Here is a 288358-nt window from a genome sequence, read left to right as displayed (position 1 = left end):
TGCACAGAGCACAACCCTGCAGATGATGTTTCTAGAGGATTTTCAGCTGAAGAACTTGCAAGCAATGAGCGCTGGCACAAAGGTCCTGCTTTCCTTTGGCAGAGAGAAGAGTTTTGGCCTCTCCAGCCGGAACTAGGTGGCTTACCTTCAGAAGCTGAGGTAAAGAAATCAAGTCAGACATACACAATCTCATCTAAAGTCACCACTCATTCAGCAGTTGATTGTTTCTTCCACAAGTATTCCTCCTGGTACAAACTCAAGCGAGCTATTGCATTGATCTTACGGGCAAAAGACATTCTTTTGAAGAAGATGAAAACTAAACTATGTGCACCTGTAACGCTTAATGATCTGAAGCGGGCGGAGATTTCCATCATTGACTATGTTCAACGCTCCCAGATCACCAAGCCACTGAGGGTTAATAACTTGAGGAAGTTAGCACCAGTACGCCTCAGTGATGGACTACTTCGAGTTGGAGGCAGACTCACCAATGCTCCAATACCTGAAGCAGCAAAACACCCAGTGATCTTGCCACAGAAGCATCATGTCAGTGAACTCATCATATGGCACTTCCACAAACTCACAGGTCATTCAGGTGCTGAGAGGGTCCTCTCTGAGATTAGGCAATCCTTCTGGATTGTCAGAGGACGCATCACAGTGAAACGAGTCCTAGCACGGTGCATACCATGCAAAAGGCACAGAGCTCCAATCAGTACGCAGTACATGGCCGACCTACCAGCCGATCGTGTGACTCCAAGTCAACCACCTTTCACCAGTGTTGGAGTCGATTACTTCGGTCCCATTAACATCAGAAGGGGACGCGGTGAGGTGAAGAGGTATGGTTGCCTGTTCACTTGCCTAACAACCAGAGCCATTCATTTGGAGGTAGCGCACAGTTTGGACACAGATTCCTTTATAAATGCTCTTCAGCATTTCATGGCTCGTCGGGGAACACCTCAATTGATGCGCTCGGACAACGGATCAAATTTCGTTGGTGCCCGCAGTGAACTACAGAAAGCGCTGGATGAATGGAATCAACAAAAGATTGAAGAACATCTGCTCCAAAGAGAAACACAATGGAAGTTCAACCCCCCAGCAGCCTCACACATGGGAGGTGTATGGGAGAGGCAGATCCGAACAGTGCGTTCAATCCTCATGGGCCTTACAGGACAACAGACTCTGGATGATGAAGGATTAATGACACTCTTCTGCATCATTGAAAAAATTGTCAATGGACGACCACTAACAAAGCTGTCAGAGGACCCAAGAGATGGTCAGCCTCTGACTCCTAACGATTTGCTTCTGTTAAGACCTGAGTGTTCTCTACCCCCTGGTCACTTTGTGAAGCAGGATCTGTACCGTCGACGCTGGCGCCAGGTCCAGTACTTGGCGGACATTTTCTGGACTCGATGGACAAAGGAGTATTTGCCTAGTCTACAGCAGAGGCAGAAGTGGACCCACCATTCCAGAAATTATCAAGTAGGTGATCTTGTACTAGTTCTGCATGAATCTACACCTCGCAGTCAGTGGCCCCTTGGATTGGTCATTGATGTCAATGTTGGAGCTGATGGACTGGTACGTTCAGTTCAAGTAAAGACACAAACAGGTATTTATACTCGCCCCATCCACAAACTATGTTTGCTGGAAGGGAATATGGACAAGTAAGCTCTACAGACTTTCAGCTTGTGTTTTCCATGAGACTGTTACAATAGTTGTTAGCCGTGTGTTCAAGATTAACAGTTATTGCTCTAAAGTGCATGTATTACTGTATTATTACATAGTCGTTCACCAATTTTACTTGGATGACCATCTGTTGAGGTCATCGGGGCCGGGATGTTGGTATCACTCCCTTCCACTAGAGGGCTCCAATCATTGTTTACATTTTTTGGGCTGTCTGACGTGCAAGGAAGAAAGAGACACGATAGCCTTTTCAGCTACAGAGAGCCAAACAGAAAAAACAAAGCAGACAAAGATTAAACCTGTCACTTAACTATCCAAATAACATTGCCCCAACGTGGTAAGTTGATCTGATTATTGTCAAACATTTGTTTAATTGTGTAAACGGACGTTGTGTTGTTTTGAAGATGTAAACTATCGTTGTTTTGCATAAAAGTGAAATACGTTTTCCCGCATGGGTTTTCAAAGGAGATATGTCGCTGTATTCAATCAGAATATCTGTGAGATGCACAAATTCGGTTTAATTTTGTGTTTAGATCTGTAAGATCCTCATAATGTGTAATCTGATGTGTTGTTGCATTTGTTTAGAGTATAAAGCTAAGCGTCTTGACAGTTTATCAACCTGGAAAATGTAATGTTAGAGATTGTAAAGTGTTTAAATGCTGAATTTGAATCTCAGAGTTATAAGTGATTAATCTAGCACAACCTTAAATGTGAGTTATTCAGACGGTTTATAGTGAAAGGTTCTAAATTTGTGTTTATTTGTATTATGATCTTAAATATTGTAATTTCATTTTATTTACAGTTTAACCGGCTGTCATTAGGCTGTGTATAGCCAGAGGGCAATAAAAAAAAACAACTACAACAAAACAACAAGTTTATGTTATTCGTAACAGTCATTATATCTAACTATATGATGTCAGTATATATAACTACATGATGTCATTATAAGTGACTATATTGTACGATCAAGGTTGGTATTCCAAGATCGAATTCAGTATATTGACAACAAAGGCAGTATTCAATCAACACATTGAGAATTCTAATGAGACAGTAAACATTTTAAGTACTTCATTACTTAAGTTGAGCGATGAAGTACTAATACTTCATTACTGTACTTAGTAAGTAGAATAAGTAGAATTTTCAGGTATCTGTACTTTACTTGAGTATTTATTTTTATGACTTTTTTTTTTTTGTTTTACTCTACATTTTTGCACAAATATCTCTACATTCTAAACCTTACATTTTAAAAACAAGCTGTTATTTTAGGTTTAATGCATCTGAGGGGAGGGCATCAAACTGATCTGAACCTAAATGGAAAGAACAGTAATACATAAGACAATCCTAATGGTGCGTCCGTCTATCAACAGGCCTTATTGCACTCTAAGAGATGAAAGAGGCAAGAAAGACATTATGCATCATTTATAGTAGTATACTCAGGGGTTAAACTAGGCCAAAACAATCTGCAACACAAGTTGTGGTTTTAGTACTGAAGAGCAAGCACAAAGGGATGTAATGCTTTTTAAGTGTCAGGTAATTTCGAATGCCACTTTCAAACTGATTGAAAAAATATTAGCAAACACAAAAACAGTTTCTCTGCAGTTTGTCACATAGTGTGTCTGCTGGCTAAAGGTACAGCTACTTTAGATAAAGGAATGGCACTCTCAGAAAGAAAGAAAGAACAGGAGAGGAGGAAGAGAGTTTATTTTTTAAACACTGCTCAGTAACATTTGATAAACTGGAAATTTTGATTCAAATTTTTTTTACTTGTATAAATTACATGTACAATTAAATCTTTAGCATGAAAAGAAACAAACAGATTTCAGCTCTGCACATAATGTGAAGGTATTTTTTTTCCATGATGTGAAATGTCTTGCGAAACAAATTGATGTTTGAAAACTAATACTAATAACCTATTTGTTATTCAAAGGTTGCATGAAAAGACCAGGCAGTTTAGTGCAGGCTACTCTAGTTAGTTTTCATTATTGTGGTGAATTTACAGTAATGCAAAATGTTGGACTGGTGCAGAGAAGTTATGGTGTTCTGATGGTGCTTAAATTTATTTACTTTATTCCACCTTTATACCAGCTTTATAGTGTCTAATATAAAGACAGCATAAACAGCATACAGTCAATGTAGGAGATGTAAATCATCCAGTGTAGCTCGTGAAACATCTTATATCTTGATGAATTGACTTGTTTAACTCCACAAAGAGTAGTAAACCTCAGAGCAGCAGTAACGACAGGACCACATGTCAGCTGATCACAGCCTGTGCACAAAATCTACTGCGGTTCACAATAGAAACTATTGTGACTTATTTCTAAGTGATTCATTTCCCTGCACTGCACACTACACCCAATTATGGGGTTCCCCTCACCCACTTTAACCCCTGACTTTACTAGTTTTTCTGTTTAGGTGTGGAGGCAAAGTCACCAATATACAATGTAAGCAACAGCAAACAGAGGTGTAGAAATGTTCTTCAAAAAGTTAATTTTAACTTTCATACTTTGAGTACATTTCAGAGCATGTACTTTTTCATTTTTAATTGAGTAAAGAAGTTGAATGAGTACTTCAGTCTTTACCAGAGTATTTTTTAACACGTTTCTGTACTTCTACTCTTACAGTAAGTGAAGGATGCCTGTACTTTTCTTGCCTCTGCAAAGACACAATATATCTGTAATTATGACTGTCTACTGGGTGTGGCCATGCTTTTGGTTGTTAGGATTGCTACAGTGTGACATTTTCATATCCACCAAATGGACATACCCACAGCAGATTGAACCACAGGAGCAAAAGAAACAGCTGCAGCTTCACTCATCACAACAGAAAAACAGCTGTAGCTGCGCTCATAAGCAGTAGCTGGATACTGAAAGATCACTCTTATAAAATGAGCAATGAGCTCTAATTCCACCACATAAACAGTCATATCTCTCCTTTCCTTAATATCTACAGCCTTTCACCCTGTCGGTTAACTGGCAGCGCAGTATAACAGAATGGCACCGACACTCAAACTGTTCATATGGATCTCAGGGAAGCATATTGTAAGGTAAGGCAAATGTTATTGCATAGCAACGAGACAGTATTGCAAGTTAACACAAATCTTATTGGAAGTTAATTGAATGACTCTTTTCAGTTTGGCAAGCATCTGGCTTGATGAGTATGGAAATGAAAAAAAAAAAAAAAAGCAAAAGCAGGGGAGCAGTCAAGAGTTTCCAGAACTCTGATTTTCTCTTGTACTGAAGTCTTTGTAGGTACAGTGAAATTCTGCAAGACACCAGACTAAAACCAGATGCAACACAGCATAGAGGTGACTCCAGGGCACGAAAAACCATGTGAAGACAGAGCCACTCTCAACCAGAAGCTGACCTTAGAAGAGAGTAGGGTTAGTGAATGCCAAAACAATCACTACAATCAATGTACCAAGCTGAACTACTTTAAAAAGGTACAATGTACTATTTAATCTTACCTGTTTGATTAGGTAACATTCACTGAAATGTAATTTTGCAAAAGCCATCAGGAAACATTATGATTGTGTTGAAATAATTTTAAAAATCTTTAAAAAAGAAAATCTTGTATCTATCATCACAAACACCAAGTCAAGGTGGTGTCATTTTCTTTGGATCTGTTTGGTTGGTTTCATCAACTAACAGTGGCAATGTTGTGAAAACAGAGACAAGCAGCAAAGTTTGTCATCTAGTTGCTCTGAAAGGAAGTCTCAGGGAGCTCAGGGAGCAGATGGTCACTGAGCTGAGAAGAGTGTAGAAGAACAGATGACCACAGAGGTAGATGCTAATATTTCCACAGAAGTATGCTGCTCCTGCAGTAAAACTGTGGATATTCATTACTTGCACAAGACATCTCTCTGTTATTGTATTCAGTAGGTGATGACCTAAGTAGCTGTCTAGAAAATGCCCCATGATTTATGCTGATATTTACAGCATGCTTCCATTATGACTGATTTCTTACCACAGTCACAAATCAGCAACATATTCAATGCAGTTTACGTTACCCTATGTCAGCAAATGACTTCCATTTGCTGCATAACACCCAAGATCGATTTACTCTGCAAAGAAAAATGAGCCTATTTGAAATATTCAAATGTAAGTTCTGCCTTGAAGTTAAAACACTCAAACAGACATATTAGTTGGTGCTCCTCTTTTTTTTTTTATTACTTGAATATTTCCCATATTATTTCCTTTTAGTTCTAAAGGACTTTTGGTGCTTCTGGACCTTCAGCAATGATGTGCTGCAAACATTTGAAACTTGTTAATGTAATGTAATTGATGTCATTCATCAGAACTGACAAGGGGTCTTCAAAATGACAAGGCTTCAGCAGGATCTTAGTCTTCATTGGCCAGGAGATGAATGGACCAGAGGAATAATTCAAAGTGAAAAATCAGCTCCTTGAGAATTAGTTCCCCTCTTCCAGGCATGGTGAAAAATTCCTGTCAGAAAATAGAACAGTTTTCTTTTTCACCACACTAATTTACAGCTGGCAGTTAGATGACAAACTCTACTTTGATTATGAAATTCAATTGCTGGGAACCAGATTTGTTTTGAAGGTAGACAATAGCAACTATCATACTATTATCCACTGTTTTCCTGTAAACTTTTACAGGAATGCAAGATTTTAAGCACTTCCACATTGGCTTAATTTTTCCAAGCTGGAAGTTACATCCATCCTTTATACTATCCATGTTCACCATGTGTTAACAGTGGCTAGTATTAGAGGATGGAGAAAGGTGACAGCAGTTTGAAGGCCTGTTTGTATGTTTGCAAAAGTCTTTTACCTGGAAACTGTGGTGAAAGAGAGCTGCCATGAATGAAAACATCTGAAGATGAGCCTCCCTCTTTCTCACTCACCTACTTTCACTCTCATCATGTTCTGTCCTTATTTAAGAAGCTACAAGGAAGTCGGTTTGGTGTGAAACTTGTTGGTAAGTGTTTATTATACTTAAAATAACATAACACATTGTTGTCAAGGCAATCAAACACATTAAGCGCAGTGAAAGTGATTATTTCACTTCAGCTGGCTCCTGTCAGCTCCACAAGTATGTGTGAGGAGGAAAAAAAAAAAACTACTGTATGTGATGTAAATGACAGCATTTTGCAGATTAACGATTCTCAGTTTGATCCAAATTAAGACCAGAGCAAATAAAGATGAGTAACACCAGTACATATTCACTATATTTATCCCATTTTCATTCAGTTATTATTTAATAATAATTGCCAACAGCTCTTTAATATATTTATATCTTATTCCTCACTGTAAGGGATGCTGATTATTAATTTAACAGTGGTATTTGACTGGTATTCACTATCTGCTGATAGCCACAGTCAAGGTATTGATATCAAATTGGAACAGGAAAAAACTGGATGGCACGATCTGTAGTATATATATATATATATTAAATAGATAAAGTGATAAAATATATAAAAGCTTTAGTCAGTGTAATCCAACAGGAAAACTGTTCTGTTTGCAAGAGATCTGATAGTGTTTACAGTCTTTAGCTACTACAAAAGATGCAATCAAATACATAAAAGAATATTAATTCCTCCCCTTTTTTTTTCTAAAGAAGTCAATTTAGTTCAAACAAATCGCTGAAAATTATTTTGGGTTTTTGTGCTTCATCGGTATGTTAGCTGCCTTTTTTTTTTTTTTTTTTCCAAAAATAAATCAGAGGAAAGTGTGATTATCATCAGTTCTTATTAGTGCATGGCATTTAGGAAACAGGAGGACATAATCTTCATATGCTGTGTCTCATTGTAATCACCTTTTCCCCAAGATTAATGGTAGGAAATGGGTCTTTAGGCGGGGATGAGTCACCCAGGAAGGGGAGCCAAGTGGGAGAACATGAAAATGGCATTTTTAAAGAGTGGGAATCATAGCCACTGTCTATGTGTTTCTATTTTCAAAGAGCCATTAAGCACTGAGGCAGAGCAGGATAGACTTTAAACACCCTGTGTCCTACAATATTCCAGTTTAATAGCTTGTATATGTTACCTGCTGTGGGGATACAGTCAAGCTTGTAATATAAGTACACAAGCCTCCTGCTGAAGTGACCTTCTTGTCCTCTTGGATGCGTATACTTCCTCAATAGTTTTTTCTGCACTCTTTGTTATTATGCCAGGGCTAATAGTCTCTCCAGGTACATTTAGAGGTGGATAAAACCTTTGAAACCAGAACTGGAAACAAAGGAAAAACATGCTGTTATAGCAATTACTTACTGCACAACTCACATTTTTCCATTAGAGCATGAAATAAAAGTGTTGGGGCAAGCACCACTTTGTCATATTTGGCTTTAAACAGGTAGGGCCTGTGACATAGGCTCACGTGGTACGGGAGAAAAATCGGTCTCCTATCCTCAGTTTGAATGTGGCACACGCTTCGCTAAACTAGAGATGCATGTAGAGCTGCTCAGATGTGTGACGCATTGTTCATTTTCAGTTTTCCGTTTGGCTTCAGAGAACACAATTGTCAAAACCTAAAGACGTTGTCAAACCCTACTGTTTAACAAACTGAAAAAGATCGAGATGAGCCGGCAGGGAGATGAGTGTGATAGGTCTCTTTATGTTTTTGGACCAATGAGACCAACCTGTGACAGCCACAGTCGCTTTGCATTTTGTTCTATCTTTGTCAAGCAAAACGTATTAAAAACCCCCACCAGAGTGCTGTCTGCTTTGACACAGTCACTATCACAGATGCCTGAGGTAAAGATTCAAGTCACCAGTCACTTGTCTGAAGTCTCTCATGTATCCTTAGGAGTGAAATGGAATCTGCCCAGTTCGTGTTAAGTTCAGCTTCTTTTTGAATTAGTATTAACCTGCCTTCCTTTTCCATCAATGATTCATCAGAGAACCTTCACATAACCTCTGTGTGTCTTTTACTGTAATCATCTCTGCCACATATAGTAGTTTGCCCTGTAGATGTGATGACCAAGAAGCAGCTGAAAGTGTCCCTCGAGACCAAAGGTCAAAATGACTCTGCCCTCCATTTTATTTTAGATTTCTGTACTTTCCTTTCGCATTACAAGGTTGATTTACTTTGGTCTCAGAGGGGCTTGAAACTATTATCCAGAGCACTTTATGTGATCTCAAAGAACAACTCAAAGCCAAAGATTGCAGACCGCTTATAGAGGGTGGCTAATTCTCTTTTAACCATCACTCTTATCCTTTGGAAGGTAGAGAATAAAATCTTAATTTTTATGCCAATTTCTACCCTGTAAACATCAGGGCAATCCTGTTTAAATTCTTTAGCACGTTCATAAATAATTGGACAGTTAAATATAATGAAATTTGATTGAATTTCAGTGTCACAGGTACGCTCTGAAAAGTGACAGAAGTGTAATTCAGAACCTATAAAGAGCGGTTTAGATTTGTGTTCTGAATCAGCTCAATATTAACATATCAGTGTGGTTGTTTTCCTGCAAAATCAGTAATAGAAATAACACAGATTAAGACCTCTGTGTGAAATGGCAGCCCACATTGTCTTGTTGAAGAGGATCCTAACATACTGAAGCCCTAATATTTACCAAAGAAATTCTACTGCCTTATGTTGTAGTTTACTTTATGTGAGAATGGAATTCATTTGCTGTTTACTATAACATCAGTAATTATAAAAAGAAGAGAAAAAACAAACAAAGAAACTGGTTTGTTGTCAGTGAGTACTCACTGAAACCAGATTTATCATATGTTTCCAGTTTCCCACCCAGGCTGATTAAACCTCTTGTCAGGCATTAAGTGCATGGAATCACACTGGGGATATTGTGTCTCCCAGCTTAATGTCAGAATAAGAATGATGGCACTTTTAAAAAACAACAACCCCCCCCCCCCCCCCCCCCCCCCCCCCCCCCCCCACCCCAAAAAAAAAAAAAACCAAACAAACAAAAACAATTAGTCATCCATTCCCTTATCCTGTTCAGAGTCACAGGGGGACTGGAGCCTATCTAAGCTGACATAGAGGCAGGGTACACCCTGTACAGGTCACCAGCCTGTCACAGGGCCAACACAGAGACAGACAACCATTCACACCTATGGCAAATTAGAGTGACCAATTAACCCAACCCTAGTAACTGCATGCCTTTGGGAGGAAACTCATGCGTCCACACAGAGAGCCCTGGGCCAAGGTAGAATCAAACCAAGACCTTCTAGATGTCATTCAAGCTGTGAGGCAGCAGTGCTAACCACCGCGCCACCATGCTGCCAACAATAAGTCAATTGATACTGTACACTTTAAGAAGATATTTCACTTAAATTAACAATTAGTCAATTTAAGTGAAACCAGCTGTGTTTGTTTACTGCTGTGCCTGCATTTTAAATTTTAGTTTACCATTACATTAAATAACATTACACATAATGAAAACTTTAACCCACTAATCCTCCTAATCCTTTTATTACCACTGTCAACTGATAACAGGATTAATCTATCATTGCAATTTCTTTCCAATTCCTGCATGTCTGGCTTTCCCTTTAAGTCCCTGTCTCTGTGAATTGATACTGTACACTTTAAGAAGACATTTGCTATCCTTTTCTTTTTTTTTTTTCACTGTATTGATGCAGGTAGGGATAATACATTAAATATGTGTGATATTCTGATTTCCAACTTTTCAATAACTTAAACTTCGAGGTTCACTCTTTCCTTCCCTGGCTGAAATCCTGGGAGTTTAGACAATGAATTGAATTTCAACACTGCTCTGCAATTCAAAATGGTATGTGTCGGTTCCATGCATTCATGCTCTGGTGCTCACATTGCAAAGTTATGAGAACAACTATACTGTAGGTGCAGTTGTTTTCTGGGTGGGTGTTTTTAGTTTTAAAGGAAGGCATTTGTGTGCGGTGGGCATAATATATTATGTTTACACATGGCTGCTTGCGCGTGTCATCATATATTCACTTACAAATACGAGTTCCTGTCGTGCCATTCTGTCACTGTAATCATAGTAATGACCTTGTCGCGGATTTATTTATTTCATTTTTGACATAAAAGAAGCATCAAAGTCATCAAATTTCTAAGGTGGAGAAGTGGAATAGCACCAATTCTCACAAAGCCTCTCATTCAGGCTCCTTCTGAATGGTAAATTGGCACCATATTGCCTGTCTTTGTAACATTCATGTTGTGGCTGACAGTGTGTTCAGTCACATTGAGGTAAGTGACACAGTGGAAGTCTCTGTAACATCAATCATTTAAACTTTCATTGAAAACTTGGTTTGAGGTCAGAGTAAAGGTTAGCGTATTAGTGATCATGGTTAGATTTAAGGGAAGGAAATGAATACTTTTCCTTTTCTTGTTTCACGCCAGGCCAGTGATGCTCTTTGCATTCTGTCACACAGCAGGTGAAACCTTGGTGGACGAGACACCCCGCACAGCACATGATTCCCTTTTAATTAAAACAAGGCAACATTGCTAAGAATAGTAAGTCAAAAGATAGGGACCACTAGCAAAAACTCAGCCAAGCACTGCCATCCTCATTACTGTGAACATTGCCTGCCTGCAATTGGGTATTGATTTGTGAAGCAGCTGACCATTCCCTAAACCCTGTCCCACTTGGACACTTGGATATCTCATTTCTGGAATAATAGTCTTCAAATATCAGGATCAATAGAAGTAGACATAAAGAAATAAAATGTGCACGTCAGATTTACATTTACAGTATAGTTTGATGACAAATAATGAATGCGCATGACATTAAAATCAAAGGAAAAGCTCAAAATCTGACAGTAGCTGCAAGCAGGAGATACAGTTCATGTGTAGGACAAGAATAGACAGGAATAAAAGCAATATATATATTTATATTTTAAGCTTACATTTTGTTATGACTCTGTTTATTTTCAGCTTGCATTATGTATTAGATATTTTCATTCTATGTTTTCCAGCTTTTCTATTTCGTTTGAAGCATACCTACTTTCACATTTCTCCTACATCAGAAATGTATCGGCCAATTAGGAGCTTAGGGAGTATTCTCACTGGGCCGTTTAACTGTTGAGACGGTTTTTGGGTCATAAATAAAATAAGCCAGTTTAATTTCATAATCATCACATTAATTAACTACCTCTAAAATGGGCTTTCACTTTCTGCTGTGGTGTCACTGCAGCCTCTGGATGGCAATCGATCGAGCGGTTGCTGCCACCTGACAGTATTCTCTCTCCCAAACCATAAACGTTGATTCAGCTCATACAGCTGGACTTTTAATCATCGTGTCATAGAAACTTTTTCAAGAAGACAGCAGACAAAACTAAACAGTGATGAATATGGCAATTATTATCAATTATTAAGCTGTTCCATCAAGTCAAATACAGCATTATTTGCATAGGCCAAATGACCTTATATAAACAAAAAGAAAGAAAGGAAAGTGAAGCAGCGCCTGTTCATATTGTAAAATAGATATTTCATCCAGATCAGACATCTCTCCCAGTTATGGTGAGACGCTTGTCACTAGATACAGTATGAAATACCTCATGGAAATTAAACATGGACTTTAACATTTTAATTTAAATCAGTTTAAAATTACGCAGAGAAAAAAAGAAAGAAAAACAGGCCCTAATCAATTCAAATATCAATAAATAAAGTAAACAATTTAACCTGATTATTTTCTGGCCGCCTTCTTCCTGTTAATGCTTTCCATCTTGACACAAATGCTTGGATATGTACATGATCACATTTTCCAAGCTGAACTGGTCCAATGAAGAGACCTTCTTTTTAATACAATCCCTTGAGGCATTAGGAGCAACATAATATATGATAATACAAGTTATCCTTCTTCAGGCAGCTGACTGAACACGGAGGAAAGAGAAAAGATAGCGGTTGAAGTACACCGCATTAAGCTGTAAATATGAAATTGTGAACTAAGTAATGGGTGCTGTTTAAACATAAGGGTGGCCCGGTCTTATTTCTCAGTTCACGTTGTACTCATTGTTTTCCTGTTGATGGAGCTTTCTTTTTGAATAAAGGTTAATGGACATTATTTAATCATCACTAAGTCCATTTATTTTCCAGGCACACACAGCATCGTAGATTTAAATCAATTTGCTGTTCACTAAAACATTAAAGTCTTTTTTTTTTTTTTTTTTTTTTTTTTTTTAAGCCTGTCATGTCTGGTAGATCTTGCAAGCAGAACTGTGATCTGAATGCGTTGTTGTGCCAAACATATTTGCTATTTCAAGATGAGCTCTATAGGTTCTCAATAGGCTCTTCTTGTTGATGTTTTAACCCTTTATTTTATTTATCTGAGTTATTTTTCCACATACTATGTAACAGCCAGAGCTGACAGGCTGAAGAAGAGGAAAATAAAGAGAAGAAAAAGGGAGAGAGAAAGGGAGCAAAAAAAAAGGGGAAAGAGCACAAGTCTATTAATCAGATACTTCATCACTTTAACATATAAAAAAATACTATCAATACTTGCAAAAATAAATTTGTGTGTGAAAAACAAAACTAACAAAGCATGTTACGCACACCAACAATTTTGTTGAGTCTTAAAGTCTTAAATGCATCCACAAAGGTGGACACAGCTAATTTCATCCTTTTACTGCGTTGAAGGAACTAGTCACTTATAAATAATAAAATGTCTTATAAAAGCCGAGTATTTATTTTATAATTGATTTTAAAGTAATGCAGTGCCTTTCATGGAATGGTTAATTCCTTATTAGAAACTTAACATGATAAATGTTTAAATGAACATCCCATCTTAGAGCAGAGGAAATATTCACGTCAGCTTTTTCTCATAAAACAGGCTGCAAATTCTGCTCCTGAAAATCCAGCTTTATAACATCATTTAATCAGCAGATCCATCTACACTGGCATTAATTAGATTCCTAATGAAAAAGGAGAGAAAAGTGGCCTCTAACGTCGCTCCATCTTCTCTTTCCTGAATTAGCATATTCAGCTGTGCCGTAGCACCATTAATGGTATGAATTGCAGGGAAATCTATGGAAAGCTGTGATGGATGTATGCATTTTATGTTTTAGTGCTGTTTAGCATAAGGTACTGTGATCCATGAAGGTAAATGCCTGTGTTTACTAAAATTCCCCAAGGCAGATAAAACCTTTATGATTAGACCTTTGCCACGACATGGCTCACGTAATGTATGATTATAAGAGTTAAAAGCAAAGAGAAGCAGAAATATGACTGAATGTTAGTCATGCTGACCAATGACCAAGTAAAAATGTGCTTAAATAAATCCTTGGATATCATTTATATATTATCCAACAACAAATATATTTTGATGGAGGCAACATTTTGACTGGACTGCATTTTCTATTAAAACCCAATGAGGAAATGTTGTTATTAACAGCCTTAAATGATCCCAGGCTAGAGCCTCAGAATTGTTCTAAACTCCTCTTTAATGGGAAATTCAAGTAAAACCATCCAATCCACAAGGAGAAGTTTGAGGCTGAAGGTGTAGTTTTCTCCTGTCAGTCACAGCCAGGCAATTACATAGAAAGCTGCAGGAGGAGACAGGAGGGGTGTCATTTCATGTGTCAGTTTAACTTCCCATAATTTGAGCTCTTTCCCCCCTAAACTTACTTCCAGCTGGTAGTTGTAGAAGGAGGTGGGAAAGGCATGTACAGGATCTCAGCAATGGGCTTGGAGATTATTGACTTCACTTTGATTTTTATCCAGAGGGTGAAGAAGAGTAGGAAGTGAATTATTATTCTCATCTAGACACCAAGGGCTCTATTTTCACAAACTCTTTTTGTACATTATGTGTCTGGATGAGTCGTGGCACATATGGACAGTGTTACAAGACACAACTTTTCCCTTCATGCTCTTTTGATGAGTCTTGGTCAAGCTGACTACTGGTTGACAAAAAAACAAACAGCAAACAACTCCACCAGAGGGATGTGGTTCTTTGCCAGTCAGAAACCCTGACATTGGATTATGCCAAAATGTAGAGGCTCTAGTGTGTGCTACTGCAGAGCATCTTGCTAACTTTTCAAACAATAAAACTGCATTATATTTGAGATTGCATCTCCATGGGTCATCAGTTCGCAAGGTTTGTATAGGTTTCTGTAAATAGCTGTGCGAGATGTGCCAGTATATCAAATGCCTTTCAGTCTAATGAAGAGCTGACCTTTAACCTTACCTGTACAAATGCCAAGACGATGTTTCCTGCCCCACCTTTTTTTTTTTTTTAGTGTTGCTTCTTCCTCATTGTGTTGCTTCTGGTTCAACTAGCAAATCAGGTAGACGGACTCATGTACATTCAGGTAAACTATATCATCCACACGTGTGAATGGATGCAATACATGGATGGGCAACATGTCCACTGAGTTTACCAAGTTAAATAATGTTAAATAATGTAGAGACAGAAAAGGGTCGGTACAAACCTTCAGCTTTGATTCGATGGGTTTAAGAAAAGTATTTGAATGAACTGTTTATGCATTACAGCCATTTTCAGAGGTTCAGCAGTAACTGGACAAACTAACATTATTTTAAATATGAGGCTTGTTTTTAATTCTTTGTAGTCAATCACCTCCTGAACTCTAGAACTCATGGGCATCACCAAATGCTGTGCTTCATCCCTCGAAATACCTTCGCATCTACTTCTTTTTAAGAATGTTTCAGGTTATTGATTTGGTCACTCCTATTTTTTATTTATTTATTTTTTGCTATCTCTCTGACAGGTTTATTTGGTTTTTCAGGTTGTTGGTGGCCTCATTGAAAGTTCCAGTGAACAGCTAACAAATTCAACTTCAGATCTTTTATCTGCTTAATTTACCGTGAAATAATAAGGGAACATGTCTCACTTGGCTATGAAACTACTTGTCAATTTTCAATTACTGTTGAGATTATGAAAATAGGTTCCTGTGGATAAAAATAGCTGTAGTTCCTAAATAGGTAATGTAATACTTTCCTTAAACCTCTTGAATTAAAGCTAAAAGTCTGCACTTCAATCACATATTGATTGTTTTCACATCTGTTGTTGTGCTGTACAGAGGCGAAAAGCCAAAAACTGTGTCAAGGCCCAAAGAACCTATGTTAATATATATAATAATGGAGTATATTTTCACTCTATTGATGTTTTATATTTTATTCTTCTTTTAAAAGGCAGAAACACACAAGAATCCATCTATTTTCTTCCACTTATCCTGTTCAGGGTCAGAGGCGGGGTACAGGCTGGACAGGCTGCCATTCTATCGCAGGGCTTACACATAAAGAAAGACAACGATTCACACCTATGAAAATTTAGAATCACCAGCTAACATAACCCCAGATGTGAGAGGAAGCCAGGGTACCTGGAGTGAAGCCTCTCAGAAGCAGGGAGAGTGGGTGGAATTTGACCTTCTTGCTGTGAGGTTACAGTGCTAACCAACACACCACTATGCCACTAGTTAGAGCATCCTGGAGTGTTAAAATCATACTTGCACTGGGCACAGTGCTGATGTGGATCTCATTATTATTATTATTTATTTAAGGCAGAACCATTTGTGAATCCTGTTAAGTCAATTATTCACCAATGAGCGTATAACACAGGCTTTTGACTTTATGTGTCCAACAATATTCAGTTAAGATCTGATACAGCTATTAACCAATGTTAGCATTTATTTCAAATGTAAATATTCATTCCCAGTTAATGTGAAAATATGTAAAAGATGTGAAAGTGTGGTTTCTTCTTCTACTTTTCCTTCTATCACTGCATGTTTGGCCGCCTAGCCTTGAAGTCTGGCAGTTTAATGTTTGCGCGTTAATGTTTCACACTTTTTGCTGAAGAAAGTTTGTTCTTTTGTGCCATTCCTTGTGTCTACATTTTACCAATGAATTATTAACGAAACATATTTTTCAGCCACTTCACGAGATCTGATCGAATAATATTTGATGATACATTATGAATGAGAGAGAGCAATGAAAGGTGTTTTCAGGCCTTTGGTTTCTTTATAGAATGTCAGACTGCTCTAGTTCAGGAGGATCTCAGTCTAAGAGCATTTTTCCCTCCTTTTTTTAATGAACCAAATAGTGTGCTTGTGGACCAAAAAGTGGACCAACACAAAAGGGACACAGTTCTCTGTGAAGTCACACTGTGGGTTTGTGTGAAAGAGGACTTGGTTCTCTTTCTGGTCCAATTCAGCTCTGGGGGGGGATTTTCTGTTTTGTAGCCTTCTTACAGCTTATTAATGTGATGGACATTGTCAAGCTGTCTAAAAAAGGTGCTCTGCCTAAGAGAAAATGGAAGTATGGTCACAATCTCAGCATCCTTTGTTCAAATCAGGCCACCTAAAAATGATCTGTTTGCTTCACTGATGTATTTGCAACATTTTTCAAATTGTATTTTCTGATTTAAAAATTTGTATTGTTAATAATTAACTAACAGTTTCCTTGGGTCTTGTGTTCTTGAACACTCCACTCAGGATCTCAGAGCAGAGAGGGAGTAAAGAAACAATGACAAGAATTATTTCTGCCATATGCCCGAGCAGCTTATCTAGTCCTAAAACAAACAGATAAAATGTGATATGAAAGCAGGTCAAAACTGATGTTCTGCAATAAAACTGTGTGATAAGAAGCTGCTCTGGACAGTGTGTAGACAATGAGTGCTGCTGTGAGTCACCACTCTCTAAAACAAATCACTCTTTATATAAAGTGCAAACATAGCTCGCGTTGTGAGATGTCACGAACTGGGCCCAGTGGCCTGGTGAAAATAAAGGAGACATGCACACCAAAGCAGATTAAAAAATTGGCTATTTAATTAAAAAAGAAGCATGGGCCAGAAAAGCAGGCATAGTGAGTGGTGTAAGTAAAGAAGCGCTGAATGCAATGTTGCATAGTGCAAGAACACAAAGCAAACAGCAAAGGGGTGTCTCAAAGAGGAGAGCTAAGTGGCAACAGAGCTCCAGGGTTTGGAACGCTGTCATAATAGGCCCATGTGTTGCAAGTTTTGCTGACTGCCACAAGCACGCTTCCTCTTCAGTACCTGCAAAGTGAAACTGTCACAGGCAAGAAGGCAGAGTGGAGAGGGCCAGCCCAGAGGTGAAGCAATTACCTGATCTGATGTTTTCAAAGTATGAAATATGAAACTAAGGTGTAAATCACCTTCAGTCTGAGTGTCAGTTATTTAGGATAAAATTATGTTTAAAAAAAATTTACAAAAAAGATCAGCAGTATTGTTCTTAGGTATGCTAACTGCTATTTACAAGAAATCTTGAAGGATCAATAAAACTTCACAGACATGTTCTTGTCTGCTGGAAACAATCCATGACAATAAGAGATTATTATGTACATGACATACAGTATTCTGTATTCCTTTTGTGCTGCAGCTGGCTCTTTGCAAATCATGTAATAAGCCCCATTTTATCAACATCTGCAATCAGCTGCACAGCTGGAGCGCCTCGTGACCTTCTTCCTTACTTTACACAGACAAAAGTGCAATAAAGCTTAATTTTTCACTGTTAGGGCTGATTGTTACATCTGATGTAATCCAGTCTTGATTGGATTTAATTGCATTCACTATAGTTTTTTTTTTTTTTCTATTCATACTTAGGCCTACAAAAGTGTGACCCACAATTAGTGCATCAATACGATAATTTAACAATCCTTAAGCATCTGCAGAATTACCAGCAGGATCATGAAGTACCATGTTGCCAGGAATTTTTGAAATATAGTCTGGCTCATGTAACAGATGAGCCACTTGGGCGGGCTTTACTTCTAAAACCAGGACCTGCAACCTCCAACATTTTAGCAACTATCTATTAGGGCCTAAACATTCAGCTGCACCTGCTAGAACAGCTGTTCTTTTCCTGGGCTCAACACCTACCCACTGCAACCCCCCCACCCCCCTTTGTACGCACCATAATTTGTCATTCAGTCTTATTTGTCGCAGGAAGTAACAGATATGCTGTAATTGTAAGTGTTCAGCTTTGTCCGACAGCCATAAAACCTACTGAACTGAAGCTAAAAATATTACAATGGATCTAAGCAACTTTGGCTCTGCTCATTTGAGCTTTGCATCCAATATGACTCTGAAATTGGCTATTGACTGAACCAGTTAGAGGCTGACATTAAACATATCCTCAAATCAATTCATAAGTATTCCCCTGAAGACACAGAAAATGTCCACACTAGCAATTAAAGTCTGTAAGCATTTATATTTCATATTTGAGAGTTTTACATTAGGAGATCAGATTTACTAGTTTAAATTTAGGTTTGGGGTTTGTTAGTCTTTAATAAGGTAAAATACATCAATACTGGTTTTTGCAAGGTGAAATATACCAAGTCCAGAGCAAGCTATTTGCAGTACTGAGATAAACCACATCTTGAACAATGCTGTTTTTTGATCTACATGGACATACATAATGAAAAATCTCTAAATGTAAGGCCAATCTAAAAATGAGACAGTTTCCCCTTTCTTCATGCATGATTTAACATACAAAGGTGTAGGAACACATATTCTAATTTACAGTCCAAAATGAATTGCAGACACTCCTTAAAGCTCAGCTATGATTTTGGTAAGAAAGCTTTTGTGATCTTTAAACCCTTTTCATGAAATGACCTACATGAAGACTTCAAAACCTGCTCCTCTCTCTGGCTGTCTTTAAAGCTTTCGTTAAGGTACTGGGATATGAAACTACTGGGAATTGCCTTTACTTTGAATAAGTTGACTGACTTTTTGTGCTCCAGCGGAGCAGCTCACCCCACACCCACAGTTTCTCCTTGTGCATATGTACAAAAGCAGCTCCCTCAGCAGCGGGATTAATGGACACTAGAAAAACATGTAATAAATGTGCAGATCTGATCTGTACTTTCTTACTTTTACTGAAGTAAAGAAGTTGAACCAGTACTTCAACTTTTACCAGAGTAGTTTTTAACACAAGTACTTGTACTTCTACGTAAGTACAGATTGTCAGTACTTTTGCCACCTCTGTTCACAGATGGGTTTAATGTAATGGTTTGTAAATGTTCTGAATAACAGGTTGAGAGGTACTACATTTGGCTCTGTGGATGTGCTTCTTTCCAATTATAATTACATGTAGTTCCTGTTACTGTGGAAACCAAACGAAGGTGCTGTGATGGAGTAACGTACTCCATCACACTGGTGCTGTGATGGAGTACTCCATCACACTGGTGCTGTGATGGAGTAACGTACTCCATCACACTGGTGCTGTGATGGAGTACTCCATCACAGCACCAGTGTCTCTAAATACATTTCACATAATGAGCAGTTCAAGCATACACTTTCCTTCAACTGATATAGAAAGTGATAAAAATGATAATATCTGTGTATGCTTCTAAAAGAATCTTCCCTCACTTTATTAGGAAGGAAGTATTTTTGTGGAAGTCTAGTACTGTACTGTACTGTACTGTACTGTGTTGTACAGTACAGTACAGTACAGTGTTTGTCTGTCTTAGTGTGAGCAGTGCGGTTAGCTCGAAGGGGGTGCTGTTCACATCAGGATCAGGGAATGTGTGTTCTTGTTGTTTCCATGTTTGTATCAGGCTTTAATTGAATGCTTACATCATACTGAAGGATCATCATCAAGTCCAGAGGCTTTATTCCCATCATAGCTAAGAGCTGAGTTCCCCTCTCTATCCTGTCAGCTGCCAGGCCCACATTTTCCAGAAAATGTGGGACATACCGTATGGTATGTCCTTCCATGGTGTGTATGCCATATGTACCATATATATGGTATAGTATGTATGGTATGTAAGGTATGGTATGTATAGCATGGCATGTATACTACTAACTTCACTGGAGAAAGATGTAAGAAAGAGGACAGGAGAGGAACAAGAGAGCAGCAGCAGCAGGTCAGCTGATCACAGCTTGCACACCAACTACAACTGATCTTAGGGTTCCTCCACCTTCTGAATTCCACAGTAACCCCGGAGTATACTCATTTTTGTGTTTAGGTGTGGAGCCACAGTTAGCCTTTACTATGTAGGACACAGAGAATAGAGCTGTTTTTAAATTCCCTTTCACAGTTTGTGTCCTACATAACAGATTCATGCTGAGTACATTCATTAGAATTAAAATTTAAATTGGAATAACGTATTATTTTAAATCATTACAATAATATTTAATGAGGTTCAGCTTTACACAAAAATAGCAGGTAGAAACATCCTTCAAATAGCTACTTTTACTTTCTTACTTTGAGTACATTTCAGAGCCTATACTTTTTTACTTTTACTGAAGTAAAGAAGTTGAACCAGTACTTCAACTTTTACCAGAGTAGTTTTTAACACAAGTACTTGTACTTCTACTTATATACAGAATGTCATTACTTTTGCCACCTCTGTAAATGTGAGACCTCCAGGGCTTAACATAACATTTTTATAATTTATCCCGGTCTTCATGGGGTTTGGTTCTGCACAACGTGATTTTAGATACAGCGAGAGGAAACACATAGCTACTGCTACAAATACCATGCTAATACTCATGCTAATATTCATTTACTGCTGTTACAAATGCTAATATTGTTGTCAAAACTGCAACTGCTGTACAAAAAAAGAAGATATAGCACAAAAAATTATGTATTCAGGACGCAGCACTATTTTGCTTGTTTAATAGATAACTTATTTTATTGCAATAGCAGTTCTATATTTTGTTTCCATAGTACGTCTTTTCCTTTTTTTTGTTACTGTAACTTTAGTTTACTGTACAATGTAACCAGTGGATTTTTTTTTATCCCTTACAGTGCATGTATATGTATGTTTATTTTACAAAGCAGTATGTAAAACTTGCACTTCTAAAATAATAATAATAATAAAAAAAATAAATAAATAATTTATGCACTATATGCAATGCATAGGGGCGCCTGTGTCCGCATACACCTCAGAAAGTAGCTGCGGTCTTGATGGGAGACATATCAAAGGCAGTCTGCAGATTTTGCAAGTGGTCACTATGCTGATTTAAATGAATAGATTCATTTAAATACAATACACAAAGATTCTCGTCGGCCTGGACAGATCTTTGCTGGGCAATAAAGATTTACAAAACCATAATTTGAACTGTTGCTTGGTAGTTATCAGCATTTTAGCAATGTAAGTATTTATTGTAAAACCAATAGATAGATAGATAGGTAGATGCTCTAAGGTGCAAAATTATTTTGCAACAACCAGACATGAAATGAATATCAAAAGTAGTGCTTCATAATGTATACCTGTTACAAAGTCAAAATGTTGGCTAGACTGACTGATTCCTTGGAACCACCCATAATTCCATAAAAGAAAATAATGAATCAGATAGACTATATAATTAATCAGAAAATTTAAATTGCTACAGGACCTATATAGTACTTGCGGGGTTAGAGCTAGGGGTCCAGTCTTCTATGTAGTGTATATTTTCTGTCCAGGTAATACCACCTCAATTCCACAAAAAAGTTGCTGCATAAAATGCAAATAAATACAGAATGCAATGATATGCAGATTCCATAAACCAATATCTTGGTCACAATAGAACACTGAAAACATATCAACTGTTTAAACTGGCATTTTATTATTTCATGACAAAAATATTTTTAAATTGTTTTATTTGATGGCACCAACATGTCTCGAAAATGTTGGGATGGGGGGTGATAAAAGACTTTAAAAGTTAGTGGTAGTAGACATAAATAGCTGAAGGAACATTTTGCAACTAATTAGTTTAATTGGCAACAGGTCAGTAACATGACTGGATATAAAAAGAGCCTTTCGAGAGGCAGTGTTTCTTAGAAGTAAAGATGCGCAGAGGTTCGCCAATCTGCCATTAACAACTTTCAGAATGATGTTCATTAGCACAAAATTTTGAATATTTTAAATATCTCATCATCTACAGTACATAGTATCATCAAAAGATTCTGAAAATCTGGAGGAATCTCTGTGTGTAAGGGGCTTAGGCCAAAAATATTGGATGCCTGTGATCTTTGAGGCCTCAGGTGGCAGTGCATTAAAAACAGACATGAATGTGTCATGAAAATCACTGCATGGGCTCAGGAACACTTCCAGAAATCATTGTCTGTGAACATTGTTTGCTGAACCCTCCACAAAAGCGGGTTAGAGCTCTGTCTCTGAGGTAAAGGGGAAAACTGTTCCATGGGTAGATGAGTCAAAATTTGAAATTCTTTCTGGAAAACATGGATGCCGCATCCTCTGGGTTACAGATGAGAGGGACCATCCAGCTTGTTATCAGCATTCAGCTCAAAAACCTGCATCTCTGACAGTATCTGGCTGCATCAGTGCCTCTGGAATTGGCAGCTTGCACATCTGGATAGGCACCATCAATACTGAAAGGTATATACAGGTTTCAGAGCAACATATATTCCCATCTAGATGATGTATTTTTCGGGGAAGGCTGCATCTATCACAACAGCATGGTTTCATACTCGAGGTGTCTCGATACTGAACTGGCTTGCATACAGTCCAGACCTTTCACTAACTGAAAATATTTGACACATCATGAAATGAAAAATAAGACAAAGGAGACCCAGATTGAATTGAATTGGGGTTGCATACATAAGTAAGTTCATTAAATATATATTTGCAGTGAGGGAATCAGTGTGTAAGCAACAAGCAAGACACTGAAAATAAAATGGAATAATCATTTCAGCTGTCATTTCAACACACTTCACTGTTTAAACTAAAAACACATACTCATGTGTGTGTGAGTTTATACATTGGGGAATTCACAAAAGTTTGTGAGAGATGATCTCTGAGGATCCTGTGGCATGAGTGACCTGTAGCTGCAATTCGGCATCCGACAACTCCATTCCAGTCCAATGCTTTCACTAGAATCACTGCGTATGCTTGTCGTGTTTTCTGCCTCTGAGGAATACAAATAATTAGACAAGTACTCATCAATGTAACTAATTAATGTGGAACTCCATCCACTGTCAACAGGTTGTATGCAGTGTGCACTCTGGACTCTACACTGTCCTTGTCATGGCTGACTTCTTTAGTGGAAAGCTCTGACAAGAATAAATAATATACTGTGATGGAAAACATATATATATATATTTAGGGGATATACCTGTGATATGTTGCCAATCTCCTTTAGATATTACGGTGGACAGGGCATAGATGACATTTGAGAAATGTTTTACAGAAAGTGTCATGAATGTGCAAACAGAGGAAAAACAAAACAAGTTGGGTCGAAAACATCAGCTCTTTCAAATCTGACATCCATTACTGGTGACCTTTTAAGTCTCAGCACATCTTGTCTTCTTATTTCAGCCTGACTGATTTGTCAGGTACAGCAATATGATTTCACTGTGTCTGTATACCTGTCAGGGGGAATACTATGTGCTTTGTGTCTATTTTATTAAACCATATACAGCAGCTTCACAATGAATAAATACTGTTTTTCGCATATCAACCCCAATAGACGTCAATTTAACCTTTCCATAGGACACATAGATGGGAAGTGATTTTAAGTCAGGAAAGGAAAAGAGCAAAAGCTACAACTTCATGTTCAGAGGTGCAGTGTGAGTCATCCCAAGAAGGTTTCTCAGAACTCATCAAAGTCCTTTAGTTGCCTGCACTCTAACTGGGCAATGCTCAGATGCATTACTTAAATAAGACATAATAGAAATTGTTTAATTGAAGTAACAGATAGAAAATCTAACAGTTTTCTTTATAGGCTTTCATGTGTTTGGCCGAGCTTGCTCACGAATGCAATAGTTCAGCAAATAATAGATGACCTCAGCTTTGCAATGTCTTATTGTGAAAGTAATGCTCCAGCCTGCCTTCAGGGTTTTGTTGCCAACTGCATCTGATATTGGGAAAAATATTAAGTGCGGCAATTACCCTCTCTGGTTAAGATAGGCCCTTGTACCTATTTTTCTGGTTTAATTGCTTCCTTTTGCATAATTAGTAATCATTAAGAGATAGTCAATTGGGCATTTATGCACTGTCATGATGCACTGTACAGCACGTCCAATATTATGTGGTGCATCATTAGCTAAGAGGTCAGCCGAGTGGTGCTGTTCAAACTAGAGCCACTGTTATGATCCACTGAAAAACACTGAAAGCAAAAAACAGTGCTGCCATGAATATATTTATGGTTCTCCAATAAAAGAAAATTTGAGATTCACACTTTAAAGGAATTAGAGTGCTGTGTGATAGTGTACGTTAAAGTGGAACTAGTAGTAGTTATTGTAACTCTTTAGTGGAAATATTTGTCAACACAAAACTGCGTTGACAAATATTGCGATCTATTGCATTAGTCATATCCAATCTAATAATGTAGTTATTTAGTATCTATTTTTTGCTATCTAGCTAATATGTTGCTTATTTGTTTGTACCTCTCTTTGCAAAACACTATCACAGTCCATTTAGCCGTGTGTGTGTTGAATAATTAAGTACAGAGTTGTCATGGGTAGGAGGTTTTAACTGTGGTAGTAACGGAAGCAGTGGAAGTTAGAGGGGGTGTAATGACATCTGTACATCATGGCGTGCTCTGAGAAAGGTCACTTTACTGCAGTAGCTGCTGCACTGTACTTTGGACAAAGGGTGAGATTTTTCTATAAACTTAACCTGAGCCAGCACATGCACAATCCTTAATAAAAAGAGGTTATTCTTCAGCTAATTCACACCGCCTGGAACTGGTAATTCTAAATACAAAATACAACTTCAAGCTTAATTTAAACAGTAGACTATACGCAAGAGAAGTTCTCTGGAGAATATAACTAATTTATGCCGTTGCTTTATCCCTCCATTAACATTGTGATGTAAGGATGAAGGTTGAGGTTAATGTGAAGCAAAGTGTCTGCATCAATATCTGCCAGGAGGAAATAGCTCTAGAGCAAAGTACCTCGCCTTGTGCACTGGATCATATGCAGTCTCATTATGTAATGATTTAGTCAAAAAAAAAGCTGGCAAGAGCAAGGTGAAGACCATCAAGTTCACTAAAAATTTTAAAGGATATGTTCAGTCAGTTAATGGGCTTTATTGCTACTTTAAGTCTGCTAGATATAGACACCTCCTCCCTGCACTCGTTGCATTTTTTTTCCCCATGTAAATAAAGTCTTAGGTTCCACTTTGAAAACATTTTAATATTTCACACATACCCAGCTCTCAAATTGAAAGTTGTCAAACTATTTGCATGCCATATCCTTGCAAATTGTGGGGAATTGCACCAGGGAGATTGTGTGGCACCTGAGGGAGTCATCCCTGAAATCTGTGAAGTTGCAGTAATATTATGATCTAAAACACCTGCAGCAATTCAGCATCTCACCACTGCCCGTTCTCATCATCCTATGTTGTCAGTCAGAGGACCAGAGGCCCTGTGGCAAATTGTGCGTCCTTCTTGTGCAGGTATGTGTTTATAAATGCTCGCCAGTGACTGTAAAGAGGGGTCTACATGTCATCCTTGCCGCTGTAAGTGATCTTACATGTTCATTCAGTCAGCATAAAAACCTAACACCAGCAAGTGGGCGTGATCCCGAGAGCCAGAGGGGATGAAGAGACCTGAATCCATTCAATAAAAATGAAACAGATAAGACAGTCGAGCTGCTGCAGTTAAAATGCAAGCAAAGCAGGAGCCATCGGATCCTGCCAGCTCTCCTAAGGTCATGAAGACCTTGGTGGTTGAAGCTTTAATCTGGAATAAAGGAAGATAGGAAGGTATTCAGGTGCCTCAGGGGGTGGGGTGGAGAAGAGTAAGTCTGGAAGAAAGAGAGCCTATTTTGTTTAACCACTCTAAAATTAGGCAGTAAAACAGGCTGTCTTCCTCATGTCACTGAAACATTGGTTGAAGTCAGAAGTGTTTAATCTTTTTATGTGTTAATGATTCTCCTTATTCCTTTTTTTTTTTTTTTTTAAGAATGGCAGAATGTAGAATTGTATCAAACACCATTCATGGGGCCTCATTAAATTCAAGTTAGACAAGTTTCAGACATCTGCTTTCGTTATTGGCGTCATTATGATACTGAGTTCTCTGCAATTTTTCAATAATAATAATAATAATAATAATTAAAAAAAATCTTTTCCATTCCTTTAGATCGCTGGACCCATATATGCAATGTAATAAATATTACATTGCAATATTTATTATTTTCTATCCAGATGAAACCCATCACATGTTGCCAGATGTTTCATACAAAGTAAAACAGGTTTGATGGGCTACATGAAGAAAAAGTTGTCATTTAGGCATCCATGAGGGTCAAAGCAGGTTTACAACTGCAAGGAAACAATATGCACATACTCAACCTGTATTTATAATGCTTTGCAAATTTATTAGACCACCTGTCATAAAAACAAGAATGTTTTTACTAGTCAAATAAACAGAATTCATGTATTTATACTCAAATTTGAGCCGGCACACTGGACTTCTCTGACAAGTCAGAAATTAAACGTAACATTAATCAAGCGAAACATTCAAACACTAAAACAATTTTTTTTTCTGTTCTGGAATGAAAGTCAATAAATGTAATTTGGCATCTTAATCAAAAACAATAATATGTTTTATTATTTTTTTCTGGGGTTTTTTAGGGGGGGTTGCAAAACAGTAAATTTGAAAATTCATGTATAACAACAATATTTTAGCATTAAAAGTATAATTTCAATTAACCTGCTTGCACATACAGGTGCATCAATCATTCGAGAAACATAAAAAAATGATTCTGGCAGTCACCAATACTGTTAATTTAGGGCAGCTGTGGCACAAACCTCACACTGGGTGGCAGGCTAATTAATTTGTTGAACAATGTATATTCTACTATTTATTTGCTGAATCAAACTAGATGAGATGTAAAGATCTGGATGATTCTACCATATGCACCTACTTTACATTCTGCGACACTTTGTATATATACATATTTATTATCAGGAGTTTTTAATAGTTTTAATTGTCTTTACACAATCTGTTCATTTCTTACAGTCACCACAGAGGATTTTGTCACTAAATGTCGCAAAGTTGATGTTTTTTTTTACTTTAAACCATATCTGTAGCACCATGTAGCAACTGAGAATTCAGAGCAGCAGAGTCTTACATCTTTGATCTAAGAGGAGGGTCTTTGATCATGTAATGCTGTGGCATGTGTTTCTACTGAGCTGCACCTTTGTCTCATGATTTCCTCTTACTTCTAATATACCAGCACACAAACACACATATGCGCGTACTCTGTAGATGCATACAGTTCAGGCCACGTGAGGAAATGTTAAATTTCCCATGCAAGCATGTCATTTGGTCAAGCCCACATCTGTTTCTCGTATATGGAGGCATGAACAGCCAGATAATTCCACATATGAGAGAGAATCAAATTAAGGTTTGTGGGAAAAGAGAGGATTGAAGTACAAGGCTGAGACAAGCAGGAAAGAAATGAGAGGTAGATTCACTATAAAGACTCACTATAAAGAACAAAGAACAAGGAAACAAACACCAGAGAAAAGACAATGATAACCAGGTGTGATATTTCTTTTTTTTTTTTATCTTCGGTGACATGCTATTCTCTAAAAACGTTTCATTGTGCTCTCTTTGCTTGTTATATGGCAGGATGAACCCTCAATTAGTCACATACCTCAGAAGTAGGCCAAGACCCACAGCACACCTGTCCTTTTGCTTGACTTCAAAATGTACAATGCCACATGACTAAACTCAAACACCTGCGTACACACATGCATAAACACACCACACATGGAGGAAATAGATTTGCTGCTGGAATGAACACTTGCCCTTTGTTGTAGCTGTCAGAAGCTAAGAGGAAATGTTGATGCAATGGAGAGAAATCCCAGTAGTTTGATGTTTACTTGTTGCATAGTTTGGTAACAGCAAAAGCCGAGAAATTAATTTATTTCATCATAGAAAGGGGCTAATCCAGTGCACAGCTTCCACAGGTTACTGTTTTCCTCCGTGCCCCTGTGAATGGGATATCACTTCAAGAAACACAATTCATTTAATTGAAACATTGTAAACGGAACAGTAAAGAAAATATAACTCTCCCCCTAAATGTCAGTTCATCCAATGAAATCCAGTACTGTGAGTGTGTCAAGAAAATCGATTTGAACTCTCTTTCTCAAACTCTCATACAACATTTCCACACAAAAGGGTAGCCTGCCTGCTCTGTAGTCGGAGCTTGTGCCTGGCACTGTGGGGCATTCTCGGAAAAAGGTAATCTGAACCATTAAATTATCATTGACAGAGCAAGTTAAAGTCAGGTGCACATGAAAGGTTACAGGATACTGAAAGTACATTTTAGCCATATTACACTACCTGGAGTCCTGCAGGTCATGTGTACAATCAATACCAGGATCTATAACCACAGGGGAAAGACTTTTGTCTCTAACACTTAAATCAACAGTTTTATAATAACCGTGGCAATATTATTAGTATCAAATAAGACTTTTTGTAAGTGATGCTGGCAGTTCACATTTTGCTAGAAAAATGAGAAACAGGTGCACTTGTGTGTGTTTTTATCCCGGTATGCTTTTCCTGCATTGGCAGTGTGTTTAGGATCATTGTCATGCTGAAAATGAATCTTTTGCTACATTTGCATACATGTAGCAAATGTATGATTTATATATAACAGCTTTGTGTCATTTTTTTTTTTTTTAACATCACAAGTGAAAATACTTCTGCACAGCAAGCCTCTTCTCTCTTCATTCCTCTCAGAGCAGATGCATTTTAGGAACTGAGATGTCCTTCAAGAAAAAATTGCAGGTCACAGGCTGGAGGAGGGAGGATATAAAAAGGCATAAAATAGAAAAATGAAAAAGGTCTCAATGGGACTTGCACAGAGTGATCCAAATACAGGAGGGGGGTTGGAATCCTCATAGTGTTTCATAAGGAGCACTCTTGGAAGGCATTGGCTAGTCTGTTGACTTAGTCTCAGGGTGGTGATGGGGCCAATGTAACCATATATTCTTGTGTAAATATCTCTTTATAAAAATTATAAGGAAAATGTGATAGCCAAAACATTGAAATCAGGTAGTTCTACCCCCCCTTGCCTTCTCACCAAGACATACTGGCTGGTTCTTAACTGATGACCAAGCTGAAGTGACTTGTATAGTATTAGGGGGTCTAGACCTGCTGACCCTCAGGAGAAGCTTACTCTGACTAGGATTCAAAATCTCAACTTCCTGCTCCAAAGGCACAAACACTGCTACGACCGTGGAAAACGAACAGAGGAAAAGCAGGTTAGAACCATAATCTAAGATCATACATGGATCATCCACGAACCATGATAGTGGTCCTCCCGGATTGACTGCTATGTGAATATAACAGCAGCAAATGAAAGAGTATGCTGAGAAGCTTCAGTCTATCAGCTTGTCTGACGTCATTATGCTTTTCCAGGTCCAAACACACCATTGGTTTCCAAAATCAAGCAAACTCTGAGGCACCACTGACAATTAGAAACGATCCAAATTCTTTCAGCTCCAATACAATGATCAATACTGCTCTCCCTGGTGTTAAAATAAAGTTTAATGTCTATGCATCCATGAAAAAGAGGATTTACAAGGTTTAGTGGAGTTAGAAGTTAGCATGAAGTTAGCAAGGTGATATGGATGACTGCGTGGCAGGCAAAGCAGGACTCGAAAGACAAGACTAAAATCAAAAATACTCTGCTGTATTTCCTGGTTCTCTTAGGGAAAACATACGAAATACAAACTGGGCTGGATAGGAGCCAGGAATACACTAACTAGAAAGAAATTTGGAAACATGGAGCAGGGGAACACACAGCACGAGGGGAGCCAAAGACGAGGACACAACAAAGAACAGGAGGACGACACAGACAATACACACATGAGGTTATCAGGGAGATAGGTCACACCCGGGAGCACAGCTGAACTGCATCTAACTAATGAGACAAGGGAAGCAAAACAGAATGCAAACCACATGATACAAAGGACTGCCAAAGTAAAACAGGAAGAAGACAGAAACGCAGACATGACACAATACAGGGGAAACAGACAACCACCAGAACAGGATACAGAGACAAGACAGACACGGAAACACTATGTGGGAAACAGAAACATAATCTAACAAGGAACCAGGAGCTAAGATAACAAGCTCAGAAGCACAGAGAAATAATATAACCAGCACCCGTGAACAGAGCTAAAGAACTCAAACTCTAGGAATAAAAATATAAAGAAGCAAGCCAGGAACATCAACACAAAGACATCTCAAAACACAGGATCCCAGACCCAGGGACCATGACACAAGGTAGTTTCCACTTAAAGATAATATCCCATGTTCTGACAGAATATTTCTAAAACAAACAAACTAACTAAACTAAAAAGTACAGCTCTGCTATCACTTTGGAAGTAAACAAAGACAGAAAAGTAAATAACAATGACATTTGGAGGGTTACTGAATCTGGGCTAGCTGACATATAATGTCAAGCTGTGGTTAGACTAAAAAAAATGGCCTGAGAATGATTCTTTTCTGAAGCATTCAAATATTTGGTATCTGAGACACTGTTAGCCTGTGGGCTGCAGTGTACACCATAGGTTTTTCAAAACTTAAAGATATGCTGCACGTGAACAATCCAGTAGAGAAAGATTATCACATCAAGAAATCCTACCAGTGGAAAAAAGCCTTTTTATTGCAGAGTGTGCTTTCTTGGCAGCGCACGAACAGGCCCTGAATACAAGAACCAAAGAAGCACACAGTTACCAGACAGGACCAAAGGTGCCTGATGCTCATTACCCACCACAAGCTGCAAAACAGTACACTGAGAGGCATGAGGATGTGGCTCCAATAGTCAACAGGAACATGAGTACTGAGTACTCATGTGATAAGAAAGTAATGAGCCCTGAACGCTGATGGTGAATTGATATTATTTGAAGTCATGGCTGGTGTAATCCCATCACAAGGTGGGCTCTTGTAAAATCTTTGTTTCATCATATCAGAGGTTTCTTTCTTCTCATAGTCTGAAAGTTGTTAAAGGGCCTTTTAATAAATTCCCAGTGGATTGTCATGTTCCTGCTAGTGGAAAATAACCTTTGTCTGGCCACTTTACCATAAGGGCCTGACTGTTGAAATGCTGCACAAATGGTATATATTAGTTTCTTGGTTAACTGTCTGACCAAAAGCATTTTGTTTCAAATAGGCCAGAGGGTGACCAGATCTAGAAAGAATGTTAATGAAACCAGTCTCCTTCAGTATGAAAATGATTGAGAATACCAATCTCCTGGATGCTTTAAATGCTGCAAAAAAAATTTCAGTGATAGATTTCAGTTCCATCAATATTTTATAGTTTTATTTTGTAGCTACAGGGAGATAAAGGAGAAAGTGATCACAGCTGTCTTGTTTGGCAAAACTGACACCATGAGGTGCATTCTTGCTGTTGTTTTCACTGTCATTTCACTTTATCCTGCACATATTTCTGCATCGGAAATATGTAATTTTTCAAAATTATTTCAAAACTGACAGAAAGAACAGAACAAGAAGAGAGAAACAAAAAGAGTTTGTGGGTTGGAGAAAGACAAAGAGGGAAACATAAATACTTTAGTATGTGTTCATCCAAGTGTGCACAAATTTGTGTTGTATTTTTATTTTACGTGTATGCATTTATGCATTTGTCCATCCATGTGTGCAGTCAAGCGTGCATAGCCATGTGTATGTATCGGAGCACGAGGGGCACCTGCAACCTGTGATGGAACAACGTGAAAGCAGGGGGTGTGACAGGAAAGGGAAAGGAGGATGGGGAAAGGGGATAGAGACAGGGTTATAAGGGTAGTCGGATCAGTGACAGCCAGGAGCTCTTTCCCCAGAGAGAGGCCATTACTGGGGGAATGGAGGTGGGACATGTTGGCGGGGCCTGCCACAGAGCTTATTGGCAATCTGTTAGCAAGGCCGTCGGCAGGAGGGGGAATAACAGGTCCAGGGACAGAAGAGTGGCTGTGAGAAAAGAAAAATCTACTCTCTTCAGGATTCCTGGCAATAAGAGAGCTATGTGGAGTAGGTAGTGGTGCAGGGTCACCAGTGAACAGGACCAGAGGACAGCAAAGAAAAGAGTGGGGTAGAATATATAGTGGCATTTTGTTACTGTTGAGGTTATTTGGGAAAGTCCTCACACTAGAGATTTGCATTTGAATTTAGTACAATACAAGAGAGGTGATTTCTTGTCAAGAGGGGGATTGTAAGCACAGAGCATGAGGAATCACAAAGATCACATCTCAAGAGAGACATTAGAATGGGAGAAAAATAAATTAAAACGTGTGATTGTGTGTCTAGTGTAAGGTAAATTTTCCTCTTAGACAAAACAACTAAATAGATCCAATTTTCACAGGGTATTACATACCATTACTGACCTGCTGCTGCTCATGGTGTCAAGTGTTTGATATATATCTGTGAAAACACTTTTATGCTATGTGAACAAGAACACACAGAATATATATATATATATATATATATATATATATATATATATATATATATATATATATATATATATATATATATATATATATATATGGATTGGCCTCCCCAGAGCTCAGCATTATTGGAACAGTGTGATCATCTTGACAGGAAATGGAACAAAAGCCAGCCAACATCCATAAAAGTGCATTGGGATGAATTTGAAGAAGCCTGGAGAACAATTCCTGAAGCCTACTCAAAGAAATTGTAAGAAAACTTGCCAAAGAGACTGGCTGTGTTAAAAAAGAACTACCAAATATTGACTTTCAAATTTGCCAGAATTGTACAAACCCAGTTTTACCTTATATATTGTATTTCCATATACATGTTTCAATAAATCACACCTATTTCCTATCTTTTTTTTAGCAAAATATAAAGAAAAGATGGGTGGCTCAAGCCTTTTGCACAGAACTGTACTGCACAGTACTGCATGTCTTACATTCTTGCCATGTGCAGTTTGTGCACCGTAAACCTGGTTGCTGATCCTTGCACAGTTCCACCTGACATGCTTTAATGATATGAGACAGATTAAGTGTGTCAGTGAATATAGCATGTCACTAAAGGAGAGGAAGCGCCACATGACAGATGCAATATGAATACTGAAATCTCCAAATGATTTATTTGAGTCTGACATCTAAATCTGGCAATTAAAATGTCAACGGCTTGTAACCATGTATATGTATATAGTGCGGTGAACGTGGCAACAAGAAGACTGGGTTGGTAATAAAAATTGATATAGACGGGAAATTGGAGAAATAGCCAGGAGTTAGGAGAAACAGGATAACATCTCTCATAACCATTCTAAACAGACACATTATTTCAGCCTATTTTCTCAATGTTTGATAATGCAGTCAGATACTGTGCTGCTTTGTGCACAATATCTGACTGCACAAAGCAGCAGATACTGTCACTGTTTCCTGCAACTGTAGCAATTTCATTTTCCTAGATAGAATTAATGATGTCTTAGGGGAAGATGAGAGACATCAATCAATAGCTGAGGTGACAGACAACCTTATAGGTGAATGAGCAACACTTAGTGTATGTGATATCATATTAACCGCAGTGTCTTTGCTGAACCTTCTCCTTATAGCCACCTATTAGGGGCCAGTTCTGGTCTTGCGAGCCATTTGAAAAACCAAGGTTTCCTAGAGAATTATTGATTCTGTCACATAACCCAATTTTTCAAAGACCTTGCTCCATGGGGAAGGAAGAAAAGGGGAGAAAAGAAACACTACCCCATACTGCCAACAAGGAGTAATTTTTCTCCCTAACAGACGAGGAAGGAGCATATTTCCATTCCAAATGGGTTTGGGCTTATTAGTCTGGTCGCTGGGTATTTTGTCATTGTCATAAGCACAGTGAGAATTAATTGGTGAGATGGTGCCCCATGAGCCACCTTGTGGGGTGCAAATGACATTTTCTTAACCTAAAGATCTTAATCAAAAGCTAAGAGGTGGAGCTCACCTACCAAGTGTGTTTAAGTACCACCAACAGGTGCAGGCTGACACCAATTTGGAAAGTCAGCGGGATTGGATAATAGAGAGGATTAGAGTGAGTTTGAACCCTTTGTGATTTACCACTTATGTTCTTTGGCAAACAACCAAATTAAGGGCTTTAAATATTTGTAAAAGCCATAGAAATGAAGGCACAGTACAGTCACAACTGTTAGAACCTCTTCATATCTCACCATACAGATGAATTTTGCAATACTGCTCAGAAAAATACTCATATTTTTAGTAAAATAACAGGCTCACCAAAAATGATGCCAGGTGTTGATAAAAAGTGTGGGCGGAACATTTTCTATTGCCCTTCCATTTACAACAAGTCACTTGAAATTAAATTATGGGTTTAATTAACAATTGTACACACTTAATTGCTAATATTAATTCAGAGGCTTTGCCTGAATGACTTTCACTCACGATAAATAGTGGTGTGAAATATGATAAGTTGGGTGAAGTGGGATATAATAAACTCATTTGATACTCGTAAATACAATCCAATTAACCTCCTTGAGGTTTTGCAGCAGGGGAGAAATAACATAAGAAAAAAAAAAACAAAAAAAAACAGCACTTACTGAAAGGAAACTGGGGGAAATCATCAACTCCCGCAGAAAGATGGAACTGAAAGAAAAATGTCATTTGCTTCTCTTTCTCTTGACGAAATGAATAAACAAATTAAATTTAGTAACTCATAGGCATTAAAAAGATAGATTGCAAATGATATATAAAAATGTGTCTAAATCTGTTGTAACATCTTGCCTCTGTCATAACCTTAAGTAAATATTTAATTAAGTAATACCTTCATTTAGTGTAGTTTCTATTTTAGTTAATGCAATACTAATTGACCTCTTTATTAGAGTCCTCATAAACCTTTTTCTCTGTTTCTCCCTCTTAATTTTCTGCCTTCTCGTTCTTCTTCCTGTATCACTGGCCTTGTCTGGAGGGGTAAATAATTGACGGCCCTCTTCTCACGCTGTGAGAAATTTATGAATGGTAGAAGGGTGGCTGTATTTTTCTCCCTAACTTCTGAGTAGTCTTTCTCGAACTTGTCGGTGTATCCGTACCAAGGTCAAAATAAGTGTATATTTTATAAAGATGTATCGCCTTTGCTAAACTCATAGTCAGCCCTGGCCAGCAGTCTCCGAGCCAAGATGCTTACTGGCCGTACCTAGCTCCGGGACAACCATTTCTCACTCTGTATTTTTGTATTTGTGTGTGTGCAGACGTGCCTTTGACTGCAAAATGTGGCGCATGATCACCTGATTTATGAATCAATCCTAAGAGGGCACAGAGGTCTTAATACAAATCTGAATAAATAATGCATTTGATCAATAGTGTTGGACTTTCTAATCTGCCACAGTGAGGATCAGTTCTGTTTAAAAAAGTGCGCTTTTGTTTCTGCAGCGTACAGCTGAGAGAGGATTGAAGTTTCATCCAATTACTCTGAAAGAGAGAGAAGTGAGAGAGAAAAATAAGTTCTCACAGTATCTTCCAAAATATACTTTTTAAAGAAGGCTTCCATGAACTTTGCTATAGCGCGGTCCTCAATCACACTTAGCGACAGACAGGGAATTATAGATATCCCCTACTGCTATCTGCTAACATCTGTCAGCTCACGGGTGTATTTTAGGCTAGCAGCACAAAGTCAAGTCAGCTACAGCACAAATTTTGAGACTCAAAATAGAGCGACCCAAAGCCATTTTTTAATCCCAATACTTCACGGATCATTTCTGTTGTTCCTATTTTGAAGTGTGAAACTTAGATTCTGAATTTGGAGGGGCTCTGTGTGTGTGTGTGTGTGTGGAACTGTTGAACGCAGTGGGCAAAAGATTTAATTCAAAATAAAATCATTTTGCTTTGAATTGTGTTTTCACTCTGTTGCACTTTCAACATTAGACAACACACATTACCAGAGTAATTTTCAGATTTATTTAAAATGCAATTGTGGATAAAGCTAATACAGTCTGTACAAGAACATTTGATGTGACTAAGTGAAAAAAGTCATCAAAAATGGGTTTTAAAACATGTCAGTGAGGGCTAAAGGACGGTCCACAGTGAATGAAATCTCAGAAGCATTTAATATTTGTAGGAAGACTAAAGGGCAGAGATTATTGTGTCTTGTCTGCCATCTCAAAGCACAGTGATCAAAAAAAAAGAGGCTCAAATGAAACAACGCATTTAAAAAAAAAAAATGCATGATTTTCACCCAGAATATGGTTCATATTTGTGGTGTATACTGCAGCTAACAATAATAATAATCATCATCTGATATTTTTCCTTTTTTGGGTTGATAAACACATCACTTTAACCATATAATTCACTCTGTGGCAAAGTGTCAGGGGCTCTAAATTGTATATTGGTTAATGAAGCATGTAACCTGTGTTTCTCCTGCTTCCCTTCTGCCCTGGGTGACATGTGCTGCTCTTCTGTGCTCTTCACTTCAAACAGCATCAAGGGCAGGAGCACTGGGAGGCAGCTTAGTGCTCTCTGCCTGTCTCAACCATTCTTTTCAAGCCCTGCCAATACACTCCCTGGGTACTGTATGGAACACTGCTTGTTGGCCAAACACAGTTTATGGAGGACCCATTTGCAGTAACACACTGCCTGACAGCACAGCTTGACTTTGTCATACAGGTAAACTATTTCTGAAATGGTGATGGATCAGTTTGCAGCGCAAATCTTCTCTCAGTAAACAGGACATGTATAGAGCTGTTTGAAAACACACACACACACATTCAGTGAAACCAGCTCTGTGTGTGTGAAGCCATAACCCAGGGAAAACGTGCACCCAAATGCAAATGAACAGAAATAAAGTTATTTGGGAAATATTATTAAAAATTTTTAGGGGCACTAAAAGTAAAATCACAAGTTTGAAGAAAAAAAAAAGGATAAATTATTTGCATATTGTTGACTTACCACTATTGCCATCATTGTTTTTATTGGTGGATCTATGTCAGAGCCTTATGATGACATGCTGTAGTGCATACATTAATTAATCCATTTACATTCTAAACAAACAGATTTTGTTGTTTGAGGTCTACATAAACATATTTATTTTAATGATTTACAAACATGCAGAATCCACTGAAATCTTGTAAAACATGAACAGCAATAAACAAGATTATACAAGCATGTCCCTTGAATCATAAAAGAACACGATTACCCTTTCATACAAAGTCTTTAATAGTCCCCATCAAATCTTAAAAACCTTGTAGTATCATATTATCCCAACAGAGCACCTCGCTCTCAGGATGCAGGCTTACTTGTGGTTCCTAAAGTTTCTAAAAGTGGAATGAGAGGCAGAGCCTTCAGCTTTCTGGCCCCTCTCCTGAGCAACCAGCTCCCAGTTTGGATTCACTAGACAGACCCCCTCTCTTCTTTTAAGATTAGACTCAAAACTTTCATTTCTGATAAAGCTTATAGTTAGGGCTGCATCAGGTGACCACGAACGATTCTTTAGTAATGCCGCTATAGGCTCAGGCTGCTGCAGGATTTATGCGATGCACAATGATACACTGTGAGCACTTGTTTTCCACTCACTTCTTTTCACTACACATTTATATACCACAGCAGTATATAATTAAATGTTGCTCCCTGCCTCCCTTAGCCTATGTTTTGTCCTTTCTCTTAACCCTTGCTCTTGTTGCTCTTCTCTTTCTCCTCATCCCCCTTGCTGGTCAATGGCTTCCCCTCCCTGACCCTGGTTCTGCCAGAGGTTTCTTCAGGTTAAAAGGGAGTTTTCCCCTTTCCATTGTCCCAAAGTGCTTGCTCATAGGGTGATGTTTGAAGCTTGGGGGTCTTTATCTTACAGTATCAAGTGCCTTGAAACCACTTGTTGTGATGTGGCAGTTTATAAATAAACCTTAACTGAATTAATGTATCCATAAAAACAGAAATAACAATAAAGATTAATAACAGGAATGTTTAGACTGCCTCCTCAAATCAGTGTCACCGGCCATGTAGGCTGAGGCAAAATAGGAGACTCAGTTGCAGACACGACAGAGACAATGTCCAGGGTGTTTGGCAGAGATGTTGTGGAGACTCTTTAACTCACTTGTAGATGAGGTTGAGTCCGTCCTGGGGAGAGGTTGTTGGTTATTCTGTCCGTGAAGGAAAGAGTCCAAGGAGGGCAGGCAGAGAAGCCAGTGGCAAGAGTCTGAGTTCCAGAGAGAGTTTGTAAATGGAGAAGACCAGTCTTGTGACAGCAGGTAAGTTGCACAGGGAAGTGGTTTGCTCTTACGCCAGTCAAGGTTAAAGTGTAAGCAGAAAAATAAGGAAGTTAGCAACAAGGCACAAAGACCACAGAAAAACAACATGTGGGAGCCGATTAACACAGAGCAATAGCAGACTATCCGGCAAAGAGTGGAGGTTCAAACTGGTCCTTAAGCGATTGCAGATTGACAAGCAGCAGGTATGGCAGCTGTGTGGGAAGCTAACACTCCAAAACCAAACATCCAGCAGAAACCATGATAATCAGAGAGTTAAATCATCTGTTGGAAAGGCTTAGTGAACTGAGTCTTCAAGCTGAGCAGTCTTTCTTTCTTTCTCTCTTTCTTTCTTTCTTTTTTTTAGTCATTGTGCACTACAAAAAACAGATAAAATGATAGAAGGTTATCGAAATACACAGGGATAACAGTTCAAAAAAAAAAAAAAACCATGGCCAGCTAGCATGTATGCTAAAACACATGATGTGCTGGTGGTTGTCTGATAAGTTATATTAAGTCCTCAGGTGCAGTGAGCTACAATTACACTCTCAGAAGAACTCTAAAGTAAGTCTAAAGTGAGGCTCCAGTTCAAAGGAGTTCAAAGGAAAATGTTAAAAAAAAAAAGGGGTTAGCAGACCTCATCATTTGCAGCAGCTGTGGCTCGGGTTGAAGAGTGAATTGTCCACTAACCTGCTGGTTTGTGGTTCATGGATTGCTGTTTCATTTAATTTCACAACAACCTGGTCTCAAGGCAGTTGGTGTAGTCAAGACCTCAATCAATTATTTATTAATTTTGTGTGTGTTTGTGTTCTTCAACAAATATTTCCCAGTATTATTTGGTGTCCATGAACATGACTTTTCATCAGTCCGCTCTGTATGTATGGCTTAAAAGGCAAGAAGAATTCTGCATTGAAGGTTTGATGGGTGGTATAGGAGTGATCCAAGTCTGAGTCACACCTGTCAAAATTTTTTTCAAACATTATTTTTATGATTTTATTAATTACAAATATGCCGCTTGCTTTGGTTGGACCATTAAAAACTCCTGGGTAAGATTCAGAAAAATATCATGGTTTTGGGTTAAAACACCTCTTTTACAGTTTTGTTTTCCTGGTTTTTATGGTGACTGCTTCCTCTACTAAAAAAAACCTCCCCCAAAAAAACGTGCTTTTTGACACAAATATATTTCCTATTAAAATGCCTTGCTTAAAAATTTGTGTTCATGCACATGAAGAGACCGGGCTGTTCATAATGCTTGCAAATGTGTTTCCGTCATGCTTTTTTGTTTTGATTGTGTTAATGTGGTCAAAATCATCACTGAAACCCATGCCAGTGAAATTTCTGCCTTGCCAGAGAGTCTGTTTGAAAAAAAAACAATGAAAGTCAAAAGTTCTTAAAAACAAAATCCAAATCTGACTTAACTCACAAAAGTCTGGTCGAGCTCCAAGCTGTCTGACCCCACACACACACACACACACACACACACACACACACACACACACAAGTGTGTTTTGCTAGCTTTGTGGGGAATTTCCATTGACTTCCATTCATTTCTACAGCCTAAACCTTACCTTTACCCTTTTCCTAACCCTAACCATCACATACCTAACCCTAACCCTAACCTAAACTCAATTCATACCTTAGCCCTAACTCTGACCCCTGACCCAAAAACAGGGTTTCCCCTTGTGGGGACAAGGTTCCAGTCCCCACAAGGAGCAATTGGTCCCCACAACGTAGTATATGTCAGGAAAATTGTCCCCACAAGGTATTATAAACATACGCACACACACACACACACACACACACACACACTGCAGTCCTTAACTTTTCTACACAAATATGTGTATCACTTAGAGAAAAACAATTTTACTCACCCTCTCTTGTACAAAGTCTGTGTAATGGCTGTTTGAGCCCTGCTTGTGATTGTCTGTAGAATCCCAGTGAGTGTTTCTGACCTGCCTTCTGCACCCTCTGCCCAGTTTGCCTCAGCTAAGACAGAACGTATGTTTCTGGAAGTGAGAAGGCATGCAACACAAGCAATCTCCTATTGTCTGCCCCATGTCATAATGTCCCAAACCTCATTGCCTAATCAATGTCTGGAGTTCATGAGTAAAAATGGGTCTTGACTGGTGTAACCATGTGAAAAGCTTAACTTTCTTTAAAAGTGTCACAAAGAAAAATCAATAGAGGTTGCAAAACTTTTGTAAATGCGTTCATCAATTTTTTTTAATCCCTCCAAAACTTTTGTATTTTTTAGGACTTGTTTTTATTGACCTGTTTAGTGTGCTGTGTGTGCCCAGTCTATAAAAGGTCATTCTTCTAAAATGTTAAGTCTCTGAGCAAGAAATTGTGTCAAATTCACTCTTCTTTCAGACATGATCGGAATTCCAGATTAAATCCCGGCTGTCACAGAGGTACCAAAAAACAAACAAACAAACAAATGTGATCTTAAATGCATCCCTTAAGGTGCCAGCAATAGAACTCAGATCAGTGAAGCATTTCCTGTAATTACACATGTTCAATATTAAGGTAGGTAACTGTTGTAATTGTTGTAATTTTGTTCTCATTCTTTGTGCCATGTCTCAGTGTGTGTGTGTGTGTGTGTGTGTGTGTATGTGTATGTCTGTGTGTGCGCGTGTGTGTGTGTGTGTGTGTGTGTGTGTGTGTGTGTGTGTGTGTGTGTGTGTGTGTGTGTGTGTGTGTGTAATATACAGATATATAAGCTGTATTGGTTCAGGTAGCTGTTTCCTCTACACATTGCCCACAGACCCCCAGTTTATGTTTTATTTTAAACATTTGAAGTGAAAGTGGGGCCCAGTCATTTCAATTAAACTCTGGCTTATTGAACTATAACAGCATTCTATTAACTTTATCTTAATTACTTCTCAGTGTCCGCTGTAACCTTGGGGTTGCAATGCAGTCCCATAGCTATGATGTGCAGAAAGGTATGGCTTTACAGGAAAACATTGCTTAAATATGTTAATAGCCAGAAAATAATCCATTTTGTCTTTAAGAGAGGTGGAGTAATTGAATTTGTATTTTTTTAATGCAGGTCTCTCTGGAGAACTCTGGTCAGCATGTGAAATGTTTATGTCTTGGATGCGTGTAGTGGAATGTTGCGGAAGTCAAGGCCGAGCAGTTATAGTCGAACTGCGGTGAGGTAAACAAACTGCATGGATCTTATTGATTTCATAGCAGCTAGCATCAGCACGAGGCTTTTTCTGGTCTGCTGATGTTCTTGTCCATGAACCTCTGACCTTTTGCTGTGCCAGGCTCGCTGGGTTTAATCTTTGTGAATCTTCTTAGGACCGCAAATGATAGTAGGTTAGCAGTTTTAACGTTGCAGCACAATACTTTAACGCTGAAGAGTAATTTCATGTACTTTTACTCAATCCTAAAAATTTGACTTTGCAATATTCTGCCCTTACATTAAAGCCCAATGGGGGAAATTTTCCACTAAATTAACTATATTGATATTCTTAAACAAATAAATAATCTAACCCTAATTTATTACACCAAAATTTTATATATCTATCTATAAAGTAGAAAGAAATGAATGCTGCAGAACTCAGTGATTTGTTCCTCTATGCTGACCTTAAAGTAAATCTGAGCTTCTTTGCTGCCTGCTCTTTTCACAGTCTTTGTCATCGTTGCAAGAACAACAATTAAAACTGGGGGACAACTGGAAAAAAAAAAAGGTAAACGCATCTCTTTAACATTAATTTTATATATGTATTATTATGGCCCTCACAAACATGAAGCAATAATTTTGAATGAAATGCAACTGAAAAAAATATAAAATAAAAGGTTTGTTTTTTCAAATAATTAATAATTAAAGAAAATATAAACTGAATTTCTTTTGACCAGATTAAATTTAACATTTTACATTGTATTTATGCAGCACATGAAAAATTTGGGCATCAATATTTCTTTGAGTGTCTGGAATTTTAAAGCATATTACATAAATTTGTAGCACATTTGACTGCAACATTATGTGTATTGTCTTCCTTAGTGCAGGTGATTTATAATACTCCGCATTTTCTTTCCTTTCTTTCCTGACTGCTTAATTTGAGACGCCTAAATTCTTGTTTGGCTTTTTACCTTGGGCTGATTTCTTTTTTTTTTATTTGTCTGGTTTTTGAATTACTGAATTATTCATTTTTGGCAGACCTGTATTGCATACAAAAAATATGGTATTATAAACAAAATGTCATGGTCGCATCAGTAGTATTAAAATATTGATCAAAATTCCCAGTATAATGGTTGCAATGTTTTTATTTACCTGTAGAGAGGTGGCCTGCAATGTCCAATTTCCTGGATTTTGATTACTGTTTTGGAGAAGTTTGTATCATCAATTATTCATGCCTTTACTCTTTTTCTATCTCTCTTTCTCTTGCTGTCTATCTCTCACTCCTTACCGCCCATGCGTGAATATCCTTCCACATGAGTAAGCACACTGTCATTCACAACACACCCACCAACACCATTCTGGGCAGAGATTACTAATAAAAAAACAGGCACAAATATGCCTTATTTCATGTGCCATTTCCATTTCCTCATTCATCACTTTTCAGACGATTTATCGCATATTATTCAATTAACCACCATTATCTGCTGGGGTGCCTGGGGAATTTTGCACACCAAAGCTGCTCCATATAGCTCAACCTTTGATTTAAAGTGAAAATAGAGTTAATGAACGGGAATCGGTATTGTGGAAAACGAAACCGGCAAAAGGACAGGCTTTATAAAATTTCCTTTAATTAAATAACTTTGAGAGGACGTAATGTACAGAGGCTCTGACTGATTAAGCAACAAGGTATAGCCTGGAGTGATTTGATACTTTCAAGCATCAAGAGATCAGGTGACAGGCTTCAGTTTCTTCTTCTTCCTCTGGGCTTATAAAGAAACGATTACAGCTCTGGAGCACCCATAAGTCTTTGGTTGGTTCTTATATTTAATATTATTTCTGGCATATAAACAAAAGTTCTTCATGGTCTGTCTTTTATACTCGTTAATAGAAGCTGCGATGTGAAGAAAATGGGTGTTCAAATGTTCGACAGATAATTAAGAACATAGAGGGTTATACTGCTGTTTTTGATTTAGTTTGCAGTAATAAAATAGAATAGAATAGAATAGAATAGAATAGAATAGAATAGAATGCCATTATTGTCATTATACAGGATGTACAATGAGACTGGAGGGCCACTCCTGTTCAGTGCCATGTAACAGAAAATCAAACTCATAAGAGTACATGTACAGTACAGTTTAGCTGCACTTTACACTGTATATATATTACATGGGTATTTGGAGGAACATTTCTTTCAAACTGTGCTGCCTTTAATGTTTGCCCCTTGTGGCTTCATCAGCACATTCAGCTCAGGCTGCCTTCTTTAAAAGCAGCTCATCTCAGAGTAATTATCTTATTAATGCGATCTGAGTAGATGAACAGGGATAGTTCAGAGTGAGAGTACCCAGCTGTGTCTGTTTCTGCTCACTGGAATCAGTTGTAAGTGGAATTTGCCAGCTAGGGAATGCAATATATTGCCAAAAGTATTTGCTCACCTGCCTTCAAACACATATGAACTTGGTGAGATCCCATTCTTAATCCATAGGGTTTATTATGATGTTGGCCCACCCCGTGCAGCTATGACAGCTTCAACTCTTCTGGGAAGGCTTTCCACAAGGTTTAGGAGTGTTTATGGGAATTTTTGACAATTCTTCCAGAATCACATTTGTGGGGTCAGACACAAGGCCTGGCTCACAGTGTCTGCTTTAATTCATCCCAAAGGTGTTCCATCGGGTTGCGGTCAGGACTCTGTGCAGGCCAGTCAAGTTCTTCCACACCAAACTCTCTCATCCATGTCTTTATAGCCCTTGCTTTGTGCACTGATGCGCAGTCATGTTGGAACAGGATGAGGCCATCCCCAAACTGTTCCCAGAAATTTGGGAGCATGAAAGTGTCCAAAACGTCTTGGTATGCTGAAGCATTAAGATTTCCATTCACTGGAACTAAAGGGCCAAACAACCCCACACCATAATCCCCCCTCCACCAAACTTGGCACAATGCAGTCAGACAAGTACCTTTCTCCTGGCAACCACCAAACCCAGAGAAGCGTGATTAGTCACTCCAGAGAACATGTCTATACTGCTCTAGAGACCAACGGTGGCGTGCTTTTTAACCACTGTATGTGACACTTTACATTGTGCTTGGTGATATAAGGTTTAGAAACCCATTCCATGAACCTCTCGTCACATTGTTCTCAAGCTAATCTGAAGGCTACATAAAGTTTGGAGGTCTGTGGTGACTCTGTAGAAAATTGGCGACCTCTGTGCACTATGCGCCTCAACGTCTGCTGACCCCGCTCTGTCATTTTACACGGCCTGCTAATTTGTTGCTGCCATTCCCAATTGCTTCCACTTGGTTATAATACCACTCCCAGTTGTCTGCGGAATATTTAGTAGCGAGGGAATTTCACAACTTGACTTGTTGCACAGATGGCGTCCTATCACGGTACCACGCTGGAATTCACTGAGCTCCTGAGAGCGGCCCATTCTTTTGCAAGTTTTTCTAGAAGCAATCTGCATGCCTAGGTGCTTGAATATATACACCTGTGACCACGGAAGTGATTGAAGTGAATCTTCCTGCTTCACATTTGGTGTGAACATACTACTAGAGCTGGTGTTGCAGTGCAGCGCGGAAAAGTGACTTGCCTCAAAATTGAAAAAATTTGTCTGTATTGTGGGCTCCACTATTTTTTTCCTGTGTTGTTACTGTGGCTACTGTTGATTTAGCCAACTGTATTCTATAGTATATTTGCAGAGTTTACATTAGCTATAACAGTGCCACAGCTGCTTTCAAACCCCTAGACATACTATAAAGGTGCATTTTGGCAAATGATATTAACCAGCATCATCACCTTTAAAAAGTTGATTCCTTCTCAACTCTTATTTGCTGAGCAGTCTGTCTGCTTGAGAATAATTTGACTTTGTCTGCTCTGTCCAGTCTTTCTCCATCTTTGAGAGTGAATCACACTTTAATTAATAATAACTGATAATACCAGTTATTATTACTAATATTAAGTACTTTCTAAATAAGAAACATAACTCCTTTGCCACTAGCTAACAAGGCAGACACAAAACACTGTGTATGTGTGTGTGTGTGTGTGTGTGTGTGTGCCTGATATCACAGAATATCTTTGTAAGTCTTGTAATGCCTTGATAGGCGAAAGCTGGTTTGGGGGAATGAGAGAGACCAACTTAATATTAACCATGAGCTTTTAAAGTGTGATATCTGCAGTGCTACATGGATAAAAGCATGGATACCATAAAAACTTACAGTGTAATTGCAGTATTATCCACTTACCACACTCAAGTAATGTCTGTTGTGAAAGGTCATGGTTATCCTCCCTTCATTAGATGCCAGGACCCCCATGGGTACAAATTAAAACTGCATTATGTGTGTATAAAAATAGCAGCAGTCACACATGAAGAATAATCTTTGGACGAGATAGAGATCAGGACATAAAAGCAAAAAAGTCCTGTAAATGATGCCCAATCAGGTGAATAAATCCATATTTTCTCCAATATTGATTAGTTGCTTGATTTATTGACTCTTAGTGCTGAATTAACAAAGACTGTTTCACTGCTGGTTTTGTTGTCATTATCATTGCTATTGTAAAGATATAAGAAAGAGTTTTATTTTATTTATTAAATAAGAGTTTTGGGTCATTCACTGCTGCAACAACCAGAGATTTCAAAGCAGCTATGTTGCTGCAAACAAATAAGAAAGAATTTCTCCAGATGATCTATTTTTATTACAATATTTAACCTTAGAGGTTGCAGACCTTCTTTCCAGACTAATGTGATCTAAAAGTAAATTCTTGTAGTGAGTAATATATAAATCAGTTTTTGATTTCCAATTCATGAGGATTTTCTTAGCAATGCAAAAGGCAAGAACTGGGTTGTAAGAACTGTGTGTGACATATTTGCTTCTTCTGCCAGAACCTCTGAACAGGCATGCAAGACCATATAGCATGCATATAATTCTCAGTATGGTTGCCTGAACAGTGGGTGCATATATTTGTGTCTTTGAGGCAAATTTGGAACATTCTTTGTCCTGTATAGTGTATTCTGTGGAGAGTTTTATATTGTATAAGTTGTAAATTTGGATTTTTAGTGATTTTGAAGGTGTTTAAACATATCTGTGTCCAGAAGTTTTCATCTGGGTTGATGGAAAGATCTCACTCCCATTTTGTAGTTGGAAGGAAAATAGAATCATTAATTATTAACAATAACTTATATATTTTGATTGCAATTTAGGGGTACAGAGATTTAGAAATTCTGTTACCCTTACAGGCATATCTAAGTTCAGATGTTTTAAATTAAATTTTCCCTGTATGATGGACCTCAATAGATGATATTCCAGAAATTTATTGTTGCTGATTCCATATTTTGAAATAATGAAATAAAGGTTCTAGCTTGAATAACATGTTCTAGATTTTTTATTCCTTTCTCTTTAAATTTAGTGCTTTCTTTTTCTGACATATATCTGTATTGTTCCAAATGGGTGTCAGTTTACATGAGATAAGTGAAGACTTGGTTATTTTTAAAAATTCCCACCAGACTGTCAGAGAGGGGTTTATGTTAAGGATTTTAAAGCAGTTATGATGCTTAATACTGGAGCTAATGAAAGGCAAGTCAGAGATTTTTTCTTTTCCACAAAGTGCCTGTTCTAAATCCAGCCATGGGCTGTCTAAAGAGCTTGATTTGATCCATCTTGAAATATACTGCAATCTATAGGCTAAGAAATAGTGATAAAAGTTTGGCAGTTCAAGACCACCATTGGGTTTTGGGTTTTGTAGAGTCTTTAAACCTACTCTTGATGTTTAATTTTTCCATTAAAATTTTGAAATTTTTAAGTCTAGTGACCTAAACCAAGCAACAGAAGGTTTGTTAGGGATCAGTGAGAACAGATAATTGATTTTAGGCAGAATCATCATTTTAATGGTGGCGATTCTCCCCATGAGTGATATAGGTAAACTATTCCAACATGTGAGATCATCCTCTATTGTTTTTAGTAGAGGAATATGATTCAACGGTACCAGGTCTGACAGCCTGGCAGAAAAATTTATACCTGAATATTTAATGTTGCCTGACCGTAGTGGGGTGGTGGGGGTTGTTAGAATAGATAAACATGTAACTGTTTTTCTATGTATCACAATGTGTTCATCATAAACATGCACATGACCATCAGATTGTAAGCACAAAACATACTCTCATACACCTGGACCCTCCAGGTGAGGAAAGCAGGTAACGCCTGTTTCCTGACGTCACACACACTTACACACACCCCCCACGCACCCACGTGATGCTAAAATAAAAGCGCCAGCAGAAAGAAGGAAGTCAGACTCTCTTTCAGAGGCACGTGAGTGTTAGCTGACTGAGACTCTCCCTGCAGGTAAAAAGACCAACTACGGGTTTCTGTGTCTTTCTTTATTTAACGGTGGTCCGAACCTAAAAGGGGTGTTCTGAAAATTACAATTTAAAGGCAAAATTGTTGATTTACTCCAGTTAATGGAGTAATCTGATATAGATGAGAACTTTTCTATCAGTGTGATCATCTTTGGAAGAGAAGCTTGTGAGTTTCCAAGGAAAAGCAATACATCATCAGCATAAAGGCTTATTTTATGGGCTGTATTTTCAGGTTGAATCCTTTACTATCTACATTATGTCAGACTGTTGCTGCTAGTGACAAAATGACAAAAAGTCTGCAGACTGACGCTTTGGGAAATAAGATCATTTGTCCTAACAAGCATTTAGAGAGCTGTATAGTGTTCTGATCTAGTTTATGAAGGATGATCCAAATCCAAATTTGTCTAGAACTGCTAATAAAAATTTCCAGTTTACCCGGTCAACCACCTTCTCTGCATCTAAAGAGACAACATTGGTTTCTAATTTGTTAATGGAAGAGTAATCTATTACATTTTTTATTCTGCATGTATTATTGGCTGAGTGCCAACTCGTGATAAAAATCTGTTTGGTCAGGATGTATTATAAACAGAGTAATATTTTCTAATCTTCTGGCAAGGAATTATTTTAAAGTCAACATTAATGAGATAGATTGGGCAGTAGCTGGATGGAAGTATGTGAATGTGTTCATATATGTGTATCTAGCTCTCTCCCCTTATTTCTTTTCTCTCTCTCTTCTTCTTACTCTTTCCTTCCTGCCTGTCAGACCTGGCAGTAATATTGTGTGAACAATGATCAAAATGAATGAATAAATAAAAGAAAAAGACAAACTTTAACAATATTGGCCTATAGAGAACTTATAGAGCTCTTCTTGTAAAAACAAATATGCTTGGTACAACAATGCATTCGGATCACGATTCCATTTGTGAAAACTGCCAGACATGACAGGCATTAAAAAACACACACACACAAAAAAACAAAGCAATATTTAACCTTGAGGTTAAAACATTGTAATTTAATTAATGAATTTATTATGAAACATTGTCTGACATTCTACCTTGCCTAAAACTAAAAGGAAGGGAGATTAAATATTTAACTTGCTCTTATGACATACAAAATGTCATCTACCCTGCACTATTCATGTGCTGCCAAATGAGTTGCCCCTATCCATAAATGAATGTTGCTTCTGAAATAAAATTTAACAATCAGAAAGTCCTTTGTGCACAAAACACATCATCTCCTTAACTTTGGTTATGCATATTTGGAAGAACAGAAACAAAATACAGAAAAACCTGTAGCACAACAATGAAATACTGAATTTACATTTTCTGTGAAAAAAAAAAAAAAAAAAAAAAAAAAAAATATATATATATATATATATATATATATATATATACACGTGTGTGTGTGTGTGTGTGTGTGTGTGTGTGTACAAATAACAGCTTTACAGAGCAAAGAGCAAAAGGCATTCAGATTCCCTGATCCCTTAAACAAACAACTGATAATAGAAAGGTCAGAGTCACAGTGGCCTGACAATTTAGCTCAAACTTTGATGAAACGCAAATGGGAGTCTTCATCTAAGCAGAGAACAGAGTAAAGATAAGAAACAGAAAAACAGTGCTGGTATATCGTATTGATGCTGAGAATGGTGTGTATTTGGAAAAAGATAAAGCAGATTTATCTCAGGTTGATGCAGAGGGATGATAATGTGATGAAGAAAGGCTCATAAAAATGATAGAAGAGACTTTAATTATGCAAAACTCAGAACAACAAACATATGATAGGACTGTGACATGGCAGTATATTTATCCAGGCTTTATCACTTAGATGATTTTTCTATGACTTTCTCTAACATTTTTGTTTTGTTTTTTAAATACATCCAATATCTTTTTTTTTTTTTTTTCATTTTTGGCCACAGCGGGTTTTTGTGACAGTGGAGAGAGACAGGAAATGGGGGAAAGATACAGGGGAAGACACACGGGCAAATCGGCGCCGGGCCGGGACGCAAACCCGGGCCGCCCGCACCGCAACGCGGCGTGTGTATGTGGTCACCGGCTTCACCACTAAGCCACCCAGACGCCCCAATACATCCAATATCTGATAGTTGGAGTATATGATCCACTATCCACTTAAAGTGAGTGAAGCATTCTTGCTTTTTGATTTTTAGCCAAAACAGCAATGTTTTCTAACCTCAGAAAAGTTTTTTTTTCCAAAACTAACCAAAGAAAATTAGTTTACATATAAGTCATACAAGCCACTTCCTACCTTATACAGTCCATAAGTGGAGAACTCTGATCATAGGCCAGTTCTTATATTTGTGCAAAACTGGGACAACAATTAATAAAATAAATAAATAAATAAAATTATATATATATATAAAATTTAATTTAAAATATCTGAACTTAGAAACAGAATTTCTAAATCTCTGTACCCCTAAATTGCTATCAAAATATATAAGTTATTGTTAATAATTAATGTGTGTGTGTGTAAGTAAAATTTTTAAAGGACAAGGTTACATCCATCCATCCATTTTCTTCCGCTTATCCAGGGCCGGGTCGCGGGGGCAGAAGCCTAAGCAGAGAAGTCCAGGCTTCCCTCTCCCCAGCCACCTCCTCCTGCTCATCCGGAGGGACCCCAAGACGTTCCCAGGCCAGCCGAGATACATAATCTCTCCAGCGTGTCCTGGGTCTACCACGGGGCCTCTTCCCGGACAAGGTTGACTAGAATAAAGTCGAAAATGTTACAATGTTATAATGACATTCTTCTGTCAAATTGAAAAAAAAATGACAGAACGTAAAAAATCGACATTATATTTTTACCTAAATTATTTCCTTCTTGAAAAACTGGGAGCCTGAGATGAATTTGAAAGCCAAAGTGAACCCTGAGCAAAGTTATTACAAGTTATATTCCAGTGTGTCATAACGCAGTTCCCTTGATACTGTATGTCTGCACAAGAGATATAATCTTCATTAGACTGCTTACTGCATTTTCACTTCATTATGGAGGATGACTCATAACAAGTTTTGCACCGTCTGGAACAAACTGTGGCTGTTTACAGCTGTCTGCTCATATTTATAACAACATTCTTTTATTGACTTTATAGTTAAGGGATTTTTATTTTTTTTTTGAAGCTGATGAAATGATGTAGATGCAACCTACATAACAAAATATGCAAAAGTAAAGAAACTTTGATGTAACTCCAGAATACAATCCAATATACTCAGAAGATTCAACTCTGCATAAAGCGCTACCTTGAACACTATTTGGGTGAAAAAACTTCATGAGCAAAAGCTACTAGTAACCTGTACAAACTTTGAATATAAGCTCATCCAAAGCAAGAAAATGAAGGTAATTATGAATCTGTAAAAACAACACTTCTCATTAAGGTCCTGTTTTTTTTTTTTCTCCTTTTCTTTTTAAAGTGTTCTCATTTTGTGTAAGATGATATTGCTTATTGTGTCATCACCCATTGCTCCAAGCCATGTTTAAATAAATTATTGAATACACCTCAGGAAAAGCAATGATTGACTGAAAAGTGCATACAACATAGAAATATGATCGAGTTTAAGAAAAATGCCACTTAGTAAAAAGGGAAAGATATTACATATTTAAGAAAAGGAGCGTTAGACAAAGTGTGTCGACTGGTCCTTTATTTTAAAAACATTAAGATACATTCTCCATGCTCATACGAAAACAAAACTTTAGAGACCTTTTTTTGAGAAGCTTATGAATAAGAACACTGGAGGACAGAAACCCAGTACAATACAGAACAAAGTACAGAATTTAATTTTGTAATTAGAGAACATTCCCAGATGAATTTCATTCATCATCGGATATACTGGTATTTTACTGTCATATAGGAAAATAAAAACCTGAGAATACCAAGAACTCAAGCATTTATTTTATGATTCATTGAACATGAAGTTCAAACCAAGCATCAGAATGTGGAAGAAAAGTGGTTTTGACCGTGGCATTGTTGTTGGTGCGAGGCTCCCCTGAATATTTCAGAAACTGCTGATCTACTGGGATTTTTCCTGGACAACCATCTCCAGGGTTTGCAGTGAATGGTTCGAAAAAGAGAAAAGTAAGTGCGGCAGTTCTCTCTGTAAAAATCCCTTGTTGATGCAAGAGTATAGAGCAGAATGACCAGACTGCTTCAAGCTGATAAGAAGTCAAAAACAATTCAAATAACCATTTTTGCAGCCAAGGTATGCAGAAGAGCATCTGTGAATCTACAATACATGAAACTTTGGGCTACAGCAGCAGAAGACCACAGCATGTGTCACTCCTGTCAACTAAGAACAGGAAATTGAGGCCACAACCTACCTGGGTGCTGCTGCTGCTGACCATGTCCATCCCTTTATGACCACAGTGTCCCTATTTTCTGATGGCTGTTTCTAGCAGAAACAACACACCATGTCACAAAGCTCAAGTCACCTCAAACTGATTTCTTGAGCATGACAGTGAGTTCACGGTACTCAAATGGTCTCCACATGCCTTACAATATCAAAGGGCTGTTATCAGTTTAAAAGCTAAATTGCTTTGCTGAGATTTAATGCAGTTAGTGTTTCAAAATGTGTCAAAATCATCACTTTTTGAGGTATCAGTTACATGGCCATGTGGAAATCTGACTTGGTAGTGTTACTATATAAAAATTCAAGCAAGAATTTTAATATTTACTGTAAGTGTTTGCATAATAGACTGACAAACCCACTGTTTTTCAATTTTTTTTTTCTAGTTTGCTACTATCCATTTTCCTCTCTTCAGAGGAAACTATGGCTAAACCAGCAGGAATCTCACTTCTGCGGTTTGTAAAAATTGAACATAGTTTGACTGTTTTCATCATCAGAGAGTCACAAGCTTGTGTTTATGAGATATGTCTTAGTCTGAGGCATTCATTTCAAGTATCTGAGATAACTGCTCTTATATCTTTTCTCTACCTATGCTTTAGAAATTGTGTATCTCAACACCCTGAGCTGTGAAAAGAGAAGGTGTTATCACATACACAGAGGATTTTGAAACCTTTAAAGTTATCAGTTTGACTGCACAAAGTGCTTTGGGAAACTGCCCCTTCTAAGCTCCTCTGATCCCATTTAAATTGCTAAGTGGGTTTTCCAGACTGTTGCATGGACAGACTTGTTGTGCAACTGTAAATGTTTGAAATGATGATAAAATGAATGCATGCGTTTAACATTGTCACAGTTAAATCATGCATCATTTTGAAATAATTACACAAATCAAAATAAATAAAGCATTTAGCACATGTTTGGGGGGGGGGGGGGGGGGGGGGTTATCAATAGTACTGTAACTAGGGGTTAAAACAAACATTCTCACCATCAACCATTTTGTCTACATTGTACATTTTAGTGTTAGTGTACACAAATTAACCAAAGCCTTTCGGAACATTTCATCAAACAAAACAAAAGACTGCTAAAGAAAAAATGTAACACAATGGAAGAAAAAGTGACTGTGCACGTTTGTGGCAGGAGTGCATATTTTTCTTCCCTAAGAGTGAATGAGTGGATTCAGTTGAAATGAGATATCAGGAAGGAGAAGGGAAGAAAAAAAAGACAGCTGAGGAGTGGTAAGAATATATGAAGAGAGTGACACGGAGCTGTGTGGATTTCAAGCATTTGCACTAGGATCAGCTCTGGTTAAGAAACTAATACCTCTATTCACCACCTGCAGCCCAGTATAACTCTCTTTTCACATATTCATCTCTGACATACAGAAAACCCTGAAGGAGCGAAAGGAAGAGAGCAAGAGAGGCATAGCGCTCACCAGCCCAGCTTTATTTTAGCCCCCATGAGGCACTGCTGAATTTGTCATATTGAGAAGTTGAATTTTTGACAGCTTCCAGAAAGCTGTAGAGTTGGATTTTACACTCCTGTATTCAAGCCTTTTAGCCCTGTGGTTGTCTATTTGTGAGGTTTCCATTGACACAACATCAAAACGTCAAAATAAACGAAGGCACTATTTTAAAAGGATGAACCCATGCTCATGAGATACTGTCAAAAAAAAAAAAATCACATTTATTTGTCATTTTGAAAGCACATTACACAGTTTGCCTTGAATTTATGTTTTCTTAGTTTTTAAGTTTTATGTTTTCATATTGGCCTTTTTGTTTCACCAATGTGATGTTTTAAACATAAAAATCAGCTTTTTTGGCTAAAGTATGTGCTCACATGCAAGGACTTGGTTGGGATCTGTGTTTTTTTTTCCTTGCTCAATGTACTTTAACAGAATACCTCCTCAGGTATGGTGGTTATATAGTACTGACACTATTTCAGTGATTTAAGTGTTCATCAGGGTGATGGCCTATGGAAATGTGTGCTTGTTTTGGCATACGGTGCTCTGTAGCACCTGCAAGAGGATAGGAGTTGGAAAAAGTTGTGTCCAGGGTGCACGTGGTTATGAATGGGCATCCATACACATCTTCTTCACGTACACAGACTAGTATTACCAGAGCCTGTTTTTCTTTTAAAGAAATACATAAATACCTTTTACGTTATTTAGAGTTTTACTCGTCTAAATTCAATTTCATCAGTTGCATTACTCATCTAAATTCAATGTCAGCATCAGTGCTACTAATGAAGCTTAGACCTAAGTTCAATAAGGAAGATCTGAAATCACTCTTCTGCATTCTTTCCCAGGTGTTTGGCCATTTCCCTATTTAACATCACTTCCACTTTCCCATGCTATCTAACTCAATGCTGACCTCATCTCGTCTAGTCCAATCAGCTTTCTGCCCACCTTCATTGAGCCAATCAGCCTCTGCTCAGCATGCTTTAAATATCACGGCTTAGCTGTCATTCTCCCCTCCAGATTCATTTGTGCAACCCACCACCTCCCCTTCACCACCCAAGAGCTCCTTCCAAGCCTCCATCTTGGTCTTCAGCACCACCAGTGTCACCAGTCACCAGTGTCTGAAAATGGATGGTTGGATTGTAAATTTCATTTTATTCTAATCAATAGATTGTTGAAAAAACATTTCTTGAACACAAACTTTCCCTTAATAGAAAGTCTACCCGTGGTGTCTAGAAGACGCTGAAGACGTAACTCGAAAAGATGTCATTTTGAAATTATTTTTCAACCGTGACTGCACATCGAGAAAAGACAAGCAGTCGCTGGTTATTTGACATTGAAATGTTTGCTGGGTAAAAATAATGCAGTCATTATTGTGCAATGCCAGTAAAACAGTGCGATCCTGCCATCCCATTTATCTTACATACCACAATTTCAAATCACAGATTCCCTGAGATTGGACTTCAAGGCTATTTGACACATTTGCGGTTTCAACTTAGCGCAGAGCTGTCATATTTTTCACAAATAAATGTATGTAAATTTAGTAGAGTAGCTGACTTGAGAGTTTGGTATGATTCACTTGTCCCTGCACCATCAACAGCCCCAAGGAAGAAGACGCTTCTGGTTCCAGAGCCGCTGCTGTCTTGCATACTGTCAAACTCTTTATATAACATACAATGTAGTGTCTGGGTTTGTCACTCTTTAATTTAACACACACCTGCACACACAGGAACACACATAAAATATTCACTCAACACTTACCAAACGCACCTCCCATCCTGGATGCATACATCACATGCTAAACACCTCGTGGGGCTCTCACTGGAGACTCTATGGATGTTCGCTATATAAATGCAAATGAAGCAGGACACGCAGCTTTAAGGAATTGCAAGGGGCGAAACATACCCATATACTGATGGGCACTAATCATTTTTTAATTATCCTTACCCTTTCTGTTTGCAGTTTGTGTCTCTGCATGTCCACTGTGCCTAGTACATCAAAAAAGTAGAGGGAAAGAATGAAGCAGAGCCAATAGACTCTCAGGTCATTACAGCTTGCAGGCACTAACATATGACAGTCTGTGTCATTTCTCAAAGGTCAATCCAAGATGGAGCTCCTGCTGGAGAATTAAAGATTCAAGGAGTGTGCCCATAATGGTCTTTGATGGATGTTCTTTTGTTATACGTCAGGCTCAGATAGAGCATATAGAGACAGAAGCGAAGCATAATAAAGATTTTATGAGAGACAAAACATTTTCATTATGTTAATTGGGGGCAACCCTAAATATGTATGTAATGCAATACTATATTAATGTAATAATATATTAGAAGCAAGGCAATCTCAGTACTTCTAAATGTGCTGTGCTCCACATGATCCACATTGAAAACATCACTTTCAAGCTCACTCCAATTTATGTTTGACCAGGAGTTCAACTTATGACTTAATTAGCAATTACTAGTACTACTAATACTAATAGTACTTACTAATAATTACGATTTGTGAATGTAAGCAATAGTACATCTCTACAATATTGCAAAACTTATTCCAACACCACTACATATGCTGCCATTGTGGTAAAAATATCATAATCAAGTATTTAAAATGTATTAACACAATCAGCCATCAACCAGTTTTTTTTCCACAGATTACATGCAGGCACTGTGTAACATTGTGTTAGGACTTGTGCTGGTGTTCTAAGCCTTTTTCATCCACAAATAATTGCACAAATGATGGCCTTAATATGATTTCAGTGACATATGGGAAATTATTTTCAAGCCTGAAATTACAGGATAGAGTCAAGTTCTTGCTGAACATTTTGTGGGATAAAAGCTTTGAGAAGTAGGTGGCAGAAAATCCCAATCACAGAGTTTCAGCTCTGTTTGCTCCCATTATGGCCCATGAAATACTGCTCTCCTTTCACTTAGATACAGTGGCTTGGAAAAGTATTCATACTCCTTGAACTTTTCCATATTTTGTCACATTACAACCACAAACATAAATATATTTCACTGGAATTTAAGTGGTATACAATTGTGAAGTGGAAAGAAAATTATACATGATTCAAAACTTTTTTACAAATAAAAAACTGAGTATGTGTGTGGGGTGCAAAAGTATTCAGCCCCCTTTTCTCTGAGTGCAATCAATTGCATGCAGAAGTTGCCTGATGACTGCTAATGACTAAAAAGAGTCCTCCTAATCTTAGTACAAATACAGTTGCTCCGTGATGGCCTCAGAGGTTGGTTAAAAGAATACTGGGGAGTAAACAGCATCATGAAGTCCAAAGAACACACCAGACAGGTCAGGAATAAGGTTGTGGAGAAGTTTAAAGCAGGCTTAGGCTATAAAAAAGCTTTCCCAAGCTTTGAACATCTCACGGAGCGCTGTCCAATCCATTATCCGGAAATGGAAAGAGTATGGCACAACTGTAAACCTACCAAGACAAGGCCTTCCACCTAAACTTACAGGCCGAACAAGGAGAGCACTGATCAGAGATGCAGCCAAGAGGCCCATAGTGACTCCGGACGAAATGCAGAGATCCACAGCTCAGGTGGGGGAATCTGTCCACAGGACAACTATTAGTCGTGCATTGCACAAATGTGGTCTTTATGGAAGAGTGGCAAGAAGAAAGCCATTGTTCAAAGAAAACCATAAAAAGTCCTGTTTGCACTTTGCCAGAAGCCATGTTGGGGACACAGCAAACATGTGGAACAAGGTGCTTTGGTCAAATGAGACTAAAATTGAACTTTTTGGCCAAAATGCAAAACACTATGTGTGGCAGAGAATTAACACTGCACATCACTCTGAACACACTATCCCCACTGTCAAATATGGTGGTGGCAGCATCATGCTCTGGGGCTGCTTCTCTTCAGCAGGGACAGGGAAGTTGGTCAGAGTTGATGGGAAGATGGATGGAGCCAAATACAGGGCAATCTTGGAGGAAATCCTGTTGGAGTCTGCAAAAGACTTGAGACTGGGGTGGAGGTTCACCTTCCAGCAGGACAACGACCCTAAACATAAAGCCAGGGCTACAATGGAATGGTTTAAAATAAAACATGTTCATGTGTTAGAATGGCCCAGTCAAAGTCCAGACCTAAACCCAATCGAGAATTTGTGGCAAGATCTGAAAACTGCTGTTCACAAACGCTCTCCATCTAATCTGACTGAGCTTCAGCTGTTTTGCAAAGAAGAATGGGCAAAAATTTCAGTCACTAGATGCGCAAAGCTGGTGGAGACAAACCCTAAAAGACTTGCAGCTGTAACTGCAGCAAAAGGTGGTTCCACAAAGTATTGACTCAGGGGGGCTGAATACTTTTGCACACCGCAGTTTTTTATTTGTAAAAAATGTTTTGAATCATGTATAATTTTTTTTTTCCACTACACAATTGTATACCGCTTTGTGTTGGTGTTTCACATTAAATTCCAGTGAAATATATTTATGTTTGTGGTTGTAATGTGACAAAATATGGAAAAGTTCAAGGGGTATGAATACTTTTGCAAGCCACTGTACTATATATTGTACTCTACTTTGTGACTAATATGTGGAAGCCAGATACAGTGTTATCATCTAGAAAAAACAACAGAAAAAGAAAAACTTTCCCAGCTGAGCGGTTAATTTGACAATGTGAACCATCAAAGTTCTAATCTGCTCTGATCTTCTCGCCATATACAGTATCTCATGGCAAGGTAGAGTTTCAAAGAACGTGGAATGGTCATTCTGATTCTCGTTAAAGATATTTTCTTGTTTTTTAAGACTATTAAATGTTTTATTACAGTATAAAATGATAAGTAGTCTCAAACTCCTTGCCACTTCATTGCAATGATGATGCCTTGTTTCTTGCTAATCTTAGGAGACAGCGGTGGTCTGGGGAGCAATAAATCACATTTACCATGACCAAAAAGGAATTTAATGATCCAAGAGAGAAATGGAAGGGAGGTTGAGTATCCCCTGCTCTGTGTGCTTGACAGAGAGCGACAAATGAGATTTATTCCCATCAAGCCATTCACTTCACTACTTAAAATAATCACATAAAGCCTATATTTGACAAGCACACTTGCCAAGGTACATATCCCACATTTCCTGCCTTGAGAGTTATTTTATACTTCTATAAGCCAGGTGAATCTTGTTGGATATTCTTTGGACAACTGCCCATGGATTTAACCAGAATGGCAATAATAATTCTACGGTTTAAAGTCCACTCTGGGGACCTGTGCACTGGTGTGTGTATTTTCAGTCTCAGTTGGATGGTTGTCTTGATTAGAGTAATATAGGCCTGGAGCCAACAGGCTGTATTGTTCTGTATTCTTTTTAATTTACATGGACAGAAATTAGACTGTATTTAAATTACAGAGAGGGTCATGAAAGATATATTCACCAGCCACTTCAACTGTATCTAATCAGCCAGCCATATAGCAGCAACTCAATGCATTTAGACATGTAGACATGGTCAAGACAACCTGCTGAAGTTCAAACTGATTATCAGAATGGGGAAGAAAATTGATCTAACTGATTTTGAGTGTGGAATGGTTTTTAGTGTCAGACGGGCTGGTCTGTAAATGTCAGAAACTGCTGACCTGCTGGGATTTTCCCACATAGCCCACTTTTTGGCAAAACACCAGTTCACTTTAACCCCTGGGTATAGCACTGAAAATGATAGATAAATTATGTGGTTTTGATTCAGTTTGCGGTGATGAAGGATACACCAATGAGATTGGTTTTTCTGCGTTATTGTTCCTTCCATTTAGGCTCAGATCAGTTTGAACCACATAGCCTTTACAGAATTTGCTGTTATTTACTTGCAGTGCTGTTCCATGAGGCCTTCACAACATTGTCAGATCCAAACTGGGGGGGTGCAACATGGCACCATTAGCATTAGACTTCACAAAAGAAGGACAAAAGGGTACTTGGTTGAGCAGGTTCTAGTAAAGGATATAGGAGTACTAGAGTATTTAAGCACTAAGAGAAATACAAATGTCATGCCTCTTGTGTCAAACTCTGCCAGTAAATTTAATGTATTTGGAAAAAAGGTTAGCAACAAGAAACTTCAAATTGTAATTTCTGGTTGATTTGAACCTCTATCAGCAGATATGGACATTCATTGACATTCCACTTTTGTCAAAAAGTTTTAAATTATGTAACAGCCAAAGTTGATGAAGTGTTGTGCAGCAATAACACAGTAATACAGTGTTTTATAGCCACACTTTGTTTTAATATAATTCAGTGAAAAAATTTTAAAAAATATTTGCATAGCCATTTTTCATTTTAACAGAAAAGAGGTCTTGTTACAACCTAATGAACACCAGGCACCAAATAAATATTCTTTAACTGTTAACTTAACCATGTCTGATCAGACTGACTTACTAAATCATTTGCTTTATTTTTGCTACTGAATTGCAAACACTGAACTTCTTTGCTAGCAGCAAGGAAACTAGATTTTGTTTTATGGGTTTATACTGTATTTATATTTATGTATGATATTGCTTGTGACTAAAGATTTATTGTGTTAATGTAGCAACAACCCTTCAGATTTGACAGTTGTTGGTACAAAGCTCCTTATTTGGTTATCAGCCAAATAACCAAAAGCTCTCTGTATCAATTTCCACAGATTCATAGGCAGAAATTTACAAATAAAAAATGACGTGTTTCTTGACTGAAAGGTGTTTGGTTGTAATTTACCATATGACTAGAATAATCCTCAGTAATAACATGCCTTTTGTCTCATAACTGCGGACTATTTGCCACCCTTCTGTATGCTTATTTACAAAACATGAGATTCCTTTTTGAATCGGGGCCTGAGCAGTTCTTCCACAGTCTGTATGGACTGCTGTTATATTTTGTTTTGTTTTCATTATTTATTATTGTGTCCCTTATTTATTGTTGATGTGTGCCTCTGTAGCTGTGCTTTCTTCTGTGTGAAGTTGACTTGTTATCACATAGTTTTTATTATACACTGTAGAAATAAATAAACACACACAGGCCACTTCATTACATGCTGTACACCTCGCCAGTATCAGGTTGGAGCCCCTTTTCTCTTCAGAACTGCCTTAATTCATTGTGGCATAGAATCAACAAGGTGTGGGAAACATTCCTCAGAGATTTTTGTCCATATTGACATGACAGCATCACGCAGTTGCTGCAGATTTGTCAGCCGCACATCCATCAAGTAAATCTCCCATTCCACCACATCCCAAAGGTGCTTTATTGGATTGAGATCTGGTGACTGTGGAGACCATTTGAGTACAGTGAACCGAATGTCATTTTCATGGAAATAGTTTGAGACAATTTGAGCTTTGTGACATGGTGTGCTGTTTCTGCTAGAATCAGCCACAAAAAGATAGGTACACTGGGTCAACAAGGGATGGACACGGTCAGCAACAATACGCATAGAAAGTGGTGTTAAAGTGATGCTGAGCTGATGCTGAAATTACTAAGGGGTCCAAAAGAGAGATGAGAAAATATCTCCAACACCATCAGTAATGTCGAGGTTGTTACTCCAAAAAAGTAATATATTAAACATTACTCTTACATTACTTTTCTTTAAAGTAGTGCAGTACTTCACTTAATTACTCACCTGAGAAAGTAATTTGTTGCACTACTCTTTACCCTTGGTTTCAGTGAGTGGTTATTTGAGTTACTGTTGCCTTCCTGTTAGCTTGAAGCTGATGTGACCTCTGTCATCAACAAAGCATCATCCAGTGAGAATTGCCGCTCACTGGATATTTTCTCTTTTTCATACCATTCTCGGTAAACCCTAGAGATGGTTGTGTGGGAAAATCCCAGCAGATCAGCAGTTTCTGAAATACTCAGACCAGTCCTTCTGACACTAACAACCACGCCACACTCAGTCACTTAAATCACCTTTCTCCCCCATTCCGATGATCAAATTCAGCCTGTCATCTTGATGATGTCTACATGCCTAAATGCATTGTGTTGCTGCCATGTGATTGACTGATTAGATATTTGCACTAACAAGCAGCTGAATAGGTGTAACTAATGAAGTGGCTGGTGAGTGTACATATTTAGTGTGTGTGTGTGTGTGTGCATGTGTGTGTTTTTACTGTAAATCATAGCTTATAAGACTTGCATGAAATTAAATCAGAACAAAGGCTGCTAGTGAGTCCAATGAAGAGGATGAAAAGGGGATTTGTTTTCTGAATTTGAGAGATTTTGACTTAAACCATCAAGTTCCCTGAGGAAGAAAAGCTGGTGTTTGAAATGCCATCCCCCAACTGCAGCTGGTGGGTTGGTAACACAGTCTTCACAGTGTGCAGTAGCAACACAGCCAACTTTCTCTCTCTTACATCTACATGGTAGAGGCTTGTCCTCATTTACACATCAGTGTTTGTTTGATCTCCATCAGTCATGCAAGTTAAAAGTGGCAGCCTTGCATCAGAACAAGGGATGAAGAGACATGGATGTTTTAAGCACATGCAGGCATGCATCATTATCCTTTCCCCTTCCTTCTAATTACTTAATTGAAAGGACATCTGTGTAATGTCTACAACACATTAGTGTTTCCCCATAGATTTGCTCTGTCCTAGTGCCAGATCTTTGTGGTGTTTTTTAAATAAGTAATCCAAATTCTGATGCATCTAGGCAATTTTTAGGGAACAAGTTCACAATTTGCAATCTATTCTCAGTCTTATCAATGAAGGCAAAGAAAAACAGTGGCTTTTTTTTCTTCAGCATTGTATACTGTAAGATGAATTTGTCTTAATTATGAAAATGCATTGGGGATATACACATTTTGGCAGTTAAAGCACCAAAATATTTTATTTTTTCATGCTTCACTTGGCCATTTAATTTCTCTCTCCCAGCTCTCTTTTCAATACCTCAATGTATTTCATATAGATTTTGTCATAAGACACAATCAATATCTCCGTATGAGATTTGTGTTGGCTTTTTAAACCAAAGCAATTTGCTCAGCAAGTAAAAGACCAAGAGCTGCAGGACAGCTGTGATGAATAACTAACCTTTAGTAAACTAAAATGTTGAAAATATTTGCACCAGATGTATATATCACGCCTCAGTTATATATTTCTAATATTTGAGTTGCCATGAAAATTAATCCAGATAATGAACTTGGCAGGGCAACTTGGTACACTAAAATTATTATTGCCAGTGTGGTAAAATTCATGGGCATCTGCCCAAAGAAGAGCCATCATAATTCACCTGGCTGATAATGAGAATTCCTGTATGGTGGCAAAGTTGTCACACCATGCACTTTGAATTATTTAATAATCTCACGTTCTACTCTTCTGACTTGTTTGTTTGTCTCTATTCTTCTCTCACAGCCTCTTTTTTCAATAAACTGACACGAAGGTTCTACACTAGGTAACAGTGAAAAGGTGTGATAGCAGGAAATGCTTTCTGGGAAACACTGACACCCCAATTACCTGCTGGCAGTAGCAGGGGCAGCTCCTTGTAGTGTCCTTGGGTTGTGACATTATCCCTTTCAGCTCTCCCTCAGATTTACTGGGATGAGCAGGGTTGCTGAGCAGGGCACTTTATAAATACATCTCCTCCCGATTACTGTGACCACCGGCCCAGGGTGGCAGAGTGCAGCTGCGATGGCTTCATCCCTTGAGATTCAATGCCGTACATCAAGGCCCCAAATGGCCGTCCTAACTCAGCTATCAATCTCTGTTATTGCCTGCCACTGACGCCAGCGAAAGAAACACACACACATTGTGCTACCATCTAATCAGTGTGGTGCCAATCACAAGATGGTAAACATGAAACAATAGCTCTTTTGCTCCTTGCCACGCACGGGTTGTGTACAGAGAGAATGTGTCATTAGTGATTATTGATGGATGCCGTGTGCATGTATTTTATGAACCTACATACTGATAAAGTATCTAAAAGCATTTGCGAACCATTATACTGCTGCTGTCTTTACAACAAGCTCAACAAATCCAGCCTGACATCCCATTTAAGGTTGCATATAAACATATGAAACGTAGACTATGTTAATAATGATCACAGCTGAACTGTAATGAAAGTAAGTCAAACTGTGTCAAGAAAATAGAGAGGTATAATTTGGGGGACTTCAAGACCACATTTTCAATGTGCATCATAGTAAATGCATATTTTTACATTAGGCTTCAGAAAGTCACCTTTCCCGATGTGTTTGGCTTTTAGTCCCCATGGAGCTTTTGGTTATTCTGGTTCATGAGACCACTTTCTTACAGAACAATGCCTTAGAACTTTGCATGTGTGTATGTGCATATGTGTGTGTGCATTGACAGATAATTAAAAGTAACACAACAATGAAAGCATGTTTCCATAAGAAGCAAAAACAACTTTAGAACAATTTTTTTACCACTACGTCCAACACTGGCTTTGCCCTAAAATCATTTCAAAGTCTATCTTGCAAAGTCACATGCAGAACTTCCAGCTTTCATGTTTTTGTTTGTTTTGGGGTTTTTTTTGTCCTTTTTGAAGATTTTTCTTTTTTTTTTTTTTTTTTCTGAAAAATGGTTCCAGCTCCAGGGACTTTGAGAGCTTCTGACTTGATAATTGCTCTTGTAAACACAAGTTTTGCTGCTACTGCACCTATGCATTATTTACACGGCTAACTCCCAGCAATTGAATGTTAAACACTAGTTAAGCATGCTTTGGCCTCCAGGCTTTTTACATTCACAATGGGAAAAGGTGTAATCTGTCAGCCTACCGAGGGTGTATTTTAGCTCCAAAGTTGAAAGGAGAGAGGGTAGAAGAATATGAATTTAACACAAACTTACATGGGAAATGTCTCTGAGGAGTTAATTGATTTTCAGTAAATTGTTTTGAATATGACATGTCTCCAAACACAGCTGCACACTCCACACTCAGTAAACATAAACGACCAAAGACACGGATGCACCGACAGTATTATTGATTTTATTAGAAAAGTATCTGATATGCAGACAGTTTGGTTGCAGATCTTGATGAGTAATTCTGCTTGCAGCTAATGTAGTCTTCAGCTGTGAGCATCAAGCAAACATGAAATCTGAAACTATGAAAATGTCTGATAACCTCACTTCTTTCTTCACACCTGCAGAATTTTGTTTCTTTTATAACTTGACATCATATCACTTGAGGCAATTACTTAGATTTTGTACAGCTCCCCATGGAGACACAAAAGGTTGTATTACAGCTTTTTGACATATTCCATAGTGCTTACCAAGACCTGTAAATAGACTTCTGGGTGTAGAACTGATTGAGTTCCCCTTTTAATGTAAGAAGGGTTTATGTCTGTGATCTCTAAACACTGAATGATGTCTAATACTACGTCTCTGAGTTTTAGAATGTATTATTTTTAGTTTGTTAAACAAACCTCTAATATACAGCAACTATTTATTTGCTAATTTACAGAGTTATGAAACCTAAAGATCACAAATCAAACAGGGCAAATATGTTTTTTTCAACATTTGCACACAGTTCATGCTAAAGTCAGACTAGATAAAACGGTAGTTGGAGATTCCAGCACAACCAAAATTATTGCAACTGTGTGCAATGAACTGGCAGCCTTGTTGCCTTTGAAATGGTTGCTTTGAAGGCAGTGACCAAGTCTGCAAACACTTGCATGCAGCTGCCATCTTCAAAGCAGCTGTATCAAGACAGTGATAAAATGGCAACAAGGTGGAGTCTGATCGCTATCAGTCTGCTAACAGTTTGTGACTGAATGGGGTCAAGTTGTCCATCTGTTTGTGATAACATGACAATTAACTGTGATAAATCAGTAAGCAGTGCAAATCTGTTGCCATCTAAATTATTTGACAATCTGCATGTTAATAATTGTTATTTGGCATTGTTATTAAAATTGGCATTGTTATTTTTATGCAAACTCCACACAGAAAGGCCCCGCCCAAATGACCTTCTTGCTATGAGGGAACAGTGCTAACCACTGTCTCCCCCCCCCCCCCCCTTTTTTTTATAGAACAGTAAATTTAAAATTTCATAGATTACAACAATAATTATATTTTAGCATTAAAAATATAATTTCAATTAAAGAGCTTGCATTTAGAAACCTTTTTTTTTTGTGTGTGTGTGTGTGTGGGGGGGGGGGGGGGGGGGGGGGGGGGGGGGGGGGGGGGGGGGGTACCAATCCTGTTAATTTAGGGTAGCTGTGGCATAAACCTTATATTGGATGGTGGCCTGTTCTATTTGTTAATCACTGTATTTTTTTCTGTTGTTTTCCAGATTGCTTTCACATTTCAAAATCAACCCAAAATGAGCAAATGATGTTAAATAACCCGTGTCATGTATCAAATACAAAAAAGAAGAAAAAGGTCATGTATCCATCATTAGTTACCATCTTTCATACTGGATATTATGAATACTACTGGAGCCCCAGTTTACTCCAGTTTAATTTTATCTCAGACCTTCATATGGTGTGACCCTCCTGAGAGTTTAAATTGGCTCCATATTTAGTAGGAGATAGGTGCCCATCATGGTCAAATGACTAACAGTCACTACACACTGATTGCTGTTTTTTGAATACTTGAGCTGTATGGTTACTTCCAATCAGTCTGTCTAACAGTTTGAGCAGTCATTGGTATAAAAATTGGCACAGTTATTCAGGGACCAAAAGTGATGAATTTCTATGGCTATCATTGCCAGTCTTTTTCAAATAGTGCCACAGACAGGACAAAGTTTTCATTCAGTTCTCAAATTGTTATCCATTCTGACACTGAAATAGTGGCTCTGTATTCATAAAAGAAATTCATTCTGAGAAGATTCTGTGTATTTTTTTCTCCCCAGTTCCCCAGCAGTTTATGAAATAATCACCAAATGTAATCTATTTATGTTCATGGACAAGAACTTCCCCTTTTTTTAAGTACATGCGCACACATAATGGTTGCCAGACAGTCTGAAGGCATTTTGTGCAATCTCAGGCAATTCGTGAAATAGTCTTAGACACAAGTTCGTGGACACAAATTATAGTGCTTCCAGTTTGATGCAACAACTAAGCCTGCATTAGGAGTAGGTGGTGGTTGCATAATTCACTTGTCATTCACTTAAAAGATGACCATCTGAATCACTTATTGGAGCATTTTCATTTTGCTTACTGTTTGGTCACATTTAGAAAAAAAAAAACACTGTTTGGAGAAAAAATATGAGGTTTACTTCTTGCTCCAAAATTTTCTGAGAAGTCTCAAAACCCTACAACACATAGTTCAACCTGAAATAGGTTATTTTCCAAGTCACTCTAATTGTCACTAAAGAAAGCATAACAACTACATTGACATCGGGCCACACAGGTACTACAGGCATGGTTAAAAAAAAAAACAAAAAGCATAACATCGGTCAACTGCAAGGTTTACATTATCAGAACATAAAGAAAAGTGATCTGGCATCTTCAAAATTGATTTATCTCTAACCCAGGTTTAAAACAATACATAACAGATTTCACCTTTTCTTTCTTTATTTTACAGAAATGAATCCAAAATGCAGAAGCAATGTGTGAGAAACTGAGACCAGCCCATGAATCAATAGGTTGCAGAGCCACCTTTAGCAGTGATAATTTGACATAACAATCTGACGTATGACTTTATCAGTCGCTCACTTGGTTGTGGAGGAATTTTGGCCCACTCTTCTTTACAACGTTTCTTCAGTTCATTGAGGTTTGTGAGCATTCATGTATGTACAGCTATCTTAAGGTCCCACCACAGCACTGCTATAGTGCAGATTATATTATATTTTTAATGCATAAAGAGGATGTACTTTTTTTTCTACATGACTGTATGTGCTGATACTACCCCAGTTCAGCCCTTTTTTCCCTTTTTTTTCAATAAATCTGAGCATGAATTTGTAGAGTGAATAAATTGCTATTAAAATTAGTGCATTATTTTATTCATAAAACAACAGAGAAATGTTGTTTTCCACAATCCTTACTGTCTGTCAAACTTCTCAAATATGACATAATATTTGTGACATAATCCACAAAATCTAAATTTGCTGAACCCTGTGGCAGGGTTGTGTTCCCTGTAAGCAAGGCTTGTGTTGCCTTGCTTACAGGGACTATTTTAACACAGCAGTTACTCTATGTGCTCTCAATATCTATAAGCAAAAAAAAAAGAAAAAAAGAAGCCAGTATTTTAAACAGGTCTCCTGAAACAAGAAATGAGCCCAAAGTTTTTCCATTACCCTTTGCAAAGAAAAATCGCTATTTAGAGGTGATAAGAAAAGGGCAATTGCAGTAATTACTATGAGTGTAGCAGTGATGCACAGTGTTTTTCTTTGTACCTTCCCTTTGGCAATTTAGGTTGTTAAGAAGAGAGACTTCTTAACTAACTGAATAAACCAGTTTAAAGTCTTTGTATTTTGCTCACAGAAAACCACAAGCTATAATTTTCAGTTGGCTTTGATGAAGCTCAACTGAATTTCCAAGTAGTGAAATGAGCATAGTTTTCAGCTTTTGTACAGTATAGTCCCTGATCATATGTCAGTTTTCTAAGCACTCTTAGAAAAGGCACAATACAGTAAACCACAAACCCAATTTAAATGCAGTTTTTTGACTGATTAAACAATGTAGTGAGTTACTTTTCCAGACATACTACAATTAAAAGAAGCAAATTTTAACACTAGACTGACATACGGCTTTGTAAAAGCATTATTTGTACACAAAGGAAATAAAAGCAGACACATTGTATTTCTCGATCACTGTGAGCCCACACAGTCAGGGCTTGGTGACAGCATGATGAGTGTTAGTGGTCAGTGTGTAGGATGAAGTTCCTGAGCTATGGCTGTTGTCACAAGGGTGGAGGGAAGAATAAGAGATGGGTAGTGCTGTAAACAAACAGTAGGTGACTCATGCAGGGGGCTGAATGAGACTGTTTTAAATTGAGGAGGAAATTAATAGTGTGGTGTTGTTAAAACAGAAGGTTTTAGGAATGATGTTGCAGTCAATGCTGTTTTTGACTGACTTAAACTTCTTGCCTGCTTGTAAACTGCCTGTCCAAGGAAAATGAGAAGGCAGAGATGAGCCAGAATGTCACATAAAGGAACATGAGTCAATTATTTACTGACTTGCAACAACCTAACAGCTTTTGTTATTTTGCCTGTTATACTGACAAAACCTGGAGCCACAGATGGAGGATATTAATGACTAACTCCTACTTTCCTTGTATAGTCATATTTTTCAAAATGCCACCATAGCTTAAATTTCATATGAGGCTGGTAGTGTTGTTCTTTATTGGGCTCTGTTTAGAAAATACAAATATTGTACCCTGTTATAATATGCACAGAGGGTGAAGACACCCTATAGTAATTAGCTTGTTAATTTGTTTTATTACAACTAGAACTGCAAGCCAAGGAAGAGCTTATTTAAAATGAGAAAAATCTGCCCACTATTTCAAGGGATCTGAAATATTGGATGGAATGTATGCAATAAATAAAGGGAGAGTATTCTGCTCCTTAATGTTTTAGAACTTGAGTGGTGAATAGCCAGCTGAGTAAAAGTAACAAAATATACTAAAGGTGGTATAGTTGATTTACAGGGTCTGATACTGATAAGCGAGATTGGGGAATCAATACTAACTGTCACACACTGGCTCAAAATAGGTGACTGGTCTTCAGACAGGTATTTGTGGCGGGTATTTATGCACCAAATCCACCGGCAACAAAAAGCAACCAGAAACTGGCAATTTTCTGGAAACCAGGAAAATGCGCCCAAAGCATTTTCTTCAACCACATTTTCTGCCACACTAAAGTGAAAACATGGTTGGTCTCCTGTTGATATTAACCACTTAAGCCTACTCAGGGGGATGCATGCACAAAGACTCAAATGGCTATACTTACCCAAAAGGGCATGTGAAACCCTGTATACATACATCAACCACAGAGTAACTCAAAATTGATAACTGTAACTAATCCAAACGAATACTATCTTGTCTGTAACTCCCTAAAATATTGGTCATAAAGGGAAATACCAAAGCACCATCAACTCTGGCTCAAACTTTAATCTTACCAGTGGGTTTAAAGATCCCAGATGAGCCCCCATTTGTCATAAACTGGCTCAAAGCAAGTGACAAAAAGGGAGTCCACATGAGAAGTTTACTTAAATAAAATAGCATTTATTAAAGATAAACAAACCAAGAGACAAACATCAGAAATGCGTTGATGTCAGGTGCAGTCGAAGAGAGAGAGACTGAGCAGTTCATCTGGGCCAGCTTTTATAGGCTGAAAGACACAGGTGAGCTGCATTAGCTGACGATCATCCCATGTCAGCCAATTATTAATAACAGCAGGCCGGGACTTTCTTGGCAGTGGGAGGGTGATCACATAACACTGACTCTGTTATTAGTGTGCTGCACACTGAGACAAAAATAAGGGTGGAAATACACTCCATTCAATAGAAATGCCAACACCTTATAGTAAAATATGGTGAAGGGCTGCTTGTTAGCCAGTTTTCGAGCCTGCCCTTAATATTAACAATGCCTTTGTCAGTGCTTAGAAAGATAAACTAGCTTTTCACACCAAAGTGGGAAAAGGCTGATAAACACTGCAGAGAGTATGTGTTTCATTATTCATTTTTAGGTGCCACTGTAATATGTTGGTTGCATGACAAACTAGCTGGTCGTCTGTTTTGCATGTTGCGGCTAAAAAACTGCCACTGTGACCACATCATGCAGCTCTAATTTGACACATCCATGAATATGTTTTAAGCCATTTTATTTACTATTTGTAAAAGTTTGCATTTTTTCCATTTTTTATATTATGTGTAATTCTTTCTTTTGCTTTTATCTGCCACTGCAACCCAATGATTTATTTCATCACCCCGTGCAGCTGCAGTAAAGCTTTATTATTTATCTGAAAGAAATTCTTGTGTGGCTTGTATTACAAAAAGTCATTTTTATAAGGAAAAAATCTATTTTTCTCAAACTGCTGTTGATCTTTTTGTTACTCTGGGGAGAGGTGATGAAAAGTCTCATAGCAATCTGTGTGTATTTTTCTCATCATTTCTCTAAGTGACTAAGAATCAAGGAGCTCCCTAGTAAGCATTTAGAATGGCAAAACAATACTGAACATCCCCAAAACCAGATATTTTGGATGCATTTTTCATGAATTGTTGAACATCAATGAATGCATCAAGATAAAACATGTATTGCAGTAGTGCAATTCAGTGCTGTTGACAAGTGAGCGATTCTTTTTTCTTTTCATCTGACCAAACTGGAATAAAAAAAAAATACAATCATTCAGAAGCCACGCATCAGAAACAATGTAACCTTCTCAGAAATTGGACATCTTTCATTAATCTGATATTTCATATCCACCATAAATAAAATGTTATTGATTTTCCGCAGGTGTGCTGATGTTGCTTTATTCTGTTGCTCTATCTGTGCCTGCCCAATGAGATTGACATGAGCTTTATGTGGCCAGGCAGCCAACTGGGGGGCAGCATAAATCTGACAATAGGATATTAGTAATTTTATTGCCCCCAAAAGGAGGGCAGAAAAGTGGAGAAAATGAAAGTATAAGATCTAAGTACAGCATTGTAAACCACAAACCTTGTTAAATTCCTGACAGCTCACCTGGCGGGTGCCAGAGGCTCCAATCCATTCAATAAGATGAACAGGAACACTTTCAGTTGTTTGTCTTTCACAGAGAATCCATTAAAAAGTTCTCTCTCCCTTGGTTTACAGTGCATTCTACTTGTACCCCATAAATCATGCCTCCGTCTTGGGCATCTCCCTACTGTGTTCTTCCACTTTGTACCACACCGCTTTAACAATGTGCCAGACACAAACCTACCATGTATTGCTCAGGGTGATAACAGTAACAAAAAAAAAATTTGTGGCATGTGTGAAGGAAACCTTCAGCATCAATTCATCCAGGAAAAAAAAAAAAGTAACAAATAGAAAATAAAAAGGAAACATCCAGTTGGTCAGCATTGCAGAAGAAGAAGAAGAAGAAGAAGAAAATCTTAATGGCAATAAATCAATATGCTGGATGTATTCTAAGAAGCATATAGAAAAACACTACCAACTCAGGTCTCACTCTACCTATCTGTCTAAGATAGATAGATAGATAGATAGATAGATAGATAAGGCTCCTGTTGCAGTGCCACTTTTCACATAATACATATTACTATATTAGGGCTCCAATAAGGAACCAGCTGTCGTCTTCTAAAAAGAACTACTACCTGTGTTAATAATGAAACATTTCTACTTAATGAAATATTTCTCCATTTCTATATACCTTCTGCACAGACTGTATGCATTTTAAAAAGTGAACCAGCTCAATGGAATTGTAATGCCTGTTCATTGTTTGGTGTCACAAGTTATTTAGAAAGGTACAACACAGAAGATGTTGTGAGGTCTAGAGTTGCAGAAATGACTGGAATAAGATGAAAGGTGATTCCCAAAGCAACATGGTTTTAATTGAAGTAACATGATTGTCCTTTTACCTCTGTATTGCTGATCCTGTGAGGATACTAATTCATAGTTGAAGGAAAAAAGCAGAATGGAAATGGGAATTTTATTGAATGGGAGAAGCAGGCCAATGGCATTTGTGATTTGCTTAATCATCTTTAGTATCAGTCTCTCTCTCTCTCGTCTCTCTCTCTCTCTCTCTCTTTCACACACATGTGCACTCACACACACACACACACACACACACACACACACACACACACACACACACATGCGCGCAAAACCTAAGACAACACTAACTTCTCATAATTAAATGTTGAAGAGCACTTTGTGGAAATATTTCACTCTCTGTCAAATGTTGCTGTCCAGGGTGCAAAGTTTCCTCTGCCTTATTTAACTTTCAGCAAAGAAAAAAAAAAAATGCAGAAAGGAAAATGGAGCCTTAGCCCAACTTCATCCTGACATTCTAATAAGGACGGTGAATTTGGATGAGTAAGAATCTAATTTCAGAATCACCAGCAATCCACCATCTCACTGACTACAATTTGCTGCCTCGCATACTTTGCACCCGCAGGGCGGAGATTAAATGCAAAATTATTGGACATCTGTCATATTAAGGAAAGCTGAAATGTCCCTGGGTCTTTTGAGACTGTGGGAAATGAAATTACAATGACATGACAAAATGAAGGCAGGTGAGGCAGTCTTTGATTCTGTCAGAGCTGAAATATCAGAAGTATTAAATCAGATATTTTAAAAGAAATTCTTTTTCTCCTTTTGTTTCTGCATCTACATCTTTCAGTCTAGCTCAGTCTCACTTCAGTGGATGATATTCTTCTTTTCTCTGTCCTTTGTTTCTCTTTTTCTGTCTTGTTAATTCTACCATAAATCATCCTGTGGCAGTGACAGAATTTGATTGTGATCTTGCAGTTTCCTTGTTTGATAGTGTCTGTTGCTTGATTTAGTCCTTTTCACTGAACACACATCAAGTCTTCCTTCCCAGCGAGTGCTGACTGTGGGCTTTTTAACAGACCCTGGTTAAATTAAAAAAAAAAAAAAAGTTCTCTTTCAATGGAGAAGGCGCTGCATGGGTTTTTAACAAATATCTACTTCCTTTACAGTCTTTCTTTTGATTTCCTTCCTCTTTTACTCAGGGCTGTTGATCATGCTTTACTCTGATGTTCAGGGCCTGCATGGAGGATCTGCAAGCTGATTAATTACATCTCTTACAGGCTCTGCCTCAGGGGGTACTGGAATAGTCAGCTCAGGATGGGCTTGATTTAAGCTCTAACTGCATTTTACCCATGATGCCAAGAGGAAGGTCAGAGCAAGGGAGTCCACAGACGAGAGGAACAGGAGGACAAGGGACTTAACGCCAGATGATGGATGCCAATGGTAATTCAACACTCCCTCAAGGACAAGAAGCCAGGTTTTAAAGTAAAAGAAAATAAGTAAATACACATTACCTAATGAGAGAGACACATCAAGTCTTCAACTTTGAGCTTTGCTGGCATTGAAGCTCTAAAGCAGTTAGAAATATTAACTTTAATTGCAGACAGGTATTGGACAGAATGCTGTTCATGGAACTGCTGATTTAAAAGGACCAAGAATAGTCATGTTAATTTTAGTTTCTTTTAATTTTTTTGTTATAAAAAAAATTACAAGAGCAATTGTAAAGAACCACAGGGCTAGGGGGGGGGGGGGGGGGGGGGGCACAGGGTATCAATCAAATTTTGATATATTATACATTCACTGGAGGGTATATTAAACCCTGGAGATGTAATGTCCACTGATCTTCTTCTTTGGTAGCCTAAAAATATTATATTTAAATTAATTACTCAGTCTTGGTTTTTATGACATTTTCAATTAATTTTCCTACCACTGAATCTCAGTTGGTTTTTTTTTGTTGTTTTTTTTCATTCTCTATTGACAAAAATCTTGTCCCACAAAGAGAGTGACACTAAAACACATCTGCAGTGGTTCTTCTGTGAGATCATCCTCTCTGAAAGGAGTCTTTGTCTGTTTTTCTAAAGAAAGGGAGTCTGCATTTCTAATCTGCTTCTTTTCTTTTGCATTCAGTATGGAGGTGAAAGCGCTCTGAGAGGATCCTTTAAACTGAGTTCGCAGGGGTTCTTTGTGTAATTCACCTTGATAAGAAATGATTTATTTGGATGCATACATACTACAAGTTTCAAATAGCTCTTGAGCAGATAAGATAGCTGAGTTTACACCTACTAAAGGGAAGTAGTGCACAGATAATTCATCATTATTGTGACACACAAAGAAGAAAATCTGAAGGGGCATAGAACCAAACTGATGAAACTGATGCAGAAAGCCTAAATATAATCAGGATGTTTTTTTTTTTTTGCCTTTTTATAGTCTATTATTTTATAGTTTATTATGAAGCACAAGTAAAATCTAAGTTTTATTTTTTTCCTGTGTTGTATGCTCTGTCAATTAAACCTAGTGTTGTATTGCTGCCACTAAGTTGCAAAATATAGCCACATTTAGCAACATTCTTTTGTTTTTCAATAGCAAGGAGAACATTTTAATTACTAAGTTCAGACATCTTCTTAGGAGCTAAATACAAAAAAACAATCAGCATCCTACTTCAGCTGCCCTGGGAAGCTGTTCCATCACCCACCCTCAGTCTTTCCTCTCTCTCTTCTCAGTATGTTTGACAGCAACCAAACAAAATTATTTCTTGAGCATAATTATGACTTGAAAATGAAAACACATCCTCTGTGTCAAATTTTACTCATTTGCAAGAGATTTTCAGGCGGTTTTTGCAAACATACATGGAAATAGCGTATATGAGGCAAAAAAAAAAAAAAAAAAAAGAGTTTCTATGATTCTAACAAGTTTGAAAATTAATATTTAGCTTTATTCTTCACCCTGCCCTGAACTCTCTTAGGCAAGCCTTCTTGTAACTGCTTTAAGTAGTCTTCAGGAACAGTTCTCCAGGCTTCTTGAAGGACATTTCAAAGCTCTTCTTTGGATTTTGGCTGCCTTTTGTTCTTTTCCCTGTAAAGATGATCCCACACTGCTTCAGTGATGTTGCAGTGCAGACTCTGGAGAGGCCAATCCGTGAATGATAGTGTTCCATTATGTGTTCATTCTATCCAGGTATGCCTCTACTCCATTGACACTGTGTTTGGGATCAATGTCATGCTGAAAAATAAAACTGGTGCTAGTGTGAACACCATCTTGAAAGTGTGCTACTCACACTGTACAGATGGCATTGCATGGTGGATCAAAATCTGATGGTACTTTTCTCTGCTCATAATTCCTTCAATTTTGACAAGCTCCCCAACACGACTGGCTCAAGTGAAGTCTCAAACAATGACAGCGCCTCCACCATGTTTTACAGAAGGCTGTAGACACTCACTGTTGTACCTCTCTCCTGATCTCCTCCATATATATTGATGACAAGTTCACTGTTTCTCTTCCTTAAGAATGTAATCAGGTCTCCACTGACACCTTTTCTGATGAAGTTTTGTCAAACAGCAGATGAATCAACTGATGGTTGAGATGCATCTCTCAGGTCTTGTGTCAGGTCTTTGCTGGGTTTTTTCCTCTACCTTAAAGACATAACTTTCACATACTGTTCACATGCTGTAGATAGCTTTTTTGGGCCTGCCAATCTATGAAAAACATCTGTACTATCGTTGATGTTTTTCATAGATTCAACTAAAGAAATGGGGACAAATTATGTATTTTTGTGACAGAATATTGGTAACAAGAAGATACAATTTAAAATTGTTTTCTAGTTGCCTATTATGTGTAGACAGAACATCCCAGTGAGTTAAACATCTTTTTTTTTTTTTTTTTTTAATGCTTGAATCATTCATAGGTAAGTGTGAAGTGGCTTAACAAACAAGAAAAAAAAAATTTATCTTAACATGTTCAGGTAAGGACTGAAAATGAGTGAAAAAGCAGCCGGAGTACAAAGAAAAACTTTGTAAGCCCTTCAGGAAGCCTGGCGAACTATGGCTCAAGGCCGCTTTAAAAAAAATGCAAAAAAGTCTTGTTCCTTGGAAACAAAATATAAAGAAGAGTGGTGGGTTAAGACTTTTGCACAGTACTCTACATGCCAAATAAATTGCTAAATCAGAAAAAAAAAAAATTAAAAAATAGTCAGTGTTGACCTGTTGATCGCGAGCGCTATGTGTTCTTCATGCCATTGCACATTTAATTGTTTATTTGCAAATTCACAGGGAAAATCACATGGATGGTTTGAGGGTTTTTCAATTAATAATAATCATCAAGGAAATTTTCTACTTTGCAGACATGAATAAATGAGTAAATTTCTCAAGCATGGGATGACATCCATCCATTCTTTGATTCAGAGGAGACACACACTGGGCCAAGTTATTCAGTGTTAGATGCATGCCAGTAGAAACCCATGAATATTCTCTGCATGTGAGCTGAGTTAATAGGCCCTTCCTGGAACTCAGATGGCTACTGTAAATTACTCTCTGATCAAATTCATCATCACAACAGTGCCCCAGAATCAACGTAATGACACGTGTGACACTGGATTTAATCACTATGGTTTACTTTTTTGTTTATTTATGAAACAATAAAAGCCATGACTCGTTAATTCCACAGAATAAAGATCATTTGTTGGGTGATTAGTACTTGTGTATGCTGAGGTCATGAGAGACAAAGAATCTCAGCAGTACAATGTCATTAAGATTTTATCGAGGATTAAGCCTCTGCTTCCGTTTCACTGTCAGTTTATTCTCTCACTTGCTGCTCTCGCTGCCTATTTCCTGAAAGACAGAGACCGAGAGAGATAGAGCTTTACAGTGCCTTTGCTGTGCAATTAAAAAGTTATTTAGGCTTTTTATTTTCAGTCCCACTGACACCTTTACCACCACCCACAAAGGGAACACCCTAAAATAAGCATAAATAATTTGCACCAAAACAGCTGCAAATCACCCATCTATCAGCTTACATTGTTCATGATTGTAATTTAAAACTCATCAAAGACCTCCACATCCCTCACTGTCAAATTATATTCAAAGCCACAGATGCTCTAAGCAGTCTTTCAAAAAATGTATTCCACCAGAGAGGAATCATTGGCGGCAGTGGTTATGGGCTGCAGACCACACACATGCACATGTATTCACATTAGAGTGCATATTTCCTCCAGTCTCAGGTCAGAAGTCAGGCACTTCAGGCTTACTTCATTTAATAGCATTTTTTTTCTGTCAGACTTTTAGCTAACACTATGGAAAACACTCAGGGTGGAGCAGCCAGCCTGCTGCTTCACCAACAAAGGCAGTTAAGCTTCCCTGCTGGCTCTGTGCAACTCCAGCTGTTGGGGGGTTGGGGGGGCGGTGGGGGCTACAACAAGACAAGGCTTTTTTAAGCCTGCCATCTGGGGTGAGTTGGGCAAAGTTGCTGGGTGAGTCAGGTGTGTGACTGGAATTTTAGGGGGCTGTAGTGTTTGAGTAAAAACTGAGAAGTGAAGATATGAATCGCAGATTTGCAGAGGCAGGGATTTAAATGATGAGGAGCCCAATATGATCTATATACTGGTAAGAGTCAGCTTGATGAATGTGTCATGATAATGCAAATTATATGGCATATTATACACCCTTTGCAGCTATAACAGCTTCAAGGCTTTCCACAAGGTTTAGAAGTGTGGTTATGGGAATTTTTGACCATTCTTCCAGTAACCCACTTATGAGGTCAGAGACTGATGTTGGACAAGAAGGCCTGGCTCAAAGTCTCTGCTCTACTGTAATTCATCCTAAAGGTGCTCTGTCTGGTTGAGGTCAGGAAAAGTCATGAAAAGAATCTTTGCAGGACAGTCAAGTTCTTCTACACCAAACTCGCTCATTCATGTATTTATGGACCTTTATGGTGCGCAGTCATGTTGAATCAGGAAGGGGCCATCCCCAAACTGTTCCTACAAAGTTGGGAGCATCAAATTGTCCAAAATGTCTTGGTATACTGAAGCATTAAGAGTTCCTTTCACTGGAACTCGAGACTCAAAAAAAGTCTCAGCTATCTTTGCAACAGAAAAAAAAGAAACAGACAAAGCACAAAGTGATAGAGAACATACAAATATTTACCACAAGATGCAAACATAACCTGCTTCAGGTTTGCAGAATACTGAAATGCAAGACCAGTCGAAGGAGGCGTTTTAGAGAGAAAGCGACACCTGAAGCCACCGAGCACCTGAAGCCACCGAGTACTTTAACTTAAATATACTGATGTTATTTAAACTTGTCACAAAAAGTAAGGAAATTTGTGCTTGGTTGATTATTTCTTTCCTGTAACAATGCTTCTTGGCTATAGGTGAATAAGCTGTCTGGCACTGGCAAAGAAGATTTAGCAAGTTCTTCATGGGCGCAACCTGCATGCTCAACTCTGCCGCTCAGGCTTTCCAATGGTACAGGAATTTATTGCCAAGAGGCAATGTTACAACAAAAGACATAATTCACCGAACACAAATTTCCTCACTTTTGTGCTAAGTTTATAAATATACCTTTCAATTAAAATAACATGAATAAGGTTATCACAAAACCAGATGAATATTTTGCAGAGCTCCACAAACACTAAACAAAGTGTCGATCACATTAAACTGATGTCTCTGGTATGTTCAAGAATTTCTTTGGTTTGTTCCTCAAGTTCAACTTTCCTCCGGTCAGTTAGTCAGCTTTAAGTCAGATAAGTCAGCTTCCAGTCAGTTTCATTTCCCAGGTGCTCCTGAATTAAGCAAAGTAATCAAGTTGTCCAGTATGAAGCTGTCACACAGATGAACTCAGGTGAAATGAAAGAAAAGGGCCTCCTCCTCCAGCAAAATAAAAACTCAGAGCCACTCCTTGGGGTAAGGAAGTGTTCTGGTTCAGGGGTGGATAAAAAAAAAAAAAAAAAAACCTTCATTATGGAGAGCCCCAATGAATTTGCATTTCCGTGCAATCCCAAAAACCCAGCTTGTGTTAAAACATAGATGTTACTGCATCAAATCAAGAAATATTAATCCTCACTGGCCAGTATGAACACTGATTTTATTAATCAAGAACAAAGCCTTTATAAATTACACACTAATGTGTGTTAATGTGTATGACTAATGCTTTATAAGTGATGAATTGAACATTTACTAATACCTTTCTAATGCTTAATAAAATGTAGTTATTATAAAGTGTTACAAACAAATCTAGTTTATTGTGAAAGGTGAGGAAGGTGGTTCTGGGCCATTTTTTGAAAAAAGTTATTGCTGAAAATAACTTTATTAAGGCACAAAGGACTAGAATGCAAATACAGTAACACACACACACACACACACACACACACACACACACACACACACACACACACACACACACACACACACACACACACAGACAGTCTTCTCAGAGGCCCCCAGCACCAACAAGTACACTCCAACAGCATGCAGGGAGAAAATCTAATATGCCGGCTAAATGAAAAGCCACGGGACAATTATTATGACCCCCTGCTGCACTTTCACAGTCAGGCTGTGAACTAGTGGTCTTGGGTCCTTTCACACCTAACCTTTTAGGTTTTAAGCAGATGAGCTCTGATGAGATTAGTTCAGTTCATCATTGTCTCAGGACGTTCCAAGCAAACTCTGATGCGGTTGATCTGTAATATGAAACCACAGGATTCTGTGCAGTGATTTCAAACCCTGCACTGATTTCATAGTCACTACAGATTTTAAACACAGATTCTTAATAAAACTACTGTTGAACCTATCTCCTGACTGGCTCTGTTGGTAACACATATTACACACATGCAAAGATCATGCAGTTTGCTCTTAATCGTACAGACCCTCCCCCTTGTGTTGTTTAGTACTTTAACTATCATCAGGTGTCATCAGCACGTACAAGTTATGCATCAGTAAAGATTTTTTTTTTATCTACACAAAAAGAATATCTATTGATGACCAGTCAGTCATCACATTAATTACAGCAAAGTCACCAATTTGACTTCTGTCGGTTTAGTAGCTCAATGAACTACCAAAACAGGGGGATGCCACCTCTTTTTCATTCCTTTTAACAGTTATAAGAGTTATAAGTTTACATTACCAACACACACATTCCTAATGAGGCGTAGGCTGTGGAGCTGCAGGAACCCAAGATGCCTTTGAACTTTCTGTCTCTCCTTTAACATCCACTTTAATTTTGACTTTTTACTGGGGTTTGAAATTTAGCACTGCACCTGCAAATAAGCTGAAAAACAGAACAAGAAGGACGAGGGAAGACAGAACATACAGAGCTATGTGTAACTCTACGCTAAGCAACTATTTGCCCTTCTGATTTTGGTTGTTTTGGAAAATTTAAGCCTGATCGCATTGTATGTACTCGTTTATTGCCTCAGTGCGGATGTTAAATAATGAAACAAAAAATCTTTAAATTTGAAAGAGTCGGTGCAAAGTGTAAGCCTTAGTTACTTTAGTCTGCAGGTGCTTTTCTTGGATTAGTTTAAATAATTCACCTTTGCCAAGTGAATTGTTTTGTAAAGGTTATGCTTGTAAAGAACAGATTGTGCATAAATGCCACAAGGGAGCTGAATTTAAATTACAGCAAGAGGAACGACATTACTTGGACTTAAAACTGCTCAGTGTGATCCATTGAGTCCTTATTTTGTTCAGTGTTACAAAGTCACAATTTCATTCACATCCATGAATCTGATTAAGGATTTATCTCTAATACCTAGCTGCAAATGCAAAAATAACAATCTTATGGGGCATGAAAGCAAAATTATCACTGAAATTCTAACATCCCCTTGAAAAGCTCATTCACTGTAGTCTCTTCTGTTCTTTCACCTGACCAATCTGCTACAAGTAACAGAGCAATTGAAAAACAACAAGACAAAGGACGGCCAAAAATAGAAGCATCTATCTGTCGCTTCTGCAAGCAGACCCATATTTCCAGAGATCTCCTCACAGTATGTCTCATCCCTCTCACCCCCTTGGGGTGACCCAGGAACAATTTGTCAAGCTATTTTTCCACGTCATAGACTCCAAGAGCTATAATTTGCCCCGACAGCAGAGCAGTGCACTGACAGGCTAGTATATCCATGTGTTGAGATTTGCTGTTGGGCCAGGTTAGAGTGAAATGCTTGTTCACGCGGTATACTGGGTATTCAGCCTGGAGAAATTGGCTGGTAAATTCTATCCAAAGCTCCAGAAACAGACTAGAGGGGCTTATTCAGTGCAAGAACAGCTGTGACAACAGCCCACAGTTGATGCGTTCAGGAATCTCACTAAGTATATGTGAGTCTGTTGTCATGGTCTAATACTACAGAAGACACTGAAGTACATGTGCAGTCAGTTTTAAACACTTTTCACTTTTCCTGCACTGCCAGATGAGTGGATTTTCTAAAAAATAATTTATTGTAATTTTGTGCAGGTTTCTTTTCCCTTCTTGCTGCTATCATCATAATCACAGGACCACCACTGGGAATAAGGTGACAGGTGGTAGTAAAACAGGCCAATAATCATCATTCATGTTAATCATCGTGATGAATTACTTGAATTTAAAATAAAGTATGACTACAAAAGGCCCCATTTGGCCAACTTAGGTGATGCATAATTGCTTAAAAATTCAAAGTCAATAATTCCAGAAACCATTATTCTTTCATTATAATGAACATCCTACATGTTCTCCATAACTATGTATAGAAGGTGACCTCCCTAACAATGAAAACATGGGACGGAATTATATTCATGTACCAAAGATCAAAGTTTTTTGTTATAATTTAATTTCATATACATTATTATTATACACACACTGAATATACAGTTTCTCCATGAATAAATGTGCAATTATTAACCCTCATCCCTCCGACATATACAGCATACACAGTCTACCCACTGGGTGTAAAGAAGCCATAATCATAGCAAAACATATTTCTTTTTAGAGCATTAGTAGTTATATAATTTTTGCAATCTAAAGAAATTATTATTGTCATTTTTGTAAAATTACATTTACTTTGCATATTTAGTCAAATGAAAACTATACTTTTCTTTAATAGAACTTGCAGCTTTTATCTAGAGTGCAATCCACATTATTACATAAAAGCTTTTTTACCATCTTTGATTCTGCTACCAGTTAGTTTTCAAAAATTTCAAGTAAATATTATTTTTTGGGATTCATATGATGAAAGCAATTGGGGTCATTGTGACCCCAATATAAAACAATTAAAATAAACACAATAAACACCAGGCAGCCCAGATATGGAATCTTTCCAGCTTCTCCTGGGTCTGGCCTGGGGCCTCCTCTCTGTAGGTCATGCCTCAACCACTTCACTTAGGAGGTCTCTAGGAAGCATCCTGGCCAGATGCCTGCACCACCTCACCTGGCTCCTTTGGATGAAGATGAGCAGCTGCTCTACTCTGAGCCCCTTCCAAGTGACCACCCTATTTGAGGGAGAGTCCAGACACCCTTTACTTGTATCAGCAATTTCATTCTTTCAGTCACTACCCACAGCTCACAATCATATGTGAGGGTAGGAACATAGATCAACCTGCAAATTGACAGCTTTGTTTTCACTCCCAGCTCTCTCTTCATCACAACAGACTGGTACAGCCTCTGCACAAATCTGTCTCTCTGCCTTCGCTCCCATCTCCCCTCGCTCGTGAAGAAGACCCTGAGGTACTGAAACTGCTCCACTTGGGGCAGCAACTCATCCCTGACCAAGAGCGGGCACTGCACTCTTTTCTAACTGAGAACCATGGCCTCAGAGTTGGAGGTGCTAATTCTCATTCCAGCCACTTCACACTCAGCTGCAAACCACCCCAGTGCAAGCTGGAGGTCATGGCTCAATGAAGCCAAGAGAACCACATCATTTGCAAAAAGCAGAGATGGGCTCTTGAGCCCATCAAATCGGACACTCTCCACCCTCCACCCTTTGGCTGCACCTAGAAAGTCTGTCCATAAAAGTCATGAAAAGAATCTTTGATAAAGGACAGTCCTGGCAGAGACCAGCGCCAACCAGCAAAGAGAATGAGTCTTTGCTGGCAATGTGAACCATGCTCTTGCTGAGGTTGTACAGGTATCAGAAGCAACTAAAAAAATCACTAAAGCTAAACACACACTAAAATCAGTTATAGCATACAAATTTGCCTTATGCTATGCTCAGGACATGCTAGCTGTTACAGAAGGAGCAAACAGTTGCTACCTTCCACTCTGTGTTTCAATAGGAAAAGTAACACTTTTTTCAAGTAGATTTTCCAACTGAGTGTCAGGCAGTCACATCAGCAGGTGCAGTTTCCCTCAACCTCAGGAGAGTCATTGCTGCTTAGGGCCTTGAAATATAGCTGCATCAGGTCCTTTTTTCATGACCAGAGCACATCCCAGCTAAAAATAGTTGAATTTATCAAAACTGCATAGATGGAATTGGGTGCTTTTGACTGGGGACCCCAAAACATTTGTATTTAAAAAAAAAACAAAAAAAAAAACACAAAACAGAAACAGAAATCAATGATGTGACATAGAAACTTTTTATTTTTATATATAATGTCATAAAAAATGTAATAATAGAAAAAAAAATACCTGCGAGATATGACAAAAAATAGATCTCTGGGGTCTGTATGGACCCCAGTTGGTCGGATGAGGGTTAATAGAGATAACCATTACTTGTTGTGGAAATTCAGCTTTCTGAGAAAATGAGCTGAAAATAGCAATTTTTCTCAAAAATATACTGAGGTAACCAGAACAGTCTCATTCCCAGGGCTTCAAATACTGTCATTTTGTCAAGGCTGCTGCCAACTAAAAAATATGCACAAGATGTCCTTTGGCGTCTGCTGTAATGCACCTGGTTTAAGCAATGGTGAGAGGAATCGTCTCTCAGCCCATCACTTATGGATGCCTGTGGAGAACCCCTTTGAGTAACATGTAACGGCACTTGGTGAGCGTCAGTTTTCAACTTGCAAATGTTGTGATGGGGAGCATTTTCATCCGAACCATAATCTTTTCCTAAAGTTACCCACGTAGTTTTTAGTGCCTAAACCTAACCATTAGCGTAAAAGCAAAACAGGCTAGTAATCATCATTCATGTAAGTGAGAAGCAAGTGAAAATAAAGCAAATCAGTCAGTGAGAACCAAGGACACAAAGTTTTTAAAAAATTCCCAAACAGGGTATAAACCACAGTCTGCTCTAACTCATTTGCTCTTTAAAAGAGATTATCTCTCTTAGCATCTAGTAATGCCACGTCTGGTGCATGAAGGCACACTTTGAGACGTGGCATTTGACACAGTGGCAGTATTTGGTGCCCTGGGATTGGAAATGTTGTGGTAATATGTCAATCCAGCCAACTGCTGCCCTCATTTTGCCCAGTTCAAAAAGACAGTCCCACCTATGATTTGCATATATCATTACTCTTCAGGTCCAAAGTTAGCTCCTGACATCAGATATGTAAAACAATATTGGCTTGTTATTTTGATGTAATCCCTTGTTAGTGATATATTATTTTTGTGAGGCTTTCTATAATGATTGACATGTATTGACAATATTGTCTCATTCATATACTTATAATGTATTTGCTAATAGGAAGAGGAGGACAGCACAAAGTGAATATGTTCATGTGTCCTTTGCTAAAGCATGTGTGCAGACTGTAATAGATTTATGGAGTCCCTACATGTTTTTTACAAGCTTAACTATCACAGTTGCTAAATTACATTTTAAGATTTTGAAAATTAAAGAACAATCCTTATAAACACATACTTTACAGTCAACTGCAGAGCGCTTGAGCAGTCGCAGCAATAATGATAAAACTATAGAGAATTATAAAAGATTTGAAAGACAATCATGAGCATTGAAATTTTGAATAAAATAAGCCTGCAGTAGATGGAGAATGCCTAATGACTCCTGTGTGTCAAGTGCTCAAGAATCGACAGTAATGATGCAAAGCAATTGTCAGCACTCTGTTTTGTACCTCCTCAGATTGCAATCCTTTGTTCAGTGCGCATCACTCTCGTCAGTCTGTTTTCCGTCTCTTCTTTGTTAATAAAGACCTGCTTTGTTTTTTTGTCAAGATGGTTTGAAAATGTGGTTTTGTGCTCTCTGAAATGCTTAATAAAAGGCTCATCATAAATACCGTAAACTGGATTTAAACTGGGGGTGAATATTAAGTAGTATTTATAATGTCCTTTGTATGCTTTTTGCTTTTTGAAGGTGGGTTTGGTTTGCATATTCCAAACTGAAGTGAGTTTTCTTTGCAGATTGCAGTATTTCTGACATCTCGTCTCTCCTTTTTGTATTTGGAACAGAACAACAAGCTTCATCTTCTGGCTGTTGTTGGAGCTGTAGTCCCCGGAGGTTCTTCTGTAAATCAGCATCACATTTCTCCAACTAGTGCTTCAACACAATGATGGTTTTTTTTTTTCCCCTTTGCAGTCTTTATACACAAAATTTGTGCTGGTGGAGAAAAACAGCGGATTGTGGCAATGAGTGCAGATATGCCCATCTTAGGGATTGCATCAAAACAGTTGGCTGTTTCATATGTAATAACCCACCATGAGTGCTCTACATTTTACGGTTAAATGACCTATATATTTAAAGCAGCAATCATAGGGACAAATACTATTTATAAATTAGGGCACATTCAATATATCTTGTTATATAAACACACATACAGTAAATATTGTATAAAGAAAGAAGTGAAAGGTCTAATTTGCCAAAGGCTGAAGGTAAACAAGACTATAGCCCTCCGAGCTTCTGTATGGATTATGAGCTTTGCTCTGTCAGTAGACTGGAGCACGCTGAGTGTCAGTATTATAATGCAGCTGAGAGCGTGTTGGTAGAGAACACCTCATGGTTGAAACCAAATACATCTGTCAGTTTTTTTTAAATGAGCACAGAAGAAAAAAATACAATGATGTCTTATTAATAGTTTTGTTGTGTTCACAAAAACAGCACAAATGTGAAACCCCCAAAACACAACAACAAAACAGTGATACTGAGTTTCTACAATCCTTAAGGTTCTTTCATGCTGTCGCCAGTCACATTTTGGCCAAACATTATGATTTACTGGCCTGAAAGTCACAAGAGGATTCTCCACTCAGACAACAGTAAATGTCAGACAAGTGGCACAGCTCCATAACATTCAGGGCATGTGAGGTGCATAAAGGTGAAACCCTGACTCTGCTCTTTCCGAGTTTCTGCTTAATATTTCAAATGCTAAAAACCCGCACTGGACAGTGGGTTGGCCTGACAGCTGAGTGCAGGACCCCCGAGCTCTGACTTGAGCAATGACTGATGCCCCAGAGCTGCCTGCTGTAGCATGCCCAAGCAGCCCTAAGCAGATCGATCACTGTATTAGCTACAGCACTGCCATGGAACTTTTAACAAATACAGATGGGGGGGGGGAGATGGATACTTCCCTATTCTTACTATTTCCATGATAAATTGTTTTCGTTGCAGCATTTTTCTTCATTTTCTTTTTTTTTTTATATACATTATTTCGATATTCTGTACTGCTGGACACCAGTGTGTGCATTGAGAAAGGCAACGGACAAACTGCAGACGGTCTTTCTAAAACTTGGAAAGACCTGTGAAAAGTTCCACAACCACATGCTGAATGATATGAACGTGAGAGCTATCAGGTTATGTGCTCACAAACAGACCACTAAAAGATCAGAAGAGTTCTAAATTGTCTGCAGAAGAGAAGACTGAAGTTAGAGAGGCACAAAAGACTCAGTGAGACTGGGGCAATAGTCTTATTCACTGAGTCGTATGTTCTTTGACACAGCCAGAGCACAAAATCTGAAAGCATCATGTCGGTTAAAAAGAGCTTTTCCAGTTTTCACAGGACTGCACACCATGAATTTGTCTTTCAGGGTATGACTGTCAATTGATGTTCTACTATAACACCCTGAGATATTAAGGGAGATCATTCAGTGGAAACAACCTGAATTGTGGCGTGTGCCATCATGTGCCCGCACATTAAAGGTGACACAACACATGGAAAGAGAGTTTCACTCAAATGCTAGTAGCCAGAGATCTGCACAGGAAGAGGAGATTAATCAGATTAATCATTTAAATCAAGCATTTTTTTTTTTTTTAACTAGGGATCATTTTTATGACTAGTGAGTCTACAGTATAGTGTACAGTTTTTTTTTTGTTTTTTTTAAAAAACTAAATAGTATTAGCCCTTAAATATGATTAAATTGTCTAAAACCTTCACTAGGCCCATTTAACAATCCTACATACATCATGCATACATAAAATTATTGGATCATTATTATTCACCACCCTGTGTTCGACCTTTGAACAAGCGCCTGCCTCGGGAAGGTTCCAAAAGTCTAAACATTTAATGCCAGTTGATGAGAAGACTCAAAATAGCAGTAGGTGCGGATGAGCTGTGAGTATGAGCTGTAAGACGTTGCAAAAAGGTCCTTTTTTTTTTTTTTTGCATTTCACACAGTGCATGCTGATTCATGCTCCATCGCCTCTCAAGTCAGCAGGAATAAGCAGAAAGAGAAGATGGCTGTATGGCTGCAGAGAAGGATGGAAGATATATTCTGTTTAATGAATATCACAAAAAAGTTAAGCTAATAGAAGACATTTACATTATGCATTATGTTTTTTAAACTAATTTTATGTGCACATTATTGGTTCAAACTTTAAATGCCTCTTCAGTATGTCCCTCTTTAGATCTATAACTTAATATGTTGGATCAGTTCATATTGTTGCTGTTTAAACACAGTCCCTGCTGTAACTAATATCTTATTTCATAAGATTCATTCACTCATTTCATATTTGCCATCTGTGCAGCTTATCTCTCCACGTCCCCTTTTTAATAATCACATAGTGGCAAAGGCGAATGTGATAAGTGTATTTATTCAGTGCTACACCGGTGCATTTTTTATTCTTGAATTGAGTTTGCTTCAAGGATTAAAAGTTGGTGAATTTCCTTATAGATTGGATATCAGAGTGCTGATGCATTGTGTCACTATGCTCCTGAAAAACAAGTTGTAACCTGTTTTTCACTAAATTGATGTGGATTATTTCTGACTGTCTGCCACATCTACTTTGGCATGAAGAAATATGTATATGAAGTCCAGATTAGATTGTGTTTTCAGTACAGATTCTCTGTTAACAGAGTCTCAGGATTTGCTTGCATATATCCCATATTTGGGATAAATAATTTATTTAGCCTGTGTCTTCAACAGAACATAGATTTACAGAGATCTTAGTGTCCCATCTCCAGTGAAAAAATTGTTAATAATTATGCATCTAAACAAAGGCCAAATCATTCCTAATCGTTTCAGCAGGGATGAGTGCTGCAGTTTACTCCACTATGACAAAATGACCTTTGATGCTACAGTTCAGAGCTAAAGGCAACTCCCTGCTGTTCAAGCTCATTCTGTTTTTGATTTATTGACAGACCTTAGATCGTAGCCAGCAATGTACACACACACACACACAAACACACACACAGTTTTCAAGGTCAAAAGTCAGAAAAGTCCAGTGCTATCAGATCAATACTGTATCTGATTTCCCACGAGAGAGGATGAGCTTACACAATTAGTTTAGTTGCCCCGGACCATGTAGAGAGTTATGACCCTACTGAGTTCACGTCTTTAAGATTTGCACAAGATTGAAAAAAGTAAATAAATAAACAGCATAAAATTAATCTGTTGAATGAGCAATCAGTTTGAGTGAACATTTCAACAAGTTACTAAACTACTGCATATTTTTCATATTGCTCATAATCAGAGCAGCAAAAGAAAAAAGACAAAGACTGCCAGAAGAGTAATTGTTTCCTTTCCGGCCAGCAAGGGCAGATTCCCGACTTAAAGCAGTGGCACTTAGCATTTTACAACCAACACCTCCAAGCTACGGTTTGTCTCAATCCCCAAGGGAAAAAAATCTACACCCTAAGGGAACAAGTCATGCATAAACAAGTGATAATAAATTATGTACTACTCATGAATGATTAAACAATAAACAGAATTGAAGGTGAAAGCAAATCAAATAGAATAAAAAAACGTTAAGGAAGTAGTCTGAGTTGTGGTAGTGGTCCTGTGCCTAACCTAAATGAACCTACGGGTCCTCAAATGAACCCCATCTATCTATCATCATCACACCGTGTTTATCACACACTAACACTAAGAAAATGTTTTCTCTTCTTGGAGAAAATGGCGACCAAAAAGAAAAAATCACCCTCAGTTGAACATAAGGGAAAATTGCTAATCTAACTCTTAATTAAGAGATAAATCAAATATTTTGGTTCTGAATGAAGCAAGAACAGTTTAATGGAATAATGAAAATAATGAAAGTGTCTGCTTTCGAAACTTTTCTTCCATTTTTGACTTCATTTAAAAATTGATTGGCATTATTATTGGTTTATAGTGTGGTTTACGGCACACACACACACACACACATGCAGACACACATCACACAAATCTATCTATCAAGCCATAGCAAATTGTATGATGGGTAGCACTTTTATAATACAGGTAGAAACTTACATTGTATTTAACATTTTCACATACTGTTTGCATTTAGGATATAATTTTCATAATCTAAAAATTCTTATCAGCTCCTAATTATTGGTAAAATATTTATCGATAGCTATAGTTACACTAGAACAGGTTAGTAACAACTGACCATTTTATGGGAAAGGAGTACCCAAGACGTACTGTAAACAAAATGTAACACAAACTATGCTTTAGGTATTTTTTTTCAGTAGCGAGTGCCTTCAGATTGCCAGTTGACCTATAAAGCCACTTCTGACCGTTACATATGACCTGATATTTAACTACACTTATGTAGCACCCGACCCATGTAGCTAATAGGTAAACATCATTTAAAGACAGGGGTATTGTAGTACTATGGGCGGGGCCCTGGGTTCTTTAATTTATTGGCTTCCGTACTAACCTGTATTGATAAGAAATTTGGTGATTGGTGCCTCCACTTAGCAGAATACAACCCTTTGGCCTTTAATCCTACTAAGAATTGTTATCATCCAGTGTTGAAACACGTTTCTCTGGTTCAAATTTAATAAACAGGGGAAAATCCTTACACGAAAGAAATAACACACACAGGATTCTTAACCTCAAAAATATAGAATTTAGTAATCAAAATTAATATTTGCAACTTCAACTAAACACAATAAGAGTACAAAATAATTACTTCAATTAGGGTGTCTTCAAAACACCTGTAAATAAATCAAATTACTTGTGAAAACAATAGTCCTGCAGCTCACACACACACTCACACACTCAAGCTGCAACTCAATATCAGTCCTTTAAGATAAAATAAAACAAACGGTGCAGGCCTGTGTCGACGCTGGGGTGCGGTGTGGTCAGAAACTTTATGACCCTTTCGCTTGCCAAGCAAGCAGAACAAAACAATAAAATAATAAGCACGTGCAATTTGAGTACTCACAACCTCGAGCAGTCAGTCAGTCAGCAACCTGGTTAATGTTAGTCGCTGGTAACCTTTAGGGAATCATTCGTGAGGGCAACGAGGGCGTCCGGCAACGGCTTCGGTCTCCGACACAAAATCCAAGCAAGATGGCGACTCCTGGATACTTCTATGCTCCGTCACGTAGCAAGGGGGAAAAAAAAGTCCAAGGATAGTCTCCTGGTCCTACACGTTAGCGAGCATATAAAATATCTTAGTCTTGCTTTATAATCGCTCTCATTTAAACTACTAACAGCATCGGCACACATTAACAACTTAGCAACTTAGACAGCTACTATATTATACATGTGCGACACGGCTAGCAAGCTAATATGCTATCCGCGATTAGCATCTCCATTTTAACATACTGCATCTGACAGAAACAGTTCAATACAACTTTCAAAGGAATATTTACCTTCGGATGTTTCAAAGTCCTTAACACAGAATGGCAAACTCTGCATTCACCACGATGAAAGGCACTTATACTCCGATACGATCAGCGGTCAACACACACGTTTGATGTACATCTGTGGCATCTCTGTACCTCTCGCGCACCTGCCCTCTACTAGGTCAACCTCACATCCCGCCCCCACAATCCCTTGATTGGTTACATAGGTCACAAACAACCAATACAAATAAACACAAGTCAAGACTGACATTCTGATGCTCAGTGAGGATAGGTTGTACACAACACAAAATGCGTGAAAGTGCAGTGAAACTAATTAAAGTGACATACTACTTTATTAACAAACAAAATGATTTGGTCCACTATTGTTTTAACACAACTCACTTATGAACTTTATAAAAACTGTACATGAACTATTAGTTATTTGAACATTTTAAAACTATTTACTCATGCCCATAATCATTATGGACTGGGCTACACCCTCCCTCTTCTAAAAAAGTAGATGTCCTCATCTAACCCTGGCTCTTCTGCCTGAGGTAGTTAAGGGTTTCCTTTCTTGTTTTGCTGATCTCTTGAAAGGTGTAGACTCTCTGAATGGATTAATACCTTCGCCCTGTGAACCAAGGTTCAACTGAATAACCATCCCATGATGCACAATGGTTACAGGTTCCTCAGTAGGATGTCCAGGTTCATCATAAGTCAAGCGTATGACTGGCTTAACTTCGCGCTGAGATTTCCTAACTACTGGTGTCTCTTTGCATTTCACAGCTCTTTTCGAAACAGAAGGAGATTCCTGCGTCATCTCAGTTTCTGCAGGCTGGGACTGCAACTCTTCATCTTCTGATTCTGGAGAGCTAGTGTCATCCGACAACTCCTCTCTTTGTCTAACTGGGTCAGTTTCACTTTGCTCACTGTCTGACACCTGTGAACTCTCATCAACAGAACTTGGGTATGGTTTCTCCAGATGGTGGGTGTGCAAAAGCTGTTGTTTCACCTCATCCATATCCAAGGATGAGTACTCACGCACACCTTCAAATTCCAAGTCTGATGAAGCAGAGTCGCTGGTTACTTGCTCAGACAACGAAGACTGTTTGGGGGTTTTCCTTACACTCTGCAGCCTTGTGACTGCTGGTTTTGTGACTTTTTTCTCGTTTTCCACTGAATGTGGCATTCTGACCAGGTAACCAATTGGCAAGAGATGATCTCTATGGAGGGTTTTAATGACTCCAGAGCCTTGTTCTGGCTTCACTTGATAAACAGGTAGATTGGGCAACTTCTTCACTACCACATAGGGAGTAGATCTCCAACGATCTTGAAGTTTGTGTTTCCCCTTCAGGCCAAGGTTTCTTAACAACACTCTGTCACCCTCTGCCAATGGTTGATCTCGGACATGTTGATCATAACGAGACTTGTTTCTCATGTGATTTTTGGTTGCGGCTTCCATTGCTAGTTTGTAAGCCTGTTGCAGATCTTGTCTCATCTGTTTGACATACTTAAGATGTGACACTTCACTTGTCCCATCCACAACTGTGCCAAAACAAATGTCAACTGGAAGTCTTGCTTCACGTCCAAACATTAAAAAGTAGGGAGAATGTCCTGTGGCATCATTTTTTGTGCAATTATATGCATGCACTAGATGACTGATGTATTGACTCCAGTTCCTTTTGTTTGCTGTGTCCAGCGTACCAAGCATGGACAAGAGTGTTCTGTTGAATCGTTCAGGTTGAGCATCACCTTGTGGGTGATATGGGGATGTGCGAGACTTTCGTATGCCAAGCATAGAGAGAAGCTCCTTTATCAAGCGACTCTCAAAGTCTCTGCCTTGATCCGAATGGATTCTTGCGGGAAGACCATAATGCACAAAGTATTTTTCCCACAATACTCTTGCAACAGTAGTAGCTCTTTGATTTTTTGTAGGGAACGCCTGTGCATATCTCGTGAAATGGTCTGTCACTACTAACACATTTGCAACCCCTCTACTGTCGGGTTCTATTTGCAAAAAGTCAATGCACACTAAATCTAAGGGACCATTGCTAGTGATCTGATTCAATGGAGTTGAATGCTGGGGAAGAGTCTTCCTGGAGACACATCTTCCACATGTTTTTATATATTGTTCAACTTCAGCGATCATGCGGGGCCAATAGAATCTGTCTCTGAGCAGCTCAGAGGTTTTGTCTATTCCCAAATGTCCACAATCATCATGTAGTGACCTGAGTACTACACTTCGGTATCGCTGTGGCAAAACAAGTTGATTTATCTCTCTATCTGATGGTGTTTGTCTGGTTCTATATAGAACTCCATCTTTTAGCTCCAACTTAGAGATTTCTCTGCTAAGCAAAGCAACATCGGGGGGATCATTTTGAGATTGAACATGCATCTTGCCAGCTTCAAGAGCTGTTTTCACTGGACCGATGACAGGATCCAAATCTTGTGCAGACTTAAGCTCTCTTGGGCTTAGCTGATCAATGGCATCTGAGCTCAAGTGCGTTGGATAAGCATACACATCAGGGATGACCGTCGGTGGGACACCAAGTTGGTCAGCCAATCTAGTAGGGACACTGGGTGTTTCAACAACACAAGCTCGCCTACAGATTGCTTTAATGCCTGATGGTGGAATGTCTGTCCAGTTTCTGACATCTTCAGTTGCGTACTGTCGGGAGAGCAAGTCAGCGTCAGTGTTCTGACGGCCAGGACGGTACTGGATGCTGAAGTCATAGGTAGCAAGGGCAGCTAACCAGCGATGTCCTGTGGCATTTAGCTGGGCTGAGGACAGCACATAGGTTAAGGGGTTATTATCAGTTCTTACAGTAAACTTAGCTCCATACAAATAGTCATGAAATTTATCTACCACTGCCCACTTCAGCGCTAAAAACTCTAGCTGATGGACAGGGTATCGCAGTTCAGAATGGCTAAGTTTTCGGCTCGCAAATGCTACAGGCCGTAGACCTTCTGGGTGTTCCTGATATAGCACTGCACCTAAACCACTCATACTGGCGTCAACATGCAGTATGTATGGTTTACTTGGGTCTGCAAATGCTAACACTGGAGCATTTATGAGACAGTCAATGATTTTTCTGAATGCATCTCGACAGGACTGGTCCCACCGTTCGCCAAAAGGTTCAGATGCTTTGAAATACACCTTAGAGGTGCCTGGGGCTTGTGCTTGTCTCCCTTTCTGAGCTGGGGGGTAGCCCTTTGTAAGTTCAGTCAGTGGGCGAACAATGCTGGAGTAGTTCGCAATGAATCTCCGATAGTAGCCACAGAAACCAAGGAAGGACTTCAAAGACTTGAGATCAGTGGGTTCCTTCCAGTCTTTTACCACGTTCACTTTCTCGGGATCAGTGGCAATACCAGATTCTGAGACAATGTGGCCCACATATTTAACACTTGGTTGACAAAACTGGCATTTGTCAATTGACACTTTTAGGCCAACCTCTTGCAAGCGATCCAAAACTTTCAGCAATCGTTGTTCATGCTCCTCAAGAGTCTTTCCAAAGACAATAATGTCATCAAGATAGACAATGACTTGGAGAAGGTGCATATCACCCACGGCTTTCTCCATAAGCCGCTGAAAAGTGGCTGGGGCTCCAGTGATGCCCTGGGGCATCCTCTCAAATTGATAAAATCCGAGGGGACAGATGAATGCGGTCTTCTCCTTATCCTCTTCAGCCATGGCTATCTGATAATATCCACTCCGAAGATCCAGTACTGAGAACCATCGGCTGCCTGTGAGGCAATCCAAGGCATCATCAATGCGTGGCATTGTGTACTGATCCGGTATAGTGCGACTGTTCAGGGTCCGATAATCGATGCAGATCCTGATGGTTCCATTCTTTTTGCGCACTACCACAATAGGTGAGGCATAAGGACTTCGGGACTCTTTCAGAATGCCAGCAGCCAGTAGCTGCTGTATGTGTCGCCTTACATCGTCAATATCAGCTGGGGCTAAGCGACGTGATCGTTCTCTAAAAGGAGTGGGATCACTGACACGTATTTGGTGCTCAACTCCTCGTGCCAAACCAACATCCCATTCATTGAGAGAGAAAGCATTTCGTCTCAGCAAGTTTTCGGCTAAGCCGTTTCTTCCACTCCTCAGGAACTGGTGAGTCTCCAAAATCAAAGAGCTCGGGGTCAAGGAGGTCAGTGGTTGAGTTGGAAGGCTGAGGTAAGGCTACAGTATCTACTGCATACATTTCTGCAATGACAGTGCCAACCTGAATAGACGTGGGTTTTTGTGATTCATTGTGCAAAAGGACAGTGAAACTATTGGAGTCAATGTCTCTGTTAGGGAGCACTCCGGGCTGTACAAATACACCAGCCGGAAGATGCTGCGTCACAGGAGCTTCAACAAGAATAATGTCTTGAGAAGAGAAAGTCGGTTTCTCCACTTTACAGGTGGCATAACACTTCTCACCAGGAGCTATGGACAGTAGGCCTGGGCCTTGCCATTTCACTTGCCCAACTGCCTCATCAATAGCTTTTGACTGGGGGTTCAGGGTTTGTGTCTGTAGCTTTTCATAGACTGCTTGTATTCTCAAAGAGTGTACTTTGTTCTGACTGCCACTTTCTTTTGAAAGCTCCCACAGTCTGCGGAAGAGAAAGGCATTAGTGCCTACAATGACAGGCACTTGGCTGCAATGTTGTGGCTCGGGACACACAAGAGCAAGAACAGTGATTGGCCCTTTTACTCCTGCCAAGTCCTCTGGGAACTCCATGTCCACTACCACATAACCTCTGTAAGGGTACTCTGAATCAGCGAGACCCCATATAGCTAGATGAGAAATAGGACGAATAGGGACATGTGACAGATGTTTCTTGTACCACTCTTCAAAGATAATGGTTACAGTGGAACCAGAATCCATGAGGGCATCACAAGGAAGTTCATTAACTTTTATTTTTACCACAGATGATGGACCTACCAGACCTTCAGGTAAGTTAGTGTCTGTCTCTGGAATATGGACTTTATTGACTCTAGCAATAGATTCATCGGAACCTTTGCTGGATTCTTTTGGTCCACAAGTTGCTCCTCGCACTTGGCGAATGAGCTTTTTTATGACCTTCTGTGTATTTGCTGGAGCTGTGCATTTTGATGCAATGTGCCCATTTTCACCACATCTATAGCAGAAATATTCAGAAGACTCTGCTACAAACTGGCTTCTAGAAGTAGCACACTGTGGATTTGCAGCTGTTTTGTGGCTAGAATAGTTCGCTGTTGCGGTTGAGCCTGATTTGGTTTTCACAGTCATCACACTTATCTGTTCCTTTAGAGCTTTCAGTTCTTTCTTTAAAGACTGTATTTCGGGGTTTGACTCAGCTCTTACTTTCTTCTTATCCTTGGACTTTTTTGTAGTTTTATCATTTTCTGATTTAGACAATTTGTTCACTTGCTCACTCAGGGCGGATTTTAATTCTTCAATCTCAGCTCGAAGTTCAAGTTGCTGACTATTTGCCAACTCGTTTTCCTTTTCCACCTGCACTGCATGCACACGCTGGCGGTGCACAGGTTTGCTGAGACTGTGCCTGGCGGCTTCACGTTCTTCCTCCGCACGAATTTCTTTGAGCAAGGTTAGGAAAGCAGAAGGATCATGCCTCCTCTCTCGCAAGTTCAACTTAAGCAACATGAGATCAGACTCAGTTGCTCCTTTTATAAGCTGCTCAAGCCTAGCTTTGTTGGCTGCGCTAACTGGGAGACCACCTCTCTTAATTACTTTACAGAGGGATCTTTCAAGTCTGCGCAAAAACTCTGACAAGGGCTCACCAGACTCCTGGCGAAGAGACCTGAAAGACAAATAAAGGTCTTCTCCTGACTCTGAGGTTCCAAAAGTACTTTCTATTGCTTCTATGTACTCCAAATGACTAGCATCAGGATTCGACAAGCGTACAGCCTGAAGGATCTCCAAAGCCGGACCTTTAAGACTCTCAACTATCCTGCGTCTTTTCTCTTTTTCTGAACACTCATACTCTTCTACCATAAGCTTGGCCTGTTCAAGCCAGTTATCCAAACACTCCTCACCTAGTGGAACAGGGCTGATTCCAGAAAAAGTCCTTAAACGTCTATAGTTGTTGCTTTCAGTGGGTTTTGTGGTTTTATGCAACACTTCCCCTACAGCGCGAATAATAGACTCTGGAGTGCTATTCACTTCTGTGGCGGAACCACACATTGGATAAATGTCTTCCATTGTTTTTCCTTGTTCTTGGAGGAACTGTGCTAGTTTCTCTGAGAAATCATCTGCACTGCTCTCTTTGCGCTGAGCTACCACTATCTTCCAGCCATGCCCCCTGGCAGGCAAGAAGACTTCACATGGGACTCTAGAGGGATCGATTGGCTCACGACATTCGCAAAGCACGCTTAATGCCTGGTGTTTGGCGTCAAACATTTTTCCTCTTACCCTTACTTTTCCCAGTGCTTTTATGGTTTCCAGTGCTTCCTCAATGCAAGAGATGTCGTCATCTTCGGGGACTCCAAGTACCATAAGGGCATGTGTTAGCTCTATACCCTCCCCTCTACACCAGTTACTTAACTCCAACTGCGAGGAATTACTCAAACTTGCCATTATTTTGTCTTATGTGCTTGCAGGCTTGACCATGAGAAAGAGTCTCAACTACTTGACATTAAAATATATACCTTATTAGGGAAAATATCCCAGCGGTGCCTCCAATTTGTGTAGCACCCGACCCATATAGCTAATAGGTAAACATCATTTAAAGACAGGGGTATTGTAGTACTATGGGCGGGGCCCTGGGTTCTTTAATTTATTGGCTTCCGTACTAACCTGTATTGATAAGAAATTTGGTGATTGGTGCCTCCACTTAGCAGAATACAACCCTTTGGCCTTTAATCCTACTAAGAATTGTTATCATCCAGTGTTGAAACACGTTTCTCTGGTTCAAATTTAATAAACAGGGGAAAATCCTTACACGAAAGAAATAACACACACAGGATTCTTAACCTCAAAAATATAGAATTTAGTAATCAAAATTAATATTTGCAACTTCAACTAAACACAATAAGAGTACAAAATAATTACTTCAATTAGGGTGTCTTCAAAACACCTGTAAATAAATCAAATTACTTGTGAAAACAATAGTCCTGCAGCTCACACACACACTCACACACTCAAGCTGCAACTCAATATCAGTCCTTTAAGATAAAATAAAACAAACGGTGCAGGCCTGTGTCGACGCTGGGGTGCGGTGTGGTCAGAAACTTTATGACCCTTTCGCTTGCCAAGCAAGCAGAACAAAACAATAAAATAATAAGCACGTGCAATTTGAGTACTCACAACCTCGAGCAGTCAGTCAGTCAGCAACCTGGTTAATGTTAGTCGCTGGTAACCTTTAGGGAATCATTCGTGAGGGCAACGAGGGCGTCCGGCAACGGCTTCGGTCTCCGACACAAAATCCAAGCAAGATGGCGACTCCTGGATACTTCTATGCTCCGTCACGTAGCAAGGGGGAAAAAAAAGTCCAAGGATAGTCTCCTGGTCCTACACGTTAGCGAGCATATAAAATATCTTAGTCTTGCTTTATAATCGCTCTCATTTAAACTACTAACAGCATCGGCACACATTAACAACTTAGCAACTTAGACAGCTACTATATTATACATGTGCGACACGGCTAGCAAGCTAATATGCTATCCGCAATTAGCATCTCCATTTTAACATACTGCATCTGACAGAAACAGTTCAATACAACTTTCAAAGGAATATTTACCTTCGGATGTTTCAAAGTCCTTAACACAGAATGGCAAACTCTGCATTCACCACGATGAAAGGCACTTATACTCCGATACGATCAGCGGTCAACACACACGTTTGATGTACATCTGTGGCATCTCTGTACCTCTCGCGCACCTGCCCTCTACTAGGTCAACCTCACATCCCGCCCCCACAATCCCTTGATTGGTTACATAGGTCACAAACAACCAATACAAATAAACACAAGTCAAGACTGACATTCTGATGCTCAGTGAGGATAGGTTGTACACAACACAAAATGCGTGAAAGTGCAGTGAAACTAATTAAAGTGACATACTACTTTATTAACAAACAAAATGATTTGGTCCACTATTGTTTTAACACAACTCACTTATGAACTTTATAAAAACTGTACATGAACTATTAGTTATTTGAACATTTTAAAACTATTTACTCATGCCCATAATCATTATGGACTGGGCTACACCTATCAAGGTTTTACTTTCAGTTAGCTAAAGAATGGATGGAAACTGCATTTAAGTCAGGAAATGTAATGGGATAGAAAGAGTAAGTTGCATTAAAACTTCAATGAGTCTTGAATGACAGTCAGTGGTTTGGGTTGAGAGGGTTACTTGTCTGAACTGAAACGTCTCCCCTCTCTATCTGTCTCCTGCTGATTTGACAGAGTCCATTTGGATTAGACGTAGTGGTGCAGAAAGAATTAATCTTTGGAGAAAATACTTAGATTGATAATTACAGGTTGTCACTGTTCACCCTGTTCATTCAAGTGACTGGTGTAATCGGTTGGAGGGAAACCAACTGCGCAACACCCACTCAGCCAGAACAGACATTATAAAATACATAGGTTTTTCATTCAGAAGGAGATCCAATCTTTCATTTTAACCAAATAACTTCTGTTAAATATCTGTTGATTAAACGCCCAATGTTTTTAACAAATTTGTTCAGGCATGATGAATACACATTGAAATAGCATTGGAACTGTGCAGACTGTAGACTAATACTACAACACCTGCAGAAAATGTGCATGAAGTGTACAATTTCAGCTTTAATTCAAAGGTTTTAACAAAAAAAGATGTATTGCATTACCTCTACTGTAATTACAGTAATTTTTATATATTGTCCCCCATTTTCACAAGCTCAAAAATAAATGGATAAACTAACATAATTTCAAATATAAGGCTTGTTTTTGTGAATACTCAGATGAACTCCTTTGTAGTTAATGCCATGGACATGACCAAATGTTGTGTTTCCTCCCTTGAAATTCCTCTGCCAGGTCTTGACTGCCGAAACCTTCCATTGCTGTTGGTTTGTGGGCCTCTCTCTGCTTTCAGTTTTGTCTTCAGTAACTGAAAAGCATGACCTGTTGGGTTAAGATCAGGTGACTGACTAAACACAGGTGACCTGGTTTCAGTGGTGGCCGTGTCCAAATCTGTATTTCTGTTTCCATGTTTGCTCCATTTTACTTTGCCAGTCCCTCATCTCGTTAGTCTGATTCTGTTCATTTGTTCTCCCCTGCTATCTCCATTCTTCCCCAGTTACCCAGTGTGTGTGTGTGTGTGTGTGTGTGTGTGTGTGTGTGTGTGTGTGTGTGTGTGTGTGTATGTGTATGTATCATCTGCATTTCCCCTTGCCCTTTGTTGAGTTGCCCCTCTCAGTAGTGTGTTTCTTCATTCCATGTATCCCAGTGTTTCCCAGTATTTTGGATTATCCTGTGAGGCTTTTTCCTGTTTTATTTTTTTTTGTATTCTGTAAGGCAGCCTGGCAATAAAAGCTGCCTTTTTTAGTTCACGTCTGTCTCCCATGTCTGCATTTGGAGCCCCGCCCTGCCTGCTGCACTGACATACCATCACAAAAAATACAAACATTGTTTCAGTGTCTCAATAATTTTGAACCTAACTAGAGGTGTCTTAAAACATGCCATGCTGGGGAGGGACAGTCATTCTAAAGCATTGTGGGTATGCTTCTAGATTAGGACTGTGTTAGCCAGTCTAGATGAGAACCCATGGTTTGCAGAGCTTCTTCCAAGCTCTGATACACTACAGTTCTTCATGCCTGAGACTGTTTGATAGATGATTTAAGTGGTTGTCTTGGCAGTATTAACTGGTTCTTGTTCTGAGAGATTATTGTGTTGTGTTATGTTCCGTTCTGCCAGATTTTAAGTAGTGTTCTCAGCACTGGGTGGGTCTGTCCCCCGGCACTGCATGGGACTGACCCATCCAGGGTGTATTCCTGCAGCCCAGGATGGATGTCTTTGGAGAACAAGCCATTTATTCTTGGCCATTGTTTCTCTGTTGTATTTTATTAGCCTGGCAGCCAGAGCCGCAAGTCTTATTTTGCAGTTCCTAGAGCTTTGCTTGTGGACATCTTGTTGTGCATCTTTAAAAAAAAATGTTTTTGATTAATTATTATTATAATTTATTTACTTTTTAGCTTACTAATGTTTTCTGGGCTTCTTTGATCTTGACTTCCAACTGCTCCTTGACAGGACCACGCCTAATCCATGGGGGATGCTTGGCTGGACCTTGACTATAATGAGATGCCCCGCTTGTGAAGTGGACAAGGCAACCGTGAGTGGTAACGCCCCTGAACAGCATTTAGGAAAACTGGTGGTAATGTCTTGTATATCCATCAGGGGGAGCTGTGATAATTGGAGCACACTCATTTACAGCTTGCTACACTGTACAGTCATGCATTTTAAATTTGCTCAGGGGATCTATTTTTACAACTGAATCATAATCTTGAACCTTTCTGTAAAACACTGATAGATATTTGCTTGCAGCAAATAAATTAGAGGTTGTGCAAACTGAACAAGCAAACCACAAGACAGATGGCAATGCAAACACATGATAATTATTGCTAATGTTTCTGAACATGAAAGCATGAAATGATTGTTTAACCGCACTGAAAATGTTTTTAATTAAAAAGTTAAATCAAAATTTAAATGTGAATTGATTATTGTTGGGTCCTGTCAGAGAAGGGTCCATTTTAGATATGATACAAAAGGTCAAGTTTGACAGCGAGCACTCAAATCACACACACACACACACACTGTATGTGTGTGTGTGTGTGAGTGTATTTTTCTCTAAAGAAATATGTGGTGCTCTGTTCTAAACATATAGGGTGAGGACTCAGTGAAAAGCTGCTGTAGGACAGGGAATCCTCCTGTGCCACTGACGTGCTGGCTTTACAAATAAATTAACATCCAGAGCAGCAACAGTCACAGTCATTCGTGCTTACTTAAGTTGTCTGCCACTAATCCTAGTATAGCACCTTTGTGTCATTCATTATAATACTCCACAAATGTTGCTCTGTGAAAGGGACACTCCAAATGCAAACTAATACTGCAGTAGTTATTTATTGATTTATAACTGCAAAAACTGCATATGCTGACATATATGAAAGAATTAACAAATTATTAGCGTTCAACCCGGTCTTCGCACTTAATCAGCAACCATGTGAACATCTCTCCCAGGCCCCACAGACCACAATTCTCAACCCCGTCACAAACATTAGAGCGAATATGAACAGTAAATATTTTGAGACTGCGAGCATCAAAATAAGAGATTGTTGGTTTTTCCGTTTTACTGCTTGTTGTTCGTTGACACACAACATTTGCATTACAGTGACACTTTTGTCACCTGTTAATGATCCAGTGGGAAATGAGAGAGCTTCCTCTTACCTGCAGACAAGAAGAAAAAAATCTATGACAAATGCATTAATACTGTGATTTATAAAAGGTATTACGTAGATGTCTTAGCACTAGTGCTACAAATAATGTTTGTACTGCATAATTTTAAAATCCAGTACATTCCTGCCATGAAGCACTTCTTTTTAAATATAAAAAGCACTCTCTGAAAGGGGCACTCCAAAAATTTGTCCACACCTCTGGATAAAAAAAATGAATACTGCACATCTCGGGTAAATTGCTACAGTAATTTTAAGGACAAATTTTAAGGACAGACTATGATTAACATTACAGTGGATTCTTTTGTCACACGTTAGATGATCACTCAAACAGCTCTCTTCCTCTTTGGTGGAATCATTGACAGAAAGTCTTGAACTATTAAAGTATGGAATGAAAATGATTTAAAAAGCAGCAGCAGGTGTGTGTGTGTGTGTGTGTGAGTGTGAGAGAGAGAGAGAGAAATAGAGAGAGAATTACTACTGAGCAGGACTCGCATCCGCTGCCATTGTGGGCTGTGGTAATTGATAAGCCGATCTCTCTCTCTGCTTGTTACAAGCTGCAGTAGCTTTTGTTGTCAGATGTGTAAATGCCAGTATAAATTGTAAGTTTTGATTTGTAGAAAGCTTGATGATACTGTGTGAGAGAGGTTAGGAAAGAAGCATAAATGTTATAAATCAGCAGTCTTTGGCGTGACGTGAGGTCATCTGAGATTAACAGAGACGAGCAACGTTTGGAGAAGCCGCCAATGAAGCTGTAATGGGTGCTTTATTTATTTATTTTCTCATTTATATGCATGTCCTTTTCTAATAACATGTATTTTTATTGCATACAATAACAGCATAGAAATTGTAAATGACATGCTGCAGGTATAGGCCATCTACATAAACATATTGATTCCAGGCCACCGCATTTATCATCAATACCTTAGGCATGAAGCCTAAGGTATTGATGAAGCTTCCCCTCCTCTGCCGAGGTGATTTGCATTTAAAATCTCATTTTTATGAAGGTCAGAATAATTTATTTTTAGAGGGATAGACACTCTTTACATATTTGTTTAATGGAATATGAATCACTTCACACCTGAGAAATGAATAGATGCCGTGGTGACATTTTCCAGATCTGTTTTTGTTTTAATATCATAATTTGGATTTGATAGATGACCCAGACATTTAATGGAGTAAAAATAAGGTCAAAAACAACTTGAGCATCATTAACTATTTTCATTGTTTGTCACATATGGTTTACTTAATGATTAATGTCACTCAGTAATGAAGCTTAGACTATGTAATTTGCATAGTCAGTCAGCACAATAGCACTACGTGTCAGAATAACAACCTCACAAGCTTGTTTTGAATTATACATTGTCACGGCACATAAGAATTAAAATATATTTAACTTGTTATTGTAATATTTAGGGGGAATTTCATTCACTTGAACACTGACCGTGACGACTACAGCCTGCTCTGCATCAGTCCAATAGAGAGCATTACTGCAAACCTGACAACAATATTGCAAACGAACCAGTTTAGCCTGCATTGAACTGCCTGGTACAGTATTTTCATGCAGCTTTTGAATAACACAAAATTAGTATACATCAGTTTGTTCTGCAAGCCATGAAAACACAGTGCAGCGACACATCACGTATAGATCCAATATCTGATTTCAAAACTCTAAAATGAATCAGAGCAGTGGTTCCCAAAGTGAAGAGTGCTGTGCGGCCCACTTAAAAACCAGAAAATACCCCCCACCCCCACCCCCACTCCCCTCGTTTGATAGCGGTGGCCTGTGAAATTTTCCTGGCTAGACTAGCCTGACTTCACACTCATCAAAATACAAGAGAAAGTGATGAATTTCCTTGAAAATTTGATTCAAAACACATAAATAAACAGGCTGTTGGCTATAATTGCTAACTGCTACCCAGTCGTATGTAAAGTGCTAATGCCAATATGTTGCTCACTTGCCACTGGGACACAAACTTCAATACAAGAGCAGTAAATTTATACAAATAAATACATTTATAGTTAGTGGGATTAGGTTAATTTGTGATTCTAAATTGACCATAGGTGTGAATGTGTGTGTGAATGGTTGTCTGTCTCTCTGTGTTAGCCCTGTGGCAGACTGGTGACCTGTCTAGAGTGAACCACTGAATTAGGGCATTACCCATAAGATTCTTATATCTTGAGCTGTGAGTGATGCACGTTACATTTTTTTTCCTCTCCCTGAGAAATACAGCAACTGCACCTTTAGCTAGCTGACACGTTTTGCGACAGTTTGCACAGAAACGTGAGTTTGCCATTATTTGTTTAGCTGTTTGAAAAGCTTCATTTGAAACGACCTATCGCTCAAGAAAAGATACTTCACTCCTCTTCTGTGGCGCTACATGCTGACTAGGCTATAGGGCAAATGCAGCTTCAATTAGATCTTCACCATGACGGCATGGGATGTGGATGAGAAGAAAAACGGGATGTGTTGGGAGTGTAAGCGGGCCTTGGGATGTCATTATTTTCTTATTAGCCTACTGTGCAAGTAGCTCCACTGGAAGCAACACCAGGCAGCAGCACAAGACAAATTAACTCATTTAAACCTAACATGCATTAACCTACCTTTAAGATTTAATTGCTTCTTACTTGAAGGTGCTGGAACACCATTCCAGAACATTCTGGCCCACTTTAACCCCTGGTGATATTTATTCTGAAAAATACCCTCAATATTCTAACAATTAAAAAAGCCTAAAACTAACAATGGAATTAATAAAAGCTAAACTAAAACAAAACATTTTCAAGTAATGAAAACTAAACTGTCGTCTGTTTATAAAATACCTGCAGCTTCATAAGGTGCGGTATGGCAGCTTTAGGTGAGCAGCCCTCACTCCCTTAGTGTGAGAGTTGCACATTTACAGGTGCTGCAAAACAGCAGTGGCACCATTAATTATTCATAACCATTAGATCAATGGGTAAATCTGAGAACAGTAATTTACATTCTTTACCTTGCTACATACGCAGAAGCTCACCTCAGGTTTGAGTCCTGAGCTCCATCACAACTCCACAGTCATTTATTTCACTCTTAGTAAGGCTGATCTGCACATCGAAGTTCAAATGATTTTTCTTGTCTTTTTTTTAAGACTTCAAAGTCAGTGTTTGCAGTAGTGATCACTGTATCCACTGGCGTCTGTAATTACCATAACTATATATAGGATGCAAGTTCAAACTCATGAATTATGGCAAGAGGTATCCTGGTAACAATGGAAGCACATTTTAATGCTTAATAGCTTTAGTTGGATAATTACACACAAATAGACTTTTTAATATTCAGGAAGTCATAAATAAACTAAACAGCACATTTAGCCTGATTATAAGTAATACATTTCTGCATTCTGGGGATTTCAGGGTTGGGGGCTTTAAAAAAGGCACTCAGATAAATAAATTTGCTCCATGCACCAACAACCATAATCCTTATTTCCTTTTCTTAGTTTGTACAGTTACTCATATAATTAGACTGAGACACTTAGCCTACTAATTTTCATTATTATATTGTTATGTTATTTACTGTATATAAGAGAGAAATGAATAAAAGTAACATTTTGCATATAAGTAAACTAAAACATTACCAAAAAATAAATAATAAATGAATTTACATCAATCTAGAATCTTTTGAATCCTCTGGAATAGGAAGCTCTTCATCTGGAGGTGGAGAAGAGGAAAATAAAGCAATAACACTGTCATTTTTGCAAGGGAAGTGGGCTGGACGTCATCAAAAGCTGATGAAGTGATGAAAACAAGTCTTCAGCGTGCAGCATCGAGAGTAAATCAAAACTCTGCTGCAGTTAATGATCTCATGCCTCGTGAAATTAATTTATACAGTTTAATCAGTCCGCATTCTGCACTTCTCTCTGATTATAGTACATTTAAAAATATTTCTTTCTTTGGAAAGTGAGAAAAATCACTCAGGGCTTTGCGTGTTTTTTTTTTCTCTTTTTTCTCTCACCTTAATATTTGTTGAAATCTTTGCCAGTATTCCAACAAAGACGCACATAGCATTAATGCAAAAAGAAATGCACATTTACAGTTATCATTCTATTTCTTTGTTCCTTCATATAATCATAGAAGTAATGTATTCCCAGCATTAGAGTCAGACAATTACATTTCTAAAGACAGAATAATCTGTAAGCCAATGAAATTAAATGGGATTGTAGTGGATTATGCAGGGAATAAAGAACAGAGTAAAATGCATTATGTGCAGATTACAGTAAACCCCATAATCTGTTTGTCCTAAATGGGCTTTGTTCATTCGAAGCCACAATCCATCTGTCCCTCTGGGACACTGTTTCACTGATGCCATCTCCAGCTGTAATTATTTAGGCAAATCTCTCATTATGCTTTTTCTTTGCACCTTCTAAACATGTTATGCAGTAAAAACTCCTGCTGGAGTCATCTATAGGTATCCTGGTATATATAAAAAGCCTCAAAGGCTCAAAGCGATTCCATATGTATAGCTTAGAGAACATAATCTGCTGCTGCAGATCTGCAGCAAGAAAAAATATGTTTTTTATTGAAAAGAAAAGCTTCTAATTTTACTGTGAATGTACTAACTTGTTGAGGTAAGATTAAGTCCTTCCATAAGGTAAACACAGCTGATGCATGCAGGCAGGCTGCAGTTGTTCAGGATATACAGTGTGTTTTTATACATGTAAGATGTCTATTCATATCTTCTGACAATTGAGAAATTTGGATATGCAGTATTTACATGATGATTCTGTCATGAACTATAGAGCACATAAAACACTGGAAAACGCGTTCCCCTATAATGACTGCATTTTGTCAATACTGCTGAGACAGAGATATTTTTCTCTAGCAGATGTAGGACTTTATCAGTTAGAAAACATAGAAGCTGCAAACACACTATGCACAATCTGTCATGTGTAGCGGAGTGAGAGGACCCCAATGCAGGACACGTGGACCAGACTTGAACAAACAGCAAGCCTTTGTTTTGTTTGATCAAAGTCCGACAGGAAAAAAATAAACAGGAATCCAAATCAGAGTGGGCAAACCAGCGGGGCGTATTATGAAGCCAGATTAATGGGTTTGTGTGCTAGGTCGAGCTTAAAGGCAGGATTTAATGTGTCACGAAAATGGCTCTCTTTTTATCTGGCTAAATCACCGCGGGATCTTACGCTGAACACATAACCTGGTCAGCAGGTTATGTTCTGATTTTCAGTTTTAAGTGCATTATAGATTTTCTGCTGGGGGAATGCATTTTATATGTGAAAGTTCCCCTCCCAACCAGTCACGGTGGTGCCTCCCTGAGCCTGCTTCTGCTGGAGGTTTCTTTCTGTTAAATGGGAGTTTTTCTTTCCTACCGTCACCGTGCTCGCTCACAGGCGGCTGGGGCTTCTTTCTAATACTGTAGGCTCTTTACCTTACAATATGAAGCACCTTTGAGGTGACTGTTGTTGTGTTGATGGCTCTATATAAATAAAATTGAACTGAATTGAAGTGAATTAAAAGTTGTTAAGCCGTACCTTCCTAAAACTACTGAATGGTGTGCTGCATTGTCACAGGAATGTGCATCTATTAATTAGGTGATGCAGAAGATGTTTGTATTGTATGTTGTTATACTTGATTCTAATCTGCTACTAAGTTTCTTTTGCTGGAATTGTAGTTACTAGAGCACAGAACACCACCGTCATGATAACCATCATCTCTGACTGAGGTTTGAGGTTCTGTCAAGCTAGCTAACCCCAAGAAAGCCTGACTGTATTGAACTTTGCTCGTAATACACTCCTCTGGGAGCACAGAAAACCAGGGACACAATACAGCACTAAACTTAGTAAGAAACTACACAAGGGAATTTGTGTTTGATCGATTATTTCTTTGTTGTAACAATGTTTCTTGGCAATAAATCTTGTACTGTTGGAAAGTCTGTTTATTTCTCCTTAAATGGTGCCACATGTGTAAGGAAAATGCAATTTGTGGGTTGAGCAACAGAGTTGAGTGTGTGGGTTGTGCCCATGAATGCCAAACAGCTTATGCTGCTATTGACTCTTGTTTGGTGTCATTTATTGTATTGGATGGTTGAAGTCTTAAGAAACAAGATGTTTGCAATTTAACACTTTATTCATTTAACAAACAGGGGGCTCAGCAGCATGGGGAAGAACCATGCACAGCAACAGCAGCCTGGCCCCTCCTCCTCATGCTGGTCACCAGCTTGGTCACACACTGCTGTGGGATGGCATCCTATCCTTCAACCAGCATTTGTCGCAAGTCAGCTGATGTGGGTGTGTTGGCCACTCTGGCATGAACAGAACACCTAAGCTGATCTCACAAGTGCTCATTGGTGTTGAAGTCAGGACTCCAGGCAGGCCACTGCAGCCTTTCCACTCCCAAATTCTGGAGGTAGTCTCTGATAAACCCCGCTCTGTGGAGGCTAGGATTGTCATCTTGGAGGATTGAATTCAGTCCCAGACTGTAGCAATAAGGGATTGCCACTGGCTGCAGAATCTCAGCTTGATATCTCTGTGCATTGAGATTGCCTCAAATGATGACAAGCGTGATTGTCACTTGGGTAACAGAAGCTCAAAAGTGTCAACAGCAGAATAAGTTGCTTGGCACTGGCAGAGAAGATTTGGCAAGTTTTTAATAGGTGTGACCCACCTCCAAGTTTATATGTACACAAAAGGCTAATCAAGGGAAGAGGAAACAGAAGGGTAATGAGATACAGATGAGGATAATCACACAGGTGAAGACAATCAAGACAACAGGACAAGAGGAGGGAAGTAAAAATAAACACAATTAACTACCAAAAAAACCAAACAGGAAGCAGACTATCCTAGCTGTTATAGTGCTAGAGCCAGAGTACATCCTGGACAGGTCACCAGTCTATCACAGAAATCTTGTACCTCTACTTCATCCATAGTTTTTGAATGGTAATTTAATATCTAATATTCTGAGTTGCAACTGTAGAAAGGATGTTCGTAGAGTACCGAGGTCAGTGCTCTCAAGCAAAGCACTAAACCACCTCAGCGACACTGTATAGTGACATCACCAAAACTGATTACACATTCAGCAAATAAAGAAAGAAGTCAGTAAGAACGACAACATACTGCATAAATTACAATGAAGCACAATGGTAAACATACTTCAAAAATTAGGGCTTCAGTAGCCTGGCGTTTTGGGTGATATCACACTGCACTATATGCAGACAACAGCTCTGTGTTAAAAAAAATACCATTAGCAGTTGGCTGCTCTTCAGCAGGGTTGTGGGTTCAAGGAGATACACAGCAGTGCCAACAGGCTGATAGGTAATCTGACATGACAATATTATCGCGTAGGAGGGCATAGTTGGCACTTTCCCCTGCCATCTCTGCTCCACTCCACTTTGCTCCATTACTAAACACAGCACAAAGACTGTTCTCTTTGTGAATGTTCCCATCAAGAAGGCACAGAATAAGAGAAAAGCATGAAAGTCAGGGCCCGAGAGCAATAAGGATAGGCCAGAGATGATAATCGAGACCAAGCAGCACTGTGAGAATAAACAAGAATGGAACTTCTTCTAATGGACTTTCACTAAGGTATGTGTATGTATCAATCTTAAGTGAGTTTATCATAAAACTTAGCAGCTAAGCTCATTTTTATTCTACACTTTAACTCATAAATGCCTGCCTTTAAATTTAGTTATTGCAGAGAATGTATACTGGGACTTAGTGGTACATTATAACACCTATATATTTTAAAATTTGCACATTTTTGCAGTCTGCTTTCCATGGCATGAGCTGGCTGATTCAAAGTACTTCTGATCACAAGACCACAGACTAAAGTTATTCTATTAATTCAATTTTAGGAGAGACATTTGGATTTAACCCAACATTAACAATTTACAGCTCGAGTCGAGTAATTTTTAAAGGGCATTGCAAAAAACAGTGAAACATACTTGTCTTATGTTAAGATTAATGCAATGATATAAGGAGAGTAAAATCACTCATTTAAATAACCCTGCTTAAAATAGTGGAGAGCTTCATTAATCTTCATGTCATTCCCAAGGATAAATGGGAGCAGTAATTAGAGCTAATAGGAATTTCATTTTCCCCTCTATTTTGTGGAGTTATTATTCACTATCTGTCTGTAATGGGGGGAAAAGATTGCACAGAAATAGTTTGTGGGCTATATGATAGAATGAGGTTCTATAATTTATTTCAAATTTTTTGAATTTTAACTGGGAACTTCAGCCTCTTTCAAAAATCAAAGAAATCAAAATATACAAGTATCTCTCTTAATGTCATGTAAGTAGACTCAAACAAGAAAGCATGCCTAATAAATGGAGGAGAAGCTGATAAAATCACACAATTACCATGCTCTTGAAATTAAATGTGCTAATTATTGATTGTTTTATTACATTTTTCTAAGTTTAATTATAGATGCTTACATAATCAGGCTCTCCAGGTGTTCAGTGGCCTCCTTGATCCTCTCAAAGTTTTGGGTTCAGTAATGTGTGGAGCATTTATTGGAAACTGCCTGTATGTAAATCTTCATTTGGTCAACATGTGGGATTCTTTGCCTACAGAACTCAATCTGGACCTCGACTGTGATCATTTTAAACCAAGCACTTTAGTTATTATTAATCAGCTGCCTCATGTTTTATGGAGCCTAATTAAACTGCAGTTTGTGCCCTGTGCTGTACTGTCTGTTTATTTCTTGTTATGTTCTGTTTTCTATCTCAGTGTATGCATTTGTTGTAGAGTTTTTGCACATATATATATATATATATATATATATATATATATATATATATATATATATATATATATATATATATATATATATAATTTTTTTTTTTTTTTTTTTTTTTCCTTTGGCTACAAAAATATTTTTAAAACAGGGACTTTATTTATTTATTTTTGCTTTCATTTTGACAATTTTCTCCATCCAAATGAAGAAGAAAAAAAAAAGAAAACAGTGTCAAGAGCTTTCTAAAGCAACAGGTGGTGATATAACCCTAACCATGCAGAAATACTGGCCAATCAGAAGCCTACAAACAATAACATAGTACACATACACATAGGACTGACTGTATGCGCACCTTTCATGTTGCAAGACAAAATCTTTGTTTTCCTTTTCCACGTGTAAACCCAGAAGCAAAGTGTCTGAAAATCTTCACCTTGGAAGGAGTTTGTCAAAAGCTCCTAAAACAAAAGTTAGTTTTCCTAAACACTTGTGTATGTGTGGACAGGGCCTTGGTGGGTTTAAAAAGCCCAAATAGAGACTTCGCAATATAAATAGATGCAAAATAAATACACAAATAACATTTAGAATGACATCTAGGTTAAGCAGTATAACCCACCTAAATACTATTTAACAATAAAAAAAACAGAAAATAGAAAAATATGGTTCTGATTATAACAACCACATTCAGGTAATAAAGTGATAAATGAATCAATATTAACTTGTATTTGCATCAGGTCAGTATGTCCAGTCATTCAGGTTGTGCACAGACTGAACAAACCACCGTGATATTACAAAAACAGCATGATATTTAGAAAAGCCATTTTCTAAGTACCTCAGTGACACAGCAATGAATCAGTGACACTTCAGAATGACATTAATGCTTGTTGCATTTGAGCTTTTCTCTTTTCAAGAGAAAAGATTGTAAAAGGCACCTCACACGCAGGCTGGCTTTACGCTGGTTTCGTGAAATTGCGGCTGTTTCATGTTTAACATTTAAGATGTCAAGTGCAGTTCTATGAGTGGATGATATCGTACATTTCAAAAAATAGCAAGCCTACCTGCAGTAGGCTGTGAAGCACAAATGCACTGTAGAATTGCTATCACCACCAAATGCCACAGGATTACATATAAGAACCTTAAAAATCACACTCAGCCGCTGTACATTTTGTCAAACACATTTCTTCTTGTTACCCTCAGTGGTGGCAATATATCCTTGTAGTCAAACGATGTGTTTTGAATCCCTGATCAGCTCTGAAAATCTGATCTTGGAAAGTAAATAAGTCAAACGCTCCCTTGGCTTGCCAACTACCCCAGAGATGCCCTTGAGCAGCACACTTAACCTCCAGATTCTGAAGAAAATCTGCTCAGTGGCCAGCTGAAAAACACCTGCAGTTATATTGGGCTGCTTCCAGGTGCCACTAAATATTACTGTGTTGATGTTAAATGAGTTCCTTTCAGTGTGCCTGCTTTAGACATTTTTCACATTCATAATTGGCTGTGGCTGAGAGTGTGCACAGTAACTGTATCCACTGATACAAGAATCTAGGCAATAGAAGAAAACATGATAGTATTAATATAATGACAACCTGAGACATACTGAGAGATCTGTATGTCTCTGTACAGAAATTGCTATATAATGATGTCTTAATTAATTGGCTTAGATGGATAATTACTCATTTACATACATACACTGGGAAAGAAGCAGAATGTCTAACATGATGTCAGAACATCATGATCTTCAAGCAGCGGATGCACATTTTAACTTTAGCTCAGTTCGGTGCAATTCCCATTCATGTCCCTCTGAAATGTTCCAGGTTTGAAAAAGACAGAATGTGTTGTGATCTACTGATAAGGTTAATGCCACAGCTGCCTTAAATTAACAGTGTTGATAATTAACAAAATCAGGTTTTATGTTTCTGCAATAGTTAACTCACCAGTATGAGCTCTTTAACTGAAATCATAGTTTATTGCTAAAATAAAATTATTGTTGTTGTCCTTGAATTTTCAAATTTACCGTTTTACAAAAAGCAGGAAAAGCACATTATTTTTCATTATGATGTCAAAGTGCAGTCATTTACTTGCATTCCTGAACTGAAAAATCTGTTTTAGTGATTGAATGTTATGCTGGAAGTCCAGTGTGCCGGCTCAAATGTGAGTTCAGTTTGTTGTTTGCCTAAAAAATAATCATATAATTTTTAGTTTTAAACAAGCTTTTGACAGATTCATGTTTTTATGACAGGTGGTAATTCGGTAAGGAATTTATAAGTTAAAAAAAAAAAAAAAAAATATATATATATATATATATATATATATATATATATATATATATATATATATATATATATATATGTAGTACACATATAGAGTTGTACCCTGTGAAAAAATTCTGTTGTCTCCTGTTTACATGCATTTGCAAAAAATGTGATCTTTTTATGCTCTTCAGGGAGAACAAGCTTTAACAGGTCATTTCTCACTCAAATTGGTAAAAATCACATCTTTTGACATACAACAAGTCCCAAAATACTGCATTTTAACTGTGGACGCCCTTGTGCCAATCCATCACCTGAATGGAAAGTGATTTACAAGGCATCCATACAACCTCACGGAGTGATAAATTAACTGTGGAAAATATCCTTTGTTGATCCCTCAAGGATATGTCTGTAAATGCCCTTATTCCCTTATATCACAAGACTTTGTGTTGTTTTTAAAAACACATATGCTCAGACACAAGCATATGTTTATGTATATATGGACACACTTTGTGTCAACAGCATACTCATAAACTGAAAGGTTTATGCATTATGATCCTACAACACAATACTGCAACTTATCACGTAGTGAATTTCTAAAAATAAGTCATCCAGTCACATTTTTTCCCTTCTTCTTATTTGCTGTGGTGAAAGATTATGAGCAGTTTTTGGGGCCGGGAAGCCTGGAGCACCCACTTTGCCTGAGGGGATTGAGTAATGGTGTAGTTAGTAGTACATGTACAGTAAGTAGATCCACTAAAAGTGTGTATCAAAAGTGAGTGAGAGTTGTAGCAGGTTGGGGGGAAGTAGATACGCCTGATACAACATACAAACAATAATTCATCCGTAACTAATGCAGTGTCATCAATCTCATTTTTATCGTGCAATCTGCAAATGGAACATGCTTCAGGTTTGATAGCCACTGGTGTACTGGTCACGCCACACACAACTTGCATTATACAGTGTTCATTGCATATTTTTGTTATTTGACAAAACAGAGAGAGAGTGAGAGAGCTCTTTCATGCAGAGAAAATGTTTTGCTTATGGATTACCACTGAGGTACTTATGTTGATATCAACAAATGCTCAGATCACAAGCATTCTGTCCTGCTGCAAAAGTATTTTTCCATCCTTAAATGTGCATAAGCTTCTTTGAGCTGTCCCTGCATCTGCACAGCTGCGCTGAGGAATCGTTCCCTGTCACCACATCTAAGCCACTTAGCTCACCTCAACAGAGAGGGAGAGAGAGCGAGAGAGGGAGAAAGAGAGAGAGAGAGAGGGAGAGGGAGGCAACCACTCTGGGATGATAACCAATGTTAAGAATTTCAAGCGAGAAGAGATTAGGCCACATTCAGCTACAATGGAGAGAGGACTAAAGGGAAGGACTTTTCTCAGAATCCAAAGCAATGCTGTGAGGATTGAACCAAAACAGAATATCCTTTTAAAAAGTGTCTGAAGTAGTTGTAAGATAAATCTATCTGGTATTATACAAGTTTTAGCTCAGATTTTTAACAATTCAGCGACCACTTTTCGACATCTCCCTAAGTGACAGCGAATGTCTCGCACTTTGCTGTAGTAATCAACCCTGATGCCCATTTTGACTGCCTCGTTATATAACTGTCTCACGTAAATATGACCACACTAACCAGAGAAAGAATAAACAATGACATGATTTAATGCTCGTGTATATTTGTGTGTGTGAGACTTTGTGAATAAAAGATTCGTGTGGCAGCTTCATAGTTGATAGGATTTTTTTTCAGCACACTCAGCAATATCTTGCCCCCCCCCCCCCCCCCCCCCCCCCTCCCCTTCTTTTTTCCCCTACCTTGTCTCCTCAAATAAACACTGACTCTGTATTCTATAGCTGACTTAGGGGTGTTTGAAATGCATGGTGGTGCAGCAGTATGATAAACACCACCCCTAGTTAGACCACTGAGGGAATCTACATCAGGGTTCACTTGAGGGCAGACAGCATTCATCTATGAAGTGCTCTGATGTGAGCAATAAGCTGCTGTAGCCGTTATTATGGGTCAAAAACCTCACGGCAGCATTGGAGTACAAAGAAGCTTTGACCACAGCAGACATAAAACAATAGCATCAATATGGCAGTTCTTTGTTGTGTGATAGTGAGCCACCATAGCGACCAAAACTATTGAGGAAGTCTATTAAGAAACTTGAAATTGCTTCTCTCTGGCTGCTTGACTGCCTGACTTCGCGTTCCATTTTCAGAATGGCCCAGACAGTGGAGACAGGGCGGATGGCCTTTATTGTTCTAATGTGGTTACTCTGTATGCCCTCACAATCTTCTTCTTACTGTGAGAACCTTAGGTGCCACTAGAAATGAATTCCACAGCAATTATCAATGTTTTTTTATATATATATACAGTATATAAAAATGGCTATTTCTGTTTCTTAGTGGAATATCTAAAATAATCCTTCACAGACATCAGAAGTAGGGCTCGAATCAACACATAAAAGATCAAAGATTACATGAATCGAATTTCTAAGAATAAAATAATTTTTAGCTCATCCAGCAGAAGGACTGAAGGACTACTGCATCAATGATGTTCTGGTATACACTTGCACTTCTAGCACAGTTTTACACTGTTTTTTTAAATGAGAGGTGTACAGTATATACACTACTGGGCCACCTACACATTACACTTACTTTGTGCTGTGCGGAGGAGGCCAGGCGAGGTTTGGAAATCGGCAGTTACTGAGTCCACAGAGCATTGGAGACTTTTACGCACTATGCCCCTCAGCACTCAGCGACCCGGCTCTGTAACTTTGCGTGGTCTGCCGCTTCATGGCTGAGTTGTTGTGGTTCCTAAACATTCCACCTGGGCTATCCAGCAGGGAAGAAATTTGACAAACGAACTTGTTGCAACAGTGGCATCTTTTTACAGCCGCACACTCAAATTCAGAAAGGTCTTTAGAAAGACTCATTCTTTCACAAATGTTTGTACAGGCAGACTGTATGGTGAGGTGCTATGCGACTGAAACCTGACCTCAGAGATTAAGAGGTGTGACACAACACTTTTAATGTGGTATGCTACACTTATTGTGTAATTAAATCTTCCAAGTTGCCTTCAACATTAAAACCATGTCCTAATCCAGTGCTCTGAATTAAACATCATCTTCTGAAGCTACAGTTACAGAGTCAGTCTTTAAGTGTGTAATATGTGAATTATGTGGAATTTGTTATATTATAAAACAATGATTCTACACTTTTTTTTTTAATCCAGGGCTCTGGATGAAGTCATTTGCTATGCAAAAATATATTTATACTAACCAGAGAATCCAGAGAAAAAAGGCTGCCTTTCTTTGTTTGCAATGTTTATTAATACAGTAAACAGAGACAGCTAATTATATATTGCATCTCCATTTTAATTTTGGTGTATTTTTCCATCTTTTCTGTCCTCAAGTTACAGGAGAAAAAAAATCATTTGTGTTTATTGCATTTTCTAGCTTGTTTTCATCCTGTTGTGAGAGATGGCTATTTGCCCAGCGACCCAACTAGGTAATAGCAGTTTCCCAGGAAAAAACACTGCCAGCCAAATTTGTTTGTTAAAGCTAGGGACTGAACCTGTCACTACACTGTTGAACAAGTTTTTCTTTCTTTCTTTCTTTCTTTCTTTCTTTCTTTCTTTCTTTCTTTCTTTCTTTCTTTCTTTCTTTCTTTCTTTCTTTCTTTCTTTCTTTCTTTCTTTCTTTCTTTCTTTCTTTCACTCACTCACTCACTCACTCACTCACTCACTCACTCACTCACTCACTCACTCACTCACTCACCCACCACTGGGGCACCTGCTGAAAATATTAATTTAAGATGATCAGAATGGTGTTTAACAAAATGACATGTGCAAGGTCTCATGTATAATGTAGTGTTGTCTCAGGAACTAAGACCTCAAGACAAAAACACTTTTCATATAGTAGCTGTGAGAAAGCATTGTTCCTCTGTTCTAATTAACTGTATCACAGCTATGCCAAAAATACACTCAAGGACTGATTTGTTTTAGGCATATAGAGACGGGGAGAAAAAGATCTGCAGATAGAACACCCATGTCTGTGGGGAGAGAGACCCTGAAAACCTGCATAAATTACTATGTTGCTCACAGAAATCTCTCATTTCTCTGTATAACGTGACCTAATTTCTTGTACCTGGGGGACAGCATCTCTAACTCCCCCTCCATCTCAACACTTGTGCAGAGGCAAAGCATTGCATCAGAGCACTGAACATGGAGAACCGAGGCTTTGATGACGTGAAATAAAATGCAGTTCACCACCGGGTAAAATCTGGTATCTGAAGCGGCTCTGCAAATGTCATTAGTGAGCTCTCGGAATTCATTGTTTGCTATTGTTTTAAAGGCAAATATCAATGCTGATCCAGTGTCGATGTGGGTCTATTTGAATGTTTGCATGAAAGTGTGTATGTAGTTTTTACATGTTTTTCACTTAGACAGTGATACCTGCTAATATTCAATTAATTTTCAAAGAGGCAGGCTTCTTAGAGGGGCTAGAAAGAAGGGTTAGGTAGCAGGGAAACATCCTGAGGGGCTGTTATTGCATAACAGCAATGAACATATAACATCTTGTTCATCTAACTATGGAGACAAGATGGATTAAAACATGATTTTGGGCATGGTGGTCTTACCATAGCTGGACAGTGCTTGTGAAGCAAAAGGTCGGGAGTTTGGAATAACAAGTAAGTTTTCAAATTAAAATTTAATCAGAAAAGTTTGTAATATAGTGATACTATGGGTCAAAAGCTAAATGGTTTATTTAAGCAATGGCCACATTATTCTAATATAGACAATGATTATACTTTACATTAGACTACAATATTTTATACATATAAATATATATAAGCCAAAACTGCACTGGTTCAGTCTTACAACTTTCTTACAGCTGCCAAGTGGCCAGAAATAGTTCATTTAGGCTTAAATAAAAGCAGTTTTCATCTTCTGCTTTATTTTATTTTGAAGACACACTCTTTTGCAAAGTAATTCAGCAAAGACAATAGGGGGAAATATTGAGAAGACCAATATTGCACAGAGGGAAGCTATGCTTCAACGGAACATTTGTCTCTCCGGGTGCTGAGAAAGTTCTACTTAAAATGCAGATCCCACAACAAAACAGTAGGAGGGCGTATAGACTGAGAGCTTGATATGCAGACAGGCATGGCAGGACAACAGCAAATAATAAACATGCTAATTTACGAAAGTGTAGCAGCCACTTATCTAGAGCCAAAAAAAGTCACATCAAAATTGGCTTAAGCTTTCTCTTCACCTCTGCAACAAAGAGGCAGCAGCAGGCATTATGAGATGAGGTTGAGTGCTGCAGCCACAGTTTGTTTTCTGCCTTCCACCCACAACTTATAAAATATTAAAGGGCTATTTTGATTAGAATAACATAATCATCACTTCTGGCATTTACATATATAGTGCATGCTTTCAATGGAATAATGGCTAAGCTCAAGGACAGGATAATATTGGTTATGGAAAATGTCTGAAGCCTTTTATTTCTCTGGAGTTTGTGTTTTTGTGGCTCATTAGAATATAGACATTCTCACTTAATGGAAATGGAAATGAAATCTGGGGAAATACATTCAATATTAAATGTATTCAGTCTAGTTCAGCATTGTTTTCTTTTGAAGATATTATACAGTGCATTAAGTGAAATATATCAGTTTATCTGCTAAACCTAGATTTTTAGTATATGTGCCTGCTAATATATGAATAAAAAAAGTGGGTTTTTTTTATGTTAATGTGTATTTTTACAATAGCACCATTTCACTATAATTGAACTGTATGTGTGGGGAATGTCAAGATAATGGAAAGCAATTTTTCCCTGGTGGTTCTACACATGAAAAATGTCTGTCTTTATGATGTATGCCAGGATGAAGATGTCCTTTTAGGTGGTTTGAAAAGCATGATGAAATAATTTTATTATGAAGCCACCATAATGTTGCACGAATTGTGGTCAGTATACTCCGTGTGGTATCTTTTTCCATCACTGAAAACAGCGAGATTTCCTCTTGTTTCTAACTTTTTTACTCGTGTTAGCTTTGCTTCTTACCTTGTTATCACTGCAGCTGACTGCACCTATATCTTGTTTCCACCCCAGAGCAGAGCCATGGGAATCTATGAGGTCATCCCATACAGTAGGTAAACCATTGTACCAGCTGCCAGGCACAACATCTATTTGATGAGCAAGTTAGATTTCCAGCTAAGATCCTTTCATCAAAAATCTCCAGGGGAGAAAACTCAATTTCCATTTTAAACTATTTCAGGTGTTTTGCAATAACTGGGCCCAGGTGACAATATAATGTTAGGGCCCTCACTGCATGTGTCACATCTATGTTGATTGTTTGGTTTATGATCGTGTCATAAAATTTAATGATACTCATTTGAACTCCTGTGGCAGAGGTGGAAGAAAGAGCATAAAGAAAATTTATATGTCTTCTCTTGAGATAAATTATTCAGGCTCAGTTGCATCATGTGAGATTCTTATAGAGATCCATATAAATCCATTAGGCATGTTCTTCTGCACTGTTTTCACTTTTGTGGATGCATTCTAATATAATATAGACTGTAGCCTGCATGCAATAATTGATTGTGACCAAAAGCTTAACGATTCATCCTACCACTTTCCACCAGCCCATCTGCACCAGTAAAGAAGTTGTTTAAAGGTGTTTCTAAGGTGTAGATGGGTTGGTGTAACTGCAGTTCAGAAAAGGTATTTTTTTAAATGAAATGTAATATTTTTGCTTTGTATTTTGCTTGCTCACTTTATGGTCCATGAACCTCTCTGCCTCAGTGATAAAACACTGTGGATCTGTAGTTCAAAATGTAGCTACTTTCCTCCTTAAAAATCATCTACAGTTTCTATTTTCCCCAGTATATGCAAATATTAAGCATGATCTGTTATTCAGTTTTATGATCACTGTGTGTGCAGCACTGTATCACCTAATTTATACACTTCATTACGCCTGAGACAGTCTCAGGCTAAGGAACAGTACTCTATTGTGCGCCTGTAATACAATGTAAGTCACACTGGTGAAACAAAGAAATGTTAGTTTGGTACACTAATGTTGTATTAGGTAATGAAGAACTGAAAATCTGTTTAGACACGATAAGAGCTTTTCCTCACTCTGCTGCTGCCTGAGCCAATCATTATTCAATCATGTAGTGTCTGGCTACTTCTCTGCCACTGGCAAAGAACCAAGCCATTGCTGACTTTATTTCCACATATAGGGCACTCTATATTTTGTACTGGAAGACTTTCAAAACTCATAGTTGGCAGACAATCAAGCCACAAACAGAGGAGCACATGTATGCTAAGAGTTTGTGTGTATAATGAGATTTTCCCCACAAAACGGAATTTAATTGAACAAGAAGGCTGGTTGGGTTTTTAAAAAAACCTGTTATATGTTTCTCAACATCATTTTATCCTCCACTCTTTAGGACCAAATCGTGCAGGCTTAGTGACCACCTGGCAACCACAGGTCACTAGAGAAAAACGTGCATGAAAAAAATGCAGCTAGTTGTTGCTAGAGGTTCCTGTCACATGCTAGTAGGTGAATTTGTTTGCAAAGACGTTTGTGATGCTGCACCGAAAAGCTCTTTCTGAACGCTTTGGTTGGTTGCAAACTCTTGTGGTCATCCATAGTTTGCATGGAAAAGACTACTCACTGAGTGGTAGTAAAAGTCTAGTGGAAAACAGCCCTTGGCTTCCTTTCTCTGTGACCTTTATAAAGAGTTTATTGGCTCGGTTGCTAGTTTTAAATAATATTGGATAGAACATTGAGTCCATTTTGTTAATTAGGGGCGTTGTTGAGGACTCCTTCACTAGCTAGCAGCTTGTCAATCACAGATCTTTACTTGATCATGCGCATTCATAGTGTGATCCACCCCTGGGTCTATTGCTACAAACTATTTTTTTTTCCCCTCTTCCTCAAGTGTTAAACACAGAGTGCAACATTAACTTTACATTTATTGGTATGAGCTTGGCTATGCTGTTCATGATAAATCTGTTCATATCTCAACATGACAGGGACACAAGCACATCGCCAAATCAGCAAAAAGGGGGCGTGAGTGTTTCAAGGTTTCAGTGGTTATGTTCTCCTGGAGTTCACTGTTATACGGCTCTTACATTGGAAAAAAGGACTGACAAGATGGCCTCCTGGAAATGATGCGTGACTGTGTTCCTACCAGAGAGTACATAGAGAGCTTGTTTGAAAAAAGCCAAAATCACTCTGTCTGCCAAATTATTATATCAGCATTTTAGAAAACTGCTCTTCACTCTCAGCCATATAAAGACTTTTCTTTTTTTCTCTATTTAATAGCAATACTCCTTTCCTCCTTTTTACAAGTGTCAGGCACGTCACTTGCCGCTTCTATGTTGCACATATTGAAAGGAAAACCTGACCTTGCAATGGTTTGAATTTCAATCAAGCAACAAAGAGGTTTTTTTTTAAACAAAAGCACAAACATTCCCTAGTGCCCTTTCATTTACTCACAGAATCAGTTTTACTTTACATGCATAAAATACAGTGCATTAAAAATTTACAAGGGTTTTTTTTTGGTTTTTTTTCTCCACCCAGAGTATCTGTCAAGCTTTATGAACTTGGCTTATTTCCTCATTTGGACTCTTTTCATCCTGACTGTATGACACCTTACAGTTGATCAAAGTCTTTATGCAGTTTCAACACTGCCAGCAACTGATAAATTTACCCTCATAAATTTACTCTCATGCCAAGGCATTTGCTTCATCTGTGGTGGGCTGTGAATCCCTGTAAATGTTCTTTTAGGAATCAATAGGGCCATATCTTTTCCCACAGTGCCCGTGGTGACTGTAAACGATCTGTGGAGAGGCAGTTGTGTGATACAGGGAAGATAATTGCTTCCAGGAGTCCAAACACTTTAAGAAATTACCTCTTTCTTTGATCAGGGTCAAGCCAAGTTATGTTATTAATAAAATCTGTGTGCTCAATAGGGATACTGAAGGTAACTGAATACCTGAGAGAGATACAAACAGTCTTGCGGGTGGGTGTTGCATTGACATAGTATGTTCCAGCTATTTTGGTGCCTACAGTCATGGTAAAGGGAAATTAAAGCCTTTTTTATTGTAAGGTTTTACTTATTAAAACATAATAAAATGATCCTTCGCAGATCTGAAAATTAGGTAAATACAACCAAGTGTGTGAAAAACTAAGTACACCCTTACTGCTTCCACATGAATTAAGGGGGGAAGTAGAAACCAGGCGCTGCTAATCAAATGCACTTAATTAACTGACTGTCAGCAAGTGTGAGAACCTCTATAAAAGCAGAAGTTTGGGCAGTTTGCAGGTTTGGAACATTCAGGTGTGTATAAACACAACGCCAAGGAGGTAAGACATTAGCAATGATCTTAAAGAAGTGATTGTAGCTGCCCATTTATCTGGGAAGGGTTAAAAAAATGAAATCCATCATTGTACAATGAGAAAGATTATTCACAAGTGGAAACATTCAAAGACTGTTGGCAATCTTCCCAGGAGTAGAAACTGCAAAAATTCAAGAGCTACATTTTAGACTCCACGGGCTTCAGTTAGCACGTTAAACGTTTGAGTTCATGACAGTACAATTAATGAAAGACTGAATAAGTATGGCTTGTTTGGAAGGGTTGCCAGGAGAAAGCCTCTTATCTCTAAAAAAATATGGCAGCACAGCTTGGAGTTGCAAAGTTGCATCTGAACAAATTACAAGACTTCTGGACTTTTGGACAGATGCTTGGCCATAATGCACAGTGCCACCTTTCTTGAAAACCAAACACAACACATTGGCACAAACACCTCATACCAACCGTCGAGCACGGTGAGGGAGGGGTGGTGATTTGGGCTTGTTTTGCAGCCATAGGACCTGGGCACCTTGTGTTACACATGAACTCCTCTCTATACCAAAGTATTCTGGAGTCAAATGTGAGGCCATCTGTCTGACAGCTAAAGCTTGGCTGAAACTAGGTCATGCAACAGGACGATGATCCCAAGCACAGCAGCAAACCTGCAGCAGAATAGCAAAATGCTGTGGTGGGACTTTAAGAGAGCTGTGCAAAAACAAATGCCCACAAACCTCCATGAACTGAAGCAAGGTTGTAAAGAAGAGTTGGCCAGAATTCCTCCACAACCATGTGAGAGACTGACAAAATCATACAGAAAACAGTCACTCCAAGTTATTGCTGCTAAAGGTGGCTCTATAAGCTGTTGAAACATGGGTTATGCTTAGTTTTTCACAAACTTCTTCAGCATTTTGGCTTCATTTATCTTATATAAATAATTAAAAGGTGAAATCTATTATGTGTTAGATTTAAATATCTTTAGAAGCTGCTAAGGAGCAGATGATTTTTCATTATGTTCTGATATTTAAAGCCTTCAAAGCGACAGAGGATGTACTTTCTTTTTACCATGACTGTACATGTATGTAGCTGTATCAATATATATATATATAGTTATATTTATTTTAAATGTACTTATAGATTTAGGAAAAAATTTATTTACCGTATTTATCATGACCATTCACTGAGCCGTGCATCATTTACACTGCATAAATGCCAAAGCCATTCTAAGTCTAATTCTCAAGACAAAGGAAACAATATTGTGCTCACAAATGTAAGATATCAATCATGCAGTCATATCTGGGTGTCCTCTTGATAGAGCATGTGACTGCACCATTTGGAGAGCTAAATATGATGCACATTCTTGCAATATGACAAACCCTCAGGTGCCTGTTTATATCAACTCCCCCCCTCTTCTCTATCTAATACACAAAGGATCCTTCTGTGTGATATCTGATTGGGGGCCAAGCACACCAAAGACAAAGTTATTTACATATCCCACATCTTCTGTGTACACGGTTCCCATTTATCATCAAAGTCAAATTTATGGATAGGCAGTTCAGTGAACGATATTAATCAAGCACAAATCCAAGAGGAAACAGAAATCAGGAGCCAGAGGACAGCAAGTTCTTGTCTGTGTGCTGAAGGCCCATGTCTTGGGTAAATATTGCATAGAGCTAAAGTGTAGGAGTAAGCAGAAACAGCAAAGAGAGGGAGCATAGTGTGCAGAAAGTGGGTTTCTTCAACTCAGCATTTTGGCTCTGCCTGATGTGCTGGAATATACACTACACTGATGTTTTTGAGGGACAAAGTGATATGGTTGCAAGATGCAATGTTAGTTCTCATTTCAAACAAGGCATCTATAACAGCACCACTAAAGAAGAAAAAAAAAACTGAATGTAACATGCAGTAGTTTCCTAAACTGGTAGACATGCATTAATAGAAGGACAGTACAGTTACAGTGGTGCACTGCAGGTGCAGTAGTGGTGATGTAAATTAAAATACTCACACGGGTCAGTTTCAACAGGAACACTAAATGGACTGTCATAATCTCAGCAACAAAGGTCACTTGGTGAAAAGATCCATCCTTCCTAAGATCTCAGTGTTTATGACAGTAAGTTCACAAAGCACTTAAAGATCAGCACCTGTAGACAGAAAACATCTCTTCACTGACTGAAAGCTGCAAGCTACACACAACATCACAGCTGGGTGCTTCATGTCTCAGTACCACATGACTCTTACTGGAAAAACAGACCTAAGCACACATAAAATTACAGTGTTATTATCTGGCAGTAGCTGAAGTTTCGTGCCCATGGTATATATAATGCCATCAGGTATTTCCATTCTAAAATTGTCTTGGTACTAATTAATAAAGATGGGCATTTGGGATGGGATTTACCAGTAATAAGATCTAACTGCATCAATACATAATGGCATTAATATCAATATTCTTACCTAATTTATTAGGTTCAATATATCCACATTATAACTGTAATATTTAGTACAGAAATGATCAAACCAATGGTGCAGAGTAACTCAGATCTATTCCAATCTGTCTGTGATTATAAATGAGCAATTATTAACAGCAGTTATTTGCAAACTTTTGCTAATCTGTCTGAGAGTGATTACAGTCAGTCTGAGTCAAACCACAAATTGTTTATAGAAAGTTTGCCTCCCGCCATGCTGACCTGTGCAATCAGCTCATGACTGAAAATGGTGGCCTGGAAGCTGAGTGTGCTGCATGCTAAACGACTTGCAATTGGTTGCTGAATTCAAAAAACAAACAAACAAACAAATTAAAAGATCTGTGCAATCACAGGACAACTATTGATTTTTCTTATCTGCAATGATTTTGCTATCCTACTGTTACTGTGTTACTGAAATAGAAGCAAATGAATGAACTAGAAGCCAGCTTGCCATGGGAGAACACCGGCCACAGCTCTGACGACATCACATCATCATCTTTGCACTCGACCTTCATTCTGATGTCAAATACACATATGTAATGTTCCATTACTGACTCTTGTACGACAGTCACAGTATTGTTAGATCAAAATTTGTCCTTAAACAGACATAGTGTTCAAACCCGTTTTTGTGATAGTTCTTATTACAGTAGATGTCTTGAGAGCCGATTCTCCCTCTTTCTTGCTCTCACAATCTCACACACACACACACACACACACACACACACACACACACACACACACACACACACACACATGCGCGCACACACACACACACACACACACATACAAACAGACCTAGAAGGTGAAAGCATTGCCAGCAGTGCTATCTTGGCAGTTGTAATGATAGCATTACTGAATGCTACTGAGCTCATCAGAGTTTTGACCAATTCAGTATTCTAACCTATACCAACCTTTGCTGATAATTTAGCTACTGTACTTCCAACATTTCATACAAGGTAATAAAAATGACACATATGCCCCTCATTTTCATGTAACACACAAAGAGAGGCAAAATAACTTACACAGTTGTCAGTATCTACACACATACAGACAGAAAGAATCACTTGCGTACAGCAGGCACGCAGCAAAACTCACTTTTTATGCTTTGTCTTACTCTACATAACACAGACACACATGCGCGCACACACACACACACAAACTGTACATATCAGCAGCAACATCTCTCTTGACACCTCCAATCAGTTTGTTGTGTTGTTCACATGCTGTCCCTGGAGTGAGTATATGTTGTGAGCAGGGAGTGGGAAAAGAGAACAAAGACAAACCACAGTGTATGGAAATAAGAAATCTGTCCATGTTTGTGTCTTCAAGGTCTAATGCATGGAAAGGACACAAATACAATGGCTTTTAATATCTATACAAAAAGGTGCGATTTATCTATCAACAAGTTATACCAAGGTCAGTAAAGGATAACAGATTTAAACATGAACTCTCTGAGAGTCTGTGCCGATGAATTTATGATCCAGAATGCACTACATGGACCAAAGTACTGGGCCACCTACATATTACAAATACAGGAGCTGCGCGGTCATGGACACCCATGCTACAAAGCTTTTGTGCTGATGTTAATGTCAGAGGAGGTTTGGAACTCTGCATTTACTGAGGTACTGAGTATTGGTGACTTTTACACACTATGCCCCTGGGCATTCGGTGACCCAGCTCTGTAACTTGATCTGACACCATGTGGCTGAGTTGATGTGCCTCCTAAACGCTCCTACTTTGCAATAAAAACACTAAGAGCTGATCGTGGAATATCTAGGAGGGAAGACATTTTACAAGCTGATTTGTTACAACAGTGACATCCTATCACAGCACCACGCTCAAATTCAGCGAGCTCTTCGAATGACCCATTGTTTCATAAATGTTTGTAAAGGGAGACTGCATGGCGAGGTGTTTGGTTTTATACATCTGAAAAAACACCTGAATGCAAAGATTAACAGGTGTGGCCCACTGTTTTTGTTCACATAGTGTATCAAAATTACCTCTTTTATTGTATTCGTTTTAGCTTTAAGTGCCCTGACACTACAGTATGTGTTATTATTGTGTAACACTGGCTCAGAGATATAGATTTCATGCTGTGTGAAGGTCCAGTTATTTTCCTTCGCTGTGCTGGAATTACTTGAGAGATGGTGTGCAGGGTCAGAGTCCTATGTTTCACTCATTTCATTTAAAGGGACTTTTGAAATTCAGACTTAAATCACAAAACTTAAGGCAGTTAAATTGAACTGAAAAAAAAAAATAATTCAAGGTTTTTTAAACTAAGAGATAGTGAAACAGGCCCAAGATATTTAAAATCTATAGTCTAGTTGAATGTATGAGTTTTGTTCCACAGTAAAAGCTTATTTATTTCTGTAAAAAAATGCTATTCATGTAGTAAACTGAAATGGCAATTATCTGTGGTATAAATGCCATTTACAATCAGGAATTTTTGAGGAATATTTTGACATTTTACCAAATATATATTAGCATGGTTTCTTTCTGAGGAATTTTTCACATTAATGAAAAGGTTAGGCCACCTGTTTTTCTTTATGTTCAGTCTTTGTACTGTCTCTGCAATCTGGTTGGGATATGCACTGAAAGGGTTACAGTTTCAACAATAGTGGTGACATACAATAAAGATTGCCCTGCAATCTATGGGAGAATTGTAGCAAGGTTCTTTGATATCTCTCTGTCCATAAGTACTCAAAGTGATTCTCCTGTAATCACAGGCACCTACCCAGAGCACGAGCAAATAATCCCCAAACCCCAAAACAGAGCCAAACCACGTCATGTGTTCAGGTGTCCTGATTGCAGCACAGTCAGGATTACTAATGCTTTCATAGTAAATTATACTGCGTGCAACTGTTTGGGATTTTAGCAGAGCAGGACTCAGGATTCCTTCAGAGTCACACAGCATTCCTTTTAGTGTTTGTCCATCACTGACTTCCTATATCACCACACAACTCCTGCACCTCATTTTTTAAATGCAGTGCTATGCTATATAAAATGCATCCATCTACATCCCAATTTTCAGACATGATTTAATATAGTACCATTTACAAGTTTGGACACACTCACCCAGTGTGCAAACTTTTGACAGGTGCTGTAAATGTAAAGTTCACAACAGTTCTAAATTCTGAGTTAACATACTAATTAAAAAACACACAGATATAGCTCTTTAACATCTTGAACATGCATACATGTGTTTAGTTTTTTTTTTTTGTTTGTTTGTTTGTTTGTTTTACAATAATCAGCTGCTAATAAGGGATATTTATTTTGTGTGTGAAATAAAATGTTATACTGTCAAATTTATGGCACCTCACTGCAATATTCTACATAAATTTGGTTCAAGTTAGTTTGAATTCATGTATGTGGATTGAATTTATTCAAAATTGACTTTCTGAGTGCTATCACTATTACATTATTCAGGTGCCAGCTATGAGCTTATCTGGTATGTACTGCCACAGGGGGTTCGGTGTTGTGTGTAAGTTAAGCCTTTAAGGCATCACCTTTCAGGGTTTCTAGCCACCCAAATAAATTTGCAGTATGAGATTAAGTTTAGTCTTTATTTAGGCCAACAATGTTTTTCTGTCCCAAAAAGCATGATTTGCACTTGGAGAGATGAAAATGTAATTAAAAAAAAAAATTTTTTTTCACAGTGTATTAACTATACAGAGATGAATATTGATAAGAAACTCAAAAATAAAAATAAAAATCATCTGGTCTCTTAAAATTGGTGAGTTTGTTGTTACCCCCCCCATTAATAGCTTGTTTTCAACTGAACTGTGAGGCACCTATGCAAATGAGACTAGACATAGTCAATCTGTGACTGAGACAGGAAATGGAGGCTGAATATTCCAGCATGTTTGGTGGTTATGTGATATTATGCATGCAGACCGTTTGGAAATGAGCCACCCATACTGAAGATGGAGTGGACAGGAAAACACCAGTTTCCAGGTTTTGAAGTGGCACTCTTTCACAAGTACCACTTCATTCCCAAACAAGCCTTCTTGTAGCGGTATTTAGACTTTGCTGCCAGATTCAGTGGTGGGTTTATGTATCAAGCAGATACATGAAGGTATTACACAATGAATGAGGTACTCTCACATGACTGCTCATTCATTCTAATGAAATGTGCTCAGGGAAAGCATATACTAAAAACGAGTAGTACTTTTCCTACTCTAAGCCAGCCTGAGAGAAATATTGTCTGGAAACTTCTTCGAACCACTGCATCATTTTTAATAGATGTGCTGGTCAGAAAATTTCCATAATATCTGAATTACTGCTTCTGAGGTATTAGTTGTGTGTTGCAACAACCTATTTCTGGACCTGAAGCTGAGCAAACAAGCACACAAACCTCATCACTTTCTTAAGTACACATGTTCAGCTGCTTGTTAAAGCAAATGTCTAATCAGCAAATCACAGGGCAGCAACTCAGTGCATTTAGGCATGGTCAAGATGACCTGCTGAAGTTCAAACTGAGCATCAATCACAATGCAGGCAAATGGTGATTTAAGTGGCTCTGGGCGCGGCATGGTTGTTGCTACTGGACAGGCTGGTCAGAGGATTTCAGAATATCCAGTGAGTGGCAGTTCTCTAGGTGAAAGTGCCTCACTGATATCAGAGATCAGAGGAAAATGACCAAACTGCTTTGAGCTGATAGTAAGGTAAGAGTAACTCAAATAACCATTCGTTAAAACCAGGTGTAGTCCAGGTGTCAAGTTATATGTTACTTAATGTGTGTTCACAATGAGTGGTTGAAGGAAAAACCTATGAATTAACTGAACTAAACATGGATAATGATGTGAAATGTTTTGTGCATGGGACTACTCTTTGAGTATATTATTACAGCACACTCTTGTATATGTTTGTCATTGCTCTAATTGGCATATGGAACGAGAGTAGTGAAATACACTTGCAGTGTTCTAATTGGAACCTGACTAATCAGGTGTTTATTGTTGTTTATTGCATTTTATGCTACCTGTTATGAAAGTTTTTTTTACCAAGTTAAATGCTGAGTTCTTGAATGTTTAGTACTCATATCTGAGATTCGATATATCATAATGTTGTACAACTGAAACTGAGATTGAGATTTGATTTGATTTAATTAGAGATTTAAGCACAAGGTTTGATGCACTGTTTTGAAGTTGACATTGCAACCTTTACTGATTGATCTTGCCCATAGATCAGGGTTTTTTAGAGGACAAAGTCCAAGGATCAGGACAAAATTCTGGTTGGATCGGTTGGCAAGGCGGGAGACCTGTGTGTACAGGTGTAGGAGACCTACACGTGTACACACTCATACATACACACCTCATTACCCACCCACCTTCACAAACTTTTAAGAAATGCGTTGCAACAGCTTTTAGTTATAAGGGCCCCAACAGACAATTTATTTTATTTTCTTTCTTTGCACACTATTGATTTCAAGTGTTTATTGAACCATTTATCTGTATCTTTGAACATATTGACCATTTTCATTTATATTATAAGGGCTATGACCCAATCTTTAAAATTGTCTCTGACCCTGATTGAGGCTCGAATCCTTGGCTCCTCACGAACCCGGTTTTCTTCTGATATTGGCCCATCAACACCATTATTGTTTATCTGTTATTACACTGTAATCCATCTTTCCATCACTAAATTGGTTACACAAGGTATGCAGGAGAGCATCTCTGAACCCGCCACATGTCAAATGTGAAGCAGATGGGCTACAGCAGCAGAAGACCACACCAGGTACCACTTCTGTCAACTAAGAACAGGCTCAACAAAATTAAACAGAAGATTGGAAATACGTTACTTGGTCTGAAACTTGCAGCTTCTGCTGCAGCATTTGGATGGTAAGGTCAGAATTTGGATTCAAGGATTCTTTATTGTCATTCGCATCACATTTGCATGCAGTGGAATGAAATTCTGTCCCCAGGTCCCAGTGTTGTTCATGTAATAGTTATGACATTCAAGTAATTTAAAGAACATGCAATATGTACTACCAAATACTAATAAATATTAAAAATACAGTTTAGGATGTCTAGTGATGGTAGAGAACCCTGGTGCCACAGCAGTGACTTGTGCAAATGATGGCAGCAATAAGTGTTTGAAGCAGCAGCATGAATGTATGCACAGTTGGGCAAGAACAGTGCAGCTACACAGCCCCACCAGAGTTCAACAGTCTTACAGGTTCAGAGAAGAAGCTGTTCTTCAGTCTGGTGGTTCTGCTCTTGATGCTTGATCCCTGAGGTGAGGGGAACAAAAAAGTGTGTGTGCTGGGTGTGTGGGGTCCTTCGGGATGCAGGTGGCCCTTTTCCTGCATCTGGAGGTGTAAATGTCCGTGGTGGTGGAAAAGCTGACTTCAACAGTCCTAAACAGCAAGAAAGCATGGATCCAACAACTCAGGCTGGTGGTGGTAGTCTAATGATGTGGAGGATATGTTCTTGGTACATTTTTTTGGCCAACTGAGCATCTTTTAAATGCCGCAGGCCACCTGAGTACTGTTGGTGACCATGTCCATCCCTTTATGACCACAGTGTACCCATCTTCTGATATCTCCTTCCAGCACGATAACGTACCATGTTACAAATATCAAATCAAACATGACAGTGAATCCAATCTAATCCAATTATAGCACCTTTGGGATGTGGTGGAACAGAAGATTGTCATCACAGATGTGCAGCCCACAAATCTGCAGCAACTGTGTGATGCTATCATGTCAACATGGACCAAAAATCTCTCAGGAATGTTTCCAGCACCTTGTTGAATCTGTTCTTAAAGAATTAAGGCAACTCTGAAGGCAACTCAGAGTACTTTGCAAAGTGTCTGGTTGGTGTATAAGCACACAGTTTGCCTATTTGATTGCAATGGAGAGAAAAATGCACTAAAATCCACCTGCATATAGTTATTTTTTAATCTAATATAACACATTTTTCTATTAATAACAATTTATCTTCAATGCCAGAAAACCAGATCAATAGTATTTGTGTTCTTCTGCTGTATCAGGACTTGGCTTACCTACCCAAATACAATGTGACTTCTGACATTTATGTTGACGATACGGTGTGTTATGCTAGTTGTGACTAATTTAGCTTCGAGCCTAGTCAGGCAGAGATTAGAAGCAGGCTAAAGATATCTGCACTTCACCTCTCCAGTTTTGTTTTGTTTCTTTAATTTGTGCAATCTCTTGGGGCAGTTTATCAGACTTTTTGAAGCACCCCTCAGGACCTGTAAACAGACTTTGATGTGTAAAATAATGTAAGTTCCTCTTTAACCTAACTACACTATTTTGGCTGGTGTTCAATTAGCTGTTTTCTCCCTTGTAGTTCTTTTTCCACTTTGCTTGCTCTAAAGACAACACTTAACATTCCTTCAGTTATCTTCACCCTGCTGTAAATTATTCTGCCATTTCACGCACTTGACTTTTGTCAGCCTGATACTAAGATGTGAGCCTAGATATATTATTTATGACTGCCTTCATTTTCTTTTGATTGTAAATGACCACAGTGTTTTTCCTTGGTGCTCTGATGGTGCATTACTATTTCATCTCTTGTTTTCTAACCTATACTGTATGATACCCTCTGGATATGCGATAATCACAATCTCCCAGTCTCTTGTTTACATTACAAAATGTTAAAATTACAACAAAACACATGATACCACTTTAAACTGGCAGTAGCTGGATTTCTCAACAATACAGACACTCAGTACACACATAAGCCACATAGCACATGACACAAGCACATAAGAGTTCAGCTGTCAAGTAGAGTATCCCAGGTGGGAATAGCATTAAAAGGAATAGCATTTCCTTTTAATGTCAAAGGGAAAACATCAAACAGAGAAAAAGAGTATAAAATTAAGACATTTTCTTTTAAGGAATGTATTCATTTTCACCTCTGATCAAGTTTTAACTTTAGCTCCACAGATCAGAGAACACTCGTGTATCCCTGTGGCCTGGTGGATAGATGATATCTGACACAATTCAGTCTTTGAGAATGAGCTGCATGCTTATGTTCAGTCTGACCTAAAACATGTCTAAGATCTCTCCTGGGTCACAAAAACGTCTAAAAGAGAGACCATCGGGGCACACTGGAAAGAACAAGAGGACCAGAAGGCTCAGCACTCTCCTGTTTTAGATGTGTATGTACGTACCGTGTTTGTGGGTGAGGCAGAAGAGAGACAAAGAGGCTGTACGAGAACTACAATCAGGAATCAGTTGCACAGAAAAATGGAACTATTTCTTTTTGAGTATAACACTAAAGGCCTATTTTCTTTTAGCTGAGGGACTTAAGAGCAATGCACAACCTTGCAAGGTTTCACAACTTCACAAGAATGAGGAAAAGTGTTAATGCATTTCAATTAATTTTACTCTGGTGCGGTTCTACAGTCTTTATTAACACTGTAGTTTACTTTCATTCAAACCTGTTATTGCCTTACCTTTTACCATTTTGCAAAGCTGGTTGATAGACAAGAAAGCCAAATTAGCCAGAGAAGGAAACAGATTATACTTTTGGAAGAAACTACAAAATAACGACAAGCCGAAAGTGAAAGTGTTACAGAAAATTTAAATCAAAATCAGTTACAACTGCAATCAGTTGCTCATCAGTTACATGTGACAACTCAATTGCAAATAACTTTTTCTAGGGATGCACTGAGCCACCTCTTCTTTATTTATATTTTGTGTTCAAGTCATCGGACTTTCTTTTTTTTTAAAGTGGTCTTCAGCAATGGTTTCAATTCCTGAAAGTTTTTCAAAGGTTTTTTTGGTACATTGGCTGCTTTTTCACTCATTCGCACTACAGTCCTTACACCTGACCATATTCAGAGGAATCTTTTTTGTTTGTTAAGCCACCTGTCACTCACCTATGAATCATTCAAGCATAAGAAAAGCACCTAACTCAAGGGATAAACCAGTGTTGTGTTTACACATAACAGACAACTTAACAAAGATCCAATTTTAAACTGTATCTTTAGGCACCTTGTTCCTAGCAGCCTGTTACAAAAACATACCATTTGTTCCCATTTCTTTATTTGAATAAATAAAAAATGCGAAAGATAACAGTTTGACAGGCATAAAATAATATTTTTGCAGCAACGAAGTGATTCCTAAAGAGCTATCAGCCAAAAACATGGCATATCTTGGCATCCTGTGCAGTGTGTCCTTAAAAATTTTGAGGAAACTGGACAAGTGGGGGAAAAAAGATGAAGTGGCAGACATAAAAATCTATCTACAGCAGATGAACAGTGTCTGAAACTCATATATTTAAGAAATAGGGAACAAAAAGTCTAACACAGGACCTGAGAAATGATGGTCCAAACAGGGAGAAAAGGATGAGATATGCCAAATTGCACAAGAAATGAACAGAAAATCAGTAGCAACACATCTCATAGAGTGATAAATCCAAATTTGACATTTTTCGTTCAAATTGTCATCTATATGTACTGAGGTCAGGTGAGAGGTCCAACAATGAGTGTCTACAGCCAGCTCTAAAACATGGTGGAGGCCCTGTAATTAACTGGGGCTGCATTTCAGCCAGTGGGAATTAGGAAAGAAGAAAAGTACCTTCAGATATCGCCCCACCATGCAATACAATCTGGAAAATGACTGGCAACAGCTTTATTTTTCTGCATGACAATGATCCCTTAATAGCAGAAACATGGCCATTCCGCTATTAAGGGAGTCATTGTTACCTTTTTCTTCCTTACCTTCTTGTAAGGATTTGCTATGGTCTTTTGTGCAAGGATTTAACAAACTTTAATGGAACTCTGCATAGGACAAGATACAGAGAAAATATTTAATACTTATGTAAACATTTTGAGAAAACCTTAAAAAGAAACCCTTTAAGGAATATCTTAAATTAATGTGTTTTGCTTAACCTATCATCCCCATAAATATTAAAATGTGTTTTATTTTTAATAAAAACAGAGCATTCAAAGGAGTGGCTCAGAGAAGAGAAGGTAAACAGAACTGACTCAGTAGATGAGATCACAGCAAAGATGTTCAATGGGGAATTAATTTTCTCACAAAAAGCTTTGGGGACTGTTGCACACACATCTAAATCTCTAAGTAGTATTGTGCTGTCATAAAACTGTCAAGACACACTTAAATATTCCCATGACAGCACACAACACCCTGTAAATAGTACATTGACTCTTGAATGGGAAATGGCTGTTAGTAGAAGAAAAACATGAAGCTCATTAGAGAAATAAAGTCCCCCAAAGTCTGCCATTGAAGTTCTTTTTGCAAGTAAAATGAGGTTTGTATCACACGAGTTATTTATAGTCTATTGGTCACTCTACATTATTCCTACAAAAACGTAGTATTTCTCAGTGCTAACTGTATGCTGTTGGGCTTTCATTTTATTTTTGTACTAGTTCAACTGAACTGATGAGGGGAATTTTTTTTACAAGTTTCATCACGCTCGAGTGGTTATGCCCAACACACATTTTAACATCAATGTCATAAAATTAAATGATTACACACTGATACACATTTAACATACAGTAAGATGCTTTGATTTGTGAATATGATTTAAATTAGGGGTTAAAAGAGTGTTGGCAGTTGGTACTGGGAGACAGTGGTACATATGAGGTGCAAGTACTGTCAGGAAAAAGTTAATTTTGGCCATACCTGACAGCATACTATAGTCACATCTTAGTTTTCAGTGTAAAGAAGCAGTTTTGAGCTAAAACTGGTTCTGAACAGCAAATCAGTAGTCTTGGAAATTAGGCCTTGAGCCTTTTTTGTTCTCAAAAGACTCACTTTAATTTGCCTATAGAGCTCATGGCACTGCTTGAATTCTTGCTCCCATTTACAGTATTCTGCCTCATCAGGAGCTTTGACCAAAGGGTGGCTGTCAAGAAGTCATTCTTAGGGAAGGGAAACAGGGAGAAAGAATGAGGTATGCCAAGTTACAGAAGACCTTGACTGAAAATACTTTTAAGATTAGCTTTAAAACTTAGGGTTGGATCAGGTGACCCTGAACCATCCCTTAGTTATGCTATAGTAGGCTTAGGCTGCTGGGGGGGGGGGGGGGGGGGGGGGCTTCTCATGATGTGTGTTGATACACCATTACTGTATTTAATCATTAGTAATCATTAAACTCTGGCTCACTCTCCCATGTTGTGTCTTTTGTCCTGTCTCTCGCTGCTCTCTTCACCTTCTTCTCACCCCAACTTTTTGCAGCAGCAGATGGCTGCCCCTCCCTGAGCCTGGTTCTGCTGGAGATTTTTTCCTTTTAAAACAGAGACGTTCCTTCCCACTGTCGCCAAGTGCTTGCTCATAGGGGGTCAATGTTGAGGTTTCTTTCTAATATTGTAGGGTATTTATCTTACAATATAAAGTTTCTTGAGGTGTTGTTGTGAACTAGGACTACATAAATAACACTGAACTGAACTGAACTGAATAGGCTCCAGCCCCTCCGCCACCCTGAAAAGGATAAGTGGAAGAAAATGGATGGATGGATGGATGGATGGTGAAGCTATGGACATCACATTTAATTTGATTTTCAAAAAGACAAGAATGTGACCATAGTTCAAAGTTCAAACTGTTCACAGGTCAGCAATATCTTCAAACATGACATCAAATATTTTTGAAGAACCTGCAAAGGCAGCATGCTAACAAAAAGCTAGACACAGTGTTGCTCAGATGAGTGTATGCTAACCTGAACCAATCTACAGATTTACTTATTGTCTTGCTTGGTCACAAATTTTGGGCTTCACATGGACAACTGTATGGAAGGCATTATAGGAAATAGGCTAGGTACTGTATATTCATTGAACCCTTGCAGGCAATGATACCCTTGCCCTCTTCTGACTTTGAAAGTTGTAAATTAGACATAGAGAAATATGACATTTTAAAGTAAAAATAAAAAGGATCTTAATAAAATGTTCATTAACAGCTTCAGTGTGCCATTTCATTGACTATGCAAGTTTCTAAAACAATGTGAGAGGGATGGAGAACCATTCTTCTGAAAGATTTTCCCTCACTTTGGTGTTTTGATGTTGGTGGTAGATAAGCATAGCTTGGGTCATTATATATGTACATGTATGCCATTAAAATCACGAGCAGTATTACAGGGGTTTGCCTCTGGCTAACTTGTAGCTTTAGGCTTTGATGGACAAGAAGACAAAGGAATTCTTAAACCAGCTGAGCCTGCACTAGGAGACTTGGAAGCATCTGCCCGAGGGGAGAAGCTGGTATAGAGGATGGAGAACATGAGTAGGATCAGAGATCATTTTTGACGCCTGTCTTATGATTGCTTAATCAAAGACAGCCTGGACTGTTGAATATTACCTGACTTTTACAGCACTCTATTAATCTGTGCTTTCAGCTATACACTAAGGTTGCCAAACCAGGCTGGGATACCTCAAGGTCACAAAGAAGATCACTTTCTGGTTGATACAAAAGACCATCAACCTGGGAAGGAAAGGAAGCCACTGTTATTGCCTAGTGAAAACATTTTTCAGAAGAATATTACATCAATTTATTTTCAATGTATATGCCCCGGGTATCTGTAATTGTCAACCTATGTTCTGGTCATGGATAACCACCAGCAAGTGGGTTCCAAGGTGCTGGGCACTAAGACCATCTTCTCTGTTGTCTAAATTTAGGATGAGAAAGTGCTTTTCTAACAAATGGATATATTAGAGGGATAAGCTGGAGACCAAACTCCAGCTGAATTACATCAAAGAAGTGTGGAGGAGGATGAAGCTGATCACAGGCCTTGATCCAAGGGATCAGGAGCAGCAGGGGGGCAGCCTGGGAAGAGCCAATGAGCTGAATCAGTTTTTCAACAGGTTCAGTACTGGATCCCCCTATTGCCCCTCCTCACACAGCACCAGTCCTAGCATCTCCTCAGCCATCAATCAATCATCCACTCCAACCACCTCTGCTCAGTGAGAAGCTGCTCAGGATGGGTGTCACCACTTCTGTTGTCTCCTGGATTGCTGACTAACTGTCAGAGAGCCCTCAGTTTATATGGCTGGGGGGAACCCTGTCTCATGTGGTGGTTAGCAATACTGGGGCACCAGAGGGGACAGTCCTCTCTCCATTCTTGTTTACCTTGAACTCCTCAGGTTTCCAGTACAACAGTGAAACATGCCACCTGCAGAAGTTCTCTGATGACACTGCATTGGTTAGGTGTATTAAGTGTGGGCAGGAGTCAGAGTACAGAGAGCTGGTGAGGAGCTTTGTGGAGTGGTCCGGCAGAAATCACCTCCTTTTGAATGTCAGCAAGACAAAAGAGATGGTGGTCGACTTCTGGGGAATAAAACTGCAACTACACTTATTATCATGGGAGAAGAAGTAGAAACAGTGGACAGCTACAGGTACCTGGGCGTTTATTGATCTTAGATCAACCTTTAACACAGACTTGAGGACACTTTCAAAGTTCTTGAAATTTTTCAAATTGACTGACCTTCATTTCTTAAAGTAATGATGGACTATTGTTTTTCTTTTACTTAGCTGAGTAGTTCTTGCCATAATATGGATTAGAACATTACTCAAATAGGGATCTTCACTGTATACTAACTCTACCATTTTACAACACAACTGATGGTCTCAAACCCATTAAGAGTGCAAGAAATTCAAGAAATTAATTCTTGACAAGGCACAGCTGTTAACTGAAAGCCATTCCAGGTGATGGCTCATAAAGCTGACTGAGTAAAATGCCAAGATGTTCAAAGCTGTCATCTAAGCAAGAGGTGCCTACTTTGAAGAATCTAAAATATAAAAAATATTCTGGTTTGTTTAACACTTTTTTGTTTACTAAATAATTCCATGTACACTGCGCAAAAAAATAAAGGGAACACTCAAATAACACATCCTAGATCGGAATGAATGAAATATTCTCATTGAATACTTTGTTCTGCACAGTTGAATGTGCTGACAACAAAATCACACAAAAATCATCAACAGAAATCAATTTTATTAACCAATGGAAGCTGGATTTGGAGTCACACACAAAATTGAAGTGGAAAAACACACTACAGGCTGATCCAACTTTGATGTAATGTCCTTAAAACAATTCAAAATGAGGCTCAGTATTGTGTGTGGCCTCCACGTGCCTGTATGACCTCCCTACAACGCCTGGGCATGCTCTTGATGAGGTGGCGGATGGTCTCCTGAGGGATCTCCTCCCAGACCTGGACTAAAGCACCCGCCAACTCCTGGACAGTCTGTGGTGCAACGTGATGTTGGTGGATGGAGCGAGACATGATGTCCCAGATGTGCTCAATCGGATTCAGGTCTGGGGAACGAGCGGGCCAGTCCATAGCTTCAATGCCTTCATCTTGCAGGAACTGCAGACACACTCCAGCCACATGAGGTCTAGCATTGTCCTGCATTAGGAGGAACCCAGGGCCAACTGAACCAGCATATGGTCTCACAAGGGGTCTGAGGATCTCATCTCGGTACCTAATGGCAGTCATGTTACCTCTGGCGAGCACATGGAGGGCTGTGCGGCCCTCCAAAGAAATGCCACCCTACACCATTACTGACCCACTGCCAAACCGGACATGCTGAAGGATGTTGCAGGCAGCAGATCGCTCTCCACGGCGTCTCCAGACTCTGTCATGTCTGTCACATGTGCTCAGTGTGAACCTGCTTTCATCCGTGAAGAGCACAGGGTGCCAGTGGTGAATTTGCCAATCCTGGTGTTCTCTGGCAAATGCCAAGCGTCCTGCATGGTGTTGGGCTGTGAGCACAACCCCCACCTGTGGATGTCGGGCCCTCATACCATCCTCATGGAGTCGGTTTCTTTTTTTGTGTTAATATTTTTATTATGAGGTAAGGAGGACAATGAGGCAAAAAAATGGTATTGCTTATAGAGTATAAATCAGAACATAAAAGCACAGCACCTCTGTGTCACAAAAAAAAAAAAAAAAAAAAAAAAAAAAAAAAAACGAGGTGCTGTGTACCATGATAAATAAGGCCTACAGTCCATTTCCTAAAAAGTTTATAACATATCCAAAAAAAAAAAAAAAATGGGTACCAGATGTTATAGAATTTATTAATGTTGCCTTTCAGTGAATATCTAATCCTCTCCAATTTTAGAAGAGACATAGTGTCATTAAGCCACTGGCTGATGGAGGGCGCTTTGGTTGATTTCCAGTGAAAAAGAAGACGGCGTCTTCCCAGTAAAGAGGTAAATGCTAAGATGTCTAATTGATTAGAAGTGAACCGATAGTAATCAACTGGGAGGCCAAATATGGCAATATGGGGAGAGGGTCTAATAGTTGTTGAAAGTATCTCTGACATGGATTCAAAATAGGTCTGCCAAAAGCGGGTGAGTAATGGACAAGAGTAAAACATATGAGTTAAATTGCAGGATGGAGCATGAAATTTATCACAATTGTCAGAAATATTGGAATAGAGTTGTGATAGCCGAGTTTTGGAGAAGTGGACTCTGAACAGGACTTTAAACTGTATAAGTGAAAGTCGAGCGCAGATTGAACTTGTGTGAATTTTTTTGAGAGCATTGTCCCACCAATCATCTTCCAAATTTAAGCCCAGTTCAAGTTCCCAGGCTGCCTTAACTTTAGAGGTTGGTGAGGGATCCAAAGACAGAATCTCACAATAAACTTTGGAGATGTATGACTTTTGAAGAGGGTCACGGCTCAAAAACTTCTCCCACTGCAGATTCGGTGGTTTGGAGGGAAAATCTGGAAATAAAACTTTGGCACAATGTCTAATCTGAAAATATCGAAATAGGTGAGAAGGAGGAAGATGAAATTCTAATGAAATGTCTGTAAAGCTACGAAAAATACCATCCTTGTAAAAGTCATTAAAGCATGTCAGCCCTTTACTATCCCATGTCGAAAAGGTTGGATCTGTGAGTGCAGGTTGAAACAGTTGATTCTTCGATAAAGGAGTTAACTTAGATGCTGAGTTAAATTTAAAGTGCCTCCTAATTTGATACCAAACTTTCAAAACAGAGCAAACTACTTGATTATTTGTAAATCCAGAGGGGTTGAATGGAATGGAAGAGGTAAGCAAAGCAGTTAAAGAGAATGGGGAACAAGACAGGGCCTCTAACTTGCACCCTGGGAGGTCCATAGATCTAAACCAAAATGAGATTTTGTGGATTTGTGCTGCCGAATAGTACAGTAAGAAGTTCAGAAGTGACAATCCGCCACTGAATTTACATCTCTGCAGTACGGATTTGTGGATCCTGGGTGGCTTACCGCGCCATAGGAATTGAGAAATAGTTTGATCAATTGTTTTGAAAAACTGCTTTGGGCGGAGTCGGTTTCTAACCATTTGTGCAGACACATGCACATTTTTGGCCTGCTGGAGGTCATTTTGCAGGGCTCTGGCAGTGCTCCTCCTGTTCCTCCTTGCACAAAGGCAGAGGTAGCGGTCCTGCTGCTGGGTTGTTGCCCTCCTACGGCCTCCTCCACATCTTCTGGTGTACTGGACTGTCTCCTGGTAGCGCCTCCAGCCTCTGGACACTACGCTGACAGACACAGCAAACCTTCTTGCCACAGCTTGCATTGATGTGCCATCCTGGATGAGCGGCACTACCTGAGCCACTTGTGTGGGTTGTAGAGTCCATCTCATGCTACCACGAGTGTGAAAGCACCACCAACATTCAAAAGTGACCAAAACATCAGCCAGAAAGCATAGGTACTGAGAAGTGGTCTGTGGTCCCCACCTGCAGAACCACTCCTTTACTGAGTGTGTCTTGCTAATTGCCAATAATTTCCACCTGGTGTCTATTCCATTTGCACAACAGCATGTGAAATTGATTGTCAATCAGTGTTGCTTCCTAAGTGGACAGTTTGATTTCACAGAAGTTTGATTTACTTGGAGTTATGTTGTTTAAGTGTTCCCTTTATTTGTGTATATCAGTGTATATTTCTTCATAGTCATCCAAACTATGAAGAAATATCAGTGTATATTTCTTCATAGTTTGGATGACTTAAGTATTAATCTACAATGCGGACATTTTTTAAATACCGTATTTTTCGGACGATAAGGCACACCGCAGTATAAGGTGCACTATCAGCGAACGGGTATGTATTTTCATACATAAGGTGCACCGGTTATAAGGCGCATGATAAAACATATGTAGAACAAAACAAAAGCGTCAGGTAAGTTGAACTTTATTCAACTCGTTCAAAATAACTCAGAATATTGTTACGTTGTAACAAATACAGAAAAATACACACTTTTTAAATCATTCATCTTTCACAAATCCATCAAATTCATCATCTTCAGTGTCTGAGTTGAACAGTTGGGCGATTTCTGCATCAAGCATGCCGGGTTCCCTCTCATCATTATCCGAGTCAGTCTTGTTGTTGTTTAGGGCTGCAACGATTCATCGATTAACTCGATTAAATCGATTCTAAAAATTTATCGACACAAATTTACTGTGTCGATGCTTCGTTTAAACTCTGCAGCGCTCAGCTGTCTCGGTGTAAGCGGTGCTCCTCACTAGCATTAGCAGCATTAGTGCTGACGTTTTTTTGTGGGTTTATTGGGGGCTGGCAAACCAACATAGAACTGCATTACCGCCACCTACTGGACTGGAGTGTGAATCACTCACGTATACACAAGCACACATTCTAAAAAGCTCTCCGTCGCTGCGATGGATTTCATTTAACACAGAGTGGATCATCACTAGAGTTGCCACCTGTCTCGTAAAATACAGAACCCCGTATGTTACGGGACTCCGTGGAATACGGCTCCGTAACATGCCGTGTTCCGTACTTTACGGGACGGGTGGCAACTGTCGCTGACATGCATTTCCACGCAAAGAAAAACATAAAAAAAAAAAAAGGAAATCCTTTTTTGACACAACACCAGAAACCTGAAAACTTCACTGTCATCATGTTTTGTGTACATACAGCGCTCGTACTGTGTCCCTTCGTACGCTGTGGCATCGCCCAGACCTTTCTTTGGGACCGAGGGGGACAGCACATACACCTCGATTCGCCCGTTAGCTACTGCTAGTGATTTTCGAGACAGCCAACAGCGAGTTTTGTAGCATAAAAGTTGGCAACAGTGCTGGCCGCCGATCGCCAGATTACTCACAAATATCCGGGCCAGCATAGATGAAAACAGGCCAAATTCATCATCGTTTTCTGTGGTTTACTGCCTACGGTTTCCATTTTTGGAACAATGCTTCCACTTCTTGTTGAATTTATGTCCGGCGGCTTTGGCTGCTTTCCACACTTGCTGCGCTGCCCTCACAGCTTGATCCTGTCTAATATCGTCAGTAGAGTCATTTTGTGAATCGATGCTGGACTATTTTAGAGAATTCAATGAGGCCTTTGAACTGATCCGCCAGATCTGAGGCCATATCGCTGCAGACCACGCAATGGTGCTGTGGTGTGGATGCCTCGGCCATCGGCGGTCAGACGGCAGCGCTCAACTATTTGAAAAGCGTACCCTGGGTGTTACCCTCTCCCCCCTGTCATACGGTTTGTACGCTCTGGAAAATGTTGATATTTCTGAAGCGTCCCTTAACAAAGTCGCACTGAAACATTTTGAAAGATTTTTGAGCGCAGTGTACCACATAAAAATGGTTCAAGGTCAGTATGTACAATAAGAATTCATACATAAGGTACACCGGATTATAAGGCGCACTGCCGATTTTTGAGGAAATTTAAGGATTTTAAGTGCGCCTTATAGTCCGAAAAAAACGGTAATGAAAAAACACTGAATTGGAAGGTGTGTTCATAGGAACAGGTGTAATTTACTTTTTCCATTGCATTGTTGCTGTGTGAATGTAGGAGCCTACTGTATGATAAATAGGGTACTAGTTCATCTGCACATGCCATGAATAGAAAACTAGAGATACCATCTGGGTTTCTGGCCTTGCTGACACTGATTTACTTGAATGCCTTATTAACAGGGTCAATCTCTAGCCTGTCAACATCATCAATATCAATATCATCACATGTCATGTTTAGCTGGAAAATAATAGGTGTCAAATGTTTATAAAAGCCATTCAATGAATTTGCTTTTGCCAATTTATCTACAGCATTCAAAATTGTTTTCTTGTGGTTTTTCATGATGGTGTACAGGTCCAATAGTTCTTAGAAAACTAACATTTTTCTTTTACTGTGCTTTCTTCCTTCTTTGATTTTCTACTTTATCTCCTTTTACAAGGTTTTTCTTTTGTTGTTGTTGTGCTTTTAGGTGGTGTTGAATACTTGCTTCATTCTGTTGATAAAGCCCTTTGCCTCCTTTCAAAAGCATAATTGAGATTAAGATACTGAAAAAAATTATATGTAATATGTGGTAACCTCTATCAAGGTTCAGCTCTCTAGAGAAGCTATCCATGAAAAATTGTTTTTATAGGTCTTTTAAGGCTGTGATTAAGCTATGTCTGCCTGCATGTGCTTTATAACTTGGGACTCATCTAACGTCCTGATCTTGGTTGTATCGCATTCAACACACATTGCTCCTACCAAGATATCCATAGGCAGATATGATTGGCTTATTTGAGCTATTTGCTGATATATTGGTATTGGCAATATATAATAATACAACTGATTCATAAAATTTTTTTTAAAAAAGGAAAGAAGAGATAGGAGAGACACCCTGAAGAGTATTAAAATTACACATTTTCTCCACCAGAGGGCACTCTACAACTACCAACAGGGTTGTAGAGTGCCCTCTGGTGGAGAAAATGTTTGGAACGCCACAAAAAAAACAACCATTCGAGTGGAATTAGGCAGAGCGTAAATGAGTAATCCACAACTTGTGGCAATGGAACAAGTTTATTTTTAAACTACAGTGTCAAATTATCTTCATAAGGACTCATAAATTACTGCTCATAATAAATGTCAAGGAAATCTATTTAAGATAAGATAAGATAAGATAAAACTTTAATGATCCCACGACGGGGAAATTTGTGCATTACAGCAGCTCAATACAGAGAAAAAAAATGAAAAGGATGAGTAAGAACAAATAACTAAACTAAAAACTAAAACTAAAATTCAATAGAATAAAATAAAATAGCAAAAAACTATACACATATACATAAGCACTATATACATAAATATATATATATATATATATATATATATATATATATATATATATATATATATATATATATTTACATATACACACATATACACACACGTCAAACACTATATACAGATATCAAAATATTATATACATTTGTAGCCGGTAAGGTACACAGCATACACGGTATGCATTATATGGGTGAGTGTAATAAATAAAATGTATCTGACTGTATGGATAAAGTGATGGCAGTGTAGGTAAAGTGTCCAAGTGACTCAAGACATTATGATGTGTTATACAGTCTAACTACTGTTGGGATGAATGACCTGCGAAAGCGCTCCTTCCTGCAGCGAGGATGTTTCGGTCTCTGACTGAAGGAGCTGCTCAGTTCACCCACGGTCTCATGAAGAGGGTGATGGGGGTTGTTTATGGTTCGTGTATCTGAAAGAAAAAATATCAGCTGATATATCAGATTTTTAATTCACCAAATATTGGTATCTGTGTTGCTCTTAGAAATCGTATATTGGTTGGGGTCTACTCCTAAATATTGTAGTTGAAATATTGCTTTTGGAACCTTTTCAATTACTAAAACTCTCGCAGCATTCACTGTTTTTGCCTTCTGTTTCTATCAGTTCTTTGCCTTTTCTGGCTCTTCTAACAGTGGCGACCTTTTTTATTTGGTCAGTAGAGCTTCAGCAGTTGCTCTCATTGTCCAATCATCTGCCATTTCAACCACTTGCAAACCACTGCTAGCTAAATGGGAGAACAAAAAGTGCTATCCTCTTCTGAGTTTGGTTGCAAATGCGGTCCATATTTTAACAAGTCTAAACTACAATGGTCATTACTCTGTAGCAATTTAATACTTAATATTTAATATATGCATTTAATATTTGATTAATAAATAAAAGCATGACGGCATAAAACAAAACAAAAAAATCTCACCACTTTTATTGTGAAATTAAGGAATTGCACAGTAATTCACAGTACCTTATTTAAAATGTACAACAGGCATTTAAGGGTGTGAAAAACACTGTCAGTCAGCAAACAGCAAATTCAGATTAAAGCACCATATTTGTGTTCCTGATTATTATTACTTTTTTAACTTTGAACTGGCATTTGAAATTATTTACTTTGTGGTACAGCGAAATCATTTCAGTGTGTGTTTGCATGAGCATGTGTCTGTGTTTACAGCTCTCTAACTGATGAAAATTTTAAAATATGTAAATAAATATGTAAATATCAACCATAGGGGAAAAAAAAATCCTGCAGAGCTTAACCAACATATTTGCAAACAATAATGGTAAAGATGCAGAACAAAATTATGCCTTTGTTTGTTTATTTCATACATGCCTCCTGAGGTTTATGGTTTCTATGGAGACTTAGAGTATGTGGGTGGTGGTTGTGGGGACTCAGGAGGGACCTTATCCCTTGCTCAAGTTCTGCAACATTGACGATCCAGACACCTTAGATTCACATTTGTCAATGTCCGTAACTTTGCACAGTGTTTTCTCACATTTCCTTTTGAAAGACATGACAGATTTCCTGCACAAACAGGAAGGGAACTGCATATTATACTGGCACTTCCCTTCAGAGTTTTTGTTTGTTTGTTTGTTTGTTTGTTTACGCTACAGTACTGGGTAAAAGACCTGACATAACTATGTCAAAATCCATTAGAAAAAACAATATTTGAACTGTATGTTGGCATTTCCAGATGTCTCGTCAAAGGTACTTTTGGCTGCTCCCTTATTTCCCAAGGGGACACCGCAGCAGATGGATCCACATATTTGATCTGGCACAGATTTTACACCGGATGCCCTTCCTGATGCAACACTCCCATTTATCTGAGCTTGGGACCAGCACAATTGACTACAGCTTGCAACCCCCTGATGCTGGGTTTGTCTCAAACCAGGCATGTTTTGCATGTAAGTTGAGTGTTTTAATTACTATACCATGGAGGCACTATTTCTGGAAGTCTCATGAAAGACTAAAATCTCCTTATTGATAAGGAGGAGAAAGCCAATTCTGTACTGTCAGCCTTACTTCAACCAGCAGTGTGCCAATTACCCTGCAGCATCCACACCTCCCACAGCTGTTTTCCAGATCTGTAAGAGAAAAGGAAACAAATTTAGGAAGGCTTATGCTGCTCAAAGATGGCTCTTGAATCGAAATGGAAAAATGTCAAGTGCACTGCTTTGTAAAGACTGGGATAAGAAAATTGAAAATCCTCCATTGCCAAACAGAGAGTTTCTTACAGACACAGGCAACCCTTGCATAACATCTGAATTATTTACATATTGCAGTGAGGGGTGCATATGCATTACTGTTTTTAGCCTAACTGGGTGAGAACGGACACAATAATGACAGCTATAATATTACTATTTTCAGCTGCAGAATATGTGATGGAGTCCATGGAGTAAAAGGTGACAATATCCAAGAGCGGGATCAATATATTAATGGTAATCTATGGATCACTGGCACAGTCATGCCAGTGGTCATACCAGCTCTGCTTAACTTATTGATCATTTAATAGATCTTGCAAAGACAGTCAGGAATTAATCTATACCATTTACCAGCCTGCTGTGTCTATGAAAATACCTACAGAGTGCATAATATCAGGCATTTTTGATCAGTTTCATTAAAAAATAGAAAAAAGTTACAATAAATAAAGACAGGAAATCAATTCTGTCCTGGTTGGTTTCTTGCCATAAAACAAAAGACCTTCAAGGAAAATAATTTGTCCTCTTTGAACAATGCTCTGTTCTCTATGAAATTCACATCAAGTCTCTGAAACCTAGTGATACAAGGACATTAGACTGTCAAATATTGTCCCTATGAATGATGCCTTTACTTTGGGATCTGTGACAAAAAAAAAAAAGAAAAGAAAAAGGTTCTTTGATTTTTCTTTTTTTTTTGTATCAGTTATGTTTTGGTTTGCTTTCTTTGTAAATTAAATACACTCATATGAAAAAAGGAAAGTTTTCACAGGACTCTATGCAGTCCTGTGAAAAACTAAGTACAGACTTGCTACTTCCATAAGATTTATGAGGGTAAATAGCAGCCAGGTCCTGCTAATCAAATACACTTGATTAAATGATCATCAGCAAATGTGAGAACCTCTATAAAAGCAGACGTTTTGGCATTTTGCTGGTTTGGAGCAATCAGGTCTATGTTAACACAATGCCATAATCTTCCCACGAAAAGACATCCTAGCAAACTCACCTCAAGGTCAGATTGTGCAATGTTTAGAGCAATTTTTATAATAATAAAAAAAAAAGTTCAAGAGCTACATCTCAAACTCTACAGGCCTCTGTTAGCATAATAAATGTTAAAGTTCACAACAGAACAATTAGAAAACAAGCCATACTGAACAAATATGGCCTGTTTGGAAGGATCACCAGGAGAAAGCCTCTTCTAACAACAACAACAAAAATAAGAACATGGCAGCATTGCTTAGGTTTGCAAAGTTGCATCTGAACAAACCATAAGACTTCTAGAGCAATGTCCTTTGGACAGATGAGCCCAAAGTGCAGATGTTTAACCATAATGCACAGCACCACATTTGGATTAATCCAAACACAGCATATTAGCACAAACACCTCATACCAACTGTCAAGCACAGTGATGGAGAGGTGACAATTTGGGCTTGTTTTGCAGTCAGAGGACCTGGACACCTTACAGTCGACCATGAACATCTCTGTACCACAAGATATTCTGGAGTCAAATGTGATGCTACCTGTCTGATAGCTAAAGCTTGACTGAAACTGATCATATAACAGGACAGTGATCTCAGGCACAGCAACAATTTACAACAGAATGGCTGAAAAAGAAAAGAATCAGTATGTTGCAATGGCCCAGTCAAAGTCCAGACCTCAAGCCAAAGATACTTGGTTTTTCACAGCACTGGATAAAGTTGTGTGAAAACTTGCATTTTCACATGACTGTAATATACCTCATACACATAATGTAACTCTTCATTAGTCATTTAATATTATATTTTTATATTAGACTTTGTTGCTCAAATGTTTGCACAAAACAAAAAGAAGAGTTTGTAGGTTCATTTGAACTCAGGTAATTAAACTGCAAAGTTAACAGCAAATCTAGCTGCTGGTAATATGTGACATTCGCTGGCATGTATTTTGTCACCTTCCTCAAGTTATTCTGTTCTTCAACTCTGAAAAGAAGGTTTTCACACATGCAAGTGATTAAACACTGTGATACTGTTGTTTACTTTCCATAAGTAGAGGCTTGATGTTAAGTGTCATCTCTTGTTTATCCCTTTCATCTCCTTCTTTCCCACCCACTCAGTGGCTGCATCGTGGCTGCAATATTGGGAAACAAGAAAAAAACATTCTTTGAGTCAATGATTTTAGACGCCATTGGTGGCTTGATAGTGTAGTATGACTGCATCTTCGCAGCTTGAAGGATTTGCGTTTTAATCTCAAGGTTGGCTCGAGCCTTTGTGGAACTGTGCCTTCGTGAACCCAGGTACTCCGGTTTCATCCCACAGCCCAATGGCTTGAGTTTATGGTTTCATCTAATGAAATGATGTGTGATGTACAAACAGATTTTATCTCGGATAGAGCCGTGTAACCCTTAATGTTAACCTAAGTTAGCTGGCTGATGATACTGGTTTCATGTTTAACATGCAAAATCGATCGATTGTCTCATCTAACACTTGCAAGGAGAGCAAAGAAATGTAAAATGGGAAAAAAAATTGTTTTTAAAATTAGTTTTACACTGTACTTGACCTTTGTTTGATAGACAAAAAGTCAGATAAGGGGTATATAAATGCGATCATGACATCACATTATGTATATTATGTAAATACACTACACATAGACAGTTTCAGTAGCAGTTAATTTTGGTGAAATGTGCATGTTTTACTTTATAGCTACTGTATTACTCAAAGATGTTTTGTTGTCTTTTGTTGTCTGTAGCCATTTCATTGCACTTTAAATACTAAATATTGCCAAATATGTAATCCACACACACTTATGCAACAACCAGTAAACAGGTAAATACTGACTCCTTCCAAATGTCTTTTGCAGCTTCTGGGTGCCTGTAAATACTTTCTATGGTTCCAGTGGAACAGAGGCCATAAGTAACCTCAGTAAATGGTTTTATAAGCAGTTCACTGAAGCATGATGTCTCCTTACCTGAAAGCCCTTTTCATTATCCCTCACATATTACCACTGATACAATTTATTTTCAGGCATTTGCAGCATAGGCCACCGATTCTCTCAATTGAGGCTACTTCTCACGCTCTTCAGAAAGAGTGAGTCATTCATGTTCCTATGTCCTCAAGATGTAGTGTAAACTTTATATCTATAGGAAACTTTATTGGTCTCGTGGTTTCTCTTGTTACGTTTGGTTTTGCCTGAGAAGATCCCAAGTTGTATGTCTAGACTGAGGTTAGAACAGAGGGCAAACAAGGGCCAGTTTTTATTGCTCATAAGAAAACTTCAAACGAGATTTAAGATCACAGCAGATCCTTTGAAAGGCTGCTGCTTTTAATGAGTTTTGTCAAATGAGAAAGCAGATACTCATCAGGAATAACTAAATGCATCAACCTGTTTCATAACACGTTGCAAACGAGAGAATTTATTTAGAATAAACACATATTCAGTGAGAGGTCTTTGAGTGTCTGAAAAACTCTTCTTAGCCTTTACCTTTTAGTGGGCATTCTGCTGGTTCTGGTTCTAATGGTTAACAACTAAAGGGAAACAGCAGGGAGGAATGGGTGGGGATTTGGACATGATGGGAGGCATCATGTGTTTACTCAAGATGATCATGGAGCTGGAGGATCGGGGTGGGAGGATTTGGTCATAACTCAGACTGTTACATTATAAATCCTGCTGTCTCATGCAGGCAAAGAGTATATTGATTTTTGCACAAGAAATATAGTCCAAGTTGTTTGCCTTTGTTGATATGCAGCGTTGTGGTGTGGAAAATGAGTTGCAGAGGTCTACGGGGGGATGATCGCATACATTGACTTGAATAACCACTCCTCAGCATAATCATGCATTTGTGTTTTCACTCTTGTCTGTTTGGTCCATTTGTTTCAGTTGTGTAAGTCACGCCTGCAACGTGTGCTTACACAGACTTTAAAGGTTGGTCCACAGTGCTGCTAAAGCTGTGTCTATGCACATTTCAACTGCATTCCTGTGCCACCTGGTTCTGCTCACATTTTAACTTCATAAAAAAAATCTGAGATGCGTCAAGTCTATGGTACAGGATTCTCGAACCACCCCTCATTTCTTCATATTTTGCAACAGTGTAAAAAAAAAAACAACTCTGCAATATAACAGAATGTTTCCTATAAATTTTACTGAATTTTTCTGTTATTTTAAATATGGGAAATATCAATAAGATTACAAAAACTAGACTGTGAATTAACATGTCTAATGTAGAAATAACAGTTGCAAGTTTAACAAATAAGCCACGTTTATTTTAAGGATCAAACTGTAAAATTCTAGTTTATTGTTAGAAATACACATCTAAATTTTGGAGCATTGAGTGAAAATAATAAACAGCAAAAGAAGTATGGTTTCTGTAATTTTACATGAATTAGTTCATTAATTATGATATCCACAAATTTAATGTCTTGAAAGTAAATGTTAAATGCCTGTGATATTACAGGCTTGCATCATTAAAATACAATCGATATGATTTAATTTTATATATAACTTTTTAAAATAATGGTTGTAACATGAAAAAAAAATTAAATTCTATTTTAAATATTTTTTGCTTTATAAAAATATCAGCAAGAAGTGAAAGGGTTAAATAAGAAAACCATTCAGCAACCAATCAGATTTCACATTTTAGTTTTGAGCAGAAACAACTGGTGGAGGGCAACAGCAGTTAACTTTCAAAAGTTCAAAGACTGGGGAAGGAAATGGACTTTAGGAGAGCCCATTGCAGATTATGGAGCACTTACAAGGAGATAGTGTGGAACAGCCAACCTTTTGGAAAAGAAGGTGAAGCCTTTTCTCAAATAACCAGCAACAAGGGAAAAATTCGGGGGAGGAAAACAGACCATTTATAATTTGAAACAGGTAAAGGATGAAAAATATACCTTACAAGGCCCACCAACTTTTGGATGAGCCCCGTGGATACAGAAACATTCTAAAATTGTTGTAAAAGCAACAATAGCTAATTTTGAGGGAGGAAAAAGGACCTTTCACAATCGGCAGTTGGGGCAATGCTATAATTGCATCTGCAAGGCAAGTATACGAAACTCCAGCTTGGCACTAAATCTCTATGACCAGTCATATTGCATATAGTTAACAGAGGTGTCAGCTAACTATTAAACTATTAGGTCGACTCTTCCAATGTTGGGAGGAGAGTGGATTTGCTAATAAATCTAATGACTGGGGTGATCTTGGCTGTTTTAACTTTTTAGATACCTGTATACAATATTTATAGTTCCGTTTTGGATTTATCTACCACCCAAGTGTCCCCTGCACTTACTCAGCCTCTCTTTTCTTTTTCTTTTTCCTCTGGGCAGATTCATCATTATGACTTATAGGTGTCAAGGGGTATTGTGAAAAGGTGAGTTTGCACCATAGTTTTTTAAGGATGTTCAGAAATTACACTTGTCATAGTTATGGTGTTTTTGTGAAAACCCTAAAAGGTTATCTATACATCATGAAGGGCTACAAAAAAAAAGAAAAAGAGGTGCATTGCCAGTGTACATGTTGTATAACAGGTTGCAAGTCACACTTAAAAAAAATTACAGTGCTTTCAAATGTCTTGTTTACTGTCAGTATCAGCTTTCAACTCCTGTGTCACGTTGCTTTTATGTGAGACTTTGCAGGGACCCTTTATAGAGCCATATGAAAAGTACAAAGTCAATAATTTAGTTACCACTTAGCCTCCTAGCCTCTTTGGACATACACACTACTCTGGTCTAGAAATAACATGCAGACACCCACCACAAATATGCTCTTTGCTAATTTCCATGATTTTGCTGCTTTGATTGATAATCTGTAGCGCAATAAATGGTAATATGTGGTGCTGGGCTATGAACACAAGCCCCACCAAAGAACTGGCAGTATTTGTTCTGTTCCTCCATGCTCAAAGAAGCAGATATTGGTCCTGAGGCTCAGCTGATGAGCTTCTACAGTTCTGCCCTGCTCTCCTATGGATATTTCATGCTGGTTGACTGCCTGTGCAACCAAGAGGACTGCTTGGACTGTCTTATGCTACCAGTACTGACATGGACACTAGCAAAAAGAAAAACTAGAAAAAAAAAAAACATCAATCAGAACAGATTAGGAGAGAGCACTGGTATCTAGCTACCTTTCCTTGACAGTGAGCAATTGTTTCATTGTCTTTCACAGCAAACCTGAACTGTACCTACTGTCCCTGTCTTTGGGTGTCTGTAGCACCAGGGAAACTTGCTATGTTCAGTGTGACACTAAAATAAGGGTTTGCTTGCTTTAATTTCTAGATGTTTTTAATTTTGTTCTGTTTTGTTTTGTTACTGTTAATAGAATGAAGAGTAGACTGTTATAATTGCAAATCCAGTTACTAGTTTAACAACAGTATTTTGACTTTTTATGGGTGATATATAATTTTATTACATTAATTATAAATAAAAGTACCAGAATTTTTACATACAATTACATAATAAAACAGTACTTTATGAGTACTTGTCATACACACACTCACCTATTTAATATTTAATTTAAAATATATTTAATATAAAAATGTGTAAAAAAAAAAAACACTATTTTAATTTACGGTAATGTACAAATACAGAACATTTCTGTAGTTAAAATGCAGAAATTGTATATTTATGTGATGTTAAATCTGAATTATTTTATGATCATTTTTTAGTGCCCTAGCTGCTGGGCCGTTAACCTTTTCTTTTTTACAGATTTTTTTTTCCATTATCGGACAATAGGGACTAGGTGCAGTGATTTATTGAAATGTGCAAACATAAATGGAAATATAGTACATAAGGCAAAAACTAATTTTGATCTAACAGTTCTAACAACTTTGAATGTCAATATTTGGTGTGACCACCTTTATTCTTCAACACAGCCTGAACTCTCTTAGGCAGCTTTCTTGTCATCTCTTTAAGTAGTCTTCTTTGTTCTGTTCTCTCTCGAGATGATCCACACTGTTTCAATAATGTTGAGGTCTCAGCTCAGGGTAAGCCAGTGTGTGTGTTTGGCATTATGTTTGGGATCATTGTCATGCTGAAAAATGAAGCTGTTGCCAATGAGACACTTTCCAGATGGTATTGCATGGTGCATCAAAATCTGATGGTATTTTTCTGCATTCATACTTCCATCAATTTTGACAAGATCTCCAACACCACTGGATGAAACACAGCCCCAAACCAAACCCCAAGCCTCCATCATGTTTTGCAGATGGCTGTAGACACTCACCGCTGTACCTCTCTCCAGAGCTTCTCTTTACATATTTTTGTAGTTCTTGTATAATTTGGCATATCTGAGCCTTTTCTCCCATTGAGACCATTTCTGACAAGGTTTCAGCAAACAGTAGATGGATCAACGGAAGGGCCAGATGCATTTCTCAGGTCCTGTGTCAGGTCTTCGTTTTAGGTTTTCCTACATCTTAAGGACTTTCAGATACTGTTCATCTGCTGTGCATAGTTTTTAAGACCTGTCACATCTTTTTGACTAGTCCAGTTTCCTCAGTTTTTTGAAGGCACAGTGCAAACCATGCAGAGATATGCCAAGCTTTTTTCTTTTTTTTTTTTTTTTTTTAAGCTCATAGCTCTTTGGGAATCAGCTTGCTGGTGCAAAAATACTTCATGTCTGTCAAACTGTTTTATTGTTGGCATTTTTTATGAATTCAGCTAAAGAAATGGGAACAAATTATATGTTTTTGTGACAGGCTGCTAGTAACAAAGTGCCTAAAGATACAATTTAAAATTGGTTTGTTGCCAAGTTGTGTTATGTTTATATACTATACTGGTTCATCTGAGTTAGGTGCCTTGTTTATGTTTGAATGATCCATAGGTGGGTGTTAGGTGGGTTAACAAACAAAGAAACAAACAAAAAACATTCCTCTGAAAATAGAAATAAGGACTGGACTAAAACTGAGTGAAAAAGGACCCAATGTCCAAAGAAAAAATTTAAAAGAACTTTTAAAAGAACTATTGCTGAAGACCACTTTAAAAAATGACAAGAAAGTCTGGTTCACTGGAAGCAAAATATTTTAAAAAATGAGGGGTGGCTTGAGACTTTTGCACAGTGCTGTAACTTTAAACAAATCATTGTCAAAACTAAATTCTGAAAAGCTCAACAAAAGTTTGTCTGAAAAATGAGTCAAAAGTTAAAATAACACCCGATCAGTTTTTTTTTTATTTGAACGATCTTCAGGGTTATATTAAAGCTGTGGTTCTCAAACTTCTTCCTTCATCCACCACTTCAGAAGCGACACCCTGTAATTTTTTATCAATCATTAACAATAATAAATAATCTAAGCTGAATCTTACTTAGAGATCACAGCAATAGCATCAGAAAATTCTTCTTTTATAATATTGTTGGCAAAAAAGTCCCATTTATTCAATTAAATTTCATTCACCTTTTTCTTCTTTTTTTTTTTAGTTGTAAAAATGTAGGGTTACTTGAATAATGACAATAAATTGTGAGTCACTGGACTCCAGCATATTGTATGTTAGTATATCAGTGTAACAGAGCCTAGCCAAACATTATGATTTCCAGCTAAGAAATACAGGTTTCTGAATGAGGGGATTCAGGCCAGTTTTCAGTCAGCCACCAGATTGTTGCCTTGTACATATTCATAGTGGAAACAGATGGGGCAGGGTGCACCGTGGCAGATCATTGTTGTTATGGTCACATGGTTGGGGTGAGTAATGGAAAATGTTTCTTGTAAGGCGATGTGTTATTGTTCATTCACTCTAAAAAAAAAAAAAAAAAAAAAAAAAGGGTAACAAGAATATTGCGAAAGAACAAAAAGCACGACATGAATACTGATATGAGTGCAACAACTAGACAAAAGTTTTCTTTTAGAGTTAAAATAGTGAAACTGTGACAAAAATGCCCAAATGCTGAAATGAGCTAATATTGAACATTATAATCATAGTGCAATTAAAACATCTCATTTTCATTTCATTTGTAATCTTAGCACTCAGTGTATTTGCAGCAGAAAAAAGTATAATAATAAGCAAAATGACAAAGAGAGGGAAAGTATGCTTATGGCAGTGGGATCAGCAGCATGAGACTAGAAGAAGAGAGAAAAGAGAAACAGAGAAGCCTGCTGGGGTAACATAACTCCACTCTGTCCCAGTGCTGCGAGAGGAAAGCAAAAGAAGACACAATGCAATATTCTCTTTAGAATTAATTCACTGTCTCTTCTCCAAGAGCATCTAATTTAGTGTTACTTGCCTTCCTCACAGTCTCAAGCTGCCCCTCGCTCTATGTCTCTCCCACTTTCTTCATCCATCTCCTTCGCTATCTCGCTGTTTCCATCCTGCTCTATGCCATAACCACCACCACCCCCCCACCCTCAACATCCACCACCTCTTTCACTTTACTGCCTCTCATTCTCTTCTTCTCTGCCTTAGGCCTTTGTTAGACTGTCTTTGTGGCGAGTGCAGAAAAAGAGAGAGAGGGGCCTTGAACACAAGTCAAGCAGTCTGATTGGGGAAGGAAAGCATAAGAAACTGGAGACATGGGAGATGAGAGAGGGAGCGAGTGGATATGAAAAACCGCTCGCCTCCTGTGAGAGACTGAGAGAATGAAAAGGAGAAGGAGCGTGCTAATGGAAAGACAGGCAGGCAAGGAGGAAAAAAGTGGTTATCTACAGTTTTAAGAAAGTTAACCTCATTAAAATTGCTAACAGGAATGCTGAGGGCATAATAGATAATAAATTCTCATGCTAATTGTACATACTTGGTCAGAATTTATAGATTATTTCTTTTAACCTATTAAGTTCCAATTTGAAATGATTTCTGCATCCTAAAGGTGCTAAAGTGCCCCTCCAACTGGATTAAAGCATAAACGCTTTGTGCTCCAAATGGAATTTTGCTGGAAGAGAAACAGTGGGCACTCCTCTTAAGCTTATTAGGTTTTGCTAGAAATAAAAACATGGAACTAGTTTTAGTGGCTGAAATATAAACAGCAGTAAATGAGTCAAATATGAGAAGGTCACTGTGTTTTCCAGCCCACTGCTTGCCCTAAATGGGTCCCCATGGTCTAAATGAGGATGGATGTGAGCTGAAGAAGATTCACTGATCTGTGCTCTGTGTTTTCGACAAGCCAAGGGAAAGACAAGGGCAAAAGAGGCAAGCGGAGTTGAGTTTTAAGAAGGATATGCATGTGAGAAGGATTTACAGAATACATCTGTTACTTGTGGCTGCTGTGCTCAGTTTGTAAGCTGGCAGCAGAAACTAAGAGAAGGTCGAGAGGTCTGTACTTAGTGAAGAGATTTACCAGCAAGCCTTGGTGCCAGTTTTTTTGATCTTCTCTTTGTTACTCAATTGCTTTTCTTTTTCCTACAGGGCATATAAAAGGCTAATGACATGTTATGTGCCAGTTTTATGATTGGAGATGCATGCTTTCTAGTGAGATTTAAAAGTTTTAGATATATTTTGTTTATCTGGCTCCAAACTAAAGGCAATACCTCTGCTTTATTTACAGCCATATTATCAGTGGAAAGGAATGGAATCTACAGTATAAGATTGAGAGGATGGGATGTGCTCTCGGTGGGGATGGATGGACAGATACTGCTTGAGGTACTGAATTAAAAATGATGAACTCACTCTTTAAATAGACCGGTGTTGTTGCTTGCTGTATTAGGAAAGCAGAAACTGTCACAGCAGGGTCTGCGGGTGGACTCAAAGGCAGGACTCAGGATAAAAGTTAACCAAGTATATTTACAGGTTTCTGGTCATAATGCAATGGTGTGCCAACAGCTCAGGTTTCCTAGCTCTGGTCCAGACGATGTAATCCTTAATGTCTCTCCTCGAACAGCCAGCCTCTCCTCTCAGTCTCCAGGTTATCTGGACATTAAGAAAAACAATCAGGTGAGCAGAGCGAGAACGTGAGCAGCACAGTGACTATCACAGCATGGGCACCAGCAACACTAACTCTAGTTCAGTCAACGATCCAGCAAAGACTAACGGCAATACACCAGCTGTCTTGACGAGATCATTAGGAACAGGTGAGTCTCATTTCCTCCAGGTGGATGTGCGCTCAGTGGGCAGAGACCGGAATCGGCCCCACCCCTGAGCCACCAGACGAGACACAAACAAGAGGTGCCTACATGCTACATGCACATCTGTTTCACTGACCTTTAGCACTTCTTACAACCACATGTTTTGCCACATGTTTACAACCACCAAATTTTCATGTTCAGTATACTAAAACACCAGCTTTGATGATAAAACAGCAAAATTTCATTTGTTGGCCTTGTAGTTGGAGGCGTTGCTGGGTGGTGCTGCAGGGTGAAGCAACTTTCTCCAATGGGTCTGGCAGTCTATACCGCTAACATTGATGGTTGCACAGTAGTGTTGCTTTTGCAAGACAAACAGAGGTTAAAGTGTAAGCACCTAATTGCTGTCCTTGTTCCAGTGTAAATGAGGTTGACTGGTGCTCTGTATGTAACAGCACTGCTTGATTCTGCTTAATATTGCCCTCAGCTCGTTCAGAGTGAAGGAAGAAATCTTGCAGGCACATTAGGCAAAAGTAAACCAAATGGAAAAAATTAGAAACAAAGTTGGTGAGCAGCTATGGACAAGTCTTGTACGATTATGTGAAAGAAGCACACACAAAATAATTTAAAACTGTTACATGAAAAAGGAAGCATAAAGATAACAACATATGAGGGGGAACAAAGGAACTAGGACTCCGGTTTTATCTTGAAGTCTGTAACACAGCATGGGTTCTCCTTTTTGCTGGCCTTACTGATACATCCTTCTAAGGCAGAGTTAGGTGCTGTTATATGGGAAGGTTTGATGTTATCATTGCACAAACAACACTCTTCCCCCTTCATCATAATCAGAATTCAAGAAAAAGGGCAAATACAATAATTAGCAGGACAAAGATACAAATTCAGATCTGTTAACCGGGTGTGTTCCAAATACATTCACTAGAAAACAACAACAGTTATTCTAATTTAATGGTAGGATCAAAATTGCAGCCAAGCACTATCCCTGATCACTGGATCATTTTTTCAGGACATGTTGCACCCCTACCTAACTCTCTGCATTTGTCAGTGGATTCATGAGCTGTAATCAATACTTTTTTTTTCCTTCTTATTTTAGACATAAAGGTACGCCAGATGTTTTCTTTTAATCAATAATGATCCATTGTGATAATACTTGGAGAGAGAGAGATGTGTTCTTCCACCAAGTGCAATGGAGACAAGAGTCTGGAAATCTGACACAATGGGAGGTGCTCTTTGAAACAGAGGGCAACGTCTCATTATCATGATAGCAGACTTTACTGTGGCTGCTGTGGATGATTTATTAGTCTTGACCAAGTGCATAGAGTTATAGGTCTCTATCTACATTAAACCATAAGACACCAGATATCTTTCATGATTCATAATGAGGAGCTTGAAAGCATCCCAAGGTCAGACTGTCGGATAAAGACATCAGCTTAAAGTCAAAGTCTTGCTTCTTTCTTTCTTTAGTTATGGATGATTCTCACTCAGATGTTTAGAAATGGAAATGGTCACAAACATGGAACAAAACAGGTGCCTTTACAGTGCGTTTATCCATAGATCAGTTATTGATGTAAAGAGAACATTTAATTATAATTCCTGCAGCAGGTATGCTCTTGCTATTGCAGAATGTTCTTTATATATTATCATTATTGTTATTTAGAGAACAACTTTAAAAAAACACATAAGATGTATCAGTTTATGGAGGTTTGCAATAAATATGTTCAATAAATATATGGGGGAGAAAGGAGCTTGGTTGGGTACTATAATCACAGTTCTCACCATGAGTTAATCAGTGTCAGTTTATAATTGGCATTAATTTAACTCAACCCAGATTCATGAAAATCCAATCAGAGGTGGGCGAAACATGGCACAAAAGAACAATCAGTGTGGTGCCACCCTAATCGAATTTTAAGAATGTCACAGCCCAGTGAAGCACATATATATATATATATATATATATATATATATATATATATATATATATATATATAGATATATATATATATATATAGATATATATATATATATATATATATATATATACACACACACACACACACACAGAGTCAGTGTGCATCAACAGTATGCACATGCTGTGAAAAAGGATGGATGTAGTATATGAAATTATAAGTTGCTCATTAAGGTTTATGTTTCAGTAAGGTCTTGAGTTGTAAACTGGAAATCCACTGTAGGCTGTTGTGAGTGGTGTTAATCTGTGTTAATTAGCTGTTAGTTAAACCGTGTTTCAGGTTTCCGAGACAACAGGAAAACCTCTATTAAAAACACAAAGAAATGCATATTGTTCATAATAAACTGTTATTAAATAACATATCGTCTTGCCCTAAAATAGCAGACAATAGCCTAATCCAATAAATAATAATTCTCTATTTGTGTATTCAACTTCCGGAGACTTGGAAAGAAAGCTTCTCAGACTGAAAGAATGAGTTGGGGAAATGCTAGAGAGGCTGATTTTGCGCAATATAAATTTCCAAACAGTCACGAATTTTGGAAGAGTTTCTCTTTTTTTCCCACCAGGAGGTGGGAGGAGGAAGAGTTCGCTCCACCAACAAGACAGCGCCCCAGTCGGTTTACTGGGACCTGCCGTGAAGCGCTCATCCTCCGAGTAATCAAAAGGACTGTCATACAGCTGTATAAATGTGCACCGCCTAGTCGGGATTTCTGCACCTTCAAAGCAATAAATAAATAAATAAAGCATCTTTTTATCCTTTTAAAAGAAAATAGAAGTTGGATTATGGTGCGTCACGTAGCTTTATAGCATGCATATCACTAAACGCGTAAAAAGGCATTGGGGATTTGGGAATGAGCAAAGCACCACGCTTAAGCTTTCATAGCTTAAACACTGAAAACCATGAAATGAAAGGAAAAAAAGGGAGGGCAAAAATAAGAACATAAAAATGGGCAAATAAAACATCACATATTATTATTTTTTCAATTTATTTTAATTGTTTTGCAGTCTAATACATCAAATAAAGCGCAGTTCAAATTTAAAGAGAGTACTTATAGTTTTATTTTGTAAGTGCAGCGGAAGTTATAATTCTTCTGACTCTGGGAGGTTTGACAGTAGTTGTCCGGGAGCACTGAGCGCACACGTCGCTCTCTCCACTACATCGCACCACTGCGGTAGGAGCGCGGAGGCAGCAGAAGAGGAGTGCCCAGCAGGCACAGTCCACTTATTCCTGCAGGACAAAATCCAGGTGGCGAGTCTCTTTCTTTCTCTTATTTCTCTCTCTCTCTCTTTCTTTCTCTCTGCCGACTTTATCATAGCAGAAGACTTTACCTGAGAGGACATAGTCTACAGCAACAGCTCTCAGGGTAACCCTACAGCCCAGCCAGAACGAAGGAAGGAGAAGTTTGGGCTGTCGCCACGCGATTTTATCCACAGCTCCGTAACCTTGGAAGTCAGACCTGATTATTGTAAGAGGATGGGACCGCTACTCCTTTCCGTCGCCCTGTGCTTGAGCGCCGCTGTCCCACAGCGTGTGAAAGGTGAGTGGAACAAGTGACAGGCAGAAATAATCGTTGTCACAACATTTTTTCCAACCCACAAATAGTTCTTTAGGGTGGGAGCATCACAGACCGATCAAATTCCTTTGGCATGTGTATATATTCTACTGAAAGTGACAAAGTGAGGGGGGATCCCACATGAACAGTTAAACATGCACTGCGCGTCTGTGGTGAGTCTGTATTGTTTGCTGAAAAAGGAGCAATCTCGGCATGCTTTTTTTTTTTTTTTTTTGATACGTGCACGACTCATTAGTTAATTGGTTTACTTGTGTTTAAATGACACGTGTTTGAGTGAAAGAACAGCTGATTGTATATTTTATCTATGGGTAATTTCTCTGCGATAAAGGGTCATATCTGACCGCGCACAGTTAAGGTAAATGTGCACTGCTCCAGTATTTTGTGCGCCCTCACAGTAACCATCTTCAGCTGCTTGGTTCGCTTCTGTGCGGTGAGGGTCCAGGTTTAGCCTCCGTTGATTAATGCAGGGGGGCGGAGGAGCGTCATTTTCCTCCTCTTTAAGAACCCTAATTCCAAAAAAAAAGAAATGGGAAGATTTATTGCATGGTGACTAGACAAATCTGGAGGCGATATACATTTTTTATTAGTTGGCTTATCATTAATCATTATTAACTACGATGATATTACAAGTAGGTCAAATGGACATTGAATGTCTAATGTAGAGTCTTACCAAAGAATGTCAGACTGCCTTATACAGAGAGAAAACTGCTGAAAGCTTATAGATTAACCTGACTCCCTGAATCACTGTTCACATCATTCACATCCTCCCCTCCTTTGCCCTTCCAGTTCTCTGGCACTGGGGATGTTTAAGCTTTTGGCTGTATATTTTCCACCGTCAGTGCAGAACCGTACCTGTGGGATTTTTTTTTTTTTTTTTGGTAAAAGAAAGCAGGGTAGCCCCGATGGAAGTGGGTCATGCCATTGTCCCTGTCTCTGTTCATTTAGCAACACGCTTGCCTCAGGAGTCACACATGTCAGACAGACCTCAGTCTCTACACCAGGAGTGTGCCCCAAGCAGAGTTTCTAAGGCTCCCTAAGCCTCACAGTGTCAACTCACAGTCAGCTGTTACAAGACATAATACTCCCTGGTAGGCTGGCATAATGAATGTACAGGAAGAGCAGAGAGCCGTGCAGGTCGACTTGTTTCAAGGCTCAGTGAGTTAAAAATAAACCCAGAACTAGTCCCTCAATTAATCATATCCCAGTTAAAAATTGTGGTATTGTAAAGGGATTTTTTTTTATCCATCTGCTTCTAAAATGAGTTAAGCTGTAACCTCAGCCACAGAAGCGAGATGGTTAGAGGAGGCGATGGAGATTAATCGACTGTGTTAACGTTGTTTCATCTGTGCTTCAACAACACCATAGTCCTAATGGTCAGCCTGGCAGCTATATTTGCAACCTAACCCCTTCATGACCATCAGTGTCAGTCTTTGTTTAAAAAAAGCCACAGTCAGATTAAAAGGGACACAAAGCATTCACCTGTCATGAAGAAAGTGATAGGAAGAATGTCTTGTGATTATTAGTAATCTTTTTGTATTGCCTTGAAGATATGGTTTACTTTTGTCATTGCTCAAAGACAGCAGGTGTCTTCTGAGATAGCTGCTAACACTGTATTGAGGATGTCACAGGGTGCCTCTGTCCACTGAAACAAATTGATGGGGTAGAAACATTCGCCTTCAGGTAAAACAGACAGCATTGTTTCATGTCAGCGTGCAATACATCACCTCCTCTCTTTGGTTACTGGGGCTGACTCTCACCCATTGTTTAGGATCTTGCCTGTCTGTCTGGACAAAGCACATGACTGCTCCCGTGGGTCCACTGGATGTAAATGTAAGATGCTTTTGTGCTTTGTTTAGAGAGTTGGTCTTAATGAGTTTTATGCATCTTAATTTTAGTCTCAGCCTTGTGATAAGGACTGCACAATTAGAGCCTTTTAGTCAAATGGACAGCCATCTGGAGTGGCAGTGTGATTGTTTGCTATTGGTGAGTCATGATTAGTGTTAATATTGTCGGCTGCTGTTCATTTCAGCCAAAGATTGCACTTGTGTAACGCAGACGAAGTTAAACAATCCGCTAATGCAGAAATATTGTAATTTGGTGAATGTTGATGGCTTTAGATTGCTCAATATGCTGTAGGTTTGAGATGGGAACTCACTGAGGGGCAGCAGAAGTTTGGTTTAGCTCGAATAAATTGAGCTTCCGTTTGCAAACAGATGGATATAAATAGGAGAAACAGACTGATTATATAGATTTATCTGAAAGGTCAATACATTTACTGGCCACTGTGATCCTGGCTGATGTACAGATGATTTTTAATAAGAGTGATATGACCTACACCACTGTGCAAAAGTCTCGAGCCACCCCACAGTTCTTGCTAGTAAAATGGTAAATAGCTGCAAACATACATGGGAATACCGCATATAAGGCAAAAGCAGAGTTTTTACAATTCTAATGAGTTCAAAAGTCAGTATTTGGTATGACCACCTTTATTCTTCAACACAGCTTGAATGCTCTTAGGCAGTTTTCTTGTCATTTCTTTAAGTAGTTTTCAGCCTGAAATCATGACAGTCTCCATCATTACAGATGGCTGTAGACACTCACTGTTATACCTCTCTCTTGACCCCTCTAGATATTTGAACGATTTGAGCCAAAAATTTCAAATTTGGCTTCATCCCTTTATAACACCTGTTTCCACTGATAAATACCCGAAGAAGCTTGAGGAGCTATTTCAGTGTTCTAGCCAGAAACAGTGGTTGAAGGGCATTGTGAACCAAAATGGCTGTGTCCACTGGTCAATTGGTACAGGTTAAGTTCTCAGCAAGATGCGAGAGGGCGTCAGCCTGATGCAGCACTGACTACAACACTCTGTTTCTCAAGACCACTTTAAAAAAATGAAAAGAATGTCTAGATCCTTGGAAGTGAAATTTGAAGAATTGAAGGTGTACTGTATCTCTACAGCGATGTTTAGTCTGGCTAAATGTTCAAAGATAATGTGGTGAGGAACTAAGAGACTTTTTTTTGATAATGATGATTTATTTTTTTCCTTGCCACAAAAGGGGAAATAAATAACATGTCTTTAATAAAATGGACTTTTTTGTTGTAGACATTTAAATGGATATGATACATGTTAATTGTATGGATTTATCCAAAAGCTCATTATCTTTACCAGCCATTGAAGGTTATGGTTGATGTATAAGTGACTTTTTATTACAATAACTTGTGACCTATCTCTACAGTGCTCTTCAATCTGGTTTTAAATGGCATAGTCTTTAATGAGTGGGGAGGGGTCAGACTTGTGTCAAACTGACAGCCATGATTACCAAAGGATTCCATGCAACTCACTGGACAACAAACCCTGCATTAGAATATTCAAAATAGAATGTCAGAATAAGTAAGTGATGTATTGTCACTGGCTGCTGTTGTGTTTTATTTTTTGTGAACCGTAATTGGGATATTTGTTGTCAGTGCAGATGTTCATTAATCTTTTTTATTCGCCTGCACAAAATAAAGAGGGAGGATATTGTCATCATACCATCCATCTGTCCATCCATCTGTCTGGACATCTGTCTGTGAGGTTTAACCTTTCCGGTCTACAGACTCCAAAACCACAAGGAGTTGAGCCATGAAATTTGGCGTAGGTGTTCTTTACTCTTCGAAGATGTGCAACACGATATTCATATTCCTGGGTGTTTGGTAACCTTCGTACACTTTGGCTGTATTTATCTGAACTGGAGAGTAAACAAAATGGATAATTTCAGACTGCTAATGTTATGATAATATATGCTAATGATATGCAGCCTCTTTCTCATGCCTGACTGGCTTAGCCTAATCATGTGATCATATTGTGCTGTGTGATTGGCTATACCTACTTGACCATTATTGACTGAAATGGAAAAAGTGGGGATTCCCCATATCTAACAACTGACCTAGGTCACTGAACAGCTGCCAGTAGTTAGTGAGAAACTAGGGAATCACAAATTTCTAGGGAAAAAGCCAGTCTGTTTATAGTGACATCATTTCTACGCTGCAACTTTATCGATTAGCCCGTGATACCAACTTCTGTTTGACTGAGCATTGTCTGACATGTTAGCTCATGTCAATAAACAGTACAGTGACTCATCATTGAGCAAGATTAAAGCCATACCTACTGCTCAGCAATATTGCCCAAACGTAAACAACATGGTTGTATTATGTTTTGCACACAGTTGCCTTATGAATATAGTGATTTATACATAATGCATTATATCAAGAGATTATGTAGTATGGGTGCATTATGTAGTCATTTTCCTGTGCACACATAATATAAAGTGAATGTCTTGTAAGTATGCATTATTCCTGACTTATTTTTTTACATTATATAAATAGAAATACTTTATGTAGGGGCTGTAATGTTATTCATATCCTGATTTCTAAATTTATTTTGTATTTTCATTAATCACGGGAGGATATCCTCATTGGGGATGGGTCTTGTTATATTTGAAGGAGACTTCATTTGTCTCATGCTGACAAGGTAATGCATACAGTGCTATTTGTCTTTGCCATCTCAGTTGTCCTGCCTACATTTCATGCTTGACTTATATGGAGGGCACTAGAGTGATCGTTATCAAGGTTGCAAGGACACATCAAGAGGAAGCGCTTACCAAAGAGCTTTAATACAGCCTTGAGATGAAAATAGCAGCATAGTGGTAGAAACTTTCAGACAGAAAAAGTGGGGGTTTTTTTTCATAGTTATTTTCTGATGTTCCGTGATTTTGTTGAATTGAGAGTTTTGAGCCACCCCTCCTTTCTTTATATTTTGCCTCGAAAGAGTCACACTTTCTTGTCATTTTTTAAAGTAGTGTTGAGCAGTGCTTCTCCAGATTTTCTGGTGGTCTTTCAAAGTTTTTCTTTGGACATTGGTTGATTTTTCAGTCCAATGTTTTTTGCTTGTTAAACCACTTAATACTGACCTATGAATCATTCAAATGTAAAAAAGGCATCTGATGAACCACTGTTGTGTCCACACATAACAGACAACTTATAGCAAAGAACCAATTTGAAATTGTATTTTTAGGCACTTTGTTACTAGCAGCCTTCTGCAAAAACACATCATTTGTTCCCATTTCTTTAGTTGAATCTATAAAAAATGCCAAAGATAACACAGTTTGTTAACACAGACATATAATTGTATTTTTGCTCCAAAAAGGTGATTCCAAAAGAGTGAAAACTTGGCTTATCTTGGCATGGTGTGCAGTTTGTCCTTATAAATGCTGAGGAACAGCAGCTAGTGAGTATTTCAGCAATGTTCAGTGGAGTAATTTGTTTACTTTGGGTTTCACATCAGTAGCTGCTTGTATCTCCTCCTTTGTAGCACAATTATACTCAATGATGTGTTTTTTTTTGTTTTGTTTTATTGCCTCAAATGGTGAAACAGATTTGTTGCTTCCACCTTTAGTGGGAACAGTTTTCTTGCATATTTTGCAAAATGCTGTGCTTTGTTGGATATTGAAGTAGCTACCTTTTTAGTTACTAAATCGTCATTGGAGACTGATGCACGGCTCTTGCTCTCAGACATAAATGGGGTTGTCTTGTTGTTGCGTACACTAAAGAACATAAAGGCACGATGTTGCTATAACAACAATATCATGATATGACATATTTATATCATGTAAAAAAATTTATGCTGGTATTATAGTGAACAGCCCTTATAAGTGCTTCATTTTCCAGCATGACAATAATCCTGAACACACTGCAAGTGCAGTAAAAGCATATCTGGATAGAAGCGCACATAGTGGTGCACTATCAGTCATGGATTGGTCTCCCCTGAGCCCAGACCTCAGCATTCTTGAAACGGTGTGGGGTCATCTTGACAAAGAACAGAACAAAAGACAGCCAACATTTAAAGAAGAACTTTGGGATGTCTTTCAGGAAGCCTGGAGCAGTGTTAATTTCGTTGACGAAATATTTTCGTCATAGTTTTCGTCAACGACCCTTTTTTTCATGATGAAATGACGATAACTAAATAAAGGCATGATTATGCCAAATGGGGGTGTGCACCAAAGTTTGCAAAACTTACGAATGTGCAACCATATTTTTTCAGAATTAAATAAGGTAACTGTAGGAGGACAATGGTCTGGGGTCTGAAAAGAGGATGGCCTGAAGAGAGGTCCCTGTTGTAAGGTTTTGCTCAATGGTCAGCCACGAGGGCATGTTTGCAGAGGGGTTTTTAGCCTGACTCAATTGCCAATCACCCTAATGTTACCTGCCCAGTAATAGTGCTATACCTATTTATCTTTATCCTAGCAAATTATAAAGAAATGAGAGGTGGCTTGAGACTTTCCCACAGCACAATCATGTGACCAAAATTAAAATACTGATGCTGAAAATGTTCTATGCATGAATCCCAGTCCTGCATTCTCAAGGTGACTTTTGCTTAACTCTGCATTTGACAGTGAGTGAAAACAAAGAATTCTTTAAGGCATCACATAGACAAAAGATAAACACAAGGACTGATCACCAGTAAAAATAGTCATTTTTCACACTATACCTTGCCTGTTTTCTCACAATCCTTAAATCAAATTTGATGTTTCTATTCACAAAACTTAGGAAACATTGAGTCTGTTTTTTCCAAGACTGTGTTAAAGTTCTATCATTGACTAAAGGCAGTATATAACAATATGACAACTGGCTTAAGCTGTGGTGTTTTTAACAAAGTGTTAATCCCAGAGTCAAAATTCATACCAGGACTGTGTCAGGAAAAAAAAACCACAAAGAGCCACTTGCCTTGAGTAAAAAGATTATACAAATGCTTCATTTGTAGTGTGAATTCATGTTGAGTGTACATTCATCTTTCAGCTAAGAACATGCAGCAGCCTGTCTCTTTTATAACTTGAGTACTAATAAGACCACATGCTGGTTTTAGGTAATCCCACTGGGTCACAATTAATGACTCAACTCACTGTATGTGTGGCACAAAAAAAAGTTGCAGGTAATAACTTAAATTGTCGGCACTGTACGAGCGGTAGACTGGATTATTATAACGCAAGGCAAAACAAGAGGCTCACTCAAAAGTGAAATGTGACACAATAATTATTTTAGCTCAATTACGCTGTTTTCATAATGGTTTCAAGCCAAAATTTAAATGAAAATAAAATTTGATTATTTGTTTGGCCCCATTACAACACACAATTTATTATCTGTGTTAGTAGTCAGCTTCACTGCTGGTGGATGGTTGCATGACATAGTTTGTTGATGAAACCATTAGAAGGCATGCAGAAGTGGAATGCTGAAGGTGCATCGATTTTAGAGGCAATGGTATATGCCTAGATAAACTGACTTTTGATCTGCTTAGCTCATGGAAACGAAGAGCATTCTTTGAAATTCATCTTGATGCTAGACAATCAAAACTATCCATTCATTCTCTTCCACTTATCACACTCACATTCACACCTATGGGCAATTTAGAGTCACTAATTAACCTAACCCCAGTAACTATCAAAACTAGTCATATTATATATCACAGTGAGACTTCTTGCTGTTTCTGGGCAGACCATGAAAATCACATTTTTATGAAACATGGTTGCATGTTTAATCAAACTGTCAACAGTGTAAATACTTTATAATTATAATTGCAGTTATAATTTTATAGTTGGCAGTGTTCATTAGAAAATATTAGTTTTGAATGCCCTGTAACCAATATTCTGCTATTATCAAACATAACTTAAAATGCAAGCTTAGAGCTTTTACTATCTTAAAAATGTAAGTAGAAAATTGAAAAATTATTTTTTTCTTGGCCTGGTACATAAATTCTAAAAGCATAAATGTCATAATTTTCTGTTCAATAAATTTATATAGAAACATTTGCAGGAGCCCTGCTCCTCTTGTGAATCGATAAAACTTTGCTGTTTGATGGATAAAGGTCTGTCAGTAGGAGGCAAAAAAGGGGGAAATTAGTTTCTACTTGAAGTATATTCCTGAGTATCTTCAAACTGATTGTAGCCATCTTTCTGAATGTCTTTTTAAGGATTTAGTTTTTATGAATAGCTGCCTGTGTAGGCACAAACTGAGTGAGCCAAGTCTAGTTGTGTGTCTGTCTGTATGTCTGTGTGTGTGTGTGTGTGTGGGAGGGTGGATATTTCTGAGGAGGCAGGAATGCAAATTTTACAAGTGGGGTGGGCAATACAAGCATCACTGTGGCTTTTCAGTGCATTCCTCACTCAAGCAAAGGACAATTTTTATACTCAGTGGGTGTGGCTGCTGAGTGCAGTGGACCCCCCACATTTGTCAAGGAGGTGTCACACCAGTATCAGCCCTTCATTATTACTGGCCATGAGTGAAAGAGTTCACCTTTCCCTAGCAGATCAATAAGTAGAATAAAGTATTTTGTATTAAGTGCAGAACTGCAGTAGCCTCTAAGTCTGATGAGGTGTGAGCAGTTTCAGCTCAAGTTTTATTGGGAGACAAAAGCTTTAGGACAGAAAAGTTCAAATTGAAATTCAATTTTTCAGAGTTTGGAATTTTACTGCTTCATGGATGGTTGAATGTTTTTTGAACAAAATCCAGCTCCTGACATATTGTAGTCATGTAAATTCTGCTATCTGTGAGGGACCAACAGAGAATGCAACTCGTTTTAGCATGGACGTATGTGTTTTTGTCTTTTTCATCTCTCAAAGACTCTTTCCCGACAACATTGTTAGTTAATTAGCAACAGAGTGAGTAATATATTTCAAATAAACCAAAGCTTGCAAAATTTATGCTTGTGTTAATTACAAATATACTTTAGCTGCTTCAGATGGTCTTAGTCAAAATAAGGATGAGGAGTTCAGTCTTTGGTCTGAGAAAGTCTCTCCATTGGGTTATGGAACACAACATTTTCAATAAGCTTAATCTACACTGCTTAAAAAAGGAACACCTTTTAATCAGTCAGTTAAGCTTCTGGGATATTGATCTGGCCAGTTAAGTAGCAGAGGGGGTTGTTAATCAGTTTCAGCTGCTTTGCTGTTAATGAAATTAACAACAGGTGCACTAGAGGGGCAACGATGAGACAACCCCCAAAACAGGAATGGCTTTACAGGTGGAGGCCACTGACACTTCTTCCCTCCTCATCTTTTTCTTTTCACTAGTTTTGCATTTGGCTGGGGTCAGTGTCACTGCTTGTAGAATGAGGCAATACCTGGGCCCTACAGAGGTTACAGAGGTAGTCCAACTCCTCCAGGATGGCACATCAATACATGCTATTGGCAGAAGGTTTGCTGTGTCTCCCAGCACAGTCTCAAGAGCATGGAGGAGATTCCAAGAGACAGACAGTTACTGTAGGAGAGCTGGATGGTCCTTAACCTGCCAACAGGACTGGTATCTGCTCCTTTGTGCAAGGAGGAACAGGATGAGCACTGCCAGAACCCTACAAAATAATCTCCAGCAGGTCACTGGTGTGAATGTCTCTGACCAAACAATCAAAAGCACACTTCATGAAGTTGGCCTGAGGTCCCAATGTCCTCTAGTGGGCCCCATGTTCACTGCCCAGCACCGTGGAGCCCGACTGACATTTGCCATAGAATACCAATAGGCAGGTCCACCACTGGTACCCTGTGCTTTTCACAGTTGAGAACAGGTTGACCCTGATCACATGTGACAGACGTGAAAGGGTCTGGAGAAGGCATGGAGAATGTTATGCGACCTGTAACATCATTCAGCATGTCCAGCCTCATGTGGCAAGTCTATGCAGGCAGTTCCTGGAAGATAAGGGAAGTGATACTTTTGGCTGTCCCCCAGGCTCGCCTGACCTAAATCCAGTAGAACACCTCTGGGACATTATGTTTTGGCCCATCCAACAGTGCCACGTTGTCCCTCAGACTGTCCAGGAGCTCAGTGAGGCCATTGTCCAGATCTGGGAGGAGATCCCCAATGACACCATCTGCCATCTTGATATTGTCAGGCATACATATAAGCATGTGTGGGCCAAACTACTGAGTACCATTTTGAGTTGCTGCAATGAAATTTCACCAAAATCAACTAGCCTGCCACATAATTTTTTCACTTTGATTTTCAGGGTGTCTTTGAATTGAGCCTTCTGAGGGTTGATCATTTTGATTGCCATCAAATGATGTGGCATCCTTTCATTCCTAACACATTACCCAGTCCATATCAGTATAGATATCCAGCATTTTTCCCCATTGAAATCTGACATGTTTCAAAGAGTTCCTTTAATTTTTTTTTCAGCGGTGTACTTACTCTACTACTTAGATGTTGGCTACTCATTCTGTTCCAGGGACATGCTTAACCCTTTAACAGTGGGCGATTGCTGCCGATGCACCTGTTCTGCCCTTACTTGCCGTGAACAGCTGGTTAACACTGAGCGTATCTGAAACATCTGATCAAACACACTTTGAATAACTGTAATTACCCAACCGTTTGTCTTATTGGAAAAGTTCAAAAGGTTTTCTGAAAGCTGAGAAACTGCGCTTCACACCCAACATAGGGTTATTACAGTAGTTATTGCTAGAAGTCCTCGAATGGCCTTCCGGCAATGCCCATTGGCCCGTGTAAATAAAGGGTTAAATCGTGAACCCCCACGGTAGCAGTCTACAACATCAATGTTAAAAAGGTACCTTGAATTATGTCTCTGTCTTTTATTGACAGTTATTTATAGTTAATGACAGTTAACCTCTATTTTATAATTTCTTGCAGGTGTTTTCAGTCTCCTCTGTCAAGTCACTTAATTGTCATTTTCTTTTTTCCTGTTTCAGTGTAATTATGTGTGAGTTGTTCAGAGTATTTTATAACCTATCAAGACCTACCAGCTCTGTATTATACAGTATTTTAATTTACATTTGAGTATATTAGTACATGCACTGAGGATGCTGTGTGTTTTTCTGTTTGTATGTGTTTGTGTGTATACAGAAGAGTTGGCTTCTGTGCTTGAAGCTTGGAGAGGTAACCCAGAAATGTCATCACACTAAGTCTAGGCAGCAATTCTTGCTCTTTTGCGCAGTGTGGAAGTGGATCCATACTTCACTCATTTGCCAAAACACAAAACAACTTTCATTTATTTATCATGTAAGTCAGCCTGCTTTTACACTAAATTGTGCTGAATATAAACAGGGGATTAAGGGATTGGTGAGTGACTGAGAGCAAGCAGGATATGATCAGTCTGGATATGCCAAATTTCAACTGGAAGACTGTGTTTTAAACATCTTTCTTTTTTTTTTTCAGAAGAGCTATTTGAGGTAACCGCATAATGTATATGCTAACCATGTTGAAGATAAGTGCATTTTTTTTTCTCTTTTTTTTTAAAGTGGAACATTTTCAGTCCAGATGTTTTAGATTACCCTTGGGGTTTGTAGTACCAGCCATGAGTAGAGAGAGAGTAGAGAGTGAAAGGAAGAACTGAGAGCCAGGATGAAAATCCCCTTTTAAAGTGACGTTCAATGAACAGAAACCACTCATGTCCAAAAATCAAAGCAAGGCCCATTAGGAAGCTCTAAAAGAATAATCGTCTCCACTGTATAATCGCGGTCAATTGTCCCTTTCAAAAAGTTCAACAAGTTACACCAGTTTGGAACTTTAAGGTACAGGTTTAGATCACTTTTTGTAGAGTCTCAGGGCTCAAAAACATGCAACAAGGCAGCCCTTATTCACTAGTTTTAGATGAGCTCTGCAAGACACATGAAGAAAAAGTTCAATTTAGCATAATGCCAGTTCACACAGAAAGCATGTAAATATTCTTTGGTTTTTAGCTCAGTAATAAAGGGGAGCCAAATGTTGCAGTAGCCACTTATTCAGGTTTTAACATTGTATAGCATATAGCAAGTAGAAAGAAAATGGAAAGAAAATGGTGGTTCTATTCCAAAAGAGAAACCATAAGCCAATAATATCACGTAATATTCCAACATTAAAATATAATCAAGTCTGGTAAATGTGCACTTTCATGAATTACTTGACACCACTGTGATCAGTTTGTATGCTTCAAATCAAACAGAACCGAGTTTAATATACAAGCAATTTGATTTGCGATCATAAAGCCATTATTTCTTTCCACCTTCTAACTTTTGCTCAAATTGGAAGATCCAACTATCCACCAGTTCTCAATCCACCTGTCTTTTCTCATGGAAGGCTAAAGCCATTCCCAGCATTTGCACTGTTACAGATCCAACATAATTAATGGAAGTGTAATGCTATCTCAAATTGAGACCAAATCAGTAGCATAAATGTTGTAACCGCTGTTGAGCTGTCATTACTAACAGAGGCACTGATGAGTGGAAATGGAAACAGACTGGCATTTATATAGTGCTTTTCTGGTCATGCTGATCACTCAGAGTGCTTTAGGCTAGAAGCTCCGTTTAACCACATATTCATACAACAATTTATTCTATACACTTTAAGCACTTTATCCACCCATGGCCAATTTCAGAATCACCAATTAACTAAACAGTCCTGTGGGACTGCTGCCACCATGCTGCCCAAGTGGGAGTGTAAGACTTAACCAAGTACAGTAGACGCAGACAAAAGAAGACAACAGTGTAACACTCATCAGAAGGATTACTTCACAGGCATAGCAGAGTAACAGAGGGACTGCTTCATTTTCATTTCCAGATTCAGCTAAAAGTTTAACAATGCCTCTGTTTAGCTTTTTTTTTCTTTCTAACTTTACCACTGTAAACAGCATCTGTGCAAATATGGGATGATAAGTGGCTTCTGGACGGTGCAGATGTAATGATATAGATTAATATTTCCTATGTGCTTGTTGTTACGTAAGGTAGCCATGTGGTGGTTAAAACATGTTTGCCTGATGAATACATTCGGATAACTTTCCTTCATCATCCAATCACAATCATTCGCAATCATTTTCTTTTCTTTTCTTTTTTTAACAAAAACAATAAAATAAATGCTCTCAGTGATAAACTGTTATATAAGAATCATTAAATTCTTTGGTGTCACTTTTTTTTCGCATTTCATAAAGAATGACGTGACATGAATAAGTCCAGCATACAATGTGTCATTCACAGTACAGTCAAGAGGCATACCACTGGTCTTGTCATTCTTAATTTTATGCTTCTTTTAGGACTTCTCTCGCATTGCAGAGAACAGTCAGAGGAAGCAGACAAGAAAGAAAGAAACGAAAGACAGACTATGCTTTATATATCAACTGTTCAGCTTTCAAGATGTAATTGGCCTCTTATTTGATAGGTTTAATTTTGTTTTTATGTTACACACCTGGCCTAATTCTAACATACATCATTCACCTGTTTAACATTGTCCTATCTCATCTGTTTTGCTTCTAAAGCAGGCTTTTGTACAACTTGGTCTCTGTATTATTCACCACTATTTGAGGTACATGAAATATTTAAAACTTTGATCTCTCTAACCTACCTCAGTTGTCCTAGGTGGGTGTGCTCTATTGCAGATGCAGCCAGTGTATTGTGACTAAGCTTGAAATCTTGTTCTGCATCCAGGGTTGAACCTGTGAAGAGTGTGACAAATTAATTTAGCAACTGAAAAGTTCAAGGTTTAAATTGCAGTGTGTATTTTTATCCAGGTTCCTGCACTGAAGGGGAATCTTTGTGGGATATTGCACTCTCACTCTTGCTGTCTTCCTCTCTCACATGCACAGATTCTAGAGGTTATAATTATAACACATTGAAATGTTTTTACTTTAGCCGTAGCTGCATTGTGGTGGCGATTCAGTTGGATGTTATGAATAATAATAATAATTTATATTAAGCAGTTTGTCTCCGTCAGATGCTGTTTAGTTATACAGATGTGTTATCTTTTTAAAATGTGTGTAAAGACGCATGTTAAGAACATGTGAAGACAAAGTAAATCACAGAAAAGTAAATACAGCATTTTACTGTTCTGTAATCAGCCTTGACTGTATATCATCACTCATAAAGCTACACTGAGCCTTTTCTTGCTCAGCACTGAATCTCTAAGTAGTGCCTGATACATGAAATTCACTGACCAAGGGGTAAGCAGGATAAAAAAAATATTCAATTTGTCAAGGCCTGCCCTTTTCGTTGCACACAATGCACAGCTTAGGCCTTTGGGTGTGAAGGGGAACAAGAATCAGAAGATATTTTTCAAGTACTTCTTTATGTCCTTCTAACATGTTTCCTGTGTTGAAAAGGAACATCAAGCAGAGCTTTACTTTTTGAATTACCTGTATAACCTTAACCTTACTGGAAACATTGCGGCAGGTAAAGGACCTGCTATGCAGAGAGACAGTAAACAGTGATGCAGCGCTTATTAGCAGAATAGCTCATCATAGCTTCCATATGTTCTTAATTAAAAAAAATGTGTTGACAAGACAAGGAGATCAGTACCATCCTAAAATCTGTTAATGCAATATTTAACTGCAGTCTGTGACCTTATGTTTAATTTGATTAATCTGAATACATTTTTAATACTGCTCCTGAATATGTATTAATATTTCTTAATTTATTAGTAAATTCAATTTTTTATAAATAATTTAAATCAGAAAAAATGTTCATTAACTAAAACTTTAAACTTTAATGGTGTGGGGGTGGCATTTCTTTGGAGGGCCGCACAGCCCTCCATGTGCTCGCCAGAGGTAACATGACTGCCATTAGGTACCGAGATGAGATCCTCAGACCCCTTGTGAGACCATATGCTGGTGCGGTTGGCCCTGGGTTCCTCCTAATGCAGGACAATGCTAGAGCTCATGTGGCTGGAGTGTGTCAGCAGTTCCTGCAAGATGAAGGCATTGAAGCTATGGACTGGCCCGCCCGTTCCCCAGACCTGAATCCGATTGAGCACATCTGGGACATCATGTCTCGCTCCATCCACCAACGTCACGTTGCACCACAGACTGTCCAGGAGTTGGCGGGTGCTTTAGTCCAGGTCTGGGAGGAGACCCCTCAGGAGACCACCCGCCACCTCACTAGGAGCATGCCCAGGCGTTGTAGGGAGGTCATACAGGCACATGGAGGCCACACACAATACTGAGCCTCATTTTGACTTGTTTTAAGGACATTACATCAAAGTTGGATCAGCCTGTAGTGTGTTTTTCCACTTTAATTTTGTGTGTGACTCCAAATCCAGGCCTCCATTGGTTAATAAATTTGATTTCCATTGATGATTTTTGTGTGATTTTGTTGTCAGCACATTCAACTTTGTACAGAACAAAGTATTCAATGAGAATATTTAATTCATTCAGATCTAGGATGTGTTATTTGAGTGTTCCCTTTATTTTTTTGAGCAGTGTACTTAGAGTAAAGAGAGTGGTTAATAATAATAACTTTGTGTAGCACCTTTCAAGAAACCCAAGGATGCTTTACCAAAAAAAAAAGGAGTTAGTAAAAAAGTAAGTTAATAGTTGCTGTCAATTTCATCTTTTACTTTACCTGAACTCACTGTTTGGTGTGTGTGTCGAACAGAGAAGCTGGAGATTGACCATAAAATACACCCATTATGACTGTCATCGCTGAGCTCCGTTGCCATGCTGTCAACTATTCTTTGCATGAGGTTGCTTTGGCTGAATATTATAATAATTCTTACTCAGACATGTATTTTATAGTTTACGCATATATATTTTTATTCACAAAGTTAAGTGTTTGCACTAATGAGCTCAGTGTTTTCCATATACTAAAAAAAAAATCGCCTTTTCTTTAGCAGTCTGATATACTTTCTTTAACATGGAACATTTAGGGTATAATGTGAAAATACAGACCTCAAGAAAAAAGCATCACAGGTGAACTCGGTGGAGACACTGATTTGGCCAGAGGTTGGCCAGTAAACTTGCCCACAATTTTATATTGTAAACTGTGTAATTAGTGAGCTTTAGTGGTGCTGGTAGGTGTTGTTGGTGAATGAAAAAGTTTCCTCCTATTTCCAGTCTTTATGCTAAGCTAACAGGCTGCAGGATCCATGGGACAGATGTGAGCTGCATGTTTTAGTCTTCCTGTGTGACTCTTGACAAGAAAATAAACATGCATAATCTACACAAATCTTTTCTTAATAAAATGACCAAGAAAAAAAATGGAAATATTAAATTAGACACATTTCCTGGTTTTTATCAAAATTTTGATTGGTTCTCTGAAGCTCTCTTTGTCTGTCTCATACAAGGACTTACGAAAGCTGGGGAAAATGACTAAACATTTGCACTTGCTGTACTCGTGCATTCTTTGTGATTTTTGAATCAGTGTTGCTCAGTCACAAAGTGTGTCTGTGCGGCATAATTTCTCTTTCATCCAAAATGCCAAATGCAAAACATCATGACAACAAGAGAGCTAATGAGGTAAACATTTAAGGAACAGGGTCAAAGAAATGCCTAGATGTGCTGTTGAATATGCATTAATCCTATGAATTTGTGACACAGTTCTCAGCTAAAATGCATTTTTGCTTCGCCTATTTTTCTTTCTTTGCCTGTTAATCTGCAGCGGCACTTTCCGCCACAGACACCTTTCTCCTCGGCGGTTACTGCGAAGACTCAGATGAGATGTGAGCTTTACTTCTTTATACATGTTTGATGAATTTTTTTATACTACTTCTGGGATACAAGCATGAATGTGGGAGATCTTGTCTGGAAAAAAGGTACAAAAGATGGGAGGTGTCCAAGTTTGTAATGAGGCTAGTGAGGCTCTCCTGGCTCACGAGCAAACTAGGGCATCTGTAATGAGCGTGCAGAGAGGAGAGGGGGAGGTGGGGGCCGAGCGAAGACAGAGAGGCATGTTGGGAAGTTGCATCAGAACATCAGCCGTCCAGTGGATGTTGGTGGGAAGCAGGTGTCTTTCAGAGTTTCCCTTCAACAGGACATGCAGAACAAATATGGTAAATTACCAATACCTTCAGACCTTTGCATTTGAACAGAAACTCAAATTAGCTTGCTTTTTAAAAGGACACGTTCAGTTTCACAAGAATTTTAGACAGATGGGAAAGCATGCAGCTGAAAATAAAGACAGCAGGTTAGGAAAGTGATATATGTGCCCATTATTTAGAGTGGAAACCATTAAAAATAATATATGTGTTTAATATAGTTTTGAACTGACATGTACACAGATGTAATGGCATTAGAGTAATTAGCATTATGATATACACTGCAGCTGTGTCACACTGCTCAGTAGGTCTATGCAAAGACTTAATCTAATGACTGCAGTTATTAAAAATTTGAAAGGCACCAAGTGGCATTGCTCCCTTACACAGTGGCTGTATTAGAAAATAATATACAGTATTTACTTAATCCAATTAGCTTTGCTGGCTCTTAATTAACAGGAACCTGAAATAGGATGATTTTGAATTATAATAATTAGCACAATCCATCAAAAAGCCTTGATACTACAGTATGTGTCTCTGCCAGTCTGAGAGTTAGCTTGTAGAAGATATTTAAGCGCTGTTTATTTGTTTTGGCTTTTTATTTTTGTGACTGAGGGGCATCCATATTTATGTTTTTAACAGTTTATTTGATAGATAGCAAACTGAATAAAAGAAGGGTTTTTTTATTCTTCTTTTCTATACTTTTGATTACAGTTTGGTGTATTTGCCTTCTTATCTTACTAAAATACACAAAAACTTTGCGTATTTGTTTCTCTGTCCTCAAACGCTTTCTTCATTAGGAGCTGAGCCACCAAACTTGACACACAGATACATCTTACACCTCTGAACATTCTTATCTATATCAGATATTATGTTATCATGTTGCCTTGCTGCCATCTTGGAAACTAACCGGTTTTTAGCATTTATACAACTATAATACCTTACAAAAACACTGTATCTTTTTTTTGTGACAATAACATAATTTAAAGCTGCAAAAGTTTAATTATGTATGACATACTGTATTATGAATTACCCATTTTCTGCATATAAACATCATCTACCGCACGAACCGATCAAAAGAAAAGCAGAGGCATTATTATTGACCTCTTCACCCCAGCTTACTTTGCCGTGGAAGAGTCTTATTTATAAACTCAGTATTCTAGATTGAAATGCAGAACTATGCAACAATTACTACGTTTCCACCACCGAGGTGCCATTGCTCATGCCAGTGCTGGTGCTGGTTCCAATGAACTGGCGAAAAGCTTAAGAACAGGCCCGCGTTTCCACCGCGCTTTGCAAAGTGATCCTTTACGTATGAGTGTGGGCAGGTCCTTGTCTGGACATGGAAGCCGAAAGGCACAAACGTGACAGAACATGCTGTTGTGCTATGAACATAATTTATGGTCCAAACAAAACTAGTGCAGCATCTGTGTGCGGCACAAGATATACACAGACAGCGATTTCGAGCAAGACGACCAGTACGCACTTTGCGTCCTTTTATCTGTGATAAGAACTGATACAAAGCAGCAAGTTCAGCCTTAGGCTCACAGCTGTGAAAATCACATCGCTTTTCTTGAGTAATACACACCATGCAGTGAAATAGCGGTAGAAAACTTTACGTCGAGATGGCAGAGTCACACCCTTCTGCTGCTTTCATCACACGTTCTTGATTCCAGACCAGCTAGCTTGCGGTGGCGGAGCTGAATCCGTTTTTTGGCCGAGGACTGAGTACATTTGCGATAGAAAAAACGCTCAACGCAGTGTTCAAACACTGGCACCGGCACCTGGTCGGTGGAAAAGGGGCTAATGGAAGGAATGTCATCTTTAATTTCCCTTTATCATCAGCCTAAAGGGATAGTAGACCTGAAAAAGTACTGCAGCTTTTAACTTTCTCCTGAATACCTCGTGTCAGTAACATAAAATAAAATAAAATACTTTGCAGTGTAAAATCAGCTAAGATTGTTCAGAGATTAGGTAAACAGTAGAATTGCTTTGGCACTAGGAAGTGCTCTTTGGGCTGGTTTCCAACTGATTTTTTTGGCTTTGTGTTAATACATCACAAAATCTTGTGTTTCTTCATTATGATAGGTACTTGTGTCAGTGCATGGAACTGGAGCTCCCAAGTTTTCTATTATTAGCTGTTAAGTCTGACAGTGCATGTCAGGCCATGCTATGGAGTAATTCACAAGTAATGTAACAATGTGTTTGCAACTAATTTCTTTCTCTAGGGAATTATTAAGTAACGTAATGCAATACCTTTGAAAAAGCAGCTATTATTACGTAATGCATGAGATGTTTGAATAAGACCCTAAACTCTGCTAATGACTTGGGTTTGCATTGTGGACATTTAGATTGTGTGTGCTGTATATTACACTGAACCTAGTGTATCAAGGGAAGACACTGCATATAAAAGAGAATTGGGTAGGCACAGTGCACTGTTAGATCTGCTGTTTGAACCACCTGTTCATTATTACTTGGATGTTCAGGGCTGAACGATGTAAAATCCAAATTGTAAGCATTAGATTATAAGGCATTCATGACAGATCCATGATGTGGCCAGTGAATATTTTCCTCAGGTGCCACTGCTTCTGTGTATGGAAAAAAATTTTTAATGACTTTTTGAAAGTTGACATAATTTATAGATATTTTAGCACATTAAATTCACATCTAAAATGCCTCTGTTGTTCTGTAACCATTGCATAAATTATTCAGTAGTGATGATTCGTACTGTACTGGTTAACCTCAGAAAAAGCTGAAAAAAAGTTGCTGAAAAAAACCTGTGAACCCTCTAGGCCTTGGGCTGAGTGCATTATCGCTGCCCCTGGCCCATGATGAGGAGAGGTATCGATCTTATCCTCAGACGAAAGCCCTCCGTGCACCTCTGTGGGGCTTAGAGCTGGCTGAGGCAGGATGCACAGTAATGAGAACAGTAGAGGGCAGAATGGGGGACCAGCTTATTCCTAACAAGGATGGAGACCTTTACACAAAAGAAAAGAAATAAGCTAGATGGGCATTTTTTAAACCCCCTCCCTTCAAGCCACTTCACTCTTTCCTTCTCCAAGCACAGTTTAGGTCTTAGCCACACCTTGGACTCTAGCCTTGATGGTCTTATCTGGAATTTTGAGCTCCTGTGGGAATATATCTCAGTACAGAGTGTCTAAAAAATAAATTTAGCACACTCCCACAATGAAGTCAGAGGAGCAGTGGAGGCAAGAAAAAGCAAGGAAGGGATTTCAGCATAACCAAACTTATAAATTCAGAGGATGCTCCTGGCTAGGAATAAAGATCTCCAATCCTTTGAGCTCCATTTTTGGATGCTTTTTTGGTAACAGAAGTTGCTTTATGTCAAGGACTCCAAAGATAGATTTCTGTGTGTGCAGGCCTTTGACGTGATTATGGCGTTTGGTGATACCTCAAACCTCACACTGACTTGAGCTCAACCATACCATACCGATCATGGGATGTGAATTTTGGACCACAGATGATTTAGTATGCCTGTCCAGACCTTATGTACAGCTCAACAACAAATAAAAAAAAGAAAGAAACAAACAAATGGCATTGCTTATGTATTCACTGTTTCTTGCATCATTCTAGGCAGAGCTGGAAGCGTGCCAATTTGCAATCATTAGTTGAATGTGGAAGAAATTGTTTAAAAGTTTGGAAAACAGGCTGATTTCTTTTCTGATGAAGGTTACCGTACATTGGAAGATTAATACCGTGTCAATATCTGTAAAGCAAATATGTTACAGAAAGTTACTGGGTTTATGCTTTGTCAACTGGCTACTATTCAGTCCCTGCCATTGTCTGGTATTAACCTGCTTATATGTGGTTCCTTCCTTATGGGAGTGGGGAATACACCAATCAGGCATAATATTTTGAACGACAGGCGAAGCGAATGACACTAATTATCTCATCATCACGGCACCTGTTAGTGGGTGGGAAATATTAGGGACCAAGTAAACATTTTGACCTCAAAGTTGATGTTAGAAGCAGGAAAAATAGGCAAGCGTAGGGGCCAAATTGTGATGGCTAGATGACTGGGTCAGAGCATCTCCAAAACTGCAGTTCTTCTGGGGTGTTCCCGTTCTGCAGTTTGTCAGTAGATATCAAAAGTGGTCCAAGGAAGGAACAGTGGTGAACCAGCGACAGGGTCATGGGTGTCCAAGGCTCACTGATACACGTGTGCAGCGAAGGCTGACCCATGTGGTACGATCCAACAGAATAGCTACTGTAGCTCTAATTGCCGAAAAAGTTCATGCTGGCTCTCATAGCGCTCATAGAAATGTGTCAAAATCACACAGTGCATCACAGTTTGTTGTGTATGGGGCTGCATAACTGCAGACCAGTCAGAGTGACCATGCTGACCCCTGTCCACTTCCAAAAGGTCCAACAATGAGCACATGAACATCAGAAATGGGCCATGGAGCAATGGAAGCAGTTGACCTGGTCTGAGGAATCACATTTTCTTTTACATCACATGGATGGTGCATGTGCATTGCTTACTTGGTGAACACCTGGCACCAGGGTGCACTATGGGAAAAAAGGCGAGCCAGCGGATGCAGTGTGATGCTTTGAGAAATGTTCTGCTGGGGAAACCTTGTGTCCTGTGCAGGGTTATAATAATTTTGGATTTTACATTATAGTTTAGTTTTAGTTAGTTTTTACTTTTTTTTCTCTCTAATTCAGTTAGTTTTAATTAGTTTTCAGAGTGGTTTTGCTCGTTTTTATTAGTTTTTATTTTTGGTTTCATGCTTAGTTTTAGTTAGTTTCAGTTAGTTTCAGTATTAGTTTCAGTATTTTCATACCTGATCAGGTGCAAGATTCAAGGCGCAAAAGTGACTATTGTGTAATGAAAACTTGACAAAAGATACAGTTTAAAGAAATATAGTCAACAACCAACTGTTCACAAGACATGCTAAATTTGTGTAATATTAAGGACACACATGAGCATCAACAGGGAGAAACAAAGAAAAACATGAACTCCCAAACTCAATAAATTCTACAATAAACTCCACAATAAACTTAAGCATCAGTGCAGCAGATTAATAACGCCTACATGTGGTGTTAAACAAAAACAAACTCTTTGAAGGAGTCAAAGGTCAAATCCATCTGCATCCTGATGTTCTCACCACCTGAAGCTGCTTCTGTTTTGGAGCTAGCTTGGTTAGATGCTCGCTAATTAAACCTGCAGGGTCTTTGCGGCCTCTGTACACAACCTACAGAAGTTGCCGACCTCATGTCCGCATTTATGCTTGTGTAGCTGGATTGTGAGTGTTAATTACCTTGTGGTCGTGTGCAGGTGTTTGTACTCAAAGAACCTCCATACGGGACTCTGCCGCTTTCTCGGCAGACCGCAGCCATTACTTTGCGGACCAGCGCGGTGAGCGCACGCACATGCGCACTCACACAGTTGTCCTGTGGCGCTCCCAGCTTAAACTCGGAGAGTGGAAACAATGATTTCATATCAATCCACAAGGCTTAAAAAAAACCCCCAAAAAACAAGTAAATGAAAGTCAGTTTATCGATAATTTCAGTTAGTTTTAGTTAGTTTTGTAAACTCACAATTCAGTTTTAATTAGTTATCGTTTTTTTCCTTTTAATTATAGTTTTTATTTATTTCAGTTAACGACAATGTTTTTTCAATTTCAGTTTTCGTTATTTCGTTCGTTTTCGTTAACTATAATAACCCTGGTCCTGTGGATGTTACTTTGACATGTACAACCTACCTAAGCATTGTCGCAGACCATGTCCACCCTTTCATGGAAATGGTATTCACTGATGGCTGTGGCCTCTTTCAGCATGATAATGCAACCTGCCACAAAGCAAAAATGGTTCAGGAATGATTTGAGGAGCACACCGAGTTTGAGGGGTTGACTTGGCCTTCACATTCCACAGATTTCAATCCAGTCAAGCAACTGTGGGAGGTGCTGGACAAACAGCTCAGATCCATGGTGGTCCCATCGCACAACTTACAGGGCTTAAAGGATCTGTTGTTAACATCTTGGTGCCATATACCACAGCACACCTTCAGGGGTCTAGTGGAGTCCATGACTCCATGGGTCAGGGCTGTTTTGGAAGCAAAAGGGGGGGACCTTTGGTCATTATGTTATGCTTGATCAGTGTATATTAGATACACTCAGTGCATTGTGGGTTGAGATTGTCCTGCCAGTGGGAAATCTTGCTTTCTTGCCATGCCCACACCACTCTCTGTTGCGACTTACTTTGAGATGAATGAGTATGTTCAAGAGAGAGAGAGAGATGGCATTGCTTACAAATTTTGATTTAACAGCTAATAAAAGTAAATGTGTGCAATTGCCTCATTCAATTAAATAACGCTCTGTTATATTTAGTTTGGTTGGGATTTCCCCCTTTTTGCATGCTAGTTTGATATTATTCCAGTAGAAACTAATAATGAAACAAAACAATGGTTTAATGCAGCAGAACTGCTTGCATGGGTTACTCAGATGATCATACTTGTATGATTGTATGCATCAATGGGTTAAATTTAGTATTTAAGAAGTGCATTAGAGAAAATGATATTTTTATACATTGTGCATCAAAGTATAGCCTGAACATAATGCAGTATTCTTTATATGCCATATACAGTATTTGGTACCATAAAAAACAAGCACACGTATGTTTTTTGGTATCAGTTTTTATGACATTTCTCCTGCAGAGCTGATGATGACTTCTTACTTCTTTGGACAGTCACTCAAAGCTCAAAAATATCAACACAGTTTGAAATTTGTAAATGGCTTATATTTGCGCGTAGGAGTAACTAAAAAGCTGAACCAACATCAAACGTCACCACAGATTTATTAACCTAGGTTCTAAGACTTAAGACTTAAATTTCCCCATTATAAACTCTGGTCTGACTAAAACTTTGTTTGACCTTTTTAAAATGAGAATATCATTTTTCCTTATTTCGACTGGATATAGAAATCTGTTTAACTCAGAGGGGGGAAATGTAAAGCAATGCCCTCACCAAGTGACTGACATAATAGGAGCACCTAAGTTTTCTCTCATCCTCAAATGTCACTGCAACAAAGGCCTAGCTATCTTCTCTGTGGACTAGGACCTGGTGGCCAGCGTGCGCTCTGCTATCATTACCCATTTCATCTGAGTGATGTGCTGCTTTTAGATCTCTCTCTTCTTTCTATCCTCTCTGGTGACTTTTAATTCCGGTCTACATTTGTGTATAATTTTTTTTCCTATTTCTCTTTGTGCCTTTATCTCTATAAAGCTGTTTCTACGTACGTGTTCAGATTACTAGGGCTGCACTGTCTGTCTTTATAGTTTTCCATGTATATTTAGCATTTTCGGTCCTCTCAAACATATTCTCTCTCTTCTTACTTTCCCCTCCCTGAGGCCAAACCAAGTTTATTCCCTCCAGCTATTACATCCAATTAAGGAGGAGTGAGAGTTTCACCCCTCCTTCCTTTCTCTACACTAACAATGTGGAATACAGCAGAATGAGTCAAATGAGTCAGGGGTTTCTCTTCTCTTCTTTGATGTGAACAAATTATACTTTAGCAACACACTTGGAAAGGAAACAAAGATTTGGTCTATATTTTCAAGATTGGATTCTTTGTAATTTGGTGAATACCGTGAAACACAATGAGACCACTTGATGTGGATTGATGCCTTTTTTATTTCAGATATTTGCCTCTTGCTTGAAAAATACTGCAGTAGTTTTATATTATATTAGAGTAATTTCATTTGAATGACAAGTTGTAATCATGTAGCATGTTCACTGCTTCAAGCAATGAAGCAATGAAAATACTTGATACTCAATACCATTTTTGATACCAAGGGGCAAAAAACTGACAAAAAAATGAAGTCATTTAAAATAAATAAATAATTAAAGATTCGAGCAATACAATCAACTTCAATGACCACACTAGTTTTCAGGTGTGAGGTATATATACTTAAAATTCTCTTAGTAGACAACAGGAATTTGTCTGAGGTAGCTAAGGTAGGCTGCCCTGTTTCTGTCTAATTGCTGGTACATTTTTCTCAGCTTTATTCTATGACTTTAAGAGAAAAATAATACTTTTTAGATAGAAATAATTGTGTTATGGTAAATTAACACTATGTATTAACATTACAGATGAGCAGGCCTGATAACATTTGCTGCCTTTCTCCATTATCATTACCATTTTATTATTAGCCATAGCTGCTAGCAGCTACCTTAATGATAACTTAACTGATGGCTAATGTGGCTATCAGATCACTGCTAATAGTTAAATGACTAGCGTTAGCGTGTGCCGGCCTTCTTTTATTTATGATAACTGTTCAACTTCTTGACATTCCTCATAAAGTGTTGTTCAGTGTTGTGAACATCAACTACTTCAGCTGATAGTGAGCGGAGGGGCTGCGTGATCCTCTGTCTGCAGCAGTGCAGCAGTTTTTCCTTGTTTTTTTGCTCTATGTATGAGACAAATCTCTGGATGAACAATTCTACTACCTTCAGAGGCTCTTCCAAGTTATATATAAACAGCATTGCATATGGGGAAAGTGGTCATGATGACCTTTAAGCACCTTTTTCTTCACCAGAGACTGTGCCATCATGTTTTTTTTCCTAGAAAATAATTTTTAGGAACTAATCAACTACTGTGATCCTGGGTGTTGTTCATTATACTGTAAGTGTCAAGTAATAAATTTTATACATAGCAGATGGCAGCTCTGGTAGGTGTTTGCCTTAAGTATATACCAAAGCCCAAGACAGCAGATTTCTCTGTCACAAACTATAAAGCTGACATCTTTGACAGTTTAGTGTATCATGTACAGGCATTATACAACTGAAGTAAAAAAAAAAAAAAAACAAAACAAAAAAATCCTCACTGTGCCAGTTCAGCTGGTCTAGAGCTTTTATTATTATATATATATATATATTTTTTTTTTTTTTGTGAAAGACAATAGCAGTTAACCTTTAGAGTTCCATCTCAGATAATTGAAGTAAACAGTGGTTTGTGATACAAAGGGCTGGAAAATTACCATAAAATTTTAGGAAAAAGCTTCTGCTGCATAATGGGGTTGTGCGCTTTACCACTCAGGGACCTCATTTGCCTTTGTTTATTGGTTGTACAACACTCCAGCAGAATGTGTCTTGCATATATGAGGGTGAAAACATCTGTTTTAAAACAATTTGACCAATTTGTGACTATATGCAGGGATCTAAGCAGAAGAAATTCACAGCCTGGCTGTGGATGGACATACTGTAGGTGCCATGATGTCACTCACTGGTTTCTGTTGTCCCATTATGAAGCCTTGAGATGAATGTTTTTTCCATCACCATCGTTGTGTTTTGTCAGTCACAAGTTGCAAGCCAATGAACATATCCTGAATAATCACCCTCTACAACATTTAGAATCACCAGAATTTCTTAAATTGATTCAATATTTCATTCAGTATGATCCAAAATGAGTGACTGAACCCATAAACCCGTCAGGAATGTGTTTACAGAGGTCAAGCCAGGCCATGGCTATTTTCCCATAGATTTCCCTAAGAGTGGAAGTCTTTTTCAAACCACAGGTATCGCCCCCTGATGATCATTAAAAAGAGGTTTAAGGCATGTGCTTCACTTTTCAGACTCCTGTGCCTTTGAATCTGTCTGGCACAGAGACGCCTGCTAGATCTTATTATTATTATTACAATTCACAAGAATTACTACTCAACCTATTACTACTCAACCTATTACTCAGAATTAAATAAACATTTTAAATACAGTGATTATCTAATGGGTCTTCATCCAAATAGTGCTCAAGGTCAAGGTCACATTTGTCAGTAATCTGTGAACTGTGATGGATTATGAGCCAGATAAGGCACTACATCATTGACATTTTGGTTTGTGAAAGGTTTTCACCCTTTCTGTATAATATAAGAGCCAGAATACTCATAGGATCCCTTGTTAGATGTTTATTTTATCAGTTTTTGTATTTGTATTACAAGTTTTCTTTTTTTTTTCTTTTTTTTTTAAAGCAAGCGTTATGTTTCTAACACATTTTCAGATAGTGTTAGGCAGACAAGGTGAATACGCAGTGATGATTATGTTGCTGGTTTTGCAATAAGACACACCAAAGGCACAAACCTGCTGGCAATCTTCTTTGTGGGCTTTCAAAATCCATGTAAAAAGTGATGTCCTTGACACAGTGTGGACGCACCTGAGAAACAACACCTTCATTTGCTGTAATTCATATTAGAATCTTTGCCAAGGAATATCATTAAACAGAGTAACAGTCATTAGTCAGTTTAATATTGTTTTTGAGTGTCAGAAGTTAATATACAAATGAATAGATTTGTTCAGAAGGGCAAGCTGCCTGTTTTAGTTTTCTATCTCTTACCTGTGTAGTCAGTTAAACAGCAGAATTTGTAACCTGTTACAGTAACCAGCATGAGAGTTTTTACTTTATTGATAATTGCCTATAAGGCTGTCAGATTTTTTTCCCTGTTCCTGTATTCTTGAGGTAGAACCCTATAAATCATACAGGCTGAGTCGCCTTCAAGAACATATGTTATTTTGTTGACACTTTGTTTTGCACTCTGACACTTAGACTTTAAGAAGCATATCGATTCCGTGTCGAAAAACACAGTATGAATCAAACCTGGGATATGTCTGCGTGCTGTATTGACCACATTACAAAAACACTTCTCTGCAGACAGGCTCATCCATAGGGTTTTCATTATCTTATGCTTGGAATAGCAATTTGATGCTCTATTTGACTGAGCAGCCCCTCCGCATGCAGTCACGTGCAATAATACAGTCTGTCATATTGGTTCAAGGAATTTTACATCTTTTGTTTATTTATTTTCATCAGTCATACTGGAAAAAAATCAAAATGCCTCTTACATTATAGCTTTGTTTTTGCCCAAATCGGTTTGCTGATTCAGAACACAGTATGTACCCTATAAAGGTTTTTGATATTGTGAATATGTTCCCATTTGGTTTGAATACTTGCTACAGTAAAAAGTCTGTTTCTTTATTCTTCTATACTCTTATACTTGAGTCTCCCAAGGTTATTCTTGAGAGGGACACATAACTGCAGCAGACTCGTGTCGAGATAGTCTAGGACATGTGAATAGCAGCTAAATGCTGTTGCTATATACACACCACCCGCTTTGTAGGTACATCTTGCTTGGACCATTTTGCCTTCAGGATTATCTCAATTCTTTGTGGCACAGATTCAGAAAAGTGCTGGAAACATTCCTGGTCTGTTGGTCCATATTAACATGAAAGCATCATGCATGACACAAATCTCCCATTCCACCACATCCCAAAGGTGCTGTATTGGATTGAGATCTGTTTGAGATGATTTGAGCTTTTTGAACTGGCATGTTATCCTGCTAGAAGCAGCCATCAGAAGATGGGTACACTGTGGTCATGAAGTGATGGACATGGTCAGCAACAATACTCAGGTAAGGAAGGATGTGGCGGTAATTAGTAAAAAGTGGCCAAAAGAGTGCCCAAAGAAAATATCCCTCACACCATTAGACCACCACCATGACACCACCATATTAATACCAAATTCTGACCATACCATCTGAATCTTGCAGAAGAAATCAAGACTCATCGGACCAGGCAATATTTTTAGCTCCGCTGTCAACTATAGTCAGCAGAGCAGATCTGATACCAAGCCTCCCGTTGTCGGTCTGTCAACTTTTTTCTAAATGACTCCTCTGTCATTTTTATTTAAAATCTTCTGAAACTTGGCACAGATACACTTTGGATAAGGCATCACAAAATAGGGGAGACAGATTTTTTAACCTATTTTTTATGAATTTTCAAATTTTTCAAGAAATACTGTACATTGATGTTTACCTTTAATCCACTGTCCTCCCTTCTTCATCATCTTATTCTTCTGAAACTTGCCATGAATATTCATTGGGTAATAGTGAACAAAATATTGCAGATTTTCAATTTTTGATTTTTCACTAATTTTCAGCATTTTTAAGAAATACTGTACATTTCCGTTAAAAGTCAATCACTGCTTACTTGTTTATGTGCAAATTCGTCTGAAACTTAGAATGAGTATTCATTGGGCAAAGGTCTACAGAATGTTGCAGACAGATTTTCAATTTTTATCAGCTCAATGATGGTTGACCTAAAATTACTTTCCATTCTAATATATCACATATTGTACAAGTAAAACATTTGACAGTGGAGCTCTGTAGGCCAACAGGTCTCTTATTCCAATTATCTCTTGCACAATTTTGGTGATCCTGTATGAATTATAGCCTCAGTTTCCTCTTCTTAGCTGATAGGAGTAGTTTGGGGCTTCAGGGTTCAACATGTTGTGCATTTGGAGAGATTCTTCTGCATATCTTGGTTGTGGTTATTTAAGTTACTGTTGCTTTCCTATTAGCTCAAAGAAGTCTGGCCATTCTTCTCTGACTTCTGGCATTACCAAAGCCAATATTACCCAAAGAACTGCTGCTCACTGGGTATTTCCTGTTTTCAACCATTCTCTGTAAACCTTAGTAGTGGTAGTGTGGGAAATACTCAGACCTCCTCAACTTGCACCAACATTCATGCCATGTTCAAAATCACTTAAACGTCACTTTTTCCCCCATTCTGCTCATTTTTAACTTCAGTGGGCCATCTTTTTTCCACTGTTACTCCACAGTTGGCAAAAACTGTTACTTCCCCTGTAGTAGTGATCAGTGTTAGTAGTATTTTCGTGAAATGTGCACACAGTGGTCACCTAATGGGTTTTCACCCTTGTGCTCAAGGTCAGGCCATATATGTCATTTCATGGGCACGTTCTAATTTTCACAAGAATCACTTCTTCTCCTAGAGTAATGGTCAGAGTTCAGTCAAGTGAGATTATTGTGATGGATCATAAGCTTGATAAGCTACAATGTCATTGACATTCTGGTGCAATAAAATTTGAATTTTGAATCATGTGTCCTGCATATCTGCGTTATAAAACAGTGTAAGTATTTCTAGAGGTTGACATTTTCTTCAGCCCTGTGTTAGGAAATACAGCTCTACGGTAGTAGTATCTGCCAGAAACCTTCCAATGGGATTTTTCTTCACTATCTGTTGCCCTGTTTTTCACAATATACCTAGTCCTGTTTTATTAAATAGAGCTTGTAATGGTGCATAAAGCATTCCTAGAAGTCATGAGCTGTTGAGTTGTAAGGGAAAAGTTTCTGATATCTTTCTGATGGGAAGTGCCTTCTTTTCCTTTTAATACCACATGTCAAAGAGGCACACATTAATGGTAGACTTTACCCTGCACTCCTGCTCCACTGACAAAAAGTAAAATGAGGATGGATGGGTTATTTATTCACAGAGAGATGGTGCTTACCACTCCACTTGATATAAAGGGTTGTGCTACCGCATTCTTCCTTGTCATTAGTTGGAAAACAACTAATGATAAGGAAGTGCCTCAACAATGCCTCCCTAATTATTGTTGGTATTGTGTCTGTGAGTCATTTCACAGTTAGCCACCCACTCCATAGCTGGATGATTTAATGTTAATAAGCACTGTTGTGATGGAACAAACATTTTTAAGGGTGCTGTTATGTGGGAGAAAGATGTGCAATGAGCATCTGTTCATGGTTTGTGTGTGTGTGTGTGTGTGTGTGTGTGTGTGTGTGTGTGTGTGTGTGTGTGTGTGTGTGTGTGTGTGTGTGTGTGTGTGTGTGTGGGTATGGAGTGCAGGGAAAGGTGATATATTTAGTGCAAATGTAGAACATGTATACAGACTGCCATATGTGCCGCAATGCCACTAACTAAATCCTCATTTGCAACAAACCACTTTAAACAATCTTTTCTTTTGTTCATTGTAAGAAGAAGTAAGATGATACATATTTTCACAAATAAATTCCTATGGGCTTCATGGGAAGCTGTGCTGATGTCTGTAAAAGTCTTTTAACCAAATCAAAACAAAGTCTCAATTTCTGTGAGTGTCTGCACTTTCACTAGTCCAGAGTACTTTTCCAAACATCCTAACCACGCAAAGTGTACATGATTATTTGGCTGTATTGTGTCTCATAGAAATGACACCTCTTACCTAGAATTACCATTTGAAATAGTCTGCAATGATTTATGACATTGTTGGTCTGCAGGTGACGAGCAGGTTGACTGTGATAATTGTCGTTGCTCATTTATGGGTGAAACACATGCTACATTTTAAGCTGCAACTTGAGTCATGGACTAATTAAATGCCGGTCTGTGGCAAATTAAACTGGTTTGTGTGATAATTTTATGGATCTTTTCTTTTTCTTTTCAAAACTACTGTATGTTAATTAAAACAGCATGTCTCCTACTCACCACCAAATGCTAGGAAGAAGCATGAAAACTCTAACCAAAGTTTTACTGCTTGAGATTCATAACTACAGTAGAGATACTTGGCACAGACAAACAGGATTTGTCAGCCCCAGCGAGGAGTGTCTGGGCTGCCATCATTAGCAGTGACAGCCAACTGTCATTTTTGATGCTACACTGCTAAATGGGAATACGATCCATTACCCGCATTGTTTTTGACTTTGCCATGGTTTCACTGGCCATGATGACGAGAGTGATAAGCTTTACAGAGCCTTCATTTTAGGTAGAACTCAGGTTTACGTCTTTCTGGTTAATCCTAATTAAACACTAATGTTCTCAAAAGAAAATAGTTTGGTCACAGTAAACCAAAGAGAAAGAGAAACCTACTGTATCAGATCAAATTTCTCCATTAGTTTATCTTTAAAAAAACTGCATGATAATTTGCCATACAAATGAAAGGGGCATCTAGTCAGACAGCTGCTGGATATTCTTCTAAATAGCTAGTATTAAAATTAAGTTCCTACTCTACCTTTCCAGGATACAAAGCATTCATGAGGGTCAGTGTCAGCACAGCAGCATAAAACGGACAGTGGCTCCCACGACTGCGTAATGCACTGCTATCATAATAATAAGTTATTACAATCATTGCGTTAACCCCTCACCCAGACAAATGCAGGTGCATCACAACAATAATGCTGTCTTTATTATGAAAGCCTTGCAGGGCTGTAGGGTTAATGCTAATGCTTAGGAAACAACACTGAAAAATATATTAAATATTTCATGCAGCCTAGCGCCACTCAAAATTATACATTTATCTCTTCACATTAATCCTAATGCATAACTATTTCTCTAAACTATACATATTACTTTGCTCAGCAATAGTTTTGAGATAGCTGGAAAAAAACTCCTGGTTAACAATGAACCTTAATTGGCAGTGCATCAGTCACTGTTTTATACTGGGCCTGTTCTCTATTAGAAGATATTTCATTGGGAATTTGGCTGCAGTAGAGTACTCTGCATGTGTACACAGAGAGTAGAAGAAATAAGAATAAACAGATATAAAGGGCTGACTTACTGACACAAAGCAGAATGCAGATATGAAGTGACGAGTTCATGGATGCGCTAATTTGTGCATGCCATGAATTTAATTAATTAATTAAATTTACTTTCCATCAAAAGTTTGCAACATTGGTGCAACATGGTCCGAGACACTGCAGATGTGAGTTACTCATAACTTGATGTTAAAGAAAGCAAATAAAAATTCAACATAACAGTCTCCTTCCACTATGTGCCACTGGAACAGGGTCAATTTGAGTTTTAACTTTTAATTTTCTAGTGTTTGGAACTCAACTGAAAGGGTGAAACACTTTATGAATCAAATGGAGTGACTGTGAAGGCCACAGAATAGAATTCACATCATTTTCATGATTTTCAGCAAACCATTCAGTGATCCCGCGTACATTATGGAGTGGACAGGCTGCGTAATATTGTCATGACTTTTGGCCCACATTGCGTGACCTTGATGTCAGTTTTCACATGCAAGTTTGTGCATGTAAAACAAGTTGTTAATGCTTAAGTTGCTAAGCAAAGTGACTAAATGAAAACTGCTTCTCATAGAAAAGAATGTGAGTGAGTATACAGTGTACATTACCATATTTAACCATCATGTTAAAAATTTGTGAACCCTATTGTATACTGCATAAAGGGGTATCGTCACCTCTATTTGAATGTGTATACACAGTATGCATGCTCTGCATAGTTTTTATGCTTGTTCATCCTGTGCACTTGCTCCTCTATCTCCACTGAACACCTTGAGGTCATATCAATTCAGGACAGGCTGGCTGGTTCCTATTTAGATTATGGATGGTTATTACTGTCTCCTGGCTGTCAGTCAGATTAAACCAATATGTCCCAGGAAAGAGGCTTATCATCTCATAGAGAGTACCTTCTCCTGGGAAGAAGGAGGAGCCATTTAAATAAGTCATCTCCAGAACCTTCCATGTTCAACAAATTTATTAATGCAGTCTCAAGAAATATCAATGCATCAAGTGTTTATTGTACAACAGTATGCTAGGTATTGCCCTTGTCTGTCAGATTACTTGACAGAAAAATTAATTTGCGGTGTCTTCCAATGTGTCACATAACTGTAAGCAAACACTAAACAGACCGGCTTTATGCTTATCTCAGTAAAATTAGGCAATTTTGACTACCTACTTCATGTTAAGAACACAGCCATTATAAAGCCAGTGTTTAACTATTGGCTTTAGATGGAGCACAAACTGGGCTCACACATGTCAAAATACATACTGTGATAACAATCCATTCAGGCTCCCCCTCTCTAAGAGGTTCAGCAGAAAAACACAACATTATGACTGCACCTTAGGTCAGTAGTTGCAAGTTGCACTTTCACTGTTTTGGTTGAGCAACGTGTAGCTATTTTTTTTTTTAAATAAACATTTTTTATTATTAAATGTGGAGTCTGTTTTTTTTTTAATTGTTTATCCTGATGTACACTGCCATGGAAAGTAAGCCATGTGATTCAGCTAATATTGGGGTGTTTTGTTATTTTTATAGGAAACACCAACAATTAGAGACATAAATTTTACCAAGCCACCGTACTTTCAATATTTTATGTGCTCTTATGATTCACCACTTCAGCACTTGGATAAACATAAAACCCATCCTTTTATGTATCTCTGTCTTCTCAGCATGTGTATTTATGTGTGGGTGTGAATTGTTGTCTGCACTCTCAGGCATATGTTTTTTTGGTTCTTTTTTTTTTTTTTAGGCCTTGTTAAGTGTGCGATTTTGTGTGTGTATGTGTCTATATGTGTGTGCACAAACGCGTGTGCAGTACGTGTGCATGTATGTGTCTGAGGGCTTGTGAGTGTGCGTCTTGACCCTTATGGTAAGGCTGAAGAGGGAACGGCAGCAGAAAGAAAACAACACTAAGTGAACCGTGGAATGCGCTTGGTTTGGGGATTACATTGGTCTTGCGCATGGCAAAACACAAAGGGGAGCTTCTGCTGCCAGGCAAATGAGAGGTTGGGAAAGTGCTTGGCTTTGAGTCTTTGTGGCTTCAGTTGAAGCGCTCTCTCACATTCAAAGCAGCCTTAAAGGCTGTGGTTCACTCCTTAATTGTATCTGTTTATCACATTTGTGTCTAAGTGAATCATTTTTCCCTTCAGTTTGCAGACGCTGCTGTCGCAACTCAGATCGTATGTTTCAGGCATGTCTAAAATTTCTCACAAGAGTCGTCTCACATTGAACGATCTAGAAAATCGCTTGCTAGACATTTAGGAGAAATAAGGGTTAAAATAAAATAAAAATTCTTTAAAACCCCTGACGGCACTTTATTTGATTTTCCCATCCAAAAACACCACAGGGAGCACAAGCTGACTGAGCACTGATGTTTGGTTTATAAAAAGAATGAAATCTGGTCTCCAAATGGTTCTTTGTGCTGTGGCTGGAAATGAAACAGATTTCTCAGATGGGTTTGTATATATTTGCACCTGCATGCAATGCAGTCACTCCATGTCTGCTTTTCTGCTTATGCAGCCTTCACCCTCTCCATATGTTAATGCCTAATTAGTATTCAGTGCTGTGGATGAAAAAAATGTTCATGACATTGAATCATACTTTAATTAAGCAAGAATTGGTAAGCAATATCATTAGCTATTGAGAAATAATAGACATCCCTACTTAATGTGCTCTGTGCAGCAACAAATCCCAATACATTCAGGCCTTTTTTGTCCATCCATCAATCCATCCATCCATCCGTCCATCCATCCATCCAGCCAACTGATAACACATTTCTGATCATCCCTAACAATAATGACAATCATATTTATCATCCCTTGCATCTGATGTCCTTGGTCGACTGCCTCTGCATCTGTGCCCAAATTTCGGGCACATCTTTTGGAGCAATTTTCAACTAATGATGGAGATAGAGGGTTGTGGTAATGATGGTAGACAGGCCAACTCTCAGCCTCAAAGCTGGACTGGGTCTTGGGAGCCAGGGATGCAGCTAGTCAGTATGTGTACCACAGGGGCTAATCCTACACTGGTCCAGAATAATGAACACATATTAGGCTTAGGCAACTGACCAGGACACGTGTATGGATGAGGGGATCGGATGCTATGCGGTGCCAGGTTATGTTTCATGGTAGCACTGGAGAGTAATGTTGGCAGGATGTTGTACCCTACAGGTAGCAGGTGTGTCCGACTTCACGTGTTGTGTGCTCAAGTGAATTACACTTAAATTAAACTTCACATATGATAGTGCAAAATGTGATTATCGATATAGTTGAATCTGTAGCAATACAGCTGCAGCATTAAACACATAGCTGTGCTGAAGCTAATACGAATTTTTTCTCTTCCCTTCTTCCCTCTTCCTACTTTGTGTCTCAACAGCAGCAGATGGTGAGGAACCAACTTCAGCAGGTGGGAATTTTTTATGCTTGGTAACGTGATTTCCATTCATTTGTTTTTGTGCAAGTGTGTGTGTGTGTGTGTGTGTGTCTGAAGGGGGGGGGGGGGGGGGGGGGGGTAGGAAAAATGGAAGTAGCCAAGCCTCTTACTTCCTCCATTACTGCTGGGTCTAATTCCTGAATTGACTCCCTGATCATGCAAGGCCAGAAACAGTCATGATTACATCATTTAGCATTCCACTTCATAAGACAGCCCTATTCAAACTTTCTCTAATAGTGTGAATCTGAGAAATATCTTGTCTTTGTCTAGTACAGAGTTTTGAGATTGAGCTCACAGTCCAATCTAGTCCACTGATTGCTTTTGCATGACTGTTTTTCAGTGGAAATGAAATATAGAGGATACCTGAGTATTTATCAGATTTCTTAGGGTTTCTTTTTCCTTGTGTGTGAGTGCTGATTTCATAATCCATTTACTTAAAAGCAGCATTAATCCACAGCAGTTCCAATATGTTTATTCTAGAGTTAATGCAGTGCATCCATAAATACATGCCATTAGCATCAATCTTGATGTACATTGTATTCACTCCCTAAGGAGTGCATTGAGTGTGTTTTTTCTTGCTGGGTCCAGTAGATACTAAAGTACTTATCTGTGAATTATCATACAGATGCTGCCTTTTAAAATCATATTCTTAAGCTAGCATATTTGGTATTCCAAAGTACTGCTTCTGATTATTGAAAGAACTAATGTAACAAGAGTTTTATTTCAAAAGCAAGACCACAGAGGACAACAGTAAACAAGAACCTGATTTATCTTCATCAGTGATGTAATTAAAATGTCACTTCACATCCTTGCGAAATACTGCAACTGAATATAAAATATATCTTTCTGTGCATCCGCTGCATCTACAGTAATTGTTTTTGTCTATGTTGCTTTCATTAATGTTAAACCCTGCTGGTTTGTTTGAGATCAAGTGGGTTAAGAAAAAAAAGAATGATTTATTTTGATTAGACATAATACCACAGGAATCAAAATAGTTTGCTATAGCAATGTAAAGAGCTGTTTAATCTCAGAGTCTAATCACTTAGTCATAAAATACAAAAACAAGTGCATGCACTGTATACTGTAAGTGTAACAATGCCAGTCCTTTGTTAATAGTGTTTATAGTTTACAGTTGTCTCTGCCAGTTATGTTCATATTTATTTATGTAGAATTTCACAAAGATTATTTTATTTAATTTACCTGACGTGTTTGTGTAGCTCCGGTTGGTGTGCGGAACCTTTCTTTTGTTATTGTTTTCTGTACCCCTACGTTTAGTTTTCTGGGACAACTCCTTTATAAGGAGCAGTTTCGCGCTCACTCTCCCCCTTCTTCCTGTGGCATTCGGCGGGAGCGGTGAGTGAAAGTTTAGGAAGTTTAGTAATCGTAAATCCAGCTGTACTAGACAACAATGTCTTTGTGTGTTTTGTTTGTGTAGGGGCTTAAAGCGATCGTCACCAACCAGACTGATGTTTTGTTTACTATTTGGTCAGAAATAAAAGGAGATCGCCTCCAAATCACGTCGGTGGCCTGATCTGATCATTGATCCACACAACGCAGAGAGCTGTCCATTGGTATTTGGACAGTGACTTTTTTTTTAAATAAATGTGCCTCTGTACACCAGCACACCACAGTTTAAATCAAATACAATCAAAGATGTGATTGTAGCAAAGTGCAGTTGTATTTCCTAAACAGTTGTGAAATCGTCAATGGTACGTACTGAGGCAAAACTGTCCAATGCTTGTTCATCTAACTGTACACACAGCCCAGTTTCATTAAAAACAATGAAATATTCCATTTCAAACGTCAGTGTTACAATGTCAACTTTTATTTATTTATTTTTTTTTACAAGAGTTCAAAGTCAGAAAATGAGACGTTACTTTAATTGTCTGGTGGAACGAATGTCACACGATAGACAGAATTAACAGGCTTCTCGGGGCAATATGTGGATATGAAGTTCAGTGACTGCTGCCTAGTTTTGCCACTTAAATAATGTGCTTGCCTACTCTTAATATATTGATTTGCATTTTTTTTTTTTATGATGTAAAATTTTTCAGTTCAAATTAAATTAAGGCATAGACTTCCTTTTGGCATCATCATATATCTGGCTCCTTGCACGAACACGTATTCTAAATATTTTCTCCCAAATCATTCCAAAGCAACATTTCTTGTTGTTTATACTCCTTTCATTTTGCTGCCCTACATGCCATTTGGCACAACACAAAGTAAGTTAAGCACTCATTTCAGATCAGAGCTGTGAGAACATGGTAAACAGAACAAAAAATAATTATCGAGTTTGAAAATGACCTGAATTAGGTACGACTTGTGACCACTGACCTGGAACTGGACTGAGACAGAAAATAGGACAGGGTGATGTGGAAGGCCAAATTGCTCATGACAAGCTTGAAGAATTTAACATATTCAGCTGCTGTTTCCCAACCTTTCATTTCTTTAATCTACACATTTTCACACTTTGTCTGCGCTCATACAAAAGGGGGTATTGTTTGCTATGTATGTTTTATGAGCAAAACTCTAAGTTGTGCTTTGAGCTGTCTCAGTTGGTGGTAGTGCAACTTTTAAGGCCTTTTTAGTTCTGTTACTAATTGCAGGGTCTGCATAAATTATGTTTTAACAAGAAAACTATATATTTTCTGAATTCTGTTCACCAAACTTTAAGAAATGCACAATGTCAGTGGTTGCGGTATGTGCAGTCAAAATACCACAGATACCGCTGAGACTGAACAAGCATACTTAATTTGAGCAGATTTAATTGTATAACTAACAGTTGCCAAATAGAAAGCAGAATAGTTGTCCTCCAATGAATAAGTTGGAGCCAACCTCTGTCAGATTTTCAGAAATGTTATTGGTATACTGGGAATTTCTTTAACATATGCAATTTGGAATTTGCTGAAAAAAAAAACCAAACATTAAAATAAAAAAAAAAAAAGTGTTTTCTTTTTGAAGAGACCCTTGTGAGGAAGGGTACAGCGCTGACATTTTCATGGCATTTAGTCTCTGACAAGACAGCCTTCATTTCTGCCTTTCTTTGGATCTTCCTAGAAAGACGGTGGTCTTCAATGTGACCTCTCCTTTTGAGTGACATATTCCAAAGCATTTTGTTGCTGCATGAGTCTTACTACTTTTACCTTCAAGTGCATTTGTCTGACATTGTCAAATGCTGATGGGCGGAAATGGCAGAGTGGGAAGGGCACAGGAGAATAAAAGGCCAAAGACTCACTAAAAGCCCAGCCGTACGGCGGCTCACGCTGAGAGCCTTCATGTAATATTGGTGGTGCAGTGCCAACTTCCATCATTTGAGATGCAGGATGAATGCAGTGACCATGAGCCCACGAACCAGTGAAGCCATCATACAAAAAGGCTGGATTAAAATAGATTTGACACAATTAGGGCATATCAGATGTCTCGGCAATGTAGCAGGGTGCACATTCTGAGCTGAAGAGCTTAAATGTAAATTTCACACTCATAAGGCAGGTAAAATGTGTGTTTTTAACATTTTATGACAGGTTAACAACATGGTTGAATGCTTGCTTGTCACTGTTAGCTCATGACTGTCTAAGACGGCAACATTTAAACTGAATTTCAAAGTTGACAGTCACATTTTCATGTGTGTTTTCACACTCGTATTCTAGTTTTGTGATTTAAATTTTACCCCAATTTTACTTTTTTTTAAAATAAAAATTTTAAGTGGGTAAGTGTTGGTAAGCGCTACTGTCCAGAAGATCAGGTGTTGTGCGCAGATGTTTGTGGTACCAGATTAAAAGCATTTCCTCTTCTGTTGTAAACTCAGTTGGTCCAACATCTGGAGTTTCTTCCCTGAGGTCAACAGGAAATATGTCACATGGGAACAACAATACTGCTTTGCCCATGCTGCTCATGACCCCACATAATGATGTAGACTGTTGAGACTACGTGCACATTATAGCAATAGTGAGCTATCTCTCTTTTTCTTTTTTTTTTTACCCTGGATTTAGTTGTTTTTGAAACACTTCATATGTATCATTTGCATTTTATGAAACATAAAAAACATAAAACATAGTGAACAAAGGACTCTGGGTTCATTAATGTCCATATAAAGTCAACTGAGTCTTAATACCTCAAGAGTCACAGCTTCAACCATGATTTCTAAAACACACACACACACACACACACACACACGTTATTGTATGTGCAGAGCCTACACTACTGTCTCCCAAATGTCTGAATTCTTTATACACTTGGGGTGAGCCAGTACTTGTGACAGTTTTCATTAAAGATGGAAGAGAACATACATAGCCTTAAACCTGAAAATGTCAAATCTTTGTGATTGATCTGCAAGGAAACAAAGGATGCTTTCCTGTGTTTAACCATTGGTCAGGATTTCACAGCTGATTGATTGGCCTCTCTTTGCAGCCAGAAAAGAAATCACAATGCCCATGCTGGACACGACACAGGCTTGCATCAATCACTAAGCAAGTCTTGACTTGTACAGCAGGGCAGCGGCTAGCATTCACATTCCCAAGAAAGCTGCCAGTGTTTCTTGGGATGGTTACTTTTGATATGTAAAGGTCAAAGATTATAAGCTAGTCTGCTAAAAATGAAGTAAGTGATGTAATTATTTTGATTACTTCTATAACAAATGCTTTAAAATTGCCAGTAATGCAGAGCATTTGAATGAAATCATTGTCACTGCTGCTGAATAAGCTTTACTTTGCACAGTGACATTATGGCTCAGTCACACAGGCCTAGAGAGGGGTTGTGACCCCCTGTTAACCTTCACTTGACTTGTTGGCAAGTGGTTGCTGAAGGTTGTTGACTGTCACCAGGTGAAATTAGTCACAAACTAATTTAATTACACATTTTTCTCAGTAACTAACTAACTACAGTTACATTTATTTCCTAAATTATTAAAACTAGTATTAGTAATAGTCACACATAACACAACTCACACGTTGTGTGACGAAAACGTCCATTAATAAAGCACCATGTCCACTCCCTTGCTGTTTCTGGGAAAGTTGCTTCTTTTCTCCGTTGTGGCTGCCCCGCCAGAACTTAGTTCTTTGTAACAAAGGCCAGTTGTTGGAGGGAGTTAGGGATTTTTTTTTTTTTGTGTGTAGATTTTTTGTTTATAGAATAAAATAACACTTTCATTTAATAGAAATTCAAGAATTGAAAAGTTAGTTGAAAGGTTTTGAGTGTATAAACAGATTTTTTTTTTTTGTTTATGTTTATGTAACTATTACTTTCACAAGAAATGAGAAACTGAATCTAGTTTTGTTTTGGTTTGTGTTTTTGTAGGTTTTTGAAAAGTTGTGTCAGTTTCAGCCCACTGAGGACACACAAGTAGCTGTTGCAATTTTCATGTGGTGTTTTCCACTGGCAAGACAATTTGCACTCTCTCAGCTGAATAGTTTTTGATATTATATGCTGAGTGGATGTCAGATTTTTGTACGTGTGCTAATGTGATCTGGCATCTTATCCTGACTCACAACAGTTCTGCAGTCCATCAGTTTTTGGCTTATTTTCAACACATACCATATAAAATATGCAGCATTTCCGGCACATTGAGGTGTTTTTTTTTTCTTTTTTCTTTATTTTTTTGACAGAAATTTTGGAATCAAACATAGCTGTCATACTGAACACTCTCTTTGTATCCCTCTAACACACTAACTCAGAATCTATTCCCTCCCTCTTTTGTCTCTGTCTACCTCCTTTCGTCCACACTTTTTCTGCTTTATGCACTTGCCATTAGGGATGCTGTCAGTACAGCATGGTGCGACTATAGATCACCACATCAAAAAAGCCCTGAAATCTGCCCACCCAACCCCCCAACCCCCCCACGAACCCTCTCTGAAAGGTATTATACAAGCCTCTGTTCAACTGATTATCCACCACTCTGATTATTACTGATACACGTCCAGGCTTTGAAATCGCATGACTTCGATAGGATTATCTCATTTGGAATTCACATCTAGAGGCCTACTAATTCCAATGAGGGAACAATAATAGGCTTGGTAATGGTTTTTTTTTTTTTTTTTTTTTTTTTCTCAACTGACTTCATTTTGCCCTATTCATTGTATGAGCTGGGGCTAGTCTCAAATCGTTGCCCAGTTGATGTAGTAAACAATTTAAGGCTGAAGCTTTTTACTTGATGTTGTCAGATGTTGTGCTCATGGCTGTTAATTTGTCAAACTGACTTAAGAGGGCATGAGATTCTCACCCTTGAGACTTCTTCTTGTTTCCTATCGCTTAAAATGAAATAAGAGACCTGTCAAAGCACGGTTTCCCTGTCAACACTAAGATATGACTGTAAAATGACTGGAATAGAAATTGTATCACAAGATAGGAAACTCCTACAAGGACATGCTCATGGAAAGAATTTTGATTAGCTAGTTCTTGTGTCAGAAGACTTTTAGAAACTTTGGACTGCCGTTGGTTAGTTCTAGTAAATGACCGTGCTACAGAATTGCTTGGTCTGTTCAAGTGGTTGGAAATCTGATATATTAAATGACACTGAGAAAAGTAAAAGAAAAAATATGGGGTGGTACATCTTGTGTATAGAAGTAAATAAAGGATAATTATGGGACTCAATGAATCAAAAGTAGCCAATTTTTTTGAGTCACCTGGAATGCTCAGGTCTTGCTCTGCTATATACAGGTCATTTAAATGGTTGCCAGGTAGCACAATAGCATGATATTATTCATGTTATGTGGCTATAAATTAAATTAAAATTTTAGCCCATTGGTAGGTGGTTGCTAGACAACATGACAACATCATAATATGGGATATAGGTATAACCTTTAGGGGCTAAAGCTGCACCTGTGTGCAATACTTGGTTGCTGAACTTGTGATCCTGTAGGAGTTTGCAGACAGATGGTGATTTGGTGTTTTTCAGTAAGATTTAAATCATTACTTTTTAAGTTTCACATTAAATTATCGATTGACATTTCCGTAGCTAATGCTAGGGTGGAGGCGTGGGAGATGGGGGATGGCATGCATCAGAGGGCCTGGGCTGAATACAAGCCTGGGCTGCCACAGAATGAAGTCAGCATAAGTGCATGGAGTGCACACATTACTAGGTGAGGAATGAACATGCCCCATCAATCTGCAAAGTTTTGACTGCCTCAGTGCAGTCGTACAACTCAATGTATAAAAGATTAGACAGATATTGGCAGGTTTTTGAGTTATGAAACCCACACGCTTGCATCAGGGCGTCGTCATTTACATTTCGCCCCACACTGCAGGCTAGTCCATGAAAGAATTTGGATGTCACAATGTTGTGGGCATTGTCAAATAATTCATTCATTGCCGTATCATACACAGCACAGTAATAATAATTTTGAAACATAGCCTTAGTTATCATTATGGGTCACAAAGAGATACCATTATGAGGACAAAAAAAAGAAAAACAGCAACAAACACCAACAGAAACAATCATGCTCCAGCAGAGTTATTAATCATTACTGGCATAACTCTGAGGTTTGTTTTTTTTTCTTTCTTTTTTTTTATTGAAATTCTTTCTTTTGTTTGCTTAACCCCCAAAGCATGAATTCTCTAGTGGTGAAGCTTCCCAGTGTTCTCTGTACCCAAATATTGATGAGAAAACAATGGTAATGATGAATGGGGTTTTGTATACACAGCATGAATACATGTGCTTTGTGGCTATGAATATGAATTCCCTTGCAAATGAGTGTTTGGCTCATAAGAGCCGTTTGTGTTCTGAGCGGCACTGACCCTCAGACACGGTACAACATAAGCCTTTGATTTTCTGTAGGGATCCTGAACTGTTGTTATCTGTTCACAACATGTGATAACATTAACCAAATGGACTGATTGTGTTGGGATAGGTTTGGAATACAATGAAGTCATTAGCACAGCAATGGACACAATAAAACCATCCACTAATACAAACTTTACAGAAAACAGTACATTCAAATATCAATGAAATGACTTAAAGGATTGCTTCAGTCTTTTCAGGGTTTCAGGTTTTATTAGTAAAGTACATTTACAGCAATATTCAGAAATTAAAACGATGCTGCTGTGTGTTGGTGATGCTTCTGTGTCATAAAAGCACTTTGGAACACCAAAGGGCAATCAGGGTCTTAAAAAAAGCTATTACAGGCATTGCAGTTAACATTTTAATGCACACGGGAGCAAAATGAGAATTGAAAGGGACCATTTTGAAACATTTATTAGGTTTTTTTTTTTTTTTTTTTTTTACACCAATATATTTATAATTATTAAAGACAGCAAATTTGTGCCGGCCATTTTGCAGTATGTTCACAATTTCATACTACATCTTTTATTGTTAAGTGTGTCAGAGAATGGCTGGATGGCTAGTCTGTCCCTAGCATCCAGGGCAGCAGCAATACTTTCACAATGGCAATCACTTGAGCAATCACTGTTTCAGAGACTGCTATTTTACTCTGTGGACTATAAATGCAGTATACTGTTAATAACTATTCACCCTATTTTGGGCATGCTACAACACTAACTCTTAAAACTGGTGAATTGTTCACAAGAAAGTCCACTTTTCATTAATTAAAAAAAAATCTTACTCCAATTTTCTGTCTCAAATTGAAATCATTCCTCTAAGTATTTAGTCAAACAAAACAGATCTGGCAAAACTCAACTTAACTGTGTGAGCATGTTGGTGGGTATGTATGCCTGTTGCCGTGGGTATATTTCACTGCATAGATGATGGTGCTCTATTTTACCTTGCAGCTAGTCTGTCTTTTCGCTTAGCGCTGTGAGAATGAACCGCTGCCTTCCTGGAGGGGACACATTCAATGATTTCTAGACGGTGCCTTGGGCCGCCCTCTAGACAACAGACACCAGCAGCAGTCACTGAAAGCCAGACTCTCCCCACACTCCTTTCATCCTCAGTTTCTCCTGTCAAGCAGTTTTACTTAAACACCACCTCACAATGTGTACCTTATGTAGTAAAATTTTGTGTGTTATTGTGTGCTATTAAACACTGTAGATGTGTTTAATAGGACACCCATTGTTCCGTTTATTAGATCACTGTCTGGATAAATATCCCTAAGTATACTTTGTATGCTACACCAGAATGTTTGTACACTATTATCAGCTGCAATTTGCTCTTCATGTGCAGCTAAAAATGTAAAGAATGCAACCCATCATCAGCGTCTGTTTTCTTTTGCCATGCAGGTCCTTGCCATCCAAACCCTTGCCACAACAGAGGAACATGTGAGATCAGTGAGACCTACAGGGGTGATACCTTCATTGGTTATGTGTGCAAGTGTCCACCAGGTTTTAGTGGAGTTCACTGCCAACACAGTAAGTTGGACCAACCTCTTCCCTGTTCTCTGTTTAAAGTACCTTGAACTATCGCAGAATTAAATATAAATTCAAAGGATTTGCAAGACTTTGGAAAACCAATGTCTCTGTCTCCTTTATGGCATAACCATGAAGAATGATTGGTCTGTTTTATCATAAAGATTTTCTAACAGGTGTCAAATAATAACCTTGAGCAGCGAACAGATGTTGAAAAGCTGACAAAACGTAAATTCCTGGTGAAAGGACAAGTTCAGCAAAATGATAGCGAGTTCAGGAGAGAAAGGAAAAGCTGAGCTTGCTTCCTTTTGTTGAGCATGCTCTTAATAAAGGTTAGTGTCAGAGGGTTTTTGCTGCCTGTGAGATAATGCTCGACAGTATGTTAGACTGGGAACATTCTTTTCACCCTATGCACAATTTATGCTGTCTTTGAACTGACTTTTTGGACTCTTAAACGAATGCCCTGAAACTGGCCACAATGGTAGTCACTGCAATCATAATGTACAAGCACATTTGGGTGTGACCATTATCTGTCAATTTCTGTCGTTAACCTATCATTAAGACCTAGACATGTAATTGACAAATGCGTCATTGCAACTGTGTGAGTGTATTGCTGGCCTCCCCAGATTTTACACAGAAACAATACAGTGGCAAATCAGCAATATAGTTTTTCTTTGAACAGCAACATGTCCTGATTCACATTTCAAAGCTTGATTCAGCTGTTGTTTAGATCCAGTATCTGCTCACAAAAAATGAACAAAGAGCAATAAGTGTTCTGACTTTTAAAAAGAAGTCAAGTTCCTTTTTTTTCTCAAGTAGTCTGTTTCACTTTAAGTATTCTTAGTATTTAATGGTCTCAGCAGTTTTGCACTTTGTTTTTCACAACAAATATTAAAGTCAAGACTTGTGACAATAATACTTGGAGCAACTCTTACAAACATAGTCTGCTATTTACTAGTACTACTTAAACCAGGTACATTTGACTATTCATTTGAAAATGAATGGTCATACATGGTCAATGCGGGGTAGCATGGTGGTGTGTTGGTTAGCACCATTGCCTCACAGCAAGAAGGTCCTGGGTTTGAATCCACCAGCCAGCTTGGGGCCTTCTGTGATGTTTTCCCGATGTCTCTGTGTCTTCTTCCAGGCAATCTGGCTTCCAAAGACAATTACATTCATTAGGTTAATTGGTGATTCTAAATTGGCTGTAGGTGTGAATAGCTGCCTGTCTCTCAGTCTACCCTACCTCTTGCACTATGATGGCTGGGATAGGCTCCAGCCCATATGTGACCCTGAGTTGGATAAGCAGAAGATAAGGGGTGAATGAAAATACCAAATGTATCAGAAGACAATCAATACAAACCTTCACATTTTACTTTTTCGAATGGCTCCCAGGATTTAGAAATAGCATATAGCTTTATCTGTGTGTGCCAAATCTTGCTAAATCCCGCAGTATGATGTATGGGCCAAGTTCTGTGGCTTTCCTGCCTGTGTGTGTGCTTGGCTAAGCATTGTATTAGTCTGCATAACATCGTTGTCCTTCATCGCCAGTGTGCTTGTAAGTAATGTATCATGGTGCAAACTGTGTGGTGTGAAGGCTCCTTCTTAGTTTGTAAGAGAAAGGATTTAGAGAGGGAGAGAGAGAGAGACGCATGGAGAGGTGTTAACCAGTACCTAACAAAAAATGTGCACTCAGGTTAAAGAAGACAGCAATGTAGTTTTTAACTCATAAAAGAAATTGTTTTTCATGTTGTGCTGGTCAGTGTCAGGCACAAAACATAAAACGAAATGGAGTCAGTACATCAATGGTATGTCATTGTGTTTGTTCCCAGCCTCAATTGTGAGCAATTGGCTATCATTCATGTCATAATTCAGTTATTGTTTCCTATTATGCCCTAGGGTGGTGAGAAACTGATTTGATACAGTCTGAATACACATTAAAGTCTGAAAATTTTACTCATGGACAGTACATCTGGATGGCAGAGAGTCATGTGAAAGAGAGAAGAGAGGCATTAATAATCAAATCTCTCTCTGGATAATTCCTGCAATTAAATTATAAAATGACAGCTTAGCTGGATTTGTAATGGTAGGTTGTTGGCTTTAATGCATGATAGGCTTAAAGGTACTTTGTGTACCTTCACAATTTGCAAAATTTAACAAACATTTTTACCAGTTGGGGGCAGTATTTTATCAGAAAGTTTTAGTTCTTTGTATTTGCTGTAGTAAGAAAAAAAAATGCAGTATTTGCGATCCAGGTGGTTCAGTGGTTAGCACTGTGCCCTTCAGCAAGATGTTATGGGTCCAAACCTCCTGGTTGACTGGTAGATTTCTTTGTGTGGAGTTTGCTCACGCTGGTTCAAAGATATATACGGTACTGTATATTAGGCTAATTAGTAGTTGTGGATATGAGTCGTGTTAACCCCGTGATGGACTGGACATGTTGTCTCTTGGTCTATGACAGACCTTTAACCATAAATTGGACTAGCAGTTAAGAAAATATGAATAGATGGGAAATCCTCTAGTTACTAGTTCAGTAGATAGGTATGAAGTGTTAATCAAATCAGTTGATTGTATTACTTTTGCATGTTGATCCCCCCTGAATCTAAGCACAGGATTGTTTTAATAGATAGAAGCTACTGCTGAATATGCACTTTTAAAAAAGGCAAAATAATTATATTAGGCTAAGTCATCCATTGTTGTACGAGAATGTAGTTAACCTTTGGGGGCACTCTCACTGTTGTAAACTTTCTCTTTGTGCAGTTATTCTGTTTGTGCCACACAGATTCATAATGAGTTGATAATACTTGGTAATACTATATTGATCAGTATTATGCCCCAATTTGAGCAATTTTGCCGTTGCCATGTGAGCATTTTGAAACCGGATGTGACGATTAGGGGTAGATCTGCCCGTGAAGCTGCAATTCATTAGCTCTAAATTACAAGTCTGTATCCAATGAGCTTATCTTTCATAATCCTCTTCTCTGATACTTTGAATGAGCAAAATTTACTAAATGGACTAGTCACGATAAATGAGCAACTGAGACCATAAACTCAGCAGCAAAGTGTTTACAGAGGTCAAGGCAGAGGGCCATTTTTGAAATAGACCTCCATAGGACTGGAAATCTTTTTGCAAACACAGCTATTGCTCCCTGAGCCTTTGTGTGCTAGCTTTAAACATGTTCCATGTCTCGCTATGCTCCAGTTTTTCTTGTTTCCTATTTCTCTCATGTTGGATTCATGTCATAGCAGTTGTTTATTCCAATATATTGATCTATTCCAGTTTATTGATCTTGAAGAAGAGGTCAAATGTGACGTGATATTTTAAATCTTTATACTGTACTTTCTATATGTAAAAGTCATAGTTTCTAAGTTATAAGGCTTTTTGTCTTCAAGGTCAACTTAGTGATTTATTAAATTGACCATGAAGACCTTGGTGGATGTAAGCCAAATTTTAATGGATTGTTAACATGACCCCACTCTGCACCTTTACAAAGTTTTATCACAATTCATTGAAAACTTTTCAAGCTATTGCGTTTACATACAGAATGGCACGTATGCACTCACACAAATACTACCAAAATCATAACATCCTTGGCAGAGGTAACCATGCAATTATTTAGTCTTGTTGGGCAATCTGACTGTTGTTGTGTTTGAATGAAAATCACTGATTGATGATTTTCACTTCTGATGATATTTCAAAAAATACAAGATAAACCTGTAATTTGTTTTCATCTGTTGATTCATTAGTCTCCCATTCATTAGTCTTTTAAGCTTATACCTTTTGGAACCCCTATTTCTGGTGATTTTGAAACATTAAATGGAATTTTTAATGGAGCAACCTTTTTACTTTGTATTTTCAGTTATTTTTTTTAGATGTATTCAGGATATTGGGTTAAGGTAACCTGATTTTAGCATCGTACCATAATTTAGAAGTACTGTTACAAATGAGTGTTTCTTTTGGAGTTATTGTGTACTATACTAATATAAGTTTTACTCTTAATATGTCATTGCTATGTCATATCAAATCCAAAACACTTTGCACTACATTATCTGCTTGTTGTTCTAATTTTATGAAGTAGAGAAGTGAGGGATTGTCAAACAGAGGTGGCAATGGTGCAGTAAGTACAAACTGTTTCAGTTGTTGGGGTTGTACAAATTCTCTTTTTTGTTATTATTTCTTGATGACTTTTTTAATTTCTTTATTTTTAGAATTTAGCTGTTACTTACTGTTCCTGAGGTGATGAGATTTTCACATAAAGTCAGATGTTCAAGGATCACAACTGAAGGTGATGACAGTGTGCTGGCACACTAACTGCGCATTTACAGTAAACCAAAGTTTGGCAAGCCTGAGTTCACACAGACGCTTCATATGAAAGTAAATCATAGAGTATTTTGTTCCTGGCCTATCAATGTGATTTTTAACATGCTTGTGTCAGGTTGAGTTTTAAAGCAATTCTGCATTGATGGTAATACTGTTTTTTTTTTTTTTTAAAGCCATTTAAAAGCTGTTTTATTCTAAGTCTCAATCTCATTTGAAAATCATGGCTTTCTTTTGATAAGTGTCATCGCTTTTATTATTATAGCCATTATCATCACAAAGTCATTCATCTTTCAAATAGTGTGGCGTCATGTCCCTGTAGTGACAGGAGAACAAATGCAGCCTTATTGGGCAAGTAGCCAAGCGCTGTAATGAGCTGTCATAGTGTGAAGATTGGGACTGATTGCCTCAGACGTCATGAGGTTGCAGATCATTTTTAGGGCACACGTTCTCAGTCGATCAAGGACAAATGTTGTATAAACTGCTGTAGGTATTATTTTTTTTTTCACTTGTAAATTTCTACTGTAAGGTCTCATGATAAACAGTCTTGGGTAACATATACACTTTGTGTTTAGATTGATGTAACAACAAGTTGATGTAATGTAGTGATACCAAGTCCTGTTTTGGAAGGAGCCAAAGTTAAATGCAGTAGATAAACTACTTCAGGTGAGCCAGTTTGTTATTCAAGCAGAAATGTGCCGCATAAAGGCAACGACAAAAAACAAAGATTGCTGTTAAAATTAACAAGTTAATTGGGCTAAACTGTCTCTTGGATGGCAAGTGTTCACTTTCTCATTCGATCTTCCTCCAATCTTTCATAGCCTGCAGGTCCTTTGAGTAGATGCCATCTTGTGCTCATGGATCGATATGTTTCTTTGCCTTTCTTTCCTTTCTTTCTATAAGACACCGACAGGGCAGGATTGATTGGGGGGGGTGAAATGCTTTACTTATTTTTATGCAGCTCGTGTATTTGATCATGTATCAGCGGCTGCTATAATGCTAGGCCTGCTGCCTCACAAGCCTCTTGCCACAAGATTATCAGATACTGTGTATAACTGTGGCCTGATGTAAAGTCGCAGAGACCCATTAGTGTTAGTCAGTTCACCTGGGGGCCTATCCGAGATTGTCTTTCATCAGCCCATGAGGAACAAAAGAGACTCCATAGCACACTCTGCATGTTATGCTTGGTACCCCATTTATTGACCTGATTATGTGTTGTAGCTGTTAAGGAGGTATTCAGAGATGATTACTCACTCCTTTCTTGTGTCTGTCCTCAGACTCTCCACCTTCCCAGTTTCATTTTATAAAACGTGAGAAAAGAGGTGACTTTTTCACCCTCATCTGTTTTTTGTGGTCAGTTTACTCCTTAAGATAATCGCACTAAAACAAATGAGTGCAGCACAAATGAATGAAGGACAGTGGGGTTTTTTTGACTACAACAACAGCTTGTGCTTGTCACTTCCCTTCACCTTACTCGCGCTCCGGTTACCTGCCACTGCATCGCAGGAGGTGAGTCTATAACTGCACATCTACAGTATTTCGTGATGGCAGAGAGAGGAAAATAGAAAGCCTCCCGTAGAGACCACTGAGAGAGTACAGTAAGTGAGGTAGAGAAAGTCTGGTGGGCTCTCACCAAGATTGAGGCAGCTGTTATCTCCTTCAAATTGTGAGACTGCGCTGTTAAAGTGGCTTCAGCAAAGATCACAGTGACACATGAAGACTTCCTTTGCCTTTTGTAGCTGTGTTTAAATGCTCAGGCTTAAGCAACCAACATAACTGTTTTCAAAGAGCTATGGAGATGGTGGCTGTGGCTCAGCCGGTAGAGTGGATTGTCCACTGATCAGGAGGTCAGTGGTTTGATTCCCAGCTCCTCAAGTCTGTACGTCAAAGGTTCCAGATATGCACACGTATATCTACAAGATATGTTTTATTTAAAAAAAGAAAGAAAGAGAGAAACATTAAAGTAGGTAAAATCATATGAGCAAGCACCGAGTTCATTAAGAGATCTACATCCAGTGTGCTGGGGGTTTGCTTCTCATTGACACTGACAATTCTGTCACTCCTAGAACTGCCAGAAGTGCCAGGGACTGTGTGAGAGTTAACATGTGGACTGTGCATGTGCTTCTTCACTCTTTTTCTCCACAGTGAATTTTATTTTGTTAAATACAAACTTTTCTAACCAGTAAATAGGCCAGTATTTCCAGCAAATGATGCTCCAAATTGTCACTGTGTCCACAAAATCAGCTTCACAAAGTACAGTTCCTATTTTGATTATCGCTCCGGGAGACTGCATACAGAAATCCACTTACTGTCTCAGATCATATAAGCAGTATAGCTGAATTATGTTTAAGGGCGGATTTTCGCTTCAAGTTAAAAAAAAATAAAAATCATTTTTGGAGGGGCAGGCTTAGTTAAATGGATTAAGCTAGATTTAAGTACAACTTAAGCTGGTGAAAAAGTTTATTGAAGAAAAACTTGGTAGAGAGGGAGAAGAGATACTTTGTCCATAGAAAGTTAATCTATTTTCAAAATAAACAGAGGCATGGAGTTAGTCACAGTGCCCGAGGTCTGTACTTGTAGCTATAAATCGGTCTCATCTTAACAGCCTCAGAGTTACAACATGCTTGAAATTTCACTGAAATTATGCTAATCTGCACCACAGTTTTATTTTTATATGAATAAATTAGCATGACTAACTTTCTGCACCACTTTGTTTTCTCAGTATAACTTGTATCTATGCTCAAAGGATGAAGGACTTAGGCAAGACATTTAGCACACACACGATTGCTATTTGTGCTGCTTTATTTCAATCTGCTTGTCAATATAGCAGCATTTCACTGTTTTTGATAAAGTTATTCTGGCAAATTTTGTGAAATTCTTCCCAAGGCCATCATTGTATCAAAGATCTAAAAAAAAAAAAAAAAAACGTCCCCCACCACCAATGAAGTGGCCTCAGAATCACTGTGAACACCGCCAGCCTCGAGCTTCTCCCTACTGTTAGATTGCTGTGATGTAGAGCTGTGTGGAGAACACAGCCATTTCCTGACATCGTCTCAACATTACATTCACAGTCCCACAGCCCACCCACTGCTCTCAGTCTGTGGCTGGAAAGCTGCATTTACAGGCCGAGATGAGTGTAGCGATTCCTGGGGGAAGGGTCTATAAGTCCAACAGGCATTCAAAGAAGTGACCTCAAGCACAGAGCCAAACCGACAGACGCCGATGATCAGCAGAGAGCGTGCCTGTAGATCAAAATACAAAGATTGGTATGCCTGTGGGCCAGCAGTCGTTTTGTTTCGGCTTACTGCACATTTGGTCTTTTTTTTCCCTTTAAGCATCAAACAGCAGAATTCCTCTATACAGACATCAATCACTGAAGTCAGTACATCCAACATTATGATGACTTTTATGTTCTTCTGCTTTTGTGTGAATAAATACAGATGAACGTCTAAAACAGTGGAGTATATGAGATTTAAAAGCAAAAGAGAACATCTGTATCATGTGTTGTGTGCCCTATATTGTTTTTGAATGCTTTTGAGGGAGGGAAACAATAAAGGAAAAATAGACAAAAGAATAGCATGCCATACACAAATAGTGCATGTGTTTAGGGGCATGAATATGTTTTACATAGTCACATCGTGGCATCAGCTTTACTTTTGGAGACAAAAAGCAAATGCCTATAATCAGAGATCATTAAATGGAGTTAGAAAGACTTAGTTTAAAGCTTGGGTAGAGTTATTTTTAGCTTATTGTTAGCACCTGGGAAGCAGTAGTTATGGTTAGGCTAAGTCTCCAGAATATGGTCATAAGTTATTGTAATGTCCTGAAATGATGTGTTGGCTGTAGCAGACTAGCTTTCTCTTACACTCAGTGAGTGTGACAGCGGTTTCTTCATAGTGTCACCTGGTGAATAAGCCATTCCTGGGGCTTCTGTGTAAATGGTGTAGAAGAAGCAGATGTGTAACCAACATTGGCTTACTTGACAGATGTGTGATTATTTCCATTGTTAAAGTAGAACATTCACCACCTTCTCTATAATGAGGTTCCAATTGGCATGTAAGGAGGTTTCAGTTAAATCCAGATTTGGGGAAGCTCTCACCTACTTTAAATTGTTGACAGTTTTCATTTCCTTTTTGTCATGAAGGCATGTCAGGCATGTTGCCTTAACAAAGGGTCACATGCTACAAGCACAGAGGCTGTATGTGCAAATGTAAGGTATGAAACACGAGAGTTTTATAATGTGTTTAAGAACTTTATTACAAACCTGAGTTATTCATATAGCTTCAGAGGGTTTTGGTCAAATGATGCTATTCCTGCTTTTCCAAATAAATAAATAAAAACAACCTTTTCTGTCATTGTTTTTAGGCTATAGAGCGGGAATACTGTAACTCACTAAGAATAAAAGTGCAGCATGCTTGAGCAACTGACAGTTGTCATGTACAACAGACATGCTTCCAAGCACCAAGCAGATAGGTTGTTTGGCAGATTTGGGTCAACTAGAAAAGAAAGATCTTTATTCTCTGAAGAGAAAATGAAATGAGTAGATGTCTAAACTAACTGTGGACTGTCTAAAGCAGGGGTAGGCAATTAATTTTTTCCAAGGGGCCACATGAGAAACTGGGATTGTTGTATATAGCCACACCAATAAGTTGAACTCAATTCTGCTCAAAATTGGTATGGCCCTCCACAACAATTCCAGGTTCACATGTGGCCCCATGGGAAAACTAATTGCTCACCCCTGGTATAAAGGAACCATTCTCTGTATGGGCTTTGGCGTTTATATAGTCTGTGGAAGTTATGCAGCTCACTGCATGTTGTGGGATGCAGATATGTTTTGCGCACATGGTAAAAACCAAAACCTGTGAGTGTCTTCATTGCTGTAGCAATAGTAACACCAGTGATAGAGGCAAAACTGTTTCCTCTTATTTGTATTTGGCAGTGTATGTTAGAATATGAGCATAAATATAGGCTACATTTCGTGTGCGCTGTTGACATGCAAATTATTTTCTCTGTAGTAGAAACTATTTTCACCATTTTGTTGGGTAAATCCTGGCATTACATCTAATTTAAGTCTCGGTTTTATAACACTACTTTGTTGAAGGTTAATACCATTTGTGTCTCCCTGCAGTGTGCCTCAAAGGGCCTCTATTTGCAATGAACATATAGGTGGGTGGAAAGATAGTTTTCCTATAGAAGAGCAATGATTTTCAGCAAGTGGTGAATAGATTTCTTGTATACCTGGCCCAAGAAATCAATATATATTGACTATATTTTGACTGCCAAAACCTCTGAGTCATATAATTTTATTTTATTATCTTTTTCTTTTTGTAGTAAGTGGAGATGTTTTAGGGCACTTCCATTGTTAATGGACTGAATCTGCAATAGAGATTTAGATTAGCCTAAAGGAAGATTTTACACAGGTAGATAGTAGACAGGTCTACTTATAAAGTGGCACACCTGTCACACACTTTGCAGTATTGTAAACTACTGTAATAAGACAATAGATGTATGTTATTGTTGATAGTTTCTGCTCAGCTTTATGTGCTTTTTTGGTTAGATTTCATTGCACTTTGTTGTGTGTGTGTTGGCATACTTTTACAAAGGGAAACTCGGCCAAAGATGAACCTTGTGTTTGAAATGTCTATGTCCTCAGGTATCCTGCTGTCTCTCTCTCTCTACATTCCTTGAGGAGCTGACCCCATCTTGCCTCTGTCAGAGGGCAGTTTGGATAACAAGCTGGGGAAACAAGCTAGAATCAAGGTGTTTAGGAGCACTTTTTCTGTGCCACTGACACCAGTATTTTACTTAGCCTTTACTTAGCTTTCTGTTTGGTAGATCAAACTGACTATCAAACTGTTTTTCCAGTCTTGTCAGTGTTCATTTTATGTATGTTCTTATGCCCTCATCTGTCAGTGCTCTGGCCTGTGGTATAATTGGTCTGGTTATATAATTGTGATGCGTCACATTTTCCATATGGCTTCAGTAAGAACTCACTTTTGCAGATCCTTCGAAATTAAAATGCCTGTAGAAATATATTTTGAGTAAAATGACCTGTCCTTGTTAGCAAGCTGGTGTTTTGCCAGCTGTTAAAACAAATCATAATGCCACAGAATACCTTGAGGAAGGCGAAGCTATATAAAATTGTCAAGCTAGTGGCCTGAAGTGCCGTAATGTTAGGAAAACACAACCTTCTAGGGAAAGGCCAGCAACACATCTTATAAAATGTGAATGTGTAGTGTTTCAAATGGCAATTTTTTTTTTTTATGAGTCACAAAGTTTAAAAAAAAGAATTTAAATCAATACAGATATATATATATAAAACTAAAGTAAATGCATAAAAAGCTGAAGAATTTACAGAATCTGCAGACTTTAAGTGGCATCCACACAGGAAGTGATTCACAGTGATATGATGACCAGAGACCCGAGAAAGTCAATGACAGTTGGTGACTTTAAGTGACAATGGGCAAAATATCCACTGGTGACGTGCAGCTACAAGGCGAGGCGAGTGACTGTAGCAACTACCAGTGAGAGGGTAGGATGCCATTTTTTGACATGACACAGGGTAGTAAATACATCAAAGGGTTACCAGGGCAAATGGAGCCTGGAAGGTCTGCTAGAGACCAACAGTTGCCTACATCCATAAACAGTATTTGGAGAGCATTTCACAGCTCAGGTGCCACAGCTTCAAAAGCTCAAAAGAGGTTTTGTCAGGACCAGTATTTTCTTCACTTACTATGTTGAGATTAAAAGAGAAAATTCCTTGGAACTGGGTGTTCTGAAAAAACAAAACACACGCACACACACACACACACACACACACAAAAAAACAGGTGAAAAATAATGAGATGGGTATAGCTGCAAAAATGTTTAGGCATTTCTAGTTTGTTTTTTTCCAGCCCTGTGCACCCATTCACCTGGTTTATGTGGAGGAGTTGTTAGTGAGCGAGCTGTTACCAGGGCCTAATTGTGTAAGGCTCCCTCGGTCAGTTGAGCTGCGTTGGCGCCTCCTGGCCTCTGCAGTAAAGATGGGCCATGTTGGCAGTTGGCCAAAGCATAAATAGAGATGCAATTCCAAATCCCAGATGGCGAAAATAGTCAGACTCCATTCTACCCAGGGCTTTTGGCTGCTACTGCAAGCCCAAACAAAACACTGATAAATGTTGTGCTTGACTAGAGCTACATTATTTCAGGATGGTCAGCGTGGGCCAAATCAGTGTCAGTGTTATTTTTCTGCAGGTGAAGTTCGTTCAGTGTAGCGCATAAAAGACGTTAATGGTGATGAGAAAGTGCAATGTGTAAAGCATAGCATGGGGATAATACAGTTTTCTTTTTTTAATCATAATTATGATTTGGCATAGAAGATGTTATATAGATGAATAAATGATAGTACTTTTTTTTACTAAAGCAGTCATGGAACCTGATTGTGGTCTTCTTCTGATCGTCTACTTCACAGACTGGCACAAAATTTAGTACAAGCATGGCTTCCAGATTAATTTGGTAAATGTCTGATTTTTTTCCCGTTAGCTACCATAATAATAATAATATGATGTTATGATGGATCTTAACACAAAAACAATAAAAAGACACCTAAGAAATATTTGCATGTATGAATAAATTAAATCAAACATTTGGAGGAATGAGGAAAATAACAGTGGCTGTAATAATACAAAGCCAAGTAGGGTAATAACAACAGTAACAACACCTCCTGTGTAGTAGTACATGGGATATATCAGGAGACAGCATACTACTATGGGGGAAAGAAATAAGCATGGTAATTTGTCTTTATAGCTTAAAGAATTGAGGTTGTCAGTGATGTTAAGAGAAATAGGGAAATTGCTTGGGCCTTCCCCAAACTGTTCCCACAAAGTTGAAAGTATAGGACTGTCCAAAATGCCCTGGTAAGATGAAGAATTAAGATTTCCTTTCACCGAAACTCAGGGGCTCCGGCCAGCCTCAGAAAAAAGCCCAGTAGTATTATAGAATAGAATAGAATAGAATAGAATAGAATGCCTTTATTGTCATTATACAGGATGTACAATGAGATTGGAGGGCCACTCCTGTTCAGTGCCATGTACAGAAAATCAAACTCTCTAAAATAAAAATATTATAAAAATATTATAATCTAGTATGATCAATATAATCAAGAGATATACAGAAATATACAATATACATACATTGGTGCATCTGTACATTGTAAGAAAAGTAAATATGTGTATACATATAATAATGAAGATGATGAATATTGCACTTGGTGAATGAATATTGCACTAGTGAATGAATACTGGATATTATACAATATAGGAATGTCAGATATTGTTCAGTATGAATAATATAGTATTGCACAGTTACAGCGGGTGAGTGTGTGAGTTCAGGGTGGTGATTGCTCTGGCGAAGAAACTGTTCTTGAGTCTGTTTGTTCTGGCTTTGATGCACCTGTAGCGCCTGCCAGAGGGCAGCAGGTCAAACAGGTCAAAGCCAGGGTGTGAGCTGTCCTTGATGATGTTCCTGGCTCTGCTGATGCAGCGGGAGGTGTAGATGTCCATCAGGGAGGGGAGAGGGCAGCCAACGATTCTTTGTGCTGTCTTGACTACCCTCTGAAGCCTGACCCTGTCTGCCTCAGTGCAGCTGCCGTACCATACTGTGATACAGTACGTCAACAGGCTCTCAATGGATGAGCGGTAGAAGGTCAGCAGCAGGTTTGAGTCCAAGTTGTTCTTCCTGAGGACCCTCAGGAAGTGAAGTCGCTGCTGAGCCTTCTTGATAACAGCTGTGATGTTATCTGACCAAGAAAGATCAGCAGAGATGAGGACACCAAGAAACCTGAAGGTGTGGACCCTCTCCACATGCTCGCCGTTGATGTAGAGGGGAGCTGGGTCAGTTATCCTTCTTACACCAAATTTTACAGTTGGCACAATCCAGTCAGGCAGGTAATGTTTTCCTGACATTCACCAAACACAGGCTTGTCCATTAGACTGCTAGATAGAGACGTATGATCTGTCATTCCACAAAACACATTTCCACTGCTCCAGAGTCCGGTGGTGTTGGGCTTTACGCCACACCATTCGACACTTGGTGATGTAAGGCTCACATACAGCTGCTCGCCTGTGGAAACACATGCCATGAAGCACTCTTTTGTGCTGATGCTGATGCCAAAGGAGGACTCAGCTATTGACTCAGCAGAGCGTTGCCCACTTTTATTTGCATTTCTCTTCACCACTCGGTGACCGTGATCTGTAAGTGCAAGTGGTTTGCCACTTCATGGCTGAGTTACTGTGGTTCCTAAATGTTTCCGCTTCGCTGTAATGCCACTTACAGCTGATTGTGGAATATCTAGGTAAGAAGAAATTTCAAAAACCGACTTGCTGAAATGCTGGCATTGTCCACCTGGTGTAGCTTTGTTAATGAGCTTTAGCATGTCATCCCTGTTGGTTGGTGGTATCATGCTAATTAGCCAAGTTAAAGCTTGCTAAAACAAGGCATGCTAATCTTAGGGCTATAATTTAAAAAAGTTAAAGTGAAATGGAACTTATTTATTTTAATGTAGGGAAGGGGCCTATTATTGATTATGAAGAAATCAATAATGGATCTTTCATAAACATACATAAACAACTATGAGTAGCCCAGTTAAGTAGATATCACCAGAATCACTTAATTTTTATTTGTTCTGTATAAACAGATGTTGTTGTATTTTTTGTGACCTTGTAAGTAGATCTAAGAGCTGAAAGTAGCCTTGTAAGAGTAGATGTCTCGACTGATTTTCCTTCTTTGCCCATCACCTCCTTTTACCTTTTACATTCATGTCATTTAAGCATTCTAGCAAGTGTACCTGGGTAACGTTAAGAAGCTTGTGGATCAGACTCTTTGTTCAGAGTTTCATCAGTATTCCCCTCACACATCTGCTGTGGAGGCTCCATCTGTAAGCTTAAAATGACACTTAAGGCCTTACTCTGAGTGTCATTCTTCCTCCAAGCTGAGGGCTCTTCACATTCTGCACATCCCAGCTTCGGCAGAGCCCCCCGGTCTGCATATCTTCAAAATGATGAGTGTTTTGCTTCTCAGATACTTAAACCTCTGCAGTGCATCCTAAGATACCTTTTCAAGGGCTTCTGGAGTGCTGCTGTGAATAACTTCTCAGTAGGCTAATCCCACTTCAAAAAACATGTCCTTGGAATACACTGTTCTTAATCCTGCATTCACAGCCTCATGCATCATCATCTCCCCTGAAACATACAGCATGTGTGCACCAATGTGAAAACCAACCTAAGTTTTTTTTTTTTTTTTGAAGAAAAAAGACATCGATAAAATCAGTACGCTACTGAGATCCAAATAACGGAATCTCAACTTTATTACTGTGAATACACATTCCAAAGATGCGTCGGATGAAGTTTCACTTTCAACTGGTTGAGTGACTTCATCAGACCCTGAATAGAAACCCTGTCTTTTGTGCTGATAGTCACTTCACATGGTTAAGAAAAGGATAGACTGACAGCACAGATTGACAGTGGAGACAGGCACTTCCTTGTTCTGTCTTCTCTCTCTGACTCAACTTGGAGAGACAGGGCTTGTCTTTGCTTCATGTAGTGTGGACTAGACACATTTCACTGGACTGGGACTTTTCAAATCCAACATCCTAAGAATGATCGTCTGTATACAAAGATGCATTTCTGAAGACCTGTATGTGTGTGTGTGTATGAATGTGCAGTTTCTCAGTATACATAAATTCAAGTTGAAAGGCAGGCCGAAAAATAATATCATGTATTTTGACTTTATAATTGGCATAACAGTTAAGCCTCAAATTTGCACATAAAACCCACTGTGGTGTAACTTTCCCAGTGAAATATGAGCAGATTTCTAACATAAAAAACAACCACGCAGAAGATGGAATACATAAATTTTCACAAAAGTAAGCGAGAGGATTGCATTCCAGTTGCAAATGGCTGTGGAAGAGCAGCGTGAGTTATGACGTTCTTATCAAAACTGAAGTAGTGTTGTGCTTCTAGCAGAACCTGCATCATATATAATATTACCTTAAGTACATCTGTTGCTACCGAATGATAACATTATCTACTGCTGCTGCTGTATGTTCTTGAGTTGAAAACTATATACATATTACCATCATTAGACTTAAAATTCTTGTTCTTGTTACTTCCTTATGGCTCTGTTGCATAGCTTGTAAACTAATGATATTAGTATCTTACCCCACTCGTTAAATGTTTTCTTTTCTTTTTTTTTTAGTCCTTGACGGATTTATTATATCCACCCATGGATTGTAGTCTATTTTCAGTATCAGATCAAACATTTACAGGACGACTATGAATCACAAGATATCAGCAGCAACAACAACCTGTCCCAGAGGAGCTCTAACCACTATTATGAATAGCATGATTACTTCCAAGAAAGTATGAGTGTCCAAGGTCAGGGGTTAATTATGTGGCAGGCATAAACAACCAGTGATCCACTTAATTGCTGTCGATCACGGACCATAGAGGTCAGACCACTGCTCCTTTCTTAGAGAGCTTGCTTACCAAACATTGGTGCATTTGCTGGCTCAGTAACATAAAACAGATAAGATAAGATGAGTCTTCCCTGGGGAATTGTTTATGTAAGCCAAATTACCGTATGTCCAGATGCAAAGATGGAACACCGTGAGACAGCTCCTCATGAAAACAAAGTGTTGACTAACCTCCAGTTCTGTGGCTTACAGTGCATAGGCAGGGAAATAAAAGAAGGCTTTACTTAGTTTTACCCGACATCTGACTGTAATTTAATGAAGGAAGTGGGTGTGATGCAGGGGCAATACTTCTGAGACATTACCTTTCATTTTGCTAATTACGTTAGGGGGGTTAACAAGTTAGAGGGGATTATAGACTTTTAGCAGGCATTTATTTCAATCATTTATGTGATTTAAGTTGTTGTTTGGACATACTGATGCCATTGTTTCTAGATAGAGTCCAACTGAAACTAGAAGCATATAATTCTGCTTTGCAAATTATGTTTCCATTGTACTCTACTAAAGAAAACACCAGGATATGGCTGGTGACTAGCACTTTAGAATAGCCACTATCTTAATTTTCAAAATTAATAAAATATTACTACTATTTAATACACGTGAAAGCAGATTTGTTGGTCTTTTTGGTTATGGTGAATGGCTGTACCAGGGGTAGATGAAGAGGCCAGTGCAACCCAGAGCTCAGGTGAACCTTCTTTGTACAGGCCTGTTCTAGCTCCCTGGACACACCATAGCCAATTTAATACTTACAGCCAGTGTTATTTCCTGACACACAGCACTATTCATTGCTCTTCATATTGTCTGGCTGAGACACTTTTTTTAAAAGAGAGAAGTAGTGGAGTAAAGCCAGGGAGCAAGATGTTCCAGTGGATTGATGAGAGCATGATGACGGTGTGACGAGAGGCCAAGGATTTTTTCAAAACTTTTTGCAGAATTAGCAGTGATGATAAATGTTGACAAGTGAAATATGTTTCTTCATCTTTTTATTAATTTTGATGGAGTTTATATGATGGGCAATATGAATGTGCGGTAAAAGATTCTTGTGTAGACTCTATAGAAACATAATAAGCTTCACTGGTCTGACTAGAGAGCCAGTGTATTGATTCACATTTAATTGCCTAAAAATAGAAGACAATTAATGACATCTTTAAATGTCAGCTGGGATAGGCTCCAGCCTCCTACAACACTGAACTCAATAAGCAGCGAAAAAAATGGATGGATGGATGGATGGATGGATGGATGGATGGATGTCGACATTTAAGGTAGAAATCCTTACTCAAGCTGGTTTGTTAAATTGTTTTAACAGCACCAGGCTCATTAAACTGGGGACATCAGTTACAAAATCCAGGCCTTAATGAGACATTTAAATGCAGAATGGTGGACTTTGACTAATTATGAGCAACTAAACCCCCTGTGACGCAGTTAAATTTATGTAAACAAAGTTTATTTATTGGTGCACTTCTTTTGCCCCTTCCTGTCTTTCTTTCATGGTGTCTGTCTCTCCCGGCCTCTCGATCCCTACCTTCTCTTCTCCAGTTTTTACCAGTTGGATTAACTGCATCCCCCCAAAAGTAATCCCCTTTCACCTACCTGATTTACTGGCAAGTCTCACTTTCCCCACGCTAATCTCCCAGGAGCTGATGGCCTCTCATAAAAGGAAAGCAAATCGCAAAGATGGACTAGCTGTGTTTTCCTCTCTCTGTGGATTGTTGTGCTCCAGGCTATTTGAGTGGCCTAGCCATTTGGCTTACCTCTATAATTGAACCTACTGGTGGCAACAGGCTATGTACTTGTAGCAACAGCATCACATTTCTAAGCGGGGTGATTGCATTTGTGAAATAACAGTGGATGTGGATTTTGCTATGTGCAGTCTTATCTTTTTAGGTATGCTGTTCAGGACCTTGTGGGCTACTCAAGCAACATTTATGCCATTTATACTGAGGTTTTCATGCAATTCTACAGTTTTTATTAGATCCAGATTCAGTTAATTTGGCATTCAGTTAATGCTGTGAATGGAGATATCTCACTTTTATCAAGTGACTATATAGTAAATTAACATTGTTGTAAATGCTAGTCGAGACCAAACATTAAAGTGTACAGTTTTAAAAAGGAGAACTCATATAGTAGAAAAGAACAAAATTATCTGAAAAAAATATGAACATGCAAAAGTAGATGTTTTTGGTTGTTAAAGTCTGATTAGAAATGACATAGAGCAGAATCACATAGCCCACAGTGGAAGTGCCCCACTCCTGGAGTGCAGGTATTGGATGTGGTGAAGAAGAGTGAGCAAATGGCTGATGGAGACACAGGAAGAGACATCCCGAATAACCTGGATGAGGTGGAGATGGGGAGGAGGAGGGCTACATAATAGACAGGATGAGAGGCAAAGTGACAGTGACAGACAATTCATTTAAAGCACAGAGACTGAAGACTTGATTGGCTCAGGGAACACAGACAGATCGGTCACTGGATGAGACTTCCAATGTCAAAATTTTGAAATGAATGGATTTGACAGCAAGTGAAAATGAATGACAACGAAAACAGAGTAGTGACTGTAACTTATAGCTCGATTAAAAAAAAAAAAAAGAAAAATCTTAGTTCAACTGTTTTCTCAGTGAGTTTTGGTATTTTGGTAATTATCAAAACATACACAAATTTGTGGTTCTTTGGATTATATCCATTAAAATAAATGAAAGCAGACTTGCCTGAGAATTGTTTATAATGTGTTTATGTGTTTATATAGCCCAGGCAACTACAGTTTAAATAAAACATATTCCACTTTGAATTCATTTATCTACTGAAATCTTCTTCATTCTGACAAGCATGTTTTTGCTAATACTGTGCTGTCAGTGTGAGACCAGTTCTTGTAAAGCTTGATGAATATGTTTGACTATTCAGATATTTTGTTGTTGGTTTGTTATGTGGTTTTCACTTTTGGGTTTTGGATATTCATTTTTTTCAAAATGTGGAAATAATTATCATCTCAGCTTGGGCGAATGGCATCCCTCTCGCTCACAGCAGTGATCATCACACTTCAGTTCACCTCATTGCTGCCAACTTAGCAACTTTGTCGCTAAATTTATCAGTTTTTCATACCCCTTTACATACTTATATATATATATATATATATATAAGTACACAGAAGAAAAAAAAGTTGCCACTACAGCTCTGGGAGAGCAGAGTCTTGCTCTTCTGCCACAAGCACACTTCTGTTTTCTGATCTGATCTGTTCAGGAACTGCAGTAGCAGAGGAGCAAGTAGCAGTGCCTGTGAATAAGATGTTTCTGCATTTGCAGTGTTCTTGTGGTTTGCTACACAGATAGAGGCTCTGTGCTGAGTGAGTGAAAAACAATACATTTTGCCATGTTCGCCACTGCCACAATCAGACTGGCCTATACTAGCTTATCAAAGCAGAGTTAAAACCAAGGCTGGGACATGAGAAAGCTAACAGTTACACAAATCAGCCGAGGTATAATGACACTTCATTACTGAAATGTTTGTGTCTGATTGTAGCATGCAATTAGGAGGTTAAAATATGAACACACAGACACACATACAAAAGTTTAGGCTATCTAACCTTTATCAAAACATTTACCCAAAGAGCACCAAAAATAAATCAAAGTGATTTCCTATTTAAAGTGGATCTATTATACACATATTATAGCTGGGATAGGCTCTCAGCACCCCCACCCCCCAAATAACCCTGAGATAGATAAGTAGTTAAGAAAATGGAAAATGAAAACTGTTCATGTTCAGTTTTTAACCCCTGGTTCTCATTTAGTATTCAGTGCATCTCTGCAGTCATCGCACAGCTGAAGTCTCAAGTGCATTCACCCCAGTGGACAATGAAAAAGATGTAATCATGATGTAATTTTGGAGGAATGGGACTGTGCAGCAACTGCAAAACTGAAGCTTTAATGTCTTTGTATAAAAATGGCTCCAAAAAAATGTCTTCTGAAGCGGTGAAAAACAGCCAAGGACAGACATGCACAGCTGATCACAAACCATCGCTGTAATGATTAAATACAAAAATAAGACAATACTCATCCCAAAAAAAAGTCATGTGGCTGCCAGGTGCAGGGCTGACATGCTGGATCTATAACATAGCTGTTTCTTTTTTTTTTTTTGTTCCATTATGATTCAGTATATGTTACATTATAATCAAGCATAAGCCCTGCAGCTTAAATTTGACTACACTGGCTCCAGCAATGCTGTGTTTTGACGTAGCCTGTCTTTCGAGATGAGTATTTTTGCTCCAGCTGTGAAAATGTGATCTTATTGTTGTCCTCGCTAAAGCACACGCTGGCAAGTAAAACAATTTATATATGAGACTGATGCACTGAACTCCACAGGTTAGGCTACATTGCATTTGAAATATCTGTATTTTGGCTTACAGCGCAGTTGATTTATCATCTACTGCAATGCACAAAAAAAGCAGTAGAGCCAGCCAATTGACAAATAGCAGAGCTTCAGTAAGATTACCTGTATCTGAAAAGAGATAGCTGCCACATTACAGCTGTCTAAAAATACATTTTTTTAAAAAAAAGGAAAGCAACGCGAGATTGTGCTCAAGATCATATCCAATTTCAAATGTCCGACACAAGGCTGACAAACAGGCAAACTTTCTCCTCCTGCATGTCAGATAAAGGAAGAACAGAGTGTTTGATACAGTGTGTTTAAAGTTTAATCTGCAAAACTTTATCATGTTTTGGGAAAGGCTTTACCACTCAGTTTCATCAAATATCATTTCTTGCAGGTTCTCTGTAAAGTGTTGTGCGATCACAAAACATTTCTCATGTCTTTCTCTCTGTGGGCCTCTGTTATTTTGTTCTGTTTGTTTATTAATTTATTTATTTATTCTGCTCGGCTGCAGATTAAAGATGCTACTGCTCCTAGTCACAGCACCGCAGTGACCATTATGCGTGACAGCCTGACTATATTCCTCCTGAGCGTCCGATATTCCCACCCCCCAAAAAAGATGTATTTTGAGATAATGCAAGTGACTTGCAGTATTATGTATGCTGCAGATAAAATCTTAAAGCGATGAAGCGCCATAACAGACTTACTTTAATCGTGTTTCACTTTCTTAAGCTTTCCAAATATCAAGCTTAGTTACATATTCATGAAGCCAAAACGTACCTATAACTTGCAGACAGCCCAGGGTATGTGTTAGAGGATTAAAAGTCTTGCAGCAGCCATGGGCGAGTTTGGAAGTCAAATCATTAGAAATTTGTTAAAAAACTGTTCAAAAGTTCACCACTTTTCCTCTCGCTGCTTCAAAATCATCCCTGTAATTTCTTGCCGTTAACTCTACCTGTAACAGAACAGAGTGTAAATGGGGTGTAATGGGTGGGGTCGGAGTTTTGCCACCTTCTGTAACCAGTTTGATGAATCAGTCATAGAAAATGTGCTTCGGAGCGTAATTACAGAGCAAAGGTGATAATGTATTCTGCTCTCCTGTTTCTGTGATACTTGAATGAAGAGACAGAGGATAAGCGTACTGGAAAAGGTTCTGTCAGTGGTGCAAAGTCGTGTGTCATCGCTGGTCTCCACTTCAGTGCAGGGATTTTATAACACCGCAGAGTGAACATGAGTCCAGCTACAGTTATTTTGACTTAAATAAAACCCACATTGTTGACTGAGATCAATCTGAAAATGTGTCTGTAAAGCTGACACAAGCTCACACAACTCTCCTCTCCCGCTGAACTTTGGTTATTGTAGCACACCAGCACCCTTTTTATTTATTTATTTATTTGCTTTTTTGCCGTGGCTTTTTTCATCTTCCTTGTTTGATTACCACTTTATTTTAACTGAGCCTCTGCTTGGTCAGGATCAGTCTCTGCTTTCTGTGCCTGACAGTTAAGAGATATTCTGCTCTTTGGTAATGTTTGTTTAGAGTCAGATAACATTCTCGTCTGCTTTGGCTTGTAGTTTCTTTGGTGTTTCAGATAGGGTCTCTTTGCATTGTGTTAATTTGGTTTGCTCTGATACGTGTTTGGAAAGCAGTGTTGCAAGACTAATAAGGGTGTGTTTGAGAGGAGGCAGTTAGAATCAACACCAGCTGACACAGGGGACTCTTTTTCTGGGCTCATCTCTTGGGTTTGGAGGGCTTTGGATTGACTGGTGTCTTGGGGGTTGGATTTAAGGTGATTAAAAAATTCAAGTGCTCTCTTTTGAATGTTAATCATCAGTGGGTATCGGCCTAATTCTGCTTGATAGGCATTTGTTGGTGCGCTTCTGTATGTATGTAAAATCCACATGCAGAATTCTACAGATGCTTTACTACCATCCAGCTCATTTATTTCTGGCTCTTTGCATACTCCCCAAATAATATGGTATGTTAGAATTTCACAAAATGAAAGTAAGCTATGTTTTAAAAAAAAAAGTGGATTATATTTTAGCACAAATAATCTTCCTCTGAGTTTTCAAGTTATTAGTTCCAAGAAATCTGTGTCTTTGTGAGAGCTTCTACTGTATGTGCGCACAGAATCGAGCAACACAGAGATTCAATATACGCTCCTACCAATCCATTTTAATGAAGATGAAGTCTTTGTAATTGCACACATCTGCTTCATATAAATTATTTCCCCCTTTTTTTTCTTGCCTCTTCTAGATATTAACGAATGCGAAAGGAACCCATGTAAGAATGGGGGCATTTGCACAGATCTGGTTGCCAACTATTCCTGTGATTGTCCAGGAGAATACATGGGGAGGAACTGCCAATCCAGTAAGTACTCATGTTCCTTTTTTTTTTTTTTCTGGCATTTCTTACCTCCTAACTCTTACAACATACCATCGATTCTAACACCTGATGCTGCAGGTAATTGCATTGTTGGTAGTGTTACCCAGACAAAGTGATCGATCAGAGATAGTTTGCTGGTAAATCTCATAAAGAGCACCTGCTTTCTGCTTCAGTGCTTAGTGCATCTGCCTTTGATGAAAGCTTTTCAGTGATATGCAAAGCGTTTTTTAAAAATTATTTTACATAAAACTGATTTTGTCAGTCGCAGCTGTAAAACCTTGGGTTCTATGAATGAGTTTTTATTTGTAGTACAGGTGTCATCCTTATCACCGGTTCAGAGTGAGATTTGAAAAACTTTAACAAAATATAAGTAACAGCCTTATAAAAGTGTCATTGACGTCAGTGCATTATAATGTTAATGTGAAGTGTGAACCTTAGGCAAAGTGGTTGGAGAAGGTTATTAACAAAAGTATGACACTGTAACACAATTTTTAGGACTTGTGAGCTGTGTTTGCTGCTTACAAGTAAAGTGTTAGACATAAAGAATCAGAATGACTACCAAAACCACATCAAGTGTTCATTTTCCAAAACGTAGTTTCAACATAGAAAGTGGCACTGTCACAGTAAACACAGTTGCCAGTGGTACAAGTGGGAGGCATTATTGGGTATTCTCCCAGGACAGGTTTGAATGTGAAACAGAAAGCCAGGCTGTTGTTGTAAGTGAGCGTGTGAGCTCAGCCAGCTCACACTGGGCAAATAAAAGCTAACGTGAAAACGATCAGTGTTATTAGTTTCTGCAAAAGAAAAGAGAAGAAAAAAAGGTCTGTACAAATGCATTTTTAAGGCTTCAGTGATTAAAGACTGCAAATTATGGTTATAGCTATCAGATATTCACTAATGACATATAAATGCCTGATACTGTAGGACTTTGTTCTTGTTTTAGAGTGAGTATAGGCATACCTAACGATAGCTGGGGAGGGAACACAAATTTCATGCTTTTGGTTACAAAATCACAGGAACCACCAGGGTTTAAAAGGTTAAGTCTTGAAGGCATTTCATATGTCCTAAAAAAGTCTAACAGAAAATTGCTTCCTGGCTGTTATTGAAAGGAATCAGTTGGGTGGGAGGGCGAAGTGTCAGGTGAAGTGGATTAATAATTGCGGGAGCCACCCTGTGCAGAGTGTGCTCAGTGAGCATCATTAGACGTAAAGATACAGATAGGCCCATACGTATTTGGACAATGGCACAATTTTTGCAGTTTTGTCTCTGTGCACCAGCACAACCAAGATGTGCAGACAAGACAGCTGCAGACTTTCAATGCAATAATTGCATTAACCGTTTAGAAATTGCAGCCATTTTGTACATGCTCTTCTGCTTGCAGAGGCTCAAAACCAATATAAAGGATTTTTCTTTTTTTTAATACTTGCATGAAAATCCTTTGTGATCAACGAGTGCCTGGAGTCTAGAAGCCATGGACATCATGCAATTCCTCCCTTGAGATGACATGTCAGGCCTTTACTGCAGCCACCTTCAGCTGCTGCTTGTTTGTGGGTCTCTCTGCCTTCAGTTTTGTCTTCTGTAAGTTATGAGCTAACTGTCACATCAGCCGGTTCCACTGGCAGCCATACATGCTAATGTCATAACATTGCCTCCACCATGTTTGACAGGTAATGTGGTATGCATTGACTCATGAACTGCTCCACACCTTTCCCGTCATTCTGGTACAAATCTGTGTTACATCTGTCCCAGAATGTTTTTCCAGAACTGTGCAGTTTCTTTTAGATGTTTTCTGGAAAAGTCTAATCTGACTTTCCTGTTCTTGAGTGTAAGCAGTGGTTTGCACCTTGTTGTAAACTATATTTCCTTTCATGAAGGCGTCTCATGATTGTAGACCTTGGCAGTGGCACCCCTACATCCTCAAGAGTGTGACTTGGCTCAGTGCTGTGAATACTGTTTTCTTAACCAAGGAAAGTTGTGATCATCATCTTTTGTTGTGTTATGTGATCTTTCAGGTCTTTTGGTGTTGCTGAACTGGCCGGTTCATTCTTTTTAAGAAGATTGTTGATTCAGCTACTCCTAAACCTTTAGCTGTTGTTTTCGATACGTTTAGTTTGATGGCCTCGCTCATTTGCATCGGCATCTCTTTGGACCTCATATTGAGAGTTCCTGTGGACAGCTACCAAATGCAAGTTCAGCACTTGGAAGCAAGTCTAGAGCCTTTATCTGCTTAGTTTGTCACGGAATAATGAGGGAAAAAATCTCACCTGCCCACAAAACAACTTAGCAGTCAGTTGTGCAGTTACCTTTCTGTAAATGGGGACTGTATATAAAAAATGGCTTTACTTTAGTCAAATCGCTTTTATTAGAGCGCCTGGGTGGCTTAGTGGTGAAGCCGGCGACCACATACACACGCCGCGTTGCGGTGCGGGCGGCCCGGGTTCGCGTCCCAGCCCGGCGCCGATTTGCCCGCGTGTCTTTCCCCCGTTTCCTGTCTTTCTCCACTGTCACAAAAAGCCACTGTGGCCAAAGAAGAAAAAAATAAATAAATAAATAAAAAAACTGAAACCACTTGAAGTTGAAAGTCTGCACTTTGATTGCTTCTTGACTCTTTGATTAAAAATCCACTGTGGTGGTGAACAGAGGCAAAAAGACAAAAAATGAGTCATTGTCTACATTAAGCACTTAAAACCTAATTGTATGCTTCAGTAAAATAACCTGTACTCTCTCATGCAGCTTTTTACAAGAGGTGATATTTTTATAGTCTTTTCTGAAGTGATTCTTTTTATTAATATTTATAATTATAAATAAGTATTCTCTTACCAAATACACACACAATTTATAATTTCTTCAATTACCATTTTGGGAATAAACATTGTTAAATACTGAAATCTATACATTGAGATTAGTTGTCAGATTTTAACATGAGTAATACTACAATTATGCATTCCTTGATTATTTGGATTTAACTAAAATATTTTTAAAAATGCGGTGGTTTTTGAAGCATGAAGCAAGAAATAGTGGTCCAGTTCTTTAGGCACATAATTAAACCTAAAATTTTAAACATTTTATTGCTAATAAATTGAAAGCATGGATTTGTCGTGCCTTGTGTCAGCACTGTGTATGTACCAACCCTCTTTTTTTCCCCACTGGCTGTATGGAAAAAAGTCTTAACAGGAGAAGGTTTTTGCAAGAAGCCCAAGAGCTCAAAGGGGCTTTATGTGTTTATTATGCTATTGTGGGGATTTCTGCGGTCTAGGAAAATATTAGGATTAAAATATCAGTGAACCTGGAGCCCTGAGCCAGCCCCCCCCTACACTCCTACTCACAAATGATTTCATCATATTTTCTATCTTAGATGACCCACAGTTGTTCATTGGCAGAAAGCAGACATCAGGAAGCACAGCCTGACTAATCAGATTGGATTAGCGAGTGAAAAATATAGAGGGAAAAAAACACAAGTGAAGTCATGTTGATGGAACACATGCTAAGCTCCATTTTTTTTAATGATTTTATTCCCATTTCCCACTATAAATTTTGTAAGTGTAGATTTTATTGCGTTAAGATCAATTCAGCCCATTACTTTTAAAGATGCTGTGCAGTAATTGGATGGTTTAAGCTGTGTACTTAAACACATTATATGTGACATGAAGCAATGATCACAAGGTGAAAGTGCTGAAAGAGCTTTAATTTGATAGTGTTTACACCTTCAGAGGAGGAAGTGGATAAAAACTATATCCCATTTATATATATATATACTCCCTGAGGGTAAAAAGGGAAAATGTCCTCCACTGCTCACATAATCTAACAACTAATCTAATGTAATGTCAACAACTACAAACAAACCTAAAGCTAAAAGTTCACACTCTTGACCTTTCTTTTTCTTTTTTCATTTGTGCTGCAGTGTAGCCAAACATACAGTTCTAATACTTACAGACTGAGTGCTGTTTTTCCTATAAAGCATCTCATTTTTGCAATATCATCAGTGACAACTACCCTTGCTGACCATCAAAATTCAAAGTCCTTGTCTAATGTTGTGAAGTGGAAAAATAGTTTGAATAATAACCTATTGAATAAGGTATCCCAGCAATTTTGAAATCCAGACTCTTAAAATTGGTGCAGATTTAAGTGAAAATGTTTTATTTTTTGGGAGAACAAAAAGGTGAAATTCAAAGCACCAGGAAAAAAACGGAACCTTACCTCCTTGAATGCTTTAAGTTTCATGAATGCCGAAATCTTCATTTCTCATAAGTAGAATTTTCCATTACTGCCTCCCTCTCTGGTAAAAATACATATTAAAAGGGTCTGCTTTGTAGCAGCAAATTCTTCAAGCCCAAGCAGAGATAAGGTTATATTTTAATTGTTTTCCAAAGATTTGACAAAGGTTCCTCAGAATCCTACAGATATATATTTTTTATACCTGATTAGTACTGTTTACGATTTGCAAACTGTTCTAAAACGTGCACTATTTATTCATTCAGTGTTCTACTCTTAGTTTTTCCCCCCAATAAATATACAGTAGTCTGCACAGAAAAGGTAGAATGCCTGAAATGCAAGGACTTCATCTCCTCTGGCTTGTTCCTTCAGCCCACGATATGTGTGTGGGCAAGTCCTGCACAATGTGGCTTTTGCAAATTAGCCAGTGCTACTTTTGTTGTTGTTGTTGTTGTTGTTGTTGTTTGGTTGCTTTTTTTGTTACCAGAAATCAGCATGAGAATGCTAGAAGAAAACAGTACTGAGGAGGTTGGTCTTTTGCCTCTCTGTTCAGTGATGACTGTGCCTTCTGTATTGATTTCCATGACCCGAAGGAAAGCAAGAAGGAAGAAGTGCAGTAGATATCTATTAGAAATCCTTTCAGAGTATCCCAGAAGACATAGAATATATAAAATAACACTGGCACAAGCAGTCTCTGCCTTTCTGCTGAAACAAATTTGGGTTTGTTACTGCTGAATATTCTGCAGACATTAACTCTTTGGGACCCTAATATAAAGATCCATTACTGAGGAAACATGATGACTGTTCCCAAAGAAGTATCTAAGGGCCTTAGTTTCACCATATACACTCACCAGTGACTTTGTTATGTATACCTGTTTGACTGCTTGTTAAAGCAAATGTCCATCAGCCAATCACATGACAGCAACTCAGTGCATTTAGGCATGTAGACATGCTGAAGATGACCTGCTGAAATTCAAACCAGGCATCAGACTGGGGAAAGAAGGTGATCTAAGTGACTTCGAGCGTGACGTGGTTGTTGGTGCCAGACTGGCTGGTTTGAGTATTTCAGAAACTGCTGATCTACTGGGATTTTTCTGCACAACCATCTCTAGGGTTTTACAGAGAATGGTCTGAAAAAGAGAAAATATCAAATGAGCAGCAGTTCTCTGGGTGTAAATGCCTTGCTGTGCCAGAGGTTAGAGAATGACCAGACTACTCTTGCTATAGGAAGGCAATAGTAACTGAAATAACCACAAGGTATGCAGACGAGCATCTCTGAATGTATAACATGTTGAACCTTGAAGCAGATGGGCTACAGCAGCAGGAGACCACACCGGGATCTCGATCCAGTAGAGCACCTTTGGGATGTGATGGAATAGGAGATTCACATCGTGGATGTGAGCCAAGAAATCTGCAGGAACTGAGTGATACTATTATGTCAATATGGATCAGCACCTTGTTGAATCTATGCCACAAATAAATGCAGAGGTTCTAAAGACAAAAGGAAGGCCAACTTGGTACTAGCATGGTGTACCTTATAAAGAGCCCTGCAAATCAAATGAAATGCAGTACTGGAAATGCTGGTCAAATTAAAAATTAGCTCTAGTTTAAATGCTTCTGAAGATGCAAAGTGTAATTATTTATTTTATTTGGGCCATTTTTTCCTGGTTCTTAATATTGTTGCTATTCTGTGTAAATATGGTTGTAGATTACTAGTTTTTCAATATGCTGTAGGCCGTCCAAAGTTCAAATGCTTTTATTGCCATAAATATTGCACATACTGTACACAGCAGATCTACAGTATGTGCGGTATGTGCATCCAGTATATCAGTCATTACTGACTTAATAGTTAGTATTGGCTGATATACTCAGGCTCAGAGGAAACACTTATTTTTCAACTAAATAAGTAGAAACATCACAAATATTTAAGTAATGGAATGTAAAGAAGTTAATATGTGCAGAAACTGGATTTTTGTTAGCTCTACTAACAAAATTTATGCATTTTCCTCTGTTTGTTCTGCTTTATCTAATGAAAGTGTAGTTGTTTTTTATTAAAGCATAAATTGCAGTATTGCTCACATTTAAATTCATAGCTACATATGAACACATGGGTACAGGTGCAGTTTATTCAGTCTCATTTGTCACCTGTGGAACGCCTGTTGTGCGGCTGACATCTGTTTGGCGTATTTATTATTCTTTGACTTATCCCCTCTTTTTGCACCATGGTCATTAGTATTGGTGTGGTGGCATTAATTTCAGTGGGCTGCTAATTTGTTTAGGCTTTAGGTAGTGCTTGTGGGAGATGGATTCAGCTGTCACATCACGGTAGTGGTGGTGTTAGTGATGTGTGCTGTCGCAGCGCTGATGTATGCTCAGGGGCCAGCAGGGCAAGGCCCGGGGGCTGGCTGCCTCTGCTGCTCTGACGGACGACTGGCAGGCAGCTCGTTAAGAGTAGCCCATCATTGCCACAAGGTGAGAGGGACCGTGGATTTGCAGCAGTGTCTTGTCACAACATCTATATGGAAAATCTTACAAGAAAGCTGCCCAAGAGGCACAACATCTATACAAATGTAATATTGTATTGATGCAACATTGCTCCTCGATCTTCAGGCCCTAATGGGGAAAAATAGATTTCCATTTCATTTTCAGGGGGTAAATTTGGGTTATATGACATTTGGTGCCAGTGTCTGAAAAAGCATGTGTAACTACAGGGTCCCTAACAAATTGAAAGTCAGAATTCATTAAGAATACTCTCTTATTAAATTAAATTTGCTACATTCTTTACATCTGGTCAGGAGGGATAATTCTCCCTGGAATCAACACCCCTTTGATTCTGTTCATATTATTCAAATCAGAAAAATATACTATTAAAAAAGGTAAGAATGTTATCAGCACAGCTCTAGTGACATTAATCTGTAAAGTCAAAAAGAGTGGTTATCTTTTGCTTTCCTTAGAAATAGAAAAAGCTATTCTACATTGCACAGTCTGTTATCCCTGTCTTGAAGTTCCTACATCATAATTAATGCTGTAAACATTCTAAAACTTTGATACAAGTTCACATTTATCTTAAAGCAGGCTGCACAGAAAATCTGTAAAATCTAAGCAAAAACGACAGTTTTGTGGTAAACAGTCTAGATTCAGTATTTGACCAAATGTGGAACGTGGCCACATTTTCCCTTCTGTCATCATTTAATTCTTCTCTCGTTTGATGTTTGTTCTGTATTTTGCTGTAATCCATGCATGAATTCTTGAGTTACAGCCTACAGTGTGATTTTAAGGTCACTGTGAACCTTGAGCACCAAATTCTTTTCAGTCCATTCTGGAGCCAACGAGAGAATTTGTGTCACATTTGAAGAAATTTCATCCTTGCATTCTTCAGATATTAAATTCATGAACATGGGAGAGAAAGATGGAATATATATATATATATATATACATATATATATATATATATATATATATATATATATATATATATATATATATATATATATATATATATATATATATATATATATGCAGCTATTACTGACAAGAGACCTGATAAATGCTAGCACCATGACTACATATTTTAGCAATAGTAAAAGTAGTATTTAGTGTTCTTATTTACACTCCGCTCCAAAAGCATTGGAACAGTGGATTTGACATTAAAAAAATAAAATCAATATGAGACAAAAGATCAACATCTCAGCTTTTATTTCCAGATATTTACATCTGGATCTAATACACAGTTAAGAAGGTAGCATCTTTTCTCTGAACCCATTTTGGATGTGAGCAAAAGCATTAGAACAGATATTTAGTTGTAAATACTTTGCCTGCAACAACTGCTCTTCCAGCCAGTTTGATTGTGTCTTTCTTTAAATTAACAGACAAAATGTTTCTGTGAGTTCATTGTACTGCTGCCATCATGCGTGACATCATCAATGAAGATTAATGAGCCCGTCCCAGAAGAAGCCATGCAAGCCCAAGCCATGACATCACCTCCACTTTGTTTCACAGTAGAGCTTGTGTGTTTGGGATCATGAGCACATCCTTTTTTCTCCAGACTTTAGTAAAGGTTCATCTTTGTCTCATCAGTCCATAAAACTTGATCCCAGAATTCCTGAGGCTTGTCTCTTGGCAAATTCCGGCCTGGCTTTCCTGTTCTTCTTGCTAATTAGTGGTTTGCATCTTCTAGTGAAGTCTCTGTGCTTTTGTTCATGAAGTCTTCTGCGAACAGTAGATTGTGATCCCTTCACTCCTGCCCTCTGGAGATTGTTGCTGATGTCACTAACAGTTGTTTTAGGGTCTTTCTTCGCAGCACTTGCAATGTTTCTGTCCTCAACTGCTGATATTTTCCTTGGTCTATCTGTTCCACATCTGTTACTTATTACACCAGTGATGACTTTTTTCTTCAGGATGTTCCAAATGGTTGTACTGGCTATGGCCAATGAGCCATTTGTGCAATGGATCTGATTTCAGCTTCACAATTGCTTGTTTTTTGCCCATAGACAGCTCTCTGCTTTTCATGTTGGTCACTCCTCTAACTGTAAATGCACAGTCTGCACAGGCAAAACCCAAATCTGAAGCTGAGCGTAGACATTCATTTATTGTTTGGATAATCAATGTAACATGATACACATGGGCAACAAAATACACCTGTCAGTCACATGATTCAAAGTTTTATTTCAATCTGGAAATAAAAGCTGCGATGTCGATTTTTTGTGTCATATTCACCTTTTAATGTCAAACCCAAATGTTTTCAGTCTACAGCAAAAATAAAGGGATTAGCCTCACTGTCCTGATACTTTTGCAGGGGAGTGTATTTTATTTCAAGTGTATTATAATGACCAGTGAATGGACAGACCCGGACCTACTCTTTGTCAAGAAAAAACATTTATAGTTCCAAGTACCCGTATTTAGTTTAAACTGGTAACGTGCATCTAAAATAAAACCGATTTATCCTTAGAGTGCCTTTTTCAAAGGACCACATTACGTTCATCCAACAGGTATTGGAAACCTAGCAGCTTCTCAGCATTTTGCCACCTACACCATCCTCTCATCAGTCTGAAAGCAGTGAGTCACATACAAAGAAGAACTAGTGAAGCAAGGGTGATTTACCATACTGGAATATATAAACATATCTCTATCAGTACATGCACACAAAAATAAATAATTATGCGTCCTTCCAACCTCCAGTAGAACGCCCTGGACTGTCCTCAAACATTACTCACTGACTCCCCGTTGACTAGGACCCCACTGTTTTTAGCAGCTGGATAAGTGATGCTAGGGTTGTTTTCATTGTTCCATTCTCTTCAGACTGTTGGCTTTCTTGTGTGGTGAAAGTCGTCTCACATCTCTCAATGCTGCCAGTTTCATTGTCTGTCTGTATGCATCTGTGTCTTTTCTGTCTGTCACTACTGAGTTTGAAATACTACTTTTTTAAGTAGTTTGTTTAAATGGTGAAGGCAGCATCACAGCTTTTAGGTGACCATTGCTTCAGGCATCCCCTGAAGGCTGGTTTGCACAGCCACTTACACTTCAACCAGCATGAGCAAGCTGTGTATCTAGCTGAACCCTGCACTTGATGTGTCCTTATTCTTTTGGGACACTTCCAAATTCCCTCAGCTTTCACTGTATTGTATTTTTTTAGGCTCTTAATCTATATAATCATCTGCGATCAGAAACATGCTACTTGAGTAATCAAATTGCTTAATCGTTTTTTTAATGATTTCACAAAAGTAAGTATAAAAAGTTCTGCTCATCTTCTAACCACTTTTATCTTTGTTGTCATTAGAAATAAACATGAAGAACAAAGCAGGACGAATCCCTCCCTCATCATCACATCATGAACTGGATATAAATCTTTATCTTTGAGAATAAATAGTATCATTAATATTCCCTTTTTAAAAAATGTAATAATACTTAACACCATTCCATTCAGCGCATGCTTTTGAAGAACAAAATAAATGTGAAAGATACACAACAACAAAGGCTGTGCGGAGTTCAGCCTCATTAATGTTGGCTTTGATAGAGAATGAAACGCCTCACACTGCAAACACTGTTCGCCATTAAATTGGTCATCAAGACAGCAGACCAGAAATAACTAAAATAATGTCCACTTTGCTTCATACAGAGACTCTGCTATAATTGAGAAGGTAGAAGACAATGTGATATTATATTTTTATTTAACAGAAAAACTTCATCAACTAAGTTGCTGACTTTAGCACATGTAACAAATAATTCAGCTCATCTTTAATGCCGTTTGTGTTATGAATGGGCTCTCTTAAACACGTTGCAAGTTATGTGAAATTCAAAACATGTTACAGGTTAAAGGTTTGTATGGTGAGGAGATGAAGTAAAGGAGTGGAGCAGGAGTATAACCAAGTGTCGTATGTGTACTGTGTGTGTGTGTATGTGTGTGTGTGTGTTTATAACATTTTCCACATTGAAATCTGACCAAATCAAAATCAGATGTGTTTTGATAGAAAAAGGCAATATTTTATGTGCAACATACTGTGGTATGTTGTATATTTTATGCATACCTTTCCCACCCCATCCCTTCTACATCTACATTGTGCTGCATGTATTTTTGTTTCATCTCTCATTATGTTTCTTTTTTCTTTTTTTAATGGAAACACAGAGAAGGGCTTGTTTTGCAGAGCAATAAATTCTTTATTGGATCAGTATTGCCAGAATCCCTTTCGCCACAAGTATGTTTATTAAAATGCATTTGATATGCCTGGACACACTAATTAGGCTTAACTGGGAAAATACAGCTGCTTAAAAAAGACTTCTGTCTGAGGATAATGGTGGCATACTTCCTCGCTTTAATGTAGCCTGTAAGATATTTAAAGCTATTACAAAGGTTGTTGACTTGGGGAATGATGCTGCTCAGAAGCGGCTTGCAGCTCCTGGAAAAGATGAAGCAACAATTTCTTAATCAAATGTGGGCAGCAGCATGGAGACAACAAATAGTTAGCGAAAAGTTGAAGTTTTAATGACCTTTGCTAATATAATACAAATGAACTTTTAGAGCATCTGGGAATTGAGAAGTGGTTCCACTTGAGAACTGGTGCCAAATTGCTCAGTCTATTGGAATTGCATGCTTCCAAGCTTATCGGTTCCTTTTATTGTTGTTGGCATAGTTCTCCGACAGTTGCCTACTGCAAAAGGTTGACACAAAATTCATGGCAGTGGAGCTTTTTCTACACCTATGTAAGTTACATGTACTGTAAGCCCTTTTGTCTTTTCTGTGTCTACATTGTGTTCAGAGGTAAAAAACCTGGTGTAGTGCTGCTGAAAACCTGTTTAAGTCTACATTATTAGTTTCCAAAAAGCTCATTAATGAATTTGAGAATCAATGAGGAATCAGACTGATAAGCAGCATCCATAATGGTGATTTCTGTCCCCAATACGGAGACAAAAAAGAATAAAACAAAACAAAATGTGGAGGATAAATCAGTGACATTGTGCTATTTAAAACTTTATGCAATCCATAAACCAAGTTGCCCAGATTTTTGAATGTTGAAATCATAGGAGGACTCATCTATTTCTTCCCCTCTCTCTCTCTCTCTCTCTCTCTCTCTCTTTACTCAGAATGCTCTGGCCCACTGGGCATGGAGGGCGGTATAATCTCCAACCAACAGATAACAGCCTCTTCTACCCACCGTGCTCTCTTTGGCCTACAGAAGTGGTACCCGTACTTTGCAAGGCTCAACAAGAAGGGCCTGGTCAATGCCTGGACGGCAGCCGAAAATGACAGATGGCCGTGGATCCAGGTAAAGCGCAGTCACGGGACAGGCGCCACATAAAGTTGGGCCACAGCCAAGTTGGGCAACAGCCAAGTGCAAATGAATTAAGCCCTCAATTACAGACAGATTCCTGTTTTTGATCTTTAAATGGTTTAGTGGTATATTATTTATAAGATCCCTAGTGTATCACATCACCTGTTTGTAGCTGACGATAAGTAGAAACTGCTGAATGTGTGGGAAACTCAGTGGGTTTGCAGAAATGACATCAAGTGGCAAACTGTTTTCAGTTAGCATCTATTCAATTCAATTTTATTTATGTAGCACCAAATCACAACAAAGTTGCCTCAAGGCGCTTCTAATGTGGTGAAGATTTTTTAGCTTTTATTCAGCTGCACCATCTCTTGTTTTGAAATGTAATTGGGAGTTACTCGCTATAATAACTGCACTGGAACTGTATTCTTTGTCATAATTTGACTTTGGCAAGGCCCCCCTAACAACAAAACCTCTTTGCATTGTGTTGTAATTATTCAGTCCATTCTTGGTTTCTTTATGTTAAGTGTTTTATATATTTTACTGAGAAGTTTGATGTTTAAATTTACACTCAGCTGTGTTGTAAACAGTAATTTTCCTGCACTTGATGATTAATTGAATTCTGCTCAACAATTCCCTGCGTCTTTTTGTCCTTTTGTACCCCAGAGTGTTCCTCTAACCACCTAGAGGGCCTTCGTCAATAACAAGCATATAATTGTAAAATGAAAATGTGTGTTTATAGCAGCAAAGCGCTGAGGCACAAAACCCTCCTCTTACTCAGACTTTGTTATATTTAACCTTCATACTGTGCCATTAGTCGGTGCTTATTGTCAATGAGCTGCGTAGACAGGTCGATATAACAGATTACTTGGTGATCCTGAATTATGTCTGCGCATCACATCAATAGATTCTGTCCTCTCCTATCCTGTGGAAACCCTCTTGCTTTTAAATTGCAGTATGACAGAATTGTAATGATAAGAACCTACCGTATAAGCATTTTTTGCAGATTTTGCACAGATTTTGCCCTCAACTCAAGTTTTCTCCATGAAAACTGCGGTCATAAATAAGGTGTGAATGATATAGGGTTTTTAGCACTGATGCCAACGCTGATATTTGGTGATTTAAAAATCCGATATATCAGACAGACAAAACATAAATTGATTTCTCTAGCATTTGTTAAAATGATATGACAATGCTGTTTTGAAAACAATCTTGTTTTGTATTCACAAGCTGTGGATTGCTCGTTTACCTGTTGGCATCATGACATCAACACTCGTAACTTGGTTAAAAGGTCTGTCTCTGGTCTCTTCTTTTATTGGTCATTGGAAATGCCAATATCAAAGTATTGGAAAATAGCTAACATTGGCCTGCTGATACATCTGCCAGGCTTTGGTCATAAAGAGCAATGGTAATAATGAACTATTTTAGAAATAGTGGTCTTTTCTCACATTACATTCCTCTCACTCTGTACTGTGATGACAGACAGGAAACTTTGAAGCGCGCTGTTGTCAGATATAAGTGAAACAGACAATGAACCGTGAACAAAGTATAATAGAAAAACATAGTACACCATGACTGCGTGATGGAGAAAGTGAAGCTGTATGTAACAACAAGAGAAAAGTAAGACAGGACAAAAATGGATTTGTAAAAAGAAAAAAAAATGAAGGAAAAAAAAAAGAGTAAAAGAAATGGCAGACATGATTGAGAGAAGAGAGCGCTGGCACATGGAGAGGGTGAGGAGAGCGGCACATAAAACATTCAGGCAGCTTGTTTGACTTTAATGATGCCATGTGGGATGCTGCGCGGGGTGCTGGAGGCATTGTGTGTTTCTACATAAGGCCTGGATAATTGGGATGTGAGTATAGAGGTGTACAGTCATGTCAGTGTTTTGGGATTATGCTAAGGAGTCAGTGCTGTGGTTTTGTAGTGTGGAGTGACTGTTTACACATCTGTCATGCAAAGCAGGTTATACTGACAGATGACAGTCCTATCAGGAGAGGGTTCAGGTTTGTATGGCTATTTGTAAGGTTTCCTCTGGAGCAGAATGTATTACAGTATATGTTTGGATGCCAGCCAGTTTCAGCGCTTTCCCCCTAAACCTTAACAAATGATTCAGACATACGCAAACACAGAGCAACAAACTTTGAATAATACATCATAGATTTTCAGACAAAACACTTCATATGTCTTTGTTTGCATTTACTGTATGTTGGTTTGTGTGCTTTTGATTTGTGTGTGAGTGTGAGCTTGCTACTGTTCACACATCTATGTACTGTGAGACAGCCTTGCCACTTCTAGCTCACACATAAAATTGCATTTGAACACTCAGGGGAAATATGCTGCCGGTCTCACCAATATCAGCAAAATATAGTTTTAGCCGGCTGTGCTAGAAGAATGAAACAATACAAATCGCTTGTGAAAGCTAAGAGGGTCTATACATATTTTACCTTCAGTTAAGCAGTTAATGACATTACATAAAAATGCAGATCTGAATCAGCATGGTCACATTTCTTTGTATATAGAGCCTGCTTAGATTCTGGGACTTCAATTTGGAAACTATTTCCTCTTTATTCCAGCGTGACCTTAGTTATTAAAACATTCTACAGTCTGTTGTGGTTGAAATGTGACCCTGAGAAAGGTTTTTCTGTCACAGTTTATTTTATAATCACAGCATGACTGCACTGAGGTTAAATTGAATAAAGCCTTTGGACACATAGGCTTGAATGTTATGTCTTTGAACTAAAAGCCCTGAGACTTCCTACCAGAACAAATTCTTAGATAAAATCAGTTTAGATTTTGAGGTCTTAAACTTGCTGCAGCACCTTTAGCACTGAGAGCAACAACATGATTTGTACTGTGAGTTATTTAGCAGTTTCTAACAGCAGTATGGCAACCATCAATCCCATAGCAGAGAAGCATCAAATCACTCACAGTGGTTGTCTTGCCATTTTCTGGTTCTGCTGCAACACCTCAGTGGTGTTTCGATCTTTAGGTGCTTTTTAGATGGTGTGAAGATTTGTTTTTCTGCCGTTTAAAATCATTTAAACTTCTCCAGTGCCCATATGTCCAAACACAATAAAATGCTTGTATATCACTGGCTATTACTGGCTTTTGGAGCGATATAGATTGAGAGTTGGTTATGGTTATGGTTGCTGTAAAGATTATAAAGTTTGATTACATTACGCACTAAACATCACTGAAAGTAAAACAAACAAACAAACAAAAACACTATACTGTGCAAGTCTTGAGCCACCCTGTATTTCTTTGTGTTTTGTTAGGAATATTGGAAAAATGTGCAGCCATTTACTGAAACGTGCAAGCATACATGGAAATACAGTGTATACTGTAAGGCAAAAACAGAGTTTGTACACTTCTAACGAGCTTGAAAGTCAACATTTCGTGTGAACACCTTAATTCTTCAACTCTTTTAGGCAGTTTTCTTGTATTTTCTTTAAGTAGTCTTCAGAAATTGTTTTCCAGGCTTCTTGAATGACATTCAAAGGTCTTCTTTGGATCTTGTCTATCTTTTGATCAGTTCTCACAAGATGATCCCACACTGCTTGAATAATGTTGAGGTCCAGGCTCTGTGCAGGCCAGACCATGACTGACAGTGTTCCATTGTGTGTTTTCTATCCAGGAATGCTTTTTATGCATTGGCAGTGTGTTTGGGATCATTATCATGCTGAAAAATGAAGCTGTTGCCATTGAGATGCTTTCCAGATGGTATTCCATGGTGGATCAACATTTGATGATACTTTTCTGCATTCATAAATCCATCAATTTTGACAAGCACCCCAACAGCTCTCGTTTAAATGAAGCCTCAAACCATGACATAGTCTCCACTGTGTTTTACAGATGCTTGTTGACACTGTTTTGTACCTCTCTCTGACCTTCTCTGACAATTTTAACCAAAACTTTCAAATTTGGATCAATGGTTTTTTTGCATTCTCGCTTCAGCTAAGACTGTTTCTGATGCTTCAGTGAAAAGTAGATGGATCAGCTGAAGGGCCAGATGCATCTATGCTGTTTTGTTTTTTGTTTGTTTGTTTTTTTGTTTTTGTTTTTTTTTTGGGGGGGGGGGGGGGGGTCGGCCTAACACTTCTTTTGTCCTCCCATTGTCCAGTTTTCACACCATGCCGAGATATGCCAAGTTTTCAGCTAATAAATCTTTGGGAATCACCTTGTTGCTACAAAAACAAGGTGCCTAAACATATAATTTGGTTCTTTGTTAAGTTCTTCCTGTGAATTAGGGACCTTTTTAATGCTTGAATGGTTCAAGCTCGAGAAACAGAAAAAAGAAATCCTCTGAAAATGGTTGGGAACAAGCACTAGATTGAAAATGAGTGAAAAAGCTTCCAGTGTCCAAAGGAAAACTCTGAAAGCCTGGAGAACATTTGCTCAAGACCACTTTAAAAATTCCTTGGGAGCAAAATACAAGCTGCTCAAAAAAATTAAAGGAACACTTTTAAACAAGATTATAGAATAGAGTCAATTAAAGATAAGTAGCAGAGGGAGTTGTTGATCAGTTTCAGCTCCTTTGGTGTTGATGAAATTAACAACAGGTGCACTAGAGGGGCAACAGTGGGACAACCCCCAAAATGGGAATGGTTTTACAGGTGGAGGCCACTGACATCAATATGTGCCTTTGTCAGAAAGTTTGCTGTGTCTCCCAGCACAGTCTCAAGAGCATAGAGGAGATTCTAGGTGACTGGCAGTTACCCTAAGAGAGCTGGACAAGGCCATGAAAGGTCTTTAACCCATCAGCAGGACGGTTTTAAATTACTTGTTATGAGTAAAAGTAACTCAGATATTTTGTGTTAAAGCAGCTTGGATGAATAAAGCCCAAAATGCTCTGATTTGATTAAAAGGAAACATAACATGACTACCATTTTTTTTTGGGGGTGGGGGGGGGGGGGCTTTATTTGACAGTCAGCGGTGAAGAGAGACAGGGAAGTCACGCAGGATGGGATGCTAACCTGCACCATCGGCACCGCCATGTGGCATGCGTGGTCATTGAGCCACCCAGGCGCTCATGAGTGCCTCTTTTTTTTAAATCTACAAATGTACTTATACAAACATTATTTGTTAAAATAGTGAATTTTCTGTGAATCAACTTATTCAAGTTACTAATTTAATTATTCTATCTTTTTGATATGACCAACATCAAATCTTTACACTTTGAGGGATCATTAACAATTATCTGCATATTTGGTATGTGATTATTTAAAAACTGAAATAGAAACAACAAATGAAAGATGAAGTGTTGTTTACATTTTTTATAATGATATAAGGTAAACTCCAAGAAAATGAGTCAGTGGAGCAAACTGGAACTACCACAACTTAAAATACTCAACAAATTTAAGTGTACTCAAAGCAACTGAGTTAGAACTTCAGCAATTCATTTTTGATTCTATTTAATTTATGGGAATGAGTGGGTCCAACTTTTTCAGCAGATTAAGTTAAATGAACTTACTTCTTTTATTAAGATATACTGTTAGGTTTTATAGTGTGGTTTGGTGGTGGGTCAGCGATGGCCTGGGACACACAGACCTCTACAACCTAAGCAATGACACCCTGACTGCCATTAGGTATCGGGATGAAATCCTTGGACCCACTGTCAGACCCTACGCTGGTGCACAACAATGCCCAACCTTATGTGGCAAGACTAAGCAGCCAGTTCCTGGAGGATGAAGGAACTGATACTTTTGACTGGTCCCCACACTCACCTGACCTAAATCCAGTAGAACACCTCTGAAACATTATGTTTTGGTCCACCTGACTTTGCCAGGTTGCAGTGATGCCCTGGTCCAGCTCTGGGAGGAGATCCCCCAGGACACCATCCATGGTCTCATTAGGAGAATGTCCCAACATTGTCAGCAATGCATACCAGCACGTGGGGTCCATACAAACTACTAAGTCCCTTTTTTTGAAGTGCTGCAATGAAATTTTGTCAAAATGGACTAACCTGCTGCATCATTTTTTTCAGTTTGATTTTGAAGCTGTCTTTAAATTCAGCTGTCTGTAGGTTGATAATTTTGATTTCCATTGAAAAATGTGGAATCCTTTCATTCCTAACACATTACCCGGTCCATATCAGTATAGATATCAGCATGATTTTTTCCCCATTGAGATCTGATGTAATTTCAAAGAGTTCCTTTAATTCTTTTTTTTTTGAGCAGTGTATAAAGAAGCGAGGGCCTGCTCAAAACTTTTGTATAGTACTGTAATTAAAATTTGTTGCCAATGCCAAGGATAGAGATGAAGCTTTTTAAGTATGTGTAGCCAGTGTGTTTGACTGTGTGTGCATTTGCTCACATGCATTTTTAAACAGCAGTGCCACAGGGCTTTTAGGTAGTTTCAAGGACAGTCTAATTGTTACAATATTGTTGCAATTCCCTCCACAGTCCTGATCTCAGCATCTAATCAACAAAGGGTATATTTTACCCGACCTTTGTATGCCCGTGTGTTTGCGTGTGTGTGATATTTTGCTTGTTGGTAAAAATATTCTGTGTGTGGTATAATTAGTGGTCTTAATAACATAAATGACTCAAAGGTAACCACTGTGCAGCCAGCTGCATTTTTACCTGAAGGCTGTGGTTGTAAATAAATGCAGTTCTAGCTGTTAAACTTAGGCCAGCTTTTTGAGCTCTGGGAGAGGTTCTAGTGGAAAATATGTTTTAAAAATGTCATGTTGTTCTTTATTGTTTAGCTGACTGCTTTCAATTAAAACTGATAAACTGGGATATGACAGAAGTGAGTGATTCACGTACCGTGCAGTAACAAACTAAATTTTCAAAGTTTTCATCACGATTAGGGCTCCAGCTAACAAGTATTTCATTATTGGTTATGCTCTTAATGATTTTCTCAATTGTCCATCCTGCTTGCAAAATGTGAAGAAACAGTGAAAAATGACTATAATAATTCCCCAGAGCCAAGCTGCCTTTCATTGACAAATTGTTTTAGCCCTAGTCATTATGTATAACTCAATTTGCTTCTGACATGTATTTTCATGGCACTGGACTATAAATAGAGATAAGAACATGCAGTCCTGTTAAAGGCTGTATTATCTGCACATATTAACACAGGATGTATTTTTTTTTCTAATTTTTTTTCCTTTTATTTTTTTTTTCCAATCTCAAATGACCAGCGGAAAATGAAAAGCGCTCATGTTAATGACCTTAAGTATGTGATGTTTTCTTTAGCAATAAAGCAAAAACCTGTTTTGAACAGTTATGGTGGACATTTTCTGGCAGTACTGAAACATTACAAGGAAAATCATGCTGTGAAAACAAAGTTCATGTTCTTTGTTTTGCAAATAGAGTCTGAGAACAGAAAATATTTGTTGTAGAATTTCTTCACTTTAGAGGCTCATTTTACTGAGTGCTTCATAGACAGGATACTGTCTGTGTCTGGAACAGGAAGAGAGTGAAATGGTGAAAGGGTAAGAGTTCATTCTATACTTTTATTTATATATATGCTGGAGTGTTACCTCTTTGTAGCTTAGTGACTAAACCAAATTCACAGTGTGCACAGGTACACTAAGTGTATGATTTTTGTTAGATTATAATGAAAAATCCAACAGCAAACTATATCAAAATGCCAGCCCACTGGCCTTCCCTGACATCTGAATGTGGATTTTGTGGTTCTTTAAAAGAGAGGGCTGTGGCAGACAAAAAAAAATAATGAAAAAGGGAAAACATCATCGTTCTGAGCCACACGCTGAGTGAGTACTTTGTGTTGCTATTTAAATATATATTTTTCTTTTTCTTTTTTAATACAAATAAATGCATCACTATTAGCACTCAAGTGACAGAGGTGCTTTTCTGAGTGGTGAATTAAAATGTGAAGAATCACTCCAATTACCCCAGTGGTGGCCTTTTAGTGACAGGGCTTCTAATTAGTGCAAGAAGTATCTATCTCTATGGAGAATAATGAGAAGAGCAAAGAAATGCTGTGAATGGGAAAGTGTGGGTCACTGCAGCTCTAAGTCTCTAAGAGGGGTCCTTATGTGTAATTAACATGATGGGTTGGTTTAAACATGTAGAAAAAAATAGCTGTAATTGAGTCTTATCCCTACAAATGGAAATGAAGATAGGAATCAATGCTGCAAAAGAAATATTACTTCTTGACAGTTCAGGCAGGGATGATGAACATATATAGTGGATCCATTAGCGACGATGCTGTAATCTGAAATGTCCTCAGGAGAGAATGCTTAGAGGGTTTTTGCTTTTTCATTAACAGAAAAGGAGAGTATAACTTAGTGCGCCCAGCCAATTTGTTTGAGCCCATGCTCTCAAATATTTTACATGTAAATTGCTATATTTCATAGTAATGCTACCACTTCGTCACCAGAAAATGTGCTCAATCCCCCACAATACCACAAAGAATGTAGTCAGGCTGCCCGTTCCATTTCTGGTTTGTGCTCTTAAAACAGACTTTAGCTGGCAAACATCAACTGAAATGCAGGCTTCTTCCGTTGCACTTGCTCATTAAGTTGCTGTATAGAATGCATAGAAACAATAACAGCAGCACTAAGTCATACCGAACCAGCCCAATTCATAGGAGTAATTAAAATTATGTTTTAGTCTGCATTTCTTTTATTGGTTTGGCTGTCCCAGGTTAATAATCCTTTGTCTAATGCTTCCTCAGAAGTATGTTACTGCTATCCATCTGTTCTGCAGCGTGGAAGGCTAAACAGCTGTGTTTTTATATTTTGACAGAGAATGAGATAGATGAGCCTTTTTTAATATATATATTTTTTGTGAAAATGAAGCATTTTCCGTTGAATGTAGTGCCAAAATGATTAAAGAATAACTGTCATCGGCTTTTATTTGCTTTATCTTATTTGTCACAGACTGGGAGGTTACATTATTCTAAGACTGAAATTGCCCAGTGCCCTCTGCCTCTATTTTTTTAAAATCAGTGTTAAAATTCACTGTAATAAATGGAAACATTGTGTGCGTATGTGAGTGCACTGAAGACAGCATCACTCCTTAGTCACCACAGGCTTCTGCGTTTTGCCACAGTGAAGTGAGCTGTCGTCAGCTGTCATTGGTTGTCTCATTTTTTTATACAAGCTCAACAGAAATTACAGGGCGAGTGGCATTTTTTTAACCAGTGCTGACAGATTGAAGACAAAGACTATAGGAAAGCATTGATGTGGCGGGTGTAATATTACTTATAGGTCTCTCAAGCTTGCTGCAGTTGTAAAATGAGAAAAATCAACCGGTGTGATAGGCTGAGGTTTCCTTCAGTCTATCAGTGTTGCTCGGGAATGTAAAATTCACCACTATCACTGAGACAAGCTGGTGTTGTGTTGTGTTATGCTCATGTCCTGTGCTCTGATATTGGAAGCGATGCTGGCCACTGATTGAGGGAGCCATTGTGTGCATGTCATCCACATGACAATTATAAGTTCAACTTTAATAATATCTTTTTTTGTAAAATGCTGTCATGCAAACATTAAAGCGTTTCTTATGACTTTGTATCCAAGAAAGGGGAAGAAAGGTGATTTAGGTGACTTTGACCGTAGCATGGTTGTTGGTGCCAGGCAGGTATTTCAGAAACTGCTGATTTACAGAGAATGGTCAACAAAAGAGAAAATATCCAGTGAGAAGCAGTTCTCTAGGTCAAAATGCTGTGTTGATAGCAGAAGACAGAGGAGAATATCCAGACTGCTTCGAGATGATAGGAAGGCAATAGTAACTCAGATAACCACTCAATACAACCAAGGTATGCAGAAAAGCATCTCTGAATGCACAACACATCAAGCCTCGAAGCAGATGGGCTACAGCAACAGAAAACAACACTGAGTGTCACTCCTGTCAGCTAAGAACAGGAAACTGCAGCAAATATTTGCATGGGCTCACCAAAACTGGACAATTTGACGTAAACCAGCAGGATAACAAAAGCTCAAATCATGTCAGACTAGTTTTTTGAAAAGAACAATGAGTTCACTGTACAGATCTCATTCCAAAAGAGCATCTTTAGGTTGTGTTGGAACAGTAGAGTTACATCATGGCTCAGCAGCATGCAAAAGGGGTCCAACGCAATACTAGCAAGGTGTACCCATGACCCATGAGCATATATTCTATCAAAATGAGCTGTGCAGGGAAAGAAACTGGAATCTGTGTGTAATGACTCTGCTTTGTGGGTGCTAAGTAGGATCTATGGAAACCATTCATCATTTTCCTCTTTCTTAGTACCTCTTTTTCCTCTTGGCTCACCATGCTGCTTTACACTGGTACCATATTGACAGTTTACACAGTGTGGGCACACTGGATATGGGGTGTAGAATTGATTAAATGTTCAATATGAACACAGACTTTTAGAATAAGATAGATGGCCCTGACAAAAAAGATACAAGGAGGTGAAAATGAACTCGGATGACATGCATGCACAGACATAAATGCACACTTATACCTCTATATATAGTGTCTGAAAATGAAGCTGGAATTTCATTTTACATTTTTTTTTTCCTACTCCACAGATAAACCTGCAGAGGAGAATGAGGGTCACAGGCCTAATTACCCAGGGTGCAAAGCGTATCGGCAGTCCAGAGTACGTCAAGTCTTACAAAGTAGCCTACAGTGACGATGGGAAGACCTGGAGAACATACAAAGTCAAGGGCAAAGATGAGGATATGGTGAGACACTTGCACACAGACACAGGCGTACGCATCAGTTGTCACCCATTGCTTCTTGTTCTGTAGTAGACAGACAAAGTACACACTCATACATGCGCGCACACATCGACTAGAGACTGTGCACTCAGTCAAGGACAGGGTGGAGGACATGATGAGATGGCTTTTTAATTAGCTAGCACACACCGGGCCCATCCTGCTGCCCCTTACCCCCCTCTACTTTTATGACTTCTAGATTGAATTTTTATACTATTTGGGGATGAACAGCCACCAAATAGGCCACAGAGCATTCTATCATTCCTGACAGCAAGCCGCTGCTGTCCTCTCTTTGGCCGAACTCCGAAACACCCAGACCTCCAAACTTATTAGCAAATATATTATCAGATTTGTACACTCTACGGCTGGACTTTAATATTATGTGCTCATTTAGAGCTCAACTTTTTTTCTTTTTTTTTTTTGATCAGTCAATGCTGGACATACAGAAAAGAAAAAAATGTCTGTGTTTGTACATTCTGTGCTCAAATCATATAGTTTCTGTCAGGCTATCTTCAGCGATTTGGATGAAACACTCCAGAAGGTAAAGTGATGTAATTGGAGCACTAATTTAAAATACACCACTGTTCTTATGAATTACTGGCTCAAATGGTGCGAGAAATTGTCTATTTTTCCCTGTAATTCTAGCTCATTGACCTTGAATGACAGCAATTTGTTGAGTATGGAGTAGACACTAGAGACAGCAGCAGATAGACTGCCACATTATTGCAGACTGATCTGCTTCACCATCCTCCCCCACCCCCCATCTGCTGTTATTTCATCCCTTACAACAGATTTTCAGAGGAAATGTCGATAACAACGCTCCATCAGCCAACTCCTTCACCCCTCCCATTGAAGCCCAGTACGTGCGCATTTACCCCCAAGTCTGCAGGAGGCACTGTACTTTACGCATGGAGCTGCTCGGATGTGAGCTAACAGGTGAGTGTGATTTCATCATCCAACTGAATACACTAATCATCATCATTATCATAAATAAATCATACATAATTTGGAAATCCACTCCAGTATGCCTCTTGCACAGTTGTTCCACTTTGCACTTTTTTTTTTCAAGTATTATCAGCGCTGAAATATGTTTTTGGGGGGTTGCTGGGGTTTGATGTTAAAAAAAAAGAAAAAAACAGTTTAGAGCATATCTGCTTTTGTTGTTGCCAGGCTGTTCTGAACCACTGGGCATGAAGTCAGGCCATATCCAGGACTATCAGGTCACAGCCTCCAGCATCTTCAGGACACTCAACATGGATATGTTCACTTGGGAGCCTGGGAAAGCCCGTTTAGACAAACAGGGCAAGGTCAATGCTTGGACAGCTGGTCATAGTGACCAGTCACAGTGGCTACAGGTAAGATGTAATCTGAGCCAAGTCTGTTATCTGTTGCAGCTACTGTAGAGATAAATCAATATATTAGCGGGAAAATGAACAACAGACAGCCCTGCTCTTGCAGATAGCTGGCTTTCACTCTGATGAAGGATTAGCTCTTACCTCACTGGCATAGTAATTGATGGTTGTGCATGGTAATGCATGCCAATGGATTCAATTATATTTCATAGGGAAGGACTTCACTGTTCATGCCAGCTGAGAATTAAATTATCTATTAAAATCCTACCTTTGTTAGCTAGTTCTCAGTATCCTTCTTGGAAACAGGCTGTAATAGGTAGTAAATTCTGTTTATTTCCATGTCAGTCTTTTTGAACACCCACACTGCCTCAGTTGGAAGAGTTTAGCCCTGTTATCACTGGCTGCAGTCCAGGCTTTCTATCTCTATGAAACCAGCCCATGTATTTGTTTTCATTACAGAAGTGAAGGCTAAACATGTCTCCTGAAAGGGACAAGATACGTCTCTAAGTGAACGTTTACCTCCCAGTCTTTCTGTTTAACAATATGTGAGATTGATGGTGGCTAAGGGAGTTTCAGATAGATATCAATAAGACTCAGTCAGGCTCAGAATTCCCTCATGTATGGCCTCATATTGGATTTTTTTTTTTTTTATTAAAAAAAGTCATAAAAGCTTTTTGCTTTTAAAGTGAGAAACCAGATCTTACTTCATGCTGTAAAAGTGATAGCATAGAAGAAAATGTGATGTGGATTATCTCATCAGGGAATTGAAGATCAGAGTGATTTCTTTGATTTCTTGGCCTTTCTAGCAGACTCGCTCGCACATACCCCCCTCCCTAGCAGTGACACAGTTAACGTTCTGTAGTCATACTGACTGGTCTGGCTCTTATTAGATTGGTCGGGTCTTGATTCAGACATGTTTTTTATTACGCTGAAAGCTTTTTTTAGACAGTGACGGCACACAGGGCTGTATGTCGATGGAGACAGGTGCTTAGGCAGGCTCCATCCATGCTAGGGAGTTTGGCTAAGCAAAATTGATTGCTTTGGGTAAAAGGAAACTTGCAGTCTCATATTACATGCTGTGCTGGCAGGAAAGAGGAGATGCCATACAGACAAAGTGAGAAAATCAATGGCTCCCATTGCCAAGGACCATTTCTGTGCGCACAAGGATATACAATATCCAGCTTTTAAAAGTCGGCATTTGAGAGTCCCATACTGTAAAGTCTATTGATACAGCTGTTTGTAATGACCATTTTAAATATTTAGCGATCATCTTATACGCATTTGTTAAACTCCTACTATAATTAGTGTCCTCTTTCTACTCGTTGCCATGGCAAATAACTGATTCACAGTGGCATTACTGAACGACTTAAAACCTCACAGACTAATGGAATTAATCAGCCTTAATGATAAAATAAGTATTCCTATTAATCAAGACAACCGCTCTTTTGCAGATTGGACACAGTGTAAAAACCTTCTGCATGCACCATATTATATAACATAGATTCCTTAATGTAAACAACAGAAATGATTTGATATACAGATTTTATCTTTAGCCTTTTACTCTCATCAGAATATCTTCTACACATTTCTAACAGATATTGGCCTGATAATAACTCCAGCTCAGGCAGTTGTGACAATGGGCCAATCTGTTCCATTTTTTTTAACATATCATGGAGGAAGGTAACAACTGATGAGTATCAGCTTAGGTACTGATACATATATACTAAGCCGTGGCTCAGTAAAACAAATTTTAGACCAAACACAATGAAATATGCCACTCCTGATGCATTCACACTCAGGTGCTGTAATGAAGGTTGTTGGAACAACAACCTAGCACAGATTGTCTTACCAATTTCAGATGATACGCCCTGTTGGATGTTAAGCCTTTGCTTGCATTCAGAATGCAGCCAGTTAATCTGAAGACACCTCAAAGTAAATGTTCAGTAAATGCAAATGTTGATTAGGTTAGACCGAGCAGTCACCGTTAGGCTGGGTGAGTCTGATGTGTTGTAGATGTAGTCTGTATCTTTCCCTAGCTAAAGTAATGGATGAATCCTGAAAGGCTATTGAAGTAGCACCTTTCTGCTTATTGAACGCTGGCATTTGTCAAGCCAATGAGTCTTTGGTCAGGAGAGAGGACATCAACCAACCAATCGACCAGTAAATGTGGAAAGTACGTCCCTAAATAATGTACTGTCCTTAAAATGAAAAAAGTAAGACATTTCTCCACTTAGTAATCACATTTGTTATAATTATTTGATCTAACTGTGCAATTAACATTCTGTAGTTAGTAATATTTTTACCAGACTAATGCTCAACAATTACATTCCTTTTAATTTTGCCAGAGCAAGCTTTTATGTGTTAAAAAAAAAAAGCACCGAGAGCTGGACCTCTCGGTCACCCAACAAGCTAAAGCTATTCTGTTCTGACAGGGGATAAAATTACACAGACGGAGACTAAACCAGAACATTTCAAGATGTTTTCAAGAGAGGAGCTGAAGCTGTCAGACGGAGCTGCCAAATGTTTGAGCTGGCATAAGCTGATTAGTTAATTATGCACATTAACATGTCCACATTGCAGAGAGAAATTGCTAGAGAGACAGTTGCTACTTTCCAGTTTCATAGTGGTTCTGTTACAGCAACAAGTGTGCTGCAAATTTCCTGACAAGCACTGTTCAGGACTGTGAAGAGTTTTTACTGTGGATTATGAGAAACCATGCCTCAGACAAACAAGTAAACAAGTTTGAAATGAAGTGGTTTTGTCTCTTCCCTCATATTTAATTTGGTCGCAGTTAACAAATGACTTGGCAAGAACGCCGAAACCTGCATTTGCATCTCATGTCGTAGGCAGCACTGAACAGGTTCTGGGTTTTCTAGTCAAGCCATTTGTTGACACTCAGCTACACTACTGGTATTGATATACATTTATTAGAACTCGCTGTTACGAATAACATAAACTTGTTGTTTTGTTGTAGTTGTTTTTTTTTATTGCCCTCTGGCTATACACAGCCTAATGACAGCCGGTTAAACTGTAAATAAAATGAAATTACAATATTTAAGATCATAATACAAATAAACACAAATTTAGAACCTTTCACTATAAACCGTCTGAATAACTCACATTTAAGGTTGTGCTAGATTAATCACTTATAACTCTGAGATTCAAATTCAGCATTTAAACACTTTACAATCTCTAACATTACATTTTCCAGGTTGATAAACTGTCAAGACGCTTAGCTTTATACTCTAAACAAATGCAACAACACATCAGATTACACATTATGAGGATCTTACAGATCTAAACACAAAATTAAACCGAATTTGTGCATCTCACGGATATTCTGATTGAATACAGCGACATATCTCCTTTGAAAACCCATGCGGGAAAACGTATTTCACTTTTATGCAAAACAACGATAGTTTACATCTTCAAAACAACACAACGTCCGTTTACACAATTAAACAAATGTTTGACAATAATCAGATCAACTTACCACATTGGGGCAATGTTATTTGGATAGTTAAGTGACAGGTTTAATCTTTGTCTGCTTTGTTTTTTCTGTTTGGCTCTCTGTAGCTGAAAAGGCTATCGTGTCTCTTTCTTCCTTGCACGTCAGACAGCACAAAAATGTAAACAATGATTGGAGCCCTCTAGTGGAAGGGAGTGATACCAACACTCGCAGAACCTTCAGGAACTTAAAATGCTTCAGCACAAGGAATTCATTTCACAATAAATGCTCTTTGCATTTATTGTGTTTTTTTTCTTGTATTATTCCTTAAATTGTGTACCTTCATTACAATGTGCTCTATATCTGTAAAGTAAATAATTATCAGATGCAGCCACACATTAGTGGGACATGTAATACACTAATGCATGGTGTTGTGTAAGCATGGCCTTGTGTAGACATAGGTAATGCAAAATACATCACTTAATTTGCAACTTGTTATATTTATTTGTAGCCTGCGAAGGTTACAAAACAAGTTATCAGCACGATTCTGGTCTGGTGGTTCATTTGTTATCCCCTGTCTCCAAGGTTTTCACACCCAATTATCTCCTTAAAATGATGAATATGTGTGGTGTGCAGCTGTGGCACCCCAATAATCACCTCAGCCTCTGATGATACAGAGTGAGCTCAGTATGTGTGAAAACTTTGAAAGAAGTACAGTACCCCCTTTTACTAAAGGGACTAATGCTTTACTCAGCAAACAGTCAAACATTCATCTAAACTTAGAGTCTAGCATTAGATTTTATGGATTCAAGCACAGCATCGATGCTGACGACTCAGGGTTTCTGTGGTTTCTATAAGTAAATCCCACTGATCCATCAGTTATATTTGTGAACAAACACTGCTGTTTACACTGTATTAGACAGATTTGCCCAAATATTATCACTGTTTAGTTTGTAGCATGGGTTTATTGAATGCAGGGCAGTGAAGTTACAGGATCACAAAAAAAAAAAAAAAAAAAGAGAAACTGTAAACTAACATGCAGAGCAGAGCACACATAATTAATGTGAACTATGATAGTGGGGGTTTACTTAGGCGGATGCTGATGAGGTAAATATTGGCAATGCAGCAGGTAAAGTACTGCATGCTCAACCGGAGAAAACACACTGGGCAAAGACAGGGGAAGCAATATGAAGTGGCACAAGAACTGTCAAAGACACAGCTGGGATCAAGGTAGCTAGTAGTAGCACTACTTTATACTGAATACGTTTCTTGAATGCCAATATTATGTGCAGAAATAGAGGGTGGATTTTAAAGAAATGACTCTCATCCTAAATGGCTGTGATGGTCAGAATAAACTATTCTGATCCAAAAAATTTAAATTCAGTAGGGTTGGGAAGTTGGCAATCATCAGGAAACATTACAGGGTGTATGACAGAATTGGGTTTCAGCCATTTATTTCTTGACTTTGGCCAAATCAGCCTGTGCAGTCAGTGCTTACTAAAAATGATGAAGGCCAGCCAGGAGATAGTTTGGTCTCTCCCGTTTTTTTGGCTTTGACAAAAGCCCAACACTGTCACCAAAGGACATTAGAGACAGACATGTAATGACAGTCTGTCACCCACAGACAAACACTCTGAATGTAGCAAGAGGGTAGCTCAACCTACAGCATGTTACATAATCATCATTGCATCATCAGGATCTGGTACATATCTCCATCCATTCTTTGTATTTGTGAATCACTATGAATGAAATACCAAGCTTTATGACTGCCTGCAGAAGCTCGGTGCATATGGCGGAGGATAGTAACTGGTGGTTTGTTTGGTTTGGTTGCCCTGGTTCATTTCTCAAGAAATGGACCATGTGTTAACAGAGCAGTCCTGACCTGTGAAGTTTTTATCTGAAGCCTTCTCAGTTTATATGAGCATTGCTTTAATGCTTGTTCCTTAAAAACATCATGTTCTAGGATGGGTTAGTGACCCGGCTATATTGCTGTGTTTTTTTATGGGAAAAATACTTTTCACTCAGTTGAGCACCTCTTTGTGATTTGCATATTTAAGAAAGTTAAAGGATCCCTCAATGTCATGGAGACAATGGCAATGCTACCTTCACATACTTAAGGCATTTCGTACAGTATTAATGCCTTTTAGGGAAGTAAGATTCCCAGAGAGAGAAGTGTAAAAGTCACTAAGCACTGTTCATCCAAGGCAAGTGGATATATTTAATTCATGGTCCAATGCTCTTAATATGAAGCACGTCTTGAATCCAGAGTCTGTCAGGACCAAAAAGGGATGGCCGTGGTTATACCAGAGGAGACTCCCAGCAGGCTTAATGTGAGAGATTAGTCTCATCGTGTTCAGGATAGGCACAGTACAAGCAGCATTTCAGATAGATACAACCTAACATTTAAAATGGAATGATCAGACTATTGCTCAGCTGTAACCGGTCGTGTTCTTCTTCTCTCCTTATCCTCGTCTTGAAATTCACGGAGCAGTCTCTGTTTCATTAATATCCTCAGTGTTCATTCATAGTAACCCTATTATTTCATTGCTATGTGCGGTTGATAATTAAAGATGCGGTGGTTAGCACCGTTGCCTCACAGCAATAAGGTCCTGGGTTTGAATTCAGTGCCTGACTGGAGCCTTTCTGGGTGGAGTGTGGACACGGGGCTTCTTCCAGCAGTCCAAACACGTGTTGGGTTAATTGGGGATTCCCAATTGGCCGCAGGTGTGAATGTGAGTGTGAATGGTTGTCTGTCTCTCTGTCTTAGTCCTGAGACAGACTGATGACCTGTCCAAGGTGTAACCCACCTCACACTCTATGACAGCTGGTGCAGGCTGCAACCCCTTCATGACCGTGCATTGCATAGGCAAAAGAAAGTGGATGGATGAATGGATGGATGATAAATGAGTGAAGCAGATTTGTGTGAATTTTAGGGAGCCAATAACACATGTAACCTTACAGCAAATAACCACTGACCAATTAATACATGTTTAAAAAGAGAGATCAAAGGGAGAAGCAGCAGAAGAAGTGGACATAAAGCAAACTCAGAAAGCAAACATTTAAATAAAAAAGATTTTGCAAACAGCAGTATTAATGGATTTTAGCTTAAAGTGTAACTTTTCAGTGTGCTGCAGGTCGTAACAATTTAAACAGTGGTAAACCAGTTGAAATAAATGTTTGCTGTATTGTTGTGGACAAGGATCCAGGACCCATGATCTTGCAATCATTTAGCTTGTCTTTAGCTGTGTCCAATATCAGGGGCAGCATCCTTCGAAGGACCTGGTCTACGTAGCTCCTTCTGAAACCATCAAGGCTGGAAGTGAGCGGCTGTGAAATTGGATGGTCTAGTTTTCATATCTGCGTCACCTGCACTTACTTCAGCATAGCTGCTGTCCTGACCTGTCCTGACCTGACCTCGCAAATTACAGCTGTGGAAATGATGCTGTTAAAACGGAGCCCAAACTTCTGCTAGTTTTTTGTTTTTATTATTATTATTTATTTATTTAATGTCAGCTTTAACTTAAAATAAGCTATTAAAACACGTATAGCACATTTCTACATCAAGGAATAAAGATGAGCGAATGATTCATTTCCACATATACTGACAGCTCTCCAGTAAGACATTAAATTAAACTATCCAGTTATGAAGCTTCACTTTAATCTCAGCCAACCTGGTTTGCTCAGGAACAAATGAAATACTGAAATAAACTCAATATCAGCTGTTAGATATCCTCTGATTAAATTACGTGTTTAACTTGCACTCAGCAGCAAATACCAGTGGGGGTTTGAAAACGATGTGCCGGGAGTCAGGCGTTCTCTCTGGGTATTGTGAGCCTCGACTGCCTGGTCAGCTGAAAGCTAGTTGTTAAAGGAGTGGGAACGGACAATTAAGCGATATCTTTATAAACCGAGCAGATATTTGAGGTTTACACATCTACATTCTTGCCTCAATGCTGCGCAATTAATCCCATCTTCAAATCTAGGGAAAAGAAAGACACATTCATCGACCGCATTTGGAAGAGCCTTTGACTTTGGACAGCCTTCGTCGCCTCACTGTGGCGTAATCAGCCTACAAATGCGGCCTTCGAAGGATACAGCCCCTGAATTTGGACGCAGCTTTCATCTCGCTAACTCTCACAGACATGTTAGCATCAGTAATGTTCAGTGCCGCAGTCAGTAAAGTTGTATTTATAAACTGCAGAAAAAAAATTATATCTGAATGAAAGAGTGTGATCTCCCACCTGAAAAATTACACCACCACTTATCTAAACCAAAGATCCAGCTCATCACTCCACTTACCTTGTTCCAGAGTAGCCATGCATCAAAATTAGTGCGCAAACATACACATACACATCTGTGGACATTCCTTCATTCATTAGATAGAATTGTATAATCGGATCTGAACGTTAAAGTCAGTAAATTAATTTCAGACATATTAGTTATTGATTATAATCTTGAATTTGTTTTGTTTATTCTCGGAAAGTATTCATCAGTCTTAATCGTTTGAAAGTGTAATTCATAGTCTAATTCAAAATGTCCTTGTACTTTAAAAGTGCATTAATTAATAGACTATTGAAGTAAATCACCCACAGTGTTTGTTCATAAAGCATTAGTGCACGTTGATACTTCACATAGAGAAGTTTCTCATGTGGATCAGAGACAAGAGCAAACAATAAGTAGTTGTGATGCAAGATTGATTCCTGCTTAGTGCCTGTGAGCATGCATTTGATATAATCAAACCGGGGTATTATCATTTCACCAATTTTGCCGAGCACAGCTTCCTAATCAAATCGCTGCTTCAAATACAGCACTGCTGACAACAAACTCTATTTCTTTTAATCAATAGAATTAGCTGGGTGTTTGTCTCATCCATCCACAGAGGAGAATGGCTTTAATTTGTCCCATTGAAACTCTCATCTCTTCTTGAGTGTTTATGCAGCAAAGATGAAGTGTGTCCTTTCTAAAAAAAAAAACAAAAAAAAAAACAGAAAAGCTGCCTCAGAGAGAGTAAAGGCATTGTGGCATGAAAGGATTTAAGAGGGATTCTTATTGTCTGGCATAGCAGTGATCGTGTCTTTATTTCAAGAACAAAAGACTAGCACTTTGTTGCAAAAACTTGCATGAGACAGTAAGAATTCACTGGGAACTTTAAAGGGTGAGTCGCTGTCTTCTGTGTCCTTCAGGCGTGATCCCTCGCAACGGACAACTGTTTTTACAACAAATGTTAGGCAGCACAAATGTGGGATCCTCTTAATCCAGCATTTCTTTATAAATGTATTACTGTCATATTGATCTGGTTGAAACTAGATAAAGGCACTCATCCCTGTAGATTGGACTATTCAGCATTCTAATCACATTCTCTATTTCTGGCTGTGCAGCTTTTTATCATTATTTGTCCTACTGCACTAAATACAAAACTGAATCAATAGGAATAACACCTGCAGCTAAATTTTCTTTCTGAACTAATGGAAGAGAGAGACTGCTACAGGGCGAACATATCCAATGGGTTTCTGTTGCAGTCACTGAGAAGTGAATAAGCATTTAGCCACTGAAGCTGAAAAAATTTTTTAAGCATGAACTCCATGAACGCTGATCTGCCAGGCCGCTTCCATGCTTGTACAGGTGGAGTTCATCCAAAATAGCAACACGTCCTCAATCCAAACGCAAGTATCTGTCGTTTCTGCAGGACTTGAAATACTACCTATATGTACGTTTCCAAAATGAGCGCGCCCACCTGAAGGTGCTATTCCAGTCAGCATGCCGAAGTATCGAAGGGCAAAATTCTGAAGTGCACTTTGAGTGCTCAAGTACTCAACTATATATATATATATATCAACTATATATATATATATATATATATATATATATATATATATATATATATATATATATATATATATATATATATATATATATATATATATATATATATATATATATATATATATATATATATATATATATATATATATATATATGTATTGTATTAGTCATAAAACGTGCTTGCAGAAACGACCAATATCTATGTTTTTTCAAGGAGGACAGGCTGCTAAATAATATTAGCCAATCAATTTTCAGGGTAAATATTTTTTTTTGTTGTTTTTTCTTTTGGTTAGTTGCTAATAGTGCTTGCCTCAGCTTGGGCTGCAGCACTGCCTGCTGGTTCAGATTTTGTAAGCCAGGTTAACAAATGACCATGGCTCCAAATCCCTCTGCCAGCGCTTGCTTTAGCTGACGTGCCAGCTCAGTTCCAGAAAGGCAAGAAATCTGCACCGTGCAACTGTGGACAGCGTGTGAATGATTTTACAACTTGGGAAGTTTTTTGAATATTAAATGGGATTGCTGTGGGCTCTTATCAGACTTCAGTAGAGAAGCATGTCAGATGGGACACATCTGCTACCGCATATTTAACTGCTGGCTACCCACTCCATATAATTTGAATAGATATAAAAAGTAACTATGTTGATTCAAAAATCTCCCCCCACAGCTGTTGCTAATTTTATTATTTGGAGAACATTATCCAAGAATTTAAGAAGAATTTGCACATTAACTGAAAACGTGCCTGATGTAAATTCAGTCAAAGCATTATCGTCCGAGCCTCACTTCAATCCCGTCCAATACGACTCTTTCTTGGCTCTGTTTTATTCAGCTTCCCTGCAGCTAGTGTGCTGATTCAATTAGCTTCCAAATGAAGTTATAGAGGGGATGGTAAATCCATCTGCTTCTCTGATTTATTTGGGGGTGTTTTTTTTTTTTTTTTTTAGCATTTCCTCCCTCCCACGATATCCTTAAATGTACAGGTCTAGAATCTGTGTAAAGTAACTCATTTGTTCTCATTATCAAACGAAGCCATCTTATCCTTCAACGCCACATCCTGATCCTCGTCTCTCTCTCTCTCTCTCTTCCTCTGTTCCCCTCATTCCCTCTGGCCTAACGCAGGATGCATTTATCTGTTTTATCCCGGGATGATTGATTCATGAGTCTGCAGCAGAGCATGCTGTGGATCTGCAGGAAATGTCAGAAGTGAAGGTGCCAGATCTTAAATCAGTAGCAGCCATTCACTGTGTTTTGCATGTGTATCTTGTGGCTTCAGCGTGTCTGGAAGCAATCGCTTGGCACACAGGGCATCCCCTGCTCACATCCGTACACACAAATCAGACATGTTATTCACCCAGGAGAGTATGGACTGAACTTAAGGAGCAGTGCTACCTGCTAGAGTATTATGATGAATTTAGAATGGTCTGAAGCCAAGTAATGGCTGTGTAGGTATATTATTGCAGCATGTACCTATGTCCATAAATGAAATATGTTTTCTAATTTCATGACTTCCTCTTTATTGCTCATGAGGCACACCAGTTCCATCTTTTCCATTTTGTGCAGTGTGTGTTCATATGCGTCCATACATGTTAGAATTTGATATGAATGTGTTATAGGCCGTGTGGCATGGTGAGATGTAAGTGCAGTTGTCGGAGTAAACGTTTTTTTAAACTGCAGCCTCATTTCCACTACCCCCAGAAAATGTTATCATTGATAGAATGGAAATCCTTACTTAAGGTCATTAAATCATTGCTCACTTTACACTTGCTTAATATTTCAACAGTATGCTCTTCCCACCAGCGTGAGTTACAGATTTGAGTTTAGTAAAGATCACACACGGAGACAGAATGCTTTAGATTTTCGCTGCAAGTAAGTGTCCATCAGATGTCTAGCCATGGTGAGCATTAAACAGAGTGTGAAATTCCCCAAGTCCCTTACTAGTGCACCATCGAGGCCATTTTTTACGCATGTGGATGTGACTTCCTCACTTCACTCATTCTGACATGGAAAGCAGCTGGCTGCAGATGATGTTCTTGGTGCTGTAATAGCTCTAAATGATCCAGATGACCATAGTTGATTTCCTTCCTGTTCCTTTTGCCATGACCAATTCCCTGCTTCAGTGCAACCATTTAGACTTAACTTGACATGCCGAAGTGAGGCTCCATCTGTTTTATGGCTACAGTATGTCATCCAAGGTTTCTAAGAGAGACCTTTTCAGATAGTAATGTTTGTGCTTTGATGAAAGTCTGCTTTTGTTTTGGCGCAAACAGGAATTAAATAATCATTTAATACTCTGAGTATCTACTTTGTATTTTAAAGCATGGAGTTGTTCTGTTAAGTTACATATGGGATAAATGAGGTCTGAAAAACAATGAAAGTATTTTTGTTTCAAGCTGGGACGGTTAAGCGGATCGTCACTTTTCACCCCAGGCCAGATTAAAAATAACAGTATTATCATCATATTTCTCACAACATACTGTAGTAGTTTTAATAAATTATTACAGCCCAACTGATAGAGGATTTTTAAGACTGATACTGTTACTGATATTTAGAAATATGATATACTGGCCTGTATTTTTTTTTCTTTCAGACAAAACGTAAACAGATTTCATTAACATTTCTTATATGTAGTTATTTATGAGTCCTTACTAAGGTAATATAAGAGTGTAATATAAGAGAATCTATCATTTTATTTCTTTTTTTATTGTCATTCATGTTATCCTTACAAGTTGTGGATTATGTCACGCTCTGCCCTCTGGTGGGCAGACTGTGCAACATCAACACTCATAAAATGATTGAAGGGTGATTCCCCTGTCTCTTCTTTACATCTTCAATTTTAATTTATTGGCCATTGTAAATGCCAATACTTATGTATAGCAAATAGTTAATATGGGAGGAAATATCGGCCCTGCAGATATATTGGTCTGGCTCTGTAATTTATTATTTTTCTAATATGTCTGTGTTTATAGATAAACATTCTCAGCTGATATTGAAGGCTCAGGGTTGGGAGATTTGTAATTTTCTGTTTGTTTTCATGTACTTTTTCATTTTGCTTTCACTTGCTGGTTGGGTTTAGGCACCAAAAATGACTTAATACCAGGGTTTAGAGTAAAATAGGACTTTCACAACTTTAGCCCTGTATGGCACCAAGTGATTCTTTACAAATGTTAATTTTTGGATGAGTGAGGAGTCAAAGGACCCCTACTGCGTAAATGTAAAATGCCAGCAGTGTTTGGCACCAGAGCAGTTAAAATGGGCTTGATTAACACGAGCAAGCCTTAAAAGACATGCTGAAATGCTAACATTAGCAGCCTTAGCATTCACCGGATAAATGAAAATTATACTGCTGGTGTCGTTAGATAAGATGTACCAAAAAAAAAAAAAAATTACTTATTTTTAGCGACAAAGAATTTAAATTCAGTTACATGCAGCATTGCTTCATTTGAGTGTGCTGCCAGGAAGACGAGAGGGAAAGGAGTGAAGAGAGTGCAGAGGAGGATGTTTAATGCATGGCAATGTTCATGGCATGTATAACTGTTTGCCTTTCAAATGTGTGTGTTTGCAATTCACTGTGTTACTGCTTCCCTCTCATTTTGGCTGTGAGATGTGCTTTGACCAGCCAACCAGCTGACTCTCCGCGACAAAGACATGGCTCATGAAAATGTTTCTTTCAGGCGACTGGATTTGATTCATATTTCAGCATCTACAGTAGAACTTGTGAAATCAATATATTCAAGTCAAATGTAAAAAGAAAAAAAAAAAAGTGAGTTTAAGTTCATACCTGAGCATGGTCACTGCCACACTGACCAGCCTGTTATGCTTTCCCTCTGTGACATTGACTTTTCTATGCTAAATGCTCCAGGGCAGCTTCAAACTGCCTGCGAACCTTCCTTTCACTGTGTGAGAACTCAGCAGGCATTTATACCTTCTGACATCCCACCACCCCCTGTCACAAAAGGTGTAAGAAAGGAAGATTCACTGTGTGTGTCTGTGTGCATCATACTGAAATTTGAGGGAGGACGCAGATCTTGGTCTGCGTGCTATAACGCACGGAGCCTGTTAACTTGTGGACTTTGATTCAAAATTCTATATAAGATGGCTGAGGAAGACAGATGGTTACTGAAACACAAAGAATGATAATTTACACAGCACTGTGGAATAGAAAACAACAAGACAAGGAAGAAGTGAAGTTGATTGAGAGTTGGTCTGTGCGTGGGTTTGTGCGCCTCCGTAAGGAGAAGCGAGAAGAGAATGAGTCATAATTCAGTCATGGAGCAGGAGACCTCCTTAGGTAATGCAAACAAAAGGTGTAACATGAGGCAGGTTCCAAATAGTTATTGTTTACTTAAATTGTGTAATAAAACAATGTAATCTGAGCTGATTAGAGTAAGTGACAACAGCATCCTCTCAAGCAAATCAGCTAATATTAAAGCATATATTTCCAGACAATATAAAACCTCCCCAGATTCTATATTTAAACCAGAGCCATTCATAATTCCCGTGTGATGTTAAGTCGTGCACCCAGTTTATTGGTCACAGTGATAATAATAATAAAGAAAAATAAGCTAAATTAATGAATATGAGTTTTAAATGAATTTTATTTCAGGCATTGAAACTGATGAGTAAGGCCATAAAAGTATATTACACTTTATTTTATATATTATCATTTTCACTTTAATAGTACTTGGATAATGTGCTTTCATACGGAAAAAAAAAAAAAAAAACACTTTGTAAGCTCAGCGAGACTCAGACCAGTGGTTCATTTTATGAAATGGGCTTAGCCAGCTCACCTCTGTGTGCAATGGCACATCTTTAAGCTCAGAAAGGTATCATGACACAAACAGGCTCATTTTTGCACTCAGTAAAGAGGTGCTGTACTCAGTGAACCATCTGTCTGGAAATTGTCTGCCTGCAGCCTCATCCGTCATTTTTTTTTTTTTTTTTTTTTTTTTTAGCAATTTCATGTGTGCTTTTTGGATTAAAGGTCTTTTTTGGAGACAGGTGGTTTGCACCTGTATATAAAAGTGTTTGCTATTTGGCATGTTATGCTGTTTTCAGACAGTATTACATGTCACCAGCTGCCTCTCTGATAACTCATACGTTAAGTCAATGCAAATGGGCCACTTATCAATGTAATGGCTCCCTCATTTGACTTCACATCAGCAAACAACAGAAACAGTCTACAAACATCCACACTGGTTCAACTGTCTGTTGTGTTTACTCAGTCCGATATGAATCAGTCTATCAAAAAAGTACACTGTGACATCAGGTGGTTATGGTTGGGTTGTATTCTTATAGAAATATATTAAACATCCACTGATAAACGCTTTATAGGTGCAGATGACTGACTAGTGTAATGATCAGATTTTTCAGGGGTTTTTTGTGTGCTTTCTTACAGTACTGTGTTTATAATGTTCTTCTTCTTTTGCCTGCTCCCTTCACCGGATCATCTGCCTCCATCTCACCCTGTCTGTAGCATCTTCCTCTGTCACACCAACCTCTCTGAATGTCCTTTTTCACTGCATCCATGCATCTTCTCTGCGGTTTTCCTCTTTTCCTCCTGTTTGGCAGCTCCATCTTCAACATCCTTTGTCCAATACAGTATATCCACTATCCCGACTGTGCACATGTCCAAAGCATCTCACCTTGCCTCTCTAACTTTGTCTCCAAACCACTCAACCTGATATTTCCCTCTGATTGGCTCATTTCTAATCTAGTTTGTCCTGATCGCTCCCAAGGGAAATTTTTGCATCTTCAACTCTGCCACCTCCAGCTTGGCCTCCTGTCTTTTTGTCAGTGTCTTTTTGTCAGTGTCTGAACCATACATCATAGCAGGTCTCATCTTGTAAGCCTTCTTCAGCTCTCTTGTGCGCTGTTGCTTTGGATCGTAGCCAAAAGGTACTTGAACTCACCTACCTTCACTACCTCTACTCCTTGCATCACATACTGTGTTTATAACAATAATAAAATTTGTTTGAATGGCATTTATCAAAACCACTGTTAACAAAGTGCTTCCACACAGAATAAAAGAACAAACTGTCAGGTCATGAAGGGCATTCAAAGTAATAAGTATAATCCTAAGATCAGTTCTAAACGTAATGGACAGCCTGTGTAGAGTCCAGTCAGATATGTTCACTTTTCTTGTTTCTGGTAAGAATTCTGGCTGCTGTTTCATGTTTTCTGATTCATACCTGTTAAAAGGCCATTACAGTCTAATTACAATTTAACCGAGAGGAAGTAACAGCTTAAACGGTAGCCTGAGTGCCATAAAACTCAGTATTGATCGGATCCTCGCGATTTTCCTTTGGTGGTAGTACTCTAGCAGCACTGTGTGAAACAAACAGTCCTTAGAGAATTTATTAGACCACCTGTCATAAAAACAAGAAAACACAAATATTTTAGAAATCTGTCGAAAAAAACAAAAACAAAATAAATCACTGAATTCGCTCACCTGACGTCATATTTGGAATTCTGGAATTCTCTGAGAAGCCAAAAATTAATCAAGCATAACATTTAACCACTAAAACTATTTGTTCTGTTTGGGAACACAAATACATAATTGTAATTTGGCATATTTCACATGAATGGATAAAAGACTGAGAGAACCAGTGATACCCGTTGCTGTTTAATGTTACTCGTCATTAGCAGTGAGAACCATTCGAGTTTAGCTTTCCAGTAAGATAGAAAACCTGCAGGACCCACGGCCCCAAAAACTGGAGACATGCAATTTTTGACCTTTAGTCTGACTGGAATACATAAAACAGTCATCATTTGTTTTTAATCGCATCACATGTACATTTTTCTATCACTAAAAACTAAATTTGACACTGTTCAACATAATTTTTTTTCTCTGCTTCGTCCTGGTCTCATGCAAAGCCTTACCAGAGCAGGTGACATTTCTGAGTTAAAGTGATAAGGCGAGCTATTCGTGTTCAGCGTGATCCCGTGAAGTTTACATTGTTTAGAGTTTCATGACTAAGTAAACACCCCTACCACAGGTATGTGAAGACTTCCTGTAGACAGAAAAGCACATTTTAATGTTCTTGCTGCATCTTTAAGCTTTAATGATAGCTGCCCTGTTGTGGGGTTTATGGACCGTAGCGCTGTCCTCCTCACAACTCTGTGAGTTGAATTCTGAATCCTGCACTGTAATTATACAGTATAGACCAAATGCATTACACACGCAGACACACACCTCCCTTAGGCTAAGAAGATTAAATGAGTCTTCATTGCATACAGTTAAATCAGCACAGCTGGACAGAGCGTGTGAGCAGGTTGCTATATATGTGCATGTACTGTATTTATAAAATAGGAAACCGGGCCGTATGCGGCTCCCTATATAGCTTCCTCTCTCTGCATTAATCTTTTTATCCTGCAGTGGCAAAAGCCTTTCAGTAGGAACCGGAGATTTAAACACCAACTCCTAATGAGAAGGAGAGATAAGTGTTTGTGTGACAGAAGGGGACAAACATTTCTTCTTTATACATAGCCATCAAAGACAAAGTACAAATAAGGAACTGACTCTGTCTCCCTTTTGCCTCTGTGGCTCATGGTAATGCTGAGAGCTTAGATATGAGATAAACGTAATTTTGTAATCTCAGACACAGAAAGCCAAATCCTAAAATAGATTCTTACTGTATGTTTCACTTCTTTGGAAATTGTACGCCACGAGCATTCAGAGATTGCTACAAAGACTGGGTTGCCTGGGTTAAAAGCTCACGGAGGAGAGAATGGGGTTGAGAGTGTGATGGAGGAAAAAAAAAAAAAAAACAGAAGGTGGAGGCTGAAGGAGAGGCCGTGCTTTAACAAGCTTATCTCACTCCCTAATGCAGTTTGGGCCATCAAAGTGTTGAGAGGCGGCGTCGCTAGGGGCGGTCGTATTTTTTGACCGCTACCTGTGACAGCAATTACTGGTTCCCCTTCAAGCATGCCTTTGTTTGGTGGCAGACTTGAATGCTTGGATAGAACAAGATTACCTCAATGTTTTGCAACTGCAGCATAATCAAAGCCTCACAATGCAAGGTTCCAGGCCCCTCTGAATCAACCGAGCTGGCTCTGGCACCATTTCTTTCTGGTCCCTTTATTCAGGAGGTGGCGTGACATTATTTTCATTAGAACAGAGCTGTTATTTATTTATTTTTTTAACTATACATCACAGGGAAATATTCCAAACCACTGCCACAGCTTCGAAACAGCAATGAGCACTGGTGTTACGCAAAAATGGAGGTGTTGGCAGAACTCATTTGAAGGTGGAATTTCATGAATAGTGTTTTCACAACAATTACAACATGCATGCATAGTGTGCTGTATCTGCTAGTTGCATACCTGTACTCAAATACCTGCACACAAGACTAAGAATAACAAAATTTACAACATAACAATGATTTGTTTGTTTGTTTTTTAAATATTGTGGTTTTTATTTGGTAAAGTCACCTCCCTCCTGTTTCTTAGAGCCTTTTCCTCTCAGTCTTCTGTGCCTTCTTGTCATTCTCTGTTTTTCTGCATGTTCATTCTTTTTATTTTATTATTTTACTAATTTCATAACTTCCTGGGTTTGTCTGTCCCCCCATTTGCATTTTGTTTCCCTGATCGTTTTCTGTGCGTTTATAGTCCAGTCTTTTCCCTTATTGGTTGTGTCAGTCTGTGTGTGTATTCCCAAGCTGCTATCTGTTTGACAGATTTGCAAATTTAGTTTTTGGTTTCCTTGTTTTCTTTGAACTTTGTTGAACCAGTTTCCTGAATTTTTAGATTGCTCCAGCTTGTCATTAAGGCTTAGGTTTCGCTTCTGCAAACTACCTGTCAGCCTCCTGTGTCCTGCATTTGTGTCTTTTTTTGTATTTTTAACTCATCACGACAGATATTGCAGTCAACTGGAAAGTGCTTTGTGATGTGCCAAGCTGCACTGCAGGGTTCTGCAATGTGTCAAAACCAGGAGATGGAATGAAACTAAGCCATACCTCATGCATTAGTTTGTTTGCTTATTTGTTTAATCTACGAGGGGGCCCTATTTTGTTTTGTCAGAACAGTGTGACACAGTATAAGTTGGCCTGTGACCAGGCCAATTAGTGTGATGTATGGTTGTCTCAGTGTGTGCAGCATATTCAGCAAAAGAAATAACTCTGCATACTTAGATTTCTCTCATGCGCTCTCTGTGCCTCTAAATTTTGCCTCTATCTGTGCCACAGCGAAAAAAGCCGAGTGGAACCCTGCATTTCATCCTCTATTCATAGCAAATTGGTGCCACGTTGATGTATGTGATAAGTAAGACAATGTTACTGTTATTTTTATTTTTTTTAGTTCATTTGGACATAAAGGAGCAGCTGAATGTAGCTCCTTTAATATCACCATGCAGTGTTATTATTTTGCATTTTTACCTGCCATCTAGCTTGCATCTGTTATAAAGCAAAGGGCTCATATAAATAGAAAGCTATTTTGGAAGATAAAAAAATTAATTTCATTCCTTTTTTTTTTAATTTGTTAGAATTACATCACATTGCACACCGATTTCTGGCAAAAAAAACTTATTTATTATTATTATTTCCAGAAATACTACACTTAAATGTTATGACATTGTTATGTTTTCTAAAGCACTATATTACAAATTACCCGTGTTAGTGCACAGTGCCTTTCACTTAACACATGCTATATTTATTTGACATAATTAACATTGTGGTAACATTCTTTTTAAGATTATTATCTCCTTGCTCTAAAGTGTATGTTTGTTTGTTTGTTTTTGGAATGCATCTTGGGATTCTTCTCAACTTCATTTTAGTTTCAGCCTAATAGTGTTATGTACTTTACAAAATAATAAAGCATAATTGAACATTAAAAAGCCAATAAATGTAACAGTTTGTGTATTTACTGCCTGGAACCCTTGTGCAGTAAATTGTTTGCAACAAATGAGAACCTATTAAAAATTAACCCAAATGGAGCGGCGTGGGTCTCAGAAGCTGCTGCAGCATGCAGTTTCTGTTTTGCTGAGGCGAGATTGTGGACTTAGCCTTGTTGTTCAATATTCTGTGAATAATTGAAACTGACTTGACTTGCGCCCAGTGTCTTTATTCAGTAAATCCTCAGATGAAATCGAAAGGAAAAATGCTGACTTGATCGTGAAAACTTAGCATATCTGACACTTCACTACCCGAGTTTCTTGGCCAATCGAATTTATCATTCCACTTTGTCTCTCTTTCTCTCTGCTTGTATCCCTCCTTGGCCTTTGCTCCTCTTAGGTGGACTTGCTCGTGCCAACTAAGGTCACAGGTATCATCACCCAGGGAGCGAAAGACTTCGGCCATGTCCAGTTTGTTGGCTCATATAAACTTGCTTACAGTAACGATGGAGAGCACTGGAATGTATATCAAGATGAGAAACAGGGGAAGGACAAGGTAAGTTGTTTTCATACTACATAATGACTCACGTTTAAAAGGTTTAACCTGCATCCAGTAATGTATTAATGTGAAGACATTATTGTCAAAACACAGTGAAAAATATTGTGGAATATGTGCTGGTGGATATTATGAGTTCTGATTTTTTTTTTTTTTAATGTTTATTTTTTTAGTTTAATCAAGGGTCATGCTTAGCATGGACACAAACCTGAAGGAGACAAAAATGAAGCAAACCTTAAAAAGATGTGTAAAGGTGTTGCAAGCTGTTAAACTGTGAAAACGTCCATCTTGGAAGCTGTCTGTTTCTCCTTTCCATTTCCTCTTAGCATCTTCTTATCTGTGGCTCAAACTGAGCTTTCCTGGTCTGTCCTATTGCCTTTCTCTGGTTTGGGATCAGATAAGACAATGCTGTCAACCTGGCCAGGCCAGTGCTGTGCTGAAAATCTTGTTTACGGCCCTTCAACAGAGTACAAATGTCCATTCCAATCGCCCACAACAACAGAGACAGTGCAGAGCTGCAGCAGCCTCTTTGTTGATATCAGGAAAGCTGCAGACACAGGCTAACAGCTAAAGCTGAAGCCTCTTGTTTTTTCAGATACTGGTTGCAAGAGAGGCTGTGTTTACTTTTCGATCTTGCTGTGTTATTGAAAGATAAGCCCTACCACTTCATTCTGAGTCATGTAATGCTGATGTGTCAACTGTGGAATTCAAGAAGCCAAAAAAGCTGGCCATGCAATGGTTTTAGTATAATGTACTGTGTACTTTGTTTTATTCTCCAGTGGATCCTAAATCCATTTACAAAATATTTAACGTATGTAATATTTAAGTAATTAGCATTTTTATCTGGAGAAGACATTTATATGAATAAATAAATTACACCAAATTTTTTTATGAAACAAAGTCCAGCTGTTAAAATTTGCAAAGGTTGCTCCACTTAATTAAAAGCCTTAAAGTGATGTATAATACAATGAGAAAAGTATTTGACATGATTTCTTATTTTTTTTGCACATTTGTCACACTTACATGTTTCAGATCGAGCGATAACCTGAGTAAGTACAAAATGCAGTTTTTAAATGATGATTTCATTTGTTAGGGGAAAAAGAACTAGCCAAACCTACCTGACCCTGTGTGAAAAAGGCCTGGAGTGGCCGTCCTACCAAAATTAATCCAAAAACGTTTTGATGACTCATCCAGGAGGTCAGAAAAGAATCCAGAACAACATTTAAAGAACTGCAGGTCTCACTTGCCCCAGTTAAGGTTCATGATTCAATAATAAGAAAGAGGCTGGGCAAAAATTGCATCCATGGCAGAGTTCCAAGGTAGAAAACCACTGCTGACCAAAAAGAACACAATCTCACATTTGCCAAAAATCCCAAGACTTGATCCCCAAGACTTTTGGGAAAATATTTTGTGGACTGACTGTCATGAACTGCTGTGTGTGTGTGTGGCAGATTAGGACCCCAATATGCAGACACCAGAGACAGACTTGAACTCAGAATCTCAGCTTTATTGCTGGAAGCCATGGAAAACAAAGCTGGACGGGTTCAGCAAAACAAACTACAAAGTAACTAGAAACACGGAAGGAGAGCACAGAGTGGAGGGACCAGACGACATCAAACATGTAACGACCTGACAAAGAACTAACAAGAACCTAGACAATATATACACACCAGGAGCTCGGCTATTGGATAACAGCTGGGAGGGAAACACAGGAAGCAAAACTAAACCTAAAGCACAAAGACCAAGACATACCAAAATAAAACAGGAAGTAACAAAACACAAGAACCAGGGCTTGGGCACATGAACGGCATAACCAGTAAGCACACCAAAATCCAAAATCAAAGAGCACATGGGGAATCAAAACCGGGAGCCTAACACATGGAAAACATCATAACACATATCACAATAACAAAAACAAACATAAAGCGCCGAGCCAGAGGCCCAGGACCATGGCACTGACGCAACAGAATTTGAAGTGAAGATTTGAATTCCGTTGCATCTGGTGTAAAACTTAAACAGCATTTCTTAAAAAGAACTTCACCAACAGTCAAACATGGGGTTGCTTTGCTGCTTCAGGATCTGGACGGCTTGTCATAACTGATAGACCCACGAATTCTGCTCTCTAACAGAAAATCCTGAAAGAGAATGCCCGGCTATCAGTTCATGCCCTGAAGGTCAAGCACACTTGGATTATGCATCATAACAACACGCTGTACACAGGCCACAGGACTTCTCGTCCTGAGGCAATTGTACAGTATGTTCCTTTTTAGCTCCTTTATATATAGATTTTGCTGATGAGTTTATAGTCTCAGTAACTCATTTCTGTTCATACTATATAATGCATTAAGCCCTTCAGTACATTTTAGTGTCAGAAAAGAGGATTTTTCAGCATTTTCTCACTGGTTACTGACTTGTGGTTGACAAGTCAGTTTGAAAATGCCAAGATGGCAACATCGAAAAAGCTTATTGCAAGGCATCAAAACGGGACTACACAAATCAATGGGTGGCATAGCAGCAGCTGTGTCTGTCTTTTATTCTGCACTGGTGAAGTGCTTAACCACCCTTGCTAACAAAGGGTTTTAGCTTTAACTGTTATTAAAAGACATTCTGCTTCTTCTCACTGTCCCTCTGAGTGGTCAATCACAGCGCATCGTTGTTGTTTACTTACGTAAATGTTCATTTTGTCAGGTAACGTTACTGTTATAAAAGCTCATAACAGCTCTGTTTGTTGTCTGATAACAGAAACAGAAAAATGAGAATATCTTCATTGGGATTTCACCTATATTAAAATACTGTAGCTAGTAACATGTGCTGTTGTACCATTAAACAAATGGGGATTGCCTTATTCTTGTGGCAACATTGCCATCAGAAATAAAAGTAATTGCTCAGATGCTATGAGAGCATGAAAACTCTTTTGTTCACTGTTGCAGCCAATAGCAGAACATTTGGTGTGCTTTGTTCATAGCTGAGCTATTTTAGAGTAAGAATTAGCAGAAGTTACTCTAGCGAGGAAATAATAGTGGACAGCATGGCAGCTGGCTGCATGTGGATTTGGTTGAGGCGGCTGTTTGAGGGTGTGCCAGAGGAGCTAGGTGAGTATTGTGCCTTTGTGTCACTTAGTGATGAAGATAAGTAATGGAAGAAAAGCTGGGACCACAAGCAATTCAGCTGCATGTTTCCTATGGGAGAGAATAGCATGGAATTTTTTACATGACTAAAAAAAGGTATAATAGACACACAGACCCTCACAAGCACAATGAGCAATTTGATATTTGAAGGCAGACTGGATTTTTTTAGATTCAAAACTCTATACAGTATACCCCAATATATAATCTATATTGCAGTACATACTTTTATAAGTGATTTTTATTTTCATTTAAAACCACTTATAGAAAACGACAGCACTCTTAAAATGTTTTCCGACATCTTTTAGTTACTAGTTTTCTGTCATGCTTGATATCATAGTCCAATTGCGGTTCATATTCTGCAGTTTGTGCACAACGATTTTCAGAATTTTTTTTTTCTTTTTTTTTTTTTGTAAAAACTGTTTCTGAGCAGTTTGAAGAAGGTTGCCAGCGGCTGCAGCAGGCATTGGGTTCAGGTTGTGTCTGTCTTGTTAACATGATATTTTTGAACCATCTCGAGAAATTTATTTTAACTTTGGTGCTACTGTTCAGTTGGAGCGCCTGCAAGTCAAAGGTAACCTTCATCTAACATTTAGCAAAAAATACACTTCAGGTCTAAGTGTGCTACTAGGTTGAAGATGTGTGTGAAGCATCCAAGAATTATAACTTGTTGCTTATTTGCAGCAAGATCCATATTTGATCTTGGTTATCTGTCAGAATTATTGGCCAAGCATGAGAAGGCATACAAAAAACTTGACTTGTTTTTCTCTCAGTAACTACACGCTAATACAGTATACATGCAGCAAAACACGAGGAATTACCCAAATCACTGAGCAAAATTGAAACACTCATGTAAACTGCAACTTGACCCACTGATGGAGGCTTGCATCCACAAGAGGACTTGTAGCCTTAGAAAAGGGCTTTCATTTTGTTTAGTTCTAAGAGGCGACGGATCAAAAGCAGCGCTTTGTTAACACAAACAACTGCACTCAGTTTATCCGCTTATCTTTGCTGAGGATCCGATGAAGTAGCAGATGCCTGGAAATAATTTCCCATTTCTACAGTTCATATTCCTTCATATTCCTGGTGATCTTTGGCTACATGCCAGTGAACGCTCAACATGACTTTCACTCAGCCAATTTCAGTACCTTGGAATGGATGTTTTCTAAGCGTCATCAGATTTAGACAATAAAGTAAGAGAAAAACACTGCTTGTATCTCAGCTGACTGATTTGCTAATTTTTAAGTTTAGTTTCAGCTCCACATTTCGTGTGTTCTCTCCTGTGTTGTTATTGCTGTATAATTCACAGCAGAATGAAGACTATACAGTCAAATCTGAGCACGTGTGCTCTGTATTAGAGGGCAGGTGTGTTTTGCAAGACTTCAGAAAATGTCAGTCAGTTTGTCCCTAGCTGGAGCCAAGTGGCTGTTCAGATGTGTGATTCTTCAAGGTGTTTTCCCCCTTCAGTCATCTGAAGCAGCCATTAATGCTAGAGGACACATTTGGCTGTTAGACTCCCGAGGCTCCTCCTGCCACACCACAATGCTTGACTTGGCAGGGATATACTGTGCAAGTATGCGTGTGTGTGTGTGTGTGGGTGTGTGTGTGTGTGTGTGTGTGTGTGTGTGTGTGTGTGTGTGTGTGTGTGTGTGTGTGTGCGTGTGTGTGTTTGCGTGTCCATGGATGTGTGTGTGTCTGCCTATTTCGAACACAGTGGTAGAGGCTTGTAAGTATTCTTCTCAGCTCCCCCCTCCAGCTCCTGTGTGGCAGAGGCTGCAGGCAGTTAGATCTAGATTGAGAGAGGAGACTCTGTCAGAATACAGATGTTGTCAAAGCAGGGCCCAGCGGTACACGCACAACAGTATCCCTCTACAAAATCTATAGACTGCCCTGTTTGCCTTTTCTTTACACACAAATCCCACATACCTCTGTACTGCACTTGTAACTGAGACAAGTAACAGCAAAGTCCATTGTTTAAACATAATTACACTGGGATACGTCCCATAATCCAACATATCGGCTCAGCTGCATTCCCACCACCTTTTCACACCTGGGTCACTATGCGGCCTTGTCCTGCACTGCTGCTCTTGCATTGGTGTCAATATTTAGACAGTTGGTTGATGGGGGCAATCAAGCACAAAAGTAATTGATTTATGTTTAATAGTGTTTTACTCAGGTGACATGGGTTAATTAGTCATTAGAGCCTTCGATTCCCTTCAGGTCGGAGGGTAACTGAATGCTAGATGGGTGTGAATACCATCATCTTAGAATGAACTAGTAGCAGTCAAATTTTTTCTTTTCCGAATCCTAGGAAATATTAGCTGTGATCCTTTGCGCACCTCAGATTACAAAAACACATGCCTAGGTAACGTATTGCCGACCTCTTCAAAGACTGGGTCTTGTTGTGCATTTCAGTTTGATGTGGCGTGACTGCCGCTTTCTCAGCTCACAGGATGCTTTTGACATTTCACTGAAGACGTTGGTGGGTTTTCCCGATATTACTGCAGGCGGCTCAGGGCAACAAGGGGTCAGAGAGCAAAGAGATCTGAGCAACCTGATCCCTTGACCTGTGCAGCAGGTTTAAATAATGTAGTATGGGCAGAGTTACAGCTCTAGAGACACACAAGACCTCACCTCATAATGCTCCTGACTGTCAGGAAAATCAATAGTTAGGAGCAGTTGTGGCTGCCGTGTCACTCTGAATACACATAGTGACATGCACTCTTTATCATTATGTCTTCACTATTGGATAATGTACTTGTGGAAGGTGAAGTTAGATGTAACTAGCTTCAACATATTTGACTGAGTTTTCTATTCCAAAAGACGTAATACATGCAAAACACCACCTGACTCACTGTTTTCTGTTCTTCAAAATTGTCGACACTGCTTCCCGACTTTGGCAGCAGTTCAAATAAACTAACAGCTTACAGTAAAACACTGCCACATTGTTAATTGTTATTTCAGTAACCCGTGGCACAGATATTACCAGTTGGCTTCACCCTTCAGTTGCCAAGTCCTTTATTGTCGTGATGCTGCTGCTGCCACTGCCGCTTCAACAGGTCACACACACTGCAGTAGGTTAGGCTTTAGCTTCAGTAGCTGGTATGTTTATACTCAGATATGCAGTTTGTTTTCTTACTTCTTGGAAATAAATCAAAATCTGTAATTGCCTTTCTGCTTAATAGAGTCTAATTCCAGTTACAGGAATAACCAATGTTCTAATTTAAGTCTAAGCATATCCATCCATCCATCCAGCCAGCCATCCATCCTTTAAACTGTTTATTCAGTTCAGGGTCATTGCAGGGCTGGAGCCCATCCCAGCTGTCACTGGGCAAAAGGCAAGAACAAAGGCAGTAGTAATAAGTACCTATGTAAGCATTTTTAGCATGCTTTCATTAATAACAAAATTCCAAAGATGGTTAAAATTGGCTAAAATTTTAAAAATGTGTGTCACAGTGGAATCACGTAATACTGTAAGGTTAGTACATTTTTTTGCAAAGTTTTCTCGGTCTACCAAACAGATTAGCATAGAAAGTTTCATGAAATCTGCAGCACCTGTTTAATTGCTGGAATTTGGAAATCTGATTCTTAAAGTCCCTACAGTATGTTTGCCAGTATGCAAATTTAGTGATACCTGCTGTTTGCACATTTTCTTTTTCTTGCTCTTGCGCTTTGAGAAATGATCCAGCATTCCTTAAGTTTGCATCAGTCTGTTTACATCAGGTTTAGATGTGCTTAAATAATGCTAAGTGATTCGCAAATGCATCTTCATGTCCTTTCTGTCTCTGGATTACTTGATACACTTGAGGTTGTTATTATCCAGTTGGTGTGGAGGAAGCCTTCAGTGCTTTAATCATCTCCAATCTTTTTCCTCTCCACACCTTATTTGTCCTTTTATTGTGCTTCTTCACATATCCTGTTCCAAAGAGTTTACTTTATATACACTGCGTGTGACCTGGCCTGTCCCTGGACAGTCTGGCAGGTATTTCTGTCATATTTCGATCAGCTGCTGGCTTTATGGTCTTTCTCGCCTACCTTTTATATCACGCTATCATGTGCCCTGGTTCCCACATCACAGTCACAGTGAGGTCTCTGCATGTGACACATTTCTCACTGTGAAATAATGGTCTCAAATACTATAAAAGCATGGTTTAGAAAAAATTCTTTGTGATCAGCTTCTGACTTTATTCAGTTTGCTTTATTATCGGTGTCAACGATTTGGGGAAGAATTATCCCAAAGTACTGAAAAACGTAGGCCAGAGCAAATCGAGGATCATTAAATTCATTCTTTGAAACAATGAATGTGCATGTGTGTACACACGTTATTGTACACATTTGCTGTACCACAGTATGAACACTAATTGCAAAATACCACACTAACTGTAACATTAAACCTCCTGAAAAAAGAGACACTTCTAGGCAGGGATAAGAAATTATCCCAGTCCAGTTTAGACCCAAGTAATTAGACATAATAATCTGATGTCTTGTTGCTTGTGTTGATTTTGGACTGCACAGTCAGTAACAAAGACCATAATGTGCCATATTGCGGCTCATATGTGTGGCTGGTACCAGAACACAAGCCTAAACTGTTACGTACGCTCTTGTCTGATAGCATATTTTTGTTTCTCCTAACTGAAAGGTGATGGAAACAGAGTTTAGGGAAAGTTCAGGAAAAGTTCATTTCAGATGAACTCTCTATAAAACTCAGATTGTTTTATCTTGCATTGTTGAAATATGCGGGGATGTATAAAAATGTGTTATTGTACAACATTTGGTGCATTATCATCCTGAAAAAAAAACAAAAACGCACTAAGTGATTAAATTCAGAAGCAGATGGAAAATGACTTATGTGATTGACTCATTGGACAGAAACTGTATAAATACATTCCATATTGAAGCACAGAATAACATAGAAAAGGAAACCTGAAATATAATCCTTTCTTTAAGCACTCAAAAAATGGGAGAACAAACAGTGGGAAACCGACAGAGAGCAGGATGCCATGTGATGTTGTTTGCACCAGATACAAACCTTGTCTGACTACAGTCTAAGCTCTGTGCTGCAATATAGATGAGAAAGAGAGGGGAAGAGAATGGGTTTCACTGCAGGAGGAAAACGATGAAAAAGAATGTAGAATGAAAAGGTGACCCGAAATCGTTTGTATTACACGTGTGAAATAAGGAAAGTAACGAAAGAGTACACCTGCCACCTTCAGCGCAGTAAGAGTAACTCACACAGCAGCCATGAAAGCCGTATGAGCAGACGTGCTAAATAAAGAATTACACGCAGACGCATTATTGGAACCACACATACTTGGAAGAGAAGGATTGTCATATCATTGTGTATTGATTGCAGACAGTTGCATCTTATATGTCCATCTGTTACTGGATATCAAACGAGGCATGAGAGTATCTGACATCTGTAAGCCATGATTTATACAATAGCGTTCTCTGTAATCTGAGCAGTATAGTATCTATTGTACTGCACGGAGTCATCTCAGACAAACAGCTCTGGCAGTGAGCACAGAAGTCCCACCTACCTGCTTTGTCTTTTTTTGGCTCTTGTTGGGGCAGCCAGTCACGAGAAAGTTGCCTTCAAAGAGTGGAAAGGGAGTCCAAGAATAAAACGGAGGTGCTGGAAATAAGCATCGCAAGTCCACCTAAACAGTGTTAGTAGAGACGCTGTTGTATACATATGTGTAATTGAAAGTACTCTACACCTTGTGCTGCATTTTCTGTGACACTAACTACATTAAAAAACTGTTTTAGTTGAGCATTTATGGAAGGGTTAAAAGAAAACAAACCCTATTCAGTTGTTCAGCATTTCATGTTTATTTCTGAAGGATTTTTTTTTTTGGCTTGCTTTTGTTTGTCAGGATTATCAGATTTTTTGAGTGGTGGTGTTGAGATCTTTTACATAATACCGTCGCCATTACCCTCATTATTTTCTGTTTTGTTTTTCTGACAGTACTTACCTCCCCTTCCTTTTTTTTTTAAATATAAATTTCACTTTCTTTCTCATGTGTTTCCTGCCTGTTTGATCACCCCCCCCCCTTGCCCTAATTAGCATCAGTTGCATCCAATAACCCTTTCCTCCTTGCAAATGTATCTGTGTGTTCTTTTTCCCGTGTGCCAGCTCAGCTCAGTTTTTTTTGTCTCACGTTCCAGCTGTTTCTCCTCGTGTTCTCCTCGTAGTAATTAGGCTTTACTGTTGTGTTATCGACTTTGCTGTTGCCTATCGGTTTTTGTGTGTGTGTGTGTGTGGGGGGCTCAGCCAGATTTATTTGGACTGTGCTGCAAACTTTGTTGCAAGACCTTCTTATTGAGTCTGTCTGAGAGTGAGTCATGCATTTGAGTCTCGTCTGTTGGGATCCTTGTTACAGTTCCCAGTTGACTTGACAATCTCAGACTTTATATATAATGGTTTCAAAGCAACAGTTTCCCCATGCCTAACATGACAATGATGCTTGCATTCATTTTCTGTGTTGAATGCGCAATTTGCATTGTTTACTTTGATTGCAGTTATTTTCTCATATTGCCACTATACCAGTGAATGAGAAAGCACTTTGCCTCGTGTTTTCATGCACAGTTTTCCCTATTCGAAGTGAATCTGGCTTGCCTGAAACAATCAGCTTTTCATCCTTGTCATAGGAGATTATTTTACCTGACTGACTAGAAAACAACTCTGTGCTTGCGTCTGATGAGGACATTTGGATTTGCAGGGGACATTTAGACAAAGCTAAAGGTGATACTTAAAACTTAAATCGTCAAATCTCCTCTTGTATTTCAGTATATACTGTACACCCTTTGAATATTTGCTCAAATCACACAGTCTGAACTGTTTTTCTCCAAAATTCTTAATGCAGCTATGAATATTTGAAAGAGGATTAGATGAGTATTTACTCAAAAGATGTAAAGCCCGGTTTCTAGCACCTGCTTGGATTTAGCCCACTGATTTTTTTCATTCCACACAACACCGAATCCCATTTCATCCCAATTACACAGGCATAATCATATCTGTTTAATTGAAATGATCATATTCTTCAATGAAGCACTCCCTGTAGATACATTTCTTCTTAATATACTTCATTGTACTGTCTATTAAGCACACAGCAAAGCTCATAATAATTAACAGCAGAGCATGCATACCAGTGTGACAGTTACAGCTGTTTGCGTGTAATAGACGGTAAATCACTGACCTGTTCTTTTAAGGTTCACCTTAAAATTCTTAATTTTGTGGGTCTACGCAGCGATATTATGCCTTTCTCACACATTGAGACAATGTCGCATGTTTTTATTGTCTTTGCTGTACAAAACATAACATCCAAGTCTCGCAAGAAACATGGTTCTAAAAGAGATGTGCAGGTCTATTGATGCATCCACAGAACAGCAACTGGAAGTCATAGGAGGGGAGTGTAACAAATCTATGACTATTGCATAAGACCATTACAACAAACTTACGCTTCCATTTAACCTTATTGAACTTAACATGGGAGCTGAAAAAACTGCATATTTTGATTGGTGCCAGACTTTTATCCTTCATATTTCTGTTATGTTAAGGTCTGGGGGAGCCCAATCCATGACTGATAGTGCTCCATTGTGTGTTTGGAATCATTGAAAAATGAAGCTGTTGCCAATCAGATGATTTCCAGATGGTTTTGCATGGTGGATCAAAATCTGACAGTACTTCATATTTCCATCAATTTTGATAAGATCTCCAACACCACTGAGTGGAGATCACCTTGTTGGTGGAAATATACCATTTTATGCTTGTCAAACAGTGTTTTCTTTGACATTTTCAGCTAAAGAAATAGGAGCAAATCATGTTTTTGCAAGAAGCTGATACTAAAAAAAAGTGTCTAAAGATACAGTTTAAAATTGGGTCTTTGCTAAGTTGTCTGTTTTGTGTAGCCACAGCACTGGTCATCCCTTGAGTTAGGTGCCTTTTTTATGCTTGAATGATTCATACATGTAGGTCTGTGTTAAGTGGCTTAACAGCCAAAAGAAAAACATTCCTCTAAAAATGGTCAGATCCAAGGACTGGACTGAAAATGAGTGGAAGAATGAAGATCTATTGCTCAAGCTCATTAAGAAGCCAAAAAAAAACAATACGGCAAACTCTGGTTCCTTGAAAGCAAAATATAAAGACTCAAAACTTTTGCACAGTACTGTATTCATGATTGACTATGATGACTATATGAGAAGTAGGTGTGTTGCATCAGAATTCATATTAATCTTTAGCGCAACATGTAATGACTTTTATGGAGCCAACAAGGAAGAAAACTGCAGGGCTTTTCTTTTATAGCACTATGCCTGGCATCCACCAAAGCATTTCTTTTATTACCAAGGGGAAGAATTCAAGACATTGTGTGGCAAAATTGAAGGAAAATAACACCAACAAGCCTGAGGTGCATGTTATTTAACAAAATTCAGTAAGCAAGAGAAACAGCAGCTGATGTTTTTCGGTAATTATGAAGGTGGTACTTCCAGCTGTGCCACTCTAACAATGCACAATCTTCCCCAGGGGAGAAACTGTTGATGTGTTCATATGCATGGAGCATGAAAGAAAATTACCAAGAATAGGACTGAGTTCTGGGAATGTTCTGTTACTGGCCATGTTTGAACTGAAGTTCTTATTGGCTGCACTTCATTCATTACTTGTTGAAGCACGAGGTCTTCAAGGTAACAGTCTGTGGAAATCAAGCAAGAAATGCACCAAGAATGTTCTGCAACTGCCTAACAACAATATTTTTTGGTGTGTGTGTGTGTGTGTGTGTGTGTGTGTGTGTTGGGGGGGGTTCTGTTTTCATACATTGTAAGACTTAGCCATTAACAACCTAATAATTCATTCATGTTTTTTTCACAGGTGTTCCAGGGGAACTTTGACAATGACACGCACAGAAAGAACGTCATAGACCCGCCTATCTACGCTCGGTTCGTTCGGATCCTTCCCTGGTCGTGGTACGGCAGGATCACTTTGCGTGTAGAAATACTCGGATGCACAGAGGAAGAGTAAAGCCCTTTCCTCCGTCTTTCTGCCCATCACCCCTTGTCCCTCGGCATACTGGAGTGTTTCGCAAAATACTTCAGAAATAAACTGTGCAACCTGTAAAAAGAAATGGATTTTTCAAGAATATGCGTTGGTTGTGGTGGGTTGCTGTTTGTTCTTTTGTATAATTATTTAAAACCTGCCCCTGCCCTTGTTTGTCTGTTTTGTTTTTCCTATTTAAAGCGTGATCTTTGTCTTTTTATTCCTCTCAAGATTTGCCATCCTATTTGGAATGAACTTCTATAATATATATATATATATGGGAGGGGTGGGTTTGGGGGCGGTGTCAGAAAGGGAGTCTCCCTGTGGTTTTAACTTGTTGCCATAGAAGCTATTGTACAGTGTCACTTTTTAACAAATATGTGAAATCTGTCTGTTGTGCTTCATTGGACATGATTAACTGGCTTCATACCATAACTAAACTGTCTGAAGTACCATGTAGATGACATGTTATCTCATCAAATGTGTTTTTACTTTGAATACTGCACCTCCTCAAGCCATGCCTTTTCCCTAATGGACACTGGCATTACTGCATCAATCAAAACACTACTAAAGCTCTTGTATTATATGTAAAAGACTAAGAAATTGCATGGTGCGTGAATTATAAATATATTATGAGAAATCATTTAAAACCTCCAGCCCTGAGAGCAAATGGATTTGATTTAGAGACCTATTTTTATGTGCATTTTTAAATAGTTCTGAAACATTACAACACACTGCAAAAGCTTAATAAATATGACATATGTGAGACAAAAAGCAAGCACTGCAGTTTCAAGTGGTACTGCAGCACTGACACTGAGACTTATAGGTTGTATGTAGTGGAAATGTTAGCTCTCATGAGGCGTTTCTATTTTTATTTTAACATTCAATTATTGATAGACTTAAGAACACTTGCTGTTATTGTTTGTGTTACATTTTGCTTTTTTTTTTTTTTTTTTAAATCTCAGCTGTCAGATTCATAAAATGTGTTTAATGTCCTTGTGTTGTCTTGAAGATCTAAGTCAAGTCAATTAAAAAAGCTCAGGATAGATGTTATCCATATTAACTCACAGTGTATATTTTTGGCCTCCTGGTTGAAGATTTCTGTTTTATTATTTAAAGAAAATGCCACATGAATGAAAGCAATTATTGAAATCATCCATATATGCATAATTCAGATTATGAAAGCCGTTCCTTAATTTCTTTGACTTGATAAGTGACAACCTTTAATTAATTTCCTCATCTTCAAAAGAGAGCAAGATTGCTCATATTAATATCATCATCTCAAACCTGCAGTGACCACAGTAACAGAACAGAGCTCCAAATTAAATATGGAAAGAGACTTTTTTGGTTTAAGCCTTTATTAAAATACTGGAATAAAGTATAGGAATAAAATATTAAAGTGCTTGTATGTGTTTCCACATAACATGACAGCTGCTCTCTGCATGTTCAGATGGTTGCAGGTTGCTAAATATATTTAAAGACTTTAAAATGGTCATGAAATACTATGTATGAAGGCTAATTTACACCATGGAGTCTTACTCTAAAATAAAAAAAAAGTCATAGATTTAAAAATGTCTGTGAAGCTGGATTTTAGAATAAGTATTTAAAGATTTTAGAGAATGTGTAGCAGCAAATTGTGCCAGTACAGAACAGGGTGGAGTCAGGCGCAACCGGTGGTTTACTGGACCGACAACCTGGAGCCGATGCGGTCCCTGCTGTGTTTGATTTTTCCTCATCGGGTTGGGTGCGCAGACCGAGCGGCGCAGTCGACTGACAGAGCACATCTGCACAACGTGGGCTTGTTACCAACTACATCCAAGCAGTTTACAACATAACAGATTACTGCATGCGCATCACACCACAAACTTAACGCAGTTTCTTACTGAAGCACAATCGGGAATACTAACATCCTACAAGTTCTAAAAATTCTAACTTTACACACTTCACAGACAGTGTTAAATCAGTGATAGTTTTTTAGAATAGGGCTCCAGTATGCCTTTATACATGTAGTGTCTCATGTCCACTGTAAGGTTGTTTTAGCCAACAGGAGGAGCCACAAAGTGAAAACTGCAGTGTATATATATATATATATATATATATATATATATATATATATATATATATATATATATATATATATATATATACATATATATATATATATATATATATATATACATATATATATATATATATATATATATATATATATGCAGTGAAAGCAGTGTTTAGCCAGTCATATAAATGGAAGTAAAGAAATCCTGAGGTATTGTAGTGATGTCAGAGCTCGTGGGCCATTCTACAAGGCTTAAAATGGACCTGGATTCCACTCTTGACTAGTTTCTCCAAAGCTCTCTAGTGCAACAATAAGATCTGAAAGGAGCCACTTCATACTTCATATTTCACTTAAAACCTGTCAGCTTTCTGGCCCTCAATAAACCCTTCATTTTATATTTTACAAAACCCATTTCTGAAAAAGAAAGTAAGAAATTTAAAAGAATCCTGTATTGGAGTAACCGCATCAGCCTTTAACAGCTGTTTTGATGGCCTGACAAGACTGGAAATACAAGGCTGCCAGTGTACGAATAAAAATAAAATCATAGTCTAACATTTTTTTTTTTTTGGACTTAATTCTGCAATGCTAAACGATGAAAAGCACAGAAACACATCAAGAAATGTGCCACAGTGCCATATATCATGCCATCAGCATGAATGGTTGTAGCTGAAAAGTAAACGTATGAAGTTTAAAATGAAAAAAAATGTGATTACCTGAACAACCAAGCATAGCCAGTAGTATTGGTTTGGTAAATTGCAGTGTGATATGATACAGCATATGACTTATGTAAGTAACACTGAAAGATTGCTGTAGATGTGCTTTTTCTTTTTTTTCTTTTTTATTGGAGTGAATTAGTGACTGACGTTCCATAGGTTCGTGAACATAGGTCACATATAAATATATGTATATTTTTATTTTGTTATGTTGCATTTTCATTGTAATTCTTTATTGAGAAGTATCTCTGTCTTGGTCTGCTCCAGTTTATCTTTGTAGTTAGTTTACTGTGAGCAGGTCTGCTACAGAGCTTTGTGGAATTTTGCATGACGTATGAGTTTGAACCGTTCGGTACGACAAGGATGTCCACAGGCACATTGTGTTCTTGCATATCATAAAGATCTAATAGCCTTTACTTTGTATTCACCATCAGTTGTCTTGTGCATTGTAAAACTAAAACATCTCACAGGTCCAAAAGGGGAACAAAGTAGAAA

At 38.5% G+C, this 288358-nt stretch overlaps 4 protein-coding genes across 6 annotated transcripts in view; 3 read left to right on the top strand and 1 right to left on the bottom strand.

Annotated features, from left to right (window-relative positions):
* Nucleotides 1–883, top strand: part of LOC115786006 (uncharacterized) — a 4805-nt gene extending 3922 nt beyond the window's left edge. The window contains exon 2 of the mRNA XM_030737996.1: nucleotides 522–883. Within this exon, the coding sequence (XP_030593856.1) occupies nucleotides 522–551 (30 nt within the window). The 3' untranslated portion in view covers nucleotides 552–883. The remainder of the gene's footprint in view (nucleotides 1–521) is intronic.
* Nucleotides 884–958: 75 nt separating this feature from the next.
* On the top strand, nucleotides 959–2530 carry LOC115786215 (uncharacterized). Its single transcript, XM_030738270.1, has 2 exons — nucleotides 959–2014; nucleotides 2480–2530. The coding sequence occupies exon 1, from the start codon at nucleotides 961–963 to the stop codon at nucleotides 1660–1662; it is 702 nt and encodes a 233-aa protein (XP_030594130.1). The 5' UTR covers nucleotides 959–960; the 3' UTR covers nucleotides 1663–2014; nucleotides 2480–2530.
* A 92533-nt stretch (nucleotides 2531–95063) lies between these two features.
* On the bottom strand, nucleotides 95064–99236 carry LOC115786313 (uncharacterized). The gene is made up of 2 exons (XM_030738419.1): nucleotides 98771–99236; nucleotides 95064–98541 (listed from the first exon to the last, which is right to left on the bottom strand). Exon 2 carries the CDS (start codon nucleotides 97606–97608, stop codon nucleotides 95086–95088), a length of 2523 nt encoding a protein of 840 aa, XP_030594279.1. The 5' UTR covers nucleotides 97609–98541; nucleotides 98771–99236; the 3' UTR covers nucleotides 95064–95085.
* A 62284-nt stretch (nucleotides 99237–161520) lies between these two features.
* On the top strand, nucleotides 161521–287182 carry edil3a (EGF-like repeats and discoidin I-like domains 3a). 3 transcript variants are annotated; one of them, XM_030738295.1, is made up of 10 exons: nucleotides 161521–161902; nucleotides 197373–197399; nucleotides 206592–206720; nucleotides 229158–229271; nucleotides 241077–241258; nucleotides 251751–251906; nucleotides 252731–252875; nucleotides 253110–253294; nucleotides 272786–272941; nucleotides 284930–287182. In XM_030738295.1, exons 1-10 carry the CDS (start codon nucleotides 161839–161841, stop codon nucleotides 285077–285079), a joined length of 1308 nt encoding a protein of 435 aa, XP_030594155.1. In that variant the 5' UTR covers nucleotides 161521–161838; the 3' UTR covers nucleotides 285080–287182. The 3 variants fall into 3 exon arrangements, with proteins under 3 accessions (XP_030594155.1, XP_030594154.1, XP_030594157.1); XM_030738294.1 differs by having other exon boundaries at nucleotides 197370–197399; XM_030738297.1 differs by lacking the exon at nucleotides 197373–197399.
* Nucleotides 287183–288358: the final 1176 nt, after the last annotated feature.

This window comes from Archocentrus centrarchus, chromosome 9 (assembly GCF_007364275.1).
Source record: "Archocentrus centrarchus isolate MPI-CPG fArcCen1 chromosome 9, fArcCen1, whole genome shotgun sequence".
In the NCBI taxonomy this organism is placed as follows: domain Eukaryota; kingdom Metazoa; phylum Chordata; class Actinopteri; order Cichliformes; family Cichlidae; genus Archocentrus; species Archocentrus centrarchus.
This window is presented reverse-complemented; position numbering and strand designations above follow the sequence as displayed.

Bases quoted from the DNA above. Each gene is read 5' to 3' on its own strand.
- LOC115786215 (XM_030738270.1), top strand. From the start codon at position 961: ATGCGCTCGGACAACGGATCAAATTTCGTTGGTGCCCGCAGTGAACTA.
- LOC115786313 (XM_030738419.1), bottom strand. From the start codon at position 97,608: ATGGCAAGTTTGAGTAATTCCTCGCAGTTGGAGTTAAGTAACTGGTGT.
- edil3a (XM_030738294.1), top strand. From the start codon at position 161,839: ATGGGACCGCTACTCCTTTCCGTCGCCCTGTGCTTGAGCGCCGCTGTC. The intron at 229,272-241,076 runs GTAAGTACTCAT...CTCTTTACTCAG, and splicing joins GGGGAGGAACTGCCAATCCA to AATGCTCTGGCCCACTGGGC. The intron at 241,259-251,750 runs GTAAAGCGCAGT...CCTACTCCACAG, and splicing joins ACAGATGGCCGTGGATCCAG to ATAAACCTGCAGAGGAGAAT.